General features: G+C 45.4%; 2 protein-coding genes and 1 long non-coding RNA gene across 19 annotated transcripts in view; all 3 read right to left on the bottom strand.

Moving 5' to 3' along the window:
• Positions 1 to 25,550, bottom strand: part of LOC110514895 (proline-rich protein 5) — a 61,262-nt gene extending 35,712 nt beyond the window's left edge. The window contains exons 1-4 of one of the 7 annotated variants that reach the window (XM_036956835.1): positions 25,259 to 25,548; positions 15,198 to 15,302; positions 5,862 to 5,975; positions 1,999 to 2,079 (exon numbers count right to left, since the gene is read on the bottom strand). In XM_036956835.1, the coding sequence (XP_036812730.1) occupies positions 1,999 to 2,079; positions 5,862 to 5,975; positions 15,198 to 15,226 (224 nt within the window). In that variant the 5' untranslated portion in view covers positions 15,227 to 15,302; positions 25,259 to 25,548. Of the gene's footprint in view, positions 1 to 1,998; positions 2,080 to 5,861; positions 5,976 to 6,233; positions 6,436 to 8,023; positions 8,048 to 15,197; positions 15,303 to 23,973; positions 24,181 to 24,212; positions 24,687 to 25,258 lie in introns of those variants that run through there. The other 6 variants (XM_036956834.1, XM_036956836.1, XM_036956837.1 and 3 more) reach the window with 6 other exon arrangements.
• A 31,935-nt stretch (positions 25,551 to 57,485) lies between these two features.
• Positions 57,486 to 233,154, bottom strand: LOC110490805 (serine/threonine-protein kinase WNK1). Of its 10 annotated transcripts, none has more exons than XM_036956822.1 (30): positions 232,325 to 233,154; positions 135,845 to 136,023; positions 131,540 to 131,760; positions 129,347 to 129,504; positions 118,966 to 119,054; positions 109,203 to 109,422; positions 108,716 to 108,995; positions 106,400 to 106,593; positions 98,737 to 100,161; positions 96,816 to 96,902; positions 92,184 to 92,315; positions 88,106 to 88,465; positions 87,573 to 87,652; positions 87,238 to 87,385; positions 86,303 to 86,419; positions 85,681 to 85,791; positions 85,452 to 85,518; positions 85,115 to 85,231; positions 83,372 to 84,606; positions 81,448 to 81,537; positions 78,499 to 78,585; positions 78,179 to 78,215; positions 77,973 to 78,043; positions 77,251 to 77,756; positions 74,980 to 75,185; positions 73,818 to 74,033; positions 72,801 to 72,896; positions 65,415 to 65,456; positions 61,544 to 61,782; positions 57,486 to 60,663 (listed from the first exon to the last, which is right to left on the bottom strand). In XM_036956822.1, exons 1-30 carry the CDS (start codon positions 233,135 to 233,137, stop codon positions 60,280 to 60,282), a joined length of 8,007 nt encoding a protein of 2,668 aa, XP_036812717.1. In that variant the 5' UTR covers positions 233,138 to 233,154; the 3' UTR covers positions 57,486 to 60,279. The 10 variants fall into 10 exon arrangements, with proteins under 10 accessions (XP_036812717.1, XP_036812719.1, XP_036812718.1 ...); XM_036956824.1 differs by having other exon boundaries at positions 72,822 to 72,896; XM_036956823.1 differs by having other exon boundaries at positions 85,115 to 85,213.
• On the bottom strand, positions 153,680 to 155,112 carry LOC118942873. 2 transcript variants are annotated; one of them, XR_005038524.1, is made up of 3 exons: positions 154,040 to 155,112; positions 153,846 to 153,995; positions 153,680 to 153,815 (listed from the first exon to the last, which is right to left on the bottom strand). It is a non-coding gene; the product is annotated as an uncharacterized LOC118942873 (long non-coding RNA). The 2 variants fall into 2 exon arrangements; XR_005038523.1 differs by having other exon boundaries at positions 153,685 to 153,815; positions 153,846 to 153,965.
• Positions 233,155 to 247,500: the final 14,346 nt, after the last annotated feature.

Here is a 247,500-nt window from a genome sequence, read left to right as displayed (position 1 = left end):
CTGGACTCGTCCAGACCTACAGAAAAAAAACAGAAGTATCGCATTTACATAAGAATTCAGACCCTTTACTCAGTACTTTGTTGAAGCACCTGTGGCAGTGATTACAACCTCAAAACGTCTTGGGTATGACACTTCAAGCTTGGCTCACCAGTATTTGGGAAGTTTCTCCCATTTTTCTCTGCAGATTCTCTCAAGCTCTGTCAGGTTGGATCGGAAGCATCGTTGCACAGATATTTTCAGGTCTCTCCAGAGATGTTCGATCGGGTTCAAGTCCGGGTTCTCGCTGGGCCTCTCATGGATATTCAGCGACTTGTCCCAAAGCAACTCCTGTGTTGTCTTGGCTGTGTGCTTAGGGTCGTTGTCCTGTTGGAAGGTGAACCTTGTCCCCAGTCTGAGGTCCTTAGCGATCTGGGGCAGGTTTTCATCAAGGATCTCTCTGTACTTTGCTCCGTTCATCTTTCTGTCAATCCTGACTAGTCTCCCTGTCCCCTGCCGCTGAAAAACATTCCCACAACATAATGCTGCCACCACCATGCTTCACCGAAGGGATGGTGCCAGGTTTCCTCCAGACGTGATGCTTGGCATTCAGGCCAAAGAGTTCACTCTTGGGTTCATCAGACCAGAGAATCTTGCTTCAAATGGTCTGAGAGTCTTTAGGTGCCGTTTGACAAACTCGAAGTGGGCCTGCCTGTGCCTTCTACTGAGGAGTGGCTTCCGTCTGGCCACTCTACCATAAAGGCCTGATTGGTGTCCTGCAGAGATGGTTGGAGTCCTGCAGAGATGGTTGTCCTTCTGGAAGGTTCTCCCATCTCAACAGAGGAACTCTGGAGTTCTTTCAGTGTGACCATCGGGACTTGGTCACCTCCTTGACCAAGGGCCTTCTCCCCCGACTGCTCACTTTGGCAGGATGGCCAGCTCTAGGAAGTGGGAGAGTCTTGGGGGAGAATGATGGAGGCCATTGTGTTCTTGGGGAGCTTCAACGCTGCAGAAATGTTTTGGTACCCTTCCCCAGATCTGTGCCTCGACACAATCCTGTCTCTGAGCTCTATGGACAATTCCTTCAACCTAATGGCTTGGTTTTTGCTCTGACATCTGTGAGACCTTATATAGATAGGTGTGTGCCTTTCCAAATCATGTCCAATCAATTGAATTTAACACTGGTGGACTCAATCAAGTCATAGAAACATCTCAAGGAAGATCAATGGGAACAGGATGCACCTGAGCTACATTTAGAGTCTCAGAGCAAAGGGTCTGAATACTTATGTAAATAAATTTGGTATCTGTTTTTTTATTTTTAATTAATTATTTTTCATTATGGGCTATGTTTATTTAATCCATTTTAGAATAAGGCTGTAATGTAACAAAGTCTGGAAAAAGAGAGAGAGGCAGAGGCAGAAACCCCAATTTGCATCGATCCTGCAGTCTTACCAACTTGACTTCTTCAAGCACAGAGTTGTGTGTGAATGTGTCAACATTTTACTCAACGATTCCACCATTAGGAACATGTTCTAAGGGGTTAAAAACAGACCACTACATGTCACTGAGTGGCAATTCTACTGAGCACTGAAACACCAGGCAGGATCTAGAAAGAGAAACCGAGAGAGAAACAGAGAGAGAGAAACAGAGAGAGAGAAACAGAGAGAGAAACAGAGAGAGAGAAACAGAGAGAGAGAAACAGAGAGAGAAACAGAGAGAGAGAAACAGAGAGAGAGAGAAACAGAGAGAGAGAAACAGAGAGAGAGAAACAGAGAGAGAAACAGAGAGAGAGAAACAGAGAGAGAGAAACAGAGAGAGAGAAATAGAGAGAAATAGAGAGAGAAAGAGAGAGAGAAACAGAGAGAGAAAAACAGAGAGAGAGAAAAACAGAGAGAGAGAGAAAGAGAGAGAAAAACAGAGAGAGCGACAGGGAGCGAAAGAAACAGAGAGAGAGAGGGAGAGAGAGAGACAGAGAGCAATAGAAGTGTATAGGTAGAGGTCAGAGGTTATACAGTATGTCACCTGACTCCCTCATTGAGGATGTAGAGGTCATTCTCTCCCAGGTCTTTCCTCTGGAACACAGCTATCACCGCATTGTGGATGCTGCAGGAACACACACACACACACACACACACACACACACACACACAACGGGAGACAGTGTTAGAGTACAGCAGGGGAGAAAGCAGCTGCAGCAAACAAACAAACAATAGAGAGATGATCAGAACGTACAGTCCAATTATCACTCACACAGTAGTTTCACATACCCACAGCCATCCATCCATCCATCCATTCATCCACACGGCCATCCATCCATCCAACCATTCAGCCATCCATCCATCCATCCATTCATCCACACGGCCATCCATCCATCCAACCATTCAGCCATCCATCCATCCAACCATTCAGCCATCCATCCATCCATCCAACCATTCAGCCATCCATCCATCCACACAGCCATCCATCATCCATCTAGCCATCCATCCATCCACACAGCCATCCATCCATCCACACAGCCATCCATCATCCACATAGCCATCCATCCATCCATCTACATAGCCATCCATCCAGACATCCATCCATCCAGACATCCATCCATCCAGACATCCATCCATCCAGACATCCATCCATCCAGACATTCATCATCCACATAGCCATCCATCCATCTACATAGCCATCCATCCAGACATCCATCCATCCAGACATCCATCCATCCAGACATCCATCCATCCAGACATCCATCCATCCAGACATCCATCCATCCAGACATTCATCCATCCATCATCCACATAGCCATCCATCCATCGATCCATCTACATAGCCATCCATCCATCCATCCATCCATCCATCCATCCATCCATCCATCCATCCATCATCCATCCATCCATCCATCCAGACATCCATCCATCCATCCATCCTTCAATCTAGTGTTCGCTACCCTTAGTCAATGCTCATGTATTCATTAACCACAGCATCATAACCATGAACTCAATACTGTCTAGTGATGGTGCTGGGGGTTGACACATAATGACATTAAATTAACTAACATTTCCATAACCTAGGCCTCCTGAGTGGCGCAGTGGTCTAAGGCACTGCATCGCAGTGCTGGCTGTGCCACTAAAGATTCTGGGTTTGAACCCAGGCTCTGTCGCAGCCGGGCCGCGACCGGGAGGCCCATGGGGCGGCGCACAATTGGCCCAGCGTCGTCCGGGTTAGGGAGGGTTTGGCCCTAACCTTGTCTCATCGCAACACTTGTGGCGGGCCGGGCGCAGTGCACGCTGACCAGGTCACCAGGTGCACGGTGTTTCCTCCGACACATTGGTGCGGCTGGCTTCCAGGTTGGATGCGCGCTGTGTTAAGAAGCAGTGGGGATTACAGCACGTGCTGTAAACGTGCTAGTATATCTGACGTGACTAGTAGAAGTCTTGTTAGTTATTCAGAGTTCTCTGCTCAGTTATATAGAGGTCATCACGAAGCACACTGATCCCAGGTCTGCAACACAGTCTGTAAGTCACTGAGGAATGAATGACCTTTCTGATTTGGGAAGCGGCTTCATGAGACTAGGAATAGTAATGGCAGTAATGCTTATAGTAATGCTTATTCAGTGTGACATTCTCAAGGAAATCCCAGAGAGAGACGTGTAGATCCCAGAGGACAGGACAGGGACATAGACAGAGCTGTGTAGATCTCAGAGGACAGGACAGGGACATAGACAGAGCTGTGTAGATCCCAGAGGACAGGACAGGGACATAGACAGAGCTGTGTAGATCCCAGAGGACAGGACAGGGACATAGACAGAGCTGTGTAGATCCCAGAGGACAGGACAGGGACATAGACAGAGCTGTGTAGATCTCAGAGGACAGGACAGGGACATAGACAGAGCTGTGTAGATCCCAGAGGACAGGACAGGGACATAGACAGAGCTGTGTAGATCCCAGAGGACAGGGACATAGACAGAGCTGTGTCGATCTCAGAGGACAGGACAGGGACATAGACAGAGCTGTGTAGATCCCAGAGGACAGGACAGGGACATAGACAGAGCTGTGTAGATCCCAGAGGACAGGACAGGGACATAGACAGAGCTGTGTAGATCTCAGAGGACAGGACAGGGACAGAGCTGTGTAGATCCCAGAGGACAGGACAGAGACATAGACAGAGCTGTGTAGATCTCAGAGGACAGGGACATAGACAGAGCTGTGTAGATCTCAGAGGACAGGACAGGGACATAGACAGAGCTGTGTAGATCTCAGAGGACAGGGCAGGGACATAGACAGAGCTGTGTAGATCTCAGAGGACAGGACAGGGACATAGACAGAGCTGTGTAGATCTCAGAGTACAGGACATGGACAGAGCTGTGTAGTTCTCAGAGGACAGGAAAGGGACATAGACAGAACTGTGTAGATCTCAGAGGACAGGACAGGGACATAGACAGAGCTGTGTAGATCTCAGAGGACAGGACAGGGACATAGACAGAGCTGTGTAGATCTCAGAGGACAGGACAGGGACAGAGCTGTGTAGATCTCAGAGGACAGGACAGGGACATAGACAGAGCTGTGTAGATCTCAGAGGACAGGACAGAGACATAGACAGAGCTGTGTAGATCTCAGAGGACAGGAGAAGGACAGGGACAGAGCTGTGTAGATCTCAGAGGACAGGACAGGGACATAGACAGAGCTGTGTAGATCTCAGAGGACAGGACAGGGACATAGACAGAGCTGTGTAGATCTCAGAGGACAGGGACATAGACAGAGCTGTGTAGATCTCAGAGGACAGGACAGGGACATAGACAGAGCTGTGTAGATCTCATAGTACAGGACAGGGACATAGACCGAGCTGTGTAGATCTCAGAGGACAGGGACAGAGCTGTGTAGATCTCAGAGGACAGGGACATAGACAGAGCTGTGTAGATCTCAGAGGACAGGACAGGGACATAGACAGAGCTGTGTAGATCTCAGAGGACAGGGACAGGGCTGTGTAGATCTCAGAGGACAGGACAGGGACATAGACAGAGCTGTGTAGATATCAGAGGACAGGGACAGACACAGAGCTGTGTAGATCTCAGAGGACAGGGACAGGGACATAGACAGAGCTGTGTAGATCTCAGAGGACAGGGACAGAGCTGTGTAGATCTCAGAGGACAGGGACAGAGCTGTGTAGATCTCAGAGGACAGGGACAGAGCTGTGTAGATCTCAGAGGACAGGGACAGAGCTGTGTAGATCTCAGAGGACAGGGACATAGACAGAGCTGTGTAGATCTCAGAGGACAGGGACATAGACAGAGCTGTGTAGATCTCAGAGGACAGGGACATAGACAGAGCTGTGTAGATCTCAGAGGACAGGGACATAGACAGAGCTGTGTAGATCTCAGAGGACAGGGACATAGACAGAGCTGTGTAGATCTCAGAGGACAGGGACATAGACAGAGCTGTGTAGATCTCAGAGGACAGGGACAGAGCTGTGTAGATCTCGGAGGACAGGGACAGAGCTGTGTAGATCTCAGAGGACAGGGACAGAGCTGTGTAGATCTCAGAGGACAGGGACATAGACAGAGCTGTGTAGATCTCAGAGGACAGGGACAGAGACGACCGACTGACAAACAACCACATCTCTGTCCTTTTTAACGGTCAGTGCAGTTTCACAACAAGGAAGGAGTAAGTTCAGTACCTCCTGTTCACTGACTGACACAAAACACACACACACAGACAGAGTCTAGACTACAGTACCTCCTGTTCACACACACACACACACACACACACACACACACACACACACACACACACACACACACACACACACACACACACACACACACACACACACACACACACACACACACACACACACACACACACACACACACACACACAGAGTCTCGACTACAGTACCTGTTCCAGGTGGCGTTAGCCCCAGCTTTTCTCTGCTGTGTCCCTCTCTCCTCCAACGCTGCCTTGTCACTCTTCCCCAGGTCACTGAGGCTGGGGGAACTCATCAACTTCAACCTATGGAGAGTCCTCATGGTCAGAACACAACTCAACACACAGAGAGAGAGAGAGAGAGCTCAGTGCTCTCAGGCTCAGACTGCAGGAAGAACTACGCTTACAGAGAGAGAGAGATGGAGAGAGAGAGGGAGAGGAAGAGAGATAAGGCAGGGGGAAGAGAGAGAGAGAAGTTGCACGCAATAGAGAGAGAGAGAGAGAGAGAGAGAGAGAGAGGAGGTGTCCCTCCAGCAAGATGCAGTATACCCCCCCACTCCTTACATCTCTCTCTCCTCCTCCCTCTCCTCCTTTCTCTCTCTCTCTCTGCACTGCTCTTCGGGCAGGGAGGCAGTCTGTCTCTGATTGGCAGGGAGGCAGTCAGTCTCTGATTGGCAGGGAGGCAGTCAGTCTCTGATTGGCAGGGAGTTGCCGTGTGACCCTGCTGGTTATTATAGTGTTTTGTAGACAAACCAACTCCTCTCTCCTGCTGCTGTGCAGTGAATATCCCTCCTCTGTTTCTGTTCCTCTCTCTTTCTCATACATATAGACATGTTGTAATCACACACACACACACACACACACACACTTCCTCTTTCCAATTAAAATCAGCTCTTTTCACACCACACACACACACAGCTGTCTATAACAGACACATTAGCTAACTAGAGGGGACAGGAAACTATCCTTAACCTTTGTCTGTTCCCCCTCCTTTCAAAGCACCTCTGTGTTAGAGGTCTCCTCCTCTCACTACCCTGTTCCTCTGTGTTATAGGTCTCCTCCTCTCACTATCCTGTTCCTCTGTGTTATAGGTCTCCTCCTCTCACTATCCTGTTCCTCTGTGTTATAGGTCTCCTCCTCTCACTGCCCTGTTCCTCTGTGTTAGAGGTCTCCTCGTCTCACTACCCTGTTCATCTGTGTTATAGGTCTCCTCCTCTCACTATCCTGTTCCTCTGTGTTATAGGTCTCCTCCTCTCACTGCCCTGTTCCTCTGTGTTAGAGGTCTCCTCGTCTCACTACCCTGTTCATCTGTGTTACAGAGGTCTCCTCCTCTCACTGCCCTGTTCCTCTGTGTTAGAGGTCTCCTCCTCTCACTGCCCTGTTCATCTGTGTTAGAGAGGTCTCCTCCTCTCACTGCCCTGTTCCTCTGTGTTAGAGGTCTCCTCCTCTCACTGCCCTGTTCCTCTGTGTTAGAGGTCTCCTCCTCTCACTGCCCTGTTCCTATGTGTTAGAGAGGTCTCCTCCTCTCACTGCCCTGTTCCTATGTGTTAGAGAGGTCTCCTCCTCTCACTGCCCTGTTCCTATGTGTTAGAGAGGTCTCCTCCTCTCACTGCCCTGTTCCTCTGTGTTAGAGAGGTCTCCTCCTCTCACTGCCCTGTTCCTCTGTGTTAGAGAGGTCTCCTCCTCTCACTGCCCTGTTCCTCTGTGTTAGAGAGGTCTCCTCCTCTCACTGCCCCGACAGGCAGGAACAATGGCGACAACCACAAATGGCAAGACTTCACAGCCCAGAGTGGGATGACTGTACACTACTGACCAACTACTGAGTGACTGACTGTACACTACTGATCAACTACTGAGTGACTGACTGTACACTACTGACCAACTACTGAGTGACTGACTGTACACTACTGACCAACTACTGAGTGACTGACTGTACACTACTGACCAACTACTGAGTGACTGACTGTACACTACTGACCAACTACTGAGTGACTGACTGTACACTACTGACCAACTACGGAGTGACTGACTGTACACTACTGACCAACTACAGAGCGACTGACTGTACACTACTGACCAACTACTGAGTGACTGACTGTACACTACTGACCAACTACTGAGTGACTGACTGCACACTACTGACCAACTACTGAGTGACTGACTGTACACTACTGACCAACTGCTGAGTAACTGACTGTAACACAAGTTGGTACTCATACTGTGAATGAACTGGTGTCACGGAGTTTTAAAATCCCTCAAAAGCCTACAGTCATAAACCAATCAATCAATAGACCACAAGACTGTGTAAATCTAACAGGAACAACTAGAAGATAATCACTAGAAACAGCACTTACTCCAGTAAATAGATTGGTACATAGTATCCCCACTCCATGATGCAGCATTGATGTAGGACAGAGGTGAAGACAAACTACAGCCATCCAGACAGGACAGGGTTAAGTTTCACACTCCTCCCTCCCCCCTCCTCTACTTTCTCCTCCTCCTCCTCTCCCCTCCTCCCCCTCTCTATCCCCTCCCCCTCCTCTCACTCCTTCAATCTCCCCTCCCCCTCCTCTCACCTCCTCCCCCTCCTCTCACCTCCTCTCTCCCCTCCTCCTCTCCTCCTCTCTCCCCTCCTCCTCTCTATCCCCTCGCCTCCCCTCCTCCTCTCCTCCCCTCCTCCTCTCACCTCCTTCTTTCTCCCTCCTCTCTCCCCTCCTCCTCTATATCCCCCCCTCCTCTCCCCTCCTCCTCTCCCCTCCCCTCCTTCTCTCTCCCCTCTCCTCCAGACTGCACCAGCCAAACTAAGCCCTGTGAGGGCCAGTGAGTACCAGCTAACGATATACAAAGGATCTATTCAGCCCAGCCTGACGTTTTAAAGGTGACAAGCATATTTACTCTCCCTCTGTGTTCAGGAGAAGTGTGTGTGTGTGTGTGTGTGTGTGTGTGTGTGTGTGTGTGTGTGTGTGTGTGTGTGTGTGTGTGTGTGTGTGTGTGTGTGTGTGTGTGTGTGTGTGTGTGTGTGTGTGTGTGTGTGTGTGTGTGTGTGTGTGTGTGTGTTTTGTTTTGTTTGTGCCACAAGCTCAATACATTACCTTAACTACACAGCAGCATATTTCACTACTCTCCTCTATTAAAACCCACACTGCAGCTTAAAGAGAGAATGATAGAGAGAGAGAGAGACTGTAGAATGTCTCAGGATCTTCAGACAACATACTGTAGAATGTTTCAGGGTCTATAGACAACATACTGTAGAATGTTTCAGGGTCTATAGACAACATCCTGTAGAATGTTTCAGGGTATATAGACAACATACTGTAGAATGTTTCAGGGTCTATAGACAACATACTGTAGAATGTTTCAGGGTCTATAGACAACATACTGTATAATGTTTCAGGGTCTGTAGACAACATACTGTAGAATGTTTCAGGATCTTCAGACAACATAATGTAGAATGTTTCAGGGTCTATAGTAGAATGTTTCAGGATCTTCAGACAACATACTGTAGAATGTTTCAGGGTCTGTAGACAACATACTGTAGAATGTTTCAGGGTCTATAGACAACATACTGTAGAATGTTTCAGGATCTTCAGACAACATACTGTAGAATGTTTCAGGGTCTGTAGACAACATACTGTAGAATGTTTCAGGGTCTATAGACAACATACTGTAGAATGTTTCAGGATCTTCAGACAACATACTGTATAATGTTTCAGGGTCTGTAGACAACATACTGTATAATGTTTCAGGGTCTGTAGACAACATACTGTAGAATGTTTCAGGGTCTGTAGACAACATACTGTAGAATGTTTCAGGGTCTGTAGACAACATACTGTATAATGTTTCAGGGTCTATAGACAACATACTGTAGAATGTTTCAGGATCTTCAGACAACATAATGTAGAATGTTTCAGGGTCTATAGTAGAATGTTTCAGGGTCTGTAGACAACATACTGTAGAATGTTTCAGGGTCTGTAGACAACATACTGTAGAATGTTCATGATCTTCAGACAACATACTGTAGAATGTTTCAGGGTATATAGACAACATACTGTAGAATGTTTCAGGGTATATAGACAACATACTGTAGAATGTTTCAGGGTATATAGACAACATACTGTAGAATGTTTCAGGGTCTATAGACAACATACTGTAGAATGTTTCAGGGTATATAGACAACATACTGTATAATGTTTCAGGGTCTGTAGACAACATACTGTAGAATGTTTCAGGGTCTGTAGACAACATACTGTAGAATGTTTCAGGGTCTGTAGACAACATACTGTAGAATGTTTCAGGGTATATAGACAACATACTGTAGAATGTTTCAGGGTCTGTAGACAACATACTGTAGAATGTTTCAGGGTCTGTAGACAACATACTGTAGAATGTTTCAGGGTCTATAGACAACATACTGTAGAATGTTTCAGGGTCTGTAAACAACATACTGTAGAATGTTTCAGGGTCTATAGACAACATAGTGTAGAATGTTTCAGGGTCTATAGACAACATACTGTAGAATGTTTCAGGGTCTATAGACAACATACTGTAGAATGTTTCAGGGTCTATAGACAACATACTGTAGAATGTTTCAGGCTCTATAGACAACATACTGTAGAATGTTTCAGGGTCTATAGACAACGTACTGTTTCAGGGGATTGTACAAAGACGAAGATATTCAGAGAGTTCAATATTGTAAATTGTACTCTACTCAATGTTCTGTTCTGTGTCAATATGCAAGGTAAAACACTAGGCCATATTAAAATCCCATCTCTCCCCATCCAACAACATCAGTTAAATGTATTCAAAAGTGTACTTAATGTTTTGTCTAGTGATCGATAAACTTACACAAACGCTTGGATTGCTTTCGCTGTAAAGCATCATTTCAAAATCTGAGACGACAGGTGGATTAACAAAAGGCTAAACTGTGTTTTCCAATATTGCATTTGTGATTTCATGAATATGAATATTTTTTGTAATATTATTTGACTGAGGTGCCATGCTATTCAGCGGTTGCTGATGATAACTATCCCGCTTAAGGGATGAGTAGCGTCAAGAATTAACATTACCAACCTCAGCCTCCAAGACACACACACACACACACACACACACACAGCCTCCATGACGCTTCCGTCCCTCCCGCTGTCCTGGACGAGCCCCTGGAATGTGGTCTCATTTGAAATGTAATCAGGGAGACTTGTGTTTACGTCTTGGACTCAGACGGCGATTACAGATCATTTATCTTACTAATCGATGTATTTGTGTTGAATACGAGCCCTGTGCTGGACGAGCCCCTGGCTGTAGACCAACATCACCCATTAACCTGGTTAAGAATGTCTGTTTCTCTTTGATGTCACTACTCCTTCAACGCACGCACGCACGCACGCACGCACGCACGCACGCACGCACGCACGCACGCACGCACGCACGCACGCACGCACGCACGCACGCACGCACGCACGCACACACACACACACACACACACCTCAGTTGTTATGTTTAATATAAAGGCAGTTGAGAAGCTAATGAAGTATCCCTGACTCAACACATTCTCTGTAATGTGATTTAGTGGTGCTGGGTAAAAACTCACTGCTGTCTACACACCAGCTATACAGGGACACACCTGACATAGTTACAGGCCCTTCAGCCTTCAAACATTAACATCTGACATTTATGAAGTTCTTATTTGTCCCGGAAACTTCCCCCAGAGAGAGGGAGGGAGAAAGAGAGGGCGAGAGTAGACAGAAAGATATAGGGAGCGAGAGAGACACAGAGAGAAGGTGGAGAAAGAGAGAGACACAGAGAGATGGTGGAGAAAGAGAGACAGAGAGATGGTGGAGAAAGAGAGAGACACAGAGAGAAGGTGGAGAAAGAGAGAGACACAGAGAGAAGGTGGAGAAAGAGAGAGACAGAGAGATGGTGGAGAAAGAGAGAGACAGAGAGAAATGGTGGAGAAAGAGAGAGACACAGAGAGAAGGTGGAGAAAGAGAGAGACACAGAGAGAAGGTGGAGAAAGAGAGAGACAGAGAGATGGTGGAGAAAGAGAGAGAGAGATGGTGGAGAAAGAGAGAGAGAGATGGTGGAGAAAGAGAGAGACACAGAGAGATGGTGGAGAAAGAGAGAGACAGAGAGAGAAGGTGGAGAAAGAGAGAGACACAGAGAGAAGGTGGAGAAAGAGAGAGACAGAGAGAGATGGTGGAGAAAGAGAGAGAGAGATGGTGGAGAAAGAGAGAGACACAGAGAGATGGTGGAGAAAGAGAGAGACAGAGAGAGATGGTGGAGAAAGAGAGAGACAGAGAGAGAAGGTGGAGAAAGAGAGAGACACAGAGAGATGGTGGAGAAAGAGAGAGACACAGAGAGAAGGTGGAGAAAGAGAGAGACACAGAGAGAAGGTGGAGAAAGAGAGAGACACAGAGAGAAGGTGGAGAAAGAGAGAGACACAGAGAGATGGTGGAGAAAGAGAGAGACAGAGAGAGATGGTGGAGAAAGAGAGAGACACAGAGAGAAGGTGGAGAAAGAGAGAGACACAGAGAGAAGGTGGAGAAAGAGAGAGACAGAGAGAGATGGTGGAGAAAGAGAGATACACAGAGAGAAGGTGGAGAAAGAGAGAGACACAGAGAGAAGGTGGAGAAAGAGAGAGACACAGAGAGAAGGTGGAGAAAGAGAGAGACACAGAGAGAAGGTGGAGAAAGAGAGAGACACAGAGAGATGGTGGAGAAAGAGAGAGACAGAGAGAGATGGTGGAGAAAGAGAGAGACACAGAGAGAAGGTGGAGAAAGAGAGAGACAGAGAGAAGGTGGAGAAAGAGAGAGACACAGAGAGAAGGTGGAGAAAGAGAGAGACACAGAGAGAAGGTGGAGAAAGAGAGAGACACAGAGAGAAGGTGGAGAAAGAGAGAGACACAGAGAGATGGTGGAGAAAGAGAGAGACAGAGAGAGATGGTGGAGAAAGAGAGAGACACAGAGAGAAGGTGGAGAAAGAGAGAGACAGAGAGAAGGTGGAGAAAGAGAGAGACACAGAGAGAAGGTGGAGAAAGAGAGAGACACAGAGAGAAGGTGGAGAAAGAGAGAGACACAGAGAGAAGGTGGAGAAAGAGAGAGACAGAGAGATGGTGGAGAAAGAGAGAGAGGGGCAACATGGAGAAAGAGAGAGAGGGACAAGACAGAGAAAGATAGAGACACAGAGAGATGGTGGAGAAAGAGAGAGACACAGAGAGATGGTGGAGAAAGAGAGACACACAGAGACAGAAAGAGAGAGAGACAGAAGACCCAACCAAATCATGAGAAAACAAAAAGATTTTGACACTTGACACATTGGAAAGAATTTACCAAAAAACAGAGCAAGCTGGAATGCTACTTGGCAGAATACCTGACCACTGGGACTGACCCAAAATTAAGGAAATATTTTACTAAATACAGACTCAGTGAACATAGCCTTGCTATTGAGAAAGGCCGCCGTAGGCAGACATGGCTCTCAAGAGAAGACAGGCTATGTGCCCACTGCCCACAAAATGAGGTGGAAACTGAGCTGCACTTCCTAACCTCCTGTCAAATGTATGACCATATTAGAGAGACATATTTCCCTCAGATTACACAGACACACAAAGAATTACAAAACAAACCCAATGTTGATCATCTCTCATATCTACTGGGGGAAATACCACAGTGTGACATCACAGCAGCAAGATTTGTTACCTGTTGCCACGAGAAAAGGTCAACCAGTGAAGAACAGACACCATTGTAAATACAACCCATATTTATGCTTATTTATTTTCCCTTTTGCACATTGAAATGTGTTTATTCCTTTGAAACTTGTGAGTGTAATGTTTACTGTTCATTTGTTGTTCATTTCACCTTTGTTTATCCATTTCACTTCCTTTGACAATGTAAACACATTTCCCATGCCAATAAACCCCCTTGAATTGACTTGAGAGACACAGAGAGAGAGAAACAGAGAGAGAGGGAGAGAAACAGAGAGAGAGGGAGAGAGAGAGAGAGAGAAACAGAGAGAGAGGGAGAGGGAGAGAAACAGAGAGAGAGGGAGAGAGAGAGAGAGAGAAACAGAGAGAGAGGGAGAGGGAGAGAAACAGAGAGAGAGGGAGAGGGAGAGAAACAGAGAGAGAGGGAGAGAGAGAGAGAGAGAGAAACAGAGAAACAGGAAGAGACAGAGAGAGACACAGAGACACAGAGAGAGGGAGAGAGAGAGATAGGCCATATTGATATCATTTTAATGTAGGCCTTATTGGGGAGATAGGCCATGTTGATATCATTTTAATGTAGGCCTTATTGGGGAGATAGGCCATGTTGATATCACATGTTGATATCATTTTAACGTAGGCCTTATTGGGGAGATAGGCCATGTTGATATCATTTTAACGTAGGCCTTATTGGGGAGATAGGCCATGTTGATATCATTTTAATGTAGGCCTTATTGGGGAGATAGGCCATGGTGATATCATTTTAATGTAGGCCTTATTGGGGAGATAGGCCATGGTGATATCATTTTAATGTAGGCCTTATTGGGGAGATAGGCCATGTTGAGATGTTCATATTGAAACATGTAAGTTCCTAACTTGTTTGACAAAATTCGTACAGATTTTCTGAGGGGACCCTACATGGGGCCCCGACCCCAAGATTGGTAACCACTGTACTAACCCCTCTCTCTGTGTTTGCTTCCTCCTGCATGCATTGCAGCCTCACCACTGAGCACCATATCACTGTCTCAGTAGCCTACCTTCTGTAAAGAAAGTATTTTTCTGCTCCGTTCAACACTCGCTTCTCACTTCATCCTTCTGGTTCAGTAATACCAGCCAGAGCACTTCAACACTACGATACTAGAAGTCTCTGTCGGCAGCTAGCCACCTACCTGAGTGACATATCTATTAGCAACTATGTACCAATTGTGCACTCGTGAGTCGTTTTTTTTTTGTTTGTTTGGGTGGGTGTCTGTAGACACGGAAGGAGTCACTGGACAGTTTTAAAATTGCCGCAAACACACTGTCAGCAGCCTCTAGTTGCCTAGTTGAGCCGACTGGACGCTTCGCTAGTTCAGTTCACGTCTCAGTCCTGTGGAGGGCGGAGTTAGCCGCTGGACTCTGGGGAACCAATCAGGAGGAGGCAGGAGAACGTAACGAACAAAGCACTGTTTGTGACTCCGCTCGTTCTCAAAGAGGCCGGCGCGATGACAACTCAGTCCGATCAACAACATAAGTGTTCTGAGCTTTGATCAACGCTGGGAGCAATATTTACATGTTGACCTGTAATGGATTTGATTTATTATGGACAAAATATATGTGTCTGTGTGTCTGTGTCTGTGTGTGTCTGTGTGTCTGTGGTGTGTGTGTCTGTGTGTCTGTGTCTGTGTCTGTGTGTCTGTGGTGTGTGTGTCTGTGTGTCTGTGTCTGTGTGTCTGTGTCTGTGTGTCTGTCTGTGTCTGTGTGTCTGTGTGTGTGTGTCTGTGTCTGTGTCTGTGGTGTGTGTGTGTGTGTCTGTGTGTGCACGGAGAGAGGGGCAGTGACTTGTGGTCTCTCACCTCCTAAAGGAATGGGTGCGTTCTTCCATCCGAGGTGAGGGGTCAAAGGTGAGGGGTGGGGGTCAGAGACTGAACTTGACCTAGGGACCGGTGTCCAGCCAGCATCTTTCACAAACAACAAGAAAGCACACCAGTCACAGTTCAGAACATGCTCTATCCATAGAGATGGTTAGAGGACTCAACGTGGATATAACCTGTTTTAACACAGACAGTTCAGAACATGCTCTATCCATAGAGTTGGTTAGAGGACTCAACGTGGATATAACCTGTTTTAACACAGACATTTCTTTACATCAACTCTTATTGCAAAATTATTCTGTTTTTTCACACATTGTATTAAACCTTTCCTATTAATGCCTTCCCATAGTCGCCTCATCTCAACTCTGATTCATACACTTCACACTTCTATGTACATATGACTTCATACAACAATAACCCACAGGGGGCAAACATGTACCAAGGCCTCTTCCCCTGTTGCACTACCATTCACCCAGCACTGCAAGAGGAAAACAAACTACCACGTCACAGTAGGGATCTAACAGTTGGTTAGCGTGTGACGCTGTCAGAGATCCAACAGTTGGTTAGTGTGCGACGCTGTCAGAGATCCAACAGTTGGTTAGCGTGTGACGCTGTCAGATATCCAACAGTTGGTTAGCGTGTGACGCTGTCAGAGATCCAACAGTTGGTTAGCGTGCGACGCTCTCAGAGATCCAACAGTTGGTTAGCGTGCGACGCTCTCAGAGATCCAACAGTTGGTTAGCGTGCGACGCTCTCAGAGAACCAACAGTTGGTTAGCGTGCGACGCTCTCAGATATGCAACAGTTGGTTAGCGTGCGACGCTCGCAGAGATCCAACAGTTGGTTAGCGTGCGACGCTCTCAGAGATCCAACAGTTGGTTAGCGTGTGACGCTGTCAGAGATCCAACAGTTGGTTAGCGTGTGACGCTGTCAGAGATCCAACAGTTGGTTAGCGTGTGACGCTGTCAGAGATCCAACAGTTGGTTAGCGTGCGACGCTCTCAGAGATCCAACAGTTGGTTAGCGTGCAACGCTCTCAGAGAACCAACAGTTGGTTAGCGTGCGACGCTCTCAGATATGCAAGTTGGTTAGCGTGTGACGCTCTCAGATATCCAACAGTCGGTTAGCGTGCGACTCTCTCAGAGATCCAACAGTTGGTTAGCGTGCGACGCTCTCAGAGATCCAACAGTTGGTTAGCGTGCGACGCTCTCAGAGATCCAACAGTTGGTTAGCGTGCGACTCTCTCAGAGATCCAACAGTTGGTTAGCGTGCAACGCTCTCAGAGATCCAACAGTTGGTTAGCGTGCGACTCTCTCAGAGATCCAACAGTTGGTTAGCGTGCGACGCTCTCAGATATCCAACAGATGGTTAGCGTGCGACTCTCTCAGAGATCCAACAGTTGGTTAGTGTGCAACGCTCTCAGAGATCCAACAGTTGGTTAGCGTGCGACTCTCTCAGAGATCCAACAGTTGGTTAGCGTGTGACGCTCTCAGAGATCCAACAGTTGGTTAGCGTGCGACGCTCTCAGATATCCAACAGTTGGTTAGCTTGTGACGCTGTCAGAGATCCAACAGTTGGTTAGCGTGTGACGCTGTCAGAGATCCAACAGTTGGTTAGCGTGCGACGCTCTCAGAGATCCAACAGTTGGTTAGCGTGCGACGCTCTCAGATATCCAACAGTTGGTTAGCTTGTGACGCTGTCAGAGATCCAACAGTTGGTTAGCGTGTGACGCTGTCAGAGATCCAACAGTTGGTTAGCGTGCGACGCTCTCAGATATCCAACAGTTGGTTAGCGTGCGACGCTCTCAGATATCCAACAGTTGGTTAGCGTGCGACGCTCTCAGATATCCAACAGTTGGTTAGCGTGTGACGCTGTCAGAGATCCAACAGTTGGTTAGCGTGCGACGCTCTCCTCCTCTCCTCTTTGTTTCTCCTCAGTTGTAATCTGTGTTCCGTGACTGTGTGTGTTTTGGGTTGTTGTGCCCAGTCCCCCAACACAGCCCCCCGCACAGACTGAACTGGGTTCAAAAGGCTATGATGCAGAATGATTGATACCCCACTGAGAGACAGGAGTAGCGTGTGTCTCTGTCGACTAGATCAAAGAACTGAGGTCAACAAGTTCATTGAAATAAAGGGGCCATTCTACTTCGGCAGATGGCACATAGAAACATGTTTAAGTCGTGGTTTACTCAGAGATTTGGACTTTACATTCTCAGAGACTCAAAGCTAGTGTCTGACACTACAACATTAGCTACACTACTTCATCTTCCTTTCAGAGGCATCAGGCGTTTTACATAATAGACTTAAATCCAGTCTTCTAGTTGACCGTCTGTCTGTTTCTCATCACAGTGGAGGTCATAGAGAGCCTGGAATGCAGGGCCAACCAAAATGTTTGGAGATCAAACCAGAGACATCAATATATTCCAAGGCAGACAGAGAGAGAGGGGGGGGGGACAGGGTGCATCCTGGGTACCTTCTGACGGAAGCCAGAGAGGTGGCAGCTCAGCACTCCTACCCAATAAAATATTATAATTAAATGAATAGGGGTGTAGTCACCACACACACACACACACTGTAGTGAGACACTTGATTCTCTTCCATGAAACTCCCTAAAGAGGTGCTTGAGATCCTCCGCATAAAACAGACGACGGGTCCTCATGAACGAGTCTAGCCGAGGTAGCCGAGGAGGTGCCCGACTCAAACCTCAAAACATCACACGTGCTTGATGTTTCTATATTCTCAACCCTTCATATTTCAGACAGTAATCACACCCAATGAACTGAACCATCAGAATAAGTCAGAGAATGTTTCAACAGAATCTAAAACAGAAGATTGTATCTATACTGTAACTATAGGGAGGGGGCTAACTACATATGCTGTTTATTTGTTCACAATGTTCTTGCTAAAAAATATATGCAATGTATAGTAAATCATTTATGTAGAACTTAATTCAATATGATTGCATTGCCCAAGTTACTAGAATGATTCTGCTAAGACTCAACTCTGCTCCAGGAAGTGTTCTGATGTTCCTGGCCTCTCTCCTGTCACCTGTCTGGCTACTGGCTACAGCCCCTGTTCCACCTGCCACTCTGGGCCAATGGCCAGTCAGAAGTCAGACTTGGCCGCGGTCCCAGGCTCTAGTCCTGGACACCACATCACACAGTCACAGCTGACAGAACAGCCGAAAGGCACACAGCAGCTTTACAGCCAATCCCCTGCTTAAAGTCTGCTGCTCTAGGCTGCAATTCCACAGGTTTCCATCCAACCTCTCTGGTACCAGGAACAAACCCTGGTATGGAGATGTCATCTGGGCTGCGGCTGCTCCCTCTCATCTCTGGACCTGCTCTAGGATTCTCTGCCTCTTGACTTCCTTTCTCTATTGTTCTCTCCCTCACTCTAGTCTTCCCCTCTCTCATCTCGCTCTCTACCTCTCCCCCCCCCCCTTCTCTCCATCTGGTCTCTAGTAGTAACATGAGTGGGCTCCCTGCCATCACCACTGTGTAAACAGATAGCAGGAAGTTCCCCAAGTGAAAACTAACCCTGATCCAAGATAATGCAGGAGGACACCCAACACTAACTCACTCATCCCAGTCACACTGACTGGCACCAGGGCAACACTCAGTCCTGACCATTACTACCCACAGCACCCAACATAATAATAATAATGAGCTAGTGTTAGTGTCGTGTTATTTCCAACCGAGCATGCAGCCTGCAGGTAAAACAGTTTGAAAAAGTAGGGGAAAAAAGGTGACAATTCTAATTCCATCAGAGTTCCTGAACTTTGTCTCCACCTGCTGGTCACAGTGTGCCACTGCAGCGGTGGACAGGTAACGCATAAATCAACATAAATCAGGTCAAGAGGAAGGATGCGAACTTCTATAAACCTATCAAACTCACATTTAAGAGGACAACCATATCCCACTAAGCAAAAGGCCATTGAAAATACATATTTCACAACTATTTTTCAGACATTGACATCAGGTACATTTTAGGTGATGAAAATATGAATCTTCCGGACGTTGAAAATAGCCCATTTTCTGGACGTTGAAATCAGGTGCATTTGAAAATACTTATTTTTCGATCATTAATTCCATGGCCAAATTTCAACTGATATACATTCTCAATTATAATAAGTAAGCATTATATTACAGTTAAGTGACTTGTCTGAAGGTCCCATGGTCCCATGGTACCAGTTGAAAAAATGAACGGAGGTAATGGAGACTGTTTAGTGACAAAAATAAGGGGTTAAATACATGTAAAATCCTGATCTTTCATATTTCTCTCAGATATTGGACAGACACTTCAGAACAAACTTCCTTTAGATCTGTTGTTCCATGTAGTGAATCTGTTATTCGAGGCATTTGAATATGCTAATAGCAGTAAGGTCCCCAAAAAATTCATCCAATCATATTTTTCTTCTGTTTTTTTTTTATTCTTCAAGGGGTCTTAAAATTCAAAAATCAAACAGCCAAATGATCCTTAGTAGAACCCCCACCCTCTGGCTTAGACAGGTTTTAATAGGAAAGAGGAACCAATTGTAGATCGCAACCAAATATTTATCTATCACATGCAGTAAGTTCCTCTGGATAAGAGCGTCTGCTGAATGACCATAATGTAAATGTAAAAAACAAAAACACTTGCAAAGCATGCTGGATATTATTCTAATGAGCTCCGCCCCCAAACAAGTAAAACATTTGGCCGGTGCAAACCAGATCCAAATCTGAACGAATCATAGACGTCTAGGCTGTTTCACAAGTTTGAACATCACAGTACAGTACGGCACAGTTTAGCACAGTAGAGTACAGTAGTTTTATTCAGTCGAGTACAATACAGTAGAGTTTAATTAGAGTAGAGTACAGTAATTCAGTACATTAGAGTAAAGTATAGTTTAATTCAGTACAATACATTTGAATTCAGTAGAGTACAGTACAGTATAGTTTAATTCAGTAGAGTACAGTACAGTATAGTTTAATTCAGTATAGTTTAATTCAGTAGAGTATAGTTTAATTCAGTAGAGTATAGTTTAATTCAGTACAGTATAGTTTAATTCAGTAGAGTACACAATACTTTACTTTTCTGTACTAAGTTACTGTACACTGCTGTCCAAACCTGTGAAACATAGATGTCTATGATTGGTTTAGATTTTGTCCGGACCAAAATTCAACATCCCTGGGGGATGAAATTAAAAAAATATATTAATAATTAAAGACTGAGGACCAAAAAGAGATGTCCAAAAGACATCAAAACACTTACTGGGATGCTGTTTTAAGGGCAGTGGGGATACAGGCCTAACAGTCATATTATGCCAACAAGTCCCTCCAATGATCTACTCTACTTGACCTATACAGGTGCTCGTGCTCACATAACCTACAGCATACACATTCACTAAGTTTAATTCTCATTGATGACATGGCAGTATTGATCAATCCAGATCGGAGATCTACCTGTGTCCCCCATATAAAAAGCTACTGTCCATCTTGACTGTCTCCCAAACAAAATCAACAATAACCACAAACATTCATCCCACCACTCAAAAATCACAAACCACCACTCCCCTTCCAGTATCCCGAAGCATAAGTTTCCATCCCCTACTTTCTCATTTTAATCAAGGACCCTTACCATAAACCGGGTTGGTAGTTGGTATCTTCTACCCAACCCTTCCCTTTAAACCTAAACCAGGTTAATATCCTCTACCCAACCCTTCCATTTAAACCAGGTTAATATCCTCTACCCAACCCTTCCCTTTAAACCAGGTTAATATCCTCTACCCAACCCTTCCCTTTAAACCAGGTTAATATCCTCTACCCAACCCTTCCCTTTAAACCAGGTTAATATCCTCTACCCAACCCTTCCCTTTAAACCAGGTTAATATCCTCTATCCAACCCTTCCCTTTAAACCAGGTTAATATCCTCTACCCAACCCTTCCCTTTAAACCAGGTTAATATCCTCTACCCAACCCTTCCCTTTAAACCAGGTTAATATCCTCTATCCAACCCTTCCCTTTAAACCAGGTTAATATCCTCTATCCAACCCTTCCCTTTAAACCAGGTTAATATCCTCTACCCAACCCTTCCCTTTAAACCAGGTTAATATCCTCTACCCAACCCTTCCCTTTAAACCAGGTTAATATCCTCTACCCAACCCTTCCCTTTAAACCAGGTTAATATCCTCTACCCAACCCTTCCCTTTAAACCTAAACCAGGTTAATATCCTCTACCCAACCCTTCCCTTTAAACCAGGTTAATATCCTCTACCCAACCCTTCCCTTTAAACCAGGTTAATATCCTCTATCCAACCCTTCCCTTTAAACCAGGTTAATATCCTCTACCCAACCCTTCCCTTTAAACCAGGTTAATATCCTCTACCCAACCCTTCCCTTTAAACCAGGTTAATATCCTCTACCCAACCCTTCCCTTTAAACCAGGTTAATATCCTCTACCCAACCCTTCCCTTTAAACCAGGTTAATATCCTCTATCCAACCCTTCCCTTTAAACCAGGTTCATATCCTCTACCCAACCCTTCCCTTTAAACCAGGTTAATATCCTCTACCCAACCCTTCCCTTTAAACCAGGTTAATATCTTCTACCCAACCCTTCCCTTTAAACCTAAACCAGGTTAATATCCTCTACCCAACCCTTCCCCTTGAACCAGGTTAATATCCTCTACCCAACCCTTCCCTTTAAACCAGGTTAATATCCTCTATCCAACCCTTCCCTTTAAACCAGGTTAATATCCTCTATCCAACCCTTCCCTTTAAACCAGGTTAATATCCTCTACCCAACCCTTCCCTTTAAACCAGGTTAATATCCTCTACCCAACCCTTCCCTTTAAACCAGGTTAATATCCTCTATCCAACCCTTCCCTTTAAACCAGGTTAATATCCTCTACCCAACCCTTCCCCTTGAACCAGGTTAATATCCTCTACCCAACCCTTCCCTTTAAACCAGGTTAATATCCTCTACCCAACCCTTCCCTTTAAACCAGGTTAATATCCTCTACCCAACCCTTCCCTTTAAACCAGGTTAATATCCTCTATCCAACCCTTCCCTTTAAACCAGGTTAATATCCTCTACCCAACCCTTCCCCTTGAACCAGGTTAATATCCTCTATCCAACCCTTCCCTTTAAACCAGGTTAATATCCTCTATCCAACCCTTCCCTTTAAACCAGGTTAATATCCTCTACCCAACCCTTCCCCTTGAACCAGGTTAATATCCTCTATCCAACCCTTCCCTTTAAACCAGGTTAATATCCTCTATCCAACCCTTCCCTTTAAACCAGGTTAATATCCTCTACCCAACCCTTCCCTTTAAACCAGGTTAATATCCTCTACCCAACCCTTCCCTTTAAACCAGGTTAATATCCTCTACCCAACCCTTCCCTTTAAACCAGGTTAATATCCTCTACCCAACCCTTCCCTTTAAACCAGGTTAATATCCTCTACCCAACCCTTCCCTTTAAACCAGGTTAATATCCTCTACCCAACCCTTCCCTTTAAACCAGGTTAATATCCTCTATCCAACCCTTCCCTTTAAACCAGGTTAATATCCTCTACCCAACCCTTCCCTTTAAACCAGGTTAATATCCTCTACCCAACCCTTCCCTTTAAACCAGGTTAATATCCTCTACCCAACCCTTCCCTTTAAACCAGGTTAATATCCTCTACCCAACCCTTCCCTTTAAACCAGGTTAATATCCTCTATCCAACCCTTCCCTTTAAACCAGGTTAATATCCTCTACCCAACCCTTCCCTTTAAACCAGGTTAATATCCTCTATCCAACCCTTCCCTTTAAACCAGGTTAATATCCTCTACCCAACCCTTCCCTTTAAACCAGGTTAATATCCTCTATCCAACCCTTCCCTTTAAACCAGGTTAATATCCTCTACCCAACCCTTCCCTTTAAACCAGGTTAATATCCTCTACCCAACCCTTCCCTTTAAACCAGGTTAATATCCTCTACCCAACCCTTCCCTTTAAACCAGGTTAATATCCTCTATCCAACCCTTCCCTTTAAACCAGGTTAATATCCTCTACCCAACCCTTCCCTTTAAACCAGGTTAATATCCTCTACCCAACCCTTCCCTTTAAACCAGGTTAATATCCTCTATCCAACCCTTCCCTTTAAACCAGGTTAATATCCTCTACCCAACCCTTCCCTTTAAACCAGGTTAATATCCTCTACCCAACCCTTCCCTTTAAACCAGGTTAATATCCTCTACCCAACCCTTCCCTTTAAACCAGGTTAATATCCTCTACCCAACCCTTCCCTTTAAACCAGGTTAATATCCTCTACCCAACCCTTCCCTTTAAACCAGGTTAATATCCTCTACCCAACCCTTCCCTTTAAACCAGGTTAATATCCTCTATCAATCCCTCTATTTTATTTTATTTTTTTTGTACTTTTACTTCTTTACATTTTTTTTTATCCATTAAAGTTTGTTTTAATCAAATCAAGTCGAAGTATAAAAAATGAGAACTCCATCACCCTTGTACCGTTAACTTGCCAAACCTGACCTTCACCATACATGCAGAAGAGGGATAGAAAGAGGGTATGTATGAAGCCCTGAGGTGTCCCTGCCAGTCCCAGAGCTCTCAACTGTCTCCCTACTCCATTAGTCTCTGTCATCCAACACGTTTAGATTATTGTTTTTTGTTGACATTTTGACAGTATATCAATATGTCTCCTCTAAAAGATACAAAGGACAAGGTCAAAGGACATACGGGGTTGCCCGCGTCTCTGAAAGCGCCAACGTCTCACCTCTCTCCGGAACGCTGCAGATGCACACCTAAAACCAATCCCGGAGACAGTCTGGACAGCCTATGCTACTGCTCTGGTGTTGCATCGCTATTTCGGTATATATTCTATCTATTTATAACAAGGCACGGTATCATTCGACAACTTTATATCATGGCTACAGACGGAGTTGACAACCACCACTAACGTTAGGCAAATCAAGTCAATAAGCTACACAGCGGACGTTTATAAAAGGTACCCACGTGTATGGTCGCTGTCTTCCTCTGGCGGTGCGCTACAACATGCCACAAAGATAATATATAGGCGCTCCAACACGCACTGAAAAATTATATCAAAATCTGTGTTTCAATCCTTCTTGGTTTATAGAAAGTTGGCAAAGGTAGACAGTAAAACTGAAGCTGTCCCGAAAGGGTCCTTGTCTGTCTGAGTATGCCAGTGGAGTACGGATGTGTAAACGGAGCCGACTCCGAGGATGTCACGACTCGTGGATGTTTCCTCTTGTTGACTTGAGTTCGCAGCGTCAGCTGCTACTGTATCTAGTCGAGTCCGCGTAACACAAGCGTCTGCAAGTGTGTGTGGAATGTGTGTAGACTAGAGTGTGTGTGTTTGTGCGCGCACCGTAGTATTTCCACCGGTCTGTCTGTGCTGAGAGTGCATGGAGAAACTGCTAAATGAGAGACTGTCCCACGCTATGAGTTCTGGAGCTGTGCCAGTGCCAAGATGAGTTAGTAGACAACCGGTTTTAAATCTGCAGTCTGTGGCGCCTCCGAACAACAATGTATAATGTTTAATTCATTTAAAACCAAAGCATTCAGTCTAATGATCCCCATAAAGCTATAAAGACAATCCTGTACATTATACTAAGTGCTCATTAAAGAGAAAGCAGTGATTCAGCTGTGCACTCTCTGGACAAAATGCTGGTGATCAGCACGTTTTCAGATCCACTATCCAATCCCCACCTAATCCAACATCAATGGATTTGTCAAAGCACCACTGAGGATCTTCACAGAACCTATACATTTTTACACCACTGAGGATCTTCACAGAACCTAGATATTTTACACCACTGAGGATCTTCACAGAACCTAGATATTTTACACCACTGAGGATCTTCACAGAGCCTAGATATTTGACACCACTGAGGATCTTCACAGAACCTAGATATTTGACAGACATTTCAGTCCCACTGTTGCTTGCAGTTTGTGAAGAGACTGCATGAAGAGTTATTGGAAGATCTCCCCAAAACAAACCTCTTAGAAGAAGAAACCACATCAGAGAATCAACCAACCTTTGATTGTCCATCATCCTTCTGGAAGATATTTGAGGTATTGACGATGATGATCAGCAACCTGCTGTTCTGTTTGACTTCTATAGTACCAAGTGTTTTGAGAATGTCACATGGCAAAGTCCAACTCCCAAGGTCAGGAATATCTGCCTTTACAATGCTGGGGCCATAAAAATAATAACAGTAAGGTAGCTGGGGAACATAGAGCATGAGAAAGTTCTCTCTCTCTCTCCCTCTCTGGTTTAATGTGTAGCTTGTTGAGGAGCCAGAGTCATAAATGCCTGATGCTGTGGTGAGAGAATGTTTGTTTAGGGTCATGGAACTAACATTAAGGCCCAGAGAATGGCATGTGTCCAAACACATCCTCATTCAACCAATACTAGTATATACAATATCATACCGTGTAGAAAGGTTGATTCTAAAAGTACACAATTACAATTTTACTGGTTTATATATATATATATATATATATATATATATATATATATATATATATACACATACACAGTATATAGCATTTCATCATTAGGGACAGGAGCTTTTCCGGGCTAGAGGTAACCTCCTGGCCTTGTGCATGGAATACCAGCATGCAGTATGTTGGGGGAAGTTAGGAATATTTAACCACACTTTGTCTCTTCATGCCAAGTACTTTATTTTATGTTTGACCCTGATGATCCAGCCAGAGCCGGTTCCAAGAGACAGACATAACCTGACCGAAGTGTGTTGAATTGTTTTTAGAACTCAGTCGGGGTCTCAACTTCCTGTTGACAGTTAGAATGGTAGAATACACAAGGTGCAATTTCTACATGTGGTTGTGCATCAACAGTTTCTCTCTTGTTATGCCAGCCACTGATAGTCACTCAATTATCCATGTTAGTTAACCATTTTTACATTGGTAAATGAGTCTAGCCAGCTATCATGGCCGAATACCAACTGGGCACACAGGGCATGTGTCCAGGGGCCCCTGACCTCCAGGGGGCCCCCATTGATTTTGTTAGTCAGTCTCACTCAGATATCATTAACATGATAAAAGTCCTGGCACAATCCCCCCCCGCCTGTCTGGTTGGGGTGTGTGTGACTGTGCCACATTTCCATTAACCTTGCAGAATCATTAACTGGACTGGGCACTTCAAAGGAAAGAGGAAAGTTTGCCTCAATCTTTCCAGATTATCCGCACATGAAAACTGTCAGCAAATTTCCCTTCAGAAGCCTGTTCCTTAAAAGAGGATAGGTAAAAATGTGAATGTTAAATCTGGTGTGTGCCAGGATAGGGGGAAATGGTTTTATGTTTTGGGAGTTGAGGCATGATGCTTATGGTACACTACATGACCAAGAGTATGTGGACACCTGTTCTCATTCCAGAATCATGGGCATTAATATGGAGTTGGTCCCCCCCTGTGCTGCTATAACAGCCTCTACACTTATTGGAAGGCCAGTCAAGTTCTTCCACATGGATCTCGACAAACCATTTCCGTATGGACCTCGCTTTGTGCACAGAGGCATTGTCATGCTGAAACAGGAAAGATCCTTCCTCAAACTGTTGCCACAATGTTGGAAGCACAGAACTGTCTAGAATGTCATTGTATGCTGTAGCGTTAAGATTTCACTTCACTGGAACTAAGGGGACTAGCCCAATTCCTCCTCCACCAAACTTTACAGTTGGCACTATGCATTGGGGCAGGTAGCATACTCCTGGCATCTGCCAAACACAGATTTGTCCGTCGGACAGCCAGATGGTGAAGCGTGATTCATCTCCAGAGAACGTGTTTCCCCTGCTCCAGAGTCCAATGGAGGCAAGCTTTACACCACTCCAGCCAACGCTTGGAATTGCGCATGGTGATTTGAGGCTTGTGTGTGGCTGCTTAGCCATGGAAACCAATTTCAAGAAGCTCGTTTCCACTTCGCAATTACAGCACTTACAGTTGACCGGGGCAGCTCTAGCAGGGCAGAAATTTGACAAACTGACTTTTTGGAAAGGTGGCATCCTATGCCGGTGCCACGTTGAAAGTCACTGAGCTCTTCAGTAAGGCCATTCTACTGCCAATATTTGTCTATGGAGATTACATGGCTGTGTGCTCGATTTTATACACCTGTCAGCAACGGGTGTGGCTGAAATAATTTGAAGGGGTGTTTACATACTTTTGTATATATTGTATATATATTGTATATATTGTGTATTTCAACATAATGATATGAGACATGAAATTCTTTAACTCATTTGTCACATCTTTGCTCCCCATCAGGCAAAGTAGGTTGGTTCAGAATGAAATCCAATTTATTTTAATACTAAAGAGGTTCTTTTGAGAACTTCCAAACTAAATTCTCTCAGATAAAAACGCTTTTCAACTGAATGAAACCATAGTTGGTACTTTATCTGGAACAGCTAGGAGTTTATGTTTGCATAGTATAAATTAAGCAACTAGTTATTATTTGTTATTTTCATTTAGGCTTAAAACCCAGAGCTCAGGAGCAGGCTTCTCTGACAACTTACCGTTGCCATGGGAAAGGAGGTGAAGAGGGGTAAATTGATTTACAGCATTCTAGAACTAGATGTTGAATGTGTGTGTGTGTTTGTGTTCGCATGTGTGTGTTTTCGTCCCCAAAAGTATGGTACCAGGGGAGGGTTTATGTGTGGTTCAGCCACACTGCACCACGCTATATGAGAACTAGTTTGAAGGGCAGGAGGGTAAACTAAACATCCATAAGCTCACAGCACCAGCAGTGTGAAATAGCATGAACTATTGATACAATAATTATCAATCTTTTTAGCAGGTTAGGAGAGAGAAAGAAAGAGAGAAGACAAGCCACTCAGCCTGTCAGTGAAAAGGGCAACCCGATTTAACACAGCTAATTGTTCACGGACAGAGACCCCACACAAAGTCAGGAGTGAGTGAGTGTGTGAGTGAGTGAGAGAGTGCGAGAGAGAGAGCCCAAAATAGACAGTACATTGTATCTTTTCCAGCTACAACCTGGGAAGATGTGCAGAGAAGAGGGAAAGGAGAAGGTGCTCTATGTGGGTTCTAGAGTTCCACAACACACTCATAATGAGATCCCAAACTAACAACACTGTGGTGGGACCTAGTCACATTAAGCAGCTCCAGTGTCAGAGGCCACGGTGGGTAGCTGCTGCCCCTCGGTCTAGCCCAGTGTGTGTCTGCTGCCCCTCGGTCTAGCCCAGTGTGTGTCTGCTGCCCCTCGGTCTAGCCCAGTGTGTGTCTGCTGCCCCTCGGTCTAGCCCAGTGTGTGTCTGCTGCCCCTCGGTCTAGCCCAGTGTGTGTCTGCTGCCCCTCGGTCTAGCCCAGTGTGTGTCTGCTGCCCCTCGGTCTAGCCCAGTGTGTGTCTGCTGCCCCTCGGTCTAGCCCAGTGTGTGTCTGCTGCCCCTCGGTCTAGCCCAGTGTGTGTCTGCTGCCCCTCGGTCTAGCCCTGTGTGTCTGCTGCCCCTCGGTCTAGCCCAGTGTGTGTCTGTTGCCCCCAAGTCTAGTGTTGGTCCCACAGTCTATTTCAGTGGTCTAAAACAACCCCAGGTCAGGTCTGGTCTGGTCTGGTACAGGTCTGGTCTGGTCCAGGACTGGTCTGGTACAGGTCTGGTCTGGTCTGGTCCAGGACTGAGTGAGATCCTCCTCTCTCTCAGACAGGTTTCCAATGGCTGTAAAGTAAATCCAGTCTGGGTAGGAAACCACAGCGTGCCTGCAAACGTCTACGATTCACCTCCTGTGTTCTATTTAGGTGTCCACGGCAACCACAAGCCCCGTTGGACCAACTGTGAAAAAATGTCCTCCCAAGTTAACCATCACTGGCTAAGAAAAACAGGAGAACGTCTGCTGTGTGTGTGTGTGTGTGTGTGTGCAGGAGAGAGGACGTCTGCTGTGTGTGTGTGTGTGTGTGTGTGTGTGTGTGTGTGTGTGTGTGTGTGTGTGTGTGTGTGTGTGCAGGGGAGAGGACGTCTGCTGTGTGTGTGTGTGTGTGTGTGTGTGTGTGTGTGTGTGTGTGCAGGAGAGAGGAAGTCTCCTGTGTTTCCAAAGAAAACAGTCCAGGGTTTTAAAGCTATTTTTAAAAGCGTCTCACATGCTGGGGGAAGATTTCGCAATAAAACAGATTGACTCACGGAGACAAACAAGGACTGCTTTATTGTTCCTGAAATCAGATGAGTCGTGTGTGTGTATATATATATATATATATATATATATATATGTGTGTGTGTGTGTGTGTGTGTGTGGTAAAATATTTGCCAGTATTGACAACCACAGTGAGTCAAGTCTGTGTTTGGTCTTGGCACAAGCTTTGAGGAAATAAATTAACTCTAAAAAAGTATATTGGCTTAAACTGACAAGTAAATATGTGCTCATCATAAGCTATGAAAGCAGGCTACATAGAACATAGTTTAATTAAAACAAGGTTTAATGTTCTCCCTGTTCCCCAGAGAATGTTCTCCCTGTTCCACAGAGAATGTTCTCCCTGTTCCCCAGAGAATGTTCTCCCTGTTCCCCAGAGAATGTTCTCCCTGTTTCCCAGAGAATGTTCTCCCTGTTCCCCAGAGAATGTTCTCCCTGTTCCCCAGAGAATGTTCTCCCTGTTCCCCAGAGAATGTTCTCCCTGTTCCCCAGAGAATGTTCTCCCTGTTCCCCAGAGAATGTTCTCCCTGTTCCCCAGAGAATGTTCTCCCTATTCCCCAGAGAATGTTCTCCCTGTTCCCCAGAGAATGTTCTCCCTGTTCCCCAGAGAATGTTCTCCCTATTCCCCAGAGAATGTTCTCCCTATTTCCCAGATAATGTTCTCCCTATTCCCCAGAGAATGTTCTCCCTATTCCCCAGAGAATGTTCTCCCTATTCCCCAGAGAATGTACAGCATATGTGCCAACTGCCACCATTAGACTGCCATACACACCTGTCATTAGACTGCCATACACACCTGTCATTAGACTGCCATACACACCTGTCATTAGACTGCCATACACACCTGTCATTAGACTGCCATAAACACCTGTCATTAGACTGCCATCCACGCCTGTCATTAGACTGCCATACACGCCTGTCATTAGACTGCCATACACGCCTGTCATTAGACTGCCATACACGCCTGTCATTAGACTGCCATACACGCCTGTCATTAGACTGCCATACACGCCTGTCATTAGACTGCCATACACGCCTGTCATTAGACTGTCATACATACAGTGCATTCGGAAAGTATTCAGACCACTTGACTTTTTCCACATTTTGTTACGTTACAGCCTTATTCTACAATGGATTTAAAAAATGTAAAAATCCTCATCAATCTACACACAAGACTCTTCCTAGAGCTGGCCGCCGGGCCAAACTGAGCAATCGGGGGAGAAGGGCCTTGGTCACTCTGACAGAGCTCCAGAGTTCCTCTGTGGAGATGGGAGAACCTTCCAGAAGGACAACCAACTCTGTAACACTCCACCAATCAGGTCTTTATGGTAGAGAAACAAGATTCTCTGGTCTGATGAAACCAAGATTGAACTCTTTGGCCTGAATGTCAAGCGTCATGTCTGCAGGAAACCTGGCACCATCCCTACGGTGAAACATGGTGGTGGCAGCATCATGCTGTGGGGATGTTTTTCAGCGGCAGGGACTGGGAGACTAGTCTGGATCGAGGGAAAGATGAACAGAGCAGAGTACAGAGAGATCCTTGATGAAAACCTGCTCATGCGTGCTCAGGACTCAAAAACTCAAACTTCTATACAATGCCTATAATCTCACTCAGATTTTCAACTGTGTAACGAGGTTGAATATAAAATATAATCAAATCCTCTTTGATTGATTTGATCTTAACCAAAACTCCTCATCACTTAATAAGTGATCACTGTGCTATTTCCAGTGTGAGAGATGGTAAAATTCCTAAGAAATCTCCACGTGTCATTATGAAAAGAAACTGGAAGGGGTTTGATATTCCAGGTTTGTTACATGATGTATCTAGCATTGAATGGAATAGAATTAATCCCTGATGTTGAACTAGCCTTTTCTTACTTCCACAACACGTTCCAGGATGTGTGCAGTAGGCCCCTTTTAAAAAATACAGGATTTAGGGCAGAGAGAACCCTTGGTTACTGAGGAACTTACAAAAATCATAAGGGAACTAAATGCTATGTGGGCTAAAGCAAGAGGGACTGGTTTGGCAGATGATTGGACGGCTTTGAAATATCTTCGAAATATGGGTGTGGCTATGATCCGTAAATTCCGTAAAAGCAGACCACTACTTGAAATCTACTTCACATCATTTAAAAAAATCCATCCAAATTTGGGCAAGTTGTGAAGGGTTTGGAGTTCAAAAAAGATACACAGCTTCCCAAACAATTGTTGTTCGACATACAGATTGTAACTGAGAGAACCTCCATTCTGAAAGCCTTGAGTCAGCATTTTTTAGATGCAGGCAGTTTATTTGAAAAGGTCAAAGGTATAATTGAGCCCCCTATGAATTTACCTGCAACCCCTGTGCACTCCTTCACCAGGTTCTCCTTTTCATCCTTCTCTGTTTCAAAAGTGTGTAAAACCCTGAAAGAAATTGATGGAAAAACATCCCCTGGCCCTGATGAACTCGATACCCACCTCCTACACCTAGCTGCAGACATCATTGCTCCCCCTTAACATGTATTTTTAACCTCACGCTTGATGTTAAGGAAATCCCCAAGTTATGGAAATCTGCTTTTGTACTGCCTCTCCTGAAAGGTGGAGATCCTTCGCTACTTGACAACTATCAACCCATATCAAAATTGTCTGTACTGTCAAAGGTACTGGAGTCCTTAGTTAATTGGCAGCTAAAGGCCTACTTGCAAGAAAACAACATCTTAAATGGAATGCAGTCAGGCTTTAGGTCTGGCCACAGCACTGTTTCAGCAACATTGAAGATTTTAAATTACATCCACTGTGCTCTTGATAAGAAGTTACATGGTGTCTATCTTTATTGATTTGTCGAAGGCTTTTGACACCGTGGACCATGCTGTGTTAGTGCAAAGGTTAAAATGTTGTGGAATTACTGGTCATGCTCTAGATTGGTTTATAAATTACCTTTCAAATCGTACACAATGTGTAATGGCGGATGGTTGTAAATCCGAGTCCATAGAGGTGTTCCGCAAGGTTCTATTTTGGGCCCACTGTTGTTCATTTTGTATATCAACAACATTGGGGATCTTATTGAAACAGCACATGTTAATTTTTATGCAGATGATACTGTTCTTTATTCAAGTGGTAGTAGTTTATCTTTAGCTTTTGAAAATGCCCAAAGAGCATTTAACATCATACAACAGAATCTGTATGATTTAAAGCTGGTTCTAAATTCGGGTAAAACAAAATGCATGGTATTTTCAAATGCCAGGCATGTTACAAATCATGTCATTGCTACATTGGCTGGACATGCTATAGAGCAAGTTAAAGTGTACAAATATTTGGGTGTGTGGGTTCATGATAAACTGGCAGATGTATATATGCAGGCCTCAACCACTACCCTGAGAGCACTTCAGTGCATCATGCAGCCCTCAGGTTCATTACCAATCAAAAACGTCTAACACATCATTGTGATCTCTACAGCGCTGTTGGCTGGTAGTCATTGACCTTGCGTAGGCTTAAACGCTGGTATACACTGATTTATAAGGCCATACTAGGTATGTCAGGTCGGTAAATAAATATAAATTACGGTCCCATTCGCTTCGAACAGTACCAAAAATTAGAACGGGTCGTGGTAGAAATAGTTTTAGTTACTTAGCTCCGTGGTCCTGGAATTCTCTCTAGTTTCGTTGGTGGGAGTTGTAACCCTTGATCGATGTATATATCATAGAAGAATGTAATTGTTATTAGGCCAGCTGTTTTTAATCAAAACTTCTTTTTTTGTTATACTGTATGTGTGCTTAAAGTTTTGTTTTAGAATAAGGCTGTAACGTAACAAACTGTGGAACAAGTCAAGGGTTCTGAATACGTTCTGAATGCACTGTACCTGTACAGTACCTGCTGCAGTCTGGCTCACCTCCAGTTGCTGATGCGTGAACGAAGCAGTGTGTGTGTGTGTTTGTGTTTGTGTGTGTGCACTTGTGTAGAGAGGTTTTTTCATTTCATTCTGGCCACATAGGTTTAATTTTCCTCCCCTACTGCTCTGCATACCCCATGTTCAGTGTGTGTGTTTGTGTACTTGTGTCGAGAGGTTTTTTCATTTCATTCTGGCCACATAGGTTTCATTTTCCTCCCCTACTGCTCTGCATACCCCATGTTCAGTGTGTGTGTCCAATCTTCTACTACAAGTAGGGCAGAGTCCACACTGCCTGCTCCTTCTGTGTGATATAATATGATCCTCCCTGGCTGGCTCCTGTAGGGAACAGGGTCTTTGTAACCCATAGAGATACAGTACATGAAGCTCATAGATTTGCATTCCAAAATGGCACCCTATTCCCTTTATAGTGCACCACTGAGGCATTCCCATTCCAATTCCATTCTCTCCGAGGGGAATGCCAACTCCATTCTCTCCGAGGGGAATGCCAACTCCATTCTCTCCGAGGGGAATGCCAACTCCATTCTCTCCGAGGGGAATGCCAACTCCATTCTCTCCGAGGGGAATGCCAACTCCATTCTCTCCGAGGGGAATGCCAACTCCATTCTCTCCGAGGGGAATGCCAACTCCATTCTCTCCGAGGGGAATGCTAACTCCATTCTCTCCGAGGGGAATGCCAACTCCATTCTCTCCGAGGGGAATGCCAACTCCATTCTCTCCGAGGGGAATGCCAACTCCATTCTCTCCGAGGGGAATGCCAACTCCATTCTCTCCGAGGGGAATGCCAACTCCATTCTCTCCGAGGGGAATGCTAACTCCATTCTCTCCGAGGGGAATGCTAACTCCATTCTCTCCGAGGGGAATGCCAACTCCATTCTCTCCGAGGGGAATGCTAACTCCATTCTCTCCGAGGGGAATGCTAACTCCATTCTCTCCGAGGGGAATGCTAACTCCATTCTGTCTGAGGGGATTCTAACTATGTGTTCTTTCAAGGAATTCTAGCTATATGCACCGAGGTAACATTGAGTTTCTCACCCATCCTATCCTCAGACATTCAACTATATACCTACTGGATGAAAAGAAGTCAGGGAGTTCACTCTCTCTGGGATTCCTCTGTTTCCTGTCTCACAGAGCCACAGTGACTTACAGGTTAATCACTAACACACCTGCCACAGTGCCACCATAGATCCAAAATGTCTGTGAGTCTAGACCTGCATACCTGTGTGTGTGCGTCACTCCTCTGGCCATGGTTCAGCTGGCTCTGTTAGCTCTCCTCCTGCCCGCTCTCCCTCACTAAATGACAATTAGTCCTTTCACAGTTTTTATTCAGATGCTGCTATAAAGCCTGTTAACCACAGTGGGGTTGGTAGATTACTGCTATAGAGCCTGTTAAACACAGTGGGGTTGGTAGATTACTGCTATAGAGCCAGTTAAACACAGTGGGGTTGGTAGATTACTGCTATAGAGCCTGTTAACCACAGTGGGGTTGGTAGATTACTGCTATAGAGCCAGTTAACCACAGTGGGGTTGGTATAATACTGCTATAGAGCCAGTTAAACACAGTGGGGTTGGTATAATACTGCTATAGAGCCAGTTAACCACAGTGGGGTTGGTATAATACTGCTATAGAGCCAGTTAAACACAGTGGGGTTGGTATAATACTGCTATAGAGCCAGTTAAACACAGTGGGGTTGGTAGATTACTGCCATAGAGCCTGTTAACCACAGTGGGGTTGGTATAATACTGCTATAGAGCCTGTTAACCACAGTGGGGTTGGTAGATTACTGCTATAGAGCCAGTTAAACACAGTGGGGTTGGTAGATTACTGCTATAGAGCCTGTTAACCACAGTGGGGTTGGTAGATTACTGCTATAGAGCCAGTTAAACACAGTGGGGTTGGTAGATTACTGCTATAGAGCCAGTTAACCACAGTGGGGTTGGTAGATTACTGCTATAGAGCCAGTTAAACACAGTGGGGTTGGTATAATACTGCTATAGAGCCAGTTAACCACAGTGGGGTTGGTATAATACTGCTATAGAGCCAGTTAAACACAGTGGGGTTGGTATAATACTGCTATAGAGCCAGTTAAACACAGTGGGGTTGGTATAATACTGCTATAGAGCCAGTTAAACACAGTGGGGTTGGTATAATACTGCTATAGAGCCAGTTAAACACAGTGGGGTTGGTATAATACTGCTATAGAGCCAGTTAAACACAGTGGGGTTGGTATAATACTGCTATAGAGCCAGTTAAACATAGTGGGGTTGGTAGATTACTGCTATAGAGCCAGTTAAACACAGTGGGGTTGGTAGATTACTGCTATAGAGCCTGTTAACCACAGTGGGTTTGGTAGATTACTGCTATAGAGCCTGTTAACCACAGTGGGGTTGGTAGATTACTGCTATAGAGCCAGTTAAACACAGTGGGGTTGGTATAATACTGCTATAGAGCCAGTTAAACACAGTGGGGTTGGTATAATACTGCTATAGAGCCAGTTAAACATAGTGGGGTTGGTAGATTACTGCTATAGAGCCAGTTAAACACAGTGGGGTTGGTAGATTACTGCTATAGGGCCAGTTAACCACAGTGGGGTTGGTATAATACTGCTATAGAGCCAGTTAAACACAGTGGGGTTGGTATAATACTGCTATAGAGCCAGTTAAACACAGTGGGGTTGGTATAATACTGCTATAGAGCCAGTTAACCACAGTGGGGTTGGTATAATACTGCTATAGAGCCAGTTAAACACAGTGGGGTTGGTATAATACTGCTATAGAGCCAGTTAAACACAGTGGGGTTGGTATAATACTGCTATATAGCCAGTTAAACACAGTGGGGTTGGTAGATTACTGCTATAGAGCCAGTTAACCACAGTGGGGTTGGTATAATACTGCTATAGAGCCAGTTAAACACAGTGGGGTTGGTATAATACTGCTATAGAGCCAGTTAAACACAGTGGGGTTGGTAGATTACTGCTATAGAGCCAGTTAAACACAGTGGGGTTGGTATAATACTGCTATAGAGCCAGTTAAACACAGTGGGGTTGGTAGATTACTGCTATAGAGCCAGTTAAACACAGTGGGGTTGGTATAATACTGCTATAGAGCCAGTTAACCACAGTGGGGTTGGTAGATTACTGCTATAGAGCCAGTTAAACACAGTGGGGTTGGTATAATACTGCTATAGAGCCAGTTAAACACAGTGGGGTTGGTAGATTACTGCTATAGAGCCAGTTAAACACAGTGGGGTTGGTATAATACTGCTATAGAGCCAGTTAAACACAGTGGGGTTGGTAGATTACTGCTATAGAGCCAGTTAAACACAGTGGGGTTGGTATAATACTGCTATAGAGCCAGTTAAACACAGTGGGGTTGGTATAATACTGCTATAGAGCCAGTTAACCACAGTGGGGTTGGTATAATACTGCTATAGAGCCAGTTAAACACAGTGGGGTTGGTATAATACTGCTATAGAGCCAGTTAAACACAGTGGGGTTGGTATAATACTGCTATAGAGCCAGTTAAACACAGTGGGGTTGGTATAATACTGCTATAGAGCCAGTTAAACACAGTGGGGTTGGTATAATACTGCTATAGAGCCAGTTAAACACAGTGGGGTTGGTATAATACTGCTATAGAGCCAGTTAAACATAGTGGGGTTGGTAGATTACTGCTATAGAGCCAGTTAAACACAGTGGGGTTGGTAGATTACTGCTATAGAGCCTGTTAACCACAGTGGGTTTGGTAGATTACTGCTATAGAGCCTGTTAACCACAGTGGGGTTGGTAGATTACTGCTATAGAGCCAGTTAAACACAGTGGGGTTGGTATAATACTGCTATAGAGCCAGTTAAACACAGTGGGGTTGGTATAATACTGCTATAGAGCCAGTTAAACATAGTGGGGTTGGTAGATTACTGCTATAGAGCCAGTTAAACACAGTGGGGTTGGTAGATTACTGCTATAGGGCCAGTTAACCACAGTGGGGTTGGTATAATACTGCTATAGAGCCAGTTAAACACAGTGGGGTTGGTATAATACTGCTATAGAGCCAGTTAAACACAGTGGGGTTGGTATAATACTGCTATAGAGCCAGTTAACCACAGTGGGGTTGGTATAATACTGCTATAGAGCCAGTTAAACACAGTGGGGTTGGTATAATACTGCTATAGAGCCAGTTAAACACAGTGGGGTTGGTATAATACTGCTATATAGCCAGTTAAACACAGTGGGGTTGGTAGATTACTGCTATAGAGCCAGTTAACCACAGTGGGGTTGGTATAATACTGCTATAGAGCCAGTTAAACACAGTGGGGTTGGTATAATACTGCTATAGAGCCAGTTAAACACAGTGGGGTTGGTAGATTACTGCTATAGAGCCAGTTAAACACAGTGGGGTTGGTATAATACTGCTATAGAGCCAGTTAAACACAGTGGGGTTGGTAGATTACTGCTATAGAGCCAGTTAAACACAGTGGGGTTGGTATAATACTGCTATAGAGCCAGTTAACCACAGTGGGGTTGGTAGATTACTGCTATAGAGCCAGTTAAACACAGTGGGGTTGGTATAATACTGCTATAGAGCCAGTTAAACACAGTGGGGTTGGTAGATTACTGCTATAGAGCCAGTTAAACACAGTGGGGTTGGTATAATACTGCTATAGAGCCAGTTAAACACAGTGGGGTTGGTAGATTACTGCTATAGAGCCAGTTAAACACAGTGGGGTTGGTATAATACTGCTATAGAGCCAGTTAAACACAGTGGGGTTGGTATAATACTGCTATAGAGCCAGTTAACCACAGTGGGGTTGGTAGATTACTGCTATAGAGCCTGTTAACCACAGTGGGGTTGGTATAATACTGCTATAGAGCCAGTTAACCACAGTGGGGTTGGTAGATTACTGCTATAGAGCCAGTTAAACACAGTGGGGTTGGTATAATACTGCTATAGAGCCAGTTAACCACAGTGGGGTTGGTATAATACTGCTATAGAGCCAGTTAAACACAGTGGGGTTGGTATAATACTGCTATAGAGCCTGTTAACCACAGTGGGGTTGGTAGATTACTGCTATAGGGCCAGTTAAACACAGTGGGGTTGGTATAATACTGCTATATAGCCAGTTAAACACAGTGGGGTTGGTAGATTACTGCTATAGAGCCAGTTAACCACAGTGGGGTTGGTATAATACTGCTATAGAGCCAGTTAAACACAGTGGGGTTGGTATAATACTGCTATAGAGCCAGTTAAACACAGTGGGGTTGGTAGATTACTGCTATAGAGCCAGTTAAACACAGTGGGGTTGGTATAATACTGCTATAGAGCCTGTTAAACACAGTGGGGTTGGTAGATTACTGCTATAGAGCCAGTTAAACACAGTGGGGTTGGTATAATACTGCTATAGAGCCAGTTAAACACAGTGGGGTTGGTATAATACTGCTATAGAGCCAGTTAACCACAGTGGGGTTGGTAGATTACTGCTATAGAGCCTGTTAACCACAGTGGGGTTGGTATAATACTGCTATAGAGCCAGTTAACCACAGTGGGGTTGGTAGATTACTGCTATAGAGCCAGTTAAACACAGTGGGGTTGGTATAATACTGCTATAGAGCCAGTTAACCACAGTGGGGTTGGTATAATACTGCTATAGAGCCAGTTAAACACAGTGGGGTTGGTATAATACTGCTATAGAGCCTGTTAACCACAGTGGGGTTGGTAGATTACTGCTATAGGGCCAGTTAAACACAGTGGGGTTGGTATAATACTGCTATATAGCCAGTTAAACACAGTGGGGTTGGTAGATTACTGCTATAGAGCCAGTTAACCACAGTGGGGTTGGTATAATACTGCTATAGAGCCAGTTAAACACAGTGGGGTTGGTATAATACTGCTATAGAGCCAGTTAAACACAGTGGGGTTGGTAGATTACTGCTATAGAGCCAGTTAAACACAGTGGGGTTGGTATAATACTGCTATAGAGCCAGTTAAACACAGTGGGGTTGGTAGATTACTGCTATAGAGCCAGTTAAACACAGTGGGGTTGGTATAATACTGCTATAGAGCCAGTTAACCACAGTGGGGTTGGTAGATTACTGCTATAGAGCCAGTTAAACACAGTGGGGTTGGTATAATACTGCTATAGAGCCAGTTAAACACAGTGGGGTTGGTAGATTACTGCTATAGAGCCAGTTAAACACAGTGGGGTTGGTATAATACTGCTATAGAGCCAGTTAAACACAGTGGGGTTGGTATAATACTGCTATAGAGCCAGTTAAACACAGTGGGGTTGGTAGATTACTGCTATAGAGCCAGTTAAACACAGTGGGGTTGGTATAATACTGCTATAGAGCCAGTTAAACACAGTGGGGTTGGTATAATACTGCTATAGAGCCAGTTAACCACAGTGGGGTTGGTAGATTACTGCTATAGAGCCTGTTAACCACAGTGGGGTTGGTATAATACTGCTATAGAGCCAGTTAACCACAGTGGGGTTGGTAGATTACTGCTATAGAGCCAGTTAAACACAGTGGGGTTGGTATAATACTGCTATAGAGCCAGTTAACCACAGTGGGGTTGGTATAATACTGCTATAGAGCCAGTTAAACACAGTGGGGTTGGTATAATACTGCTATAGAGCCTGTTAACCACAGTGGGGTTGGTAGATTACTGCTATAGGGCCAGTTAAACACAGTGGGGTTGGTAGATTACTGCTATAGAGCCAGTTAAACACAGTGGGGTTGGTATAATACTGCTATAGAGCCTGTTAACCACAGTGGGGTTGGTATAATACTGCTATAGAGCCAGTTAAACACAGTGGGGTTGGTATAATACTGCTATAGAGCCAGTTAAACACAGTGGGGTTGGTATAATACTGCTATAGAGCCAGTTAAACACAGTGGGGTTGGTATAATACTGCTATAGAGCCAGTTAAACACAGTGGGGTTGGTAGATTACTGCTATAGAGCCAGTTAAACACAGTGGGGTTGGTATAATGCTGCTATAGAGCCAGTTAAACACAGTGGGGTTGGTATAATACTGCTATAGAGCCAGTTAAACACAGTGGGGTTGGTATAATACTGCTATAGGGCCTGTTAACCACAGTGGGGTTGGTAAGGGAAAACTGATCCTATATCAGTTGAGGAAGTACCAGAGAAATGTTCCACCTGACAGGGTGACCATAGTGCTCTATCATTAGATCAGGGGTAGGAGACCCTGGTCCTGGATGCTCTATCATTAGATCAGGGATAGGAAACCCTGGTCCTGGATGTTCTATCATTAGATCAGTGGCAGGAAACCCTGGTCCTGGATGCTCTATCATTAGATCACGGATAGGAGACCCTGGTCCTGGATGCTCTATCATTAGATCAGGGATAGGAAACCCTGGACTTGGATGCTCTATCGTTAGATCAGGGATAGGAAACCCTGGTCCTGGATGCTCTATCATTAGATCAGGGATAGGAAACCCTGGTCCTGGATGCTCTATCATTAGATCAGTGTGTGTGTGTGTGTGTGTGTGTAAGAAAGAGAGATGTACGCACAGCAAGCATAGAGAGATGGTGTAACTTAGAGATGGTGTAACTTAGAGAGATGGTGTAACTTAGAGAGATGGTGTAACTTAGAGAGATGGTAAGGCTTAGAGAGATGGTGTAGTTTAGAGAGATGGTGTAGTTTAGAGAGATGGTGTAGTTTAGAGAGATGGTGTAGCTTAGAGAGATGGTGTAGCTTAGAGAGATGGTGTAGCTTAGAGAGATGGTGTAGTTTAGAGAGATGGTAAAGGCTTAGAGAGATGGTGTAGTTTAGAGAGATGGTGTAACTTAGAGAGATGGTGTAACTTAGAGAGATGGTGTAACTTAGAGAGATGGTGAGGCTTAGAGAGATGGTGTAGTTTAGAGAGATGGTGTAGTTTAGAGAGATGGTGTAGCTTAGAGAGATGGTGTAGCTTAGAGAGATGGTGTAGCTTAGAGAGATGGTGTAGTTTAGAGAGATGGTAAAGGCTTAGAGAGATGGTGTAGTTTAGAGAGATGGTGTAACTTAGAGAGATGGTGTAGCTTAGAGAGATGGTGTAACTTAGAGAGATGGTGTAACTTAGAGAGATGGTAAAGGCTTAGAGAGATGGTGTAGTTTAGAGAGATGGTGTAGTTTAGAGAGATGGTGTAACTTAGAGAGATGGTGTAACTTAGAGAGATGGTGTAACTTAGAGAGATGGTGTAACTTAGAGAGATGGTAAAGGCTTAGAGAGATGGTGTAGCTTAGAGAGATGGTGTAGCTTAGAGAGATGATGTAACTTAGAGATGGTGTAACTTAGTGAGATGGTGTAACTTAGAGAGATGGTGTAACTTAGAGAGATGGTGTAACTTAGAGAGATGGTGTAACTTAGAGAGATGGTGTAACTTAGAGAGATGGTGTAACTTAGAGAGATGGTGTAACTTAGAGAGATGGTGTAACTTAGAGAGATGGTGTAACTTAGAGAGATGGTGTAGCTTAGAGAGATGGTGTAACTTAGAGAGATGGTGTAACTTAGAGAGATGGTGTAACTTAGAGAGATGGTGTAACTTAGAGAGATGGTGTAACTTAGAGAGATGGTGTAGTTTAGAGAGATGGTGTAGTTTAGAGAGATGGTGTAACTTGGAGAGATGGTGTAACTTAGAGAGATGGTGTAGTTTAGAGAGATGGTAAAGGATTAGAGAGATGGTGTAGCTTAAAGAGATGGTAAAGGCTTAGAGAGATGGTGTAGCTTAGAGAGATGGTAAAGGCTTAGAGAGATGGTGTAGCTTAGAGAGATGGTGTAGCTTAGAGAGATGGTAAAGGCTTAGAGATGGTGTAACTTAGAGAGATGGTAAAGGCTTAGAGAGATGGTGTAAATTAGAGAGATGGTGTAGCTTAGAGAGATGGTGTAGTTTAGAATGATGGTAAGGCTTCTAGAGATGGTGTAGCTTAGAGAGATGGTGTAACTTAGAGAGATGGTGTAGTTTAGAATGATGGAAAGGCTTCTAGAGATGGTGTAGCTTAGAGAGATGGTGTAACTTAGAGAGATGGTGTAGTTTAGAATGATGGAAAGGCTTCTAGAGATGGTGTAACTTAGAGAGATGGTAAAGGCTTAGAGAGATGGTGTAGTTTAGAGAGATGGTGTAACTTAGAGAGATGGTAAAGGCTTAGAGAGATGGTGTAGTTTAGAGAGATGGTGTAACTTAGAGAGATTGTAAAGGCTTAGAGAGATGGTAAAGGCTTAGAGAGATGGTAAAGGCTTAGAGAGATGGTGTAGTTTAGAGAGATGGTGTAACTTAGAGAGATGGTAAAGGCTCAGAGAGATGGTAAAGGCTTAGAGAGATGGTAAAGGCTTAGAGAGATGGTGTAACTTAGAGAGATGGTGTAACTTAGAGAGATGGTGTAGTTTAGAGCGATGGTAAGGCTTCTAGAGATGGTGTAACTTAGTGAGATGGTAAAGGCAGATTCCCAGTCTAATCTCTAGTCCATCAGCAGGCGTATGGGACAGTGTCCTCTGTTAGGGTGACTGACTTTTCTCTGTGTACAAAACAAACCTAAACAACCCCCATCCACAGCAGGGTCAGTAACAGCCTCTTTCTGCCTGATAACCTTCACTGCTACTGGGGCAGAATGAACAGGTGAGGACAGTGGCTGGAGAGAGGTTGACCCTGGGGGTGTCACCTTGACCAAAGTTTCCTTAGTCCCCTAGTGAGGGGAAAATCATACGTGTGTCTTCATGGGATATAAAACACACGATCTCAGTGTGTCAGAGTGTGTGTGTGAGCGAGTGTGTGAGAGCGAGAGAGAAAAGAGTGTGTGTGTGTGTGTGTGTGTTCTTAACAGTGACTAAAGTCGTGTGGCAGTTGTCTCCGTCTCATGTTGTCCTTAGCTAAACTCTCTCTCCCACAAACCACTTTCCCACAGCCTCACACTGGTTTTCAACTGGCTTTGAACTGGCTGCTTAACTAAATCCAATCACCTTCCTCTACCAGTGAGAGAGAGAGAGAGAGTTTTGCATATTTTCACAGACCACAATGTCTAACCGAGGGCTTTGACGAAGGGAGCCCTCTGCTCCAACTTCTAATTGCCCCCTTGTTTCTTCCAAAACCATGTTCCTTTGTTCAGAGGCAACAACACATGGTGTGCTGATTCCGTTCCAGGAGATCCTCTTTCAAAAGACGAGCTTCATGGTGGGATTGGAGAAGCGTGAGAAAGAGTTCAGAGGGTTAGTCGGAGGCTGGCAGGGAGTGTGTGAGTGGTAGCTGCGATCTCACAGCACGTCCATTTATCAGCAGGCAGGGTGAGAGGGCAGCCCTGTCAGTTTGGCCCAGGAGCATGTAGGGAGGATCCAATAGAAGCTTGGAAGAGGAGGGGATGGAGTATCAGAGAGAAGAGGGGATGGAGTGACCGAGAGGGGGATGGGGTGACCGAGAGGGGGATGGAGTGACAGAGAGAAGAGGGGGATGGAGTGACAGAGAGGGGGGTGGAGTGACAGAGAGGGGGAACAGTAGGTCTCTACAGGGAGGGGGGTGGGGTGACAGAGAGGGGGATGGGGTGACAGAGAGGGGGATGGGGTGACCGAGGGGGGGATGGGGTGACCGAGGGGGGGATGGGGTGACCGAGGGGGGGATGGGGTGACAGAGAGGGGGAACAGAACAGTAGGTCTCCACAGGGAGGGGGGTGGGGTGACAGAGAGAGGAACAGTAGGTCTCCACAGGGAGGGGGTGACAGACAGGGGAACAGTAGGTCTCCACAGGGAGGGGGAGGGGGTGACAGACAGGGGAACAGTAGGTCTCCACAGGGAGTGTTGAAGTAAGGTAGAACGCTTGTAGTGACTCATTTTTACTCTCAAAAACAACCCCCAAATCATCGCCTAACATTTCCAGTCGTGAGAGTTCATGTTTATGTGGGTGTTATGAATAGACTATTTACAGCTGTTAAAAGTAAGCAACGGGCTTAGCATCAGAATACAACGGTGATGAACTAGCCACTACTATTGTCACAGCACTGTATTGTACAAGGTCAGATTAGTAGGAGGTTCCCATGACAACAGGACGTGGTTGAGTGGGCTGTTGTTTACCTGATCAGCTCTCTGTCTCCTCAGCAGAGAGAAGACAGGCCACTCAGCCTGTCAGCGAAAAGAGCACCCCGATTTAACACAGCTAATTGTACACGAACAGAGACAGAGAGAGAGAGAGACAGAGAGATAGAGACAGAGAGAGAGAGAGACAGAGAGATAGAGACAGAGAGAGACAGAGAGCCCACACAAAGTCCCTGTTTGTACGGTGCTTTGGTGATTACATTTCACTTCCTTATGTTATTATAAGATACATTTTACCAAGACAAATATCATTATTCATGTTCTGAATAGTTCATTGGGGTCTTTCTCTAACATCTCATTAACATCTCATTAACATCTCATTAACATCTCATTAACATTACCTTTCCCTTTATAGCCCAAAAGTCAGAGTTCGTAAACCTAATACATCCCATAATAAACACAGAGCTCTGTTGACAGAGTGGTGCAGGTTTCTCCTAACCTAATACATCCCATAATAAACACAGAGCTCTGTTGACAGAGTGGTGCAGGTTTCTCCTAACCTAATACATCCCATAATAAACACAGAGCTCTGTTGACAGAGTCGTTTCCGTGGTGGCAGAAAGCTAAATGAGCACGACACCAGCAGAATGCCATGTAAAAAGCTCTGACAATAAACAGCTGGGTAACAGGTACATGTTCAGTGCTCCGTTGACCTTTCACAGGGATACACTTGTTTTGGTGTAAAAAGGAAGAACAGAAATGTCAAATTAATATGAAAAAGCTTATTAAAAATATGGAAATACAAAAATACATATATCCATCTCACCTCTAATATTGATTTATGTCCTTCGGGTTCGAGTAGAAAGAAGACGAGAGCAACGGGATCCTGTCAGGTTGGAGTAGAACGAAGACGAGAGCAACGGGATCCTGTCAGGTTGGAGTAGAACGAAGACGAGAGCAACGGGATCCTGTCAGGTTGGAGTAGAAAGAAGACGAGACCAACAGGATCCTGTCAGGTTTGAGTAGAAAGATGACGAGACCAACAGGAAAGGGATCCTGTCAGGTTGGAGTAGAAAGATGACGAGAGCAACGGGATCCTGTCAGGTTGGAGTAGAAAGAAGACGAGAGCAACGGGATCCTGTCAGGTTGGAGTAGAAAGAAGACGAGAGCAACAGGATCCTGTCAGGTTGGAGTAGAAAGAAGACGAGAGCAACGGGATCCTGTCAGGTTGGAGTAGAAAGAAGACGAGAGCAACGGGATCCTGTCAGGTTGGAGTAGAAAGAAGACGAGAGCAACGGGATCCTGTCAGGTTGGAGTAGAAAGAAGACGAGACCAACAGGAAAGGGATCCTGTCAGGTTGCCAGTTGCCTTTCATTCTCACACAGAATCCAGCCTTGCTGACCAGACGCAATTTTCCTGTTTTTTTTGACAACTTTTTCATCTGGCCTCCATTGATTTAGTCACCCTAATTCTGGCCATCATCCTACAACGGTAAAAACTCCAATATCTTCTGAGCAGATTATGATAGAGACATGAGGTTTGGACCATAGGTTTTCTTAGAGAAGTATCTACACAATTAACATATTGATCTACAGTATTGGTAAAAATGTGTTTTTGATTTGACACCCTACTGTTGGGCTACTGTTTTGAAGCAGGGTCATTTCTCGTCTCTAGATTAATGATAATTTACTTTGACAGCTATTTATTTTTAAGAGATGGCTAGAACATTTCCTCAATTCCTCAAATGGACTTTTGAGTACAATCTAGTCTAGCCTATATTTGTGCAATGGTTCTTCATACAGGGGTCAGAGGAGCTCGGCTTGCCCCGTACCATCTCCCAAGCCTCACGAGAGGAAAGAAAGCCCTCCTCTTCACCCAGAATGAGGGCAGTGAGTTTGTCCATAATAAAACTCTCACTGGGATAACCTTCCCGTGCAAATATCATGAAACAGGAAGATCTCGTTGAAAGGCCTTTATATAGACTGACGCCTAAGGTTCTAATGGCAGATTAAAACCTAGAGGAGCACCCTGTATCATCCCACCAGCTGTAACAAACCTCTAGAGATTGAAGGAGAGAACATGAATTAGTCAACATGTTACATTTCCGTCAGTTAACTGGACGGTCTACCGGATGATTCTCAGTGACGGTCTACCGGATGATTCTCAGTGACAGTCTACCGGATGATTCTCAGTGACGGTCTACCGGATGATTCTCAGTGACGGTCTACCGGGTGATTCTCAGTGACGGTCACCCGGATGATTCTCAGTGAGCTTTTTCCACCACAGGTTGGCTCTTTCCTCAGGTCTGGACTGATGAGGGACTCAACATCTCAGAGTGCTGATCCAGGATGTGTTCTAGATCCTAGTGAATATGATTATATGAACGGGGGGGGGGGGACCTGATCCCAGAACAGCACTCCTACCCTTGGGGGCAGGTAGCCTAGCGGATAGAGTTTGGCAAGTAACGGAAAAGGTTTGAATACCCGAGCCGACAAGGTAAACAAATCTGCCAATGTGCCCTTGAGCAAAGCACTTAACCCTAATTTGCTCCAGGGGTACCATACTACTATGGCTGACCCTGTAAAACAACACATTTCACTGCACCTATCTGGTGTGATGAGGGTGCCAGCCTCTACAGGATCTCAGTCCAGCCCAACAGGGTTCATAATTTGGCAACAAAAGCACAGCGAGGGGCAAATACTGTATGTCATGAAACAGGGGGAGGACTGCCAAGTTCCACTTTCCTATGGTGGGGGGGGGGGGGGGGGGGGGGGGGCTGGGGAACATCTACTCAGCACAAATACAAGAGAATCAGAGGAATGCACATTGCCTACTTCAGCCAACATGCGACAGACTTGACTGTGTCAATCTGTTGAGCTGAGGCGGCACACACACACACACGCACACACACACACACAGGAACACACACACACCACACCAATACACCACACACACAGGAACGCAAGGCACAAACTGAGTGTTCTTGGAGGACATTTCTGGATAAGAAAATAAATTAAGGAAATACATTTTTCATTTTCATCAGATAAGGAGGTACCGTTAACAAGATGGCCGCCCTGATTTCATACAATCACTAATTATTTTACTGACGTATACAAACACTCAGTCACCCGAAGAAACAATGCATTTCCTTCCCTTGACGGCTTTCTATTGGTCTCAGACCTGAATGGTTACTTGATTAGCCACTAGTGGTGTGTGCATGGAGAGGAGCTTGTGACTGTGTCCCAAATGGTACCCTATTCCCTACATAGGGCACTACTTTTGCACAGGGCCCTGGTTAAAAGCAGTGCACTACATAGAGAATGGTGTGCCACTCGGGAGGGAGCCTTATTCCTCTGTGATTTATATCAGGGTAGTGCAGCTCTGTTGTGGAATATTGTTCCTAAAAGTAATTCCCTTTTTCCTTCCCCGCTTCCCATCCACTTCATTCTTTCCACAGAATCCATGACGACTGACAAACACTAGTTTTCCCAGTGTCCCACCAGCCTGCCTCCCAATTGGCTCTCAGTCACAAGCGTAAGTCATTCAGTCTGTCTATAATAATGTATTGTGCAACCTGTAACACGATCAGATATATTTTTATATATTGTGATCTAAACAGCAGAACTGATCCCAAATCAGTTATGAGTCGGACATTTACATACACCTTAGCTAACTCAGTTTATCACATTTCCTGACATTTAATCCTAGTAAAAATTCCCTGACTTCAGGTCAGTTAGGATCACCACTTTATTTTAAGAACGTGAAATGTCAGAACAATAGTAGAGAGAATGATTTATTTCAGCTTTTAATTATTTTATCACATTCCCAGTGGGTCAGAAGTATACATACACTCAATTAGTATTTGTTAGCATTGCCTTTAAAATGTTTAACTTGGGTCACACGTTTCGGGTAGCCTTCCACAAGCTTCCAACGAATTGGTGAATTTTGGCCCTCTGTCCTCCTGACAGAGCTGGTGTAACTGAGTCATTTTTGTAGGTCAACTTGCTCACACACACCTTTTCAGTTCTGCCCACACATTTTCTATAGGATTGAGGTCAGGGCTTTGTGATGGCCACTCCAATACCTTGACTTTGTTGTCCTTAAGCCATTTTGCCACAACTTTGGAAGTATACTTGGGGTCATTGTCCATTTGGAAGACCCATTTGCGACCAAGATTTAACTGATGTCTTGAGATGTTGCTTTAATATCTCCACACAATTGTCCTTCCTCATAATGACATCTATTTTGTGAAGTGCACCAGTCCCTCCTGCAGCAAAGCACCCCCACAACATGATGCTGCCACCCCCGTGCTTCATGGTTGGGATGGTGTTCTTCGGCTTAAAAGCCTCCCCGTTTTTCCTCCAAACATAACGATGGTCATCATGGTCAAACAGTTCTATTTTTGTTTCATCAGATCAGAGAACATTTTTGCAAAAAGTACGATCTTTGTCCCCATGTGCAGTTGCAAACCGTATTCTGGCTTTTTTACGGTGGTTTTGGAGCAGTGGCTCCTTCCTTGCAGAACGGCCTTTCAGGTTATGTCGATATAGGACTCGTTTTAATGTGGATATAGATACTTTTGTACCTGTTTCCTCCAGCATCTTCACAAGGTCCTTTGCTGTTGTTCTGGGATTGATTTGCACTTTTCTCACCAAAGTACGTTCATCTCTAGGAGACAGAACACGTCTCCTTCCTGAGCGGTATGATGGCTGCGTGGTCCCATGGTGTTTATACTTGCGTACTATTGTTTGTACAGATGAACGTGGTACCTTCAAGCATTTGGAAATTGCTCCAAATGAACCAAATTTGTGGAGGTCTACAATTTTTTTTCTGAGGGCTTGGCTGATTATTTTGATTTTCCCATGATGTCAAGCAAAGAGGCACTGAGTTTGAAGGTAGGCCTAGAAATACATCCACAGGTACACCTCCAATTGACTCAAATGAAGTCAATTAGCCTATGAGAAGCTTCTAAAGCCATGACATAATTTTCCAAGCTGTTTAAAGGCACCAGTCAACTTACACTTCTGACCCACTGGAATTGTGATACAGTGAATTATAAGTGAAATAATATGTCTGTAAACAATAGTTGGAACATTTGTGTCATGCACAAAGTAGATGTCCTAACCAACTTGCCAAAACTATAGTTTGTTAACAAGAAATTTGTGGAGTGGTTGAAAAACGAGTTTTAATCTCCAACCTAAGTGGATGTAAACTTACAACTTCAACTGTATATAAACTCAACAAATAAACATGCTCTCACTGTCAACTGCGTTTATCTTCAGCAAACTTAATGTGTAAATATTAGTTAGATTCAACAACAGACATAAACTGAACAAGTTCCACAGACATGTGACTAACAGAAATGGAATAATGTGTCCCTAAACAAAGGGTGGGGGGGTCAAAATGAAAAGTAACAGTCAGTATCTGTTGTGGCCACTAGCTGCTGATTTGCCAGTTCTTGCTGTGAGATGTTACCCCACTCTTCCACCAAGGCTCCTAGCCCTCACCCTCCGATCCAACAGGTCCCAGATGTGCTCAATGGGATTGAGATCTGGGCTCTACGCTGGTCATGGCAGAACACTGACATTCCTGTCTTGCAGGAAATCACAAACAGAACGAGCAGTATGGCTGGTGGCATTGTCATGCTGGAGGGTCATGTCAGGATGAGCCTGCAGGAAGGGTACCACATGAGGGAGGAGGATGTCTTCCCTGTAACGCACAGTGTTGAGATTGCCTGCAATGACAACAAGCTCAGTCCGATGATGCTGTGACACACTGCCCCAGACCATGACGGACCCTCCACATCCAAATCGATCCCGCTCCAGAGTACAGGCCTCGGTGTAACACTCATTCCTTCAACGATAAATGCGAATCCGACCATCACCCCTGGTGAGACAAAACCGTGACTCGTCAGTGAAGAGCACTTTTTGCCAGTCCTGTCTGGTACAGTGACGGTTTGTGCCCATAGGCGACGTTGTTGCCGGTGATGTTTGGTGAGGACCTGCCTTACAACAGGCCTACAAGCCCTCAGTCCAGCCTATTGCGGACAGTCTGAGCACTGATGGAGGGATTGTGCGTTCCTGGTGTAACTCGGGCAGTTGTTGTTGCCATCCTGTACCTGTCCCGCAGGTGTGATGTTCGGCAGTACCGATCCTGTGCAGGTGTTGTTAAACGTGGTCTGACATTGAGAGGACGATCAGCTGTCCGCCCTGTAGCGCTGTCTTAGGCATTCACGCAGATGAGCAGGGACCCTGAGCATCTTTCTTTTGGTGTTTTTCAGTAGAGTCAGTAGAAAGGCCTCTTTAGTGTCCTAATTTTTCATAACTGTGACCTTAATTGCCTACCGTCCGTAAGCTGTTCGTGTCCTAATGGTGCATGTTCATTAATTGTTTATGGTTCATTGAACAAGCATGGGAAACAGTGTTTAAACCCTTTACAATAAAGATCTGTTTAGTTACTTGGATTTTTACGAATTATCATTGAAAGTCAGGGTCCTGAAAAAGGGACGTTTCTTTTTTTGCTGAGTTTATATACACCGCTCAAAAAAATAAAGGGAACACTTAAACAACACAATGTAACTCCAAGTCAATCACACTTCTGTGAATTCAAACTGTCCACTTAGGAAGCAACACTGAATGACAATACATTTCACATGCTGTTGTGCAAATGGAATAGACAACAGGTGGAAATTATAGGCAATTAGCAAGACACCCCCAATAAAGGAGTGGTTCTGCAGGTGGTGACCACAGATTTTGGTCACTTTTGAATGCTGGCGGTGCTTTCACTAGTGGTAGCATGAGAGTCCACAACCCACACAAGTGGCTCAGGTAGTGCAGCTCATCCAGGATGGGACATCAATGCGAGCTGTGTATACATATATACATATATATATATATATATATACACACGTTTGTTGTACCGGTACAAAGTCAATGTGCGGGGGCACCGGTGTCGAGGTAATATATACATGTAGGTAGAGTTATTAAAGTGACTATGGATAGATAATAGCAAAGGGTCTGAATACTTATATTTTATAAATCTGCAAAAATGTCAAATCTGTTTTGGCTTTGTCATTATGGGGTATTGTGATGTCATTATGGGGTATTGTGATGTCATTATGGGGTATTGTGATGTCATTATGGGGTATTGTGATGTCATTATGGGGTATTGTGATGTCATTATGGGGTATTGTGTGTAGATTGATGATGATTTTGTATTTATTTAATCCATTTTAGAATAAGTCTGTAAACGTAACAAAATGTGTTAAAAGTCAAGGGGTCTGAATACTTTCCGAGTGCACAGTACAGTATATGTCATATACTGCCCCCATGTGGTAGTGGATGGTACTAAAACATGTGGATAAAAAAAAATAAAAAACATTTAGGACAAGATTAAAGGACCAATAACTTGATTAATTTAAATTACTTTTATTTATTAAGTTTACAAATAAAGTAACAAATATATTTTATTGGAGCGCAAAGCGTAGTTTTATGTGAAGATTGAACAGCCTCTACTCAATGCAGAACAGTTAAACGCTGCCAATGAACAGGTTCCGTTTGGTTTTCCATTTCACTATTATTCTAAAACATTTTTTGTACAATGTTAAACAGCACGAGGAAAAACCATTCAATTAAGTCACTAGATGTTTCTTGAGACATAAAATTGCAAAAAAACAACAACAAAAAATTCTGATAAGTAGAACAAAACACTTTAAATCAACTTGAATTGTTTTGTTTTTGTGAGGGTGGCGCTGTGTACACGTTTGGAGTTGTTTTGTGGTCATAACTTTACAGTATAATAAGCTGTGATGAAAAGGTAACATGCCAGATGGTAGCTAGAGAAACAAGCATGGTCTTTATTCAACCACTTCTGTGTCAGTCAGACCAACGCTGAATTGAATGACATTCCAACATTTTATGTGCACTTTGCAGGACATATATCAGTTACGGAAAGGTGAAGGAGGAGGTGTAACGTAACAGTAACAAGGAACAGAACAGGAGAAGTAGCAGAATCGGTCGGGATTCTGAATGGATGGTAAAAATTAATATTATTACGCTTTGTAAATTCAGTAACTTCCCTCCTCTGTAACTATGTAAATGTAGCTCTGGTCCAGGGCGTGGTTCGGGCTACTCTCTCACGACGACGATCGTTGGAGCACAGAGCTGGACCAGAGTTACTGTAAATGTGTTCATCAGAGGAGGTCTTCAGTTTCACCACTGTAACCTCACCATAACCTGTTCACTACTGTAACCTCACCATAACCTGTTCACTACTGTAACCTCACCATAACCTGTTCACTACTGTAACCTCACCATAACCTGTTCACTACTGTAACCTCACCATAACCTGTTCACTACTGTAACCTCACCATAACCTGTTCACTACTGTAACCTCACCATAACCTGTTCACTACTGTAACCTCACCATAACCTGTTCACTACTGTAACCTCACCATAACCTGTTCACTACTGTAACCTCACCATAACCTGTTCACTACTGTAACCTCACCATAACCTGTTCACTACTGTAACCTCACCATAACCTGTTCACTACTGTAACCTCACCATAACCTGTTCACTACTGTAACCTCACCATAACCTGTTCACCATTGCATGTTATGCATTGCAGCCACTGTATCATACAGTATGACACTTAGTTAAGAGGAAGTAAACATTGTAAATATTGCTCCGTATTCTTTAGATAGAGCAGATTTTCATGTAGCTAAAGTCATTACTGCATGGTAATGGCACTGAGGCAGTGGCATTGTAAAGGTCTTATTTGTTTTTCAAAAGTATCCATCATCAACAAAAGAACTAAGAAAATAGTATTTTTTGTCACGTTCACAGCTTCAACCAAACTTGCTAAGTACTGAGGGCCTCCAGTAAGTACTGTACTGAGGGCCTCCAGTAAGTACTGTACTGAGGGCCTCCAGTAAGTACTGTACTGCTGTACTGAGGGCCTCCAGTAAGTACTGTACTGCTGTACTGAGGGCCTCCAGTAAGTACTGTACTGCTGTACTGAGGGCCTCCAGTAAGTACTGTACTGCTGTACTGAGGGCCTCCAGTAAGTACTGTACTGAGGGCCTCCAGTAAGTACTGTACTGCTGTACTGAGGGCCTCCAGTAAGTACTGTACTGCTGTACTGAGGGCCTCCAGTAAGTACTGTACTGCTGTACTGAGGGCCTCCAGTAAGTACTGTACTACCGTACTGAGGGCCTCCAGTAAGTACTGTACTGCTGTACTGAGGGCCTCCAGTAAGTACTGTATTGCTGTACTGAGGGCCTCCAGTAAGTACTGTACTGCTGTACTGAGGGCCTCCAGTAAGTACTGTACTGAGGGCCTCCAGTAAGTACTGTACTGCTGTACTGAGGGCCTCCAGTAAGTACTGTACTGCTGTACTGAGGGCCTCCAGTAAGTACTGTACTGCTGTACTGAGGGCCTCCAGTAAGTACTGTACTACCGTACTGAGGGCCTCCAGTAAGTACTGTACTGCTGTACTGAGGGCCTCCAGTAAGTGCTGTATTGCTGTACTGAGGGCCTCCAGTAAGTACTGTACTGCTGTACTGAGGGCCTCCAGTAAGTACTGTACTGAGGGCCTCCAGTAAGTACTGCATTGCTGTACTGAGGGCCTCCAGTAAGTACTGCATTGCTGTACTGAGGGCCTCCAGTAAGTACTGCATTGCTGTACTGAGGGCCTCCAGTAAGTACTGTACTGCTGTACTGAGGGCCTCCAGTAAGTACTGTACTGAGGGCCTCCAGTAAGTACTGTACTGCTGTACTGAGGGCCTCCAGTAAGTGCTGTACTGAGGGCCTCCAGTAAGTACTGTACTGAGGGCCTCCAGTAAGTACTGTACTGAGGGCCTCCAGTAAGTACTGTACTGCTGTACTGAGGGCCTCCAGTAAGAACTGTACTGCTGTACTGAGGGCCTCCAGTAAGTACTGTACTGCTGTACTGAGGTCCTCCAGTAAGTACTGTACTGCTGTACTGAGGGCCTCCAGTAAGTACTGTACTGCTGTACTGAGGGCCTCCAGTAAGTACTGTACTGAGGGCCTCCAGTAAGTACTGTACTGCTGTACTGAGGGCCTCCAGTAAGTGCTGTACTGAGGGCCTCCATGAGGGCCTCCAGTAAGTACTGTACTGAGGGCCTCCAGTAAGTACTGTACTGCTGTACTGAGGGCCTCCAGTAAGTACTGTACTGCTGTACTGAGGGCCTCCAGTAAGTACTGTACTGCTGTACTGAGGGCCTCCAGTAAGTACTGTACTGCTGTACTGAGGGCCTCCAGTAAGTACTATACTGCTGTACTGAGGGCCTCCAGTAAGTACCGTACTGCTGTACTGAGGGCCTCCAGTAAGTACTGTACTGCTGTACTGAGGGCCTCCAGTAAGTACTGTACTGAGGGCCTCCAGTAAGTACTGTACTGCTGTACTGAGGGCCTCCAGTAAGTACTATACTGCTGTACTGAGGGCCTCCAGTAAGTACTGTACTGCTGTACTGAGGGCCTCCAGTAAGTACTGTACTGAGGGCCTCCAGTAAGAACGAAAAGTTCAATCCACAAAACGTTTTACAAAGAAAACCAACTGTTTTTAACGGTTTTAAATATCCAGGATACAACATAGTCACTCTGAAAATACAAAATGATTGAGAATCTACCATCTGTTTTCAAGTGATTTCCCGTAGCAGACATGTTTACAGCGAGGAGAGACGACTGAAGCGCTAAGCAGAAGGCGATAGATCTAGCAGTCCCTGTAAGCTAATCAGTAGTTAAGGTGACGAGTGTTTATTAAAAATCACTTTTCTACGGCTTTAAACATGTTTGACCCCAGGTAATGGTTTTGTACAGTTGCTATGAAAAGGATATGGGGCTTAATGAACTACTCTGTTGTACACAGATTGGACCAGTTTTACTGTCTACAACACTGTCAGGTAACGAGAAAGACACGGACACTGTTCATCTATCATTACAACATTTTGTAAGGTTTCCAAAAAGACCAGAAGGACATCAACCAAAAAACTAAAACATCCATGTCAAAGAAATCTAATCATGATGGAACCAAACATTTATTTGTCTGCATTGTGAGTGGTGAGACTGTCTGCTACTTTAGAACAAGCTACAAACCTGCACTAAAAGCCACAGGTGGTTTCATTAAAGAGACTGGGGCAGCATTAAGCAGATGATGAAATAACTGGGCTTGAACCACCAGCATTGGTGATGAGGAAGTCACTTGTTGGTCAAACCCAGCAGCACAGCGTACAGTACTACTGCCATGTGTTGGAGATAGAGAGTCCTCTGACCTCTCCTCTTCTGCCTCCACTAGCCCTGTCTTCTACCTCAACCCAGCAGCACAGCGTACAGTACTACTGCCATGTGTTGGAGATAGAGAGTCCCCTTGACCTCTCCTCTTCTGCCTCCACTAGCCCTGGCTTCTACCTCAACCCAGCAGCACAGCATACAGTACTACTGCCATGTGTTGGAGATAGAGAGTCCCCTGACCTCTCCTCTTCTGCCTCCACTAGCCCTGGCTTCTACCTCAACCCAGCAGCACAGCATACAGTACTACTGCCATGTGTTGGAGATAGAGAGTCCCCTGACCTCTCCTCTTCTGCCTCCACTAGCCCTGGCTTCTACCTCAACCCAGCAGCACAGTGTACAGTACTACTGCCATGTGTTGGAGATAGAGTCCCCTGACCTCTCCTCTTCTGCCTCCACTAGCCCTGGCTTCTACCTCAACCCAGCAGCACAGCATACAGTACTACTGCCATGTGTTGGAGATAGAGAGTCCCCTGACCTCTCCTCTTCTGCCTCCACTAGCCCTGGCTTCTACCTCAACCCAGCAGCACAGTGTACAGTACTACTGCCATGTGTTGGAGATAGAGAGTCCCCTGACCTCTCCTCTTCTGCCTCCACTAGCCCTGGCTTCTACCTCAACTCCACTTTCACTTTACCCACCTTAAATGGCATAGGGCCCAGTCACAACTACTACTGTAAAGACTACGTCCAAAATGGTACCCTATTCTCTATTTAGTGCACTACTTTTGACCAGGGTCCATAGGACGCTGGTCAAAAGTAGTGCGCTATATAGGGAATAGGGTGTCATTTGGGGGACACAGCCTAAGACTGCCCCACTGACAGTAGACACACATTATGCCTGGTTAGTAAACTATAAAACACCACAATCTGGTTTTCACTCTTTTGAGACATTCACACAAATACCGTTTCTCACTGACTGACTTTCTCTTCTCTATTCCTATCCGTCTACCGCCTTCCTCCCCTCTCTTTCACCACCAACACGAGGCTTGTATACCGTGCTGCCTGGTGTCGGACACACTCAAGGCTTCGTGGACAGGCCGTCAGTAAAGATAGCCTGATTGTTGTAGTGGGTCTAATGATAGGCTCAGTGTTAGCTAGAGAGCTCTGGCATACTGAATGAATGGTTCTAGCATCTGAAACGTGTCCCCCGAACACTAGAACAAACGGAACAGTCAAGCATTCCGTTCCTAACAGACCCTTTATTTTAAATGTTAAGGTAACCCTGGTTCAGCCTCACTCTGTTGTTCTGTTGTCTGCGTTCCTTTGTCTGTTTCAAATACAGAGTTTGTCCAAGCTTCACCATCAGATCCAGTCCTACTCTCTGCAGAGTCTAGGACTAAGTTAGTCTTCCGCCCCCCCAAATCAAAATGTATTTAACCCCAATACTAAAACAATAAATGGCACAAAGAAACAAAAACCCCACAGCCCACCTTCCCCCGTCTCCCCTTCCCAGTGTACCTTTGACTTTTGTACCCACAGAGCCAGTAAAGCACTTCAATGTAGCAGAAATCAACAGCACTTCCGTTACTCCATCATGTCAAAGAAACTGTTCAAAATAATAAGCAAAATAAATAATGGAAGGCACTAGAAACTCTAGCAGAGCTCTCACTGGAGTACTGGGGGGCGAAAGGACACGGAAAAGACCAAGGGTGAGTCCTACATCGCACCTTATCCCCTATATAGTGCACTACTTTTGACCAGAGCCCCATGGGCCCTGATCGAGGTCTTATCGGCTCCTGGTGAAAGGTTGAACACCGTGTAAGGGATAGGGTGTTATTTGGCACTCAACCCCAAGTTACTATTCAAGTACGTTAATTGAGTCCATTTAACATTCACATTTATCTAATATAAAGAAAGTAGAAAGAGAAGAAAGGTTAAAGTGACCTCGATAAGTACTGGATAAGGAAAATAGCTAGCCTTTTATTTTGTTATTTTGTTCAGCCTAAGTATTACCATTCCACCATAACGTTTCCTCCAACTGTCTTTTTGTTGGTATTTTTCTGTCTTTTTTCTTCTTAAACTCATGTTGTCCAACAACATTTATAATAATCACAGTGTTTCAACATCAGAAACTGATGGGTAAATACAGGTCCATACAGAACACTGGTCTTTTTTTCATTTCTTGTTTTTTTAAATAGAATAATAATGTACATTTTTGTTTTCAATCACACTATTGAAAAGACTCAGAAGTAGAGAGAGATCGAGGCCCCTAACGCTGTCAACATCATGATTATAAAAGGGTTTATGTTACTAATAGATCATAGGTTTGAAAGCTTCACAAGCCCTCAAGGACAGACGGCGTTGTGTTGCTGGAGATCCAAGGCATTACTTTTCATCCACCATGCAGCCTACCACCAAGCCCAGCCCACGTCCAGTCCTCTCCTTGCCCCACCGAGACCTGTCCGTCTCTGGGTCCATGCAGGACCAACACCAACCTACCTCACAACCGTGAAAACAATATCATGTGTGACACAGAGAGCCAACAGGACATACCTCCTTCCGTTCACCCTGCATTCCCTCTCAGAGCTAAACCACCTGTGAAAAAGAAGACTATTGAGTTGAGTCTGAGAGAATCTACTTCAGTCAACAACTCCTGTCTGAGAGAATCTACTTCAGTCCTGTCTGTGTTAGTTCAGGGGGGCTCTCTCATTAGGGATATGTAGATGGGAACTACGAGCCAGCTTGTACAGACTTTATGCTTCAGGATGGGGATCTCATCAGCCTCCCAGATACAGCACATTTTAAAATGGAGTAACTATAAGCCTGAAGTTAAGACTGGGATAGATGGGTCTCACACACACTACTCCCCTCCAATCATGTAAAGAGATGGTTAGCATGGTTAGAGGGGAGTTGTAGTTTCTTTAAAGGCCCTATATACTGGGAGATGTAGTTTCTTTAAAGGCCCTATACTGAGAGAGAGTTCCTGGATAGGAGGGTCAACCCTAGCGTTAACCCTTTCATCATGCTACAGAAGAGTCTCCTCAGTTCAATGGGGACAGAGGAAAATAATTAAAACACTAATCAAACATGGAATCATCATAATCCCAAATTCTTAAAAAAATCATACAAAAATGACATTCTGAATCTGGTCATGGATTGTTTTCCTAATGAAGGTCACTTTATGTGTTATTATTATATTAAGGAGGAGGTTTCTATCACGGTGTTCTTATTGCATCCCATGGCAACAGGAGGGGTAGAGCAGGGTATGAACCCCCAGGCCTTTTCTACTGACTCTCCACTTACACACACCAATGAACATCCTAAATGATATATAGGAATAGCAGTACATGTGGTTCCGGATGTCAACACTGCCTGACCAGCTACATACGTGGCACCAGTCCCACACCTCAGCCTCACAAACTCATTCCTTGACCCCATAACCTTCCTCACATCTCCTCAACATGCTACACAACTCTACCATAATGGACTTCTACTGGAGCTGTATAGTACTGTACAGTCACTTAAAGCTCTGTTCTGGAGGTCAGTTACCAGCAGGAGGAGCTGTATAGTACTGTACAGTCACTTAAAGCTCTGTTCTGGAGGTCAGTTACCAGCAGGAGGAGCTGTATAGTACTGTACAGTCACTTAAAGCTCTGTTCTGGAGGTCAGTTACCAACAGGAGGAGCTGTATAGTACTGTACAGTCACTTAAAGCTCTGTTCTGGAGGTCAGTTACCAGCAGGAGGAGCTGTATAGTACTGTACAGTCACTTAAAGCTCTGTTCTGGAGGTCAGTTACCAACAGGAGGAGCTGTATAGTACTGTACGGTCACATAAAGCTCTGTTCTGGAGGTCAGTTACCAGCAGGAGGAGCTGTATAGTACTGTACGGTCACTTAAAGCTCTGTTCTGGAGGTCAGTTACCAGCAGGAGGAGCTGTATAGTACTGTACAGTCACTTAAAGCTCTGTTCTGGAGGTCAGTTACCAGCAGGAGGAGCTGTATAGTACTGTACAGTCACTTAAAGCTCTGTTCTGGAGGTCAGTTACCAGCAGGAGGAGCTGTATAGTACTGTACAGTCACTTAAAGCTCTGTTCTGGAGGTCAGTTACCAGCAGGAGGAGCTGAACAGGCAGGGAGGGGGGAGGGAGGGGGGGTCAGATAGGTGAGAGGAGAAAGGGGTTAGCTATGTACTGCAGCTCCCCAACGATAAGTACACCCCCTTGGTCTGTTACTATCCTCCATCCCTCCTCTCTGAGATCAGTACAAGGCTCTGGTCTCTACTATAGAGTACATGTAAAAGCCAGTCACAGTGAAGGAACAAAGCCCATCACCACACACACACATTTTACAATAGTAATTGTCACATTAACCCTCTTTGGCCACTTAACATTGCACTCGTGTCCATTGGTATTCCTTGTCCCGTTTTGCGTCTTTCTTCGACCCCCAAGGCCCACAGTTGACCTCGGGGTGGAGGGGGGAGAGGGGAAGTGTGTCCCTCTCCTGTTATCCTTCAAGGAAACAGAAGAGGGCAGAGTGGTGCACCATTTCCCACAGCAGCTGACTCTTCTCTCTCCTGCTCCTCCTCTTCTTCACAGCCAGCTCATTCACATTCAATACAGTCCCACCAACCATGATGTCGCTTGTAACACACAAGCCCCTCTCCCCCTTGTAACACAGACACCCTTCATTCCTCATGTCTCTCTCCCTCAGTCTGTCAGTCTCTCAGCCCGGCATGGCTAACATCCCCTCATGGCCACTACGTGGTCCTCAGGTTGGGGCCTCCAGGGTTGCTGACGGATTTCTGCAAAGTGCTGATGTGATGGAAGCCCTGCAGGGAGCCCTGCCCCCCAGTGGCAGAGGAGGGGTACTGCGAGGAGGAGGCAACCAGGGGCTGAGAGGAGGCTAACATACCGGCCTGACCCTGTCCCGGCCCTGTGGACCCCGTGGATCCCACCCACTGGGCGCTGCTGTAAGGTGAAGTGGAGGAGGGGTAGCATGCCCCGACCCCGCCGTACTGGGGAGGGGGACACAAGGAGCCCTTGCGGCCTCCCAGAGAGGTAGCGGGGGTGGAAGAGGCGTTGCTGGGGCACAGCTGACTCGGGGCGGAGAACTTACGGCCCTTGTTGGTGGACGGGGTCGCCTGGAGAGGGAGAAGAGACACCAGGGTGAGATACTGCATGGCTGCTCTCCAATATCCATACTAGCATACCACTTACATTACATGGCCAGAGCTATCTCAGCTATGCTACGTGGAGGTTGGACCAGGACCCATATCAACAACTCATGTTCCAGCTTACAAACACCATAACATTCCCGTCCCCATAACATTCCCATAACATTCCCGTCCCAATAACATTCCCGTCCCCATAACATCCCCATAACATTCCCGTCCCCATAACATCCCCATAACATTCCCGTCCCCATAACATTCCCATAACATTCCCGTCCCAATAACATTCCCGTCCCCATAACATCCCCATAACATTCCCGTCCCCATAACATCCCCATAACATTCCCGTCCCCATAACATTCCCATAACATTCCCGTCCCCATAACATTCCCATAACATTCCCGTCCCCATAACATCCCCATAACATCCCCGTCCACATAACATTCCCAAAACATTCCCGTCCCCATAACATTCCCGTCCCCATAACATTCCTGTCCCCATAACATTCCCGTCCCCATAACATTCCTGTCCCCATAACATTCCCATAACATTCCCGTCCCCATAACATTCCCGTCCCCATAACATTCCCATAACATTCCCGTCCCCATAACATTCCCGTCCCCATAACATTCCCATAACATTCCCGTCCCCATAACATTTCCATAACATTCCGGTCCCCATAACATTCCCATAACATTCCGGTCCCCATAACATTCCCATAACATTCCCGTCCCCATAACATTCACTTCCAGTAATCTATATTTCAAATAAGCAACACAATCAAACATGGACTATATTGGTAAGGCTTGAGCATCCCATTATTTTGATGAATAAATCTGTCTTTACTCACCTGGTAGCTGTGTCCCTGTGAGGGTTGCTGTTGCTGTTTGGAGCGACTCTTGCCCTGGGACAGACTGATGGCGTCGCGGGCCCAGTTGTCAACCAGCTTGTGCAGGTCGTCGGTGAACGTGCCCTTCCGGCCCTGTTGAGGGGGGTTGGGAGAAGGCTGGCCCTGGTTCTGACCCCCTGAACCCTGGTCTCCTGGACCCTGGCCTCCTGGACCAGTCACTGTGTTGGTGCTGCTGGTCCCTGGAGAGACGGGAGAGACAGAGAGAGAGAGAGGGGGAGAGAGAGACAGAGAGGAGGGTTATGGGATATGTAGAGTAGGTAGTTGTTTGGTGTCAGTGTGTTTGCGTTGGTTAACGACATACTCCAGCTATGTCAACGTAACAGGACAGGATCCTATGACACATTATGATCAACTCTGAGGCATGTATTTCCTCCATCCTGATGAACTGGGCCAACATTTAGCAGGATGAAAATATCTACTCTAATCTGACAAATGGGTTCTGCATATGAACAGCAGAGGGAGCTGTAACACAAGTCTTAGTCCATCACCCTGAATGAACCAGAACATTCTCCATTTTAAAAACACATTCACTGTCTGCAGATAAAATGTTCAATATATCAACAATGACTAGCTTAGACTTACAGCTAAAATGACCCATCTCTCACAAGATCCATGTTGGGGATTTAATTTGGGCCAAGACCTAAGATCATGGTGGTTTACGTTTGGAGACTTTATGAATTGTATTTCAAAACAAAATGTTATCTAATGTTGTCTACAGTCATTCTGTATCAGCAGCCTTCCTAAAACACTAACAGGCATTATATTACAGCAAGCATTACATGAGAACAGATGTATTGAGCTGCAAACAGGCTTTAAAAAGGTTAGCTGTTTAGTGCCTCTCTTCCTGGAAGCAGAGCCAGAACCCAAAATACACCAGAGGTGAGAGTGAGTATGGGAAAATTCATCAGCTCCTTTTTCACAGTCGCCTACTGCAATGTCTCAACAATAATCACATACATGCAGTAGTCATGCAGTAGCTGGCTGCAATAGGAACTCAAGGACCTGATGCATTTCTGTTGCAAACAATAAATGAAGCTATGATAGAAAAACAAACTCCTAAAATGTAATTATTGTTCAATAGATAAACTAAGTTCAATCATTGAAGACCTTTGGCATTTCTAACAAGCTACTGAGTCAAGTTTTTTTTTTAAGTATAGAAAAATTGAAAATTAGAGGGGGGGAAAGCCATGACGTAATGCAGCGATACACTGAGTCATGACTGCAGCACCAGTGGAACTCTGGGTAATGGAGTCCACAGGACAAGCCATGCTCTAAACTAGAAGAGATGGGGGAAGGAGGGGAGCAGCTGAATCACAACATGACTTCAACATTTTGTGGTCTGGATGACTCCCATTCACATTGCAACAACTCTGGTGAAATATTTTTTAGGTTGGCCAATAACGAAAATACCGTACGTTTAAAGGGGCAATCAGCACCTGCTACATACGTTTTCTGACTTGTACATTCTTGATAAGTATCCAATTATTCTTGAAGAATCTAACTTATAAATGCCTCATGTGCTTAGTTAAATTGTCGTATCCCATCAGAACTCAAAATACAACCTTGTTTTACTCCAATGTTCGTAAACAAAGGGAACAAACACTTTTTAGCCTCAAAACATTGTTAAAACTATAATTTTAAGGCTTCCCGAGTGGCGCTGTGGTCTAAGGCACTGCATCGCAGTGCCATTAGAGATCCTGGTTTGAGTCCAGGCTCTGTCACAGCGGGCCGCGACCGGGAGACCCATGGGGTCCAGCATTGTCCGAGTTAGGGGAGGGATTGGCCGGCCGGGATGTTCTTGTCCCATCGCGCTCTAGCGACTCCTGTGGCGTACCGGGCACATGCACGCTGACACGGTCGCCAGATGTACGGGTGTTTCCTCCGACACATTGGTGCGGCTGGCTTCCGGGTTAAGCGGGCATTGTGTCAAGAAGCAGTGCGGCTTGGTTGGGTCGTGTTACGGAGGACGCATGGCTCTCAACCTTCGCCTCTCCCGAGTCCGTACTGGAGTTGCAGCGATGAGACAAGACTAACTACCAAATGGAAACCACGAAATTGGTGAGTAAAAGGGATGATCTATTTTATATACATGCACCACTGTTCAAAAGTTTGAGGTCACTTAGAAATGTCCTTGTTTTTGAAAAAAAAGCAATTTGGTTGTCCATTAAAATAACATCAAATTGATCAGAAATACAGTGTAGACATTGTTGTAAATGACTATTGTAGATGTAAATGGCTAATTTTTAATGGAATATCTGCATAGGCGTACAGAGGCCCATTATCAGCAACCATCACTCCTGTGTTAGCTAATCCAAGTTTATCATTTTAAAAGGCTAATTGATCATTAGAAAACAATTTTGCAATTATGTTAGCACAGCTGAAAACTGTTGTTCTGATTAAAGAAGCAATAAAACTGGCCTTCTTTAGACTAGTTGAGTATCTGGAGCCTCAGCATTTGTGAGTTCGATTACAGGCTCAAAATGTCCAGAAACAAAGAACTTTCTTCTCAAACTCATCAGTCTATTCTTGTTCTGAGAAATGAAGGCTATTCCGTGAGAAATTGCCAAGAAACGGAAGATCTCATAAAACGCTGTGTACTACTCCCTTCACAGAACAGCGCAAACTGATTCTAACCAGAATAGAAAGAAGAGTGGGAGGCCCCAGTGCACAACTGAGCAAGAGGACAAGTACATTAATGTCTAGTTTGAGAAACAGATGTCTCACAAGTCCTCAATTCTCAGCTTCATTAAATAGTACCCGCAAAACACCAGTCTCAACAGTGAAGAGGCGACTCCGGGAGACTGGCCTTCTAGGCAGAGTTCCTCTGTCCAGTGTCTGTGTTCTTTTGCCCATCTTAATCTTTTATATGTATTGGCCAGTCTGAGATATGGCTTTTTCTTTGCAACTCTGCCTAGAAGGCCAGAATCCCAGAGTCGCCTCTTCACTGTTGACGTTGAGACTGGACAGAGGAACTCTGCCTAGAAGGCCAGAATCCCGGAGTCGCCTCTTCACTGTTGACGTTGAGACTGGTGTTTTGCGGGTACTATTTAATGAAGCTGCCAGTTGAGAACTTGTGAGGCTTCCGTTTCTCAAACTAGACATGAATGTACTTGTCCTCTTGCTCAGTTGTTTATTTATGTTCCCCAAACATTTTTGAGGAATACAAGATGTATCGACTTGAAAACTGTATAATTGGTTGAGTACTGTGGATACCAATATCCCTGTGAGCCTCCGCAGGCGCATGTTGCCCAGGGTTAAGAACAGACATGGAAAATGAATAATATGACATTGTATCGTATTACACCCTCAAAACTTATTCCATGGATCCCTTGGTCAATTTATAAAAAAATCTGTTAGTATTTTCACGTAAAATAAAATGACATTTAGAAGACATTGTTATATATCTGGCCACGGAACCCACTTTGAGAACCCCTGTGATAGATCATTTGAATGGGGTCATCGTCACAACAGAGAAATGCTCAAGTCACCCTGTGAGAGGAGAGCCTTGTTGACTCCGACACACGACTAAAGCCACAGCTGACATCCACAGGGCAGTAAGTGCACAGACACTCAAAGCAGAGAGCAACGGGAGGTAGGATTGCAAAATTACAGCAACTTATCCAAAATGTCCAGGTTTCCAGAAAGGGAATAAGCAGGGAGGGAATCCTCCAAATGGGATTTCTGGAAAACCTGGGACATTTGGGAAAGATTCTTTAACTTTGCAACCCGAACAGGGGGGTGCAGAGAGTGAGGGTGGTGGAGGAGGCAGTAGGGAGGGGGTGGGGGCAAAGGTCATAAAATAGATAATTACTACAGAGTTGGTTGCAGGGGCAGACTTTTTTCACCATCTTCCCTGAAGAGTGGACGGAGAGAATGTGAAGCGCAGGACGGACGGAGAGTGCGTGAGGATTGGAGGAGAAAGTGTGTGTTAATCATTCACCCTTCTACAACAGACTACAGCATACTGAGTGTTTTCAATTCAAACTAAAACAAGCACTCCTCCTGAGGTAAATCCAGATCCTCTCTACAGCTCATTCCCCTTGGTTAAAAAGACAGGAGTGTAGGGGTGTAGGGCGGTGGGTATAGGGGTGTAGTTGTAGGGTTTAGGGTGCAGGGAATAGTAGTATAGGGATGTAGTTGTAGGGTTTAGGGTGCAGGGAATAGGAGTGGAGGGGTGTAGGGTTTAGGGTGCAGGGAATAGGAGTGTAGGGTGGAGAGCAGAGGTTGGCAGGAGTTTAAGCTGCAGAGGGATCATTAAGGCATTCATACAACCTTAATTAACATCCATTAATGAAAGTACAAACTCCCTTCATTGAGTCAAACCCAGTCAGAATAAGTTACATCAACTCAACAGGTAACAAACAATTGCTTGTCTTTCCTTTTGTGTCTGCTTTGCAATGGAAGACATGGATCTGGTTGGCTGGGTGGGTTCTCTCCTATCAGTTAGCCCAATGGTGAGAAGATGAGATGTGATGAGGCTGAGAACAGCACATGGTAAGGTGGGCTTTCTGGATGAAGTGTGCTAAGGTTCTCCACATTAACACTATCAATGGTGCTAACACAAGACAGAAGAAAAGACAACCTGTCGGCTGCAGGAGGGAGAAGTGTAGTACAGACCATAACTATTACTAAAGGGTAGTACTGTAGTACAGACCATAACTATTACTAAAGGGTATTAGTTCAGACCATAACTACTACTAAAGGGTAGTACTGTAGTACAGACCATAACTACTACTAAAGGGTATTAGTTCAGACCATAACTACTACTAAAAGGTAGTACTGTAGTACAGACTATAACTACTACTAAAGGGTAGTACTGTAGTACAGACCATAACTAATACTAAAGGGTATTAGTTCAGACCATAACTACTACTAAAAGGTAGTACTGTAGTACAGACTATAACTACTACTAAAGGGTAGTACAGACCATAACTACTACTAAAAGGTAGTACTGTAGTACAGACCATAACTACTACTAAAGGGTAGTACTGTAGTACAGACCATAACTACTACTAAAGGGTATTAGTTCAGACCATAACTATAACTAAAGGGTAGTACTGTAGTACAGACCATAACTATTACTAAAGGGTAGTACTGTAGTACAGACCATAACTACTACTAAAGGGTTTTAGTTCAGACCATAACTATTACTAAAGGGTAGTACTGTAGTACAGACCATAACTACTACTAAAGGGTATTAGTTCAGACCATAACTACTACTAAAGGGTAGTACTGTAGTACAGACCATAACTACTACTAAAGGGTAGTACTGTAGTACAGACCATAACTACTACTAAAGGGTAGTACTGTAGTACAGACCATAACTATTACTAAAGGGTAGTACTGTAGTACAGACCATAACTACTACTAAAGGGTATTAGTTCAGACCATAACTACTACTAAAGGGTAGTACTGTAGTACAGACCATAACTATTACTAAAGGGTAGTACTGTAGTACAGACCATAACTACTACTAAAGGGTTTTAGTTCAGACCATAACTATTACTAAAGGGTAGTACTGTAGTACAGACCATAACTATTACTAAAGGGTAGTACTGTAGTACAGACCATAACTAATACTAAAGGGTAGTACTGTAGTACAGACCATAACTAATACTAAAGGGTAGTACTGTAGTACAGACCATAACTACTACGAAAGGGTAGTACTGTAGTTCAGACCATAACTAATACTAAAGGGTAGTACTGTAGTACAGACCATAACTACTACTAAAGGGTAGTACTGTAGTACAGACCATAACTAATACTAAAGGGTAGTACTGTAGTACAGACCATAACTAATACTAAAGGGTAGTACTGTAGTACAGACCATAACTACTACTAAAGGGTAGTACTGTAGTACAGACCATAACTAATACTAAAGGGTATTAGTTCAGACCATAACTATTACTAAAGGGTAGTACTGTAGTACAGACCATAACTACTACTAAAGGGTAGTACTGTAGTACAGACCATAACTACTACTAAAGGGTAGTACTGTAGTACAGACCATAACTAATACTAAAGGGTATTAGTTCAGACCATAACTACTACTAAAGGGTAGTACTGTAGTACAGACCATAACTAATACTAAAGGGTAGTACTGTAGTACAGACCATTACTACTACTAAAGGGTAGTACTGTAGTACAGACCATAACTACTACTAAAGGGTAGTACTGTAGTTCAGACCATAACTAATACTAAAGGGTAGTACTGTAGTACAGACCATAACTACTACTAAAGGGTAGTACTGTAGTACAGACCATAACTAATACTAAAGGGTATTAGTTCAGACCATAACTATTACTAAAGGGTAGTACTGTAGTACAGACCATAACTACCACTAAAGGGTAGTACTGTAGTACAGACCATAACTACTACTAAAGGGTAGTACTGTAGTACAGACCATAACTACTACTAAAGGGTAGTACTGTAGTACAGACCATAACTACCACTAAAGGGTAGTACTGTAGTACAGACCATAACTACCACTAAAGGGTAGTACTGTAGTACAGACCATAACTACTACTAAAGGGTAGTACTGTAGTACAGACCATAACTACTACTAAAGGGTAGTACTGTAGTACAGACCATAACTACTACTAAAGGGTAGTACTGTAGTACAGACCATAACTATTACTAAAGGGTAGTACTGTAGTACAGACCATAACTACTACTAAAGGGTAGTACTGTAGTACAGACCATAACTAATACTAAAGGGTAGTACTGTAGTACAGACCATAACTACCACTAAAGGGTAGTACTGTAGTACAGACCATAACTATAACTAAAGGGTAGTACTGTAGTACAGACCATAACTATAACTAAAGGGTAGTACTGTAGTACAGACCATAACTACCACTAAAGGGTAGTACTGTAGTACAGACCATAACTACCACTAAAGGGTAGTACTGTAGTTCAGACCATAACTACCACTAAAGGGTAGTACTGTAGTACAGACTATAACTATTACGAAAGGGTTGTACTGTAGTACAGACCATAACTATTACTAAAGGGTAGTACTGTAGTACAGACCATAACTAATACTAAAGGGTAGTACTGTAGTACAGACTATAACTATTACTAAAGGGTAGTAGTACAGACCATAACTATTACTAAAGGGTAGTACTGTAGTACAGACCATAACTAATACTAAAGGGTAGTAGTACAGACCATAACTATTACTAAAGGGTAGTACTGTAGTACAGACCATAACTAAAGGGTAGTACTGTAGTACAGACCATAACTAAAGGGTAGTACTGTAGAACAGACCATAACTATTACTAAAGGGTAGTACTGTAGTACAGACCATAACTAATATTAAAGGGTAGTACTGTAGTACAGACCATAACTAAAGGGTAGTACTGTAGTACAGACCATAACTACCACTAAAGGGTATTAGTTCAGACCATAACTACTACTAAAGGGTAGTACTGTAGTACAGACCATAACTACCACTAAAGGGTAGTACTGTAGTACAGACCATAACTACCACTAAAGGGTATTAGTACAGACTATAACTAATACTAAAGGGAAGTACTGTAGTACAGACCATAACTACCACTAAAGGGTAGTACTGTAGTACAGACCATAACTACCACTAAAGGGTAGTACTGTAGTACAGACCATAACTATAACTAAAGGGTAGTACTGTAGTACAGACCATAACTATTACTAAAGGGTAGTACTGTAGTTCAGACCATAACCACCACTAAAGGGTAGTACTGTAGTACAGACTATAACTATTACTAAAGGGTTTTAGTTCAGACCATAACTATTACGAAAGGGTAGTACTGTAGTACAGACCATAACTATAACTAAAGGGTAGTACTGTAGTACAGACCATAACTAAAGGGTAGTACTGTAGTACAGACCATAACTATTACTAAAGGGTAGTACTGTAGTACAGACCATAACTATTACTAAAGGGTAGTACTGTAGTACAGACCATAACTATTACTAAAGGGTAGTACTGTAGTACAGACCATAACTATTACTAAAGGGTAGTACTGTAGTACAGACCATAACTATTACTAAAGGGTAGTACTGTAGTACAGACCATAACTATTACTAAAGGGTAGTACTGTAGTACAGACCATAACTAAAGGGTAGTACTGTAGTATAGACCATAACTATTACTAAAGGGTAGTACTGTAGTACAGACCATAACTATTACTAAAGGGTTGTACTGTAGTACAGACCATAACTATTACTAAAGGGTAGTACTGTAGTACAGGCCATAACTAAAGGGTAGTACTGTAGTACAGACCATAACTATTACGAAAGGGTAGTACTGTAGTACAGACCATAACTATTACTAAAGGGTAGTACTGTAGTACAGGCCATAACTAAAGGGTAGTACTGTAGTACAGACCATAACTATTACTAAAGGGTAGTACTGTAGTACAGACCATAACTACAGGGTAGTACTGTAGTACAGACCATAACTATTACTAAAGGGTAGTACTGTAGTACAGACCATAACTATTACTAAAGGGTAGTACTGTAGTACAGACCATAACTAATACTAAAGGGTAGTACTGTAGTACAGACCATAACTATTACTAAAGGGTAGTACTGTAGTACAGACCATAACTAAAGGGTAGTACTGTAGTACAGACCATAACTAAAGGGTAGTACAGACCATAACTATTACTAAAGGGTAGTACTGTAGTACAGACCATAACTATAACTAAAGGGTAGTACTGTAGTACAGACCATAACTATAACTAAAGGGTAGTACTGTAGTACAGAGCATAACTATAACTAAAGGGTAGTACTGTAGTACAGACCATAACTACCACTAAAGGGTAGTACTGTAGTACAGACCATAACTACCACTAAAGGGTAGTACTGTAGTACAGACCATAACTACCACTAAAGGGTAGTACTGTAGTACAGACCATAACTATAACTAAAGGGTAGTACTGTAGTACAGACCATAACTATTACTAAAGGGTAGTACTGTAATACAGACCATAACTATTACTAAAGGGTAGTACTGTAGTACAGACCATAGCTATTACTAAAGGGTAGTACTGTAGTACAGACCATAGCTATTACTAAAGGGTAGTACTGTAGTACAGACCATAGCTATTACTAAAGGGTAGTACTGTAGTACAGACCATAACTATTACTAAAGGGTAGTACTGTAGTACAGACCATAACTATTACTAAAGGGTAGTAGTACAGACCATAACTAAAGGGTAGTACTGTAGTACAGACCATAACTATTACTAAAGGGTAGTACTGTAGTACAGACCATAACTATTACTAAAGGGTAGTACTGTAGTACAGACCATAACTATTACTAAAGGGTAGTAGTACAGACCATAACTAAAGGGTAGTACTGTAGTACAGACCATAACTATTACTAAAGGGTAGTACTGTAGTACAGACCATAACTACTACTAAAGGGTAGCACTGTAGTACAGACCATAACTATTACTAAAGGGTAGTACTGTAGTACAGACCATAACTAAAGGGTAGTACTGTAGTACAGACCATAACTAAAGGGTAGTACTGTAGTACAGACCATAACTAAAGGGTAGTACTGTAGTACAGACCATAACTGAAGGGTAGTACTGTAGTACAGGCCATAACTAAAGGTTAGTACTGTAGTACAGACTATAACTAAAGGGTAGTACTGTAGTACAGACCATAACTAAAGGGTAGTACTGTAGTACAGACCACATTAACATTCTAATCATTCAAGAACTTCAGAAGTATAGCGTGTACGGTTTAAATCAGGGTGATTATTAGATGGATGAAGAAACATTAGACATGATAATATTATGATGAGATGTTGACCTGAGTGGAGAGTATGGGGCCACAGTGGAAATGGATCAGTGTGGAGGGCCAAGTAGCAAATATTATAGATATCTACTTCACTTTAGAACAGTTCTCTCCAGCCCTGTTCCTAGAGAACTACTCTCCTGTAGGTTTTCACTCCAACCATAATCACATCTGATTCTAACAATTAGATGGTTGAGAAGATGCACCAGGTTAGTTCCAACTGGGATTGGGGTGAAAACTCAGGAACAGAGTCGGAGAGCTCCGTTCTAGACTGTACCAGTCTTATAGCTCAACCTGCTTTACGGAGCCATTACTGTTGCTATAGGTGATAATAATAATCAACATGGTTTATAGACGGGGTCAGATGTTTAAGGCTCTACCTCCACATGGTCCGTCTGTGGTTATAAACTAGATACATGACTTTAATGCACGAGGAAGGGAACGTACAGTCGTGGCCAAAAGTTTTGAGAATGACACAAATATTAACTTCCACTTTTGTCTTATGGCAAGGTGCTCCATCATGCTGGAAAAGGCATTGTTCGTCACCAAACTGTTCCTGGATGGTTGGGAGAAGTTGCTCTCGGGAGGATGTGTTGGTACCATTCTTGATTCAAAGCTGTGTTCTTAGGCAAAATTGTGAGTGAGCCCACTCCCTTGGTTTCTTCACAACAATTGAACCGCTCTCCTTCAAGTTCTTTATGATCCAATAATGGGTTGATTTAGGTGCAATCTTACTGGCAGCAATATCCTTGCCTGTAAAGCCCTTTTTATACAAAGCAATGCTGACGGCACATGTTTCCTTGCAGGTAACCATGGTTGACAGAGGAAGAACAATGATTCCAAGCACCACCCTCCTTTTTGAAGCTTCCAGTCTGTTATTCAAACTCAATCAGCATGACAGAGTGATCTCCAGCCTTGTCCTTGTCAACACTCACACCTGTGTTAACGAGAGAATCCCTGACATGATGTCAGCTGATCCTTTTGTGGCAGGGCTGAAATTCAAAGGAAATGTTTTTTGGGGATTCAGTTCATTTGCATGGCAAAGAGGGACTTTGCAATTAATTGCAATCCATCTGATCACTCTTCATAACATTCTGGAGTATATGCTAATTGTCATCATACAAACTGAGGCATCAGACTGAAAATGTATATTTGTGTCATTCTCAAAACTTTTGGCCACGACTGTACAGAATGCCATTACATACATGTATCCATTAATTATGTGATGATGCATCATCAGTGGTCATTGATCTACAATTATCTATAAATGGGGCCAATTAAAAAATAAAAAAAAGAGGAGAAAATGCCAGAGAGGAGAAAAGGCTCCCAATCGGAAGATAAGAGATAAATCACATGAAGTAGGACGTGAAGGAGAAAGAAGACAAAGGAAGAAGCGTTACACACAAAGAGCCAAGCAGGGCGTACTCAGAAAACGGGTCCTTCTGCCACCACCTGGTTTGATGGTCACTCTCTCCGACCCACAGCTGAACGTAACACAGCCTGTGGTACAAAAAGAGAGGGGGAGAGAAAGAGAGGGGGGGTGGAGAGAGGGAGGGAGAGAGGGGGTAGAAAGAGAGAGGAGGGGTGGATAGAGATAGAAAGAGGAGTGAGGAAGAGGGGGGAGAGAGAGAGAGAGAGAGAGAGAGAGAGAGGAGGGGTGGATAGAGATAGAAAGAGGAGAGAGGAAGAGGGAGAGAGAGAGGTACACATACACACAGTAAGAATGGAACAGCAAGTACACTGAGCAACAGAGAGGGAGATGGAGAGAATGGAGAGGGATGGAGGAGAGGATAGAGCTGCACTGGGAGCAATAGCACTCCCTGTAGCGTGGGAGGAATAGGAGCTGCCCCATCCCGACAGTAATGGAGCTTCCACTGAGTGTGTGGAAGAAAGGCTAGCTTGAGACAGAGGTGCCCAAATCAACAGTCCAATTGAAATACCCAACATGCACCACTGTCTTGAGCCAGAGCAATAGTGTTCGCCGACTGAAGGGAGATTTTATTTTAATCGTAAGCCTTCCCAACACTACAGTCCAGTGCCACTGTCTGTATCAGAGCAAAATGGCTCTGTCAAACATTCCTCTACTGTACCAACCCTAGTGGACAAGACAGGACAAGACAGAGCAACACCCAAATAGAGACCATTACGACAGACAGACTTTTTGGGGATGGTATCCAGGGAAGGATGGGGACACTACTAATTCCCATCCCTATGTGATGGTGGTATGGGGAGGGGTGGTGGTATGGGGTGGGGGAGGGGTGGTGGTATGGGGTGGAGGAGGGGTTGTGGTATGGGTGGGGGAGGGGTGGTGGTGGTGGTGGAAGATTAACTTTTCCTCAACAGACAAGGCAAATGAGGCCTACTGGAGGCAGATGGAAGGACGAATGGGACGGAGGCAGTAGGGCGCTGTGTGGGGCCTACCTTGGGTGGGGGCACAGAGACTGGGCACGGACAGCGTAGCTTCGCTGGTGTAGGCAGAGCACAGGTTTTCACTGGAGGGGCCGAGATGCTTGAGGGGCCGGGGTCGGCTCCCCGAGGCAGGGTGGAGGTTGGGGTCGGGGAGGCCCCCAGGGGCCAGGAGGAGAGCCTGGTAGGGTGGGTACACTGAGGGGGCGCTCTGTGCAGATAAAGTGCTGCCTGAAGTTGACACACACAGACACCATACACACAGAGGAGGAGAACAGGGGAGGGAGGAGGACAGGTCAGGGGAACAGCCTCCAAAAGTGCAGACACGCACACAGTGACTCTCACACATAGTGTAGGTAGGTAGGTAGGTAGGTAGGTAGGTAGATAGGTAGATAGGTAGGGTGCAGGTCCCACAACCACAGTGTAGGTAGGTAGGTAGGGTGCAGAGTGCTGGGTTTCATCATAAACAATACAGCTAGTTCACTGTATGGTTTAAAAGTGAAGGAAGGAGAGAAGAGAAGACTGGTTTGCCACAAGTAGTCCTGTGAAGAAGAGAAAGCGAGTGCAGTACAGTAACAAAGTCCCTACTGTAACACACTGGCTCTGCCAATACCCTCTACTGAGGAGGACCACAGGTTAGAGGTCAGGACCTGGCTATAGTGGGCTCTAACAAAGATGGTGGATAAATGAAGATCGCTTATTCCGGCCGTTTACCATTGAAAGAAAATATATATCTCCCATAGACACCAATGCGATAGCAGCTGGGTCCGGTCTACTAAGTTAATTGACTTCAATTGAACTAGACAAACAGCGAGTGGGGTGTCTCACTTCCTTTTCCATCTCTGGCTCTAACACACTTAAGGTCAAGGGCTTCAAGGGGGTTCTTGCTGATAGGACCAGTTCAGACAGAGGTCAGGGGTTAGTAGTACCTGGTTGCAGGGGGCTCTTGCTGATAGGACCAGTTCAGACAGAGGTCAGGGGTTAGTAGTACCTGGTTGCAGGGGGCTCTTGCTGATAGGACCAGTTCAGACAGAGGTCAGGGGTTAGTAGTACCTGGTTGCAGGAGGCTCTTGCTGATAGGACCAGTTCAGACAGAGGTCAGGGGTTAGTAGTACCTGGTTGCAGGGGGCTCTTGATGATAGGACCAGTTCAGACAGAGGTCAGGGGTTAGTAGTACCTGGTTGCAGGGGGCTCTTGCTGCCCTGGGAGGAGCTGCAGCGGCTGGACTTGCTGCTCTTGCTTTTGGTGGGTCGTCTCCTGCGACCGGCCAGGGCTACAGCTGGAGGGACCACCACGGCTGGAGGCACCTTGCCCAGCCTGGCGAACAGGGAGTCAATCTCATCCTTCTGCTTGGTGTGGAGGGCCTGGATCTCCTTCATGTGCCTGGAGAAGAGATGAGAGGGAGCTGAATATCCCAAAATCTTCCCCAAACCCAATCAGTCTAATAGCACAGAAACATTTCAGGTGAAGGTAGACATCTGGGGGTTTTAGGAATGGAAACATAAGCACTTAAATGTGACAATTCAAGAAGGGATATTTAAGGGATATATAACAGCAAACAGAAACATGTCAGTCGAGCAGAAGAGAAGAGAGAGAAACAGGGTAAACCCACTAAAGCAGAAGAGAGAGAAACAGGGTAAACCCACTAAAGCAGAAGAGAGAGAAACAGGGTAAACCCACTAAAGCAGAAGAGAGAGAAACAGGGTAAACCCACTAAAGCAGAAGAGAGAGAAACAGGGTAAACCCACTAAAGCAGAAGAGAGAGAAACAGGGTAAACCCACTAAAGCAGAAGAGAGAGAAACAGGGTAAACCCACTAAAGCAGAAGAGAGAGAAACAGGGTAAACCTACTAAAGCAGAAGAGAGGAGAGAGAAACAGGGTAAACCCACTAAAGCAGAAGCGAGAGAAACAGGGTAAACCCACTAAAGCAGAAGCGAGAGAAACAGGGTAAACCCACTAAAGCAGAAGAGAGGAGAGAGAAACAGGGTAAACCCACTAAAGCAGAGAGAGAAACAAGGTAAACCTACTAAAGCAGAAGAGAGAGAAACAGGGTAAACCCACTAAGTTAGAGGAGAGAGAAACAGGGTAAACCTACTAAAGCAGAAGAGAGAGAAACAGGGTAAACCCACTAAAGCAGAAGAGAGGAGAGAGAAACAGGGTAAACCCACTAAAGCAGAAGAGAGGAGAGAGAAACAGGGTAAACCTACTAAAGCAGAAGAGAGGAGAGAGAAACAGGGTAGACCCACTAAAGCAGAAGAGAGGAGAGAGAAACAGGGTAAACCCACTAAGTTAGAGGAGAGAGAAACAGGGTAAACCCACTAAAGCAGAAGAGAGAGAAACAGGGTAAACCTACTAAAGCAGAAGAGAGAGAAACAGGGTAAACCCACTAAAGCAGAAGAGAGGAGAGAGAAACAGGGTAAACCTACTAAAGCAGAAGAGAGAGAAACAGGGTAAACCCACTAAGTTAGAGGAGAGAGAAACAGGGTAAACCCACTAAAGCAGAAGAGAGGAGAGAGAAACAGGGTAAACCTACTAAAGCAGAAGAGAGGAGAGAGAAACAGGGTAGACCCACTAAAGCAGAAGAGAGGAGAGAGAAACAGGGTAAACCCACTAAGTTAGAGGAGAGAGAAACAGGGTAAACCCACTAAAGCAGAAGAGAGAGAAACAGGGTAAACCTACTAAAGCAGAAGAGAGAGAAACAGGGTAAACCCACTAAAGCAGAAGAGAGGAGAGAGAAACAGGGTAAACCTACTAAAGCAGAAGAGAGAGAAACAGGGTAAACCTACCAAAGCAGAAGAGAGGAGAGAGAAACAGGGTAAACCCACTAAAGCAGAAGAGAGGAGAGAGAAACAGGGTAAACCTACTAAAGCAGAAGAGAGGAGAGAGAAACAGGGTAAACCCACTAAAGCAGAAGAGAGGAGAGAGAAACAGGGTAAACCTACTAAAGCAGAAGAGAGGAGAGAGAAACAGGGTAAACCCACTAAAGCAGAAGAGAGGAGAGAGAAACAGGGTAAACCTACTAAAGCAGAAGAGAGGAGAGAGAAACAGGGTAAACCCACTAAGTTAGAGGAGAGAGAAACAGGGTAAACCCACTAAGTTAGAGGAGAGAGAAACAGGGTAAACCCACTAAAGCAGAAGAGAGGAGAGAGAAACAGGGTAAACCTACTAAAGCAGAAGAGAGGAGAGAGAAACAGGGTAAACCCACTAAGTTAGAGGAGAGAGAAACAGGGTAAACCTACTAAAGCAGAAGAGAGGAGAGAGAAACAGGGTAAACCCACTGAAGCAGAAGAGAGAGAAACAGGGTAAACCCACTGAAGCAGAAGAGAGAGAAACAGGGTAAACCCACTAAGTTAGAGGAGAGAGAAACAGGGTAGACCCACTAAGTTAGAGGAGAGAGAAACAGGGTAAACCCACTAAGTTAGAGGAGAGAGAAACAGGGTAAACCTACTTTTCCCGTAACCGGTTGACCTCCCTCTTCAAGTCCTCGTCCTCAAACTCAGAGTCGTTATCAGAGCTCATGTAGGAGTTGTTGAGGCTGGGCAGGGAGCTCTGTTTGTCCTCTGGGCTGAGGAGCATGGTGGCTGAGCCAGGATCAATACTAGGCCCGTTAGCCTGGGAAGCGGGTGTTTGCTCCAACCCAGCCTCGGCTGCCTCATCCTGGGCTCGGCTCACTGAGAAGCGGCCCACCCTGGCATCCGGTGCGTTGGTGGTGACCTGGAAGCGGCCAATGGTGGTGGGCTGAGGGGAGGCGGTCCGGTGGGGGAGGGAGGGCAGGCCGTCCACAACATCTCCCCCGCCAGTCTTACCTCCATGGAGAGGGGAGGAGACATTGTGCAGTGTGTTCTCCGGGCTGGAGGAAGAGGAGGAGGAAGAGGAGGAAGAGGAGGTGGAGGAGGATTTTGTGGGGCTCCCTCCCTCGATTTTGTGGGGACGCTGGTCTGCAGCCACAGAGACCTGGGGAGGGGGACAGGTGATGGAGAGAGATTATGAAAAGACAGAATTTAAAGGCCCAGATCAGCCATAAGGACCATCACTACAATCATAGAAAACTATTCTGAAGAGAGATGGATGAAGAACATAGAGACTGCAGACTCTGACCACCAGACAGACAGCGCTGGAATATCCCAATAAGGTAAATAGAGCTGGAAAGGTACAGCTACAATTCCATACCTGGAATCGTCCCATTTGGAATCCTCCAGCAATAGGCGAAATGATTGGTTCCCCTTCCAGAGAGAAAGGCACTGAAACGACCAATGAGACATCATCACGTTACAATGCAACAGTCGGCAAAACATCCCAAAAGAAAAAGGACAACACACTAACAGGTAGCACGACCATTTCAAAATGGGAGTACGGATAGATGTTGAAGTACACACCTGGCTGGCCACCTGCAGGCATCCCAGTGAGGGAGGACTATGGTACAGGGGGGAGAACACAGTGTGACTGTCCTGTCTAGAGTCACACCAACAAACATTCCACATACCACCACATGAGCTGTACAGGAGCATGACAGTGATGGCAGTATTAGACAGAGCAGACTAATAACGGCTACAAAAGACAGATTAGAAGAAATAGTATTCATATACTTTTTCAAGGTCAAAAACATACAACTAAATCTGACATTTCGACAACTAATAAATACATTGTCATTCGTCCAGGCCTGAAGGGGGCACGTGTGTGTGTGTGGTTATGGTACCTGTGTGGTGACACAGCTGACAGAGACCGTCTCTGGGCTCAGGGCCCTCCTCAGCTGGGCATCCAGGTCTTCCAGAGGCTGCTGAGACTAGTGGGTAACAACAAGCCGTTATAGACGATAGTCAAACAGACGGCAACACATCCTCACACGGTAACTCAGAACACATCAAACTAGTTGGTCTCTAGACATGAATTACTGTTGAATTTCATCTAGCAAAAATGTTATGAATCACAGTAAACGTTTAGCTTTCATTTTTCCAGAAAATATTTGAAAAGACTGAAAGATTTAGGTAAAATCCTAGATTGGGTTTAATTTAGTCAAAGACTGTCTTCAAGCCAAGGTATCCAGGTGACGTTCAAAATCAATATATTAAAAGGACATTTCCCCCCCGTCTCAACTTCATATTCATCATCTCCAGCACCTCCCCTTTCTCAACTTCATATTCATCCTCTCCAGCACCTCCCCTTTCTCAACTTCATATTCATCCTCTCCAGCACCTCCCCTTTCTCAACTTCATATTCATCCTCTCCAGCACCTCCCCTTTCTCAACTTCATATTCATCATCTCCAGCACCTCCCCTTTCTCAACTTCATATTCATCATCTCCAGCACCTCCCCTTTCTCAACTTCATATTCATCATCTCCAGCACCTCCCCTTTCTCAACTTCATATTCATCATCTCCAGCACCTCCCCTTTCTCAACTTCATATTCATCATCTCCAGCACCTCCCCTTTCTCAGCTTCATATTCATCATCTCCAGCACCTCCCCTTTCTCAACTTCATATTCATCATCTCCAGCACCTCCCCTTTCTCAACTTCATATTCATCATCTCCAGCACCTCCCCTTTCTCAACTTCATATTCATCATCTCCAGCACCTCCCCTTTCTCAACTTCATATTCATCATCTCCAGCACCTCCCCTTTCTCAACTTCATATTCCTCATCTCCAGCACCACCCCAAAATTGCACATTTCTGTAGTCAGAAAGATAGTTTCCAATTAGTACACAATTAATTGGAAATGGGCAATACTTCCTCATAATTGGTTAAAATCACAATGCACACCGATGATGTCACTGGAAACATTTCACTTCCTCCATCTTTTTTTTTACTACAAAAAAATAATAAACGTGACATTTTCACATATGTTGATGTTGGGGCGGTGCTGAAGATGAATATGAAGTTGAGAAAGGGGAGGTGCTGGAGATGATGAATATGAAGTTGAGAAAGGGGAGGTGCTGGAGATGATGAATATGAAGCTGAGAAAGGGGAGGTGCTGGAGATGATGAATATGAAGTTGAGAAAGGGGAGGTGCTGGAGATGATGAATATGAAGTTGGGAAAGGGGAGGTGCTGGAGATGATGAATATGAAGTTGAGAAAGGGGAGGTGCTGGAGATGATGAATATGAAGTTGAGAAAGGGGAGGTGCTGGAGATGATGAATATGAAGCTGAGAAAGGGGAGGTGCTGGAGATGATGAATATGAAGTTGAGAAAGGGGAGGTGCTGGAGATGATGAATATGAAGTTGAGAAAGGGGAGGTGCTGGAGATGATGAATATGAAGTTGAGAAAGGGGAGGTGCTGGAGAGGATGAATATGAAGTTGAGAAAGGGGAGGTGCTGGAGATGAATATGAATATGAAGTTGAGAAAGGGGAGGTGCTGGAGATGATGAATATGAAGTTGAGAAAGGGGAGGTGCTGGAGAGGATGAATATGAAGTTGAGAAAGGGGAGGTGCTGGAGATGATGAATATGAAGCTGAAAACGTTACAAATATCCCTTTAAAGAATTTCACATCAGAACCATTAGAGCCACAGGAGGCAGACTGCAGTCGCTTTCTCAAGATCAAATCACCTCAGACCGGAGCAGAGCTTTGAACGGAAAATTACACAGAATTCTTACAGATCAAAGAAAAATAATGAACCCCCTTTTTCCTTACAAAGAACAGTGCTCTGGTTTGCTTGGTTTGTTCTATCTTTAGATTTGAACATTCACACTGTGGACAACACTGTCTGTCTGAGTATAAACCAAACTGTCATCTCCACTAGCCTGGGGGAGCCTGTCTTCTCGTCTTTCCTAGTTATTCCCTAGTTGATTTAGTTTAAGAAAGAATGCGCTGTGGGAGAGAAAAACTCTGTCTGGATGTAATATTTTGCTTGTGGCGAGTCTTCTCTTTCTTCGTGGAAGAAAACTATTAAAATATTGTGCTGACAAAAACCACAATGACAAATGAAGATGAGTGATGTTGATCTCCCCAGCCTCCCTAACGGTCTGTCTGGAGAAAGACTGAGGGAGGAGAGAGAGGAAGGAGAAGGACAGAAAGAGGGAGAGAGAGGAGAGGGTGGGATAGAGGGAGAGACAGGGAGAGTGGGAGAGGCAAGAGAGTGGGATAGAGGTGCAGGAGAAAGAGGGAGACAAGAGACAGACTTCGACAGAGCGAGAGAGAGAGAGAGAGAATCAGATAATGAGGAACAGACGTGGTTAATGAGAGTCACAGGTCATCATGCTGCTCCGCCAACACAGAGAGAACCAGAGACAGAGATGTCTTCTTCAGACACTGAACAGATTGAGCCTGATCTGATCTTCATGCGTCACTAGTTTTTACACAGGAGACAAATGATGGGAGGGGGAGATGGACGGATGAAAGAGAGAGGGGGGGGGGGGTACAGATAGAGGGATGATGGAGGGATCTTAACATCACTTAAGAGAGAAAGAGAGAGAGAGGGGGTGCAGATAGAGGGATCTTAACATCACTTAGGAGAGAAAGAGAGAGAGGGGGTGCAGATAGAGGGACCTTAACATCACTTAGGAGAGAAAGAGAGAGAGAGGGGTGCAGAACGAGGGATGATGGAGGGATCTTAACATCACTTAGGAGAGAAAGAGAGAGAGAGGGATGCAGAACGAGGGATGATGGAGGATCAAAATGGCAGTCAGGAGAAAGAGGGAAAGGCACCTGAGTTAGACAGGGTCCTGGGAAGGGTGCCATGTGGTCTGAGGGAGGAGGGGGGCCAGCCTGAGCCTGATCTGAGCCCACAGGCAACACCTAATAAACAGAGGGATGAAGAGAGGGATGAAACGGAGAGAAGAGGAGAGATAGGAGAACATAATGCACTGCAGCCACATGCAGCTGGACGGACAGGGGATTCTACCTGCAGCTCTCTGACACTGACTGGGACATTAGACAATAAACAAAGACTGTAGTGTTACTTAAGCAATAAGGCCCGAGGAGGTGTGGTATATGGCCAATATACCAAGCCTAAGGACTATTCTTAAGCACGATGCAACGTGGAGTGCCTGGATACAGCCGTTAGCCATGGCACCGTTGGGCTCCTGAGTGTTAACATCTCATCTAGAAGCTGTTAACCATTAACACATCTCATCTAGAAGCTGTTAACCATTAACATATCTCATCTAGAAGCTGTTAACCATTAACATATCTCATCTAGAAGCCGTTAACCATTAACATATCTCATCTAGAAGCCATTAACTATTAACATATCTCATCTAGAAGCCATTAACTATTAACATATCTCATCTAGAAGCTGTTAACTATTAACACATCTCATCTAGAAGCTGTTAACCATTAACACATCTCATCTAGAAGCTGTTAACCATTAACACATCTCATCTAGAAGCTGTTAACCATTAACACATCTCATCTAGAAGCTGTTAACCATTAACATATCTCATCTAGAAGCCATTAACCATTAACATATCTCATCTAGAAGCTGTTAACCATTAACATATCTCATCTAGAAGCTGTTAACCATTAACATATCTCATCTAGAAGCTGTTAACCATTAACATATCTCATCTAGAAGCTGTTAACCATTAACATATCTCATCTAGAAGCCGTTAAACATTAACATATCTCATCTAGAAGCCATTAACTATTAACATATCTCATCTAGAAGCCATTAACTATTAACACATCTCATCTAGAAGCTGTTAACTATTAACACATCTCATCTAGAAGCTGTTAACTATTAACATATCTCATCTAGAAGCTGTTAACTATTAACACATCTCATCTAGAAGCTGTTAACCATTAACATATCTCATCTAGAAGCTGTTAACTATTAACACATCTCATCTAGAAGCTGTTAACCATTAACACATCTCATCTAGAAGCTGTTAACCATTAACACATCTCATCTAGAAGCTGTTAACCATTAACACATCTCATCTCGAAGCTGTTAACCATTAACACATCTCATCTAGAAGCTGTTAACTATTAACACATCTCATCTAGAAGCTGTTAACCATTAACATATCTCATCTCGAAGCTGTTAACCATTAACATATCTCATCTAGAAGCTGTTAACCATTAACACATCTCATCTAGAAGCTGTTAACCATTAACATATCTCATCTAGAAGCCGTTAACCCTTAACATATCTCATCTAGAAGCTGTTAACCATTAACATATCTCATCTAGAATGACACCATAACTACAGTGCAGGGTTTTAACAACTATATGGTGCGCTACCTGATATCTAGGGGGGATGGACACAGTATAGAATAGAGTTGTTGCCATGCAACAGAAAGCAGAGCAAACGTTCATTCAACAAAATGTTAGGAGACAAAAGCAGTTGATCAAGGAGGTTAACAAAAGGCTGTTAAAGGTGGAGTTGGCACAATCACATGTCAATCATTTGATTTGATTTATTTAACTAGGCAATAACTGTGTATGTCAACTATGTAATAATGATGTAGAATTCTCCAAAAGACTACAAATACAGAATTACACAAACTTACCTTACACAGAGGTGTCATAACAATCTGAAATGGTTTACAACATACTGTATGTGTTATAAACAGCGCTCTTCAAGCCACATCTACTAAGCTAGCCTCCACATCCATGCTGACTGACTCACCGGTAACCTAGACAGAGGTGCTTTGGCCGGGGTAGTCTGGGTGTAGGTGGAAGGGGTCCCAGCCTGTCCCGGGGTGGTGAGGGGGGTCCCAGAGACATGCCCTGGTCCTGAGGAGGCCAGGGGGAGGCTGGAGGGGGGCAGGGGGGTGCCTGTGGAGCTGGGGGTGGATGAGTGGCCGGTTGGGGAAGAGGTTCCCGGGACACCAGTGCCTCCGGCTGGGTCGACAGAGCCATCGGCCTGGGTGGTTCCACCGCCGCCCAGGTCCATGAAGAGGGAGCGAAGCTTCTTATCCAGGGCGTGGATGTCATCGATGCCCAGGGCCACCTCACACTCCCCACACTGGGCGTGGGTCTGGTTGGGCATTGTAGCAGGCTGGGGCTGGGTGTGCACCAGGGTGGGCTGGACCACGGGGATGGTGGTGGAGGTGATGGGCTGTAAGGTAGGGACCGTGGCCCCTGGGGCTAGAGAGGCTACAGGCGAGGAGGAAGAAGGGAGCTCTGCACTGGGGTTAGCAATGGATGGGGCTAGCAGGGGGCCTTGGATAGCCGTGGTGGGGACTACGGTAGCGGTGGAAGGGACAGGGAGCTGCTCTGAGCTTCCTCCACTATCACTGCTACAGCTGCTGACCAGGGGGGCCGTGGCAGAATGACAAAGGACTGTAGTGGGTATGGAGGTGGTGGGACCACCAGGGATGGAGCCAGAGGTCTGGGGGAAGGAGGCTGAGGTGGACAGGGTAGTTGTGTTGGGGAGGACAGCAGGGACTGGGGGGGACACAGAGGTGGCTGTAACACTAGGTACGGAGGAGACCACGGGTTGGGTCACCGGCAGGGTGAGAGGGGCCTGGGAAAGGAGAGGCTGGGTATCAACAGACTGGAGCTGGGTGGGGATGGGGGCGGTGGCCTGGTGGATGGGCGCAGGTGGAGAGATGGAGGTAGAGGCTGGAGGGGAGATGGAGACTGGGGGGGGAGGGGAGGTCACAGAGGCCTCAGATGGAACCTGAGCATGGGGGAGAGGAGCAGAGGCTATAGGAGCAGTGGAGAAGACTGGGATGGTGGTGGTGGTGGCTGCAGCAGGGACCAGGACAGGCAGGGAGGCTATGTGGACGGAGGGAGGAGCGGTGCTGGGCCCTGGGTCGTACTGGCCCTGGTTCTGTCTCATCTCTGAGAAGGCCTGCTGCAGGCTGACCGCTGAGGCCGACTGGGACAGACCCTGACCTGCAGCTACAGCACGGGCGGCTGTGGAGAGAGACAATGAGGGAGAGATGGGCAGGGAAACAGAGAGAGTGATAGAAAGAGATGTGTCAACACCAAACCCCGTCACTAAGTAAAACAGTGATGTTAGCCATCACCTTAAAATCAGGTCATACACCACAGATAGGACACTAACTAAACTACGGTTACATAGCAACTAGACATTCATAAACATGTGATGTTAGCCATCACCTTAAAATCAGGTCATACACCACAGATAGGACACTAACTAAACTACGGTTACATAGCAACTAGACATTCATAAACATGTGATGTTTTTATTATTAACTTTACAATACAACAACATTCAGTCAGTCACAAGATCAGATGATCCCGGTTTTCAGAAACATCTAAATGTTATTACATTTGGATGCTGAATGCATTATCTTGTTGACTAATAAGATAACTTATTGGTAGGCTGTCACTGTGCGTGTGTGTGCATTCATGTGTGTGTGTGTGTGTGCGTGTGCGCGTGCGTGCGTGCTAAACTCACCGTGAAAGGACTGTGAATCAGCAAAGAACTGGTCCCTGAGTCTGGACTCAGGCACGGGGCTGACTATAAACCTCCTGCCTGCAGAGTGGACCACCTGGGCTGCACAGGAAGGGATACCTGGAGATAGATAGAAATGGTAGGGTCACACATAGGGTTAATGCAAAATGGGTGTCTCTATTGAATTCAATACATTTACTTTTCTCAGCGAGAGAAAGTTCTATAATTCATGGTACAACACATTGGACTACAGATGGAAAATTCTCATGCAAAACATGTCTGTCATTTTGTTGTTGTAGGGTACCAATTCCCTGTGTGGACATTGTGTTGGTTGTTTTACCTGGCAACGGTTCAGATATAGCAGGGATCTGTTGCTGCTGGAGGTCACTAACTATCTGGGAAACAATCTGTGGCACAAGATGCAGTCAGTCTGAGACAGTACAACAGCCGTTTACAACGATCCATGATGAAGTTACTTAAGCCAATGTACCTGGTATAGAAGGGTTAAGAATGATGCTCTTTCACAGCAACAACATGGAGGAAAAATGAATGGAGAGACGTCACTCTACCTGGGTGTTTCCATCTTTCTCCAGACCCTTCTCGTCAGCCATCTCGATGACCTCACGGACCTGCTCCATGAACGACTCCCTCTCGCTCTCCAGTATAAACAGACTGGTGACCTGTAGTCACACACCAGGAAAGAACAGCCCTCTCAATCACAGTCCTCATTCTTCTCAGAATCTGATGGTTGGATTGATTCATCATTTCAGAACGGATTAATCAAAGTCAAAACACCCAGAAAGTCTGGTGAAATAAAGCCTTTCATTATTACCAGATAAACTCTCTGGACATGCCTGAGACAAATACCATCAGGGAACATCACAACACAGTTGGGATTCTGGGCTACTGCAATCAGAGAGGGGAGACGGCTCAATAATGAGAGAGAGATAGAGGGGGAGGGAGGGAGAGAGAGACAGTGAGAGAGTGAGAGAGAGAGCGAGCGAGAGACAGCGAGAAAGAGAGAGAGAGCGAGCGAGACAGCGAGGGGCAGCGAGAGAGAGAGAGACAGAGAGAGACACAGAGAGAGAGAGAGACAGCGAGAGAGACAGGAGGGGGAGAGAGACAGGAGGGGGAGAGCGACAGCGAGAGAAAAGAGGGAGGGAGTGTGCTCGTAATCTTCTCTGTAGTTACCATAATCTGTGCTATTTCCTCTGGGTTATCTCCATCCAGATCAAACTTAAAAGTCACCATCTTTCTGTTGTGCGTTTCCAACTGGCACTCAGCTACCCTGTCGCCCATGTTGGATATCTGGAATAAACAAAGGAACAGAAGCCAGAATAAGATGTGGATGAAATGAAAAGATGAAAGAGAGCAGCTCTTCAGATTTATCGACAGAAATCACACGGCCTGTTTGAATGGCTCTGTGTCGTTCTGTCTAATCAGTAGGGCCTAAACAATGCTGTGCCAGGGAATTCAAAGAGGCAGGCATCAGTACAGGGAGATACACACCAGAGACAGACATTAATCAGATGCTGTATGCTCCAATTAGAGAACACTTTCCAAGAAAATACAGCTTATTGAACTGAATGAAAAACAATCTCAGCTGGTGGGAGACAAGAGCACCGAGCACAATGCAACGGCTTGGACAATTAAAAGGTTATGTCAATCAAAGTTGATCATAAGTAGGCCTATAATTTATAAACAAAAACAACAGGCTTATCACAGGTGCTAAACACACGAATGAAAAATAATGTTTTGTGTAGTATATATCGGTCATTTCCCCTGGGCTGACTCTTACATTTAGTATATATCAGTCATTTCCCCTGGGCTGACTCTTACATTTAGTATATATCGGTCATTTCCCCTGGGCTGACTCTTACATTTAGTATATATCGGTCATTTCCCCTGGGCTGACTCTTACATTTAGTATATATCGGTCATTTCCCCTGGGCTGACTCTTACATTTAGTATATATCGGTCATTTCCCCTGGGCCGACTCTTACATTTAGTATATATCAGTCATTTCCCCTGGGCTGACTCTTACATTTAGTATATATCGGTCATTTCCCCTGGGCTGACTCTTACATTTAGTATATATCGGTCATTTCCCCTGGGCTGACTCTTACATTTAGTACATTCAACTTTGCTTTGCCAATCTTGTCGGTACGAGAGCGACTCCGTACAGAGCGTCGCTGGTGTCGCTTGATGGAGCGCCCCTCCTGTCTGCCTCCATCATTTCCATCGCTCAGGCCGGACGCCACGTCAGAGTGACCGCTGAGTCAGACACACAAACACCGTTAAAATTCATGATCTGAAGAATGAGAGCGAGGCACCAAGCCTCTAAGCTATTAAAAAACTAAATTAAACAATCATGACTGATTATAAAATTTGAGATATCTTTCCCATCTCTTATAAAATCTCAACGTGTATATCTTTACCATCAGTTAAACATGCATCTTACCTCTCCATGGACGAGGGCACTTGTGGTGGATGTAACTGTGACTGGTCCAATGACAAAGGCTGAGGAGCCGTCTGGGAGGGCTGGAACACACAGTACAGGAGAACAGAGGGTCAGAGAACTGTGGGAAACTTGTTTTACAGTCAAGAGAGTGCAAAGTAGTGTGGTCTTTTGGAGATGAAAGGCTTCAGAAGGGATTGAGGTTAAAAAGAGAGGCAGAATATGAGACTTAAAAGCATGTGAGAGTAGCAGTATAAAGAAATATGAGTAGGTTCTTAGTGAACTAATCCCACCGTAACCAAATGTTTGACAGCATCTATGTCCAGAATGTTTCATCCACATCTAGCTACTTGTGACCATAAAATATATGACTAGACACATCCACAACTTCACACAACCAACTCAGGACTCATTTAAATAACAAACATACAGTCAAGGAAACACGCAAACCAGCTATGGTCAAAGAACTACTCTCCATCATCCATACGACCAGGCGGGGGGGACATGACGAAGGGGGTTTGGCTGACCACAGGTACCTGGGGCTGGGCATCTCCTGGCGGCTCTGGGGAAGTGCTGGCTACGCTGATGACGGGCACCACAACGACCAGCGGCTGAGTAGGCATCATTTGGGGCGGCATAGGGGAGGCCGGTGGCACCGGCGGTGGATGAGTCACCAGAGTGGGTGCAGATACAGAACCAGGTAGAGGATGAGCCCCAGGAGGCAGAGGTACGGCTGCAGCTGCTATAGGGCTCTGTGGGGACACCAGGGCTTCCCCAGGGGGTGACGCCGCCCCTTGGGCTGCAGCTGCAGTAACCGGGACCGAGGGCTGATTGAAGGCCATCTGTGCCACAGAGACAAGTCCCACTGAGGAGGGAGGTGGAGCCATACTGCAAGGCTGGGGGCGGGAGGAGGAGAGCAAGGGGCGGGTCAGGTCAGGTTAGGACTGGCTAGGGTAACGAAGGGTCATGGGAACTAGGTTGGAGTGGGCGGATTATGGATGATAGAAATAGTAAGTCCACTTCTATGGGATGGATATTATGTTGGTGGTTGACTAAAGGGTGACTGAAGGAACAAAACTCAAGGGGATAAGAGTGTGTATGGTGGGTGTGACAGAATTTAACACTGTGCATACAACCACTAAACAAACAAAGTCAACACACAAAGCCACGCACCACAACAACATGCGACCAAACACGATGTGTTTCACAAATGGCATGAAACCGGATGTCAAACCGAAGGTTCAACTGGTTCAACTGCACTGAGAGAACAAAGCAGTGCTAAGGTGTGGACAGGACTCCTCATGAGGCCCTCTCCACTCAGTGGTACAACACGCCTGCGGTGACATCATGCTGTTGGTCACTAACATGGACTCTAATGGAACAGCCATGATCGTCCATTAGACCTCAATTCACATTTATCGACAAACACAGAAGACACTGAAAGACAGATACTTTTCTACTGGGGCTCAAACAACAACAACACAAGCGATACTGAGTGAGGACAGCGGATACTAATGGAAATGGACACACGTACAGTCGCACACATAAACACGTTCTACCACCCTAGTGGGGACCAGCACTATAATAACAGCACAGTGAGTGGTACCTGGACCAGAGCTAGCTATATTAACAGCACAGTGAGTGGTACCTGGACCAGAGCTAGCTATAATAACAGCACAGTGAGTGGTACCTGGACCAGAGCTAGCTATAATAACAGCACAGTGAGTGGTACCTGGACCAGAGCTAGCTATAATAACAGCACAGTGAGTGGTACCTGGACCAGAGCTAGCTATAATAACAGCACAGTGAGTGGTACCTGGACCAGAGCTAGCTATAATAACAGCACAGTGAGTGGTACCTGGACCAGAGCTAGCTGGTGTGCCTGGTAGAGATAGTAGAGGTGTTCTAAGCTGGGCGAAGGGGACATAACAGAAGCGCCCAGCTCACTAGCACACAGCTGAAGACCACCAACCATGCATACAGACAGACAGACCAGGCAGACCAGACCAGACCAGGGCAGGCAGGCAGACCAGGCAGACCAGGCCGGCAGACCAGGCAGACCAGGCCAGGAGAGGCAGACCAGACCAGGGCAGGCAGGCAGGCAGACCAGACCATGGCAGGCAGACCAGGCCAGGGCAGGCAGACCAGGCCAGACAGACCAGACCAGACAGACCAGACCAGACCAGACCAGACCAGACCAGACCAGACCAGACCAGACAGACCAGGCCAGACAGACCAGACCAGGCCAGGGCAGGCAGACCAAGCAGCATGTCATAGAGGTGTAGTGAGTGAGTGGATGAAAGAGTGAGAAAGTCAATGGAATAAAAACAGAAAGAAAGGATGGAAAACTGAAGTAAGAAATGTGAATGTTAAAACGTGTTAACAAGAAACAGAACAGATTAAACTCTATAGAAAGAGAATATCAGTATTATTTAAAAGAGATGGTTGTGTAATACTTACCACGATGGACATGAGTTAGTCAACGACTCAGTAGTACTGAATCGGTTTCATAAGGGTTTGGTTTATTTTCACATTGGCTTTTGTGAGTGTTTGGTTTATTTTGGCAAAGCTGTTGGACTTTGAAGGCGATGGAAGTTCATGTTTGTACCCACAATGCAGTAAAACTTCACTATAACTAATACTTCTATTCATATGCCTATGACTGAGAAAAGTAAACGCCTAATCACGTAACCAATGGCCCTGAAGGTTTTCCATCGATTGCTGAATAATTGATGGAGGTTTGGTTTTGTGTTACTGACTTGGTTCAGACCAACTCTGACAGGCCTTCAATGGACCCATCCATGGGTTTATGTAAACACACTGGCTCAGGGGGCTGTGCCAAACTCAGCAACAAAAGAAAAGTCCTCTCACTGTCAACTGCGTTTATTTTCACCAAACTTAACATGTGTAAATATTTGTATGAACATAAGATTCAACAACTGAGACAGACTGAACAAGTTGCACAGACATGTGACTAACATAAATGTAATAATGTGTCCCTGAACAAAGTGGGGTCAAAATGAAAAGTAATAGTCAGTATCTGGTGTGGCCACCAGCTGCATTAAGTACTGCAGTGCATCTCCTCATGGACTGCACCAGATTTGCCAGTTCTTGCTGTGAGATGTAACCCCACTCTTCCACCAAGGCACCTGCAAGTTCCTGGACATTTCTGGGGGGAATGGCCCTAGCCCTCACCCTCCGATCCAACAGGTCCCAGAGGTGCTCAATGGGATTGAGATCCGGGCTCTTCGCTGGCCATGGCAGAACACTTACATTCCTGTCTTGCAGGAAATCACGCACAGAGCGAGCAGTATGGCTGGTGGCATTGTCATGCTGGAGGGTCATGTCAGGATGAGCCTGCAGGAAGGACCCTCATGAGGGAGGGGGACCCTCCACCTCCAAATCGATCCCGCTCCAGAGAACAGGCCTTGGTGTAACGCTCATTCCTTCGTCGATAAACACAAATCCGACCATCACCCCTGGTGAGACAAAACCGCGACTCGTCAGTGAAGAGCACTTTTGCCAGTCCTGTCTGGTCCAGCGACAGTGGGTTTGTGCCCATAGGCGACGTTGTTGCCTTACAATAGGCCTACAAGCCCTCAGTCCAGCCTCTCTCAGCCTAATGCGGACAGTCTGAGCACTGATGGAGGGATTGTGCGTTCCTGGTGTAACTCGGGCAGTTGTTGTTGCCATCCTGTACCTGTCCCGCAGGTGTGATGTTCGGATGTACAGATCCTGTGCAGGTGTTGTTACACGTGGTCTGCCACTGCGAGGATGATCAGCTGTCCGTCATGTCTCCCTGTAGCGCGGTCTTAGGCGTCTCAAAGTACGGACATGGCCACATCTGCAGTCCTCATGCCTCCTTGCAGCATGCCTAAGGTACATTCATGCAGATGAGCAGGGACCCTGGGCATCTTTCTTTTGGTGTTTTTCAGAGTCAGTAGAAAGGCATCTTTAGTGTTCTAAGTTTTCATAACTGTGACCTTAACTGCCTACCGTCTGTAGGCTTTTACCGTCTGTAGGCTTTTACCGTCTGTAGGTTCATTAACTGCCTACCGTCTGTAGGTTCATTAACTGCCTACCGTCTGTAGGTCCATTAACTGCCTACCGTCTGTAGGTCCATTAACTGCCTACCGTCTGTAGGTTCATTAACTGCCTACCGTCTGTAGGTCCATTAACTGCCTACCGTCTGTAGGTCCATTAACTGCCTACCGTCTGTAGGTTCATTAACTGCCTATCGTCTGTAGGTTCATTGAACAAGCATGGGAAACAGTGCCCTTTAAACCCATTACAATGAAGATCTGTGAAGTTATTTGGATTTTTACAAATTATCTTTGAAAGACAGGGTCCTGAAAAGGGGACGTTTCTTTTTTTGCTGAGTTTATATGTGGGCTTGTGTAAAATGTGTCTGTATGAATGCATACAGTATCTGACACGGAATGTAAATGCATGAGTCTGTTACCTGTTTGGTTTTGGGGACCCTCACTCTAACTTGATTAAGGTGTGTGTGTGTGTGTGTGTGTGTGTGTGTGTGTGTGTGTGTGTGCACAGAGTGTGGTTAAGTGCCAGTGTTTGCATGTGCACTCTGTGTGTATGTATGTGTTGGTCCCTTACCTGTGTGGGCTGTGGTCCAGGGGGTAGCTGGTTCTGAGAGGGGCTCTGTACCACGGTGCTGCCTGCCTGCTGCTGCTGGGGCTGAGAGACCATGGGCTGGGAGGTGGGGGGGAGAGAGGCCTGCAGGGGGGTCTGGAGGAGAGAGGGAGAGGTCAACTCATGACTAGACCTACACAGCAAAGTTAAAAAGGGACAGTTGACTGAGTATGTCGGATGTTTTTGACCTCAAAAGTCTGTTGAGATGAGTCTATGCCCGACACCAGCCCCAATCCCACGGATGGAAAAGATAAGCACAATCATTGACAACAAAAAAATATCTGCAAACTTTGAGTGAACTGTCTCTTTAAGACCACATGCGTACTTGGCACATATCAGTAGAGTTTCAAAGCAAAAAACACCCCCATCATCTCACTGTAGTTAAACAGTTGACCCTATCAATCAAATGTAGTAATCCTAATTTGATGATACAATTTGCCTTGGGGGGGCAAACATTCCCATCGATTGCAAAAACATTTCTCTGGCGGTCGGCCAACTTACCTTGTGACTTGATGAAAAGCAATGACACACATACTGCACAGGCTTAACCTACAGCTCATCTTATCATATTCTATAGGCAAGGGTGAAGCCGGAGCGGTCCAGTACAGAGTACCGGCAATAGAAAGCGGGGGTACGGCGTACCCGTTAAAACGTGAGTCTATCGCAATAGTTAAAAAAAACATTGTGTAATAAGCCTACAGTTTTCTTGGAATCTATCCATCATGTCAGTCACATAAAAAATTAGCCAATAGACTCCAAAATTGCGGAGTGGTTCGAGGAGAACACTGACATTTTAATAAGGTAGAGATGATTGGCCGAGACCATGACGCGGGTGGACAGCAGAGTAAGCATCAAATTCAGGTTACAAGACTTTTGTTGTCATTCATAACACTGTTCGGTGTCCGGTAAGTCTCTCTGCTTTTATCAAACGGTGTGGATGCTGGAATTATCTCAGAATGGAGTAGCCTGAGAGTTAGAATAGCAACTAAAGTATGGACACTGAATGTAGAACTAAGTGTTCCTCTGAGTAAAATTTCAGACCAAATGTTATTTTGGTTTCAGGAAGAGGAGTAAATGCTGTTGAACAACAGTTCCCTGAGCATCCGTCCTCTTCCTGAAACACAATATTTGGTGAGCGTGGCTTTATTTAATATTCTGGATGAGCATCAAGTAATGATCGAGGAGAAGCTGCATGTATCTAATTACAGACACAAGTTGACTAACAAATCAATCAAATCAATCAAATCAAATTTATTTTATATAGCCCTTCGTACATCAGCTGATATCTCAAAGTGCTGTACAGAAACCCAGCCTAAAACCCCAAACAGCAAGCAATGCAGGTGAAGAAGCACGGTGGCTAGGAAAAACTCCCTAGAAAGGCCAAAACCTAGGAAGAAACCTAGAGAGGAACCAGGCTATGTGGGGTGGCCAGTCCTCTTCTGGCTGTGCCGGGTGGAGATTATAACAAAACATGGTCAAGATGTTCAAATGTTCATAAATGACCAGCATGGTCGAATAATAATAAGGCAGAATAGTTGAAACTGGAGCAGCAGCACAGTCAGGTGGACTGGGGACAGCAAGGAGTCATCATGTCAGGTATTCCTGGCAAATGGCCTACCAAATGTCAGGAAATTACAAGATGAAATTATGTAAATAAGGTCTAACTATTTTTCCCCCCCCTGAGTAACATAGCCTAAATTAGTATTTTCAAGTAACTGTTTGACAATCAGATGAAAACATCATGACTGGCTGTGTTAATGCCACATTAAAAAAGCAGGCTAATACATTTTAAAAGTTAAACGACAAATCAATACGGTTAGGCCCATAGAGATGCTATATGTCCTTCTGTGATTAGGCCCATCGAGATGCTATATGTCCTTCTATGATTAGGCCTATAGAGATGCTATATGTCCTTCTATGATTAGGCCCATAGAGATGCTATATGTCCTATGATTAGGCCCATAGAGATGCTATATGTCCTTCTATGATTAGGCCTATAGAGATGCTATATGTCCTTCTATGATTAGGCCCATAGAGATGCTATATGTCCTATGAATAGGCCCATAGAGATGCTATATGTCCTATGATTAGGCCCATAGAGATGCTATATGTCCTTCTATGATTAGGCCTATAGAGATGCTATATGTCCTTCTATGATTAGGCCCATAGAGATGCTATATGTCCTATGATTAGGCCCATAGAGATGCTATATGTCCTATTATTAGGCCCATAGAGATGCTATATGTCCTTCTATGATTAGGCCCATAGAGATGCTATATGTCCTATTATTAGGCCCATAGAGATGCTATATGTCCTATGATTAGTCCCATAGAGATGCTATATGTCCTATGATTAGGCCCATAGAGATGCTATATGTCCTTCTATGATTAGGCCCATAGAGATGCTATATGTCCTTCTATGATTAGGCCCATAGAGATGCTATATGTCCTTCTATGATTAGGCCCATAGAGATGCTATATGTCCTATGATTAGGCCCATAGAGATGCTATATGTCCTTCTATGATTAGGCCCATAGAGATGCTATATGTCCTTCTATGATTAGGCCCATAGAGATGCTATATGTCCTATGATTAGGCCCATAGAGATGCTATATGTCCTATGATTAGGCCCATAGAGATGCTATATGTCCTATGATTAGGCCTATAGAGATGCTATATGTCCTTCTATGATTAGGCCCATAGAGATGCTACATGTCCATCTATGATTAGTCCCATCGAGATGCTATATGTCCTTCTATGATTAGGCCCATCGAGATGCTATATGTCCTTCTATGATTAGGCCTATAGAGATGCTATATGTCCTTCTATGATTAGGCCCATAGAGATGCTATATGTCCTTCTATGATTAGGCCCATAGAGATGCTATATGTCCTATGATTAGTCCCATAGAGATGCTATATGTCCTATGATTAGTCCCATAGAGATGCTATATGTCCTATGATTAGTCCCATAGAGATGCTATATGTCCTATGATTAGGCCCATAGAGATGCTATATGTCCTTCTATGATTAGGCCCATAGAGATGCTACATGTCCATCTATGATTAGTCCCATCGAGATGTTATATGTCCTTCTATGATTAGGCCCATAGAGATGCTATATGTCCTATGATTAGGCCCATAGAGATGCTATATGTCCTAAGATTAGGCCCATAGAGATGCTATATGTCCTATGATTAGGCCCATAGAGATGCTATATGTCCTAAGATTAGGCCCATAGAGATGCTATATGTCCTATGATTAGGCCCATAGAGATGCTATATGTCCTTCTATGATTAGGCCCATAGAGATGCTATATGTCCTTCTATGATTAGGCCCATAGAGATGCTATATGTCCTTCTATGATTAGGCCCATAGAGATGCTATATGTCCTAAGATTAGGCCCATAGAGATGCTATATGTCCTATGATTAGGCCCATCGAGATGCTATATGTCCTATGATTAGGCCCATAGAGATGCTATATGTCCTATGATTAGGCCCATAGAGATGCTATATGTCCTATGATTAGGCCCATAGAGATGCTATATGTCCTATGATTAGGCCCATAGAGATGCTATATGTCCTATGATTAGGCCCATAGAGATGCTATATGTCCTATGATTAGGCCCATAGAGATGCTATATGTCCTATGATTAGGCCCATAGAGATGCTATATGTCCTATGATTAGGCCCATAGAGATGCTATATGTCCTATGATTAGGCCCATAGAGATGCTATATGTCCTTCTATGATTAGGCCCATAGAGATGCTATATGTCCTTCTATGATTAGGCCCATAGAGATGCTATATGTCCTTCTATGATTAGGCCTATAGAGATGCTATATGTCCTATGATTAGGCCCATAGAGATGCTATATGTCCTATGATTAGGCCCATAAAAAAACAAGCGCGTGCCCACACACACACAGAGGAGGCCTCTGTACCAGGAATACATTACATCTACTTTCACCTCTGCTACACTGTAGGCAAATATACATCACAGCCATTTCATTTACAATTCTGTCTGTTCGTGAGACAGCAGGAAATTAAATGTTGGATTGGAGAAAAGGGAAAAGCCAGGAGACAGAGCAGACAGTGTGAGAGGTGCTCATATTAACGTTGAATGTGTTGTTTTGTCTACCTGCGGAGGGAGCGTTGTGACGTAGTAACCTCCATGCTAAAAGAGACAGACAACACAGTGAGAGAGAGAGAGAGAGAGAGAGAGAAAGAGAGAAAGAGAGAAAGAGAGAAAGAGAGAAAGAGAGAGAGAGAGAGAGAGAGAGAGAGGGAGAGAGAGAGAGAGAGAGCGAGAGAGAGAGAGAGAGAGAGAGAGGCACCACAGGGGCCACACCACAGCTTTCACACCACACAGGAGAGAATACTGTACTCAAGATTAAAAACAGCCAGACCAATCAAAACAAAAACACCGTCTGGCTGCCATGACGTTGCACCTGTACTCTGAACACAACAGGAGAGGGAGGATTGGCGTGGAGGATGTGTACAAGTTGGCCCTTATCCACACTGGCAATGTCTCAATGTTCCCCTTTGGTAAGGAATTAGGACGTCCTCATAGAGGCCTGTGGAGAAAGGGGGCCTTACTTGTTGGTGGGCGATGGGGACTGGCTGGGAGTTGGGGGCAGGTGGGTGTCCAGTGTTGGGCTGGGAGGTTGGGATCTGCTGCACCTGCTTCAATAGGATAGAGAGATAGATGAAGAGATGGAGAGACAATATGGAGAGAGATAGAAATATGGACACAAGAGAGAAAACAAAACGTGAATTATGATCTATTTGTGACTTTTGGACATACTGCACAGTACAACATTCTAGCCTGAGCTTTGGTTCACTGTACTGCACAGTACTGTATTCTAGCCTGAGCTTTGGCTCACTGTACTGAACAGTACTACATTCTAGCCTGAGCTTTGGCTCACTGTACTGAACAGTACTACATTCTAGCCTGAGCTTTGGCTCACTGTACTGTACAGTACTACTGTATTCTAGCCTGAGCTTTGGCTCACTGTACTGTACATACACAAAGTATCCCCTCTCTGACTGTCCAGAGAATCTCCAAGACTCCTTGTGTATGCATGTACATCCACTATAACAGGTAACAAAATCCACTGCTGGGTCAGTTGGGGGGAGTGAGTAGGCTTCATGCACGTGGTAGGGCTCCTAGATGATTCATTACATTGTGAATGTTATTGCTCAACAGAGCACATAGAAGAAGCAGGTTGTGTCCTTTAAATATATTTAGAAAAAAACTCAAATAAAACCTGTTTTTTGTTGTTGTTGCTGGTTGATTGAAACCCTTTACATTCCATGTAATGATTACATTTAGCTTCTGAACCAACCCTAAGAAGTACCCTTAGAAGGCTGCAGACAAGTATACTTGTTCCCAAGCTCAGCTCAACCACTCACTAGAGAGTGAGCTCACACAAGTATAGTTGCACCAGGCTGACCACCTACCTTGCCATCATCCCCTGTTCTCAGGACATTACCACTGAAAACGAGAGGCTTTAGGAGCGGAAAGCATTTCGTAGGAAGAAGAACAGATGAAAATAAAACAACAAATAATAATAAAATTGCAAAATAAAACCATAAAAAGAAGCGAGAAAGAAGAGCGGCGCTGCTCAGAACAAAAGATGAGGCTGCGGGATGACTGATCATGTCAGCATTCTAAGGGTTAATGGATGAATTCTGACCCCTGAGTGTAAAGTATTTATCTTGGATATCAGCTGAGTGTAAAGTCTTCCTATTGGTCGCTGGCTGATTATATGGCACGTGACGTGCTGCAACACCTCCAATAGAACTGTTACTGGGATTGGTGTCCTTGGCAACAGATAATAAATGATAGAAATACCGTTTTAACCATTTCCAGCCAACTAGACAGAGCTACTGTACAAACTGTTCAAATAAAATGTAAATTAAATTTAAAGAAACATTTTTATGATGTAAATAATGTAAGCTTCAGGTGAACAGTTAAACCGGTCTAAACCCCCCGTTTGTTGTATGTTTGTGTGTTGGATCATACAAATCCTCAAAGCCATGTGGCAACAAGTCTGTGATTATTACTCACAACAATGCCATTCCCATACAGTAGTGCCTTGACAATTTGGTGTTTTTGAATAATAAATAAGCCCCAATTCGACTTTGGATTCGTATGTACAATATGCAGTTCTACCTCACTGTATACCAATACAAACACACATTTTTCCATATAATTACATATATGAACATACATACAAAATCTTACTTACTCTAAGAGACCGATGCAAATAATTCCGTAGGTGATAAGAGAACATACCGTCAACAGAACTAGGGGATTTAAACAGCAGGTTTCTAGTTGTTTCCTGAAGACCAGCACCTCCTAAAAGGGACCTTTGAGTGCAGGCAGTCATGGCTGGAAAGGGTTAAAACCACAACCACGAAACAAAATGAATCAGGTAAGTGATAAAGACAGGGTTGGTGTGGAGGGTAGACGGCTGAGGGTTGCTATCGAATAAGAAAGTGATGGTCTAAGTACCAGCCCAGGGTTTCCCTGCATGGCCAGAGGAAACTCGTGATACGAGAGGTCGGGTTGGACGTTCGTCTGTCGGGCCCAGGTGGTGTGTAGTATGTTGACGTGAGAGGACTGACGCCCTGGGGACTCGGAGGGAGGCACAAACAGAAAGGTCTGCTGGCTGGGGGGGTGGCCCACTCCCTGGCCCTCTGCAGTGGCGTCCCTCCCCCCGGCCTCCGCCCCGTAGAAGGTGTGTGGGATGGACTGGGCGGCCGAGGAGGCCCCAGACTGGGGAGGAGGAGAGTGGAACTCTCCACAGTCAGAGGAGGCCATGGAGTCACTGGAAGGTTCCGGGCTGCAGTCCTTCTGGCCCTGGTGCAGTAGCAGGCTCCCGGGAGGGAGAGGCATCTCAGGGCTGATGTAGCTGTACAGTTCCTCAGTGACTGGCTGCAGGCGGCTGTAGGTCCCAGACCCCCCTGACTGTCCTCCTGGTCCCCCCTGTTCCTCCAGGTTGAGGTCCATGGAGCCGCGGCGAGCCCGGTACAGTCTAGAGGCCAGCACGCCAGAGTCGGCCCCAGCGGCGGCCGCTGCAGTAGCCATGTTTTGGACGTGGAACTCGAACACGCTGCCTTGCGGGGGCTCCATGACTGGGGGAGCGGACTGGGGGAAGGAGGCGGAGTGCTGCAGCTGGTACCCATCGGTAGTACCCGAGGCCTGCGGGCCCAAGGTGCTCATGGGTGGCAGCTGAGGGATGGGGCTGTGGGTGAGGCGCATGTGACTCTGCATGTGGGGGTGGTAGGTCTGGGCGTAGGCCGGCTGTGGAGGGTCGTACACGGCCAGGCTGGCGGCTGCCGCAGCCTGCATCTGCTGGTGGAAGCTGATCTGGTTGATCTGGTGAGCAGTCATGGGGTAGCCCCCATAGGCCATGGCCTCGAAGTGATCCAGCAACGCTGCCTGGTTCAGACTCAGCCTCCGCACAGCCTCCACCACCTCCTCCTGCTGCTCCGCCCTCACGTCCTTGTAACCGTACAGAGGGTCCTGGAGGGACTGACCTTGGAGGTGCTGGTGCATGGGCTCTCCAACCGACCCCAGCCTCGGAGCACCGTAGCCAGGCACCATGAAGAGGGACGAGGGATCCACTCCCAGGTGCCCATCCACTCCTCCTCCTCCACCCACGCCCAGCCCCTCCATCCCCGGGTGGTAGGGGTGCAGGCTGCTGGCGTAGCGGGGGTAGGCAGGCTGGAAGTGGCGCGTATGGGCCTCCAAGATGGACGTGCTCTTGCGGCGTTGGGCGTTGTAGGCCTTGGAGGGAGGGCAGGCAGGTGGCGGTGAGAAGGAGATGGGGCGCTCCAGAATGGAGGGGAGAAAGAGAGGCGGGGTGGGGTCCGGAAGGCCTGCTGAGGCCCAGACTCCTCCTCCACTGCCGTACTGGTGAGTCACAGACTGCGGCTGAAGTGACATAAGATTATAGATAGATGCATCATCTTCATGGGGGAGAGAAGCACCATTAAATACTGTAGTATTCAGAGAGATAGAAAGAGAGAAGAGGGTGAAGAGGTATATCAAAAGAGAACAAGAGAGGTAGCAGTGTTATATATTTCTGCTAATGCATTAATCCCTGCAACGGATAAAGTCAGTCAAGAACCTAGCAAAGAAACCCATGAAGAACCAAAAGATGAAGGTACAGACAGACAGTAATAGCTTCTAGGTATGGAATTAAATGCAGATGTGGCAAAGACGGCTTCCTTTAAGATCAACAGACTGCTGCTACTGTGACATTAAATGGTTAACTATAAACTGCACCTTATTTACAAAACTTTCTAGCATGACGATCATGTAAGTCATTACATTATATTACATGATGTGTATTTTGGGGGGGTTTAAACCTTTGAAGCTGACAGTGAATGATGTTCATGCTAATTGAAATTGTACCTGCTGCTTAATGAAGACTTAAGTGGATTACCGGGTAAAACAGGCGACCACACCAACTACTGTACATAGATCTGACTGAATGTACAGCAGTCTGACCAGTCTCACTAGGAGGGAAGTGTAGTTTAGCTAGCAGTCTGACCAGTCTCACTCGGAGGGAAGTGTAGTTTAGCTAGCAGTCTGACCAGTCTCACTCGGAGGGAAGTGTAGTTTAACTAGCAGTCTGACCAGTCTCACTAGAAGGGTAGAGAAGTGTACTGTAGCAGCAGTCTGACCAGTCTCACTAGGAGAGCAAGGGAAGTGCCAGGCAGTCTGTATTTAATGTGAGCACAGGGCGCCTGGCGAGAGGCCCGAAGCGAAGAACAGCAGGGTTCACTCACAGGTATCTGAAAGTGGATTAAAGATGAATACACAATAATCTGATCTTCTGTTCTCTATTTGTTATGTCTCTCTATATGTCTCTACTGTTTTGTCCCTTGTCTCTCCTTGTTTCAGATACCCATAGACAGCCCTACTGAGCTCCGGTCCCAGCTCCACCAGACTACACCCTGGTTCACACCACTCTGTGGCCAGAGATGCTCTAACATACAGGGCTGACAAACACCGCCGGGAGGCTGGCTCGGCGTTGTTGCCGTGGGCGAGGCGGGGTGGAATGCAGGGGCAGGACACTCTCCAGGGCCTTGGAGAGCCGGCCCGCAAACGTGTCACCGTCTTCCGACCCCCGGCAGGGGGAGTGGGGGGCGGAGAGCACCGGAGGAGGGGTGGAGGGCCGGTTGGGAAGGCAGGACAGAGCAGGAGGGGTGGAGGAAAAGTAGGGGACGCAAACGGACATGCTACGGCCACGGTGGCGGGGAGGTGGTGAGAGAGGCTGCAGGCGGAAGGAAGGAGGGAAGGACAATTAACCACAGAATGGATGGAACACAGGTGAAATAAACACAGGTGAACTAAACACAGGTGAGCTAAACACAGGTGAACTAAACACAGGTGAACTAAACACAGGTGAGCTAAACACAGGTGAACTAAACACAGGTGAACTAAACACAGGTGAGCTAAACACAGGTGAACTAAACACAGGTGAACTAAACACAGGTGAACTAAACACAGGAGAGCTAAACACAGGTGAACTAAACACAGGTGAACTAAACACAGGTGAACTAAACACAGGTGAACTAAACACGTGTGAACTAAACACGGGTGAACTAAACACGGGTGAACTAAACACAGGTGAACTAAACACAGGTGAACTAAACACAGGTGAACTAAACACAGGTGAACTAAACACAGGTGAACTAAACACAGGTGAACTAAACACAAGGTGAACTAAACACAGGTGAACTAAACACAGGTGAACTAAACACAGGTGAACTAAACACAAGGTGAACTAAACACAGGTGAACTAAACACAAGGTGAACTAAACACAGGTGAACTAAACACGGGTGAACTAAACACAGGTGAACTAAACACAGGTGAACTAAACACAGGTGAACTAAACACAGGTGAACTAAACACGGGTGAACAGAGGTGAAAGATCTGATAACACGGGACACGATAAACACTATGGAATAAAGACAAGACACGTGGCATTAGAAGACGGGAGTATGAAGGTTAGAAAGAAAATCCGGCAAGAGCATATTGGGAACAGAAAGAGGTTAGATAAGAGGTAAATAATACTGATTAAAATGAAAAGTAATCTATAATCTCAAATTAGAGATGTGAGTACTAGAGCCATTTCTAGGTCATCTAAAGTGTTTATTAACAAGCTAGGATGACTCAAATAAAACACTAAAGCAGCTCTAATCTAATTCTTGCGGCTTTGTTCAAAATGAAAACACTATCTGAATAAGAACCATTCAATGTAGTGGTATTGCACTACTATCTAGGGCATTTAAGAAGATATTCTACCCTCAAACCAATCTCAGGGTCCGTGTCCAAAATTGCACCCTATTTCCTATATAGATCTAGGCTCCTGGTCAGACGTAGTGCACTATATAGGGGATAGGGTGCCATTTCAGACGCAGACAGTGTTCTAAATCATAGTGTGGCTGAAAGGAAAATCACTGCCACAGACTATGTACTGCTCTGCTGCAGGAAACTAAATATAGCTAGGTAGCCAGCTGCCTGACAGGGGACTTGGCAATGCCAGTGTACCAGAGGCGCAGTCTGCTCTGTCTGTACAATGATTCACAGACACATTCACCTTGCTGATTCTACACAATGGCCTAAAATCGAAATCAATGTTCCGCCAAGAGTGGTCAGGGAACAGTTGGTTTAGGGGTTGAGGAAGCTATTCCTTATTCATCCCACAGTAGCTCTACAATGTTGCATTTAGATTTGATCTGTGCCTAGTCAATTCTTCTGTTTATATAGTCTAGTGAAGCCTACTGGTTACAGTCTAGTGAAGGCTACTGGTTACAGTCTAGTGAAGGCTACTGGTTACAGTCTAGTGAAGCCTACTGGTTACAGTCTAGTGAAGCCTACTGGTTACAGTCTAGTGAAGGCTACTGGTTACAGTCTAGTGAAGGTTACTGGTTACAGTCTAGTGAAGCCTACTGGTTACAGTCTAGTGAAGGCTACTGGTTACAGTCTAGTGAAGCCTACTGGTTACAGTCTAGTGAAGCCTACTGGTTACAGTCCAGTGAAGGCTACTGGTTACAGTCTAGTGAAGGCTACTGGTAGTGAAGGCTACTGGTTACAGTCTAGTGAAGGCTACTGGTTACAGTCTAGTGAAGGCTACTGGTTACAGTCTAGTGAAGGCTACTGGTTACAGTCTAGTGAAGCCTACTGGTTACAGTCTAGTGAAGCCTACTGGTTACAGGTTATAGTCTAGTGAAGCCTACTGGTTACAGGTTATAGTCTAGTGAAGCCTACTGGTTACTGGTTATAGTCTAGTGAAGCCTACTGGTTATTGTGCCTCTGGCTATAAGATAGCAGAGGATACTATTAAAAGGCCCAGCACAGGGCTTTCAAGAGATGAAGGGCTATGAACTCATTCTCAAAGTAAATCACAGCTTTGTTGATGGAACCTTCCAGAACTGAATTCTGTTGCAGCCCAGGAATAATAGCTGATAGAACTCGTGAAAACATTGTTTACATCCAATGAGATGTTTAACAGGTCAACATAGCACAGCGGTTAAAGGGGATTTACTAAAAAGAAGTGATGTGATTTATATCACACAGGGAACCAATAACATTTGATGATAACATACAATAAATAAATTGACAAAGAGGAAGACATAAAATAATCTCAAATGACACAAAACCCAACAGTAGTGGAGCAGACTGCATAGACACACCAATCAATCCCATCTTTCAGTATGAAAAACACAAGTAAGAATGGACTGCAAAATATGTCCACAAGCCTTTTTCAGGTTGGGTTTTATTGATATACAGCTGTGTTGTTGCTTATTCAGATGTAAAAAATAGCAGCAGCTAGGCATCGTTTCAAGGTCAAATATGTCATTTAGGACCAATGGCAATATCATTTGAACACTTCTACCACTATCATTCAGCAGATTGATTCACTGTAAAGTAATGGCACTTGATGGTCAAATAAAACTAAAAACAATGGTAGAATGATTGCAGAATTTAAAGTGGCTGTGGTTGTCATGCCCAATAACTTTTTATGCAAGCTTATCAAAGACTACACACACACACACACACACACACACACACACACACACACACACACACACACACGGTGGAATTAATGTGTAATCCACGTTGAATGCAAATAATTCTTGATAAGCTTGAACAGCTTGGAAATCTCAGTCTAACATATGCCATCGGGTGTTTGGTTTGTGGTGACAGCTCCATAGCTTTAGGAAGGTGAGCTATAATTCACTGACACTATGGAGATGGCCGAGTCGGCTCCAGTAACCAGGCTTGTGATTCAGTGTGTCTGACACTGATGAGTGATGGCTGGCTGAGGTGACTGCCAGTGTGCCAGACAGAGAGCCTAAAAACACCAGCATGGCACCTCTAAAATAAATCGTATGGGATTGATGGAGGCCCTGACAGCTTGCACAGCTAACTGCCTAATATCTATACAAACAACACAAAAAATTAGAAATAACAACATGAGTACTATGAATAATATGTACCATAAATGATTGGTTGGCATTGGGGGGTGATGGGTTGGGGCAGGGGGGGGACAGGGTACTGTACTAGAACGAGATGCATGGTATAACTGAGGATGCAGCAAAGTGGAAGGTATGAGGGGAAAAAGGAATCAAACGCAAAGCATGGAGTTTGTTTACTTCTGAGTGACTCTGGTTTCTCCAACATGCATCATTCTGTTCAGAAATGCTAATCAAACCAACTGACATCGGGCAAAACAACAGTTCAATTCATTAAAACTAAAGAAAACGTAGAAGACACAACTGACCAAACTGTACTCCTGGAACTAAAACACACAGAGTAACTGATTTCAGAAACTTGCAGCTGTTCTCACTTTTGGGCAGATTAAAGGCTAGTTAATTCTGGTACTTACCTGTAAGTCACTGTGACTGAAGACCCAAGAGCATGACTGGAGCTTCTAACCTATGGGATGGTCTTCATATACTCTACATCTGTCTAAACCCTTTAGGATGGTGTTAATTAGACATCTGTCTAAACCCTTTAGGATGGTGTTAATTAGACATCTGTCTAAACCCTTTAGGATGGTGTTAATTAGACACCTGTCTAAACCCTTTAGGATAGAACATGGCACATGGGTACTAGAAAATAGGTTTTAGACTTGACCTTTAGGGGAGGCCGTGGGGTTAAGCTCTGTTAGTGGAGACAGACGGGTACCTACGGAGCAGGAAGGGCAGCTCATTTGTGACTAGGCTATACATTGTGGGTGTAGATTAACATATGGGTTTGTCCTTCCTTAATTTGTGTGTTTTGGGTGTAGATCAACCGTTGTCTTGTGTGACTATTTGTTTGCGATTCCTTTGTGTGTTTTGGGCGTAGCTCAATCGTCTTGTGTGACTGTGTTTGGGATTCCTTAAATGAGTTCGTTTTTCTGGGTCTTCGGTTTCAACTTTTAATCTAAAAATGCTCTGGTATTGTTTTATGACTAAAAGCTATACCTGTTCCTTGTATTAGCTTGAGTGGAAACATGAGAGCATATTAAAAGAATGAATTAACAGCCAGTTTAATATTTGATATTCTATAAAGGCCCTATTCCTCCCAATACACTGAAGAATCCTGTTCCAGACATTGGTTTGGGAGTCTCTTGGCAAACAGCAAGACCATCCGCGTTACTGTTGAAAGACGAACTGTAAAACCTGACCTCTGGTTCTCTCTGAAAATTGACACTGAGTTTGTCATTTATTCATTACTGAATAAGTGGGTTAGAACGCAGCTGCTGGTCCACCACTGCGGTACCAAGAAGACCGAAATGTCAAACTGAAGAACTCGTGGGACTACAGTAGGCTGATGTCAGACAGTCTCTGCTGTAATGGCAACTCCTCTTATAATTGTCATGATTAGTGTAACAATGACCATAGGAGTTGGCAAGACAGCACAAACAGATGTGGGATTAGAAAGGAGTACAGGACAAACCTGAGAGAGAGGGCAGCCGGGAAGGAAGAAGGTTGCTCCATTTCAAAGATTGAGAACCTCTTCATGTCAAAAGGGAACTGGCTCCAAATCCAGTCTTCAGACATCACCTTCATGCATATTACAACTACAAACTCCACTGAAATTCACTTCACTTCTACCTTCCTAAGAACTACAAAAAATATATAAGAATCCCTCCGACTCGTCACTTACCATGTTCTGCTGTTGGTAGGCATTGAGCTGCTGCTGTTGTTGCTGCAACTGGGGGGAAGGGGAGGGGGAGGGGGCCTGGGTTTGGCCCTGCTGCTGCTGGGTGGCAGGGATGTTGCTATAGGACATGGTCAGCTGGCCCAGATGGGACTCAGAGAACACGGACGAACCCTGGCCGTTGTCCACCGCTCCGTCAGCTGTAGGTGGAAGGGACAAGAACCCACACAGTGACCAGATGAGAAAGGAGGGGAGAGGGAGGGAGAGAGAGAGAGGTGGAAACACGCACACTACCGTTATATATATATATGAATGAGAGCGAGAGAGAGCGAGCAAGAAATCCAGATCAAGCGAGCCATTGAGAGATATACAGTGCCTTGCGAAAGTATTCGGCTCCCTTGAACTTTGCGACCTTTTGCCACATTTCAGGCTTCAAACATAAAGATATAAAACTTTATTTTTTTGTGAAGAATCAACAACAAGTGGGACACAATCATGAAGTGGAACGACATTTATTGGATATTTCAAACTTTTTTAACAAATCAAAAACTGACAAATTGGGCGTGCAAAATTATTCAGCCCCCTTAAGTTAATACTTTGTAGCGCCACCTTTTGCTGCGATTACAGCTGTAAGTCGCTTGGGGTATGTCTCTATCAGTTTTGCACATCGAGAGACTGACATTTTTTCCCATTCCTCCTTGCAAAACAGCTCGAGCTCAGTGAGGTTGGATGGAGAGCATTTGTGAACAGCTCAAGGGGGCCAAATACTTTCGCAAGGCACTGTACAATATCAACTACATTGTATTCCTGATTTGCATTCGGAAAGTATTCAGACCCTTTGAATTGTTCTACTTTTATTTTTTACATAACAGCCTTATTTTAAAATTGAGTAAATAGTTTTTTCCCCCTCAATGTACACACAATACCCCATAGTGACAAAGCAAAAAAAAGACAAATATCACATTTACATAAGTATCCAGACCCTTTGGTAGCGATTACAGCCTCAGGTCTTCTTGGGTATGACGCTATATTATTGGCAGACCTGTATTTGGGGAGTTTCTCCCATTCTTCTCGGCAGATCCTCTCAAGCTCTGTCAGGTTGGAGGGGGAGCGTCACTACATAGCTATTTTCAGGTCTCTCCAGAGAAGTTAGATTGGGTTCAAGTCTGGGCTCTGGCTGGGCCACCCAAGGAAATTGAGACTTGTCCCGAAGCCACTCCTGCATTGTCTTGACTGTGTGCTTAGAGTCGTTGTCCTGTTGAAAGGTGAACCTTCACCCCAGTCTGAGGTCTTGAGCGCTCCGGAGCAGGTTTTCATCAAGGATCTCTCTGTACTTTGCTCCGTTCATCTTTCCCTTGATCCAGACTAGTCTCCCAGTCCCTGGCGCTGAAAAACATTCTCACAGCATGATGTTGCCACAACCATGCTTCACCGCAGGGATGGTATTGGCCAGGTGATGAGCAGTGCCTGGTTTCCTCCAGACGTGACGCTTGGCATTCAATTAAATTGTTTCTCATTGTCTGAGAGTCCTTTAGGTGCCTTTTTGGCAAACTCCAAGCAGGTGTCAAGTGCCTTTTGCTGAGGAGTGGCTTCTGTCTGGCACAACCACAAAGGCCTGATTGGTGGAGTGCTGCAGAGAAGGTTGTCCTTCTGGAAGGTTCTCCCATCTCCACAGAGGAACTCTGGAGCCCTGTCAGAGTGACCATCGGGTTCTTGGTCACCTCCCCTGATTGCTCAGTTTGGATGGGCGGCCAGCTCTAGTCTTGGTGATGCCAAACTTCTTCCATTTAAAAATGATGGAGGCCACTGATGGATACCACTTCCCCAGATCTGTGCCTCAACACAATCCTGTATTGGAGCTCTATGGACAATTCCTTTGACCTTATGGCTGTTTTTTTCTCTCTAACATGCACTGTCAATTGTGGGACCTTATATAGACAGGTGTGTGCCTTTCCAAATCATGTCCAATCAATTGAATTTACCACAGGTGGACTCCAATCAAGTTGTAGAAACATCAAGGATGATCAATGGAAACAGGATGCATCTGAGCTCAATTTCGAGTCTCATACCAACGGGTCTGAATACTTATGTAAAAAAGGTTTTGTTTACATTTTTTAAATAAATTAGCAAAAATGTATAAAATCCTCTTTCCCTTTGTTATTATGGGGTATTGTGGGTAGATTGATGCGATTTCTTATATATTTAATACGTTTTTGAATTAAGGCTGTAACATAACAAAATCTGAAGGGGTCTGAATACTTTTCCGAATGCACTGTAAATAAATCCCATCTCTGAGTGAGACACTGTGCCTAGTCCACATACATGTCATGGAGATGTTGGCCTGTTGGTACTGCTGCTGGTCCATCTCTGGGTCCTCCTTCTCAGTCTGGGCTATAGGGGGCTGGGGGTGTAACTGACTCTGCTGGGGGGATCTGAGGGCCTCTGCTGCCTGTAGGGTATACTGCTGCTTCTGATTCCTCTTCTCCAACTCCTCTCTGACCAGCTGCCTCTGTTCTCTCTTCTTTTGGATCAGAGAAACTCGGTCTTTGATGGCCTTGGCCATCGTCTTATGGTCTCCCTCGCACACATAGCCAGACTCGACCTGTTGGGACAGGAGAAGGAACAACCGTGACTAGTCCATCTTGTTTTGACAGTCGCCACAACATCTCTCTCAGTGACGAGCTTCTACACCTCTATCCAGCCACCTTTTTCATCGATGTTGCAGCTCTGTTTTTAAAATCATCAGATCAATTACTTATAACAAAAATACATGGTATCAATCGATCCACCGTCCAACAATAAACCGTACCATTTCCTGTGCCACATCTTCGGGGAAGTCCTTGTTGAGGTCGAAGGAGAACTCGATGGCTTCGTTGTCCTTGTACTTTCCCTTCAGCTTCTTGACGTCTTCTATCCTCAGCCACAGCTTGATAGCGATCATCTCCCCATCGTCCTCCTCGGCTAGCTCCACACGCACACCAGTCTCCTCCTGGAAGAACGCATGGCTCAGCAGGATCTTAATGACATATCTGTGGCAGTGGAGGAGGGATGGGGGAAGAGAGAGGGAGAAGAGAGGGGGACAATAGAGAGAGGGGGAGAAGAGAGAAAGAAGGGAAGAGAGGGGGAGATCAGAGAGAGAAGGGAAGAGGGGGAAAATAGAGAGAGGGGAAGAGAGGGGGAGAAGAGAGAAAGAAGAGGGGGAAAATAGAGAGAGGGGAAGAAGAGAGAAAGAAGAGGGGGAAAATAGAGAGGGGAAGAGAGAGGGGGAGATTAGAGAGAGAAGGGAAGAGAGGGGGAGATTAGAGAGAGAAGGGAAGAGGGGGAGAAGAGAGAAAGAAGGGAAGAGAGGGGGAGATTAGAGAGAGAAGGGAAGAGAGGGGGAGATTAGAGAGAGAAGGGAAGAGGGGGAGAAGAGAGAAAGAAGGGAAGAGAGGGGGAGATTAGAGAGAGAAGGGAAGAGAGGGGGAGATTAGAGAGAGAAGGGAAGAGGGGGAGAAGAGAGAAAGAAGGGAAGAGAGGGGGAGATTAGAGAGAGAAGGGAAGAGGGGGAGGAGAGAGAAGGGAAGAGGGGGAGAAGAGAGAAAGAAGAGGGGGAGAAGAGAGAAAGAAGGGAAGAGAGGGGGAGATAGAGAGAGAAGGGAAGAGAGGGGGAGATAGAGAGAGAAGGGAAGAGAGGGGGAGATAGAGAGAGAAGGGAAGAGAGGGGGAGAAGAGAGAAAGAAGGGAAGAGAGGGGGAGATTAGAGAGAGAGGGGAAGAGAGGGGGAGATTAGAGAGAGAGGGGAAGAGAGGGGGAGATTAGAGAGAGAGGGGAAGAGAGGGGGAGATTAGAGAGAGAGGGGAAGAGAGGGGGAGATTAGAGAGAGAGGGGAAGAGAGGGGGAGATTAGAGAGAGAGGGGAAGAGAGGGGGAGATTGATGGTAGAGTTTAGCATTAAGGCCAAAACAGGTTTTATTACATTCAATAAGTTCTACATGGTGCATGATTAACCTATTAGCCTATTTACAGAGGACATTACACAACTCTGTGTGGGCTGGCCTAAAGGACTGCAATAGAACTATGGCTTAATATCCTATAATAACTACGTATATTTACAATACATCAATTATATCCCATATTAACTATGTACAGTCGTGGCCAAAAGTTTTGAGAATGACACAAATATAAATTCTCACAAAATTTGTTGTTTGCGTCTTTAGATATTTTTTGTCAGATGTTACTGAAGTATAATTACAAGCATTTCATACGTGTCAAAGGATTTTATTGACAATTACATGAAGTTGATGCAAAGAGTCAATATTTGCAGTGTTGCCCCTTCTTTTTCAAGGCCTCTGCAATCCGCCCTGGCATGCTGTCAATTAACTTCTGGGCCACATCCTGACTGATGGCAGCCCATTCTTGCATAATCAATGCTTGGAATTTGTCAGAATTTGTGGGTTTTTGTTTGTCCACCCGCCTCTTGAGGATTGACCACAAGTTCTCAATGGGATTAAGGTCTGGGGAGTTTCCTGGAAATGGACCCAAAATGTCAATGTTTTGTTCCCCGAGCCACTTAGTTATCCCTTTTGCCTTATGGCAAGGTGCTCCATCATGCTGGAAAGGCATTGTTCGTCAACAAACTGTTCCTGGATGGTTGGGAGGAGTTGATCTCGGAGGATGTGTTGGTACCATTCTTTATTCATGGTTGTGTTCTTAGTAAAATTGTGAGTGAGCCCACTCCCTTGGCTGAGAAGCAACCCCACACATGAATGTGCAGATGCACTCCCAGCTGTCTGCTGCCATTCCTGAGCAAGCTCTGTACTGGTGGTGCCCCGATCCCGCAGCTGAATCAACTTTGGGAGACGGTCCTGCACTTGCTGGACTTTCTTGGGCGCCCTGAAGCCTTCTTCACAACAATTGAACCGCTCTCCTTCAAGTTCTTGATGATCCGATAATGGGTTGATTTAGGTGCAATCTTACTGGCAGCAATATCCTTGCCTGTGAAGCCGTTTTTGTGCAAAGCAATGATGACGACACGTGTTTCCTTGCAGGTAACCGTGATTGAAGAAGGAAGAACAATGATTCCAAACACCACCCTCCTTTTGAAGCTTCCAGTCTGTTATTCAAACTCAATCAGCATGGCAGAGTGATCTCCAGCTTTGTCAACACTCACACCTGTATTAACAAAATAATCACTGATGTGTCAGCTGGTCATTTTGTGGCAGGGCTGAAATGCAGTGGAAATGTTTTTGGTGGATTCAGTTAATTTGCATGGCAAAGAGGGACTTTGCAATTCATTGCAATTCATCTGATCACTCTTCATAACATTCTGGAGTATATGCAAATTGCCATCATACAAATTGAGGCAGCAGACTGTGAAAATGTATATTTGTGTCATTCAAAACTTTTGGCCATGACTGTATATTTACTATCCATAAGTTATATCCCATAATAACCATGTATATTTACAATCCATAAATGATATCCTATAATAACCATGTATATTCACAATCCATAAATGATATCCTATAATAACCATGCATATTTACTATCCATAAATGATATCCTATAATAACCATGCATATTTACTATCCATAAATATCCTATAATAACCATGCATATTTACTATCCATAAATATCCTATAATAACCATGTATATTCACAATCCATAAATTATATCCTATGATAACCATGTATATTTACTATCCATAAATATCCTATAATAACCATGAATATTTACAATCCATAATTGATATCCTATAATAACCATGCATATTTACTATCCATAAATTATATCCTATGATAACCATGCATATTTACTATCCATAAATGATATCCTATAATAACCATGCATATTTACTATCCATAAATATCCTATAATAACCATGCATATTTACTATCCATAAATATCCTATAATAACCATGTATATTCACAATCCATAAATTATATCCTATGATAACCATGTATATTTACTATCCATAAATATCCTATAATAACCATGAATATTTACAATCCATAATTGATATCCTATAATAACCATGTATATTTACTATCCATAAATGATATCCTATATTAACTATGTATATTTACTATCCATAAATGATATTCTATATTAACTATGTATATTTACTATCCATAAATGATATCCTATAATAACCATGTATATTTACTATCCATAAATGATATCCTATATTAACTATGTATATTTACTATCCATAAATGATATTCTATATTAACTATGTATATTTACTATCCATAAATGATATCCTATAATAACCATGTATATTTACTATCCATAAATGATATCCTATATTAACTATGTATATTTACTATCCATAAATGATATCCTATATTAACTATGTATATTTACTATCCATGACTCAGACAAATGGCATAATTGAAGGCTCAATGTTACCTCTCAGAACATCTTATCATGTGAGGCTCAGCTGGTAAGTGTGTCACATTCTGACCTTAGTTCTGTTATTATATCTTTGTTTTAGTATGGTCAGGGCGTGAGTTGGGTGGGCAGTCTGTTGTTTTTCTATGTTGGTTTTTGAGTTTGGCCTAGTATGGTTCTCAATCAGAGGCAGCTGTCAATTGCTGTCCCTGATTGAGAATCATTCTTAGGTAGCCTTCACTTTTGGGTTGTGAGTGTTTGGTCCACACGGTACTGTTTTCGGTTTTGTATATTCACGTCATCGTTTGTTGTTTTGTTCCAGTGTTCTATAGTCAACAGGGGCGGCAGGGTAGCCTAGTGGTTAGAGCGTTGGACTAGTAACCGGAAGGTTGTGAGTTCAAACCCCCGAGCTGACAAGGTACAAATCTGTCGTTCTGCCCCTGAACAGGCAGTTAACCCACTGTTCCCAGGCCGTCATTGAAAATAAGAATTTGTTCTTAACTGACTTGCCTGGTTAAATAAAGGTAAAATAAAAGTCTTTATTAAAATGCACTACGGGCACTTACCACGCTGCGTTTTGCTCCTCCGATCCTTCATATTACTCCTCTTCGTAAGAAAACCCTTACAATGTGTGTGTAAGTGTCTTTGGATAAATGTGCATGTCTGCTAAGTTCATTATTATATTACAGTGATGTTTAATGCATGACTGAGTAGAATACATGTGCAGCACAGGGTGAGCCAACGACAGCTAACATGGTAAACAACTACAGGAGCTCTCTCTCACACACACACACACACACACACACACACTCACACACTCACACACAAAAACATGTCAGTTCATCGATGAATGCAGTGTTTACACCCCCAGTAAGGTGATGGATCATCAGGCCTAAATGTAATGTAGGCCGACTAGGCACCAACAAAACTAATCAAATGAAATGTTATTTGTCACATGGTAAACAACAGGGTGTAGACTAACCGTGAAATGCTGACTGACAGGTCTTCCCAACAATGTAGAGAAAAATAGAAAGATAATAACATCAGGAATAAATACACAATGAGTAACAATGAGTTGATGTGCAGGGGTACGAGGTAATAACTTGACTATATACACGAGGTACCAGTACTGAGTTGATGTGCTGGGGTACGAGGTAATAACTTGACTATATACACGAGGTACCAGTACTGAGTTGATGTGCAGGGGTACGAGGTAATAACTTGACTATATACACGAGGTACCAGTACTGAGTTGATGTGCAGGGGTACGAGGTAATAACTTGACTATATACACGGGGTACCAGTACTGGGTCTATGTGCAGGGGTACGAGGTAATAACTTGACTATATACACACGAGGTACCAGTACTGAGTTGATGTGCAGGGGTACGAGGTAATAACTTGACTATATACACGAGGTACCAGTACTGAGTTGATGTGCAGGGGTACGAGGTAATAACTTGACTATATACACGGGGTACCAGTACTGAGTCTATGTGCAGGGGTACGAGGTAATAACTTGACTATATACACGGGGTACCAGTACTGAGTTGATGTGCTGGGGTACGAGGTAATAACTTGACTATATACACGAGGTACCAGTACTGAGTTGATGTGCAGGGGTATGAGGTAATAACTTGACTATATACACGAGGTACCAGTACTGAGTTGATGTGCAGGGGTACGAGGTAATGACTTGACTATATACACGAGGTACCAGTACTGAGTTGATGTGCAGGGGTACGAGGTAATAACTTGACTATATACACAGGGTACCAGTACTGAGTTGATGTGCAGGGGTACGAGGTAATAACTTGACTATATACACGAGGTACCAGTACTGAGTTGATGTGCAGGGGTACAATGTATTTGAGGTAGATATGAACATATAGGTAGGGATAAAATGACTAGGAAACAGGATAGATAATAAACAGTAGCAGCAGTGTATGTGGGGCGGCGGGTAGCCTATCGGTTAGAGCGTTGGACTAGTAACCGAAAGGTTGTAAGATCGAATCCCCGAGCTGACAAGGTACAAAATCTGTCGTTCTGCCCCTGAACAAGGCAGTTAACCCACTGTTCCTAGGCCGTCATTGAAATTAAGAATTTGTTCTTAACTGACTTGCCTAGATAAATAAAGGTTAAAAAATGTAAAAAAATAATAATAATGTTATGAGTCAAAAGAGTTAGTGCAAAGGGGCGTCGACCAAATTGCTACCTGGACTGTCTGCATGAACTATTTAGTATTCTTATGGTTTGGGGGTAGAAGGGGTCCTGTTGGTTCCAGACTTGGTGCACTGGTACCGCTTGCTGTGCAGTAGCAGAGAGAACAGTCTAGGACTTGGGTGGCTGGAGTCGGACAATTTTTAGGGCCTTCCTCTGACACGGCCTGGTATAGAGGTACTGGATGGCAGGGAGCTCGGCCCCAGTGATGTACTGGCTCGTATGCATTACCCTCTGTAGAGCACTGCCCTCTGTAGAGCACTGCCCTCTGTAGAGCACTGCCCTCTGTAGAGCACTGCCCTCTGTAGAGCACTGCCCTCTGTAGAGCACTGCCCTCTGTAGAGCACTGCCCTCTGTAGTGTCTTGCAGTCGGATGCCAAGCAGTTGCCATACCAAGCAGTGATGCAGCCAGTCAAGATGCTCTCAATGGTTTGATCTGTAAAACTTTGAGGATCTGAGGGCCAATCTTTTCAGCCTTCTGGAGGGGGAAGAGGCGTTGTCGTGCCTTCTTCACAACTGTGTTGGTATGTGTACCATGTTAATTCCTTAGTGATGTGGACATTGAGGAACTTGAAGCTCTCGACCTGCTCCACTACAGCCCCGTCGAAATGGACGGGGCCGTGCTCAGCCCCCCGTTGACTGTCGTCCATGATCAGCTCTTTTGTCTTGCTGACATTGAGGGGAAAAGGGTCGTTATCGTGGCACCACACTGCCAGGTCATTGACCACCATTGGCTGTCTCATCGTTGTTGGTGATCAGGCCTACCACTGTCGTGTCATCAACAAATGTAATGATGGTATTGCGCGGCCACGCAGTCGTGTGCGAACAGGGAGTACAGGAGGGGACTAAGCACGTACCCTGTGTTGAGGGTCAGCGTTGCAGATGTGTTGTTGCCTTCCCTCACCACCTTTGGCGGCCCGCCAGGAAGTCCAGGATCCAGTTACAGAGGGAGGTGCTCAGTCCTAATGTCCTGAGCTAGGAGGGCACTGTGGTGTTGAACGCTGAGCTGTAGTCAATGAACAACACTCTCACATAGGTGTTCCTCTTATCCAGGCGGGAGAGTGCCGTGTGGAGTGCAATAGAGATTGCGTCATCTGAACATCTGTTGGGTCAGTACGCGAATTGGAGAGGGTCCAGAGTGTCTGGGATGATTGTGTTGATGTGAGCCATGACTTCCACAGTATTTCATGACTACAGATGGCTACAGGGCTGCCAAGTGTCTGACATGTCACAAAGAACAGGATAAGAGAATCCCATGTCTGTTACAGGTGGCTACAGGGCTGCCAAGTGTCTGACATGTCACAAAGAACAGGATAAGAGAATCCCATGACTGTTAGATGCGCTAGATTAGGGTTGGCGTGAAAACCTACTAGCTTTCCAGGAACAGGGTTGGAGTGAAAACCTACAGGACGCTAGCTCTCCAGTAACAGGGTTGGAGTGAAAACCTACAGGACGCTAGCTCTCCAGGAACAGGGTTGGAGAGAAAACCTACAGGACGCTAGCTCTCCAGGAACAGGGTTGGAGAGAAAACCTACAGGACGCTAGCTCTCCAGGAACAGGGTTGGAGAGCCCTGCACTAGTGAGTCTAGTTTAAATAGCAAACATACTATTATTGTTGAGACCGACCGCATAGTTAAGTCATACATTTCATGCATCGTTAAGTTAACCTCAATCATTAACCTGTCATTCCTCTGGTACTTTAGACAGAGCTGTATATAAATCAGTGTGAAAAAACAATGCTAGAGTCTTGATAACAAACACAGTGAGAATGTCTGCACAGTATAGCCAGCCTTTCCACGCATCGTTGAGTTAACACACCTCAACCATGCAACATTAGTATCAAGTACCAGGATAATGACAAAGTGGGGAAAAACCCAAGGCTTTAGTTGAAAATAGTAAACATACAAATGATGTTGTTAGACAACATAGTTTAAGTCAGTCTTTTTTATCCATTGTTCTGTCTGAAACCTCAACCATGCATCATTAAGGACCCAGAGTAGGGAAAAAACAAGGCTTGATTATACTTAGGCTCGTGGGAATAACATCCTACCACATATTAAAAGCTTTACTGCACTTCTCTTTTCTCAAGGGTGTAGTTTGCTTTTTGTTGCAGGGTGTTGTCTGATATTATGTCTATAATACAAAACACAGACTTTTATTAGAATGACAATAAAAGATACAGAGATGAATCCTACTAGTAGGAGACAGCAGAGTTGTATTAATACAACTGGCGGCTTGGCTACTAAAAGCACATTTATGCACCGGGGATTTTAACGATCTCCCAGTGTTCATGCATCGTTGAACAGTTGGCACCAGAGAAAGACAGCCAAGTCACCATCAGTCTTTCCACTGCATCATCAGTGAAACATCACACCGGGGTTTCATCTGACAACAAATGACCAAATATTGCTTGCTTTCCTCCCCCACATTTCATATTTCAATGCACTAATGCAAAATTGTTGCCCTTTAGTTCAAGGACTGGACGGCCTTCATAGTGCAAACACAGTGCAGTATAGCAGAGGGATATATTGATTTGTCAGTTGTGTGTGTGTGAGACAGCAGTCTTTCCAGCTCTCACTCATTGACAAAATCATTCACTACTCAACTGGCCTCACGGAGTCACGTTGACCTTCAAATGCAAACTTTAAAAAGACACCCAGTATATATCTTTCACATACTGAAACATTTCATAAAAACTCATCAACAAAGCCTTCTAAGGTTTGTCAAGTAGTTAAACATGAAGGCTGTAAATCTTCATGAGAGTGACTAGTAAAACTGATGGACTATCGCATTAGATGCTCTTTCTATTTCCTGTCCAGTCATATGGTCTATCGCATTAGATGTTCTTTCTATTTCCTGTCCAGTCATATGGTCTATCGCATTAGATGCTCTTTCTATTTCCTGTCCAGTCATATGGTCTATCGCATTAGATGCTCTTTCTACTTCCTGTCCAGTCATATGGTCTATCGCATTAGATGTTTTTTCTATTTCCTGTCCAGTCATATGGTCTATCACATTAGATGCTCTTTCTATTTCCTGTCCAGTCATATGGTCTATCGCATTAGATGTTCTTTCTATTTCCTGTCCAGTCATATGGTCTACCACATTAGATGTTCTTTCTACTTCCTGTCCAGTCATATGGTCTATCGCATTGGACATTTCATAAAAACTTTACCAAAAAAAGTGTTCTTCAAAACAAGTCCGTTTGTTCCCCCTCTAGGTTCAGGGGTATTCAAGCTTTTTCAGCGGGGACCCCATTTTGTACAGTAGAATGTCAGGGGACCCCATTATTTTCCCAATAATCTCTTGCCCCAAATCTAATGACAACCTTAAAAATCAACAAATAACCTTCAATTCATTGCATTGTCAACTCTTATCCAAATGAAAACAAACCAATAAATACATTTATTCCATACAACTGTATCTTTAAAATGATCTTTTCTCTAAAACGTTTGTTTCTTGCCCCATAAAATATTCGGTATTGTTAATTTGTATTTTATTTCGGTGTCACAACCCCGACTTTGAAGAATACTGCTCTAGGCAAAAACTGACATGTAGTCAAGGCAACCATGAGTGACATTCATATTTAAACAGTGATGAGGGGTTTTGACAGACACAGGTAGTCGCCAGCTAGAGACAGTAATACAGGTTCAGTTCCTCTTGTTTTGGTTCAACAGGAACAGAGAGTGGAAAAGGAAAACACTCTGTCCACAAACTGTGGGAGATTTATGTAGCGATTCAGAGTGGCAGTGTGTGTGTGGGGCCTGTTTGTAGGACTAAGTACTCAGGGAGAACTAAGCGGCAGGCTGGCCAAGGCCTTCAGGACACCCTCAGACTCTGAACATCATGTGTGTGAATGACAGATGAAAGGACTAACAGCACCCCAAGGTGTGTGTTTATGTACAGTACACACACACGCACACACACGCTCACACACACACACACACACACACACGCTCACACACACAGTAGCTCACCTCTCATCTTTGTTCTGGCGGATGCATCCCTCGATAATTTCCTTCACTTCTGGTATGGCTACCTTGTCAAAGCTGGCCGGCTTGACTCCCTGTGGGGGCAGAAACACAGGAGAACATTAAATCAATGTGCCAGCTGAAGCATGAGGCCAACAGAGACCCCCATTTCACCTCATTATCGAGCAGGGGGGCGTCTAGTGGAAAGATCAAGGCCAAGGAATCAAGAGAGAGAAACAGCGAGAGAGAGAGAGAGAGAGAGAGAGAGAGAGAGAGAAAAAGAGGGGGTCTCAGTTAAAAAACAACTTTCAATTCTGGTTGAGTGTAGCAGTGGGTAATTTTCCTTACGACAGAGACCATAAATGGGTGTGTGTTGTGTGTTTTGTGGGCCCCAGTGAGCTCTAAACAGCCAGGGTAACCAGCCGTGTTGATTTAACTCAGGGAGTGTGTGGTGTGGCAGGCCTGAAGCTCTAGCTGAGACAGACTTGGAAGTCTGTCACCGGCTCAGCCCAATGTAGCCAAAGTTTGTCTCGAGACGCTTCAGTAAACCTGGGCCCCGGGCATAACGGGATCAACATAGAAACATACATGTGCACACAACATGCGAGCCCCATTAGCCTACCATACAAACATGTTTTACTGGACAACATTGATCAAATCAGGAACAGCTGAGTGTCTTTCCCCTGAGATAAACATGTAAACAATCTGTCTCTCACAACTTGGTGACAAGTCTATTTTCAGACACCATTAGAACTCACACCAATACTTTCGCCATCCTTTCAGACGCAGATGGAAGCAGCATCTATAGAAAATAAAAGACTAAAAGCTCATTTGATCCAAATCAGGCCAAATAAATACTGTATTTCCACCATTCAGCATTTTATCAGATGCACAACCTTTTAACAAAAAGGTCCTGGTCGGGGAGGACAAACGGTTCTAAGAGAGTCTTGAAACGCAGGACTTGAATAAAGTCCACATCAAGAGGATCCAGTTGTTGAGATGAATAAGTCCAGCCCAACATCAGGGCAGTGAGATTCAAGGTCATCCTCCTGATACCAAGTTGATCCATACAACCTGAACCCAAGGCAAGTCATCCTCCTGATACCACGTTGATCCATACAACCTGGACCCAAGGCAAGTCATCCTCCTGATACCAAGTCATTTGTATAAAAAAAAAAAAAAAAAGGATCCAATTAGCTAACGCCATAACGCTAGCTAATCTTCCTGGGGTCCAACACCAATTAACAAGACATTACAAACAACCACAAAACAAGACTTCAAACTTTCAACAAGTAGACAATTAAAATACCTGACAGGAAACACATTTAACATTCAGTTGACGCTTTCTATTTCCTGTCCAGTCATATGGTCTACCACATTAGATGTTCTTTCTATTTCCTGTCCAGTCATATGGTCTACCACATTAGATGTTCTTTCTATTTCCTGTCCAGTCATATGGTCTACCACATTAGATGTTCTTTCTATTTCCTGTCCAGTCATATGGTCTACCACATTAGATGTTCTTTCTACCTCCTGTCCAGTTATATGGTCTACCACATTAGATGTTCTTTCTATTTCCTGTCCAGTCATATGGTCTATCGCATTAATGTTCTTTCTATTTCCTGTCCAGTCATATGGTCTATCACATTAGATGTTCTTTCTACCTCCTGTCCAGTTATATGGTCTACCACATTAGATGTTCTTTCTACCTCCTGTCCAGTTATATGGTCTATCACATTAGATGTTCTTTCTATTTCCTGTCCAGTCATATGGTCTATCACATTAGATGTTCTTTCTATTTCCTGTCCAGTCATATGGTCTATCACATTAGATGTTCTTTCTATTTCCTGTCCAGTCATATGGTCTACCACATTAGATGTTCTTTCTATTTCCTGTCCAGTCACATGGTCTATCGCATTAGATGTTCTTTCTATTTCCTGTCCAGTCACATGGTATATCGCATTAGATGTTCTTTCTATTTCCTGTCCAGTCACATGGTCTACCGCATTAGATGTTCTTTCTACCTCCTGTCCAGTCATATGGTCTATCGCATTAGATGTTCTTTCTATTTCCTGTCCAGTCATATGGTCTATCGCATTAGATGTTCTTTCTATTTCCTGTCCAGTCACATGGTCTATCGCATTAGATGTTCTTTTATTTTTTTCTTGAAGGTGGATTTACTTTTTGCCTGAGAAATATGGATTGGTAAAGAGTTCCATTCAGCTGAGAAATATGGATTGGTAAAGAGTTCCATTCAGCTAGAAATATGGATTGGTAAAGAGTTCCATTCAGCTAGAAATATGGATTGGTAAAGAGTTCCATTCAGCTAGAAATATGGATTGGTAAAGAGTTCCATTCAGCTAGAAATATGGATTGGTAAAGAGTTCCATTCAGCTAGAAATATGGATTGGTAAAGAGTTCTATTCAGCTAGAAATATGGATTGGTAAAGAGTTCCATTCAGCTAGAAATATGGATTGGTAAAGAGTTCCATTCAGCTGAGAAATATGGATTGGTAAAGAGGTCCATTCAGCTAGAAATATGGATTGGTAAAGAGTTCCATTCAGCTAGAAATATGGATTGGTAAAGAGTTCCATTCAGCTAGAAATATGGATTGGTAAAGAGTTCCATTCAGCTAGAAATATGGATTGGTAAAGAGTTCCATTCAGCTGAGAAATATGGATTGGTAAAGAGTTCCATTCAGCTGAGAAATATGGATTGGTAAAGAGTTCCATTCAGCTGAGAAATATGGATTGGTAAAGAGGTCCATTCAGCTGAGAAATATGGATTGGTAAAGAGGTCCATTCAGCTAGAAATATGGATTGGTAAAGAGTTCCATTCAGCTGAGAAATATGGATTGGTAAAGAGGTCCATTCAGCTAGAAATATGGATTGGTAAAGAGTTCCATTCAGCTGAGAAATATGGATTGGTAAAGAGTTCCATTCAGCTGAGAAATATGGATTGGTAAAGAGTTCCATTCAGCTGAGAAATATGGATTGGTAAAGAGGTCCATTCAGCTAGAAATATGGATTGGTAAAGAGTTCCATTCAGCTGAGAAATATGGATTGGTAAAGAGGTCCATTCAGCTAGAAATATGGATTGGTAAAGAGTTCCATTCAGCTAGAAATATGGATTGGTAAAGAGTTCCATTCAGCTGAGAAATATGGATTGGTAAAGAGTTCCATTCAGCTAGAAATATGGATTGGTAAAGAGTTCCATTCAGCTAGAAATATGGATTGGTAAAGAGTTCCATTCAGCTAGAAATATGGATTGGTAAAGATTTCCATTCAGCTATGGCTCTGCATTGAACTGTAGATCCAAGTCAGTTTGTCCTTGGCTTGGGTTGCCTGTCTGGTTTAGTGGTTATGTGTGTTGCTAGTATGTACTAACTGACCTGAAAATACTGTTTATAAAAAAAATAATTAAAAAAAATAAAAAAAACATTTTTTTATTTTCTTTTAAATAACATTCCTAAAGAAAATCAGAAGACTGGATAGTAATTTGTTTTCAACGTGAAGCCATGAGAGATTCTGATGCATTTGAGTGATTTGGAGCTTTTTGTATACATCTTTCTTTGCTGTAGATGACCATATAACCGGACAGTACTCTAAGAGTGATAGGTTATACAGTCAGTCCCTGGTCCTGACAGTACTCTAAGTGTGATAGGACCAGGGACTGACCGTATAACCTGACAGTACTCTAAGTGTGATAGGTTATACAGTCAGTCCCTGGTCCTGACAGTACTCTAAGTGTGATAGGACCAGGGACTGACCGTATAACCTGACAGTACTCTAAGTGTGATAGGTTATACAGTCAGTCCCTGGTCCTGACAGTACTCTAAGTGTGATAGGACCAGGGACTGACCGTATAACCTGACAGTACTCTAAGTGTGATAGGACCAGGGACTGACCGTATAACCGGACAGTACTCTAAGAGTGAAAGGACCAGGGACTGACCGTATAACCGGACAGTACTCTAAGTGTGATAGGACCAGGGACTGACCGTATAACCGGACAGTACTCTAAGTGTGATAGGACCAGGGACTGACTGTATAACCGGACAGTACTCTAAGAGTGATAGGACCAGGGACTGATTCACCTGATTCAGTGTGCTAGATGTTTCATACTCTGAACATTTTCTTGTAACAGCAACTCCCTTACCCATCTCTGATTCAACCTGAACCCAAGGCAAGTCATCCTCCTCATACCAAGTTGATCAATATAACCTGAACCCAGGAACATTGATGGGAATAGGAGCCAAGAACACAGACTCAAACACAGAGACTAATAAAGAAATAACTCAACGAACCAAACCCTTCCTCTTACTACCTCAGTCTCTTCTCTGCAGTACCCCCCCCCCCCACATACCACCCCCCCATCAGACAGTCGTATAAAAAGAAAACTGTCAAAACAGTAGAGAAGAAAAAGTTCCAGAGAAAGGTAGAGACAGAAAGAGAGAAAAAGAGATTGAGGAAGAGACTTACCGGGATGTGAGAGTGAGAGACGGGTCCGACAGACAGAGAGAGTTGGACTCACTAAACTCTTGTAACCTGGTACATTGAGTTCTGCAGGCTCTGTCCTTTACAGTTCTCAACACAGTGGCTTCTCAGTCTTTACCAACCCCCCCCTGTCCCTACAATCTAGAACCTGTGCTTATATAACATTACACACACACACACACACACACACGCACAAACCTCCTAGAGATTCCTGGGGCCAAACAAAGTAAGGGATGACAGCGGAAGAGGTAATGGAATTAAGGAGGACCGGTATTCCAATAACAGGGTGATTAAAAAGGCCTCATTACGGGTGAAACTCTCACAGTGAATAGAGGTCCATTAAGCCGGTTACATGCTGGTTCCTTTCTGCCCCCTCACAGAACAGCCAACAATGGAGAGAGACATTAAAAGGTACATTTAAAATGCTTTACAAAAGACCAGAGGCAGAGGGAGGGTGGAGAGACTTGATGTGATGACGGTGTGGGTGGACTAGCTAGGTATGTGAGGGTGAATCCTGTCTTCCAATTAAGTCAAATTGTCACTTAGTCAATGGGGAATCACCCCATTGTGGAAAGAGAAAAGGACTAATTATGATCTTAAAAAAGTCCAATACATCAGCTTTTATCTCAATACCAAATCCTTTCAGGGTAACAAATAAGTACCTTACAGTCATTTGTTTTCAATTAAAATGGTCAAAAAGAAGCAAAAATATAGTTTCTTAGCAAAGAGACATTTCTCAAGCAAGAATTTTACTAGAACTGTCTGGGAGTGTTCTGCGTGGGGAGGATTCATTTTTTATTTTGTCCGTTATTGGCAGAGAGGTTTGGAACTCTTTCTTATTGGTCTATTAACTCATTTAGCGCCTTGTGATGTCACCATGGAAGGCCAAAACTACATCCCACCAAAACATGCAGAAATCAAAACAGCTCTTCATCTTCCAAACAGCTCTTCATCTTCCAAACAGCTCTTCATCTTCCAAACAGCTCTTCATCTTCCAAACAGCTCTTCATTTCCCAAACAGCTCTTCATCTTCCAAACAGCTGTTACCCTAAAGGGGCATGATCATCATGTGCTAAATGTCCCGGTATTATTCCAACCTAACGTTCTGACTGCACTTGGCCGTTGACTTGACTTCCCAGCTCTTTATAATTTGAGAGTTAAGGTCAGTTCTCAAAGCTGTGCGTTCCGTTTATACTTCACAGTAGAATTCATATATAAACTGATGTTTTATTTAAATTGCTCTTAAGAATCCGTCTGTCAGATTTAAATAGTCCAGCTCTCCAGCAAACAAACAAAGGGATGAAAATACCCTGGACATTATATACAAATGACTGGACTGGGAGCAAGTTGATGTGTACCAAATGACTGGACTGGGATCAAGCTGCTGTGTACCAAATGACTGGACTGGGAGCAAGCTGCTGTGTACCAAATGACTAGACTGGGAGCAAGCTGCTGTGTGCCAAATGACTGAACTGGGAGCAAGCTGCTGTGTACCAAATGACTGCACTGGGAGCAAGCTGCTGTGTACCAAATGACTGGACTGGGAGCAAGCTGCTGTGTACCAAATGACTGGACTGGGAGCAAGCTGCTGTGTACCAAATGACTGGACTGGGAGCAAGCTGCTGTGTACCAAATGACTGGACTGGGAGCAAGCTGCTGTGTACCAAATGACTGGACTGGGAGCAAGCTGCTGTGTACCAAATGACTAGACTGGGAGCAAGCTGCTGTGTGCCAAATGACTGAACTGGGAGCAAGCAGCTGTGTACCAAATGACACCCTATTTCCTAGATGGGCCCTGGTCAAATTGTAGTGCACTATATAGGTGGCGTTTGGGACGCAGCCAGTGGAACTGTCACTGAGGGTAACAGTCTGAGGCAGGAGGCTGTAATAAGAGTCGGTCTACAGAGCTGGGAGAACAGAGTGACGGGGGAGAGAGACGGGAGCACGCTGGGTCATTATATACCATCAGCGTCATCCAGACACGGTCTGGATTGTGTGTGTGTGTGTGTGTGTGTAAGTAACATGACAAGACATTATTTTCTTGGGTTGCAGCTCTACAGTCACTGACACAGTCTGTCTAAGAGTCAAATGACTTCATTTTTAACTTCAGTACTTCACATGAAGACAATTTCTAACCTCTCTTGGTTACTTCAGCTCACATTGATTGCTCTTAACCACATCCAAGGAAATGCCATAGGTTACACGTTAGTTCCCAGCAGCTAAAATCCATACCAATCTGATAGACGGTTCAAGTATTAATAGTCCTGTATTCCCATGACAAATCCCTACTCTGATCCCACAGGGGAATGGCATGCAGAGTCACAGTGACTGGGGGGGGGGGGGGTCCAGGGAAGCTGCTCTGTCATTATCATAACACAGGATTTACGTCTCCCAGACAACCCTGTGTGGTGACCCTTAAAGCTGAGGTCACCCACCACCGCAATCAGCCATGACGGTCAATAAGCACGGTTCATCACTGACTAGCCGTCTGTCTGTCCTGTACTTAAACATCATTGGGATTTCCTAAAAACCTTACTATAGACTTACACTGATTACATGGAGTAATTCTGAGTACATGGGAGCTTGGTTTTGACCAGCAGGGTTATGTAAACACATATCACAATGACGAGATCAGTCAAAGAGAAGAAAAAAAGACTTTCACATCTGTCTGCATGATGAGATCATCTCATGGCAGTAACACAAAAATACATTGATTACATTTCCCATCCACCCGGCCATCCACCCGGCCATCCACCCGGCCATCCACCCGGCCATCCCTACAAGTGTTTCTGGTTGCAGAGTTGTGTCGTGTGATTAAAACACCTCCAGGACTATAAGGAGGGATCAAAGCTTAACGGATGAACTGGTGTAAAGGGGAGGGCAGCCCCCAACACATAGTCCAGTCTCCCCTCAGAGAATGTCTTCCTGCCAGCCCCTGTCCACTAGAATACCAAGCAGGGTGGCATCCTTCAGCTGCTGTCTACAACTCTCCACAGTCCCCTTTCCAACAGGCCATTATGGAAGCCCTTCACAGCTAACATGAGGGCTGTGTCCTTCCTCTCTCCCTGGGATTCTGTGGCCCCTTAGGATGGACAGGATATCCTGTGAGGGGGGGGGGGGGGGGGGGGGGGGTACAGAGGAGGAGGGGGAGTCAGTACAGAGGAGGAGGGGGAGTCGGTACAGAGGAGGAGGGGGAGTCGGTACAGAGGAGGAGGGGGAGTCGGTACAGAGGAGGAGGGGGAGTCGGTACAGAGGAGGAGGGGGAGTCGGTACAGAGGAGGAGGGGGAGTCGGTACAGAGGAGGGGGGGAGCCGGTACAGAGGAGGGGGGGAGCCGGTACAGAGGAGGGGGGGAGCCGGTACAGAGGAGGGGGGGAGCCGGTACAGAGGAGGGGGGGAGCCGGTACAGAGGAGGGGGGAGTCGGTACAGAGGGGGGAGCCGGTGCAGAGGAGGAGGGGGAGTCGGTACAGAGGAGGAGGGGGGAGTCGGTACAGAGGAGGGAGTCGGTACAGAGGAGGAGGGGGGAGTCGGTACAGAGGAGGAGGGGGGAGTCGGTACAGAGGAGGAGGGGGGTGTCGGTACAGAGGAGGAGGGGGGAGTCGGTACAGAGGAGGAGGGGGAGTCAGTACAGAGGAGGAGGGGGAGTCGGTACAGAGGAGGAGGGGGAGTCGGTACAGAGGAGGAGGGGGAGTCGGTACAGAGGAGGAGGGGGAGTCGGTACAGAGGAGGAGGGGGAGTCGGTACAGAGGAGGAGGGGGAGTCGGTACAGAGGAGGAGGGGGGAGTCGGTACAGAGGAGGAGGGGGGAGTCGGTACGGAGGCGGGGGCGGGGGTACAGAGGAGGGGCGGGGGTACAGAGGAGGGGCGGGGGTACAGAGGCGGGGGTACAGAGGCGGTACAGAGGAGTCAGAGAGGAGGGGAAGTCAGTGAGTGACAGTGGGAGATGGGGCCTGTCTGTGTGTTGAAGACATGACAGAGAGAGAGCCTTGCTGACACTGAGGACAACTGGAGGACTGAGTTTTTGGCTTTAGGTAATTGAAGAAAAGTGATTCGGAACAGAACGTAGCGCAAAACCTCTATGGTATTTGGAGTGTTTCAGGATTGCTCTTCCTGCAGAATGATTTCACCAGTGTGGGGGTTAGCCTGCCTATACTGGCTTTACTGGTTGACTGAGGAATTCCCACACTTGAGGTCAGTAAACGCTGTCTGGACAAATCACAGAACCGTCTGTGATCTACAGAAGCAGCTGAGGAAGCATGGAATGCAGACAGGTTTGCCCTCTACTTCTCTTAAAATAAGAACACACCACAGCACAGTAGACCCACCATCTCCCCCTACTGGTGACCTTCACAGAATCCCTCACTGAGCCTCTGGGTTTGTCCCCTAGGGTGCCATGGGCCCTGGTCAAAAGTAGTGCACTACTGTACATAGGACATAGGGTGTAGTTTGGGACAGTCAGAAAGCCTTCCTCTTTTTCCATCTATAGCAGTAGCATCTTGTGATCGTGGCCACGGCTCCATCTAAACCAGACAGAAGCTCATGACTGCTTCTATTTTACCAGGCCGGAGAGGAAACAACCCAATTTGAGGAAAGAGAAAATAGAAAATGAAAGGTCATCAGTTAATAACAGATGAGATAAAGAGATGTGGGGTGGCGCAGGCAGAGGGAACCTAGGGAGATTATACAGAGGAGAGGCAGTAAGCACAGGACTAGCCTGGTCCCAGATCTGTTTGTGCAGTCAGTTGGCGAGTCAGCACCAACAGATCGGGGAACAGGTTAGCACAGAAAGGCCATGCCTCGTCACACAGCCACTGATGATGAGGAATAACAAGACTCAAATGTCCTCTTTCCACTCAGGAAGGCCTTCCTCATTCTCAGTGCTTGGTAATAGTACTACAATTGGGTCAGCTAGGTCTCCGGATATATATGTTTACCAAATCAGCAAACTGGCGAGACCAGCACATTAGGGGAACTATTGTAAACATCTCAGTTACAACCAATACAATGTGATGTGCTGTATGTGAATACAGGCCTGGATTCTGTAGTGGAGTGAAGCGGTCGTTCCCTGGCAACCAGACTAGCAACAGTAACAGTCAGATAACATCTACAACGTCATTATTAGTTATTAGTCTCATTCAGAGTTGGACTGTTGAATCCTTGTAAAAAACTTGACCATATCAAAGCTAGACGCTCCTCCCAGTGTCAGAGTCCCAGTTCAACAGCCTATGGCAGACATCTGAATGGTGGAAGCCATTGTGTAACTGCGGAGGCAGAATGGTTCCCCAATCTCAACACCGTAAATGATATGCTGCTTGCTGGGGTTGGCTGGGTGACTATAGGGGAATGGAGAATACCTGGCGGCACAAAGCAAGGAGGGTGTGTGTGTGTGTGTGTTAAACTCCCTGCCCCCGGGGGGAGGGGAGGTGGATGAGGACGTGGAGTCCTCCTCCCTAGTGATCAAACATGAGCTTTATGATCGACTGAGACCATAAAAGAACAAACCACACAGACACATACAGGCCTAGTGTATGTGAGACTGACTGCAACCCAGAGGAATGAGAGACACAGAGAGACACAGAACAAGAAAAAACTAGAGAGAGGGTGGAGAAGAGGAGAGGAAGAGAGGAACGGCAGCTAGAAGAGAAAGAGTGTAATTGGCAATGACATCCAGAAGGGGAGAGGCTGGAAGGGGGAGGGGCTGGGGGGGGAGAGGATGGAGGGGGGAGAGGATGGAGGGGGGAGAGGATGGAGGGGGGAGGGGATGGAGGGGGGAGGGGCTGGAGGGGGGAGAGGATGGAGGGGGGAGAGGATGGAGGGGGGAGGGGCTGGAGGGGGGAGAGGATGGAGGGGGGAGAGGATGGAGGGGGGAGAGGATGGACCAAGGACACTTACGCTGGTGACTCGGCGGTAGATCTGTGCAGCGTTCTGGCACTCGGAGTAGGGGTACTCTGAGGTGGCCATCTCCAGCATGCACATCCCAAAGGCATACACATCCACTGACTCGTCGTACTTCTCCTCATACATCTCAGGGGCCATGAACTCTGGGGTACCTTGAAACGGATCAAAACGGAACGGGTTCAGAACTCTCTGTGCCTCACACTGCTGTGTCTCCTCCGGCCCAACTCAACCAAGAGGGCCAGAGGGGAGAGGAGGAAAGGACCAAGCCACGGGACAGGCCGCCGACGTACCACCTGCGAGGAGAGAGACAGAAGAGAGAGCGGAGAGGGGGAATGGTGGGAGCAAAATAAATAAAAGAGAAGGGGGAAGCTTCAGTTTAGTCAGAATTGAAACAAGCACAAGTTTTTCTCTGTAAGGCCTTTTATTGGGGCTAAGAGAGAGAAGGGGGGGACAGGTGCACAGAACATGCTGATTGGCCCTTGTGCTGACACTTTGTAATCAAGCAATTGGGAGCAGTCTGGTTAGAGAAGACTCAAACAGGAGAGGGGTTGAGAGGACGACAGGTTGTTAGGCAGACAGACAGGTAAATGTAAGTTCAATCCCCTCCCCATTCAGACACAAACGCCTGATTGGATAGCTTTGTAACAGCTGAGTCTGAAGTAGCCAATCGAGGGCCTTTATTACTACATTTGTCCTACTGGTACGGTTATCAACGTAGCTATGGAACTAACTTGTGTCAAAACCTCACCTTTCACAGAGAAACACGATACATGTCTTAGTGTCACTTACCTGTTAGTTGACCTGTTGGAAGCAAAAGGTTAGAGTAGGTTGGTTAGGCCCTGAGATAAAGCCCATCCCATAGCTACAGACTGAACTAAACAGCTCTGTTCCGTGCACCTGGTGACACTGGTAAGAAGCAAAGGGCTTTACACAGAAAAACTATTATTTAGATTTTTTTGGGAAATGTTTATTTAATGTTTATTTTCACTTACCAGAACCACTTACTGTGACTGCAGTACATATGATATTATTACCCAGTACTGCAGAATGAGGGAGAGCCTGCATGTTTTAAATACTCAAAGAGCATAGATAGACCAAAAAAGAAAACAGGTCGATTAAGGGGAAAAAGCTAGATGAGCAGATAGAGATGGCCGTATCAGGTGATCTTAAAACGATGAGGGGGAGAACACGAAACCCACGAGGAAAACATTTCAGAGAGAGAGAGAGAGATGTTACTGCATCTGAAATGGTCCCCTATTCCCTATATAGTGCGTTACTTTTGACAAGAGCCCTTACCAGTTTCACCCCGAGACCAGTCAAACACAACCAGCCCTGGAGGAAACTGGAGGCCCACGGAGTACTACGGGCACTGTTCAAAAGTAGTGCACTACATAGTGAATAGGAGGCCATTTCAGGAACATTCATTATCATTGTCAGCATGTGCATCTTAGATTTTAAATCAGGCGTAAAGTAAACAAACCACAGGTCTCCACCCAAACCCAAAGAGAAAATATGGTTTTTACCCACAAGAGGGGAAAACGACACATTTATTATCAACATTTGTGGGATTTCACGATGTGGCTAAAGACCTGCTGTCATTAGGGCAATTTACAAGCTCCAACACACCGCAGTTTATGGAAAGTTAGAGTGCTTTCACCTGCCTAATATGAATTTCAATTAGCTTTTTCTGGCGTAACTGATTGTTTTCAGATGGGGGAACAGAGACCAAAACGGTGTTTTCCCCTTGTTAAAACAGGGAACTGGATGGCACAGCAGAGCCGGGGTGGCTCCCCAGTTTCACCGCCAGACCAGTCAAACACAACCAGCCCTGGAAGAAACTGGACGCCCACGGAGTACTACGGTCAGGGAGAGCCAGGCGCTGAAAACCTGTGGTCGGCTTACGACAAACAGTGGTTGGAATCTTAAACACTTAAAAAAGAAGTCAGGAATGAATTTTAAATATATTTTACTTTTGTCCAGTCCTTCCAACCCCGTCACCCGAAACCCTCACATTCCATTCCAGAAGGTGTCCATTTAAATCCTAATATATTTTAAATTCAACCATCTGTGGGGAGGTCGGAAGGGACGAGGGAATGGATCTGGCTTTGACACAGGTGTTGGGGTGGAAGGTGAAAGGTCAAGGGTCAAAAGGTTAAAATGTCAGTAAATCAGCCTGTGTGGACGTACCTATGACACTCTTGGCGAAGGACGCCCGTTTGAGCGTAGCCAATCCCAGGTCTCCTATCTTGACGGAGCCAGTGGGGCCGGTGATGAAGATGTTGTCACACTTCAGGTCCCTGTGAATGATGGGAGGGGCCCGGGTGTGGAGGAAGTGGAGCCCCTTTAGGATCTGACGACACCAGCTACGTAGAACCTTGATCTTCATCACCTTGAACCGCTTCAGATACCTAGAACACAATAAGAACAAACCGTGATGAGACTGTGGGACATTTCTAACCAGTGTTGTTCTGATGTAGCTGACGAAACATCATCTTCAGCACCTTGAACCTCTTCATGTACAGTACCTACAACACATTTTAAATATTCATTTAGCCAGTAAAAGTTATCATTATAAATGTGAGGTAAAGCGTTGAGAACAAATTAGCTTTTACAATAAAACAAGCAGTGGTGAGATGAGGTGTAACATGTCTATCAGGTGTTACAGGTGATTAATGATTATTAAAGTAGCCGTCACTGATGAGGAGTGATCACTGGTCTCATGTACAGGACCAGTCTAAAGTTTGGACACACCTACTCATTCAAGGGTTTTTTTTCTCTTTATTTTTTACTATTTTCTACATTGTAGAATAAGAAAGACATCAAAACTATGAAATAAAATATATGGAATTATGTAGTAACCAAAACAGTATTACACAAATCAAAATATATTGTATATTTGAGATTCTTCAAAGTAGCCACCCTTTTCATTCTGTCAACCACAAAGACACAGCGGTTGGAACCAAACATCTCAAATTTGGACTCAAACCAAAGGATTTTTAGTAGTGATTTCTTTGCAGCAATTCGACCATGAAGGCCTGATTTACGCAGTCTCCTGCTTCCTGTGAAGCAATTATTTGGGCTGCAATTTCTGAGGTTGGTAACTCTAATGAACTTATCCTCTGCAGCAGAGGTAACTCTGGGACTTCCTGTCCTGTGGCGGTCCTCATGAGAGCCAGTTTCATCATAGCGACTGCACTTGAAGAAACTTTCAAAGTTCTTGAAGTTTTCCAGATTGTCTGACCTTCCCGGACATTTCTGGGGGTAATGGCCCTAGCCCTCACCCTCCGATCCAACAGGTCCCAGATGTGCTCAATGGGATTGAGATCCGGGCTCTTCGCTGGCCATGGCAGAACACTGACATTCCTGTCTTGCAGAAAATCACAAACAGAACGAGCAGTATGGCTGGTGGCATTGTCATGCTGGAGGGTCATGTCAGGATGAGCCTGCAGGAAGGGTACCACATGAGGGAGGAGGATGTCTTCCCTGTAACGCACAGCGTTGAGATTGCCTGCAATGACAACAAGCTCAGTCCGATGATGCTGTGACACACCACTCCAGACCATGACGGACCCTCCACCTCCAAATCGATCCCGCTCCAGAGTACAGGCCTTGGTGTAACGCTCATTCCTTCGACGATAAACACAAGTCCGACCATCACCCCTGGTGAGACAAAACCGCGACTCGTCAGTGAAGTGCACTTTTTGCCAGTCCTGTCTGGTCCAGCGACGGTGGGTTTGTGCCCATAGGCGACGTTGTTGCAGGTGATGCTTACAACAGACCTACAAGCCCTCAGGCCAGCCTCTCTCAGCCTATTTTGGACAGTCTGAGCACTGATGGAGGGATTGTGCGTTCCTGGTGTTGCCATCCTGTACCTTTCCCGCAGGTGTGATGTTCGGATGTACTGATCCTGTGCAGGTGTTGCTACACGTGGTGTGCCACTGCGAGGATGATCAGCTGTCCGTTCTGTCTCCCTGTAGCGCGGTCTTAGGTGTCTCACAGTACGGACATTGCAATGTATTGCCCTCGCCACATCTGCAGTCCTCATGCCTCCTTGCAGCATGCCTAAGGAATGTTCACGCAGATCAGCAGGGACCCTGGGCGTCTTTCTTTTGGTGTTTTTCAGAGTCAGTAGAAAGGCCTCTTTAGTGTCCTAAGTTTTCATAACTGTGATCTTAATTGCCTACCGTCTGTAAGCTGTTAGTGTCTTAGCGACCGTTCGTCAGATGCATGTTCATTAATTGTTTATGGTTCATTGAACAAGCATGGGAAACAGTTTTTTAACCCTTTACAATGAAGATCTGTGGAGTTATTAGGATTTTAACTAATTATCTTTGAAAGACAGGGTACTGAAAAATGTATTTTTGCGTTTATATATATATTACACATACATAATATTTTCTACATGCTTTATAATATATCTGGTTTTAGTTGTTTAAGTTTACACTGAAAACGTCAATTTCTAAAAACCCTGTTAGGCCCGAACAAACACTTAGGCGGCCCGCCCAAGGATTTAAATGGCAGACAAATCCCTGGTGTGTATACGTGCACCTGTGTTTAGACTACATGTGTGTATCTGGATCAGTACCCTGAGTGTTACAGTGACCGACCTCAGTGTCTTTTCTTTCTGCACTGGGCTCAGGCTCCCATGTTGAACCCCCCTCATGGCTGTGTGGGTGTTGATGATAACCACGTGGACCAGACCACCAGACAACCAGCCTGCCGCCCTGCTACCCCACCCAGCCATGTGCCAGGCTCTCTGGCTCTGGCCCTCCTGAGGAGTATGGCACAGCTCCTGGGACTGTAGTATGACCTAGTGTGACTAACAGCCAGGTAGGCCCAGACAGGGGACTTGTTGTTTGTGTCTCCCTGATCTTGGCCCAGGCCTGTACGGCTGTTAGGAGAGAGGACTGTATGAAAGATGCCGCCAACAAAACCAAGTCCAGGGGCAATATACTGTACCACATGGAGAAGAACATCCACGCAATCCTCAAATGGGACTTTTCCTTCCATCAGTTCATATTTTTCTTCCATCAGCTTTAAAGATAGTTTCTGTTTTTCCACACATTTAATTCATAGCCATATACAAGTCTTACTTCCATAACAGAGACAGTGTTACAGGAAGTGGATAATCTAGGCCATGACAATATCACAAGCAGTGGATAATGTAGGCCATGACAGTGTTACAGGAAGTGGATAATCTAGGCCATGACAATATCACAAGCAGTGGATAATGTAGGCCATGACAGTGTTACAGGAAGTGGATAATCTAGGCCATGACAGTGTTAGAGGAAGTGAATAATCTAGGCCGTGACAGTGTTACAGGAAGTGGATAATCTAGGCCATGACAGTGTTACAGGAAGTGGATAATCTAGGCCATGACAGTGTTACCGTCCCCATAGTGAAGGTACAGTCGTTTGGGACACAGCACACTGACTCTTCCACAGGAGGGAGCTGCTGGTCTGGTCCAGAGTCCTGAGCTGCACTGTCTGTCCTGTTGTGGGCCCAGACAGACTAGCACCACATGGTCAGTACTGGTACCACACCACAGCAGGTTGGACAGGCAGCCACACTGACACCCTCTCGTTTTGTCTTTGTCTGTCTGTCTCTCTCTCGTTCTCTGTCTCTCTCCATCCTCACCGTCTGTCTCGCTCTCTCCCCTCCCCCTCACTTTGTCTGTCTGCCTGTCTCTCTCACTCTACCTCAGTCTCGCTCCCTCCCTCCGCCTCTCTATCAAGAATGTGAGGAATCTGCAGCAGCAGCAGCTGGCAGGTGGGCAACTCTCCCAGCTCTCCCACAATGCATCAGTCCCATGGAAGGTGGGATGGTGGGCGGCACGCAGTCCGATGCCCATTTCTACTGTAGCTGTCTGCTCTACATTCAGGTTTTATTGTTACCACAAACACCACTGGGCCAGACCCAACCCTGACTGGCCTGGTACCCCCCTGTCCTGTCTGCTTCTGTTCGCTCTACATTGTCAGGGGTTTTGTCATGTGTGTGTGTCTGTGTGTGGCTCTAGTGTGCCAGACCGAGTGCAGACTAGCTAGCAGCAGGGAGGTAGGGAGATGGACATGCGTCCTGGGCATGGTGAGACAACAGCATCCTGTTAAGAGGTACCACTCTGCTCTCAGGGCTCACACACAGCTGTGAAGTGCTTATTATGGAACACTCACAAAGCCCTATTTTGACTAGCAGATGTGCCTACGCATAATATGAAGGTTATGGAACAAGGAAAAGGTTTTAGTAGAAGGACAAATAACATTAAGACATTTCCTTTGACATTTTCATATCTCCGTTGGTGGCAGAGAACAACAGTAGGGGGGGGATGAGACGGCAGAGGTTGACGACTGGAGAGGTGGACTTTCACCAAAATGTTTAGTGTGTGTGTGTGTGTGTGTGTGTGTGTGTGTGTGTGTGTGTGTGTGTGTGTGTGTGTGTGTGTGTGTGTGTGTGTGTATATATATAAAAGCGTACAAGCTTGTCAGTACTACTCACGTTTTGAGGGTGCCTGATGTCATTAGCTCTGTGACCAGCACGATGCACTTGGAGTTCTTTCCTTTGGAGGGAGACTCCCAGGAGTCGTAGAAGCGTACAATGTTATGGTGCTGCAGACCCTTCAGCATCTCAGCCTCCTCCTTGAACCTCTGACGCTCCGTCTTAGACAGCTTACGATCCTGTCGGAGAGAGCAGGAGAAACATCTAGCAAACAATAGATTTCACATTCCATTTCCAGTTGTCTTGACACACAATGCTTTACAATAACCCAGCCTAAAGTATAGGACAGAACCCAATCAATCAATAAACCAAATCGCTCAATCAATCAAGTGTTCATAAAGTCCTTTTTTTACATCAGCAGTTGTCACAAAGACAGGGTTTCACAGTAACCCTGCCTAGTCAAGCCATGAACCACACAGGAAGAACTGAGAAAACAAAAACAAACAGACTAGCTAGGGAACCTACCCAAAGTATCCCTTTTAAGGTCAGAGTTCATCATGGCATAGTAAAACCAGAAGTCTCCCTATAAATGGTCTGTAATGAGCTTTGTGTTAAATCAGACTGGGTGGGGGGGGGGGGGGGGGTGTTAGAAGGCCAGTGGAGAGTCACCCTGTGTGGCCCTGGCCTATAGAGGTGAGTCACCCACAGTCACCTCCCCCTGGCCAGATCGGCTTGGCACAACATTGCGTCATCTCTTTTCTTTTCCACATACACAGGCAGGCAGAGATGGAGAGAGAGAGATAGGGTGGGAGGAGGCCCTATCGGTCCACAAACCTAGTCATTAATCATCCTCATTCCTTCCTGGTCAGATGGATTATATCAAAAGCAGACAGGGTTCAGCCTTCAGTTTCACAAAAAAAGGTCAGACATCTATTTGTTTCATTATGGCCTTATTTTCCAGCCCAGAAAAAACAAAACAGTCTACTTCCGTTGAGGATATGATGGTTTTAATCCGCTGATGGGGGTAAGGATGGGGTTGCTCTGAAATCTGCACCTGGGGCATTACATGAGGATGGATTAGAACAATGCCTGGTGAAAGCACTAAAGCAATTGTATTTCCGGGGATTTTAGTTTTGGCATTAGCAGTGATTTAGTCCTTTTAGCTGGCAGAGACAGGCATTACTAGCCTGGGTCTCTAGACAATCTGCCAGCATCACAGGCTACCCTACAGAAGAAGAAACCAAGTGTATTTGTGTCCGTATCTGTCTGTGTGCGTCTTTCACCTGTGCAGCCATAAAGCCCGTGTCAATTCAAGCCACCTAAATCCACCAGCAGGAGGACCCTCAGTGTCACCAAAGCACAGATGCAACTCATTAAGCCAAGTCATTACCCGGTTTCAGAGGGATCAGGTTCTGTGTATGGAAACACAGCAGGGAAGGTGGGTCTGAGAACACACTCAGCCCAGATGAGACCATTAGACATTAAGCAGCTCTAACGAGGATCAGGGGTCCCAGGGCCATCAGGGGTCCCAGGGCCATCAGGGGTCCCAGGGCCATCAGGGGTCCCAGGGCCATCAGGGGTCCCAGGGCCATCAGGGGTCCCAGGGCCATCAGGGGTCCCAGGGCCATCAGGGGTCCCAGGGCCATTTACACATTAGCTTTGGAAAGACGGAGTTGGAAATAAAGGTTCCACCTGCATACTACCAATATTTATAAAAGGGACATTTCAAAACTGATCTGCTTCATATTTACCATTTTTTTTATTTCACCTTTATTTAACCAGGTAGGCTAGTTGAGAACAAGTTCTCATTTGCAACTGCGACCTGGCCAAGATAAAGCATAGCAGTATGAGCAGACAACACAGAGTTACACATGGAGTAAACAATTAACAAGTCAATAACACAGTAGAAAACAAAGGGGGAGTCTATATACAATGTGTGCAGAAGGCATGAGGTAGGCGAATAATTACAATTTTGCAGATTAACACTTTTGCAGATTAACACTGGAGTGATAAATGATCAGAAGGTCATGTACAGGTAGAGATATTGGTGTGCAAAAGAGCAGAAAAATAAATAAATAAAAACAGTATGGGGATGAGGTAGGTGAAAATGGGTGGGCTATTTACCAATAGACTATGTACAGCTGCAGCGATCGGTTAGCTGCTCAGATAGCTGATGTTTGATGTCCAGCACCACCCCAACATCAATCTGAAAAGGGCACGTTTCTATGTTCTGTAGTAAAAGGAGGAAGATGCAAATGCCTCCTCATAATTGGTTAAAAAAATAGAAAAATCACCCGGTGATGTAATTGGAAACACTTATCTTCCTCTGTCTGCAAAACATAGAAACATACCATCACCGTCACTACAAAACATAGAAACATACCATTTTCACTAGGGATGCACGATATATCGGTGAACATATCGGTACCGGCCGATGTCTAGTTTAACGGCGATGTCAAACCTGACATACCTATATAACGTAGGTACATGACGTAATGACGCCACGTAAAGTTGTGCTACACGTGCAACACAGCATTCCTAATGTCTGCTGTGTGGATCAAGAGTAACAAAATTTCAGCGAGACAACTCAAAGGCGAAATCCATTATAGCCAAGATAAAGGAATTCATTGCCCTTGACAATCAACCGTTCTCTGTCGTTTGTGATGTTGGCTTTCGCCGACTGGTTGAGCACCGGTACACACTACAAAGTGCGCCATTTTCAGATGTTGCCCTTCCCTTAGTTACACAGTAATAGCGTCACTGCTACTAGCTTCACGACATACATACTATGGAATGCCATTTAGGTCTTTGCGTGTCAAAGAAGATACAGTAGCACTGCCAAAGCTGTACAAAAAGTCTGCAAACAAGCAAACACCGGCCACAAACGACGTGTTTACAATAACGCCTTGGTAATAAAGCATCATTTGTTTGACCGCAACTTCTGGGGAAGCTAGCTTTAGCTTGGTATCTAGCTAGCACCAATACAACCTGTCTGAAAACAATGACCAAAAGAAACTGCAGACATTTTCATTGTTCTTAGCAATGATTTAGGAATCCAGTATTAGCTCGGTTGCCACTTGCTGTTGTTCGCCTATTGAAATTGAACTTCAGTTCATGAAAATAAATAGCTAGCCAGCTACTTAACCCTATTGCCCAAAACTAACGTTATAAGCAGCCAGCTAGCTTCATCTGGCTAGTGAGGCTCGACCTGACCGGGTTGTGTTGTGAAGCTAGCCACAGTAAGGATTAGGCACAATAGTGGAAGTTGCGGTTTTCCTTCAAAATAAAAGTATGTAAATGACAGTGATGCAAATGAATACATATAGTATAATTATGCCATACTTTTATTTTGAAGGCTAACCACAAAGTCCCCTATTGTGGCTAATCCTTATTGTGGCTAGCTTCACAGATGGGTCCGACAACCATTAATCAAATAAGAACAGTCTTATAAATGAGGGTTATTTTAGATGACACCTAGCTATATAGTTAACTAGCTAAATAAAGCTACTGAAACAGATTGTCGTTTTGCTATGTTTTTGGTTTAGAACATTGCTGGCATCAATGAGCTAGCTTTTCTTTTTAATGACCAGCACTGTAGGTGCGCGAGACAACTTTACCAGCATCATAGCATATGTATCGATGAATCGTTGTGACATGAAATACGAGTGTAATCGATGTGTAATAACTATCTAATAAATGTATGAACTTGTTAAATGATTATGTGACGTGCAGTCAATACTCAGGTCCTGATTGGTCAACGAGTCTATTTGACACGTCAAATAGTATATTTTCTGACACCAAAGACCCAAAAGACGTTCCATAGAAATCCTGGTTGAGACTGAACAAATGAACAAAGAAACAGCACAGCAAGTCAGTGACAGAATTAGGGTTTGATTATGTTTTACTAGTAACGGGGACATACATAAATGCCAACAAAATAATTTTTTGGTCAGTGTGTGTGTGTGTGTGTGTGTGTGTGTGTGTGTGTGTGTGCAACCTTTATTTAAGTAGACAAGTCAGTTAAGAACAAATACTTATTTACAATGACGGTCTACACCGGCCAAACCTGGACAACGCTGGGCCAATTGTGCGCCGCCCTATGGGACTCCCAATCACGGCCGGATGTGATACAGCCTGGATTTGAACCAGGGACTGTAGTGATGCCTCTTGCACTGAGATGCAGTGCCTTAGACCGCTGTGTCCATGTGTGTGTGTTAACTATTTAACTGTACTAGAATGCCTAAAAGGCGCTAAAATTGTAAATATCGGTTATCGGTATCGTTTTTTCTGAGCAAGAACATTTTGGAAATCGGTATCGGCCCGAAAATGTCATATCGGTGAATCACTCATTTTCATATATGTTGATGGTGCTGGAGATGGACATTTCCCTTTAAAAGTCTTCTGTGCAGCCTCCCGGGTGGCACAGTGGTCTAAGGCACTGCATCGCTGTGCTGGCTGTGCCAACAGAGATTCTGGGTTCGACCCAGGCTCGACCAGGTCGCCAGCACGCTGACCAGGATGTGCGTTGTGTCAAGAAGCAGTGCCGCGACCAGGAGGTCCATGACCCTGCACTTAATTGTCGTCCAGCGTTGTCTCATCGCGACTCCTGTGGCGGGCCGGACGCCGTGCACGCTGACCAGGTCACCAGGTGTACGGTGTTTCCTCCGACACATTGGTGCGGATGGCTTCCGAGTTGGATGTGCGTTGTGCGAAGGCTCTCGACCTTCGCCTCTCCCGAGTCTGTACGGGAGTTGCAGCGATGAGACAAGACTGTAACTACCAATTGGATACCACGAAATTGGGAAGGAAAAAAAAGAAAATAATTGTGCCAATTTTGCCGAATTCCAAATAAAACATGGAACAAAAATATGTCCAAAAAAAATCCAGCAAGAAATGTGCCAAATCAAATCAAATGTATTTATATAGCCCTTCGTACATCAGCTGATATCTCAAAGTGCTGTACAGAAACCCAGCCTAAAACCCCAAACAGCAAGCAATGCAGGTGTAGAAGCACGGTGGCTAGGAAAAACTCCCTAGAAAGGCCAAAACCTAGGAAGAAACCTAGAGAGGAACCAGGCTATGTGGGGTAGCCAGTCCTCTTCTGGCTGTGCCGGGTGGAGATTATAACAAAACATGGTCAAGATGTTCAAATGTTCATAAATGACCAGCATGGTCGAATAATAATAAGGCAGAAGAGTTGAAACTGGAGCAGCAGCACGGTCAGGTGGACTGGGGACAGCAAGGAGTCATCATGTCAGGCATTCCTGGGGCATGGTCCTAGGGCTCAGTCAAAGTGTGAGAACTGAAGAGGGGGGTTGGCAAGGCTTGTCATGTTCGTCTCTGCCACCTCTGTACTGTCTGCCTCGTCTTCTTCCACCACGGTGGCTAACCACAAAAGACACATTTAGCACACTGCTGCTTAGAATACAACACAGGTGTTTGTTTGTGCATTTACAAACCATGACATGTGACCTGACTGTGGACTAGATTAAGCGCATGTGCAAAATAGCTCAGAATGCATTAACTCTTTAATGACATCACTAACAAACTCAGAATGGTTAGCTATAGGAGTGTGTCATCGGCCAGGCCACTGGCCTCTCCCGTGTTAAATTCAAAGAGAGAGAGAGAGAGAGAGACTTAGTGGTAGCAAACCAGTTCATCCCTGATCTCCAAGTCACAAGGTGTCCTACTTCAGGTTTGACCAGTGACCACAAGGGCTAAGTTTAACAACATAAGACCACAGTAGAGAACCAGACCACAGCACACAGAGCAGCAAGTCAGACAGGTTCCATCCTTCAACAAGGAAAGGAAACATGGAGCCAAAAGGTGGTGCTGTACATGATTCCAAGACAAAATCCTACTACCCTGGTCCCAGATCTGTTTTGTGCTGTCTTGCCAACTCATGTGGTCATTGGCTAATGGCTATAGGCACTGCAGCCCAAACAGATCTGGAGCAGGCTAAATCCTGTGGTTCTCTGTGGCACGTGGAGCTCGGCGTGGAAGCTCTTTCATCTGTGAAATACACACCAACAGCCAGGCAGGTCAGGCTTCAGCCGGCCTGTTACACCTTCAGATGCCCTCCACATCACCCCAACACGCCTGACCCTGCACTCGGCCAGATGCCCTCCACATCACCCCAACACGCCTGACCCTGCACTCGGCCAGATGCCCTCCACATCACCCCAACACCCCTGACCCTGCACTCAGCCAGATGCCCTCCACATCACCCCAACACCCCTGACCCTGCACTCGGCCAGATGCCCTCCACATCACCCCAACACGCCTGACCCTGCACTCGGCCAGATGCCCTCCACATCACCCCAACACCCCTGACCCTGCACTCAGCCAGATGCCCTCCACATCACCCCAACACCCCTGACCCTGCACTCAGCCAGATGCCCTCCACATCACCCCAACACCCCTGACCCTGCACTCAGCCAGATGCCCTCCACATCACCCCAACACGCCTGACCCTGCACTCAGCCAGATGCCCTCCACATCACCCCTGACCCTGCACTCAGCCAGATGCCCTCCACATCACCCCTGACCCTGCACTCAGCCAGATGCCCTCCACATCACCCCTGACCCTGCACTCAGCCAGATGCCCTCCACATCACCCCTGACCCTGCACTCAGCCAGATGCCCTCCACATCACCCCTGACCCTACACTCAGCCAGATGCCCTCCACATCACCCCTGACCCTACACTCAGCCAGATGCCCTCCACATCACCCCTGACCCTACACTCAGCCAGATGCCCTCCACATCACCCCTGACCCTACACTCAGCCAGATGCCCTCCACATCACCCCTGACCCTACACTCAGCCAGATGCCCTCCACATCACCCCTGACCCTGCACTCAGCCAGATGCCCTCCACATCACCCCTGACCCTGCACTCAGCCAGATGCCCTCCACATCACCCCAACACACCTGACCCTGCACTCAGCCAGATGCCCTCCACATCACCCCAACACGCCTGACCCTGCACTCAGCCAGATGCCCTCCACATCACCCCTGACCCTGCACTCAGCCAGATGCCCTCCACATCACCCCTGACCCTACACTCAGCCAGATGCCCTCCACATCACCCCTGACCCTACACTCAGCCAGATGCCCTCCACATCACCCCTGACCCTACACTCAGCCAGATGCCCTCCACATCACCCCTGACCCTACACTCAGCCAGATGCCCTCCACATCACCCCTGACCCTGCACTCAGCCAGATGCCCTCCACATCACCCCTGACCCTGCACTCAGCCAGATGCCCTCCACATCACCCCTGACCCTACACTCAGCCAGATGCCCTCCACATCACCCCTGACCCTACACTCAGCCAGATGCCCTCCACATCACCCCTGACCCTACACTCAGCCAGATGCCCTCCACATCACCCCTGACCCTACACTCAGCCAGATGCCCTCCACATCACCCCTGACCCTACACTCAGCCAGATGCCCTCCACATCACCCCTGACCCTGCACTCAGCCAGATGCCCTCCACATCACCCCTGACCCTGCACTCAGCCAGATGCCCTCCACATCACCCCTGACCCTGCACTCAGCCAGATGCCCTCCACATCACCCCTGACCCTGCACTCAGCCAGATGCCCTCCACATCACCCCTGACCCTGCACTCAGCCAGATGCCCTCCACATCACCCCTGACCCTGCACTCAGCCAGGTGCTCTCTCAGTCAAACAATCAGACGCGTATCCCCTGGACCCGGTTCATTTTCCACATACAAAGTTTGTGTGTGTTGCAATCGCAAACCCCTGGCTCTCCTCTCCTCCCTCTCATCTTCACATCTTGCTATCTGTAGTTTCTCCTCCTCTTTCCTTCCTCCTCCTCCACATAGAACGTTAGTGTTCCAAACCCCTGGCTCTCCTCCTACTCCCTCCTCCTGGTCTGGGCATGGAGATAAACAAGCAGTTGGCCAGGCTCTCCATCCAGAAAACAAGCCCTCTCCAGCCCAGAGGGAGCCAGATACAACAGAGGACCTGATCCCTGCCTCACCACTGGCTCAGACTAACAGCTAAACTCACCCCCTCGTACATACTGAACCAACCTCCAATGAAAACAATCCTTCCAAAGCTCTCCAGTGTGTACGTATGTGTGTGTGTACGGAGAGGCAGATCAGCCAAATCCACAATGGAATTAATATGCTTTGTATTTCTCTCGCTCTGCTTTCTCTGTGGAAAATGATCCAATGTTATTCCCAGTCCTTAGGGACATCTCCAAGCCAAGCATCAGTGCAGTAATCTGGGGCCAGTTGTTTTCAGTTAGTGTGTGTGTGTGTTTAGGTGTCTGTGTGTGTGGAATGTGCATGCTCGTGTGTGTGTGTGGAATGTGCATGCTCGTGTGCGTGTGTGTGTGTGTGTGTGTGTGTGTGTGTGTGTGTGTGTGTGTGTGTGTGTGTGTGTGTGTGTGTGTGTGTGTGTGTGTGTGTGTGTGTGTGTGCCAGGATATGAGAACAGAGGGGTGTGTGGTATTACTGGTCAGAGTCAGGGCTGGGCCTGGAGGGCATTGATAAATTCCTTCTCCATTTCCACATATCAAATATTAATACAGATGGGGAAATGGCTGGAAGGCTGGGATCAGAGTGGCTAGTCACCATTTCCAAGGATTTGTGGTGGTCAGAATTACTGGCAGGGCAGGCAGTGAGTGGTGCTGTATGGACCATATAAATAGAATTAGTAGAATGGTCAAAGCCTAGAAGTAGAATTAGTAGAATGGTCAAAGCCTAGAAATAGAATTCGTAGAATGGTAAAAGCCTCCCCAGACCATGGATATTCGACTGGAATAGGAATGTTCATTGTAGAAAGTCAATTTCTATGGCTATGTACAGTACGCCCACTCCCAGTCAAGGTTATTGTGGCAGCACAGGGAGAAAGCACTCTCAGAAGGCAATGGGTTAATGGGTTCAACCAAGAGATATAGTTCAATCAATTCAGAGCACTATATCCATTATATGACTGACAGTGAGATGACAGATGGAGGAGAAAACAGGACGGGTGAGGCCATCAAAGCTCACCCACCAGACCGGTCACAGAGTTTTATCAAACTAAACAATACGGGACAATAGTAGACTAGAAAAGAGCAAAGCAGTCACTGTTAAACAAGTCACTCGGATGACAAATCACTTGGTGACTTGTAGTTATGAACACAGAGATATGTAACGGTCAAATGAAAGCAGAGTTGCAGTGAGTGACTTAGTATTCTGGCAGCAGGTTTCCAACGCCACTGGAAAGATCAAAGACACACCGATAAGAAGGAGACCATATCAGGCTCAGGAGCGTGTGTGTGTGTGTGTGTGTGTGTGTGTGTGTGTGTGTGTGTGTCTTTGAACCAGTATCTGAAAGAGCACTAGTACTCATCCCCATCCTCTAACAATAGCACAACACCTAAGGAAGGTAGCTAGCTAGCTTAGGCTACAGGCAGCTACTCAGCGTACAGTACATGATCTGTAACACCCAAACCTGAGCACCACTTGGACCCTAAAGATACCCAGTCCTGGTGGACATAAACCTGGAGCCACCCAGACCACTGTGAGATGACCCAATACTATTCTGCTTCAGATATGTCTCGGAGGCTCTGGCCAAACACGCACTAGAAAGGGAATAGGACTAGGGTTGCAAAAGGTTGGAAACTTTCCGGTAAATTTCCGGAATTTTTCTGGAAATTTTCCATGGGAAATTAAGCCCGGGAAGTTAGGGAATTTTGCTTAAATGTATCAAAAAATGTCGCTTATAACAGTGAACCTTTTTTTGTGGGTAATTCTAGGCAATTCTAGGTCTTGTGGCATATTTTGGTTAAACTATCCCCAATTTAATGGAACCACAGTGCATTCATCCATCACATATACAGCTGATTCTCAAGATCTTGCACACTAATGAGATTCTATTGAGCCCAGACTACTACACTGTCTGAGCCAAGGACTAAATGCTTTCTGGTAAGTTTTGATTACAATACTGGGTGGGGTGAATATATTTTAAATGACATACATTATTTTTTGTTAATTAGTAAATAGTAGCCTACAGCAAAGTGTGTTTAAATAATTTCTAACTTAACAATTTCTGCTAGTTAGTTTTTGCTACCATGTGGGTTTTAGCTTGCTTGAGCCTGCAAACTGAGGAGTGTTAATTCACCGGTTTCCATACATGTTTCATTTTAAAACCATTTATCTGACAAAGGAGTTGTTTACTCTAACTGCTTAACTATTTATCTGTACATGGAATTGTATTTGATTGTTACTTACTCATTTTTTTCTAATCTTTACAGGAAAATTCCACGGGCACTATCTGACGTGTGGAGACATTTCCCTGTAGCTAATGTAGACGGAAAATCTGTGCACATTTGCAAATACTGTGCCAGATCATATGCGAAGAATGCAACAAAAATGCAGAATCATCTGGCCAAGTGCATAAAGTTCCCTCAGTGCTCACAACAAGCAACCTCTGACAAAAGTCCCTCTCATCATTTTTCACCTCGAATAGAAGTAATCAGACACCTTATCGATAGCAACAGCTCATGGTCTTCCTGGAATCAGATGTTTTTTTTGACTCAATGGAGGAACGTGGTAAGAGAAATGCTGATGAATTTTATGCTCAAGCTGCGTATGGAACTTTTTCACCTCTGATGCTCACGGGCGATGTGTATTGGAAGAGATTTCTGAATGTTCTTCACCCAGCATACACCCCTCCAACCAGACATGCTTTATCTACTCATTTGGTGGGTGCAGAGTTCAACAGAGTTCAAGTGAAGGTCAAGCAAATTATAGAGAAAGCAGACTGTATTGCAATCATCTCTGATGGGTGGTCAAATGTTCGTGGGCAAGGAATACTTAACTACATCATTTCCACCCCTCAACCAGTATTCTACAAGAGCACAGACACAAGGGGCAACAGACACACCAGACTCTACATTGCAGATGAGCTGAAGGCAGTCCTCAATGACCTTGGACCACAGAAGGTATTTGCACTGGTGACAGACAATGCTGCGAACATGAAGGCTGCTTGGTCTAAAGCAGAGGAGTCCTACCCTCACATCACACCCATTGGCTGTGCTGCTCATGCATTGAATCTGCTCTTCAAGAACATCATGGCACTGAAAACAATTGATACACTTTACAGGAGAGCCAAGGAAATGGTTAGGTATGTGAAGGTATGTGAATTCCCGTTAATTCTCAGAGAAAGTTTCCACCTCTGAATATTCCCCAAAATGTGCAACCCTAAATAGGACATAAACATAGTGCACTAGAAAGGGAATAGGACTGTTGTGAGTGGGATGATTTAGGTGGACTGAATCAACTGAGTTGTATCTTTGCCAGGGGAAGATTCGTACCGCTCCGAGACATGCCGAGGCAGAAGGTGGGTTAAGTTAAGAGTGATTACTCTGGACTGGCAGTGCAATGCAGTCTGAATCCCAAATGGCACACTATTACCTACATAGTGAGCCCGTAGGGCCCTGATCAAAAATAAGTACACTACACTATGTAGGGATTAGGGTGCCATTTGGGCCTTATGTGGGAGAGCCTACTACCCAGGGTGTGAGGAGGAGAGTTCTCACGGATTAGAACAGGCCTCACTCTAATCCAATGGACTTTCTCCCAGCACACTGACAGATAAGTAGGGATGTGGGAAATGGCTGGCTGGCTGTGTGTATATATCTACTGTAGTACTACAGACAGTAACAGGCTGTGTGTATATCTACTCACCATCACACAGTAACAGGCTGTGTGTATATCCACACACAGACACACACACACACACACACACACACACACACACACACACACACACACACACACACACACACACACACACACAGACACAGCTCAGAGCTGCCAGACAGACAGACGGCTTGTGCCTTGGAGAAGTAGCCCAAAATACTAGAGAAAACAACATTTCACCTACTTGTATTTCTGAGAAGAGGTCGAACCAACCATCTCTGTACTTCTGCTTTCAGTTTAAAATGAGACGAAGCCCCGAGATGAGAGCCACAACATATGGACAATCTATCAATCTAACATCCTACTTGTCAACGTCGACAGTCCGTCAAGCTAACATCCCACTTGTCAACGTCGACAGTCCGTCAAGCTAACATCCCACTTGTCAACGTCGACAGTCCGTCAAGCTAACATCCCACTTGTCGACAGTCCGTCAAGCTAACATCCCACTTGTCGACAGTCCGTCAAGCTAACATCCCACTTGTCGACAGTCCGTCAAGCTAACATCCCACTTGTCGACAGTCCGTCAAGCTAACATCCCACTTGTCGACAGTCCGTCAAGCTAACATCCCACTTGTCGACAGTCCGTCAAGCTAACATCCCACTTGTCGACAGTCCGTCAAGCTAACATCCCACTTGTCGACAGTCCGTCAAGCTAACATCCTACTTGTCAACGTCTACAGTCCGTCAAGCTAACATCCCACTTGTCGACAGTCCGTCAAGCTAACATCCCACTTGTCAACGTCGACAGTCCGTCAAGCTAACATCCCACTTGTCAACGTCGACGATCCGTCAAGCTAACATCCCACTTATCAACGTCGACAGTCCGTCAAGCTAACATCCCACTTGTCGACAGTCCGTCAAGCTAACATCCCACTTGTCGACAGTCCGTCAAGCTAACATCCCACTTGTCGACAGTCCGTCAAGCTAACATCCCACTTGTCGACAGTCCGTCAAGCTAACATCCCACTTGTCAACGTCGACAGTCCGTCAAGCTAACATCCCACTTGTCGACAGTCCGTCAAGCTAACATCCCACTTGTCGACAGTCCGTCAAGCTAACATCCCACTTGTCGACAGTCCGTCAAGCTAACATCCCACTTGTCGACAGTCCGTCAAGCTAACATCCCACTTGTCGACAGTCCGTCAAGCTAACATCCCACTTGTCGACAGTCCGTCAAGCTAACATCCCACTTGTCGACAGTCCGTCAAGCTAACATCCCACTTGTCGACAGTCCGTCAAGCTAACATCCCACTTGTCGACAGTCCGTCAAGCTAACATCCTACTTGTCAACGTCTACAGTCCGTCAAGCTAACATCCCACTTGTCGACAGTCCGTCAAGCTAACATCCCACTTGTCAACGTCGACAGTCCGTCAAGCTAACATCCCACTTGTCAACGTCGACGATCCGTCAAGCTAACATCCCACTTGTCAACGTAGACAGTCCGTCAAGCTAACATCCCACTTGTCAACGTCGACAGTCCGTCAATCTAACATTCTACTTGTCAACGTCGACAGTCCGTCAAGCTAACATCCCACTTGTCAACGTGGACAGTCCGTCAAGCTAACATCCCACTTGTCAACGTCGACAGTCCGTCAAGCTAACATCCCACTTGTCAACACCGACAGTCCGTCAAGCTAACATCCCACTTGTCAACGTCTGAAGGAAACCAAACTCCCCATATAGGGCAACTGATCTCTAGAGACATACTGTATGAGAGGGGAGCACAGCAGGAGAGGAGGTTAGTGAGGGTACACACAAACACTGTGTGTCTGCCTGCCTCTACACAGAGGGTACACACAAACACTGTGTGTCTGCCTGCCTCTACACAGAGGGTACACATAAACACTGTGTCTGCCTGCCTCTACACAGAGGGTACACACAAACACTGTGTGTCTGCCTGCCTCTACACAGAGGGTACACACAAACACTGTGTGTCTGCCTGCCTCTACACAGAGGGTACACACAAACACTGTGTGTCTGCCTGCCTCTACACAGAGGGTACACACAAACACTGTGTGTCTGCCTGCCTCTACACAGAGGGTACACACAAACACTGTGTGTCTGCCTGCCTCTACACAGGGGGACTTCCCCAAACAGTTGACGCTACTTACAGAGGCCCAGCTGGAACTAATACAGCAGCAAATGCAGAACTGACTGTATCCATTTAGCAGTAGGCCTATATAGAGAGGGCCTTGTGAAGAGCACAGCCACGGTACAGAGAGAGTTAGTTTCTGCCTGCTAGGCCTCTGTGGTAATGCTTTCACATCTGTGCAGGGCTGTGCGGACACACACACACACAGCCAGCTAAAGCTGCAGGGTAAAACCCCAGGCCTGGAGCTGGCAGGGGGCCATGGGTTTCCAGGAACAGACTATCCATCCAGTGTGTGTGACAGTGTGGTGTGACAATGCATTCTCTAAAAACCTGAACACATTTTGAAAAGGTAAAATCCTGTCATTGAGCCCATATCTTCATCACAGGGAACGGTTCATCCCGCCGGCACAGCAGAGGGTGCAGGCTTTTGAATTGTGTGTGTTGGAGAGACAGAGAGCCCACTAGGAACAGCATTCACACCAGCGGCCCAACGAAGATTAATATTTCCCAAAAATACAAAAAGGGACACCAGTCTAATTCTGACACAGTGCCTTGCGAAAGTATTCGGCCCCCTTGAACTTTGCGACCTTTTGCCACATTTCGGGCTTCAAACATAAAGATATAAAACTGTATTTTTTTGTGAAGAATCAACAACAAGTGGGACACAATCATGAAGTGGAACGACATTTATTGGATATTTCAAACTTTTTTAACAAATCAAAAACTGAAAAATTGGGCGTGCAAAATTATTCAGCCCCTTTAAGTTAATACTTTGTAGCGCCACCTTTTGCTGCGATTACAGCTGTAAGTCGCTTGGGGTATGTCTCCATCAGTTTTGCACATCGAGAGACTGAATTTTTTTCCCATTCCTCCTTGCAAAACAGCTCGAGCTCAGTGAGGTTGGATGGAGAGCATTTGTGAACAGCAGTTTTCAGTTCTTTCCACAGATTCTCGATTGGATTCAGGTCTGGACTTTGACTTGGCCATTCTAACACCTGGATATGTTTATTTTTGAACCATTCCATTGTAGATTTTGCTTTATGTTTTGGATCATTGTCTTGTTGGAAGACAAATCTCCGTCCCAGTCTCAGGTCTTTTGCAAACTCCATCAGGTTTTCTTTCAGAATGGTCCTGTATTTGGCTCCATCCATCTTCCCATCAATTTTAACTATCTTCCCTGTCCCTGCTGAAGAAAAGCAGGCCCAAACCATGATGCTGCCACCACCATGTTTGACAGTGGGGATGGTGTGTTCAGGGTGATGAGCTGTGTTGCTTTTACGCCAAACATAACGTTTTGCATTGTTGCCAAAAAGTTCAATTTTGGTTTCATCTGACCAGAGCACCTTCTTCCACATGTTTGGTGTGTCTCCCAGGTGGCTTGTGGCAAACTTTAAACTACACTTTTTATGGATATCTTTAAGAAATGGCTTTCTTCTTGCCACTCTTCCATAAAGGCCAGATTTGTGCAATATACAACTGATTGTTGTCCTATGGACAGAGTCTCCCACCTCAGCTGTAGATCTCTGCAGTTCATCCAGAGTGATCATGGGCCTCTTGGCTGCATCTCTGATCAGTCTTCTCCTTGTATGAGCTGAAAGTTTAGAGGGACGGCCAGGTCTTGGTAGATTTGCAGTGGTCTGATACTCCTTCCATTTCAATATTATCGCTTGCACAGTGCTCCTTGGGATGTTTAAAGCTTGGGAAATATTTTTCTATCCAAATCCGGCTTTAAACTTCTTCACAACAGTATCTCGGACCTGCCTGGTGTGTTCCTTGTTCTTCATGATGCTCTCTGCGCTTTTAACGGACCTCTGAGACTATCACAGTGCAGGTGCATTTATACGGAGACTTGATTACACACAGGTGGATTGTATTTATCATCATTAGTCATTTAGGTCAACATTGGATCATTCAGAGATCCTCACTGAACTTCTGGAGAGAGTTTGCTGCACTGAAAGTAAAGGGGCTGAATAATTTTGCACGCCCAATTTTTCAGTTTTTGATTTGTTAAAAAAGTTTGAAATATCCAATAAATGTCGTTCCACTTCATGATTGTGTCCCACTTGTTGTTGATTCTTCACAAAAAAATACAGTTTTATATCATTAGGTTTGAAGCCTGAAATGTGGCAAAAGGTCGCAAAGTTCAAGGGGGCCGAATACTTTCGCAAGGCACTGTACATAGTGTTGTTACTAAAAATACACAGAGAAACTCACAAAAAGTGCAACACACACACACACACACACACACACACGAGAATCACTACATAAATCTCCCACAGTTTGTGGACAGAGTGTTTTCCTTATCCACTCTCTGTTCCTGTTGAACCAAAACAAGAGGAACTGAACCTGTATTACTGTCTCTAGCTGGCGACTACCCGTGTCTGTCAAAACCCCTCATCACTGTTTAAATATGAATGTCACTCATGGTTGCCTTGACTACTTGATTTAGCCTAGAGTGTGAAGAAACTACCATGTTTGGAAGTTATGAGTTTTATCTGTCTCTATCATGTCTCACACATGAAATGGGGCCTCAATGGAAACAGCCATGCCTCAAAGAGTGCAGTGGAGAATACTGCAGACCAATTAAGCAATCCTCAGAGGAAGCAGGCAATGACAGAAGGTCATGTCCCTAATGGCAACCTATTCCCTACATAGTGCACTACTCTAGACCAGAGCCCTATTCCCTATATAGTGCACTACTTTAGACCAGAGCCCTATTCCCTATACAGTGCACTACTATAGACCAGAGCCCTATTCCCTATACAGTGCACTACTTTAGACCAGGGCCCTATTCCCTATATAGTGCACTACTTTAGACCAGGGCCCTATTCCCCATATAGTGCACTACTTTAGACCAGAGCCCTATTCCCCATATAGTGCACTACTTTAGACCAGAGCCCTATTCCCTATATAGTGCACTACTTTAGACCAGAGCCCTATTCCCTATATAGTGCACTACTTTAGACCAGAGCCCTATTCCCTATATAGTGCACTACTTTAGACCAGAGCCCTATTCCCTATATAGTGCACTACTTTAGACCAGAGCCCTATTCCCCATATAGTGCACTACTTTAGACCAGAGCCCTATTCCCTATATAGTGCACTACTTTAGACCAGAGCCCTATTCCCTATATAGTGCACTACTTTAGACCAGAGCCCTATTCCCTATATAGTGCACTACTTTAGACCAGAGCCCTATTCCCTATATAGTGCACTACTTTAGACCAGAGCCCTATTCCCTATATAGTGCACTACTTTAGACCAGGGCCCTATTCCCTATATAGTGCACTACTTTAGACCAGAGCCCTATTCCCTATATAGTGCACTACTTTAGACCAGAGCCCTATTCCCTATATAGTGCACTACTTTAGACCAGAGCCCTATTCCCTATATAGTGCACTACTTTAGACCAGAGCCCTATTCCCTATATAGTGCACTACTATAGACCAGAGCCCTATTCCCTATATAGTGCACTACTTTAGACCAGAGCCCTATTCCCTATATAGTGCACTACTTTAGACCAGAGCCCTATTCCCTATATAGTGCACTACTTTAGACCAGAGCCCTATTCCCTATATAGTGCACTACTTTAGACCAGAGCCCTATTCCCTATATAGTGCACTACTTTAGACCAGAGCCCTATTCCCTATATAGTGCACTACTTTAGACCAGGGCCCTATTCCCTATATAGTGCACTACTTTATACCAGAGCCCTATTCCCTATATAGTGCACTACTTTAGACCAGAGCCCTATTCCCTATATAGTGCACTACTTGGCTTGGTTAAAAAATAAGTTAGTTTCAAAAAATTATCCAGATTTTTGGTTTTAACATTTTTTGTTGTTGACATTAAATGCACTATGCGGGTTGAATACATATCTTACATTACTCATCTCATATGTATTTACTGTACTCTATACTATCTACTGTAGCTTAGTCTATGCCGCTCTGTCTTTACTCATCCACATATTTATATATTCTTAATTCAATTCCTTTACTTGTGTGTATTAGGTAGTTGTTGTGGAATTGCTAGATATTACTTGTTAGATATTGCTGCACTGTCGGAACTAGAAGCACAAGCATTTCAACACCCGCAATAACATCTGCTAAACACGTGTATGTGGCCAATAAAATTGGATTTTATTAAATTCGTTTTTTTGATTAATATTATTTAATTCCAAGACACCACCTCTATAGACTGACTAAACCACCTCTATAGAGCTGCTGTCTGACTAAACCACCTCTATAGAGCTCTAGTCTGACTAAACCACCTCTATAGAGCTCTAGTCTGACTAAACCACCTCTATAGAGCTGCTGTCTGACTAAACCACCTCTATAGAGCTGCTGTCTGACTAAACCACCTCTATAGAGCTCTAGTCTGACTAAACCACCTCTATAGACTGACTAAACCACCTCTATAGACTGACTAAACCACCTCTATAGAGCTGCTGTCTGACTAAACCACCTCTATAGAGCTCTAGTCTGACTAAACCACCTCTATAGAGCTCTAGTCTGACTAAACCACCTCTATAGAGCTGCTGTCTGACTAAACCCCCTCTATAGAGATCTAGTCTGACTAAACCACCTCTATAAAGCTCTAGTCTGACTAAACCACCTCTATAGAGCTGCTGTCTGACTAAACCACCTCTATAGAGCTGCTGTCTGACTAAACCACCTCTATAGAGCTCTAGTCTGACTAAACCACCTCTATAGAGCTGCTGTCTGACTAAACCACCTCTATAGAGCTGCTGTCTGACTAAACCACCTCTATAGAGCTCTAGTCTGACTAAATCACTATTAGTAGTTCAATGTAAATAAAGCAGAGTTTCCCCAAACTCGGGCCTCGGGACCCCAAGAGGTGCACGTTTAGTTATTTGCCCTAACACTACACAGCGTGATGATTAGTTGATTATTTTAATCAGCGAGGGTAAAAAACAAAATACCAATACCTCAAAGAAACTGCTCTCTATGGATCCTCTCCTGATTGCTCATTCTTCTGTCTCTTACATAGCAGGCGTAAAATAAACTGGAAAAGTAGCCGTGCAATGAATTATGGTCATTGTAGTTAATAATCCAATTTTCTGCGCTAAACTATGTAGAATATTGGCCTGTTGGAAACTACAACTCCCTACGCAGGTTGGGAAATTAACTTGTTGGTCCATGATCATTTATCTCTACAGAAACTGCAGCCCAATGTGTGCATTGAGCTCACAGAAGAAAAAACAAAAAAACAAAATGGAATTCAAATAATTGAACCAACTGTGGCAAATTAGTTGTTTAAAAACTGGATTTAGGGTTAATCACTCAGCACTACTGGAGTCAAAAGCAGTGCACGATATAGGAACACAGTGCCATTCCGACACATCCTGAAAGTGGCCTGGGAACCTGTACTACCAGGACTGTTGATGGTTATATCACTCAGCCCACATTAACTGTACTGAGGAGAGGCAGGCTGGTTTATCAGCTTATCTGGCTCCACTGATGATGATGAATAAATGTGTGTGTGTGTGTGTGTGTGTGTGTGTGTGTGTGTGTGTGTATGTGTGTATGTGTGTATGTGTGTGTGTGTGTGTGTTTTCCCCCTGATGGACAGAAAGACAGGCTCAGGGTTGGTCATGTGACTAGCTGACAAAGCCTACCACTCTATTTCCCAGCAGCACTTAATGTAGTAATGCAATGCCCACCCCCCCATGACCAATTCCCCTGTACCATCAAAACAAGTATTAACCCTTCACCCTCCCTCTGGGCAGAAAGATATTACAGAGGTAGGCTATCGCGTGTTTGAGTGAGGAGACATGAAAAGGGGCAAGTAGGAGAATTGGAATCTTATGAAGTTATTAACAGGAAGCAGAATCTCTCATTCTAGATATTCAGACAATGCTGGTTTTCGTGACTGGTTTAGTTATGAGGCTAGACTCTCTCTTCATTGCATCTGCTGCATACATCACAAGAGACTCGTCAACTTAAAAAATACCCTCATTCCTTCAACTTTTTTTTCCTGTTACGTTTTCAGGGCAGTTCAAATAGACTAAAATCCGTTCTAGCAGCAGTGACAGTTCTATGTCTGTCTCGGCTATTTCTGGAACTAGGCAACAATGATGGAAACAGGAGGGCTGTGTTCCAAATGGCCTAAAGTTCAGATCATTGGCTCAAATAACTCCTTATAGACCTAGTTTGTTATTTACCAAAACGAGAGCTGATGACCTTTTCAAATGACCGACTATGACAAAACTATCTTCAGTTCAAACTTGGTCAACTGCCTAGTCATAGGAGTTAGCCTACTTCCCCTTCAGTCTTTTTGTCAGTTAATGTGGACTTAAGTCCTAAAAAGTACAGACATTGGGTCAGTGAAAGTTGGTGCCCAGCAGTCTACAGTTACAAGCCAAGTGAAAAGGTCCACTGTGTAGGGATGGGTCCCAAATGGCTCCCTATATAGTGCACTACTATTTATTGACCCTAGCCCTATGCAGGGCTCACTTGCAAAATAACTTGGTCTCAAAATGGGACTCGCTGTTAAAATAAAGGTTAAATATTGGCCCAGGACCAAAGTAGTGCTGTATGTAGGGAATAGGGTGCAATTTGGAACACACAGTTTGTGTGTACAGTGCTGTCTTCAGATCTGGATCTCTCTGGTTGGTGCTCTCCTGCAGAGCTCACAAACCTCCAACCCCTCAGATCAGCCAGTCACGGTTGAGGATCTCGAGAGGGTTTGAAACGAGAGAAGAAGAAAAAAGAGGAAATGAAAAAAGGAGAATTTGCAAGCAGAACAAGCAGCAGCAGCAGGAGCAGCAGGACATCTGCTTTAAATAAGAGTTACTTGAGAAGAGCTAGTAAATGCAAAGCGGACATAGAACCTACTGTAACTTTCACAAACGGGATTCTTAGAACTCTATAAACAGACACTTCAACAGTGGCTTCCAATTAGGGAAGGAAACTTGGGGTCTCGTTGTCTTTCCTTTTCTTTCTGCAGTGGCTCAAGGTTTTTAGTTTCCCGTCAATCAGCACTTCACAGATTGCCTTAACTAAGACCATGTGGGTCTCAAACCCCAAACTACATGTGGTTGCAATTCAGTCATCCTGCCCCTAGGGGGGGCACCAATGTGGCGCCTCTTGCCTACCAACCGGTTAATGTATACTTCCTAAACGGCACCACATGGGGAAGGTTGTGCACAATGTAGGGATTAGTGCACCATGTGGAACACAGCCCATGTATTTCAGGAGTAGGACGGATCATCTCCATCTTGGTGTTGTTTTTAAAGCCTTTTCAGAAAAACTGTCTGGGATTAGAGGCAGCTCCCGAGTGGCACAGCGGTCTAAGAAACTGCATCTCAGTGCTAGAGGAGTCACTACAGACAGTTTGACTCCAAGCTGTATCACAACCGGCCCTGATTGGGAGTCCCATTGGGCGGCGCACAATTGACCCAGTGTCGTCCGGGATTGGCCGGGGTGGGCCGTCATTGTAAATAAGAATTTGTTCTTAACCGACTTGCCTAGTTAAATAAAGGTTCAATAAAATAACGTGTGATTGATGAAGGGGGATGTCAGGGAACAGAGGGGCTCACTGTGCAGCTGCTCTGGCCCTGACATATCACTGTCTCAAGTCACTCAGTGCTGATCTGAGAGATGGGTTCAGGGTAGAGATGGGTTCAGGGTAGAGATGGGTTCAGGGTCGAGATGGGTTCAGGGTCGAGATGGGTTCAGGGTCGAGATGGGTTCAGGGCAGAGATGGGTTCAGGGCAGAGATGGGTTCAGGGCAGAGATGGGTTCAGGGCAGAGATGGGTTCAGGGCAGAGATGGGTTCAGGGCAGAGATGGGTTCAGGGCAGAGATGGGTTCAGGGCAGAGATGGGTTCAGGGCAGAGATGGGTTCAGGGCAGAGATGGGTTCAGGGCAGAGATGGGTTCAGGGCAGAGATGGGTTCAGGGCAGAGATGGGTTCAGGGCAGAGATGGGTTCAGGGCAGAGATGGGTTCAGGGCAGAGATGGGTTCAGGGCAGAGATGGGTTCAGGGCAGAGATGGGTTCAGGGTAGAGATGGGTTCAGGGCAGAGATGGGTTCAGGGCAGAGATGGGTTCAGGGCAGAGATGGGTTCAGGGCAGAGATGGGTTCAGGGCAGAGATGGGTTCAGGGCAGAGATGGGTTCAGGGCAGAGATGGGTTCAGGGCAGAGATGGGTTCAGGGCAGAGATGGGTTCAGGGCAGAGATGGGTTCAGGGCAGAGATGGGTTCAGGGCAGAGATGGGTTCAGGGCAGAGATGGGTTCAGGGCAGAGATGGGTTCAGGGCAGAGATGGGTTCAGGGCAGAGATGGGTTCAGGGCAGAGATGGGTTCAGGGCAGAGATGGGTTCAGGGTAGAAATGGGCGATATGGACAAAAATCCATACCGGGACAAATTGCCTGAATTGATGAGAAAACGATAATGTGCACCACAGTTGTTTTTCATTAGCCTTTAAAACCACTAGTTTGATTAACAACAATCACTGATGTTACCAAAACTTACTTCAAAACAACACATTCCTCTAGTATAGGCTACTTATCGTAATGAATACCATCAGCAAAATGCCTATGATAAATGGTCAGTATGGTCGGTGTATCGTCCCAGGTCTAGTTCAGGGCTCCTCATAGCATGAAAATCAGCCAATTAGGGCCTAGCAACAGCCTGAGTAGCAGAATACAAATCCATACAACTTAAAATAATCTAAATATTGAGTAAGCATGCAGCTTCTGAATCAGAGAGAAAATGAGAGGAATTTATTCAGAGCCTCCATAACAGATGAGTCACGACTGACTTGCCATTTGTCCGACAGACTGCACACACACACACACACACACACACACACACACACACACACACACACACACACACACACACACACACACACACACACACACACACACACACACACACACACACACACACACACACACACACACTCTACTATTAGACCTGGGATGTCTCTGGGAGGTGTTCTAAACCCTTTATAGTGCACTACATCTGACCAGGGAACCAGAAGGTTCTAGACAAAGTATGGGATGCCATTTGGGACTTATCCTCCCCCCTCCTGGTTAGACCTGACCACCACAGCCTGATCGAGGCCACGTAACGTCCGCCCAGAACTCTGGGGCTATCCACTAACCCTTAGCATAATTCAACAAAGCTCTTCAGCCCCGGATATCATCCCAAATAGCACCCTATTTTCCCTATATAGTGCACTACCTTTGACCAGGGCCCAGAGAGCTCCAATCAAAATAAGTGCACTTTATGGGGAATAGAGTTGCATTTGGGTCACAGAACTGATATCACCAGTGTTTACAGTTTCAAAGTGCCTCCATCCTCAAAAGCTATTTGCATCAATTAGAGACAGAGGGTTTCCATCGCCTGCTCTTCTCCATAGAACAAAGTCAACAGAGTTGCCACGGTAATGAGCTTTAGCTCAGACTCAGTCCCAAATGCCTCACTATGTCTTATGTAGTGCACTATATAGGAAATAGGGTGCCATTTGGGAGTCAGGCACTCACCCAGAAGCTGAAAACCATCAGGATTACTACAGCATCCCCTGTTTTATGAGTGTCTGAGAATCTGCCCTCATATCCAGGCACTGCACATGTTTGCAAATCCTAGTCTGCTGCGACTTAACCAAAGAGTGGTTTCCATGTTACCAGTGCAAAGCATCCTTGGCAATCCTCTTTAAAATAAATAAATAAATACTACTTGCTAGAGTGCAAAGATTGCACTAGAGGGCTAAAAATAACTTCCCTGAAAATAAAGGCTAATGGGTAAAGAATTTCAAAAGGCAGCCTAAGCCACAATAATGCCCCTTTTTAACGTTGTGCTTTGAACATGATCTATGGTGTGTGTCAGAGACACTGGAAACATCCCAAATGGCACTCTAGTCCCTACATAGTGCACTACTTTTAACCAGGGCCCATAGTACACTACTTTAGATCAGAGCCCTAAGTAGGAAATACAGAGCCATTTGGGACGCAAGCCAGTGTGTTGCAGGGTCTGAGTGTATCTGGGTCAGGGCATAAACAAGGCGTCCTCAGTGTGCATGCATTCCAAATAGAACCCTAGTCCCTTTATAGTGCACTTCCAGTCCTGTGGGCATAGTAGTGCACTACATAGAGAATAGGGTGCCATTCAGAATGTAGCCAACAACAAGGCATCCTCAGTGCATGTTCCTGCCTGCCGCTGGGCACCATCCTGGGGGTCAGGAGGTCTGACGGATGAGCTGTTCCCTGGAGCTGAGGCGCACCAGTGTCGCCCAGAGACAGACTCTATTGTTCCCCAAGACGGGCCTGGCTGACTGGAATGGAGGACCGGTGTCCCCACTCTGACTCTTCTCTCCTCCATCTCGGTCTGTCCATCCCTCATCAGAAAGCAGTAAGAAAAGACTGTCTCCATCTCCACTCATCAAGAGGAGAAAGAGGAGGAGGGATAACTGACATAAATGACTGTCCTGTGATAGATGAAGCAGCATATGGACTGACTCAGTATTCAGCAGCCAGAGATGAGCCTTTGCCTATGACTGACAGCCTCTATGAATCAAGCAGGGTTTCATCAACTCTCCACCAACAGGGACACTGAACTCAAGTGATAGAAAAATAAAATAACTCTCCCTGTGAATTCAGACAGTGATCCTCATTTTGAAGGGAGACCATGTCTCCATCACAGTTCTTCATTTCATTTGAAGGACAACTGTATCCTTCATTGAAAAGGTGTCTACTGTGAGCCCTAAAGCTGCCCGTGGTCTAAGTCCCACAAGCATCCTGTTAGCAGTAAAGCCATCACCTGACTGGTGAATCTTAGTAATGAGAACTTTCCAGGATAAATCTGGGCTCTCCTCTGAATCCGTAACCCAACAATAAGTGGACACAATGGCTAATCTGTAATTTGCAGGAGAAAATCTGAAAATCACTTCCTCATAAAGCTCCTCATTACAGCCCACTTCCATGTTAGAACATGGTTGTTCTGCAAGACTTGACAAGACGCCTGGAGATCCTGACGTGGCCTTGATAGTAACAGCTTAGCTCCAACAACATCTCGCTTTGTGTCCAAATCACATTCAATTACAGTAATTCAAAGATTTAACGATTGAGACGGATATTATTTTGGGATGACCCTTTAATTTTCCTGAGCTGTGTGCAATGGAAGGCAGACATTTCAATTTGACCCTAAATGAACAATGGAAGCTTTTCAACGTGGCAAACTTGAAAGACGAGCAATGAGAGGACTCACTTGACGTGTAGCCCACAATTTCAATGCATAAATGGTCAGTCAGGAGTCTTTCGAGGCTCTATATCCAGCCATTCCAATCCTCAGCTTTAAAATACCAGATCAGAGGTCAAAGAGAGCGCTGGATGACAGTTCCCCTTGCGTCAGACCTTCCAGGCATTTTATAAATCGCTGAGCAAGACAAGGGATCACATGGGTCAAATGCACCACGGCCCAAAATGGCACCACCAATTGCTGTTGAAAGCCCACTGAGTTTCTATACATGTGGGTAACTGTATCCGGTTGGATGCACGTCACTGGTAACTACAGAAACTGGTCATCCAATCCAAGCGAGACCATGTTTTATCTTTTCAATTGTTAGATGAAACAATAGGCCCAAAAAACACTCGACTTGACCAAAGTAATGGGGACTCTCCCAAAAACACAACTTCAAAACAACTGGCTTTGAAGACACCATCTTCATCTTCAGATCTCTATCAGAACAGCTGTATGTAGTGGTTAGGTTACCTTTCATCTGTAGTACTGGGCTGTGGTTAGGTTACCTTTCATCTGTAGTACTGGGCTGTGGTTAGGTTACCTTTCATCTGTAGTACTGAGCTGTGGTTAGGTTACCTTTCATCTGTAGTACTGGGCGGTGGTTAGGTTACCTTTCATCTGTAGTACTGGGCGGTGGTTAGGTTACCTTTCATCTGTAGTACTGAGCTGTGGTTAGGTTACCTTTCATCTGTAGTACTGGGCGGTGGTTAGGTTACCTTTCATCTGTAGTACTGAGCTGTGGTTAGGTTACCTTTCATCAGTAGTACTGGGCGGTGGTTAGGTTACCTTTCATCTGTAGTACTGGGCTGTGCCCCTTCACGGTACAGACTAGTGTTGCTAGTGATTAACCCACACTCCCACAGCTGTTCCCCCGGCAGGTCCTCAGAGCCTACTGGTCATCTCCACAACGCTTTTCAGAGAGTAGGAGTGCTGATCTAGCATCAGGCCCTCCCTGTCCATTTAATCATTATGGTCTTATAGGGAAATACTGATCCTAAAATCAGCACTCCTATTCGGAGACGGTTTGTGAAAAGACGCCCATGGCCTCAGAGACCACTGGTAATGTCACATTAGTTCTGGAGGGGTAGGGGTAGTTGATACAGGGCCTCCCCATTATGCTAGCAGCCTACCACTGGACCCCTCCACACTGTACAGCAGCTAAACACACTGAGCTCACAGCCCTTCTAAGATAATACAGGGATTAACTCATCACAGCACAAAGACCTGGTTCAAGTGTATAGAGGCTTTAGAGAGAGAGAGAGATTTAGCCGGCCAAAGAAAGAAAACATTCAAAGACGGGAAACGAGTAGAGACGTCCAACTGGAAAGTTGAGAACTATTTTTTCTGTCTTTTGTTTCCTTGGCCCTTTTTTGCTTTGACCTACAAATCCTTCACAGTTTATTTGAGATCTGACAAATGTGGGAAAGGAACCAGGAACTTCATTTTTAAAAGTTTGTTGGGGGAAACGAGAGAATAGAAAACTCACCGGACAGTTTATTAGGTACACATATCTAGTACTGGGTCGGACCCCCCTTTGCCTCCAGAACATTCCAAATTCTTCGGGGCATTCTACAACGTGTCGGAAGAGTTCCACAGGGCTGTTGGACCATGCTGATGCGATGGCATCACACAGTTGCTGTAGATTGGACGGCGGTACATTCATGCAGCCAACAGCCCGTTCCATCTATGGACTGGGGACTGACCAGGCCACTCAAGTAAACTGAACTCACTGTCATGTTCCAGGCGATGTTACCACCCCTCAGGAGCTGCTTCTTCTTGTTTTTAGTTGATAGGAGAGGAACTCAGAGTGGTCGCTGCAACAGCCCATCTGAGCCCATCTGTGACAAGGATTGACGAGTTGTGCGTTCCGAGATGCCGTTCTGCTTGTTGTTCCGAGAGGTCGGTCTTTAGATGTTGTACACATGAAATTGTGTCATTCAGAACTTTATATTGCATTTTGCTGGCACTTCGAGCAACACCTTTCTGTCCATTCTACAGGTAACTGCCAAAATAAAGGAAACACTTGAGTAAATGAGGGATACAAAGTATATTGAAAGCATGGTGTGCTTACCAAAGGAAGTTTCACACACTTGCAGAATCAATGCCAAAGCGCATTGGTTGGTGTTCCCTTTATTTTGGCAGTTACCTGCAGCAGCAGGTTACATGGAGAATAGAACAGCTGGAACGGGGAAACGGCTTTAGTCGCCCAAAAGGGGATATAACGTTGTGGGTAAGGTTTGGAATGACACCATTTCATGGGTACAACATCTAAAGATCTGCATCGTGAAACAGCTTTGTCGTTTCTAAAAGGATGCATTTGGGTGTTTTTCTATAACATCCTATTAACATTTGGTTGTAAAAAAAATACAAAATAATTTAAAATGCTTCCACATGAACATCCATCAGTACCAAATGGACTCATTAAGACAGTTTCCCTAGTTTCCATGGCTGCCCCTCAAACACAGTGCAAGGGGGAACGAGAGTGTAGGTGTGTGTGTGTGTGTGTGTGTGTGTGTGTGTGTCAGGCTCAGCAACGACAACAAAAATAAATGACTGCCAAATCATCAGAAACTTAAACAATGTGAAGGAACGCAACACGAGGTTCACCGAGACGTGTTTACTTTCTCCATCGATGACAGACTATCGTTAAACTCATGACACACACACACACACCATTAAAATGCCAATGTACGGTAGGAATGGCAAAGCTGGTGCCATATGGTAGAGGTTGGAGCGTGTTAGTACTTGGCAGTGTGTGGAGGCCACGTTCACTGACTGAGATCAGCCTTGCCACCCAGACACGGATCACCTCGAACATGTGTGTGTTTTGGGAAGGGAGGGGTGGGAGAGAGAGAGAGTTGGTGTATGAGTGTGTAAAACTACAGGAAAGGGGAAGTATTCGGCTGTGGTGGTGACGGGGGTGTGTATCTATGGGAACGATACAAAGATACTTTTCAGCTGTGGTCCACTCCCAGGCCAGCTCTGACCATGGCCATAGTGAGAGAACAGCTGCTGAGGGGCAGTGAGCTGGAGAGTTGACATAGTCCCTCTGTGTCACATGGTGGCTGTGGCCCAGCTGCCACCCAGGACCCTGAGCCTGTAAATCTCCCCTTAGTTAGGAGTAGCTGAAATACTCCCCTAGTTAAAGACACTAGTTACGCCCTGGAGTTATAGTCAGTTAAAGCCATAGAACTAGTTAAGACTCTTGGTGGGTGAGGTTATGTGGTTGTAAAAAACTCAAGGCCCTCCACATAACCACTGACAGAGATAACAGAAAGCCACCATGAGGTCCCACCACCCAGCAGCGTGGGCTACATAATGACTGTGCTGTCAGTGCTCTCTCTCTCTCTGATTGACTTATTTCCTGCCTTGTCTTTAACAAGGGGCCCAGCCTCCCAAAGCAAAGAGCCAGGCCAGGCTTGGGAACATCATGACCCGTCCATGATGTAGGGTGGCAGAAATCTGAATAGAAAGTCACATATGTTTGGTTGGTATCCGGTTGTGGCTGTGTTTGGTATCTGGTGTATCTGAGTAGCTGAGAGGTCAGAGGGGGACAGAGGAGGAGAATATTATAGTCTACTGCCTAATGAGTGGTCGACCTCGCTACAGATATAACAGAGTAGTCTAGCTTGGACCCACAGCTTGACTGAGCTAGCTAGCATGAGACAGATTGGCTAGTGAGGCTAGTAGCAGAGAGACAGAGACCAACTGACAGACAGACTGACTAGTGAGGCTAGTAGCAGAGAGACAGAGACCAACTGACAGACAGACTGTCTCTCTGCTACTAGCCTCACTAGCCAGAGACCAACTGACAGACAGACTGGCTAGTGAGGCTAGTAGCAGAGAGACAGAGACCAACTGACAGACAGACTGACATGAGATGTGGTCAGGACTGTCCCTGTACCTCCCCCCCCCCCCCCCCAGTGAGACAGACTGATTCCATATGTGTTATTTCATAGTTACAATGTAGAAAATAATCAAAATAAAGAGAAACCCTGGAATGAGTAGGTGTGTCCAAACGTCTGACTGGTCCTGTAGGTCAAAGAGGGGTGGATTGTAGTAGTCATTGGAGTTTCCTTTTTTGGGTTTCTAGACTTGTGTGGATTATATTTATTGGGGAAAGAAGAGACGTGTCGTGGAGTTGAACCTGTATGACTGAAGCACTGAGCATGACAGAGTGCTGTAACAGGGTACATACACTGAGTGTATAAAACATTAAAAGACATCTTCCTAATATGGAGTCCTCCCCTCTTCCTGCCCTAAGAACAGCTTCAAAATCGTGTCCGGCATGGACTCTCCAAGGTGTCGAAAGCCTGTTGACCCACAGTTGTGTCAAGTTGGCTGAATGTCCTTTGGGTGGTGGATCATTCTTGATACCCACGGTAAACTGTTGAGAATGAAAAAACCAGCAGCGTTGCAGTTCTTGGCACGAACCAGTACACCTGGCACCTACTACCATAACCTGTTCAAAGGCACTCAAATCTTTTGTCTTGCCAATTCACCCTCTGAATGGCACACAGACACAATCCACATCTCAGCTGTCACAAGGCTTAACACTCCTTCTTTAACCTGTCTCCTCCCCTTCATCTACACTGACTGAAGTGGATTTAACAAGTGACATCAATAAGGGATCATATCTTTCAGCTGGATCGTCTATATCATGGAAAGAGCAGGTGTCCTTAATGTTTTGAACACTCAGTGTATGAGTTTATGTGAATGTGTGAAAGTGAGAGGTTTTGACTGATGGAAAAGAAACTAGGACCACACCTCCATCATAACTTCTCTCTCTCTCACACACACACACACACACACACACACACACACACACACACACACAGCTTTCTCAACATCTGTCTTTCATGTAGCCATTTATTCTCCACCCAAATCTTGTAAAACAACACATTGAAATCCTTAAAAACGTTGCTGAGTACTTTGAAAAGACAGAAGGCGTGAGTGAAGCTGGTGCAACACAAAACCGGCATTAGGCCCATGTCCACTTCATGTGATCTCAGATATCAGATACAAGCACTACAGGCATGTCAACCATTATCAGCAGGCCATGGTTAGCCTTTTCTGAGTTTCCTTGAAATGGGATCCAGATCCCGAGCTCTGGGATGTGTCCCAAACGGAAGCCTATTCCCTATATAGAGCACTATGGTTCCTGGTCAAAAGCAGTGTACTATAAAGGAAATTGGAGGCCATTTGGGACTCAGTTCTTGACTAGTCAAACTGGGAATCTGAACTGATCCTTATAATATTCCTTTATTTCTAATTCAGGCTGAAACCACACAATGACACAGCAGGGAATTTATACAGCACTTTACGTTCTGTCTCCAGGCACCGCTGGGCGATACAGGGAGACAAGGGGAGTTATCCTCATAAACTAGGCTGCTCATTTCACTGTCTTTACCAAAATGTTATGTGGAAACAACAAGCCACAGGAACACAGGATCTGGCTTGTCAAGAGTTACTGTTGTTGATGACACCAACTGTAAAACAATGTATTTCACCGCAACCAATGACCACATGACCGCTGGGAAAAGAAAACCATAGAATTTATGTGCCGGAAACTTGTGGTTTGAGAAAAAACAGGAAATACCCCTATACCAGACGTATTAAATAAGACTTGATAGTGGTGGTTTATAACCACCTAGACTGATAGAAGTGGTGGTTTATAACCACCTAGACTGATAGAAGTGGTGGTTTATAACCACCTAGACTGATAGAAGTGGTGGTTTATAACCACCTAGACTGATAGAAGTGGTGGTTTATAACCACCTAGACTGATAGAAGTGGTGGTTTATAAACACCTAGACTGATAGAAGTGGTGGTTTATAAACACCTAGACTGATAGAAGTGGTGGTTTATAAACACCTAGACTGATAGAAGTGGTGGTTTATAAACACCTAGACTGATAGAAGTGGTGGTTTATAAACACCTAGACTGATAGAAGTGGTGGTTTATAACCACCTAGACTGATAGAAGTGGTGGTTTATAACCACCTAGACTGATAGAAGTGGTGGTTTATAACCACCTAGACTGATAGAAGTGGTGGTTTATAACCACCTAGACTGATAGAAGTGGTGGTTTATAAACACCTAGACTGATAGAAGTGGTGGTTTATAAACACCTAGACTGATAGAAGTGGTGGTTTATAAACACCTAGACTGATAGAAGTGGTGGTTTATAAACACCTAGACTGATAGAAGTGGTGGTTTATAAACACCTAGACTGATAGAAGTGGTGGTTTATAAACACCTAGACTGATAGAAGTGGTGGTTTATAAACACCTAGACTGATAGAAGTGGTGGTTTATAAACACCTAGACTGATAGAAGTGGTGGTTTATAAACACCTAGACTGATAGAAGTGGTGGTTTATAACCACCTAGACTGATAGAAGTGGTGGTTTATAACCACCTAGACTGATAGAAGTGGTGGTTTATAACCACCTAGACTGATAGAAATGGTGGTTTATAACCACCTAGACTGATAGAAGTGGTGGTTTATAAACACCTAGACTGATAGAAGTGGTGGTTTATAACCACCTAGACTGATAGAAGTGGTGGTTTATAACCACCTAGACTGATAGAAGTGGTGGTTTATAACCACCTAGACTGATAGAAGTGGTAGTTTATAACCACCTAGACTGATAGAAGTGGTGGTTTGAAACAACCTAGACTGATAGAAGTGGTGGTTTATAACCACCTAGACTGATAGAAGTGGTGGTTTATAACCACCTAGACTGATAGAAGTGGTGGTTTATAAACACCTAGACTGATAGAAGTGGTGGTTTATAAACACCTAGACTGATAGAAGTGGTGGTTTATAAACACCTAGACTGATAGAAGTGGTGGTTTATAAACACCTAGACTGATAGAAGTGGTGGTTTATAAACACCTAGACTGATAGAAGTGGTGGTTTATAACGACCTAGACTGATAGAAGTTGTGGTTTATAACCACCTAGACTGATAGAAGTGGTGGTTCATAACCACCTAGACTGATAGAAGTGGTGGTTCATAACCACCTAGACTGATAGAAGTGGTGGTTTATAAACACCTAGACTGATAGAAGTGGTGGTTTATAAACACCTAGACTGATAGAAGTGGTGGTTTATAAACACCTAGACTGATAGAAGTGGTGGTTTATAAACACCTAGACTGATAGAAGTGGTGGTTTATAAACACCTAGACTGATAGAAGTGGTGGTTTATAAACACCTAGACTGATAGAAGTGGTGGTTTATAACCACCTAGACTGATAGAAGTGGTGGTTTATAACCACCTAGACTGATAGAAGTGGTGGTTTATAACCACCTAGACTGATAGAAGTGGTGGTTTATAACCACCTAGACTGATAGAAGTGGTGGTTTATAACCACCTAGACTGATAGAAGTGGTGGTTTATAACCACCTAGACTGATAGAAGTGGTGGTTTATAAACACCTAGACTGATAGAAGTGGTGGTTTATAAACACCTAGACTGATAGAAGTGGTGGTTTATAAACACCTAGACTGATAGAAGTGGTGGTTTATAAACACCTAGACTGATAGAAGTGGTGGTTTATAAACACCTAGACTGATAGAAGTGGTGGTTTATAAACACCTAGACTGATAGAAGTGGTGGTTTATAACCACCTAGACTGATAGAAGTGGTGGTTTATAAACACCTAGACTGATAGAAGTGGTGGTTTATAACCACCTAGACTGATAGAAGTGGTGGTTTATAACCACCTAGACTGATAGAAGTGGTGGTTTATAAACACCTAGACTGATAGAAGTGGTGGTTTATAAACACCTAGACTGATAGAAGTGGTGGTTTATAAACACCTAGACTGATAGAAGTGGTGGTTTATAACCACCTAGACTGATAGAAGTGGTGGTTTATAACCACCTAGACTGATAGAAGTGGTGGTTTATAACCACCTAGACTGATAGAAGTGGTGGTTTATAACCACCTAGACTGATAGAAGTGGTGGTTTATAACCACCTAGACTGATAGAAGTGGTGGTTTATAACCACCTAGACTGATAGAAGTGGTGGTTTATAACCACCTAGACTGATAGAAGTGGTGGTTTATAACCACCTAGACTGATAGAAGTGGTGGTTTATAACCACCTAGACTGATAGAAGTGGTGGTTTATAACCACCTAGACTGATAGAAGTGGTGGTTTATAAACACCTAGACTGATAGAAGTGGTGGTTTATAAACACCTAGACTGATAGAAGTGGTGGTTTATAAACACCTAGACTGATAGAAGTGGTGGTTTATAAACACCTAGACTGATAGAAGTGGTGGTTTATAACCACCTAGACTGATAGAAGTGGTGGTTTATAACCACCTAGACTGATAGAAGTGGTGGTTTATAACCACCTAGACTGATAGAAGTGGTGGTTTATAACCACCTAGACTGATAGAAGTGGTGGTTTATAACCACCTAGACTGATAGAAGTGGTGGTTTATAACCACCTAGACTGATAGAAGTGGTGGTTTATAACCACCTAGACTGATAGAAGTGGTTTATAACCACCTAGACTGATAGAAGTGGTGGTTTATAACCACCTAGACTGATAGAAGTGGTGGTTTATAACCACCTAGACTGATAGAAGTGGTGGTTTATAACCACCTAGACTGATAGAAGTGGTGGTTTATAACCACCTAGACTGATAGAAGTGGTGGTTTATAACCACCTAGACTGATAGAAGTGGTGGTTTATAAACACCTAGACTGATAGAAGTGGTGGTTTATAAACACCTAGACTGATAGAAGTGGTGGTTTATAAACACCTAGACTGATAGAAGTGGTGGTTTATAAACACCTAGACTGATAGAAGTGGTGGTTTATAAACACCTAGACTGATAGAAGTGGTGGTTTATAAACACCTAGACTGATAGAAGTGGTGGTTTATAAACACCTAGACTGATAGAAGTGGTGGTTTATAACCACCTAGACTGATAGAAGTGGTGGTTTATAACCACCTAGACTGATAGAAGTGGTGGTTTATAACCACCTAGACTGATAGAAGTGGTGGTTTATAACCACCTAGACTGATAGAAGTGGTGGTTTATAAACACCTAGACTGATAGAAGTGGTGGTTTATAACCACCTAGACTGATAGAAGTGGTGGTTTATAACCACCTAGACTGATAGAAGTGGTGGTTTGAAACAACCTAGACTGATAGAAGTGGTGGTTTATAACCACCTAGACTGATAGAAGTGGTGGTTTATAAACACCTAGACTGATAGAAGTGGTGGTTTATAAACACCTAGACTGATAGAAGTGGTGGTTTATAAACACCTAGACTGATAGAAGTGGTGGTTTATAAACACCAAGACTGATAGAAGTGGTGGTTTATAAACACCTAGACTGATAGAAGTGGTGGTTTATAAACACCTAGACTGATAGAAGTGGTGGTTTATAACGACCTAGACTGATAGAAGTTGTGGTTTATAACCACCTAGACTGATAGAAGTGGTGGTTCATAACCACCTAGACTGATAGAAGTGGTGGTTTATAACCACCTAGACTGATAGAAGTGGTGGTTTATAAACACCTAGACTGATAGAAGTGGTGGTTTATAAACACCTAGACTGATAGAAGTGGTGGTTTATAAACACCTAGACTGATAGAAGTGGTGGTTTATAACCACCTAGACTGATAGAAGTGGTGGTTTATAACCACCTAGACTGATAGAAGTGGTGGTTTATAACCACCTAGACTGATAGAAGTGGTGGTTTATAACCACCTAGACTGATAGAAGTGGTGGTTTATAACCACCTAGACTGATAGAAGTGGTGGTTTATAACCACCTAGACTGATAGAAGTGGTGGTTTATAACCACCTAGACTGATAGAAGTGGTGGTTTATAACCACCTAGACTGATAGAAGTGGTGGTTTATAACCACCTAGACTGATAGAAGTGGTGGTTTATAAACACCTAGACTGATAGAAGTGGTGGTTTATAAACACCTAGACTGATAGAAGTGGTGGTTTATAAACACCTAGACTGATAGAAGTGGTGGTTTATAAACACCTAGACTGATAGAAGTGGTGGTTTATAAACACCTAGACTGATAGAAGTGGTGGTTTATAACCACCTAGACTGATAGAAGTGGTGGTTTATAACCACCTAGACTGATAGAAGTGGTGGTTTATAACCACCTAGACTGATAGAAGTGGTGGTTTATAACCACCTAGACTGATAGAAGTGGTGGTTTATAACCACCTAGACTGATAGAAGTGGTGGTTTATAAACACCTAGACTGATAGAAGTGGTGGTTTATAAACACCTAGACTGATAGAAGTGGTGGTTTATAAACACCTAGACTGATAGAAGTGGTGGTTTATAACCACCTAGACTGATAGAAGTGGTGGTTTATAACCACCTAGACTGATAGAAGTGGTGGTTTATAACCACCTAGACTGATAGAAGTGGTGGTTTATAACCACCTAGACTGATAGAAGTGGTGGTTTATAACCACCTAGACTGATAGAAGTGGTGGTTTATAACCACCTAGACTGATAGAAGTGGTGGTTTATAACCACCTAGACTGATAGAAGTGGTGGTTTATAACCACCTAGACTGATAGAAGTGGTGGTTTATAAACACCTAGACTGATAGAAGTGGTGGTTTATAAACACCTAGACTGATAGAAGTGGTGGTTTATAAACACCTAGACTGATAGAAGTGGTGGTTTATAAACACCTAGACTGATAGAAGTGGTGGTTTATAAACACCTAGACTGATAGAAGTGGTGGTTTATAACCACCTAGACTGATAGAAGTGGTGGTTTATAACCACCTAGACTGATAGAAGTGGTGGTTTATAACCACCTAGACTGATAGAAGTGGTGGTTTATAACCACCTAGACTGATAGAAGTGGTGGTTTATAACCACCTAGACTGATAGAAGTGGTGGTTTATAACCACCTAGACTGATAGAAGTGGTGGTTTATAAACACCTAGACTGATAGAAGTGGTGGTTTATAAACACCTAGACTGATAGAAGTGGTGGTTTATAAACACCTAGACTGATAGAAGTGGTGGTTTATAAACACCTAGACTGATAGAAGTGGTGGTTTATAAACACCTAGACTGATAGAAGTGGTGGTTTATAAACACCTAGACTGATAGAAGTGGTGGTTTATAAACACCTAGACTGATAGAAGTGGTGGTTTATAACCACCTAGACTGATAGAAGTGGTGGTTTATAACCACCTAGACTGATAGAAGTGGTGGTTTATAACCACCTAGACTGATAGAAGTGGTGGTTTATAAACACCTAGACTGATAGAAGTGGTGGTTTATAAACACCTAGACTGATAGAAGTGGTGGTTTATAAACACCTAGACTGATAGAAGTGGTGGTTTATAAACACCTAGACTGATAGAAGTGGTGGTTTATAACCACCTAGACTGATAGAAGTGGTGGTTTATAACCACCTAGACTGATAGAAGTGGTGGTTTATAACCACCTAGACTGATAGAAGTGGTGGTTTATAAACACCTAGACTGATAGAAGTGGTGGTTTATAAACACCTAGACTGATAGAAGTGGTGGTTTATAACCACCTAGACTGATAGAAGTGGTGGTTTATAACCACCTAGACTGATAGAAGTGGTGGTTTATAACCACCTAGACTGATAGAAGTGGTGGTTTATAACCACCTAGACTGATAGAAGTGGTGGTTTATAAACACCTAGACTGATAGAAGTGGTGGTTTATAACCACCTAGACTGATAGAAGTGGTGGTTTATAACCACCTAGACTGATAGAAGTGGTGGTTTATAACCACCTAGACTGATAGAAGTGGTGGTTTATAAACACCTAGACTGATAGAAGTGGTGGTTTATAACCACCTAGACTGATAGAAGTGGTGGTTTATAACCACCTAGACTGATAGAAGTGGTGGTTTATAAACACCTAGACTGATAGAAGTGGTGGTTTATAAACACCTTAGCACTAAAGTTGAAACCTTTCTTTGTACATATCAGTTCGAGCCATAAGTGGACCTTTTAAAATGCAAGAACAAATTTCATATGCGATATATATATATCTATGCGACCGACTGCACTGATGTGCCTAGGCGCTGAAGACTGATCTGCCTCATGCTAACCAGCAGGAAAACAATGACACAGCTAAATACCAATACATTGAAAATGTGTCCTATGTTTTCACCGATTGTACATTGTAGCCACTGAATTCTGGTGGTTGTCACTTAAAAAGGAAAAGCCTCAATCACAAAAGATGCCAATGGCACAGCGCTGCGTGTTCTCCACATCTAATATACTGGTCCTTTCTGGTGCACTAAACAACCATACAAATACATCTGCAAAAGCCCAATAAAATGGGCCAATAATGTCGGTCATGCTCTAATTATATGGCTGTACTGCGATCATTATGGTCATAATCCCTGTCATAAAGCCTGGGTGTGAATTCCTACAGATAACACCTTGGAGGACAGGAATGTGCATGGCTCAACACACACCCCCCCAAGGCGCCCGTCTACCCCTCCCCCAAAACACACATCAGATTGTGCAACAATTACAGAGATAGCAGCAAATAGCCATGGAGAGTGGAGACCTGTCAACCAATTACAATCAGAGACCGACTTATCTCCATCTTTTCTTCCTGCATCCCCAGCCCCTGATCACCCTATAGAGGCAAAGCACATAGGGTGCCATTTTGGATATAGCCTATTACCTAGATAATGCTTTAACTCTGACCAAAGCCCTGTGGGCCGTGGTTAACAGTAGTGCCCTACATAGGGAACAGGGTACCATTTCAGAAACAGACACACTGCCTGTAAGGAGGTTCAGAGAACATCTGAAAATATCTGGAATGCCAGGCAGCGGGCTATGGGGGGGGTGGGGGGTCACTCTGCCGCCGCAGGCTATGGGGGGGGGGTCACTCTGCCGCCGCAGGCTATGGGGGGGGGGGTCACTCTGCCGCCGCAGGCTATGTGGGGGGGGGGGGTCACTCTGCCGCCGTTGGCTATGGGGGGGGGGTCACTCTGCCGCCGCAGGCTATTGGGGGGGGGTCACTCTGCCGCCGCAGGCTATGGGGGGGGGTCACTCTGCCGCCGCAGGCTATGGGGGGGGGGGGGTCACTCTGCCGCCGCAGGCTATGGGGGGGTCACTCTGCCGCCGCAGGCTATGGGGGGGTCACTCTGCCGCCGCGGGCTATGGGGGGGTCACTCTGCCGCCGCGGGCTATGGGGGGGTCACTCTGCCGCCGCAGGCTATGGGAGGGGGGGTCACTCTGCCGCCGCAGGCTATGGGAGGGGGGGTCACTCTGCCGCCGCAGGCTATGGGAGGGGGGGTCACTCTGCCGCCGCAGGCTATGGGGGGGGGGGTCACTCTGCCGCCGCAGGCTATGGGGGGGTCACTCTGCCGCCGCAGGCTATGGGGGGGTCACTCTGCCGCCGCAGGCTATGGGGGGGGGGGTCACTCTGCCGCCGCAGGCTATGGGGGGGGTCACTCTGCCGCCGCAGGCTATGGGGGGGGGGGGGGGTCACTCTGCCGCCGCAGGCTATGGGGGGGTCACTCTGCCGCCGCAGGCTATGGGGGGGGTCACTCTGCCGCCGCAGGCTATGGGGGGGGGGGGTCACTCTGCCGCCGCAGGCTATGGGGGGGTCACTCTGCCGCCGCAGGCTATGGGGGGGGTCACTCTGCCGCCGCAGGCTATGGGGGGGGGGGGGTCACTCTGCCGCCGCAGGCTATGGGGGGGGGGGTCACTCTGCCACCGCAGGCTATGGGGGGGGGGTCACTCTGCCGCCGCAGGCTATGGGGGGGGGGGTCACTTTGCTGTTGCGGGCTATGGGGGGGGTCACTTTGTCGTTGCGGGCTACGGGAGGTAGGGAGACTAGCAGCACAGGTGGGGTAATGTTACTGTGTAGGAGTGTTAGTTTCTGTCACAGACTATGGTGTTGCCACATACCAGTTGGTGTGAACATATCAAACTCACTCAGCAGTCAAAACCCAGGCTTGCTGGTTGAATCTAACACGTTTAGTGGACAAAGACAATAGGCTAAATCAGCGAGGAACAACTTCAGCAAAACCAAATGGAAGGAAATAGGAAATCCTGGCAGAAGCCATGTGGCATACTACCGTACTTGTACAGTCCCTGTGAGGGCTGGAGACGTGCTGTGCAGAGTGTACACACACCAAACAGAGCTTCTCTCTCCTACTGAAGCCCTAAAATAAAGAGCTTGGCAGCACTGCGTCTACCTCCTGACAGTAAACACCCAAGTTGAGATGGTCACATAACCACACACACACTGGCTGAAACACACACACACACTGGCTGAAACACACACACACTGGCTGAAACACACACACACACTGGCTGAAACACACACACACACACATTTCTACTAGCCAAAATATAGATGTATGTGCTTACCTGGTAGGATAGAAACAGCAGCGTCAACGACAGCAACAGCACATGGAAGACAGAAAACACTTTGTTAGTGTTGGAACCAATAAATCAACAAGTTTTTCCCTTCACTTTTTAGATCTGTCATCATTCTCAGTGGCATAGGCTCACAGTCCACAGCTCAAAGCCCACAGCTCACAGCCCACAGCTCAAAGCCCACAGCTCAGAGCCCACAGCTCAGAGCCCACAGCTCACAGCCCACAGCTCAAAGCCCACAGCTCAAAGCCCACAGCCCACAGCTCAGAGCCCACAGCTCAAAGCCCACAGCTCAAAGCCCACAGCCCACAGCTCAAAGTCCACAGCTCAAAGTCCACAGCTCAAAGCCCACAGCTCAAAGCCCACAGCCCACAGCCCACAGCCCACAGCTCACAGCTCACAGCTCACAGCTCGGGTAGCATCAACGTTAAAGCAAAGTTGAAAATAACGAAACCCTACGCAGTCCTTCTCAAAGGAGATAAACACAGTCATAACTCACTTAAGTGATGGACATGAAAGATTATATATTTACTTCTCTCTCTACTGTGGGGCACCTAGGAGGATGTGATCTGTCCCATTGAGCTCCTGATCACCTCTATGTGAACCCTGGGAACACACCACCTGGATCTAATCAACTGGTTCACATGTGTGTGAGAGAGATTAAGGGGGTAAAGGGGAGCGTTCAAAGGATTTACTTTTAACTACAGGGATACAGAGACCGAGAGAGACCCACAGAGACCCACAGAGACAGAGACCGAGAGAGACCCACAGAGACCCACAGAGACAGAGACCGAGAGAGAGCAAGAGACCGAGACCGAGAGAGGCAGAGACCGCCAGAGCCAGAGACCGGAGAGACACAGAGACCGGAGAGACACAGAGAGCCGAGAGACACAGAGAGCCGAGAGACACAGAGAGCCGAGAGACACAGAGAGCCGAGAGACACAGAGAGCCGAGAGACACAGAGAGCCGAGAGACACAGAGAGCCGAGAGACACAGAGAGCCGAGAGACACAGAGAGCCGAGAGACACAGAGAGCCGAGAGACACAGAGAGCCGAGAGACACAGAGAGCCAGAGAGCCAGAGAGCCAGAGACACAGAGAGCCGAGAGACACAGAGAGCCGAGAGACACAGAGAGCCAGAGAGCCAGAGAGCCAGAGACACAGAGAGCCAGAGACACAGAGAGCCGAGAGACACAGAGAGCCAGAGAGCCAGAGAGCCAGAGAGCCAGAGACACAGAGAGCCAGAGACACAGAGAGAGAGAGAGAAACAGGGAGAAAAAAGTTAGTAGTTTGAAACAAAAGAGAGACCCGCTCTGCTAACATTTTGATAATGAAAGATAAAGGAAGAATGGAGATCATTCCAGGACATATTAATACTATAGTCTGACAGATACAGTGTCGAGTAATAAACGCCTTGGGCGGATCTCTTACACTGACTCAATGATTCAGTTTAACATCCATTCTTTAGGAAAAGTGAAACCTGTACAATTATCACAATTATCATACAGTACCATCTGAGAGCAATTATCTCTGAGACTGTTTATACAATGGATACCACAGCAGATAGCATAGCTGCACCACGACGCAGAGTGTGTGCCTATTGAGTAGCAGAGTAAAGATGTCCGACCTGTTAACAGGGAGGATTACTTTGTACTTTGTATTGACTTGTACTTTAGAGCCAATTGCACGCACACCTACCTAACTGATGGTGACCTTTGACTTCTATGTTGCACTGTATTGGTGTTCTATACAGCATGCATTGAATTGCGAATTGTCACAGAACAGTCACACGCTTGGTGCGTGGGTTGAGAAGGGGTGAGGAAGGGAGAGGAGGGGTGAGGAGGGGAGGGGCCACACCACATGTTATAACAACAACGGGTGACAACACACGGTGTGATCAGCTCAGCAACATAGTTTCCAAGTGACAGTCAGTCAGTAAATCTGAGGCACATGTCAGAGAGAGGACAATTTCATAAACAAGAGTTGGCATGGTGGAATTTAGTCTAAATGGATTCTAGCGGGGAGCCTCTTCCAACTGACCAGAGATTTACAGTCTCTGTCAGTTTGACTGGAACAGTGCACATAAAAACCTTTCAGTTTACGCATCAATGTACAGTGCATTCGGAAAGTATTCAGACCCCTTAACCTTTTCCATATTTTTTTTACTTTACAGCCTTATTCTAAAATGGATTAAATTGTTTTTTTTCAAACACACACACACACACACACACACAACCCCATAATGACAAAGCAAAAACAAGTTAAAATAAATAAGTGAAATATTACACTTTACTCAGTACTTTGTAGAAGCACCTTTGGCAGCGATTACAGCCTTGAGTCTTCTTGGGTATGACGCTACAAGTTTGGCACACCTGTTTTTGGGGAGTTTCTCGCATTCTTCTCTGCAGATCCTGTCAAGCTCTGTCAGGTTGGATGGGAAGCTTCGCTCCACAGCTATTTTCAGGTCCCTCCACAGATGTTCGTAGTCCAGGCTCTGGCTGGGCCACTCAAAGACATTCAGAGACCTGTCCAGAAGCCACTCCTGCGTTGCCTTGACTGTGTGCTTAGCATCGTTGTCCTGTTGGAAAGTGAAGCTTCACCCCAGTCTGAGGTCCTGAGCGCTCTGGAGCAGGTTTTCATCAAGGACTGCTGTACCTTTCTCCGTTCATCTTTCCCTCAATCCTGACTAGTCTCCCAGTCCCTGCCGCTGAAAAACATCCCCACAACATGCTGCTGCCACCACGCTTCACCGTAATTGAATTTACCACAGACTCCAATCAAGTTGTAGAAACATTAAGGATGATCGATTGAAACAGGATGCACCTGAGCATAATTTTGAGTCTCATAACAAAGAGTCTGATTACTTATGTAAATAAGGTGTTGGTTTATTATTTTTAATACAGGTGCAGAAATGTCTAAAACCTGTTTTGGCTTTGTCATTATGGGGTATTGTGATGTCATTATGGGGTATTGTGATGTCGTTATGGGGTATTGTGATGTCGTTAGAGGGTATTGTGATGTCGTTATGGGGTATTGTGATGTCGTTATGGGGTATTGTGATGTCGTTATGGGGTATTGTGATGTCGTTATGGGGTATTGTGATGTCATTATGGGGTATTGTGATGTCATTATGGGGTATTGTGATGTCGTTATGGGGTATTGTGATGTCGTTATGGGGTATTGTGATGTCGTTATGGGGTAATGTGATGTCATTATGGGGTATTGTGCGTAGATTGAGGAGGTAAAAAATGTATTTAATACCTTTTAGAATAAGGCTGTAAGGTAACAAAATGTGGAAAAGGGGAAGGGGTCTGAATATTCTCAGAATGCACTGTAAACGTGACGGAGTTAGCTATGTTCTGAAGTTAACTATGACTATTAAGCCTAAATCCATAGACCATTTACATCCTGGCAGTGTGGGGGATGATGGGAAAAGGTGAGGACACGAGGAACACTCCATGACGCCATCCTGTAGTACAGCAGTGATTCCCAACCAGGGGTACTAGGACCCTGGGGGCACTTGGACTATCCACAGGGGGTACTTGAGAAGACTCATGACACCATAGGTCAACTGGTAAAATCCACACGAGGGGGTACTTCCGGGGTACTGCGGGCAGAGCAACATTTAGCTGGTGGTCCAGTAACAGAGAAAGGTTGGGAACCACTGTGTTACAGTGGATCAGACAGTCCTATAAGCCCACTAGTGAATACATACCGTAGCATACAGCCTCTCTTTACAGACGCTGAATAACAAATAAACAGTGTTAGCCCAGTTCTCTGCCCCAGTGCTGCCTGCTGCCTTCAGCAACACAGATTACATCACTGGCAGGGCTTTACAAGAGTTCAAGAAAACACACACACAAACAGAGACAGAGAGGCAGAGAGGCAGAGAGACAGAGAGGCAGAGAGGCAGAGAGGCAGAGAGGCAGAGAGGCAGAGAGGCAGAGAGGCAGAGAGGCAGAGAGACAGAGAGAGAAAAGAGTGAAATGAAGAAAGCAAGAGTCGTGTGGGGCAGAATGAGTAGAAGACTGAGTATGAGGAGGGAGGGTTGTTTTCAGTTTTAGGACCTTAATGTCACTGTGTAGAGCACATGGGGGTATGATTTGTTTTGCTAGGCTAAATCTATGTATATGCCTGGCTGGCCATGTAAATAAAGCCTTGCTTTATAAATAAAAGTTCAAATGAAAGTTCAGACTAGTACCCACTTGCCCCCAGACTAAACCCTAACGCGGCAGGACAATCTATGAAGAAATGTGACGTTTTCTAAAAGCTGGGTTAGGCTATTTAGAACGTTGATTGTTTATATGGGCACACAAAGGAAAAGTCTGTTTAAAAGCAGTGTCCACAAAGAGTCAAACAAGTTACAGCCCAGTTTCAGCCTAGAGGGAGTTTCAAGAGTTGACCTCCTTTATTTACCTTCGGCCCAGCCACTGTAAAGTGAGGTGTGTAACTGGAGCGACCCTAGCTGCCAGATAATAACAGACAGGCCAGCCACTGTAAAGTGAGGTGTGTAACTGGAGCGACCCTAGCTGCCAGATAATAACAGACAGGCCAGCCACTGTAAAGTGAGGTGTGTAACTGGAGCGACCCTAGCTGCCAGATAATAACAGACAGGCCAGCCGTTGTAAAGTGAGGTGTGTAACTGGAGCGACCCTAGCTGCCAGATAATAACAGACAGGCCAGCCACTGTAAAGTGAGGTGTGTAACTGGAGCGACCCTAGCTGCCAGATAATAAGACAGGCCAGCCACTGTAAAGTGAGGTGTGTAACTGGAGCGACCCTAGCTGCCAGATAATAACAGACAGGCCAGGCAGGCCCCCACGATAAAACCAGATGCAGCCCTCAGTGGACCCAACTGAAGCAGCCAATAGAATCTTCTCCTGGCCTGGTCCGAGAGCCTCTGAGTAGTCTCTGCCAGCAGCACGTCCGGATGGTTCAGCTGAAGAATGTTTCAGATGTAAAGACTAATGTGTCCGAAATGGCATCCATTTCTTATGTAGTGCATTGCTTTTGACCAGGGCCTGCATAGCTACAATATACAGTGTATTTGGAAAGCATTCAGACACTCCTGTGTTCTTGGCTGTGTGCTTAGGGTCGTTGTCCTGTTGGAAGGTGAACCTTCGCCCCAGTCTGAGGTCATGAGCGCTCTGGAGCAGGTTTTCATCAAGGATCTTTGACCTTTGCTTCGTTCCTGACTATTCTCCCAGTCCCTGCCGCTGAAAAACATCCCCACAGCATGATGCTGCCACCACGCTTCACCGTAAGGGATGGTGCCAGGTCTCCTCCAGACGTGACGCCTGGCATTCAGGCCAAAGAGTTCAATCTTGGTTTCATCAGACCAGAGAATCTTGTTTCTCATGGTCAGAGTCCTTTAGGTACCTTTTGGCAAACTCCAAGTGGGTTGTTCTCCCATCTCCACAGAGGAACTCTGGAGCTCTGTTAAAGTGACCACCGGGTTCTAGGTCACCTCCATGACCAAGGCCCTTCTCTCCTGATTGTTCAGTTTGGCCGGGCGGCCAGCTATAAGAAGAATCTTGGTGGTTCCAAACATCTTCCATTTAAGAATGATGGAGGCCACTGTGTTCTTGGGGACCTACAGACATTATTTGGCACCATTCACTAGATCTGTGCCTTCACACAATCCTGTCACGGAGCTCTACAGACAATTCCTTCGACCTCGTGGCTTGGTTTTTATTCTGAAATGCACTGTCAACTGTGGGACCTTATATAGACAGGTGGTTAGCCTTTCCAAATCATGTTGTAAATTCAATTGATTGGACAGGTGGACGCCAATCCAGTTGTACATGGATTAACAACTCTACATTGAACCCTGCATGGGGATGAATTACAGTCAGGACATATTTTTGGTGAGAAGGCCTAAGATGAATGATTCTGAAGAAAATACGCTCTGTCTTTATCAAATGTTTTTGCATATTTTCAGTGTGGATCTTGTCTGTTTAGGGGGTAATATTAGCCTGGGCTAACCCATTCTAAATGCCACTAGCAGTTCACAATCTAGGGTCATCACTGAAGCTAGTTACAACATCCACAAAGTCATCAACCCTGCCTGTTTCTACAATTTTGCTTCTTAAAATCTGATTATAAACCTAACCCTTATCTTTATGCCTAACCTTACATTAAAGACCAAATAGCAACTGATTAATTTTTAAACAATCATTCCAAAACTGCAGCTCATTAAAGAACTGTGATAAAACTGTCATCATTTGGTAAGGAATGGAGTCTGTGTATGTCATCAGTTAGATACGTTTTTATAGGCATTTATTTCTGTAGGCATGTAGAGGGAGCGGTCTGAAAGCCACTGAGTGAGTGAGACATGGAGGGGAAAAGGGAGCAGACCTGTGTGATATTTGGCTTGGTAAATTTGTTGTGTCCCACATATGTACAAATGGAACACTAGAGTCAAAGCAAATTAACGCTGTCATCCAGACAAATTCCACCAAATACCGTCAGTTGGAGTACTCCAGACAAATACCGTCAGTTGGAGTACTCCAGACAAATACCGTCAGTTGGAGTACTCCAGACAAATACCGTCAGTTGGAGTACTCCAGATAAATACCGTCAGTTGGAGTACTCCAGATAAATACCGTCAGTTGGAGTACTCCAGATAAATACCGTCAGTTGGAATACTCCAGATAAATACCGTCAGTTGGAGTACTCCAGATAAATACCGTCAGTTGGAGTACTCCAGATAAATACCGTCAGTTGGAGTACTCCAGATAAATACCGTCAGTTGGAGTACTCCAGATAAATACCGTCAGTTGGAGTACTCCAGACAAATACCGTCAGTTGGAGTACTCCAGATAAATACCGTCAGTTGGAGTACTCCATTACTCATGCCCATCCCTACTCTAATTCCTCCAAGGGGCTGGGCAGAGATGATATTTGGTTCTATACCTGTAGGGAAACACAGGCTGGGCAGAGATGATATTTGGTTCTAAACCTGTAGGGAAACACAGGCTGGGCAGAGATGATATTTGGTTCTATATCTGCAGGGAAACACAGGCTGGGCAGAGATGATATTTGGTTCTAAACCTGTAGGGAAACACAGGCTGGGCAGAGATTATATTTGGTTCTATACCTGAAGGGAAACACAGGCCGGGCAGAGATGATATTTGGTTCTATATCTGCAGGGAAACACAGGCCGGGCAGAGATGATATTTGGTTCTTTACCTGAAGGGAAACACAGGCCGGGCAGAGATGACATTTGGTTCTATACCTGCAGGGTAACACAGGTGAGCCTGCATACCACAGTACTGTGTCATGTTGGAGACAGATCTGATAATAAAACCGCCCGCTAATTGGCTTCTGTACATATTTCATAGCTGAATCCACTGTGGGACATATTGCATATTTCGTGCCAAGGCGCAGATGTTTAAATTGATAATAAATTAAAGTACAGTAGGCGTATGTCTATGTTCAAACAACTCCAGGGCAACAAATCACATGGCAAAAATTTGACTTTGAACCAATTCCAAAATACCTACCTTGCCAGAAATGACATATCATCACATGTAATGTAAAACACTTTATTCTGTTTAATAAAAAGAAAAACAGAACTCGAGGGGATAAGCCACGCCCCATACCTCAAGAGGGGATAAGCCCCGCCCCATAACTCAAGGGGGGATAAGCCCCGCCCCATACCTCAAGAGGGGATAAGCCACACCCCATACCTCAAGAGGGGATAAGCCCCGCCCCATAACTCAAGGGGGGATAAGCCCCGCCCCATACCTCAAGAGGGGATAAGCCCCGCCCCATAACTCAAGAGGGGATAAGCCCCACCCCATAACTCAAGAGGGGATAAGCCCCGCCCCATAACTCAAGAGGGGATAAGCCCCGCCCCATAACTCAAGAGGGGATAAGCCCCGCCCCATAACTCAAGAGGGGATAAGCCCCGCCCCATAACTCAAGAGGGGATAAGCCCCGCCCCATACCTCAAGAGGGGATAAGCCCCGCCCCATAACTCAAGAGCGGATAAACCACTGGCATTCATTATGGCACTATGGTGGATTTAGTTTGTTATTGGTTGTCTTTAATCTCAGAGATGGAACAGGAACTGTTATAACTTTGTGTGGTTCCACCAAAACAAGAGTCTCCCTCTCTCTAATATGCTCAGGAAAGTCATGTCTATTGCTGCATCACCTTGGGTTGGGTAAGAGCTACTCAATTTGTATTTCACTAACCTTACCTTAAGCAGGCAAGTCATGTAAGCAGTTCTTAGTTACAATGTCCCCTGGTACAAAGAGACAATACGGTGGAAAGAACCGTCATAACTTTGTGCCTGTTTGTGTCCCACCTGCTTTGTCCATGGATACGGAACACACACCTTAGCAAGAAGCAGAGAGCGAGCAGCGGGCGAGCAGAGAGCGGGAGAGCAGAGAGCGGGCGAGCAGAGACAGTGAGAGAGAGACAGTGAGACTAAGGAAGCGATTCTAAAACCAACAATAACAAATCCATCACCTACAGAGAAATGAACCCAGAGAAGAGTCCCCTAAGCAAGTTGGCCCTAAACAGAGAGTACACAGTTGCAGAATACCTGACCACTGTGACTGACCCAAACTTAAGGAAAGCTTTGACTATGTACAGACTCAGTGAGCATAGCCTTGCTATTGAGAAAGGCCGCCGTAGGCAGACATGGCTCTCAAGAGAAGACAGGCTATGTGCTCACTGCCCACAAAATGAGGTGGAAACTGAGCTGCTCTTCCTAACCTCCTGCCCAATGTATGACCATATTAGAGAGACATATTTCCCTCAGATTACACAGATCCACAAAAAATGACAAAACAAACCCAATTTTGATAAACTCCCATATCTACTGGGTGAAATAACACAGTGTGACATCACAGCAGCAAGATTTGTGATCTGTTGCCACAAGAAGCGGGCAACCAGCGAAGAACAAACACCATTGTAAATACAACCCACATTTATGCTTATTTATTTTCCCTTTTGTACTTTAACTATTTGCACATCGTTACAACACTGTATACAGACAAATTACATTTAAAATGTTTCTATTCTTTTGGAACTTTTGTGAGTGTAATGTTTTACCATGCCAATCAAGCCCCTTAAATTGACATTTAATTGAGACAGAGAGAGAATAGTAAAAAAAAAACTGTTGATTTTCCAGAGAGGATCCAGATCTCAGTGAATTAGACCAAAGTTCTCAATTGGTACAAAAAAATATATAGAGTACTGCACAAACTACAATTACTTAGGTTTAAAAACAAGCTCAACTGGACACCTAAATGAGGCAGTGAGAAAGCACGCAGGGTATTCTACGCCCTTAAACAACTCATTCAACTTGAAATACGTATAAAAATGTGGCTAAAACTAATTGAATGTGTCATTGAACTAATTGCACTTAATGACAGTGAGGTGTGGAGTCCACTTGCAAAACAAGATTTCAACCAATGGAACAAACATCCCATTGAAATCCTGCATGCTGAGTTCTGTAAGATTCTCCTACATGTCCAGAGGAAAACTACAAACAATGCATGCAGGGCAGATTTAGGCCAATATCCACTAATAATAAAAATAAATAAAAAAATTGCAATTAAGTTTTGGAAACATCTAAAATACAGTGACCCCCTCTCATATCATTACCCAGCCCTGCAATGCCAAGAGCTGAGCAAAGAAAATAGTCCCCTCATCCAGCTGGTCCTGGAGCTGAGTTCACAAACTCAGGACCAACCTCAGAACCAGAACATCCAATCAATCAGAATAAACCAAATTACAACACAGTCAAAACAGAACTACATTACCTACTGGGAAACACCAGCACAAAGCTAAATGTAGTGCTATCTGGCCCTAAATCAACAGTACACCATGGCAAACTATTAGACCCTGGTTACTGATCAGAAAAACCTTGACAAAATACAGGCTCAGTGAGCACAGCCTTGCCATTGAGAAGGGTCGACACAGGAGAACCTGGCCCCCTGTAGAGGAAAGGCTGTGCAACCACAGCACCACAGCAGAACCTGGCCCCCTGTAGTGGAAAGGCTGTGCAACCACAGCACCACAGCAGAACCTGAGACAGAGCTGCATTTCCTGACACAATGTCAACAATATAAAACAATTAGAGTGTCATTTCCCCAAATTTGAAAGACTTATTCAAGGTTTCAAAGACCTCTCTGATGAGAGTAGGCTACCCGTCCTGTTGGGGGAGGACGCAGAGAGCTGTGGGTTGGCAGGGCACTACATTGAAGACCTCTCTGATGAGGATAGGCTACCCGTCCTGTTGGGGGAGGACACAGAGAGCTGTGGGTTGGCAGGGCACTACATTGCTGCCTGCCAGAAGATGAGGGACAGTGTCAACAAACCTGCACATGTCCTCTTTGCCATTGTATGATTATTTTTACTCTTAAATTATTGTTGCTACCCTTTATCCCGTTGACAATAATGATTATTTAAATTCTGTTAATATCATAAATGTATCACTTCATCTTGGCAAAACGTTACATCATCCCAATAAAGCAAATTGAATTGTGAGAGAGAGAATACACAGATTATTTCAATGAAACCCACCAAGGGGGAATAACTAGGATGCCAGCTGGCTGAGAGGAGAATAGCTAGGCATATCCATGCTCCTCTTACTGTACATTGTCCAATATCAACTGTCTGCTGCCCAGCTAGCTGGTGATTCCTGCACACAGGACAGACATGTTACATGTCCTCGAAGCTTTCAATCTATTTTCAACGCTAACAACGTTTTGTGTATTGATGTGTTCATGCAGGGCTCATCTGTGAAAGAGGCAGTGGTCTCAACACGACTCCCTGCTTAAATAAATGAAAGCTTCAATAAAAAGTCTAAACAAAGGAGATAAAGCCAGCAGCATGTTGTCCTGTAACATTACAGAGGGAGAGCTAGGAGGGCAACCATACAGTCTTCTGTCCTGTAACATTACAGAGGGAGAGCTGGGAGGGCAACCATACAGTCTTCTGTCCTGTAACATTACAGAGGGAGAGCTGGGAGGGCAACCATACAGTCTTCTGTCCTGTAACATTACAGAGGGAGAGCTAGGAGGGCAACCATACAGTCTTCTGTCCTGTAACATTACAGAGGGAGAGCTAGGAGGGCAACCATACAGTCTTCTGTCCTGTAACATTACAGAGGGAGAGCTGGGAGGGCAACCATACAGTCTTCTGTCCTGTAACATTACAGAGGGAGAGCTGGGAGGGCAACCATACAGTCTTCTGTCCTGTAACATTACAGAGGGAGAGCTAGGAGGGCAACCATACAGTCTTCTGTCCTGTAACATTACACTAGGAGGGCAACCATACAGTCTTCTGTCCTGTAACATTACAGAGTAAGAGCTAGGAGGGCAACCATACAGCCTTCTGTCCTGTAACATTACAGAGGGAGAGCTAGGAGGGCAACCATACAGTCTTCTGTCCTGTAACATTACAGAGGGAGAGCTAGGAGGGCAACCATACAGTCTTCTGTCCTGTAACATTACAGAGGGAGAGCTGGGAGGGCAACCATACAGTCTTCTGTCCTGTAACATTACAGAGGGAGAGCTAGGAGGGCAACCATACAGTCTTCTGTCCTGTAACATTACAGAGGGAGAGCTAGGAGGGCAACCATACAGTCTTCTGTCCTGTAACATTACAGAGGGAGAGCTAGGAGGGCAACCATACAGTCTTCTGTCCTGTAACATTACAGAGGGAGAGCTGGGAGGGCAACCATACAGTCTTCTGTCCTGTAACATTACAGAGGGAGAGCTAGGAGGGCAACCATACAGTCTTCTGTCCTGTAACATTACAGAGGGAGAGCTAGGAGGGCAACCATACAGTCTTCTGTCCTGTAACATTACAGAGGGAGAGCTAGGAGGGCAACCATACAGTCTTCTGTCCTGTAACATTACAGAGGGAGAGCTAGGAGGGCAACCATACAGTCTTCTGTCCTGTAACATTACAGAGGGAGAGCTGGGAGGGCAACCATACAGTCTTCTGTCCTGTAACATTACAGAGGGAGAGCTGGGAGGGCAACCATACAGTCTTCTGTCCTGTAACATTACAGAGGGAGAGCTGGGAGGGCAACCATACAGTCTTCTGTCCTGTAACATTACAGAGGGAGAGCTGGGAGGGCAACCATACAGTCTTCTGTCCTGTAACATTACAGAGGGAGAGCTGGGAGGGCAACCATACAGTCTTCTGTCCTGTAACATTACAGAGGGAGAGCTGGGAGGGCAACCATACAGTCTTCTGTCCTGTAACATTACAGAGGGAGAGCTAGGAGGGCAACCATACAGTCTTCTGTCCTGTAACATTACACTAGGAGGGCAACCATACAGTCTTCTGTCCTGTAACATTACAGAGTAAGAGCTAGGAGGGCAACCATACAGCCTTCTGTCCTGTAACATTACAGAGGGAGAGCTAGGAGGGCAACCATACAGTCTTCTGTCCTGTAACATTACAGAGGGAGAGCTAAGAGGGCAACCATACAGAGTCTTCTGTCCTGTAACATTACAGAGGGAGAGCTAGGAGGGCAACCATACAGTCTTCTGTCCTGTAACATTACAGAGGGAGAGCTAGGAGGGCAACCATACAGTCTTCTGTCCTGTAACATTACAGAGGGAGAGCTAGGAAGGCAACCATACAGTCTTCTGTCCTGTAACATTACAGAGGGAGAGCTAGGAGGGCAACCATACAGAGTCTCCGGAGATGTTCCTACAACTTGATTGGAGTCCACCTGTGGTAAATTCAATTGATTGGATATGACTTGGAAAGGCACACACCTGTCTATATAAGGTCCCACAGTTGACAGTGCATGTCAGAGCAAAAAACCAAGCCATGAGGTCAAAGGATTGAAGGTCCCCAAGAACACAGTGGCCCCCATCAATCTTAAATGGAAGAAGTTTAAACCACCAAGATTCTTCCTAGAGCTGGCTGCCTGGCCAAACTGAGCAATCGGCAGGAGAAGGTCCTTGGTCAGGGAGGTGACCAAGAACCCGATGGTCACTCTGACAGAGCTCCAGAGTTCCTCTGTGGAGATGGGAGAACTTTCCAGAAGGACAACCATCTCTGAAACACTCCACCAATCAGGCCTTTATGGTAGAGGGGCCAGGCAGAAGCCACTCCTCAGTAAAAGGCACATGACTGCCTGCTTGGAGTTGGTCAAACAAGGACTATGACCATGAGAAACAAGATTCTCTGGTCTGATGAAACCAAAAGTGAACTCTTTGGCCTGAATGCCAGGCGTCAGGTCTGGAGGAAACCTGGTGCCATCCCTACGGTGAAGCATGGTGGTGGCAGCGTCATGTTGTGGGGTTGTTTTTCAGTGGCAGGGACTGGGAGATTAGTCAGGAACGAAGCAAAGGTCAAAGATCCTTTTTCCGAGGCAAAGATGAACGGAGCGAAGTACAGAGAGATCCTCGATGAAAACCTCAGGACCCCAGACTGGGGTAAAGGCTCATCTTCCAACAGGACAACGACCCTAAGCACACAGCCAAGACAACACAGGAGTGTCTTCGGGACAAATCTCTGAATGTCCTTGAGTGGCCCAGCCAGAGCCTGGACTTGAACCCGATCGAACATCTCTGGAGAGAGCTTGAGAGGATCTGCAGAGAAGAATGGGATAAACTCCCCAAATATAAGTATGCCATGCTTGTAGCGTCATACCCAAGAAGTCTCATGGCTGTAATTGCTGCCAAAGGTGCTTCAACAAAGTACTGAGTAAAGTTTCTGAATACTTATGTAAATGTGATATCAGCGTTTTTAATACATTTGCAAAAACTTGGTTTTGCTTTGTCATTATGGGGTATTGTGTGTAGATTGAGGGGAAAAATACATACATTTTAGAATAAGGCTGTAACTTAAAGTGTGGAAAAAGTCAAGGGGTGTGAATACTCTCCGAATGCACTGTAAGTCAAGTGTTGGAGTAACAGAGGTGGACTTATTCAGGTCAGAGAGCTGTCAATCAAACCACTGTGGAATTTATGACTCAGTGGTTCATTCCACAGTTGTCCTCTCACTGACTGTCAGTCACAGGGAAGAAGCAGCACTGATAACCATCCCATAGATAGGGTTAGTTAAAACTGTGTCACTTCCTATGGAATGGAAGAACATCTGATCTGATGCCATTCCACAGGAAGTGACACGGCTGAGATGCGACTCCTGATGACGTACATGAAGTGACCCGTCCATCTAAGGTTGTCCCCTTTCTCACATCCGCTTGTTATTTCTCAAATACATCTAGTCTGAGTTCACGCCACAGAATCCTGCCCGATTCATCCTGCTGCCACCACGGATGCAAATTAATTCAATAAAAAATTGTTGCATTCCTGTGGGGGTTGAGAGGACCAACATAACCATTAGCTGGGCGGCTCGCGCTGCAAACGGCAGTTAACTTTTTATCCCAAAAGGCACCCTATTCCCTATGTAGTGCACTACTTTTGACCTGAGCCCTATAAGCCCTTAGGGAACCTTCGATTCTCTCTGACAGCTCTTCTGCTGTGAAGCATAAAACTCAGAGCGAATAGCAGGGCAACAGTTAGGGCTAAATTAAAGCTATAGACACAGAATATATGAAGCAGGGTCTGAGGAGGAAAAGGAGGGAGAAGCTGGAGGAGCCAGTCACTATCATTTGAATGGAAAGGAGACCCCCGCTCCACTCTTTAACCTGACCCTGAGCCTGACCCCTGCCTGCCCTGACCCCTGCCTGCCCTGACCCCTGCCTGCCCTCCATCAGAGGAAAAAGATACAGGATTACAGACACAGAAAGGGAGAAAAGAGCCAGAGAGGAAGGGAGAAGTTAAAACCCACTTCATATGCCATAAAGCATGAGGACTCAATGCTATCTGAGATGGGAGGGTAACCATCCTCACCCCCTTAGCCAGACTGTCTCAGAGAGAGTGATGCAGTGAGAGAAATAGAAAAAAGAGAGAGAAAGGGAGGGGGATGGGAGACAGGACGAGCGCTGTAAAGTAGGACTCCTCTGAGGAGATGATATCACCAACCGACAGGAAAAACAGGAATCTTCTCAGAGAGATTTGACAAAACATATGGGCCTTAGATGGAAAATGACTGAACCAACATCCTTTCTGTTGTATGAGGGTATATGAGAGTATGTCCCTGTACTGCTTTTAACACCACCACTAAAAGCATCCACTGCATTACACTGTTTTATTCTCTTTATTCTCTCACGGTTTTATTTCACCCAAAATCACTTCCCCTCGTCTCTAACAGGCTAATTGTTTGCTTGGATACCGCTGTTCTGGATATCTAAAAATACAACGACAGTAAATTGAGTTAAGAAGCAGAGGAAAATTAATTCTTCCTGCCCGACTGTTCTGTGTTTGTTCTGCCTTTGCAGTTTCACGGTGAGAATCTTCTCCCCTTCTCTAGTACCCTTCCCTATTGAATACACTGCATAAATGGCACTCTATTCCCTACGTAGTATAACACTTTTGACCAGAGCTCTCCCCCCAGATTAAATATTCCCATCGTGCACATGACATAATACAGCCATCTTCTTATATGCAAATACTAGTCCTTTGAATAAAATAACAACAAATTCTAAGAAGAATGTCACAGACACTGTAGCTACTGGAAATGTGGCCCGCCTACTTTCTGGAATGCTCAGTCTATACTTTCTCTACATATTCTCATTAGGACGCGACCACAGAAGCCTATAGAAGCCTATAATGTGGGCCTCCCGAGTGGCACAGCGGTCTAAGGCGTCACTACAGACCCGGGTTCAATCCCGGGTTGTGTCACTGCCGGCCGTGACCGGGAGTCCCATAGGGCGGCGTACAATTGTCCGGGTTATGGGAGGGTTTGGCCAGGGGGGACTTTACTTGGCTCATCGCGCACTAGCGACCCCTTGTGGTGGGCCGGGTGCCTGTAGGCTGATGCCTGTCATCAGTTGAACGGTGTTTCCTCCGACACGTTGGTGCGGCTGGCTTCCGGGTTAAGCGGTGGGTGTTATAAAGCTCTGTTTGGCGGGTTATGTATTCGGAGGACAGATGACCCGACCTTCGCCTCTCCCCAGACCGTTGGGGAGTTAACCTATAAAACGTAGGTTGTCAATCCTTCACATGCATCATACACAGGCCTACTGAGATCATTAACCCTACTGGTCCTGGTCAAAAGTAGTGCACCATACACAGGCCTACTGAGATCATTAACCCTACTGGTCCTGGTCAAAAGTAGTGCACCATACACAGGTCTACTGACATCATTAACCCTACTGGTCCTGGTCAAAAGTAGTGCACCATACACAGGCCTACTGAGATCATTAACCCTACTGGTCCTGGTCAAAAGTAGTGCACATACTACAGGGTGCCATTTGGGATGCAGTCTCAGACTTCAGAATTGTCTCTAACCTAGCAGACTTAGCAGAGGGAAGATTTAGCAGAGGAGAACAGAGGAGCCGGGGGGAGGGGAACAGAGGAGCCGGGGGGGGGGGGGGGGGGGGGGGGGGGGGGCAGAGGAACCAGAGGGAGGGAGGGGAACGGAGAAGTAAACTGCGTAAAGCTTTTCTAAAACATTCCAGGCAGGTTGTATTGTACAGGCAGGATCAGAAGACACAGAGAGAATTCCCCCCCAGGGTCTGAGCACTCTGCCCAGGGTATAACCGCTCTGACTCCCAGGCCCCTGGATCTAACTCCCCTGGTTTCTGGATCTCTCAGAGTCAAACTCATTTGGAACTTCGGGAAAGAGGCAAAACTGGGATAGCTGACAACCTCCACTACCTCCCCCACCCTTCACTGCCATCATTCCCCAGCACCCCCACCATGCTCCAGCACCCCCACTGCCATCATTCCCCAACACCCCCACCATGCTTCAGCACCCCCACCATGCTCCAGCACCCCCACTGCCATCATTCCCCAGCACCCCCATCATTTCCCAGCACCCCCATCCTACACTGCCAGCACCCCCATCCTACACTGCCATCATTACCCGGCACCCCATCCTACACTACCATCATTTCCCAGCACCCCCATCCTACACTGCCAGCACCCCCATCCTACACTGCCATCATTACCCAGCACCCCCACCATATGCGCAGACACAGTGCTAGTTAAAGAAGGGGCCAGGGCTATGGAATAGACCCCCGGCAGAGGAGGACAAGAAGGGGTCAGGGCTATGGAACAGACCCCCAGCAGAGGGGGACAAGAAGGGGGCAGGGCTATGGAATAGACCCCCAGCAGAGAGAGAGGGACAAGAAGGAGAAAGGGACTGAGGTGGATCAAGTCTGCACTTACTTTTCTACTATGAATGTGACAGGCTGGCAGCCCTACAGGAGGAAGGGGACCACTTAAAACATTAAGAGCAATTAAGGTCCTCTATGATGCATTACCCTGAGCAGTGCTTCACACACACACACACACACACACACACGCACACACGCACGCACACACGCACACGGCTCAGTTACTAGAGCAGGTATGGGACAAGGCAGGCTGCTGGCTCGTAGCCTATAGAACAGAAAGGCCCCTATAGGGTTTCCATTGCAATATTTCACAACTCGGCCCAGCCAGCCTCCCCCTCCTGTCTCCATGTGACCTGCATTCCATTAACCCCTTCACTCCCAAGAAACAAGCTCAGCAAAGGGCTCGCTAATGTTATAAGATATATAGAGATGGGGGAGGGAAAGATGAGTGGTAAGGGTTAACTGTAAGAAAGCTGGGCGTTGAGGGTTTCCTATAAGACACAGAAAAGGAAGAGGGAGGGAAGGTGGCAAGGTTTTGTTATATGACATAGAGAAGGGAGGAGGTCCAAAGACAGGACTAAGAGTAGCTGGGTTCCCTATAAGATGTAATGGAGGAGGTCCATAGACAGGGCTAAGAGTAGCTGGGTTCCCTATAAGATGTAATGGAGGAGGTCCATAGACAGGGCTAAGAGTAGCTGGGTTCCCTATAAGATGTAATGGAGGAGGTCCATAGACAGGGCTAAGAGTAGCTGGGTTCCCTATAAGATGTAATGGAGGAGGTCCATAGACAGGGCTAAGAGTAGCTGGGTTCCCTATAAGATGTAATGGAGGAGGTCCATAGACAGGGCTAAGAGTAGCTGGGTTCCCTATAAGATGTAATGGAGGAGGTCCATAGACAGGACTAAGAGTAGCTGGGTTCCCTATAAGATGTAATGGAGGAGGTCCATAGACAGGACTAAGAGTAGCTGGGTTCCCCATAAGATGTAATGGAGGTGGTACATAGTCTCAGTCAGGGCTCAACTTAGCTGGAATCTTTCATTACTGCTTCTGTCCCCTACCATCACGATGTGTTTTAGTGGAAGAGAGGGGTGCTGAGGGGTCTGAGGTTAGGGTGTAATACATTTTGAGCAGGCCCTATTTGGAGGGATTCTGAGGTCGGGTGAGGATAGGGGGTCCTGTCCTCACAGTGCAAGAGATTGAGAGGTTCCAGACAGTCTATGGCTGTGTCTGAAATGGCATCCTATTCCCAATATATAGTGCACTATCCTCCCCAGGCATAGACCCTGGTTAGAAGTAGTGAAGTACAGAGTGAATGGAGTGCCATTTGGGACCAGGTTGGGATCTCTAATTGTAGCGTCGTCTCTGTGGACTGCCTGGAGGAGTCCTGTGGTTGAGGTTTTAGGTCTGACTCGTTCAGCTGTCAAGCCAGGACCGAACCCTCCAGGCCCAACTGGCTTCATTCCAGTTCCACCAACACCAAGTACCCCAGACTGTGTGGCTCAACCAGAGTCAACCAAGAGCAGACAGAAAATATTATGTACACAGCCTTCAGAAAGTATTCACACCCCTGGACTTTTCCCACGTTGTTGTGTTACAGACCGATTTTAAAATGGCTTCAATTGAGATTTAGTATCACCCCATAATGTCAAAGTGGAATTATGTTTTTTAGAAATGTTGACTAATTAATGAAAAATGAAACGCTGAAATGTCTTGAGTCAATAAGTATTCAACCCTTTTGTTATGGCAAAGTAAAATAAGTTCAGGAGTAAAAATGTGCTCAACAAGTCACATAAATTGCATGGACTCACTCTCTGTGCAATAATAGTGTTTAACATGATTTTTAAACGACTACCTCATCTCTGTACCCCACACATACAATTATCCCTCAGTCGAGCAGTGAATTTCAAAACACAGATTCAACCACAAAGACCAGGGAGATTTTCCAATTCTTATTTACAATGACTGCAACAAATTCTTATTTACAATGACTCCCTACACCGGCCAAACCCAGACGACGCTGGGACAATTGTGCACCGCCCTATGTGACTCCCAATCACGCCCGGTTGTGATACAGCCTGGATTCGAACCAGGGTGTCTGTAGTGACGCCTCTAGCACTGAGGTGCAGTGCCTTAGATCGCTGTGCCATTCGGGAGATAACTGAGCATGTGCAGAATAATTTTCTCTCTCCATAACATGCATCCTGTTTGCAATAAGGCACAAAAGTAATACTGCAAAAAATGTGTCCTAAATACAAAGCGTTCCATTTGGGGCAAATCCAACACATCCCTGAATACCACTTCATATTTCTTAAGCTGCATCATGTTATTGGTATGCTTTTCATCACAGTAAGGACTAGGGAGTTTTGGGGGGATAAAAATAAACAGAATAGAGCCAAGCACAGGTAAAAAATCCTTTCCACCAGACACTGGGAGAGAAATTCACCTTTCAGCAGGACAATAACCTAAAACATAAAGACAAATCTACACTGGAGTTGCTTATCAAGACGACATTGAATGTTCCCGAGGTGCCTAGTTAGATTTTCTAGCTAATTTAAGTCAAAACTGTAAGACCAGACTTGAAAATGGCTGTCTAGCAATGATCAACAACCAATTTGAAAGAGCTTGAAGTATTAAGAATAAAATAGGCAAATGTTGCACCATCCAGGTGTTTAAAGCTCTTAGAGACTGACCCAGAAAGACTCACAGCTGTAATCACTGCCAAAGGTGATTCCAACATGTATTGATTCAGGGGGTTGAATACTTATCTAATCAAGATATATCCGTGTCATTTTTATTTATTTTTATCCCACTTTGACATTAAAATTATAATTAAATCCTTTTTAATTCCACTTCGTAACAATAAAATGTGTCAAAAGTTGAGGGTGGGGGCCTCCCGGGTGACGCAGTGGTTAAGGGCACTGTACTGCAGCGCCAGCTGTGCCATCAGAGTCCTGGGTTCGCGCCCAGGCTCTGTCGTAACCGGCCGCGACCGGGAGGTCCGTGGGGCAACGCACAATTGGCCTAGCGTCGCCCGGGTTAGGGAGGGCTTGGTCGGTAGGGGTGTCCTTGTCTCATCGCGCACCAGCGACTCCTGTGGCGGGCTGGGCGCAGTGTACGCTAGCCAAGGTGGCCAGGTGCACGGTGTTTCCTCCGGCGCATTGGTGCGGCTGGCTTCCGGGTTGGATGTGCGCTGTGTTAAAGAAGCAGCGGCTTGGTTGGTTGTGTATCGGAGGACGCATGACTTTCAACCTTCGTCTCTCCCGAGCCCGTACGGGAGTTGTAGCGATGACACAAGATAGTAGCTACTACAACAATTGGATACTACGAAATTGGGGAGAAAAAGGGGTAAAAATTCAAAAAAATAAATAAATAAATAAAATAAAAAAGTTGAGGGTAAAGGTTGAGGGGTGTGAATACTTTATGAAGGCACTGTATGCCTAACAGTCTCCACACTGTGGGTGATTTGAGGAAATAACAGCTCTATGGCCCCAAAACACCTGGAGATGGGGCAATATGTAAACTAGGCCAGTTGATTTGGTCCAGAGTCATGTGCTTCAGAATCAGATCAACAGCCATTAGAATGCTACAGTAAAACATGTTAACATCTTATCAAGGCCAACTCAGGACACTTCCAGTTCACTTCCTGTGCCTGGCCTGACCCCGCGAGAGCACACTGGTTTCTCTATTGCATTCACTTCTGTCTTTAGAAGATGTATTTCTCAAACAAAAAACATGTTTCCCCTATTCACACAATGAGGGCCTTTGTGAGGCTGTTCGAGGATCAGGCATTGGACAAATACATGGATGGAGGACTTGGACACGGTGGCAACACAAGAGCAGCACATTTTAATCAGCAGGGTCGCTAGTCAGTCATTAGCATTTTAATCAGCAGGGTAGCTAGTCAGTCATTAGCATTTTAATCAGCATGGTAGCTAGTCAGTCATTAGCATTTTAATCAGCAGGGTAGCTAGTCAGTCATTAGCATTTTAATCAGCATGGTAGCTAGTCAGTCATTAGCATTTTAATCAGCAGGGTAGCTAGTCAGTCATTAGCATTTTAATCAGCAGGGTAGCTAGTCAGTCATTAGCATTTTAATCAGCAGGGTAGCTAGTCAGTCATTAGCATTTTAATCAGCAGGGTAGCTAGTCAGTCATTAGCATTTTAATCAGCAGGGTAGCTAGTCAGTCATTAGCATTTTAATCAGCAGGGTAGCTAGTCAGTCATTAGCATTTTAATCAGCCGGGTAGCTAGTCAGTCATTAGCATTTTAATCAGCCGGGTAGCTAGTCAGTCATTAGCATTTTAATCAGCAGGGTAGCTAGTCAGTCATTAGCATTTTAATCAGCAGGGTAGCTAGTCAGTCATTAGCATTTTAATCAGCAGGGTAGATAGTCAGTCATTAGCATTTTAATCAGCAGGGTAGCTAGTCAGTCATTAGCATTTTAATCAGCAGGGTAGCTAGTCAGTCATTAGCATTTTAATCAGCAGGGTAGCTAGTCAGTCATTAGCATTTTAATCAGCAGGGTAGCTAGTCAGTCATTAGCATTTTAATCAGCAGGGTAGCTAGTCAGTCATTAGCATTTTAATCAGCAGGGTAGCTAGTCAGTCATTAGCATTTTAATCAGCAGGGTAGCTAGTCAGTCATTAGCATTTTAATCAGCAGGGTAGCTAGTCAGTCATTAGCATTTTAATCAGCAGGGTAGCTAGTCAGTCATTAGCATTTTAATCAGCAGGGTAGCTAGTCAGTCATTAGCATTTTAATCAGCAGGGTAGCTAGTCAGTCATTAGCATTTTAATCAGCAGGGTAGCTAGTCAGTCATTAGCATTTTAATCAGCAGGGTAGCTAGTCAGTCATTAGCATTTTAATCAGCAGGGTAGCTAGTCAGTCATTAGCATTTTAATCAGCAGGGTAGCTAGTCAGTCATTAGCATTTTAATCAGCAGGGTAGCTAGTCAGTCATTAGCAGGCTACGCTGATGGGAATGAACGCCACAAGAATTATCATATGACCACACCAAGAAGGCAAGAACTATGCAACTCATCTAAATTAGCATCAAACTATCATCTAGCATTAGAGAGAGACAGAAAGAGAAGGAGAAAGATTCCAAAACCTTGCATAAAGCCATCACCTACAGAGAGATGAACCTGGAGAAAAGTCCCCTAAGCATGCTGGTCCTAGGGCTCTGTTCACAAACAGACCCCACAGAGCCCCAGGACAGCAACACAATTAGACCCAACCAAATCATGAGAAAAACAATTTTTAAAGGAGCAAACTAGAATGCCATTAGGCCCTAAACAGAGAGTACACAGTGACAGAATACCTGACCACTGTGACTGACCAAACTTAAGGAAAGCTTTGACTATGTTCAGACTCAGTGAGCATTGCCTTGAGAAAGGTCGCCGTAGGCAAGAGAAGATAGGCTATGTGCCCACTGCCCACAAAATGAGGTGGAAACTGAGCTGCACTTCCTAACCTCCTGCCAAATGTATGACCATATTAGAGAGACGTATTTCCCTCAGATTACACAGACCCACAAAGAATTTCAAAACAAACCTAATTTTGATAAACTCTCATATCTATTGGGTGAAATACCACAGTGTGCATCACAGCAGCAAGATTTGTGACCTGTCGCCACAAGAAAAGGGCAACCAGTGAAGAACACCACTGTAAATACAACCCATATTTATGTTTATTTATCTTGCCTTTTGTACTTTAACCATTTGTACATTGTTACAACACTGTAGATAATATGACATTTGTAATGTCTATTAGTTTTACTGTACTTTTTTTTTTATTTCACTTTTGTTTATTGTTTATTTCACTTGCTTTGGCAATGTAAACATTTGTTTCCCATAACAATAAACCCCTTGAATTGAATTGAAAGAGAGTGAGAGTAAGGAGAGTGAGAGAGAGTGAAAGGGAGAAAGTGTGTTTGGGAGCAAAAGAGAGATGACTGGGCCTGACTCAGGTTCTCAGAGTTCCCCTCTACTAATGTGGGCAGGACCTTGACCTGTGTGTTTGTTGGGGGGAGACATGCTGGTGATTAGGCACAGCAGGGTGGCATTTGTCACTGTTTAACAGGGCTGCGTCTACCTCACACTATTTTAGCTGCCCAGGCCACACAGGTCCTCTTCACAGTTTATCCCCAGGTCCTCGGTCCTGTCCGCAACTATACATACAGGCTCTCAATGCTGCCACCAGCCACTCCCTTTAAATCTATGATCTGTCTGTCTGCTACCCTCTGTAGTGTCATTCCCCACAGACTTGACACTTCTTACTGCCCTTCTCAAATTATTCACCATTTATTCCTTTAAATAGTCTGTCTGTCCAGTCAAACATACGACCTGGGAGATATCATGTTACTGGCCTGACCTCTCACCTCTCCAATGACAGACAAATGGCAATGTGTTTGCAACGAATGGATAGAGGGCAAGCAAGGAAACTGCATTCAGTTTTATGAGTGTGCATTCAGTTGCCATGATAAAAAAAAGCTGTGTCTGGCTGAGTGGCTGACGCAGAGAGCAGACGTATGCTTGCTTGGAGACAAACAGTAGCCTAATCTGTCTAAGCTGAGAGGCGTCAAGGAAGGAGAGTATTTGTCTGAGAGGTTTCTATGGGCCCTGGTCAAAAGTAGTTCACTGTATAGACTACAGGTCGACCGATTAGGATTTTTCAACACCGATACCGATTATTGGAGGACCAAAAAAGCCGATACCGATTAATCGGACGATTTGTATTTATTTATTTGTAATAATGACAATTACAACAATACTGAATGAACACATAACTTTTTTACTATTTTAAATCAATAAAATCAATTTAGCCTCAAATAAATAATGAAACATGTTCAATTTGGTTTAAATAATGCAAAAACAAAGTGTTAGAGAAGTAAAAGTGCAATATGTGCCATGTAAGAAAGCTAACGTTTCAGTTCCTTGCTCAGAACATGAGAACATATGAAAGCTGGTGGTTCCTTTTAACATGAGACTTCAATATTCCAAGGTAAGAGGTTTTAGGTTGCAGTTAATATAGTATTTATAGGACTATTTCTCTCGATACCATTTGTATTTCATATACCTTTGACTATTGGATGTTCTTATAGGCATTTTAGTATTGCCAGTGTAACAGTATAGCTTCCGTCCCTCTCCTCGCCCCTACCTGGGCTCAAACCAGGAACACATCGACAACAGCCACACTCGAAGCAGCGTTACCCATCGCTCCACAAAAGCCGCGGCCCTTGCAGAGCATGGGGAATAATTCCTCCAAGTCTCAGAGCGAGTGACGTTTGAAACACTATTAGTTCACACCCAGCTAACTAGCTAGCCATTTCACATCGGTTACACCAGCCATTAGGCTGATAGGCTTGAAGTCATAAACAGCGCTGTGCTTGCAAAGAGCTGTTGGCAAAACGCACAAAAGTGCTGTTTGAATGAATGCTTAGGAGCCTGCTGTTGCCTACCACCACTCAGTCAGACTGCCCTATCAAATATCAAATCATAGACTTAATTATAACATAATAACACAGAAATACGAGCCGTAGGTCATTAATATGGTCGAATCCAGAAATTATTATTTCAGTGAAATACAGAACCGTTCTGTATTTTATCTAACGGGTGGCATCCATCAGTCTAAATATTCTTGTTACATTGCACAACCTTCAATGTTATGTCATAATTCCGTAAAATTCTGGAAAATTAGTTCGCAATGAGCCAGGCTGCCCAAACTGTTGCATATACCCTGACTCTGCGTGCAATGAACGCAAGAGAAGTGACACAATTTCACCTGGTTAATATTGCCTGCTAACCTGGATTTCTTTTAGCTAAACATGCAGGTTTAAAAATACATACTTGTGTGTATTGATATTAAGAAAGGCATTGGTGTTTATGGTTAGGTACAGTCGTCCAACGATTATGCTTTTTCCACAAATGCGCTTTTGTTAAATCATCCCCCAGCGTTGCATCGATTATATGCAACACAGGACACGCTAGATAAACTAGTAATATCAACCATGTGTAGTTAACTAGTGATTATGATTGATTGATTGTTTTTTATAAGATAAGTTTAATGCTAGCTAGCTAGCTCCTCGTGGAGTGCAATGAGAGGCAGGTGGTTAGAGCGCTGGACTAGTTAACCGCAAGGTTGCAAGATTGAATCCCAGAGCTGACAAGGTAAAAATCTGTTGTTCTGCCCCTGAACAAGGCAGTTAACCCACCGTTCCTAGGCTGTCATTGAAAATAAGAATGTGTTCTTAACTGACTTCCAAAAATACCGATTTCCGATTGTTATGAAAACTTGAAATAGGCCCTAATTAAATCGGCCATTCCAATTAATCGGTCGACCTCTAATATAGAGAATACAAGGGTGCCATTCGGGAAGCAGACATCATTAAAAAACAGGTGGAATTTCCCCTCCGCTAGGTCAAAACCGGTACCAACAAACCACAAAGCCTGCCGACCCAGGTGATGAAGTAATTTTACAGGAAAGTGCTTGTCTAAGATAACAGCCTCCATCTCCATCTCTAATCTCACCAAGACAATACACTTTCCGTCTTACTCACCACTCAGGATATAATCATATTCAACAGTAAGAAGTAGTGCTGGGAATTACCAGTTGCCTTAAAGATACAATATATAACACGATTCTATATGAATTGACAATCCTGAGATTTTATTGTGTTTTGATGTTCCAAACATATTGCTCACTATACGTGTCTGCTGCAGAAAGAAGACAGAGCATGAGAACATTTGGTTTGATCAGTCAGGGATATGAAAGTACTGAAAACCTTCTGGCTCACAATTATAAAAAGAAGATAAAAGGACAAGCTATAGGATGAAAAATACCAGAGTTTTCCCCCTTGGAGTCAAAGTATTGATATTTCATCATTCAAAATAATATGGTCATATGTAACTGTATGGATGGTTTGGCCCATCACTAGTAAGAAGTCCAGGCCTGTCTTCACCAAGTCTTAGAACAACAGTGCCGCGTCTGCTATAGGACAGCAGTGCCGCGTCTGCTATAGGACAGCAGTGCCGCGTCTGCTATAGGACAGCAGTGCCGCGTCTGCTATAGGACAGCAGTGCCGCGTCTGCTATAGGACAGCAGTGCCGCGTCTGCTATAGGACAGCAGTGCCGCGTCTGCTATAGGACAGCAGTGCCGCGTCTGCTATAGGACAGCAGTGCCGCGTCTGCTATAGGACAGCAGTGCCGCGTCTGCTATAGGACAGCAGTGCCGCGTCTGCTATAGGACAGCAGTGCCGCGTCTGCTATAGGACAGCAGTGCCGCGTCTGCTATAGGACAGCAGTGCTGCGTCTGCTATAGGACAGCAGTGCTGCGTCTGCTATAGGACAGCAGTGCTGTATCTGACATAGGTTCAGTTAGGCCTTTTAGATCATGAAAATGAATAATATTATACAGACAAGGAGACCTGATCCTAGATCAGCACTAACACTCTAAGACACTGTTTGAATACGGATCCAGAAGTCAAGTCACACCAATAGGATGTAGTGCTGAGTGCTTCGTGACCAACATCACCACCATCCTGTGACTGGGTCTCCGTATCACTGTGAGCATCCTGTTTCATGCAACAGTCAGAAGACGCACCAATAGAGGTGCAGAGTGAGTGCCTGCCACCACCTACACCGTCCTGTGACTGTGTCTCTGCTAACATCCTGTTTCACATAATGACAGGCCAGCTGCACAAGTGTCACAATGAGTGAACAGTCAGTCACAGTCAGACACACACACAGCAATTAACGACCAGTGACTCAGAACAAAACCACTCAACTTTCAAAACACAGGATAAGACATTTGATCGCCTTAAAGCACTAAAATTAAACATTTGGACAAAGCTCAAAAAGGTGATAAAAAGTAGCAAGCCTAAAAACTCTCAAATAAGAGGAATTGTCCCCCAGTATTCTTACACTCTTAGGTCTCAGCTCACATCCGTTTAAGGAAACAGACCACGTCTCCGCTGAGCCTTTCAGAGAGAGGGGACTCGGTAAGACAAGGGAAATGCCATGTCCAATTGGAGGTGTTTTTAGAGAGGGAGGATGAGAGTGTGTGGGGGGGGGGGGGGGGGTTGTTCTAACCCCTTTGAGAGGCACTCAAGCAAGGTAGTCAGCACTACCCACTGGGATCAGACGTCAGCTCAACATCCATTCCACGTTGGTTCAATGTAATTTCATTAAAATGATGTGGAAACATCGATTGAACCAGTGTGCCCAGTGGGTAGGATGCAACTCTAAAGAGCCCACCCTGAGACAGCGGACCTGCCTGTGCTTGGGCCGTAGGCCAGAGCGAACCAGAGAGACAATTTTACAACGGGAGAAGAGAGCTGCCATTATTATAATTATTTCCATATCACCTGTAATATGATGTGTTCCTTCCTATAGGCCTGTTTGCTTTGGCAACGTAAGCCCCTAAACTTCCCAAGGCCAATAAAGTGCGTTGAATTCAACTGAATTGTGAGCGAAGGTGGCAGAGAGAGAGAGAAAGAGGCAGACTATCCTCAAACCAGACAATGTCCCAGCATGACACGGGCCCTAAAAGATTCAACCCTCCCCCCTCCATCCAGCCCCCTCCACTCTCCAGTCCCCTCCACTCTCTAGCCCCCTCCACTCTCCAGCCCCCTCCACTCTCCAGCCCCCTCCACCCAGTGTGTTCATTAAGCCCCTCTTCATCTCTTTATCCCCTTTATTTGGAGAAGAGAGAGAGAGAGAGGAGCAGAGAGGAAAAGAAAGAGAGCAAGGAGAGCAGGAGCCGGGTTCATGGGAGGTAAATAAATAATCCAGAGGTGAAAATGAAATGTAAATCACGAGACGGCTGCAAACACCCCCATCCCACATGAGAACTATTTATAGATGGATACAGCATGATCAAGAGAGCGAGGGACTGAGGGAGAGAGCAAGAAAGAGAGAAAGGGACAGAGGGAGAGATACATGAGGGAAAGAGCGAAAGAGAGACCAAGAGAAAGTGAGAGGGGATAATTCAGCGCAGATAATTCAGTAATTGACACGGAGACATGGACGAGGAAAGAGAGCTTAATTCAACCTCAGAGAAGAGGGGGATGAGAGCAGAGAATGGGCTCAGAGAAGAGGGGGATGAGAGCAGAGAATGGGCTCAGAGAAGAGGGGGATGAGAGCAGAGAATGGGCTCCGAGAAGAGGGGGATGAGAGCAGAGAATGGGCTCCGAGAAGAGGGGGATGAGAGCAGAGAATGGGCTCCGAGAAGAGGGGGATGAGAGCAGAGAATGGGCTCCGAGAAGAGGGGGATGAGAGCAGAGAATGGGCTCAGAGAAGAGGGGGATGGGAGCAGAGAATGGGCTCAGAGAAGAGGGGGATGAGAGCAGAGAATGGGCTCAGAGAAGAGGGGGATGAGAGCAGAGAATGGGCTCAGAGAAGAGGGGGATGAGAGCAGAGAATGGGCTCAGAGAAGAGGGGGATGAGAGCAGAGAATGGGCACAGAGAAGAGAGGGATGAGAGCAGAGAATGGGCACAGAGTAGAGGGGGATGAGAGCATAGAATGGGCACAGAGTAGAGGGGGAGAGAATGAGTGAGGGAGGGAGGGAGGAGACAGTGATTCATCCTCTTGGAGACCAGCCGTGTATGAAAACTGCACTTTAACGGCCTATTTACTGTGGACACACACACACACACACACACACACACAGTCTGATGCTGTACAATGGTTTGGTTTTAATACAGCCCTGAATGAGGCCAGTGAGAGATTGGGCACACGGGACGGAGTGAGTAACAACTACCTTTACAAAGACATCCCTGGGTTAGGCTAAATGAATCGCCGGTTTAGAGGTTGTTTTCATCAGCCCAAAATGGTGTCTTACTTATTCAAAGAGTTTTCATTGGTGGTCCTTTTAACCATTTCTTTACCAGAAAAACAGCACTAGGCTAGTCTGTTCACTGTAGACCCAAATAACTGTTTCAATATAACCTACTCCTTACTTTCAACACAAACAAATTCAGGCCTGAGCATGTGGAGGAATGATTAGTCAGACAAACTCCTAGGATCCAGCCTTACCTTCAGCCCGTATCTGACAGCTAGCATCAATGACACACCTGTCCCTTTTAATCTGCTGTGACTGACCCCTCCTCCTTTGTGCTCAACCACCTGTAGAACCTATTTACCCACATCCTGAAACAGTCAGGTCCATGTAGATCCACCTGTATCTGGCCTGACTCACTGCTGATTTGGTCTCTTATCTGATTGAACATGCTCTGGTCCCTCCAGCTCAAACGCCTGTATATCCCTGTTCCTCATTATTACATCTCTACTCACATCCTGAGAGAAAAAAGACAGTCGGGTCTGTTTCTATTTAACTGAACTCACCTCAATCTACCTGCTTAGTGAACGACCCCCTGTAGGACCCAGCCAGTCAAGTCATTATGCCACCGACATCCTGAGAGACAGACATGTTTCTGGATCTACCCGATCCTGACTCACTGCGTCACTGATCCTGACTCACTGTGTCACTGATCCTGAGTCACTACGGCTGGGATGGAACTCGTTCTGTTGAAACTGACTTGAAATACCTGGCACAGGTTCTCTCAGTCACTACCTTGGCACACCTCTCACCTTAACCACATTGGCAACATATTAAAACATTCAGGACTCTTTGAAGCACTTAAATAAACATCATTCTAAGAATATGGGTAGATATTACATGGACAGTGTATTTTATAGAAGTAGAACTACATTAAGTATAAAAGGAGCCGAGTTGTGTTTGATTGTTTTTCACCAGACTATTGAGGCAAGAATATAAATCTTACAATTTTACACCAAGATGTTTTTGGGGAAGATTTTGTTGTAATCTATAGCCTAAATCTTTACATAAATCTAACAAATACTTTAATACCATTTCCCCAAAAAGAAAAGACCTTTGCCCAGTCTCTCCAACATACTAATGAGAGATGATGGGAGGAGCAGGAGGAAGGTGTTGGGATCCTTGATGTTTTCCACAGCATAAGACTCCAACTTAATAGCCTTGACTCCAAACAGATTCTCAGTTTCAACATTTACTATGGTGAAACGGAGCATATCCATTTGGATTCCTGGGCACCAATTTAAAGCATCTTTCCAGTGAAAATCTCACTTTTAAAAAAGTTAATATTCTGTTAACTCATACCCAAATAATGTTGTGGATTCTGGCCGAGCTGGCCAATCAGTGGTCTACTTTAATGACCGGTATACGCCCACATCATTCAAACACAAAAAAGCTACTTCCTAACATAATTTAACATATTGTAATTCTAGGTCATATTTACTAGAAGAAAGAGACAGAGGGTGAGAGACAGAGAGACAGAGAGAGACTCTGCTCCATGTAGGGCAGGCTGCTAGCTGGTGTCAGGATGAGACTGAGCTGACACACATGCGCACCGAGGCTGTAGCGCACCGAGGCTGTAGTGCACCGAGGCTGTAGCGCACCGAGGCTGTAGCGCACCGAGGCTGTAGCGCACCGAGGCTGTAGCGCACCGAGGCTGTAGCGCACCGAGGATGTAGCGCACAGAGGATGTAGCGCACAGAGGATGTAGCGCACAGAGGATGTAGCGCACAGAGGATGTAGCGCACAGAGGATGTAGCGCACAGAGTCTGTAGCACACAGAGGCTGTAGCACACCGAGGCTGTAGAAGCTGTAGCACACCGAGGCTGTAGAGTCTGTAGCACACAGAGGCTGTAGCACACAGAGGCTATAGAGCAGGGGTGTCAAAGTCAAATGGACGGAGGGCCAAATAAAAAAATCAGCTACAAGACGAGGGCCGGACTGTTCGAATGTTCATTGAAAATTTTTTAAATGACGCATATAGTCTAGTGAACCTAATTGAACCTACTGAAAACCTAACAAATATATTACAATATGATCAGATAAATAAAGCAATATTTTCTTATGGCTCTGTCAGTAATCTTTAATTTTCAACAGACACAAAAGACAAATTTCCTTTATATAAATATCCCCATAACATGAACATTAAATGAAAGAAACCGGTATTCAAGGCACCATCAGTAGACTATATTTTCTATTTTAGCAAAAGTGGGCTAAATTTACTTCAAAGAAAAAACAATAATAGCAATTTTCTATCATCCACTCAACTGAAATATTTTTAAAATATAATTGGATTGAAATACAAAAAAATAAAGTGCAAAAATCTATTAATCAAAAACAACACTTTGTTTAAGGAGAAGTAACATGCAGTGAAAACAAATATTAAATTTTAACTTTTAAACTTGAACTGAGTAAAAACTCTAAATATGTGATTGCACAGTAATGTTCACTTGTTTGAGGTTGAGGGTGATACTTGGTGGTGTCCCATCTTTTCCACAAGTTCATCAATGTTCGGGGTAAGGCTCTGAGCTGAAGAAATCCTCAGAATTGAGTGGAGGTGTTCAGCAGTAAGTCGACTTCTGTGTGATGTTTTGTTCAGGTTCATCAAAGAAAACAGTTGTTCACACAGGTATGTGCTGCCAAACATAGACAACGTTTGAGCAGCCTGGATGCGCAGCTGGGGCATTGTGCCGGGGAGGAAACGGGCGAACTCCGCAGCACCCACTGCCGCATATTTTGCCCTCAGTGCATCATTGCATTGGAGGTCAATCAACTCCATTTGGAGGTTTGGTGGTGAGCTTTCCACGTCAACAGCAAATGGGTTACCGAGCAGTTCCAACCTGCTTTTTTGTGCTTCAAAGTCAGCAAATCGGCGTCGAAAGTCAGCGGCAAGCATACCTATTTTATCAGCCAACTGTGTGCTCGGGAACGCACTGGTAGAGAGCTTCTCTTTCATGGTCTGGCAGCTGGGAAAGTGGCTCAAATTTTCTTTCCGCATCTGCGTCTCCCACAGAGTCAGTTTGGTTTTAAATGCCTTCACTGTACTGTACATATCAGAGATGACACGATCCCGACCCTGCAGCTGCAAGTTTATTGCATTCAGATGACTCGTAATGTCACACAGAAAAGCCATTTCACACAGAAACATTTCGTCTCGGAGTTGTGTTGTGTCTTTCCCTTTGCTGTCCAAGAACAGACAAATCTCCTCACGAAGCTCGAAACATCTTTGAAGCACCTTTCCCTGGCTTAGCCATCGCACCTCTGTGTGATAAGGCAAATCACCATGCTCCGTTTCTAACTCCGTCAGAAATGCCTTGAACTGGCGGTGATTCAAACCTTTGGCTCTGATAAAGTTAACTGTGCGCGTGATGATGCTCATTACATGCTCCATTTTCAAGGCTTTACCGCACAACGCTTCCTGGTGTATGATACAATGATAAGCTGTCAGCTCACCTGTCGCGTTTTCCTCTTGCATCTTTTCCCGTATCTTCGCCACCAGTCCGCTCCTGTGTCCACACATCGCAGGTGCTCCGTCGGTTGTCAAACCCACGAGTTTTTCCCAAGGCAGCTCCATCTCATTTACACATCTTGACACCTCTTCATACAAATCATGCCCCGTAGTTGTGCCATGCATAGGACGTAAAGCCAAAAACTCCTCTGTCACGCTTAGGTTGGAGTCCACTCCGCGGATGAAAATTGACAACTGGGCAATGTCAGAAATGTCGGTGCTCTCATCCACAGCCAAGGAATATGCAATAAAATCTTTTCCCTTTTTCACAAGCTGCTCTTTTAGATTGATGGACAACTGGTCTACTCTCTCGGCAATGGTGTTTCTGCTCAGACTCACATTTAAAAAGAGTTGCCTTTTTTCTGGGCAAACTTCGTCACAAACTTTAATCATGCAGTTTTTGATGAAATCCCCCTCCGTAAATGGCCGGGCTGATTTAGCGATCTCTTCTGCCAAAATAAAACTGGCCTTGACAGCAGCCTGGCCTTGTGATTTGGCTTTTTTGAACAGAGCGTGTCGAGATTTGAGGCCTCGTTTTAATTCCTCTGCCTTTTGTAGCCTTTGTTCCATGTCCATATTCTTGTTTTTGTCCGCGTGTTTCGTTTCATAATGTCGTCTCAGATTATACTCTTTCAGTACCGCCACACTTTCTCCACACAGAAGACACACAGGTTTTCCAGCTACCTTCGTGAACATATACTCCGACTCCCACCTTGTTTGAAACCCCCGGTTCTCAGTATCCACCTTCCGTTTTGCCATTTTTGATGGGTATCTGAAAGTTAATTTTACTGTGATGCTGACGACTGCTGTGCCAATAAATATTGAAATGAAGCAGCCTACTGCTCGGTGCGTCACCTTTGCATTGTGGGAAATGTAGTATTGGTGCGTGTAAAAGATCTGCGGGCTGCCGGCTTGCTGCGGGCCGGTTCTAATAATAAATCAAGATCATCCCAGGGGCCGTAAAAAACCTTCTTGCGGGCCGGATGTGGCCCGCGGGCCTTGACTCTGACATATGTGCTATAGAGTCTGTAGCACACAAAGACTGTAGCACATCGAGGCTGTAGAGTCTGAAGCACACAGAGGCTGTAGCACACCGAGGCTGTAGAGTCTGTAGCACACCGAGGCTATAGAGTCTATAGCACACATAGACTGTAGCACACAGAGGCTGTAGAGTCTGTAGCACACATAGACTGTAGCACACAGAGGCTGTAGAGTCTGTAGCACACCGAGGCTGTAGAGTCTGTAGCACACCGAGGCTGTAGCACACCGAGGCTGTAGAGTCTGTAGCACACAGAGGCTGTAGCACACAGAGGCTGTAGTACATTATAGTTATCTGTGTTAAAGGCCAAACCACTGACAGGAAACTATACATTTCCCCTTCCCTTACACAAAATGTACACGCAATGTGAGAGCTAGCATGCAAGAAGGGTGAGGGTGTGTGTGTTTGTGTGTGTTTAAGAGAGAACATGAGGGGGAAAAAAACATAGCGATATGTACATACAGTCTATCGTTCTAAGACGAGGTGTAAATGTTGCTCCTCTGCTTAAATGAATACTGCAGGTCTATAAATAACCTGCTTTGACTGGTGTTGCAGAACTCACTCTGCTCACTGACAAAACTGAAACCTTGCAGAGAGACAGTGTACACATCCACGGCAGGGTGAGAGAGAAAACATACCATGTCCTGCTTGAACGGCACACTCACACATACAGTGTCACACACACACACACACACACACACACACACACACACACACACACACACACACACACACACACACACACACACACACACACACAGAGAGAGAGTATGCTCTTTCCAGAACAGGCTGACCAGGTTAATTCAGGTGAAAGATATGATCCCTTATTGACGTCACTTGTTAAATCCACTTCAATCAGTGTAGATGAAGGGGAGGAGACGGGTTAAAGGAGGATTTTTAAGCCTTGTGATAACTGACACAAAATATGTAAATGCCTTTGAACGGGGTATGGTAGTAGGTGCCAGGTGCACCGGTTTCTGTCAAGAACTGCAACGCTGCTGGGTTTTCCCACACTCAACAGTTTCCCGTGTGTATCATGAATGGTTAACCACCCAAAGGACATTCAGCCAACTTAACAACTGTGGGACGCATTGGAGTCAACATGGCCAGCATCCCTGTGGAACGCTGTCGACACCTTGTAGAGTCCATGACCTGACGAGTTGAAGATGTTCTGAGGGGAAAGGGGGCTGGTGCAACTCAATATTAGGAAGGTGTTCCTGATGTTTGGTATACTCCATATGTGCACACATCACGCACGCACACACACGGTCCAACCACAACTCAAAACACATACACTATTGTTTGACCACTATTCAAACAGAGGAGAACACACACCGACATACAGCTAGCACCACCTGTACTCACAGTCACAAACACACCGACATACAGCTAGCACCACCTGTACTCACAGTCACAAACACACAGACATACAGCTAGCACCACCTGTACTCACAGTCACAAACACACAGACATACAGCTAGCACCACCTGTACTCACAGTCACAAACACACAGACATACAGCTAGCACCACCTGTACTCACAGTCACAAACACACCGACATACAGCTAGCACCACCTGTACTCACAGTCACAAACACACAGACATACAGCTAGCACCACCTGTACTCACAGTCACAAACACACAGACATACAGCTAGCACCACCTGTACTCACAGTCACAAACACACCGACATACAGCTAGCACCACCTGTACTCACAGTCACAAACACACCGACATACAGCTAGCACCACCTGTACTCACAGTCACAAACACACAGACATACAGCTAGCACCACCTATACTCACAGTCACAAACACACCGACATACAGCTAGCACCACCTGTACTCACAGTCACAAACACACCGACATACAGCTAGCACCACCTGTACTCACAGTCACAAACACACAGACATACAGCTAGCACCACCTGTACTCACAGTCACAAACACACCAACATACAGCTAGCACCACCTGTACTCACAGTCACAAACACACCGACATACAGCTAGCACCACCTGTACTCACAGTCACAAACACACCGACATACAGCTAGCACCACCTGTACTCACAGTCACAAACACACCGACATACAGCTAGCACCACCTGTACTCACAGTCACACAGACATACAGCTAGCACCACCTGTACTCACAGTCACACAGACATACAGCTAGCACCACCTGTACTCACAGTCACAAACACACCGACATACAGCTAGCACCACCTGTACTCACAGTCACAAACACACAGACATACAGCTAGCACCACCTGTACTCACAGTCACAAACACACCAACATACGGCTAGCACCACCTGTACTCACAGTCACAAACACACAGACATACAGCTAGCACCACCTGTACTCACAGTCACAAACACACCGACATACAGCTAGCACCACCTGTACTCAGTCACAAACACACCGACATACAGCTAGCACCACCTGTACTCACAGTCACAAACACACAGACATACAGCTAGCACCACCTGTACTCACAGTCACAAACACACAGACATACAGCTAGCACCACCTGTACTCACAGTCACAAACACACAGACATACAGCTAGCACCACCTGTACTCACAGTCACAAACACACCGACATACAGCTAGCACCACCTGTACTCACAGTCACAAACACACCGACATACAGCTAGCACCACCTGTACTCACAGTCACAAACACACCGACATACAGCTAGCACCACCTGTACTCACAGTCACAAACACACAGACATACAGCTAGCACCACCTGTACTCACAGTCACAAACACACAGACATACAGCTAGCACCACCTGTACTCACAGTCACAAACACACCGACATACAGCTAGCACCACCTGTACTCACAGTCACAAACACACCGACATACAGCTAGCACCACCTGTACTCACAGTCACAAACACACAGACATACAGCTAGCACCACCTGTACTCACAGTCACAAACACACAGACATACAGCTAGCACCACCTGTACTCACAGTCACAAACACACAGACATACAGCTAGCACCACCTGTACTCACAGTCACAAACACACCGACATACAGCTAGCACCACCTGTACTCACAGTCACAAACACACAGACATACAGCTAGCACCACCTGTACTCACAGTCACAAACACACCGACATACAGCTAGCACCACCTGTACTCACAGTCACAAACACACCAACATACAGCTAGCACCACCTGTACTCACAGTCACAAACACACCGACATACAGCTAGCACCACCTGTACTCACAGTCACAAACACACCAACATACGGCTAGCACCACCTGTACTCACAGTCACACTGACATAAGGCTAGCACCACCTGTACTCAGTCACACCAACATAAGGCTAGCACCACCTGTACTCACAGTCACACTGACATAAGGCTAGCACCACCTGTACTCACAGTCACAAACACACCGACATACAGCTAGCACCACCTGTACTCACAGTCACACCAACATAAGGCTAGCACCACCTGTACTCACAGTCACAGCACACCGACATAAGGCTAGCACCACCTGTACTCACAGTCACAAAACACATGAAAACACTGCTCCAACATGCACCATTAGCCACTCAGAGAAAAACAGAGAGACAGACTGACAGCAGACATGACAGGCCTTGGAGTGAGTAGGTGAGTGTTTTAAGGCTGTTGAAGTAACAGGCGTTACTACCACTAGGTTCAGCGCGGTCGTTCATCCAGTGACCATCTGCTCATGAGGGGAAGCCCCCCGAGGCCTGAGAGTCGAACCCTCTAAGCTGCTGGTGTGTGTCTGTGATAGATGAAACTTCTATGTCCTAATGGTCCCAGACTAGATTAGGACAGCATCAGTCAGGCCCACCAGGATTCCTGCAGCTCCTGTAGCACATGGTACAGGGTGCTGCCTAGCCCCATCTGATCCCCTCCGGCTAGGAAGGGATAAGTACACAACACCCCTGAGGAGAAGGTCTGCCAGGGAAGTAAATGCGTCACTGGGGTCTGGGAACAGGCTGGGTAGAGGCTAGAGAAGGGTAGAGGCTGGGTCCTGGGTGCAGGCTGGGTCAAGGCTGGAAATGGGATGGGTACATGCTGGATATGGGCTAGGGATGGGTACAGGCTGGGTATGGGATGGTACAGGCTTGGTATGGGATGGTACAGGCTGGGTACTGGCTGAGTAGAGGCTCGGGATGTGTACAGGCTGGGTATGGGCTAGGGTTGGGATAGGTACTGGCTGAGTAGAGGCTAGGGATGTGTACAGGCTGGGTATGGGCTAGGGTTGGGATAGGTACTGGCTGAGTAGAGGCTAGGGATGTGTACAGGCTGGGTATGGGCTAGGGTTGGGATAGGTACTGGCTGAGTAGAGGCTAGGGATGTGTACAGGCTGGGTATGGGCTAGGGTTGGGATAGGTACTGGCTGAGTAGAGGCTGGGTATGGGCTAGGGTTGGGATAGGTACTGGCTGAGTAGAGGCTAGGGATGTGTACAGGCTGGGTATGGGCTAGGGTTGGGATAGGTACTGGCTGAGTAGAGGCTAGGGATGGGTACAGGCTGGGTATGGGCTAGGGTTGGGATAGGTACTGGCTGAGTAGAGGCTAAGGATGTGTACAGGCTGGGTATGGGCTAGGGTTGGGATAGGTACTGGCTGAGTAGAGGCTAGTGACGGGTACAGGCTGGGTATGGGCTAGGGTTGGGATAGGTACTGGCTGAGTAGAGGCTAGGGATGTGTACAGGCTGGGTATGGGCTAGGGTTGGGATAGGTACTGGCTGAGTAGAGGCTAGGGATGTGTACAGGCTGGGTATGGGCTAGGGTTGGGATAGGTACTGGCTGAGTAGAGGCTAGGGATGTGTCCAGGCTGGGTATGGGCTAGGGTTGGGATAGGTACTGGCTGAGTAGAGGCTAGGGATGGGTACAGGCTGGGTATGGGCTAGGGTTGGGATAGGTACTGGCTGAGTAGAGGCTAGGGATGTGTACAGGCTGGGTATGGGCTAGGGTTGGGATAGGTACTGGCTGAGTAGAGGCTAGGGATGTGTACAGGCTGGGTATGGGCTAGGGTTGGGATAGGTACTGGCTGAGTAGAGGCTAGGGATGTGTACAGGCTGGGTATGGGCTAGGGTTGGGATAGGTACTGGCTGAGTAGAGGCTAAGGATGTGTCCAGGCTGGGTATGGGCTAGGGTTGGGATAGGTACTGGCTGAGTAGAGGCTAGGGATGTGTACAGGCTGGGTATGGGCTAGGGTTGGGATAGGTACTGGCTGAGTAGAGGCTAGGGATGGGTACAGGCTGGGTATGGGCTAGGGTTGGGATAGGTACTGGCTGAGTAGAGGCTAGGGATGTGTACAGGCTGGGTATGGGCTAGGGTTGGGATAGGTACTGGCTGAGTAGAGGCTAGGGATGTGTACAGGCTGGGTATGGGCTAGGGTTGGGATAGGTACTGGCTGAGTAGAGGCTAGGGATGTGTACAGGCTGGGTATGGGCTAGGGTTGGGATAGGTACTGGCTGAGTAGAGGCTAGGGATCAGTCTCTCTCTCCCATGTTCCAGACCACACAGTGCTGTAGCCAGACACTTCGGATTCATGCACACTAGGGACACTAGGGATTCATGCATCAATAACACTCTCCCTCTCCCTGCAATAACTCTTCCCTTCCCTCTTCCTTTATCAGGGATGTCTGTCTCCATCAGCATCTTATACACAACAGCAGACCACTTCCTGTCTGATGGATCGAATCTCACAGCCCATACACACACAAACAGGGCTCCAACGCATATTGCACACACAGCTGACAGACAAGAGAGCGAGACAGAGTTTACTCTCAAATATTTATAGGGCCAAGAGGGGATAGAAGCTTTTCAGACCAGTCCCAGTCATATGGGAACATTCACTGCTGCTCACTCACGTAATGTGCTATACTGTATGCAGGTTAGATCTCGTATGTCCGATCAGGTGCTATTTAAGAGTGGCTGGCCCAGGTGCTATTTAAGAGTGGCTGGCCCAGGTGCTATTTAAGAGTGGCTGGCCCAGGTGTTATTTAAGAGTGGCTGGCCCAGGTGTTATTTAAGAGTGGCTGGCCCAGGTGTTATTTAAGAGTGGCTGGCCCAGGTGTTATTTAAGAGTGGCTGGCCCGGGTGCTATTTAAGAGTGTCTGGCCCAGGTGCTATTTAAGAGTGTCTGGCCCAGGTGCTATTTAAGAGTGTCTGGCCCAGTGCTCCTGAGAGACGTGGAACAGACAAACAATCCTTTATCCTTTATCTGAACTTCCCTGTTCTCCTTTTACTTCCCATCTTTAAGTTTGGTGTGGGATTTTATTTTGTTTGCCTGTTCTGAGGCAAATGTAGTGGGTCTCATGGTGGGGGTGTTAATTAAGTTCCAGTTGTTGTTGCTAGGCAACTTTCAGTGGACACCCCCATGAGCATCTTTCAGAACCCCTCCTAAAACCCCACCTGTTTTGTTTTGGTGGTTGTCAGTGACTCTTCGCTAGTTTGAGCGACATAATTTGGTTTTCTTGCTGGGGAACGTAACAGACCGAGTGAGAGAGAACGAGAGACCGACAGAGACACGAGAGGGAGGAAAGTCGCGACTCACAAGCTTACAACTTTAGCAGAACAACAAACATATTTGTCCTCCTGTTCCAAGAAGACTGATAGCTGTGTGGTAGCCTCACAAGCTGTTTTAGGCTTAATGGCCCGTCTTTTAACACCAGACAGGGTCCAATTGTGACTGCTCTCTCACTACTACTACCAGGGTCTTGGTCAAATATTGACTTAGGCCAGAAGACGCTACAACAGGGAGGAACAATAGGGCTGCTCAGGTAACTGTTTACCGGCCCCTTCCCTTGGGTGTGTCTGGTCAAACCCAAATCAACGTTTGTCACATCCTACCTCAACAGGACCACAGGGAAATAATTATGCTACAGGGAGCCTAGTTTAGTAATTCAGGCACAGAACTGCCTAGTGCAGGGTTCCCCAACTGGCGGCCCACAGGCTGAATTTGTAAAAACAGATGCAGCCAGAGCAGGAATGGTGTCTAGGACCCGGCCTGAGACTCTCCATGTAAAACAGATGCAGGAATGGTGTCTAGGACCCGGCCTGGCCTGAGACTCTCCATATAAAACAGATTTAGGAATGGTGTCTAGGACCCGGCCTGAGACTCTCCATATAAAATAGATGCAGCCAGAGCAGGAATGGTGTCTAGGACCCAGCCTGAGACTCTCCATATAAAACAGATGCAAGAATGGTGTCTAGGACCCGGCCTGGCCTGAGACTCTCCATATAAAACAGATGCAGCCAGAGCAGGAATGGTGTCTAGGACCCGCCTGAGACTCTCCATGTAAAATAGATGCAGGAATGGTGTCTAGGACCCGGCCTGGCCTGAGACTCTCCATATAAAACAGATGAGTCGGCCGGTTGCAGCCCTGCTCTGCCACAGACCCACGTGCACACAAACAAGTCTGAATATTTCGCAGCCTCCAGATTTATCCCTGCAAACCATGTGACTGGCTGATGCAGGGCCAGGCAGGGAATGAGATGGCATTACACAGACTGCAGGTTGGTGCATACTGTAAAACAAGCTGTATAACAGAGCTGGAGGGAGGGGAGGGTGGAGAGGGAGGAGAGGGAGTGACACATGCAGATTAAGCCATGGCAAGACATTCATTTGCATACCTTTGGTATGTTTCTAAACACAACCGGCAATATAAAGTCATGAGTGGTGTTAGAATACCCATACTATCATACTGTATACTACCTACTTAATGGGTACACACACACACACTATACATTCCTTTTAGTATACTGTAAATGAACGGTAGTGTTTCAGTTGAGCGTACACGCCGCCCGTCTACCGGAAGTTGATGCTGTTGCTGTGCAACCTCTTGCTAGCTTGTTAGCATAACAAATGACTAGCTAGACATTTTACAATTTCGGGGTGTATTCGTAAATTCAACCTGGAGTGCCAGAGTGCACTCTGGGCGTTCGTAAATCCAGAGCGTTATCAGATTGTCCGTGTCGCCCTCGGAGCGATAAGCATACAATATACTCAATTCACGTCACAAATAGTACAGTTAGTGTGGTTAGAATGAGTACTGGAACACAGTTATGGTTTCCCAGAAGCCCCAGCTGACTGACTGTAGGCTTTTATTATTAAGTGTCGGCTCTTTGACAACATGACACACATGGCTTGTGAGGGAGGAGTCATCTTAACAGATCTACTGTACACTGGTGATGGAGCTAATTTCCTGACTAAGAGAATGGGAACCAATCAAGTTCTCTGTAAGGGAGAACCAAATCATCATATTGGTCCTTTTTGACACTAGAGAGTAGTGATCCCTTATTAGAGCAGGTATGGAACAAACCCTGCAGTGCATAGCAAATATCTCTACAGGTTTGGTAAAGGGACTGAAAGCAGTAGGACACAGCAGTAGGACACAGTCATGAAGGACACTTAAAAACAATTACCTGAAAAGAGAGAATAGCACATAGCATTGGATTGGTGACATCATTGGCTGGAGGGCGTTACCTTCCACCATTGATAAATCCATGAGACGGAGGGTGTCTGCAAGTACAAACCTCTAAAGGCAGCAGTACAGGACCACTGCGTCATGGCCTGGCCTTGCACTGTAGAGTTCAGTTCACCACATAGCAGAGAGACATTAACATTCTTCCACTAGTTATCTGGAGCTCTGGGGCTGAGAGGAGAGACATGAGAGCACCGGTCAGCTGAAGCAGGCAGGCCCACACACCCCTTCTCTCCCCCCCTCGCTCTTACAAGCAGGCAGGCCCACACACCCCTTCTCTCCCCCCCTCGCTCTTACAAGCAGGCAGGCAGGCCAACACTCATCCCTCCCCCCACCTTTATTCTCTCTCCCCCCACCTTTATTCTCACCCCCCCACCTTTATTCTCTCCCTCCCTCCTGTCTCTCTCAAACTACCAAGGCGAGGGGTGACATGTACGCACTGAGCCAACCAACACGTCACAGGGAAAGCAGTGAAAGGACATACCAGTGCAGAGAGAGTGTGGGAGAGATGATAATGGAAAATGCAGACAGTTACACACCAACTGGTGACATGATGATCAAATAACCACAGAGAAACATGAGCTCAATTATGAGTTCCACATATGAGGGATTGTAACGTCTAACACACACACACACACACACACATACACACACACACACTGCCCTGTAGATGACATGGGAATGTGTTGACATTGACAGGTCACCTGAACCGCGGTGACAGCAGGCACAGTGACATAGGCTAGAGGACACAGCGTGCTTCCACTGTCACCGGGCTGTGTCTCTGTTACTGCCTCCGTCAGGAGGACGGGCATTTGACTATTCCAGTACTTGCATGCTTTTTGGGGGGGTGATATAAGTATATGAATGCATTTGTAAGGTATTGACTTCGTCCACATTGTTACCTTACATCCTTGTTCTATAATGGGGTAAATACAACTTCTTCCTCATCAATCTACATTAAAATACCTCATAATGACAAAGCAACCACAGGTTTTTAGAAATGTTTGTAAATGTATAAAAACCCTTTGCTATGAGACTCGAAATTGAGCTCAGGTGCATCCTGTTTCCATTGATCATCCTTGTGTTGTCTCTACAACTTGATTTGAGTCCACCAGGCCAAACTGAGCAATCGGGGGAGAAGGGCCTTGGTCACTCTGACAGAGCTCCAGAGTTGCTCTGTGGAGATGGGAGAGCCTTCCAGGCTAATCAATTCTAAATGGCACTAGCAGTTTGCAAAGTAGCCTAAGCAGAAAGTAGACGGGACACATATTTCCCTACTTCAAATCAACCAGTGCATTTTGCATGTGATAACTGTCGTCGTTTGGCGGAATGCAGCGCGTGTCCCATCAGAGGCATTTATTATTCCCACCATCCCACCGTTTTTAAAGGCATTTATTTCTAACAGGCGCTTGTGTCCGAATGCAATTGAGTGAGTGAGACATGGAGGGGAAACGAAGTTTAGGGACTAGAATTGTGTGATGCTTTCCTTGGTTTATTTTTTTTTGTGCCCCGCAAATGTACAAATGGAACACTAGAGTCAAAGGAAATTGACGTGGTCGTCAAGACAACAAGCCACAAAGCACATTCCACCAAGAAGTTTAACAGTATTTGAAATAATGGTGATCTCTGGTTAAAGAAAGAGTTTTGACTTCCGTTCGAGTATTCGATTACGCATACCCATCCCTACTCAGCCACTGCCTCTAACCTTGTCCCTCAGTCTCTGTCCCTGTCAGTCCCTCTCTGTCCCCACCTCTATCCCTGTCCCTGTCAGTCCCTCTCTGTCCCTACCTCTAACCCCATGCCTGTCCCTCAGTCTCTGTCCCTGTCAGTCCCTCTCTGTCCCCACCTCTAACCCTGTCCCTCAGTCTCTGTCCCTGTCAGTCCCTCTCTGTCCCCACCTCTAACCCTGTCCCTCAGTCTCTGTCCCTGTCAGTCCCTCTCTGTCCCCACCTCTAACCCTGTCCCTCAGTCACTGTCCCTGTCAGTCCCTCTCTGTCCCCACCTCTATCCCTGTCCCTGTCAGTCCCTCTCTGTCCCCACCTCTAACCCTATCCCTACCTCTATCCCTGTCAGTCCCTCTCTGTCCCCACCTCTAACCCTATCCCTACCTCTATCCCTGTCCCTGTCAGTCACTCTCTGTCCCCACCTCTAACCCTGTCCCTCGGTCTCTGTCCCCATCCCTACACTCTAAACTCAGTCTCTGTCCCCATCCCTACACTCTAAACTCAGTCTCTGTCCCCATCCCTACACTCTAAACTCAGTCTCTGTCCCCATCCCTACACTCTAAACTCAGTCTCTGTCCCTGTCCCTACACTCTAAACTCAGTCTCTCCCCATTACTACACTCTAAACTCAGTCTCTGTCCCCATCCCTACACTCGAAACTCAGTCTCTGTCCCCATCCCTACACTCGAAACTCAGTCTCTGTCCCCATCCCTACACTCTAAACTCAGTCTCTGTCCCCATCCCTACACTCTAAACTCAGTCTCTGTCCCCGTCCCTACACTCTAAACTCAGTCTCTGTCCCCGTCCCTACACTCTAAACTCAGTCTCTGTCCCCGTCCCTACACTCTAAACTCAGTCTCTGTCCCCGTCCCTACACTCTAAACTCTCTGTCCCAGTTTCTAGTCTGTCGTGTCATTGGGCTCTCCCTGGTTTCTGCTCCAGTTCTGACCATGCAGCCTCTGTCTCCGTCCTCATGTCCCCGTCCCAGTCTTTGCCTCAGACTGGCTATGTCTCCATCTCAAGTCCTTAGGCCCTCCCCCTGCCTAGCGTCTGCTCCAGTTCTGACCATGCAGCAGAACAGCCCCGGCAGATGAGGTGCTGCTATTTATAGATCCTTAAAAAAAAAGGAGAGCAGGGGAAAAAAGTAGATCTCTCTCCCTCTCTCCCCTGCTCCTTCCTTCGCTGGGTTAGAATATTCCCTCAGGGAATGTGTGTTTTGGTAAGGTCTCGATAAAAAGTGATAAATCATCACCCCGTCATCGTAATCTCCCCCCTCTCCTTCTCTGTACAATACAGCCTGCCTCGTCATCCACACACAGAGAGACAGAGGACACCGAGGTGAGGTGAGATCCGATAGCCACACAAACACACCAATCTGTTACTGGCCAGCAGCCGTATACCCTTGAGAAGAAGACAGGCACTACTCTTCTGGCAAAGCCCTGAGAATTTAAAATGGCCATTTATATTGCTTTATTATCACACTCAATTTCTGGGGCTGCAAAACTTTGTTTTTGAGAGAGCAGGGTGCCCTACTTTCCCCTTGCGGTAGGGGGTGAACACAGACCTTCATGTGATGTAATAGTCTGTGACAGCATGGCGGCCTCAGAGTTGAAGGAGAGTTGAACACCTTCCCTCAATCCTCACAGCCTTTTTCCTCATGGCCTACGCTCCAAGAGAAGTAAAAGACAAAGTAAGAAGTCCAGCCCAATAGTGTTTGCGGAAAGACGCACCAAAACGTGACATTTGACCCAAATTCTACTGTAAAATTGACATTCCTTCAAGTTCAGTGGTTTGTCCAAGTGGAGCAGTTGAATAATGGATAGCCTGACTTGGGTTATAGGACAAATCATACAATATAGTAGTACAGTTATAACAGCAGCAGTCACATTCATCACATTCCTGCGTTTTCTGGCCTGGGAACCACTCCATTCATATCGCTGTGATCAAAGCTCAGGGCTAGCCCTCTTCTATAGGCCAAGACCTCTACATCCTATCCCAGCTAGCTCCACTTTCAACAGACACCATGTGATATGGTTTAGCCCTGCAGCATGCAGGTGGAGAACTGTGGAGCCTTTTGCCTCCATCAATCTCTGATAGAGAAGGAGAGGGAGCAGGAGACACAGGGAGAGTCTATTTATTTGCCTTAGTGTACTTTAACTATTTGCACATTGTTACAACAATGTCATACTATGACATTTGAAATGTCTATTATTTTGACATTTTAGTGAGCGTAATGTTTACTGTACATTTTTTATTTCACCTTTGTTTATCATCTATTTCACTTGCTTTGGCAATGTAAACACGTGTTTCCCATGCCAATAAAGCCCTTTGAACTGAGAGGGGTGAATAAGGGCAGAGAGAGAGAGGAGTAGGAGAAGATGGGAGCGGGCAGAGAGAGAGAGGAGAAGATGGGAGCGGGCAGAGAGAGAGAGGAGAAGATGGGAGCGGGCAGAGAGAGAGAGGAGAAGATGGGAGCGGGCAGAGAGAGAGAGGAGAAGATGGGAGCGGGCAGAGAGAGAGAGGAGAAGATGGGAGCGGGCAGAGAGAGAGAGGAGAAGATGGGAGCGGGCAGAGAGAGAGAGGAGAAGATGGGAGCGGGCAGAGAGAGAGAGGAGAAGATGGGAGGGGGCAAAGAAAGAGAGAGGAGAAGATGGGAGCGGGCAAAGAAAGAGACAGGAAAAGAAAGACAGAAGAAGAAGAGTGACCCTGTTCCTCCACTGTGTCTTAAGGCCTCTCAGAGCATTGTAGAAGCAAAAACGACCAAATTAAAATCAAATGGTCAATTAAGCCCAAAGCTTCAGTGAGTCAGCAGTTCTTCTCTTCTCAGTCTCTCTCTCCCCTTCTGATCACAGACACCATGAGCTCTTCCTCCTTTACGGTAAATGAGAAAATGTGTTTGTTTTTAGACCACAGATTTAGACTTGAGGCCTTCAAAAAAAACTAAAATTACAAATATGAACTCTCCAATTTTAGAAACTGGTATGTTGGTTAGCAGATGAACTAATTCTTATTTACAATGACGGCCTACCCCGGCCAAACCAGGACGACGCTGGGCCAATTGTGCGCCCCCCTATGGGACTCCCAAACATGGCCGGATGTGATACAGCCTAGATTCGAACCAGGGACTGTAGTGATGCCTCTTGCACTGAGATGCAGTGCCTTAAACCACTGCGCCACTCAGGAGCCATAATGGAGGACTTGACTAAATTCTATGCATCAAGACAGCTGGATACTATGCTCATGATTGGGTCTTTCTGCTTGGTTCAGGTTATTCTGAAAGGGAACAATGGAATGGGGATGGTGTAGAAAGGAGAGGAGGGTCACACACACCCCTCCCTAACCACGTTTTTTTGTCCAGTGAGCTGCCCGCTCTTACAAATGACTGACGTCCTGCCACAAGAATCCAGGGAATGTGAGAGCAAACAGAAAACCAACCAACCAGGAAGCAGTGGACAACATAGAACCCATCATCAACCACAACAGACTGTCTCTCTCACACAAACACAATTACAGAGCAGCAGGCAGCACAGTCACTGCAGTGCAGCTCAGCTTACGCTGATGCAGTGAAGTGAACAAGCAGTCTAGTTTATCCCAGTTTTAGCCACCGAGGCTCACATAAGGCCTGTTGATCAATAGGTTTGTTCTCTCTCTGGATCCATTGTGGCATGGTAGTGCTATTGAAAGTCAAAACCACAGCACCAGTTCTTTAAGGTCATGACATTTAAGTCACAAGTAGGCCAACTTATGTCATCATAACGCATTGTTAGTGAATAGACCCATGTTCCTACTGTAGATTGCATTGCAGCAAGCCTGTTTTCTGCACTAGTTCACATAGGTCAGGGATGGGCAACTTGCGGCCCCCCCCATTTGTAGGCCCACATATATATTTTTTAAAACAATTTGGAGGGTGGGATTGTGGGTGGTTGAACAGGAGAGTTGGAGGGAAAGGGGAGGTGCAGGAGAGTTGGAGGGAAAGGGGAGGTGCAGGAGAGTTGGAGGGAAAGGGGAGGTGCAGGAGAGTTGGAGGGAAAGGGGAGGTGCAGGAGAGTTGGAGGGAAAGGGGAGGTGCAGGAGAGTTGGAGGGAAAGGGGACGTGCAGGAGAGTTGGAGGGAAAGGGGACGTGCAGGAGAGTTGGAGGGAAAGGGGAGGTGCAGGAGAGTTGGAGGGAAAGGGGAGGTGCAGGAGAGTTGGAGGGAAAGGGGAGGTGCAGGAGAGTTGGAGGGAAAGGGGAGGTGCAGGAGAGTTGGAGGGAAAGGGGAGGTGCAGGAGAGTTGGAGGGAAAGGGGAGGTGCAGGAGAGTTGGAGGGAACGTTCATTGGAGACTCACTCAAGAGAATAGAAAACAGGAATCCAACTCCACTGATTTTATACTTGCAGCCATCTGTCAATATGGGGTTTTGTAGTGAAGAATGTGAACTGATTAGTTTCATTATTTTGACAATGTCACTATTGTTTAACTGGCTCATAAAAAAACATAACCCCTCAATTTTCTAAATCCGAAACACACTTCGGCCGGGCCCTCCTTCCAGACTGTCTGTCGTTCCACAAACAGCATGGGTTTTAAAAAACCCTTTCCAGAAAATGATTTAGAGACAATCAGCATGACAAAAACTGATCACGGGCCAGAGAGAAGAGGTTAGTAATAGAGCCAATAAGCTATGCTAGTAGCCTTGTCATTTTTGATCTTTTGTAGGTTGGTATTCAATAGGCAAAAACCTAACGAAAAATGGTCTTCAGCGCTAAAACTGAAAATATATATCTGATGTAACCACATTTTCATGAGTCCATTCAAAACACCAGGGGCACTAACACGGAAGTATGACGTGGGAACGAGTCACTTGCATTGCTTATAATGGGAGGTAAAACAGAGGTGGAAGTGGGGGAGCAGGCAGGAGGTGTAGAGGTGAGCAGTGAAAACATGAGCAGTTCACTGCCTTCCCAAGAGAAGAGACAAAAACGTTTTCTTCTTAAACTCAGAGTCTTGGTTGGCCCTGAGGATATCTGGGGAATTACAGCAAACATCTTCACATAGTTTAGATCCCCATCTCAGGAGGAGCGGAGAGAAAGAACAAGCCTTGGCATGCCACCATCTCTCTCCCCTTCCTTCAATCCCTTTAAAAGACAGGCATTGAAACCTACAGGAGATTCAGTGCTGTAGGTAGCCTAGCGGTTAAGAGGTAACCGAAAGGTCCCTGGTTCAAATCACCGAACCAGCAAGATGGGAAGATCTGCCGTTCTGCCTTTGAGCAAGGCAGTTAACCCCCAACAACAACTGCTCCCCGGGTGCAGATGATGATTAAGGCAGCCCCTCGCACGTCTCTGATTCAGAGGGGTTGAGTTAAATGCAGAAGAGACATTTCGGTTGAATGCATTCAGTTGTGCAACTGACTAGGTATTCACCTTCCCTTTCTTTCAGAGCAGGCCAAGCTGACCTGCTTTATGTTAGCTATTAGCCTAGCATTTAGCCTATTTCTGTTGAGTTTCTAGCTTTTAGTCTACTGCAGTTGGGACTTTTAGCATTTAGCCTAGCGCTCTGTGCTACTGAGGAGAGACGGGCTGTAAAAGTAAAGAGCAGACAGTTAGCTTAAGATGTGGGAACAGACAAGCGTCTGACGGAAACGAGAAAGACAGAAAAACAAAAAAGGAGAGGAAGACAGAGATGGAAAGAGAGACACATAGAGAGCGACACACACACAGCGAGAGACAGCTAGAGACAGAGAGAGAGAGAGAGAGCGAAAGAGACACAGAGAGAGCGACACACACACACAGAGAGACAGCTAACGACAGAGAGAGAGAGCGAAAGAGAGACAGTGCGAGCGAGAAAGCTCAGCTGGGTCATGCTTCTTCAGAGGTAAATCATACAGCATGTCTGACGCAGGGGCTTCACTTGTCCCCAATTCACCCAGCCTTGTTCACGGCCCTGTTACAGAACAACCCCACTGTCACACAGCCTTGTTCACGGCCCTGTTACAGAACAACCCCACTGTCACACAGCCTTGTTCACGGCCCTGTTACAGAACAACCCCACTGTCACACAGGGGCTTCACCTGTCCCCAATTCACCCAGCCTTGTTCACGGCCCTGTTACAGAACAACCGCACTGTCACACAGGGGCTTCACCTGTCCCCAATTCACCCAGCCTTGTTCACAGCCATGTTACAGAACAACCCCACTGTCACACAGGGGCTTCACCTGTCCCCAATTCACCCAGCCTTGTTCACAACCATGTTACAGAACAACCCCACTGTCACACAGGGGCTTCACCTGTCCCCAATTCACCCAGCCTTGTTCACGGCCCTGTTACAGAACAACCCCACTGTCACACAGGGGCTTCACCTGTCCCCAATTCACCCAGCCTTGTTCACGGCCCTGTTACAGAACAACCCCACTGTCACACAGCCTTGTTCACGGCCCTGTTACAGAACAACCCCACTGTCACACAGGGGCTTCACCTGTCCCCAATTCACCCAGCCTTGTTCACGGCCCTGTTACAGAACAACCGCACTGTCACACAGGGGCTTCACCTGTCCCCAATTCACCCAGCCTTGTTCACAGCCCTGTTACAGAACAACCCCACTGTCACACCGGGGCTTCACCTGTCCCCAATTCACCCAGCCTTGTTCACAGCCCTGTTACAGAACAACCCCACTGTCACACAGGGGCTTCACCTGTCCCCAATTCACCCAGCCTTGTTCACAGCCCTGTTACAGAACAATCCCAATGTCGCTCTAGTGTAGCCTAGTCTGACTGCTGCCGCAACTCAAACCACGCAAATCCTCTACACCACACTGCGCCACTCAAAACCCTTATCCCACCCACAAGGCTCTGACAGAGAGAGGGGGAGGTAAGAGTGAGACAAATGCTTTCAGCAGACATGGAGCCCAAAGACTAAACCAGACAGACAAATTTACTAGCTGAGTGATAAAATGCAAAGCAGAGAGAGAGAACGAGAGAGAATAAAAAAATTTAAAAATCTGTCAATCATATATTTCAGAGACAAGACAAACACACTCAGTAGATTTCCATTACAGACTTATGTTCCTATATCTGACACTCAAAAACGTGTAAACGCACACACTCAAGACACACACACCACAAGGAAGGAGGACAGAGTTTGTAAATGAAGGAAGCGCAGCCCCTTCGCCTCTGCTCTGTCTTCCTCTGACCCAACACTGACACACACACAGTACTTCAACAATGAATCAAGGGAAGAGAAGGGAAATGGCTGTGGCTCAGATTTCTTCCCTCCTCTCTCTCTGGCTGTCAAAAATGGCACCCTATTCCCTTTATAGTGCACTACCTTTGATCAGGGCTCTGGTTAAAAGTAGTGCACTATAAAGAAAATAGGTTGCAATTTGGCACTCCTCCCTGTTCACATCCTCTGCATTATTCACTGATGACGACACGGTGGCTGTGTCCCAGAACTCCCTACATAGTGAACCATTTCTTACATAGTGCACTACTTTTGAGGAGGTGCACCAGCCTAAATAGGGAATAGTGTGCAATTCGGGACGCAGACTCTCGCTCTCTCCACTGCTCACTTAGCCATTGCCTCTGAGATCTCAGTGTGTGTGTGTGTCTTAGCTGCAGGGCAGACAAGGCAGAGTCACCTCCCTCACAAATTCCTTTACTCTGATTACTAACATCTCTGTGATAAGCCCCAGAGCTCAGGGCCGACTGAAGGATTACGTCAGAGCAGAGCGAGAGAAAGACCTCCAGTATGACCTCTTAGTCCATTACTGTGTTGTAATATAGAATAAATCGGGTCAATTTACATCTTCTACATTCTTTACGGCAGTTTTTTCCCAAAAAACGTCTTGCTTCAGTGTGTCTGTCTGTGTCTGTGTGTGTCGCGCACGCGTGTGTCGCTGTGTGTGTGTGTGTGTGTGTGTAGGCCTAGACTTTCCTTGGCGCAGGTCCTGGACCTGTAGCATAACGGAAGGAGGAAGGAGAGCCAAGTGTAAGTGAAGAGTCTACATGACAACCAGTTTAAGGGCCATTAGAGCAGCACGTTGGGTCTACGTCCCAAATGGAGCCCAATTCACGATTTAGTGCACTACAAATAGGGCTCTGGTGAAAAGTACTGCACTATATAGGGAATAGGTTGCTGTGTGGGCAGCAAAACTCTGCTGTCTACTCTCCAGTACGACCCAAGGTCACACAGACCCGATAGGAACCACAGGAAACACGTCAGCGAGGGGGAGAGAGGGGAAAAGAGAGAAAAAGAGACAGACGGATGGCTAGTGGAATGGGGTGTTGCGCAAACTGTGAGTCAGGTTCTGTTTCTATCACTCTGCGAAAGCAGAATGAAGAACGTGTCTCCTAAAATGAGAGTTTACAGGTCTCCTCCACTGAGTTACAATAACACTGTTTTGTTTCCACTGTCCTGTCCTCTCTCTGACATCTTAGGACACGAGAGAGAGAGAGATGAGGTAAAAGAAAGAGCGATGAGACTCATGAGGTGAAAGCACAAAAGATTTTTAAAAAGCCAAGAGAATAAGCTCAGAACCAAAGCGAGAGTGAGACATGAGATATATATGAATGAGACTCATGCGATTCATGATGTGAAAGCGAGAGAAAGCACTGAAAGAAAAAAGCTACGAGAGCGAGTACTCAGAGCATATACAGTGCATTCAGAAAGTATTCAGACCCCTTGACTTTTTCCCCATTTTGGTACGTTACAGCCTCAATCTAAAATGGATTCAATAGATATTCCCCCCTCATCAATCTATGCACAATACCCCATAACGACAAAACAAACAGTTTTTTTTTCATTACAAGCATTTCTAAAAACCTATGTACTGAAATATCACATTTACCTGTATTCAGACCCTTTACTCAGTACTTTGTTGAAGCACCTTTGGCAGCGATTACAGCCTCAAGTCTTCTTGGGTATGAAGCTACAGGCTTGGCACACCTGTATTTGGGGAGTTTCTTCCATTCTTCTCTGCAGATCCTCTCCAGCTCTGTCAGGTTGGATGGGAAGCGTCGCTGCACAGCTATTTTCAGGTCTCTCCAGAGATGTTCGATCCGGTTCAAGCCCCGGCTCTGGCTGGGACACTCAAGGACATTCAGAGACTTGTCCCGAAGCCACTCCTGCGTTGTCATGGCTGTGTGCTTAGGGTCGTTGTCCTCTTGGAAAGTGAACCTTCACCCCAGACCGAGGTCCTGAGCCCTAATCTATGGATTTCACGACTGGAAATACTGATGGTCAAAGATACTAGGGATGCACGATATATCGGTGAACATATTGGAATCAGACGATATTAGCTAAAAATGCCTACATCGGTATTGGCCGATGTCTAGTTTAACAGCGATGTGCAAAACCGATTTTAAAGCTGACGTACATACCTATATAACGTAGGTAGATGACATAATGACACCACGTAAAATGTAGAGCTACACGTGCAACACAGCATTCCTAACCTAGCCCACAATGTCTGCTGTGTGGATCAAACAGTCAGCAAGTCCAGCAGTCATTTGAAAGAGTAACAACATTTCAGCGAGACAACTCAATGGCAAAATCCATTATAGCCAAAATAAAGGAACTCATTGCCCTTGACAATCAACCGTTCTCTGTCATGGGTGATGTTGGCTTTCGCCGACTGGTTGAGCACCGGTACACACTACCAAGAGTTTAGCTTATCTCCAGCACTTCTCATAAATAACTTAACGTTCCACAAAGCTTAGCTGACTGCAGTCTCATAGCTCACAGTCATATCCCTGTGTCCTAATTCTATACAAGGAAGATGAAATAAAGAATAGAGTTCCCGCGGCAACAAAGGATTTAAATTGCAAATATCAGTCAAGTATAAAGAGGGGTAGGCTAAGTAATTAAAAAGAGTGACTGCCTTTAAAAAGCAACAAATCCCTTTGAAAACGGCCTATGTGGAATCGATATGAGTCAGAAACACTTATTCTAGTGCCCAAATTTACTACAAAGTGTAAATAGGATGAAGTAAGTCAGTTATTCTAGAGTCCAAATTTACTACAAAGTGACACCGGGTAAATGAAGGCTGGGGTGCCCACTAACATAGGGTGAACAGCTGTGGAGACTGTCTATGCTATTGGGTAGAGGGCAATGAGACAGACCTGCCCAACAGCTCTGACTGTTTACATAAGAACACGTAGCACATTTTGTTTACTTGAGAAATACTGCATCAAACACCTTTGATGGATGAAAAATTGTGCATCTAAAACAACCTCGGCCAAATTGTAAAAATTAATTACAGATTTCTGAGGACGCTGAGGAAATTAAATGGGCTTCCTACAGTGTCTCATGAGGGACAAACACCATTAACCAAAAGTGGAAATCGGTCAGGAGACACACCTCTAAGACTGAAATCTAGTCTTTCTAATGAGCAACAGAAAAACACATGTGCCAAACAGCGTGTTCAGTGGCTCTTTAAGATACTATCATTGTTTTACAAAAATGATCAGCCTAGAAAGTCATACAAAAACCTCAACTTAAGAGAAAGACATTTCAAAGTAACGTTAGGTTAAATCTGGCCCCAAACACGGGCCTCCCGAGTGGAACAGCGGTCTAAGGCACTGCATTGCAGTGTTTGAGGCGTCACTACAGATTCGGGTTCGATCCCGGGTTGTGTCACAGCCGGCGGTGCACAACCCGGCCCAGATTCATCCGGGTTAGGTGGAGGTTTGGCCAGCTGGGATGTCCTTGTCCCATCGTGCTCTAGCGACTCCTTGTGGCGGCTGGCTCATGCACGCTGACATCGGTCGCCAGTAATACAGTGTTTCCTCCGACACATTGGTGAGGCTGGCTTCTGGGTTAAGTGAGCTGTGTGTCAAGAAGCAGTGAGGCTTGGCGGGTTTGTGTTTCGGAGGAGGCATGGCTCTCTTGACCTTCGCCTCTCCCGAATCCGTACGGGAGTTGCAGCGATGGGAAAAGACTAACTTGCCGCCGCCCCCCCCCCCAAAAAAAGTGTATTAATAGATAAAACAATTCTGGCCTCAAACATAGACAATCTGCATTGAGAAAGAGACCATAGAAATTATCTCTCTCAAGTCCAGCATGAATGGCATTAGAATAACTCTCAAAGGTGCTCGGTCCCTTCCCCTCTACTTAGCCTGGCTTGGTGCTCAAAAACCTTGAAATTCCCTCTAAAACCGACCGCCTACAAGGTAACATCCCAAATGGCACCCTATTCCCCATAGAGTGCACTACTTCTGACCAAAGCCCTATGGGCCTTGCCGCCTTTGTCAACAGTAGTGCAATAAATAGGGAGCCATTTGGGATGCAGCCTAGATTATTCTTCCTCATTTTCCCCCCACTGTCCCCCAAGCACAGAAAACATTGACCAATTAAAAAGTGGTTTCCTTCTAGAGTTCCTCCACCCAACAACCAACTCTCAGCCCTGGCCTACAAAAGGACAGAAGGCCACTGCAGCATACAAGGCCAGGCACTCCTCTCTCTCTCTCTGTCTGTGTGTCTGTGTGTCTGTGTGTGTGTGTGTGTGTGTCCACTTCCCCTTTTCATTCTGCTCCCTCGCTTTGTCAAAAGCAAACATTGTCATCAACTCCTCGCTGCGCCTACTCATGACCTACGACCCCACTACCCCTCCGCGCCTCCCTCCTTTCTTTCATTCCCCCCATCCTTCGTTCATTCCCTCCGGGATGGGACTGCTTTGGTTCAGCTATTGAGGGATGCCCACCACCCCCCACAACACGTCACACAAACAGTCATCGACCAATTCCAGATGCTCTCATGACGCCACGCCCACCCAGGCAGCGTGTGTAACCCCACTCCCACTGCTTCATCCCATGTCAGTAGAAGTACATAGTCTGTCTTACAAAACTGTCTGACAAACTAACTAACTAACACTAACATCCATAGGATTACCCAGCCAGCAGGACAAATAGAGAGAGGTCTTAACCCTACATGCAATGTACATTACGTTACCTGTGGTTAGAGTGGATACACACATTTACGTAACATTACGTTACCTGTGGTTAGAGTGGATACACACATTTACGTAACATAACATTAATCTACAGACCAGGAGCTCTTTATAGTTATTAAAAATGCACTATTGGATGAGCTGCCTGGATGATGCACATGCAATCAGCAGCAACCAGGCGACTGAGTGATGTGATTCAATTCCGTGGTTGTGGATTATAGGGGAGGACTGTGATTGGACAGTTTTCTAGTATCTGAGCCCAACTGACTGTATGACTAACAAGTTGTAGCGTAAGTCATTGTGACAACAGTACCATCTATGCCACAGAGCTGGGACCAGGGCTCAGTCACAACTCACAAACATCTCTTTGAAAGAAAAGGTGGCAGAACAAGTGAATTTCAGCAGAGGGGGAGAAACAGCACCTTGTGACTCCTACACAGGAGGAAAACAGCTTCATTGCAGTGAGTGACCCGACCGAACTCTAAATGAGAACCTACTGAGTTTCATTAACAGCATGGTTAACACGGACCCCCTGTAATGCGTTCCAAATTGTGCCCTTTTCCCTTTACTGTGCCCCTGAGGCTCTGGTCAAAGTGGTCGATTATACAGGGAATAGGATGCCATTATAGACACACCCCCTGAGTTACAGCTGTTTAACCCCAAGGTGTTATTTTTAAACTAACCTCCGCCCCTGCTTACCTGACCCCAAACTGAGGCTCCTTCGTGGAGGGTTTTTTGAGTTACTTATCACTGACTGTATCACAGAGCCATGCAACCAACTGCTCCTTCCACCACGTGAGCTAGAGCTGTGCTAGATTCTAAACGGAGCTGTGAATTCAGCTAAGATCCAGTCATATGACTGGCTGGCTGCCAAACTTGAAACTTTCTAACAGACATGTTCCTCTCTCTCTCTCTCCAGGCTTCTTCAATGAATGACCCACATTAAGCACTATGGGAACCATGACCACAAAAACAACTTCTTGTACAGAATAAGAATGTAGAAATTAGCAACAACATCCTGTGTGCCATTCTGTCTGTCTGGGCTGTTGCATCAGCACCTGCAAGTTGCACCCTTGCTGGGCATCATCGTACCTCAGCGCTGCTCTGACATCATCCATCTGTCAACCCAGTGTGATCTTTATCAGACGAGGTACTAGCAAGCTACATCCTTCCTTCTGCACCTTATCTGTATCTTCATACCTGGGATATTTTGTGTGCGCCAATCTATTTAGGTACTTTAGTTCGCCACTACAATAGGCAGCGGAGGAAGAATTGAGAGAGTATTATAAAACACTGCTTAAAATGTTTCTCAGAGCAGAGAGTAAGGAAGTAAAGAAGGATAGTAAATGATTGGGTTGTGTCTTACCTGCAGTTCGCACCACGCCACCTCCACTGTAGTCTCCGTATCCAGGCCCTTGTAGACCGTCTTGAAGGATCCGCGTCCGATCTCAATGTCAAACTTCAGGAAGCGTCCATCCAGCGAGGTCCCTATGGCCTTGGTCTCTACTTCCTCTATGTCGTCCTGAACCTTTTTCTCTGCTTCCCTCTTCTGCTCCTCTAACAGGGCCTTAGCCGCCCCCTTCTCCTTCTCCTCTCGCATCTCCTCTGTAACACTACCGCTCTCCTCCTCCGCGGGCTCTCCCGCTTTACTGGGCGCCACCTCCTCCATTCCAGGAGCCTCTGCAGCGGCTAACGACGACAGCTTCTTTCCTTTCTCTCCGCCGCAAACATCCAATACTGCCGTGCATGGCTTTATCTGCACTACCGTACCACCCACTCTAGTACCGCCACCAACACTGGGCCCTAATACCGCACTACAAGGCCCATCCCCTCCTTCCTCATCTGCTTCCACCTCGGCCACCGCCAGGCACGGCTCGGGTACCACCACAGAGGGGACAGCCAGGGAGAGCCAGCCCAGGCTGGGGGGCTCGCAGTCGGGCGGGGAGGTGAGGATGACGGCCTTGCTGGGGAGGTCTAAGGCGGTGGCGTTCGAGTCACAGATGACGCTGCGCCGGAAGAAGCGATGTTCGGCCTGTTTGGGGTCGCGGTCCATGGTGTGGCGGCGTCGGCGGACACCGTCGGTCCCCAAATTCTCACCAAGGTACGTGTCCGAGCTGGAACCATTCACATTCTTGGGCGGCGGAGGGAAAGGGGCTAGGAACTTGTCTGTTTCCGACATCTTGTTATTTTTTTTATTCCAGGTTTTTTTATTTACTCCGTGTGAGCAATGAGAAAAAAAATCAAAAATATGAGGTATAAATAAATTACAAGGAAAAACAAAAACCTTGAGAAAAAGTAACCGTAAACCTCAACCAACAATAAACCAAAACTTTTGTTGTGAAGAACCGAACACCTGTGCGTCTTCCAAACAAACTCCTGAGAGGGGAAATATATAATATGGGTATAGAAAATAAAACCTCTGGAGAAAACCCTCTGTGGAGTTTGGATGGGGGGGGGGGAGAGTTAACTTAACCTCCTCTGTAAGTGTCACTTAGCAACAATAGTTACTATAACTTTTACAGCGCTCAGGGGTGGTTGGGCCCAGAAGAGGGGGCGTTCTTTTATAAATGGAAAAGAACAGGAAACAGTCACAGAGGAGCAAGCGCTGATGATGACACACAAGGACCGTCAAATCCACACCATCCATCCTGTAGCGACCCAGAGATAGCCTTCATTGAGCATAAGGGACCACAAGAAGAGGAGGCCAGATAGTCTGTACTAGCAGGCTCAGGCTGACTGCTTGGGCCTGGACAGTGGACAGCCTCTGGCGTGTCGCTGTAGTGATGGTGGGGAGGGAGAAATCTCACTCACACCATTAACTCCACTGCCTCCAAAGCAAGGGGCAGATTCACTAAAAAAGAGAACAGAGGGAGAGTGAAGGAATGAGTCAAGAGGCAGAGAAGTTTGGTTTAATTGCATATCCAAATTTAAAGTAACTGTAAACCTCAACCCCGACTCTGCTTGACCTCAGGGTTACAGCGTAAAACAATTCAGAGAGTAGCTTGGTTTGGCATGCACTACTGCAGCTGCAGAACAGGAGACTTGGTTTGGTATGCACTACTGCAGCTGCAGAACAGGAGACTTGGTTTGGCATGCACTACTGCAGCTGCAGAACGGGAGACTTGGTTTGGTATGCACTACTGCAGCTGCAGAACAGGAGACTTGGTTTGGCATGCACTACTGCAGCTGCAGAACGGGAGACTTGGTTTGGCATGCACTACTGCAGCTGCAGAACGGGAGACTTGGTTTGGCATGCACTACTGCAGCTGCAGAACGGGAGACTTGGTTTGGCATGCACTACTGCAGCTGCAGAACAGGAGACTTGGTTTGGCATGCACTACTGCAGCTGCAGAACGGGAGACTTGGTTTGGCATGCACTACTGCAGCTGCAGAACGGGAGACTTGGTTTGGCATGCACTACTGCAGCTGCAGAACAGGAGACTTGGTTTTGCATATACCAAATTTCACTCTATTCCCTACATAGTACACTACTTTTGACCAGAGCTATTCCCTACACAAAAGTAGTTTACTATATGTCATGGTTATCAAACCTCTTCTCAGGGGAACCCTAGCCGTTCCATGTATTTGATCTATTCCAGAACTAGCACACCTGATTCAACATGTCAACAAATCATCAATCCCTTGAATAGGTGAATCAGGTGAGCTAGTTCAGAGCTACAATAAAATTGTGAAAAGGTTAGTGCTATCTGGGATCCTTGGGACATCTCTACCCTAAACCTCCTGTAGGTTTTCGTTTCAACACCAGTTGTAACTAACCCTATTGGAGAGCCATGCATTAACCGTTTAGGAGTAGCGTCAGAGTTGGCATGTCCCAAGGATTCAGTTTAAACTTTTCCATTGTGGAAGGAGGAAGGGTCCCCAATGAGTGGTTTGAAAACCACTGATATGGACGTGTGCGATTTGGGACGAAAAACAGTGTCGCATCTAAAAACGAATTAGCTCGCTACCCATTCCATTACTCTTGTTCAGAAATGTATGGACATGTCTGAATGTTAATTAAAGCACCGGGGGAAAAATGTAATTCCCCATAATTGTACTATTTATATTTTCACACGAGTAATTTCCACTGGTAATGTATAATCTCGTTTACCAGTTTTCCGACCATGCGCAGATAATTTATTAACTGAGATTTTTTTTAGAAATCCCAAAATTAAGATAAATCCGAAGTGACAAATGTAATTACAAAGCTAATACAAAAAACATCTGAACCTGGTTAAACATGACACACATGACGGGTCGTCAATCTGTGAATGAACGATCTCATTCATTTCGTGGGTCGAATCGATACCGTGAGCAAGCTAAAAAAAATAAATACACCGAAAAACATTGACGCTGTCAATAGTATCTGTTAACGGTGACTCGATTTTCTATTATATTTTCTTCCGATCATAAATGTTACGTTATTCATTTACCTTTATTGAAGAGTACGCTCTGTGGCCTTTCCCTTCCCACTCGTCTTTATAGCTAGCTAGCATAACTGGCTAACCATGGTGGAATAGTTCGCTAGCTACACTTCTGCAGTGCTGTCTTGTCGAAGCTATAATTAATTCTACAAACGAACAGGCAAATATATCGACTGTCAAGGGGTCTGTACCAAAGCGAATGTACAGCGAAATAGTTATGTTATTTATCGTCAACTTGGACAACTAACTAGCTAACGTAGTAAGGTAAAAACCTCGGTAGTCTTGGTTACTTTACGCTCGCGCTGGATATGGATAGTCTCGCGCTGAAAATTACTTCCAGACAGAGCGCACAATGCAGATAAATAGTTAGTGCTTGTTACAACAAACTAGCAGTAGTTGCAAGTGTCCAACTGCCAGGCACGTTAAGCAAACCCAGCCGACGCACCACAGAACGCCGATACGGTTTTCCACAGCACGCGCTATAGCGAGCCGTAGAAGTGAGCTAAAAAGCTATTTCGTAGCGAAACAGCCAATAATCAAGCTAGATGTCATTAGCCTGTGTCAATATGCATGCACTTTCCAGCTATATCAACAACATGATTGGTAAAGGCATTACCTTTCGTATTATGGCCATTCTCCCGTAGAAGATCGGTTGGTTGATACTTGGAAGAGTAATTCAAAAACAAAATATGCAACGATATTCCTAGTTACTAGTATTAGATCACATTCGTTTTATTTAAATGTGCAATAATAAACGGGTATATCTACATTCGAAAGCGACCGTATGCGTCCTCAAGACCGCTGTATTTCATTGGCTTTAGCAGCTACCTCAAGCAGAGCGAGAAAGCCACGTTCATATCGGAGTTGTAGCCCCTATGTATCCAGCAGTTCTTCTCTCCCTCCTATTAGATCAGAGCGGACAAAACAAATTCTCCATCTCTCAGCCGCAATTCAATTCCAGATGACCTCAATTTTACTCCATCTCCATGCGATTACTCAGCTACAGTTGTATTACGATGTGAACACAGAAAGAGCAAGACATCCACTGCGGTTCAATTCTCGTTCACTCGTCTGTTCCAATGACTCCGTTCGAATCGAATTCGCTTTTGTTATCCACAAAACAGCAGACAGAAAATGACAGCACAATGTATGTAGGAAAATACTCTCTCCTACGTGTCCACAGTCAGATGTTGCCGTTTCAGATCGCTAACATAGCCTGCATACAGCTGTTTCCCCTTGGTTCGCTTCATCCACAGATGTAAGGTTTGATGGAGCGCCGACTGTGTATCTATCTGGTTGCTAACTGCTTTAGCCAAGCTATGCGCTCCCAAACTGCGTATTGACGTGGGGCCCTCGTCAGCCAATCGCTTTTTTTCCTTAATGTTTTATTTTTTTTAAATCAAAGACCTGGGGGATCCCGCCTGCTTCCACACTGTGGCGAGACCGAAGCCAGCGATAGCAGACTGGCTTCAACATTTTAAACGGATACATTGTCCAAAAATACCATGGAGTTTGGGGACATGTCACTTTTTATCCGGGGGAGAGTTGACTCAGACTGTCAACTTCACTGCCCCCTAAAATGATTCAGCTATAACATAGTAGGCTAAGAAGAGCTCTTAACGTTACTGTCTCACAGTGATGCGTTATGATTTTGTGTGAGTGTGCTTTTGGTTGAAAATACCACTTTTTCATGTGGACAATGAACACCACTCATTTGAGCTTTTCTTAATGAGAATAATATACTTATTTGTAAATGTCAATCAGAGTACTTCTATTGAAATAGCATTACAATTAAATAAATCTGATATAGCACCTGCGAAAAGTGCTTGTTTCCAGATGTTGGGATGGAGAGCCTGCGCAGAAGTGGATATTATCGAATTTGTACTCAATGAAGGAGGAAGTATAATCCGAGTATATTGACATTCATGATGTTTTGAAATCCATTTCAATTATATAACGTCTCTGAAATATATACTGTATATTACTTTGTGTGTTGTTCGAGTTGTGTGTCTGTCAAATTTAAAGTCCAGGTTCATCATTAAAAGCTAATCGTTTGGTCAGTGCAAATGTACTGCACTACAATTCCCAAGCACAACATTGACACACCGCGCGAGAACCACAAGGGGATTTTAGTTTTCATCGGATAATGATGTGTAAACCAGCCTAATGCGTTTGGCCCCATTCTTTCATTATAATGGATTGTCTTTGTCTGAAAGTTGGTTGAATAAGGAATTGGAAACGTTTACATATTTGTCTTATTGTTTGTGAAAGTCATTGTATTACGTCACAGTATTGTTAAAAACGTGCAAATCTTTCATCCTCTTTCAGAAGTAGGCTAGTTTGAAAATGTGTATTTATAGGGTGGTACAATTTCCTGCATTTTTCACATAGTTTTAAAAGACATACACCGACTTCCATAGGCTACCAGAAGTCCAGAACAATTTACAACCACTCTGACATGAAATTTGTCATAACACCAGAACTGATCATGAGTTTTTAATGATGAGAACCAGCTTTGGCCTGAGAATGCCTCTAGCGTCTCACTGAGACAGCCATAAAGTAGCTTCTCAACAGAAAATTACCATGTCAACTGGGTTGATTTATTCTCTTCAAGTTGTCCCATATGCAGCCTCTAACAATGGGATAGCCCTCTTTTGTAACTTCCTGTGTAAGATCCAAACCAGTCTCTTTCTTTCTCTCTCACACACAGTCTCTTCAGCAGCTCTTCTATTCAGCTGACAGTTCAATGTAGATCGATGTAGACAGCCCTCATTGTGTATGCCAAATTGCACCCTATTTCCTATATAGTGCACTACTTTTGACCAGAGCCCATAGGCTTATATAGGGAATAGGGTGTCATTTTGAATGTAGCTTCAGTCTGTGTGGGTGTGCTCTCTGCAGCCATTCCTCTGGGACCGGAGCTGCTCTCTTACCAAGCCTCAGGAGCTTGTCTGGGTAGTGCTGCTGACTGAAAGGTGCAGACGATGCAGTTGGCTCCCCTACTCTTTGACCAACGCTGGGCTCCGATGCCAAGTGTCCAACAGGTGTCCAAGTGGCTTGAGAAATAGAAGCTCTGCCTGAATGGGATCTCTCCTAACGCAGACAGGAAGCAGTCGGAAATATAAAGACAGAAGCTATCACTACAATAATTAACAATGTAACATGTTTTGGTTGATATAGTAATAACAATATCTGTATTGTTGTCTATAAGGAGGGAACTTTGTCTTTTTATATTAAATATTGTTTTATATTTAATATATTTATTACTGTTAAATGTTTAGTGGGCAAGTTAATTCAGGCAAAAACAACTTGTCTGTAAGTCAAAGGCGAACCCTTAATAGAAGCTAGATGATGTACTAGATTGGGTAATGTTGGTGTTTTTCTCTATAGAGAAACCCTGTCATATTTAAACCCTTGTCCTAACACATATTTCCTGTTGGTGCAGAGTTGAGCAGGAAGTCAATAGCCTTTGAAGGCAGAAACGGTGGCACACACATACAGTACACACGCACAGGGAGACACACTCACATACAGTCACACACATGTATGCATGCACACACACACACACACATATTGTACTCAAGCCAGCTCTAGTTGCAAAAAATAAATGTGTCACTGAAGTCAACACTGTAAATTCCAATAAAGTTACGCAATATTTTTGACTGTGGATTTTAACAGGTAAAATATATTTTGGACTGCAGTTTTAATACAATCTAAACTTCAGCAATATTTGTGACTATCTTTTGATCATTTTTTCAAGTGTAGGGTTAGCGTACTGTGGGTTTAGCGTAGGGTTAGTGTAGTGTGGGGTTAGTGTAGGGTTAGTGTAGTGTGGAGTTAGTGTAGTGTAGGGTTATTGTAGTGTGGGGTTAGTGTAGGGTTTGTGTAGTGTGGGGTTAGGGTTAGTGTAGTGTAGGGTTTGTGTAGTGTGGGTTTAGTGTAGTGTGAGATTAGTGTAGTGTAGGGTTAGTGTAGTGTGGTGTTAGTGTATGGTGTAGTTAGTGAAGTGTAAGGTTAGTGTAGTGTAGAGTTAGTGTAGTGTAGAGTTAGTGTAGTGTGGAGTTAGTGTAGTGTGGTGTTAATGTAGTGTGGGGGTAGTGTAGGGTTAGTGTAGTGAGGGGTTAATGCCGTCCCTAGGAGGGGTGCGTCACTTGAATGGGTTGAGTCACTGACGTGATCTTCCTGTCTGGGTTCGGCACCCCCCTTGTGTTGTGCCGTGGCGGAGATCTTCATGGGCTATACTCAGCCTTGTCTCAGGATGGTAAGTTGGTGGTTGAAGATATCCTTCTACTGGTGTGGGGGCTGTGCTTTAGCAAGTTGGGTGGAGTTATACCCTGCCTGTTTGGCCCTGTCCAGGGGTATCGTCGGATGGGGCCACAGTGTCTCCCGACCCCTCCTGTCTCAGCCTCCAGTATTTATGCTGCAGTAGTTTATGTGTCAGGGGGGCTAGGGTCAGTCTGTTATATCTGGAGTATTTCTCCTGTCTTATCCAGTGTCTTGTGTGAATTTAAGTATGCTCTCTCTAATTCTCTCTTTCTCTCTCTCGGAGGACCTGAGCCCTAGGACCATGCCTCAGGACTACCTGGCCTGATGACTCCTTGCTGTCCCCAGTCCACCTGGCCGTGCTGCTGCTCCAGTTTCAACTGTTCTGCCTGCGGCTATGGAATCCTGACCTGTTCACTGGACGTGCTACCTGTCCCAGACCTGCTGTTTTCAACTCTCTTGAGACAGCAGGAGCGGTAGAGATACTCTGAATGATCGGCTATGAAAATTCAACTGACATTTACTCCTGAGGTGCTGACCTGTTGCACCCTCGACAACCAGTGTGATTATTATTATTTGACCCTGCTGGTCATCTATGCACATTTGAATATCTTGGCCATGTTCTGATATAATCTCCACCCAGCACAGCCAGAAGAGGACTGGCCACCCCTCATAGCCTGGTTCCTCTCTAGGTTTCTTCCTATGTTCTGGCCTTTCTAGGGAGTTTTTCCTAGCCACCATGCTTCTACACCTGCATTGCTTGCTGTTTGGGGTTTTAGGCTGGGTTTCTGTACAGCACTTTGAAATATCAGCTGATGTAAGAAGGGTTTTATAAATACATTTGATTGATTGATTGATGATTGGGAGTCCCATAGGGCGGTGCATAATTGGCCCAGCGTCGTCCGGGTTAGGGTTTGGCGGGGTGGGCCGTCACTGTAAGTAAGAATTTGTTCTTAACTGACTTGCCTAGTTAAATAAAGGTTAAATAAAACATGGAAAAATAGTGGTGTATGGTTAGTGTAGTGTATGGTTAGTGTAGTGTATGGTTAGTGTAGTGTATGGTTAGTGTAGTGTATGGTTAGTGTAGTGTGGGTTTAGTGTAGTGTGAGATTAGTGTAGTGTGGGGTTAGTGTAGTGTATGGTTAGTGTAGTGTATGGTTAGTGTAGTGTATGGTTAGTGTAGTGTATGGTTAGTGTAGTGTATGGTTAGTGTAGTGTGGGTTTAGTGTAGTGTGAGATTAGTGTAGTGTGGGGTTAGTGTAGTGTATGGTTAGTGTAGTGTATGGTTAGTGTAGTGTGGGTTTAGTGTAGTGTGAGATTAGTGTAGTGTGGGGTTAGTGTAGTGTATGGTTAGTGTAGTGTACTGTTAGTGTAGTGTGGGGTTAGTGTAGTGTGGGTTTAGTGTAGTGTGAGATTAGTGTAGTGAATGGTTAGTGTAGTGTATCGTTAGTGTAGTGTGGGTTTAGTGTAGTGTGAGATTAGTGTAGTGTATGGTTAGTGTAGTGTATGGTTAGTGTAGTGTATGATTAGTGTAGTGTGGGTTTAGTGTAGTGTGAAATTAGAGTAGTGTAGGGTTAGTGTAGTATATGGTTAGTGTAGTGTATGGTTAGTGTAGTGTGGGGTTAGTGTAGTGTATGGTTAGTGTAGTGTATGGTTAGTGTAGTGTGGGTTAGTGTAGTGTAGTGTATGGTTAGTGTAGTGTATGGTTAGTGTAGTGTGAGTTAGTGTAGATTATGGTTAGTGTAGTGTATGGTTAGTGTAGTGTATGGTTAGTGTAGTGTGGGTTTAGTGTAGTGTGAGATTAGTGTAGTGTAGGATTAGTGTAGTGTATGGTTAGTGTAGTGTATTGTTAGTGTAGTGTATGGTTAGTGTAGTGTATGGTTAGTGTAGTGTGGGGTTAGTGTAGTGTATGGTTAGTGTAGTGTGGGTTAGTGTAGTGTGGGTTTACTGCAGTGTATGGTTAGTGTAGTGTGGGTTTACTGTAGTGTATGGTTAGTGTAGTGTGGGTTTACTGTAGTGTATGGTTAGTGTAGTGCATGGTTAGTGTAGTGTGGGTTGGTGTAGTGTGGGTTTACTGTAGTGTATGGTTAGTGTCTGGTAGGATTAGTGTGTGGTGGGTTTGGTGTAGTGTATGGTTAGTGTCTGGTAGGATCAGTGTGTGGTGGGTTTGGTGTAGTGTATGGTTAGTGTCTGGTAGGATCAGTGTGTGGTGGGTTTGGTGTAGTGTATGGTTAGTGTCTGGTAGGATTAGTGTGTGGTGGGTTTAGTGTAGTATATGGTTAGTGTAGTGTATGGTTAGTGTAGTGTATGGTTAGTGTAGTGTATGGTTAGTGTCTGGTAGGATTAGTGTAGTGTGGATTTAGTGTAGTGTATGGTTAGTGTCTGGTAGGATTAATGTGTGGTGGGTTTAGTGTAGTGTATGGTTAGTGTAGTGTATGGTTAGTGTAGTGTATGGTTAGTGTCTGGTAGGATTAGTGTAGTGTGGGTTTAGTGTAGTGTATGGTCAGTGTCTGGTAGGATTAGTGTAGTGTATGGTTAGTGTCTGGTAGGATTAGTGTAGTGTATGGTTAGTGTCTGGTAGGATTAGTGTAGTGTATGGTTAGTGTCTGGTAGGATTAGTGTAGTGTATGGTTAGTGTAGTGTATGGTTAGTGTCTGGTAGGATTAGTGTAGTGTATGGTTAGTGTCGTGTGGGTTTACTGTAGTGTATGGTTAGTGTAGTGCATGGTTAGTGTAGTGTGGATTAGTGTAGTGTGGGTTTACTGTAGTGTATGGTTAGTGTCTGGTAGGATTAGTGTGTGGTATGTTTGGTGTAATGTATGGTTAGTGTCTGGTAGGATCATTGTGTGGTGGGTTTGGTGTAGTGTATGGTTAGTGTCTGGTAGGATAAGTGTGTGGTGGGTTTAGTGTAGTGTATGGTTAGTGTAGTGTATGGTTAGTGTCTGGTAGGATTAGTGTAGTGTGGATTTAGTGTAGTGTATGGTTAGTGTCTGTTAGGATTAGTGTAGTGTATGGTTAGTGTCTGGTAGGATTAGTGTAGTGTATGGTTAGTGTATGGTAGGATTAATGTAGTGTATGGTTAGTGTCTGGTAGGATTAGTGTAGTGTATGGTTAGTGTCTGGTATGATTAGTGTAATGTATGGTTAGTGTATGGTAGGATTAGTGTAGTGTATGGTTAGTATAGTGTGGGTTTACTGTAGTGTATGGTTAGTGTAGTGTGGGTTAGTGTAGTGTATGGTTAGTGTATGGTAGGATTAGTGTAGTGTATGGTTAGTGTAGTGCATGGTTAGTGTATGGTAGGATTAGTGTACTTTTTACCAGAGCCCTATTCCCTATATAGTGCACTACTTTTTACCAGAGCCCTATTCCCTATATAGTAGACTACTTTAGACCAGAGCCCTATTCCCTATATAGTGCACTACTTTTTACCAGAGCCCTATTCCCTATATAGTAGACTACTTTAGACCAGAGCCCTATTCCCTATATAGTGCACTACTTTTTACCAGAGCCCTATTCCCTATAAAGTAGACTACTTTAGACCAGAGCCCTATTCCCTACATAGTAGACTACTTTAGACCAGAGCCCTATTCCCTATATAGTGCACTACTTTTTACCAGAGCCCTATTCCCTATATAGTAGACTACTTTAGACAAGGGCCTGTAGTGCAGCCCTAAACTGTTCACAGGATAACTCACTCACTCAAATAGACAAAGGGAACCAGAAGGCTTCTGCAGAAGAAAATGCAGCGATAAGAAATGTGTCAAATGGACACTGAGTCTACAAAACATTATGAACACCTTTGCCCTTAGAATAGCCTCAATTCATTGGGGCACGAACTCTACAAGGTGTCGACAGCCTTCCACGGGGATGCTGGCCCATGTTGACTCCAATGCTTCCCACAGTTGTCCAGTTGGCTGGATGGCCTTTGGGTGGTGTTGCATTCTTGATACACACCAGAAACTGTTGAGCGTGAAAAACCCAGCAGCGTTGCAGTTCTTGACACAAACCGGTGCGCCTGAGAACTACTACCATACCCCGTTCAAAGGCACTTACATTTTCTGACTTGTCCATTCACCCTCTGAATGACACACATACACAATCCATGTCTCAATTGTCTCAAGGCTTAAATCCATCATAGCTCATCATAGCATAGAGAACATTTTCACTTGTGTTATTATAAAATCAACACAGATTTGGGGCAGGGATCTTTTTAAACATAATATTTTTGAAAAGCAAGTGATCTGTTCAGTATTTGGGAAGGGGAGACTTAGTCCGTTGTACAACTGAATGCATTCAACCAAGATGTGTCTTCCGTATTTAACCCCTCTGAATCAGAGAGGTGCACGGGGCGGCCTTCGTCGACTTCATCGGCGTCCGGGGAACAGTTGTTGGGTGTTAACTGCCTTGCTCAAGGGCACAATGGCAGATTTTTCCACCTTGCCAGATTAGGGATTTGAACCAGCAACCTTTCGGTTACTGGCTAAACGCGCTTAAAAACCTGAAGCGACTCTTAAAGGAAAACACCACCCAAAAACGATCTTTTGGTATTTGTTTCATTAGTCCATTGTTGCTATTGGCCCAAAACTGTTTTGCATGTCAGCAATTAAGTTTTCAAGATATATAACTTTCAAAAAACAGAAATACAGCCGATATGCAAAATACATCATACCGGCTGTATTTCTGTTTTTTGAAAGTTACATATCTTGAAAACTTAATTGCTGACATGCAAAACATTTTTGGGACTACATCAACAATGGACTAATGAAACAAATACCAAAATATTGTTTTTGGGTGGAATTTTCCTTTAATGCATAGTACATAGTGCACAGTACATAGTACATAGTACATAGTACATAGTACATAGTGCACAGTACATAGTACATAGTGCACAGTACATAGTACATAGTACATAGTACATAGTACATAGTACATAGTACATAGTGCACAGTACATAGTACATAGTACACAGTACATAGTACATAGTACATAGTGCACAGTACATAGTACATAGTACATAGTACATAGTACATAGTACATTTCCTTTTTTGATGCAATGGTTAAATGCCCACTGTTTTCACTTTCCTCCACTTGTGTAGAGTGCAATAACGAAGAGCACTGCAGGTGAGGAACTAGGCTGCTGCATTGAGCACTGAGCTCTGGTGAGGCAGAGTCAAACAGCACATGATTTTCCTGTTCTGCGAGGACATGAAAAACTAATTTAAACTAAAACTCAGAAAGCATTAAGTAAACGAACTGTCAATGGTCATTTGTGCCCGTCCCCCTCCTTTTCACAATACCTATTTACTCCCTCTTTAAACCTTCACTAACCCCTCTGAATCTCAGTGACTCTTTGTCTTCTAGAATGTGCTTGAGGGCCTCTCACGTCAATACATTAGGGCTGGTTGGTGGTTATTGGCTTTTGCGTCCTAAATGTCACCCTCTTCCTTATGTAGTGAATATTCCTTATGTAGTGAGTATTCCTTATGTAGTGAGTATTCCTTATGTAGTGAATATTCCTTATGTAGTGAGTATTCCTTATGTAGTGAATATTCCTTATGTAGTGAGTATTCCTTATGTAGTGAGTATTCCTTATGTAGTGAGTATTCCTTATGTAGTGAATATTCCTTATGTAGTGAGTATTCCTTATGTAGTGAATATTCCTTATGTAGTGAATATTCCTTATGTAGTGAGTATTCCTTATGTAGTGAGTATTCCTTATGTAGTGAATATTCCTTATGTAGTGAGTATTCCTTATGTAGTGAATATTCCTTATGTAGTGAGTATTCCTTATGTAGTGAGTATTCCTTATGTAGTGAGTATTCCTTATGTAGTGAATATTCCTTATGTAGTGAATATTCCTTATGTAGTGAATATTCCTTATGTAGTGAGTATTCCTTATGTAGTGAATATTCCTTATGTAGTGAATATTCCTTATGTAGTGAGTATTCCTTATGTAGTGAGTATTCCTTATGTAGTGAATATTCCTTATGTAGTGAATATTCCTTATGTAGTGAATATTCCTTATGTAGTGAATATTCCTTATGTAGTGAGTATTCCTTATGTAGTGAATATTCCTTATGTAGTGAGTATTCCTTATGTAGTGAATATTCCTTATGTGGACCCGTAAGGCTCACTGCTATTTGGGATGTGCCCATGGTGACGTGGGGTTTGGTACATGTTTTATTTTCACTGCACACAGAGGTTAGCAACACTCTGAAAACATTATAAAACACAGTAACCACCTCATTTATTTTTCTTTCACAGATGCCCTCCCTCCCTCCCTCCCACCCTCCCTCCCTCCCTCCCTCCCTCCCTCCTCACACCCTGTTCTCTTTCTTATCATGCGTGACACATGTGTTCGTTGTGTGGTCTTTCTCTCACTATACACCTTGTGAGGGCTATGACGCCTCCAGCACCCCCTTAACCCAGCCAAATGATGAATGATGATGTGGAAAGTGGCAATTCATGAAATATCTGTTTTAGACTTGGTATAGGACCCCAGTGGTTTTAGACTTGGTATAGGACCCCAGTGGTTTTAGACTTGGTATAGGACCCCAGTGGTCTGTTTTAGACTTGGTATAGGACCCCAGTGGTCTGTTTTAGACTTGGTATAGGACCCCAGTGGTCTGTTTTAGACTTGGTATGGGACCCCAGTGGTGTTCCCTACCTAAGTGCATGTCTTTGACTTTGTTGTTTCCTGTCTACTGTGGGCAGCAACATGTTGTTTCCTGTCTACTTGGGCAACAGCATGTTGTTTCCTGTCTACTTTGGGCAACGGCATGTTGTTTCCTGTCTACTGTCAGCAACGGCATGTTGTTTTCTGTCTACTGTGGGCAACGGCAAGTTGTTTTCTGTCTACTGTGGGCAACAGCATGTTGTTTCCTGTCTACTGTGGGCAACAGCATGTTGTTTCCTGTCTACTGTGGGAAACAGCATGTTGTTTCCTGTCTACTGTGGGCAACAGCATGTTGTTTCCTGTCTACTGTGGGAAACAGCATGTTGTTTCCTGTCTACTGTGGGCAACGGCATGTTGTTTTCTGTCTACTGTGGGCAACGGCAAGTTGTTTTCTGTCTACTGTCGGCAACAGCATGTTGTTTCCTGTCTACTGTGGGCAACAGCATGTTGTTTCCTGTCTACTGTGGGCAACAGCATGTTGTTTCCTGTCTACTGTGGGCAACGGCATGTTGTTTCCTGTCTACTGTGGGAAACAGCATGTTGTTTCCTGTCTACTGTGGGCAACGGCATGTTGTTTTCTGTCTACTGTGGGCAACGGCAAGTTGTTTTCTGTCTACTGTGGGCAACAGCATGTTGTTTCCTGTCTACTGTGGGCAACAGCATGTTGTTTCCTGTCTACTGCGGGCAACAGCATGTTGTTTCCTGTCTACTGTGGGAAACAGCATGTTGTTTCCTGTCTACTGTGGGCAACAGCATGTTGTTTCCTGTCTACTGCGGGCAACAGCATGTTGTTTCCTGTCTACTGTGGGCAACGGCATGTTGTTTTCTGTCTACTGTGGGCAACAGCATGTTGTTTCCTGTCTACTGCGGGCAACAGCATGTTGTTTCCTGTCTACTGCGGGCAACAGCATGTTGTTTCCTGTCTACTGTGGGCAACGGCATGTTGTTTCCTGTCTACTGTGGGAAACAGCATGTTGTTTCCTGTCTACTGTGGGCAACTGATTTGCCCTGCACTCTCTTCCAGTATTGGTTAACAAAGGCTATTTTCTGAATGGACTGGGTTGAAGGAGATAGGTAGCTAACACGATGACTGTATGTTACAAACCACAAGCTATACCAGGAAATTAGGGGGCTAAACTTCAGTGATCGAAAGGGAAGTGATGAACGTTAAAGCTTATGC

This window comes from Oncorhynchus mykiss, chromosome 21 (genome assembly GCF_013265735.2).
Source record: "Oncorhynchus mykiss isolate Arlee chromosome 21, USDA_OmykA_1.1, whole genome shotgun sequence".
Taxonomy (NCBI): domain Eukaryota; kingdom Metazoa; phylum Chordata; class Actinopteri; order Salmoniformes; family Salmonidae; genus Oncorhynchus; species Oncorhynchus mykiss.
This window is presented reverse-complemented; position numbering and strand designations above follow the sequence as displayed.

Coding starts and splice junctions, on each gene's coding strand:
- LOC110490805 (XM_036956822.1), bottom strand. CDS start 233,137: ATGTCGGAAACAGACAAGTTCCTAGCCCCTTTCCCTCCGCCGCCCAAG. Junction 92,316..96,815: donor TCCCCATCGCCCACCAACAA/GTAAGGCCCCCT, acceptor TCTCTCCTCCAG/ACCCCCCTGCAGGCCTCTCT. Junction 77,757..77,972: donor TCCAAATGGGACGATTCCAG/GTATGGAATTGT, acceptor CCCCCTCCCCAG/GTCTCTGTGGCTGCAGACCA.